This window comes from Mytilus trossulus, chromosome 7 (genome assembly GCF_036588685.1).
Source record: "Mytilus trossulus isolate FHL-02 chromosome 7, PNRI_Mtr1.1.1.hap1, whole genome shotgun sequence".
NCBI lineage: Eukaryota > Metazoa > Mollusca > Bivalvia > Mytilida > Mytilidae > Mytilus > Mytilus trossulus.
In genome coordinates, this window is record NC_086379.1 from 42,128,598 (window position 1) to 42,359,061 (window position 230,464).

At 31.7% G+C, this 230,464-nt stretch overlaps 6 protein-coding genes across 11 annotated transcripts; 3 read left to right on the forward strand and 3 right to left on the reverse strand.

Moving 5' to 3' along the window:
* Positions 1-16,014: 16,014 nt before the first annotated feature.
* LOC134726412 (uncharacterized) lies at positions 16,015-32,023 on the forward strand. Its single transcript, XM_063590815.1, has 7 exons — positions 16,015-16,129; positions 17,288-17,551; positions 19,570-19,721; positions 23,412-23,565; positions 27,492-27,785; positions 30,367-30,417; positions 31,533-32,023. Exons 1-7 carry the CDS (start codon positions 16,057-16,059, stop codon positions 32,021-32,023), a joined length of 1,479 nt encoding a protein of 492 aa, XP_063446885.1. The 5' UTR covers positions 16,015-16,056.
* A 31,492-nt stretch (positions 32,024-63,515) lies between these two features.
* On the reverse strand, positions 63,516-185,622 carry LOC134725097 (uncharacterized). Its single transcript, XM_063588627.1, has 34 exons — positions 185,174-185,622; positions 183,401-183,498; positions 182,617-182,694; positions 181,459-181,536; positions 180,925-181,052; positions 180,083-180,188; positions 179,257-179,374; positions 177,701-177,798; positions 176,994-177,074; positions 176,196-176,280; positions 175,661-175,762; positions 173,376-173,407; positions 172,035-172,128; positions 170,753-170,844; positions 168,919-168,999; positions 167,655-167,774; positions 166,572-166,751; positions 165,733-165,867; positions 164,228-164,317; positions 163,099-163,213; positions 162,558-162,714; positions 160,863-160,927; positions 159,316-159,450; positions 158,182-158,330; positions 155,784-155,896; positions 119,941-120,060; positions 118,357-118,432; positions 116,128-116,254; positions 98,398-98,483; positions 96,352-96,448; positions 95,747-95,837; positions 94,404-94,514; positions 94,028-94,097; positions 63,516-63,570 (listed from the first exon to the last, which is right to left on the reverse strand). The coding sequence occupies exons 2-34, from the start codon at positions 183,446-183,448 to the stop codon at positions 63,523-63,525; spliced, it is 3,306 nt and encodes a 1,101-aa protein (XP_063444697.1). The 5' UTR covers positions 183,449-183,498; positions 185,174-185,622; the 3' UTR covers positions 63,516-63,522.
* LOC134725094 (BTB/POZ domain-containing protein 17-like) lies at positions 131,301-138,473 on the forward strand. Of its 6 annotated transcripts, none has more exons than XM_063588622.1 (2): positions 131,301-131,551; positions 137,056-138,473. In XM_063588622.1, exon 2 carries the CDS (start codon positions 137,115-137,117, stop codon positions 138,384-138,386), a length of 1,272 nt encoding a protein of 423 aa, XP_063444692.1. In that variant the 5' UTR covers positions 131,301-131,551; positions 137,056-137,114; the 3' UTR covers positions 138,387-138,473. The 6 variants fall into 6 exon arrangements, with proteins under 6 accessions (XP_063444692.1, XP_063444691.1, XP_063444693.1 ...); XM_063588621.1 differs by lacking the exon at positions 131,301-131,551 and adding an exon at positions 132,910-133,242; XM_063588623.1 differs by lacking the exon at positions 131,301-131,551 and adding an exon at positions 133,321-133,529.
* A 1,732-nt stretch (positions 185,623-187,354) lies between the features above and the next one.
* LOC134725095 (small ribosomal subunit protein uS5) lies at positions 187,355-190,263 on the forward strand. Its single transcript, XM_063588626.1, has 5 exons — positions 187,355-187,640; positions 188,013-188,120; positions 188,437-188,610; positions 188,998-189,157; positions 190,045-190,263. Exons 1-5 carry the CDS (start codon positions 187,383-187,385, stop codon positions 190,206-190,208), a joined length of 864 nt encoding a protein of 287 aa, XP_063444696.1. The 5' UTR covers positions 187,355-187,382; the 3' UTR covers positions 190,209-190,263.
* Positions 190,264-205,106: 14,843 nt separating this feature from the next.
* LOC134726413 (uncharacterized) lies at positions 205,107-206,174 on the reverse strand. The gene has a single exon (XM_063590816.1). It carries the CDS (start codon positions 206,172-206,174, stop codon positions 205,107-205,109), a length of 1,068 nt encoding a protein of 355 aa, XP_063446886.1.
* Positions 206,175-217,370: 11,196 nt separating this feature from the next.
* Positions 217,371-218,024, reverse strand: LOC134726415 (uncharacterized). The gene has a single exon (XM_063590817.1). The coding sequence runs from the start codon at positions 218,022-218,024 to the stop codon at positions 217,371-217,373; it is 654 nt and encodes a 217-aa protein (XP_063446887.1).
* Between the last annotated feature and the right edge of the window lie 12,440 nt (positions 218,025-230,464).

The following is a 230,464-nucleotide window of genomic DNA, read 5'->3' on the forward strand; positions in this document are numbered from 1 at the left end:
TGCCAATACAAAGCCTCTACACTACCAAAACTCCTGGAGTGCCTCTCCGCGAAAGTACACGTAAACTGGGGTCTAGTACAATAAAGAGAGAAAATAAGAAATGTAAAGGAAGCCAAATTAAGCTCTTCAAAAATATTTCTTACGGCAGTATGGTGTTTTGAAAGCAGCAAAAAATGAAAAACTCATTCGCAAAGAGGACGAAATTATTCATTATTGTACAATTGATCAAATTTACACTTTGGTAAGAACAGCACAAACATCCAAAAGATGATTAAAAGATTTAGAAATTGAGGACAATGTTATTATACCAGTGCAAAGTGTAGACCAAGGTTCCGATGGACTGTAGAAATAGAAAATTTGTGCTGAATAATGCCGAAAATTGATAAAAGATATCCTTTCATAGAAAGGATTTGATGCAGTTATCAGGTTGGCTGTAGGACAGACACACATAAAAAAAAAGATAGAGCTTATAGTGTAATTCCAGATGTCATGCTTACTTCTTGTGCAAATAGATAAGATATTTGATCTTTTAGGCTTTACTTTTGTTTCCAATATATGATATAACATATGCAACTTTTATTGTGATTTGTGTTTGAAAATCAATGGCAGAATGGTTTTATTTCATTTTTCTTTTATCGACTTTGTCACTTTGCACCTGTAGTCCGTTATTACGTGGCAACAAACTGTTTAACTGAATTTACTCAAGGTGGCATGTATATAATGTCTGAAAATAGCAACAATCAACATTTAATCTATTTAGGCCTGGATCAGTTCGTGAAAATGAACTGATACAGTTACTGAATAAAAATTATATAAATGTCTAAGAATATAACTTAAACACGCTAATTAATACATTAAAAAGTTCTATCAGATTTTAAATAGAAATACGCACTATTTCGTTAAACAAATTAGCTTCATCAGGCGTGTGTGCCTCTCTCAGGGTGAAATTGGATTCATGACAACAATATTCGTATAGCTTGAACTACACAAGATTTGGGACAAAGTTTAACATATTAATTAATGTTCTTTATAAACAAAATATGTAGGTAGCTACAACTGCATAAAGTTGGAATAAAAGTTTATCACTTTTATTGATGTTCGATAAATTGTATGAATTTCTATAAATTGTTTTGTATAATTTTAAGATTATGGTGTTGATTTGTTTTTAAATCTGTTTTCGTCCCTCTTATTGAGTCTTGTATGTTCATTATATTGGAAACGTTTAACATGTATTTAGACATTGTTTCAAATATTATTTTTAAGTTAAATGATATTGAGTGAAGATAGATTTTCAGCTCTAGTTAAAATACCATTAGTAATTATATAAAGTATCACTGATCATCACAAAATCAACATATTTCAGAGAACAGAACAAGCTTAAGTACTTTTGAAAAAGATCTTGGAGATTGGATGGTCGTTTCATCAATTCATATCACATGGGAACGTGAAGATCTATTAAGAGATCATACCCGAGTAAATTTAAGTATGACAATGTGTTATCTTTGTACACCTAATCCAAGTCTCTGCAGCCAAAGTAATACGCTATTTTGTGTAATAAGATGCATGTGAACTACTTTCTACTACATACCATGTAGGTGTATGTTGTATATATTCTATCTTAAGGTAGCTGGTGCGGCACGTTGAAGGCAACCTTCACAATCTACTTCCTTACCTTCAATTAGATCAAATACGCACCGACTAGAACTCATACAAACACTAAAACATCTCACTTTGCATCGAATTCAAATTTTTGAATACTAAGTATTCCATAAAAGAAATAAAAAAAGATACTTAGCAAACACACGGACTACTAACTAAATTAATAAAATGAAATGCTGGAATGTATGAAATAACTCATTATAGATACCAGGATTTTAAAAAAAAACGCCAGACGCACGTTTCGTCTACATCAGTGAATTTTGTATTTAAAAAGTTAAAAGACCAAATTAAGTACGAATTAGAATAGTGTGGAGTGTCACTTGACTGTTGGTTACATACCTGTTTATGATTGTTTTTATTTTAGGGATGAATGGTTATAGCCTTCAAGCAGTTTCCTGGAGCGGAAGTGCTCGTAACGCACATATTCAAACAGCTAATAAATTCATGGAATCAATATGTCTCTCACTTTGGTACCATTTTATTTCCAATTCTTATGATTGCTCTTTTAGTGTATATAGAGTTACTGGCGGAAATGAAACTTTGCTATATACTGTGAATGGTAATTCAGCGTCGTTCGATAGATGGATTAGGATATCAGTAGATGCATATGGACAAGATCCATTTATGTTTATATTGAAAGCAGAGTTTAAACAGTTTAATTCAACAGCAGTACGTGTCATTCTGATAGATGATACATCAATAGCGTATAGGCCATGTCGAGGTAGATGAGATTTTCAATAATTCCAATATTTGATTGAGTGTCTTTTGACCATGTTCACGGTCATTGAGTTTCCTTATCACTCGTCAGAATCAGACAAAACAATGAAGTTAAAGTCTACTTACAGGTTGTCTCTTTGCAGATAAATTGTTTGCAACTCAAAGTAAACACGTCTAGAACATTTGATTAATACATTTGGCAAGAACTTTGAAAAAGGAGATTAGGTTGAGTTGTAATTTCCTATGAAATATGACCGATTTACACGCAATGTAAAACAATATAAACGAGATGCCTGTAGATCCAAATTAATCAACAATTGTCGAATGGTTGACAAAAACCATGATGAATCAAAAGAAAGTATGATTCCTTAATATATTCAATTGAAATTTCCAAAAAAGTTGCAATAACAAATTCTAAATATTCATTTTGTCATGTTTCCATCCAATTTACACCCAATTTCTGACCACTGGGTTAGTTTCAACATTTTTATTTATTTAAGTCACTTTCCAATTTACGTGCAAGAGAAATTGCATGAGTCAGCCATTTATCGTATTGACTACAGGGTTGGTGATACATACTCGCAATAGCTGATAGTGCAACAAATAATGATGTCGATCGTGGTTTTATCAGTTTTATTATTTACTTATATGTTTCATTTGACACATTTAATCAACCAAGAACAACTTCTCACGTGTTTTAGTGACAGCCCAATTTTAGGGGTCTTTTAAAAGATGCAGATTATAGGCGGAACATAGTGAACCATTTTATACCTTAACAATACAATCAAACATGTCGGAAACAAATACGAAAAGAGACAGGAGCAGTATCATACGGATATATTTCATAGCAGGGCAGATTTTTCAATTTTAACTAAAAATCAAAACATTATAAATTCAAATTAAGGTTTAAACAAAAGTTAAGTGTTTATGTATTTCAGAACAATTCATTGAATTATAGCATGTTTGACATTTTTCAACTTAAATGACATTTCTAATCGAAAACCTAGGTTTTACCGCAATTTTATTAATATTCTCTGCCATACATAACATGTTTAAAAATTGATTAATGTACTTTTCAAAAAATCGATTGTTTCCCTCGGTTTTAGTTTGTTACCCCGATTTTGTTTTTTGTCCATGGATTTGTGAGTTTTGAACAGCTATATAATTCTGTTGCCTTTATTCATTTTACAAATCATTTAGACATAAAAATAATAACGCTTTTTAACGAAATTTTCCTTTGATATGCTGACTGACAATTTTCAGAGTCGAGTGATATGAAAATTATCGCAAGAAACAAGGTGCACGTGGTGTTGCTAATGGAATTGACATGAAATTGACACTGTCGTCATAGGCAAAATACCGATGAACAGATTATCAATGGTCATCTCAACTCGATTGCTTATCTCACTTTCGCTGTACCTGCTAAATCGAGAAAATAAATCACGTTGAGATGATCAACGTAAATATTTCGCAATTAATAATCCGACGATAATATTGTTAATTAACCAACAATCTATGTCCATAAAGGCCTATTCATCCTGTAGAGTCAATAATGTTAGTGAATCAAAATACCATGATACATATAAATGCATGCTATAAAGAAAACAAATACACATATGTCTTTAATTTATAATAATTTGTTACCAAAAGGTATTAAAAGTGCCATTATATCACCTCTTTCTACGGGTGAAATTCCATTTTTTTGCAGCAACATAAAAGAATTGCCTGCAAACGGATTATATATATCGCAGTTGATACGATAGTGTTGGGCTTGTATTTTCTAACATGAGTTCCTCAATAGAGAGTTGCTTTTCCCACATATATTGTATCCTATATACAAAGACATATAACTAAACAGGGATGAGATGGCAGATCATAAGTCTTTCATGGCTTCAATGAGCATAACATTGAACAACAAATCGGAGGACTCACCTTGTTGTACTGAATAACTAAGCTTCACAAAATTTCGTACACGCAACGGTACATTGCCGACTTTTCTGCACATTCCACCTAAGAATTGTCCATTAGATTGATCACAATTCTGTCCGCAGTAAAAGAAGGTCGTTAGAAGTACTGTGAAACTGTCTACAAGAATATTAGTATGAACCATCAGTGGATTCCTAAACGTTCTAAAAAACCACTTGATGATTTAAATCCCGGTCTTTTTTTATATTAGTTCCTTCAAAACTTTTCATTTTTCAAACCGGTATGCCACCATTCCCGATGTGAAATTGATAAATCGCTTCAGAGAAATAATCCAAAATCAATGCCTGTCAATATAAAATGAGCCTGTAATTAAATTGTTGTCATTTGTTTATGTGTTACATATTTGCTTTCGTTCATTTTTTTTTTTATAAATAAGGCCTTTAGTTTTCTCGTTTGAATTGTATTTGGTTTAGATGTTATATGTGTTATTCTCGTGGGATTTTGTCTGATGCTTGGTCCGTTTCTGTGTGTGTTGCGTTTTGGTGTTGTGTCATTGTTCTCCTCTTATATTTAATGCCTTTCCCTCGGTTTTAGTATGTTACCCAGATTTAGTTTTTCGTAAATGGATTTATAAGTTTTGAACAGCGGTATTCTACTGTTGCCTTTATTTACATTGTCATTTTGTGGCGTTTTTTTGTCGCTGACTATGCGGTATGGGCGTTGTTCATCGTTAAGTCCGAACTGTGACTTATAGTTGTTAATTTCTGTGTCATTTTGGTCTCTTGTGGACGGTCGTCTCATTGGCAATCAAATATACGGTATATATATACCGCTTTTTTTTTTATAGCATACGCTACAAATGTATTACTTTGGGATACCATAACATGCATAAGTCATAGTTTGTTGATAGTGAACAAAAGGGGAAAACATGCTACATGTACAAAGAGGAAAAAGTGATCAGTATGCTGAAAATTCTTATCGACAAAATATTTGTTGAATTTGGAGGTGGACTTTTTCAACAAATTGTCGGCATTCCTATAAAAACGAACTGTGCGCTCTCCTAGTCGCCCTCTTCTTATTTTCGAATGAATCAGAGTTCCTTACGACACTTGTCAAAAGCTAGAACACCAAAGAAGCCATAAGCAATCCAAACTTTTCTGATTGGGTTCCATTCGATTATACCTCGAATTTGACATAAACAGGTATCTCAGTGCCAGAATCTATGACAGACGACACAATTATAATTTAGAAATTATCCCTTACATAAGTAGCAATATACTTACTTCAACTGCATATATGAAATACATTTCACAACTTACTCTTTTTTTAAGAGCTTGCAGCTCCTCCTCAGACTTTGTGAAACGTCACCAGTGTCTGAGAAGAAAGTTCATGAACCAGGGTTATGTCAAATAAAGTCTCGTCTATTTTTAAATATTCAGTATCAACTTGACAAATAGTACATGCTTGTCTTGGTGTATAGATTCTGCGTTCTGTCGTTGTTCGCGATCTTAATTACGTGTTATATTGTTCTTTTATTTGTCTTTATTAATATTACTTAATTATTTGTTTGGTTTTTATCTTTCATTTTTGCTAGTGTGCTTTGCATTGTCAGTGCGATTTTTTATATTTCTTTGATACTTGTTCATTTGACGTGACTCTAACTTTTTAACATTCCACCATTTTTTTATTGTTTTATTTTAATTTTTGCATACTTTGAACAACAAAATTATTTTATTTCTCTTCCTGTGTGACGTGAACATTCTGACGTCAAATATGTGATTCTACACCAACGTTGATGGTAATTGAGACATTTTGTCACAGGATTAAACATACTTCAATCTTTATGAATTGATTTAACATACATAAATAAAATACAAATATAGGTACATTGTAAACAATGAACGTGGTTGTTTTTGAAATATGCTTTTGGCTTCATTGTTAAATATTTGTTTGTTTTTGTTCTAATTGAGATTGTGACACTGTGATGAATGATGTATCGTTGTGTGACAATTTTACCAAGTATGTTCGTTTTGTTCATGCATTGTTGTCAATATTATTATGTTTTTACATAAGAAAAGTTCATGCTGTCCATTCGTTCATTCATATGTCGTATCTTGTGGAGTTTGCCATTTGTTTAGGGAATTTTACGTTTTGAATTTTACTCAATGTTCAGTTTTTTGGTGGGTTTTTTTTTTACTGTTCAAAAGGAAGTTAATAAACAACGAGTTGAAGTCATCCCTTCGCACATTTAATGGACGTTATAACGAGGTGCTTGCCGTTAAAGAATATCTGTTTCAGCCAGTAACGACAACGGATATTTTTCAATTAACGTACATGTAACTATAATCCCGTTTCTGTTTCTTGAATGTGACCTTTCGAATTAGACTTATCACCGGGTTTGTAATGACATTAGCTTTTTTCAAAGGGAATAACACATTCATTACTATGATGATGTTATCCAATTCCAGATATTAGATACGATCCCGGTAAATTTATCAATACTTGCAATATTTTTTCTCTTAACGGTTCCCAATTCAACATTGTAATGTCATTTTAATTGATAAACTTTGATTTTGTTCATGATGACGGTAGCACAGTTTGTCGACAACTATAGTTTGTATTATGGCAACCATAATGGATAGACAATTTTAGCACACGTTCTATTAGGTTTAAACAAATGTTTCAATTGGTGGATAAGTTACATTGATAAATTAGAAAAAAATGCATGTTAATACGTCAGGAATATGACACATGTTATCCATTCGTTTGATGTGTTTAAGCTTATGATTTTGCCTTCTGTTTAGAGACTTTCCGTTTCGAATTTTCCTCATTGTTAGGTATTTTTGTGATTTTTCTTTTATGTATCTTTCATTAAAGGACAAAATATAGATACAACTTGCCTTGATATTGAGAAGCCTATCCAAATACAATGTGAAACACAGTTACTTGTTGGTGACATTCGTATATCACAGGAACCAGAAAACGTGATTAGTCAGCATAAACACTGTACGGAAAAAACGATCGAAAATGAGCTGAACACATTCTGTAAAAACTTTAAAGACTCGGATCAATGTCAATTCAATGTGTTAGATCTTATAAACGGATATGAAGACTGTTACGTTACCAGCAAAAATATAACGGTTTCATATCGTTGCAACGGTAAGTGGTTGTTATGAGTGTTAACAAATATTGTTTATACATAGATATATAGAGTTTAAGAGATGTTCGTGCCAATTGTTACGTCCCTCCACGTTAACATATTTGAGTTCACGAGCATAACCTATCTTTTATTATTTTGATTAATTGATTTATGTTTGGTTGCTTAACGAATATAGCTAATATGCCATTCAGGTCCAGGACAGAAACAAATTAACAATAATTAATATACGTCTTGCACGATGTATACTGAAAGTAAGTTTCAATGAAAAAATAAGCGTCTTTTTACATCACTTTTTTCTGTTCATACAGTGTTGTCAATATAATGGAATTTGATGCGACTATCATACAGGTTAGAGGTTAAGCTAGCTTTAAAACCAGGTTTAAATCACCATTTTTCTACATACGTAAATGCCTGTACCAAGTTTGGAATATGACAGCTGATATCAATTCGTTGGGTGGGTTTGATTTTGCCATTTGATTAGGTTTTTTCAACATACGTAAATGCCTGTACCAAGTTTGGAATATGACAGTTGATATCCATTCTTTGGGTGGGTTTGATTTTTGCCATTTAATTAGGGACTTTTCTTCTTGAATTTCCCTTGGAATTCAGTACTTTATTCTACATTTTTTATTACATACTTATTTTTTTCGCAGGTTAAATAAAAAAGGATATTGTAGCTTGTTCAAAGCTAAAAAGGTCTTATGAAATTCTTATGAAATTCAATGCATATGGATATATACACGAAAACATAAACGTAATTTCCGTAGTCGGGATTTTTCTCCTATACTATATTTGCTTCCGACTAAGTTAAACGATAACAATTCCGGTTCTTAAAATCTGGAAAAGTTTAGATAGTTTGTCCACTCATGAAATATTCAACAGCCTTCTTTCAAAGTAAATAAAATCGTTCAACTAAAATATCTATATGATGTACTCATGCAAATCTGAAAGGCAAATGATACTACATGAATTTAATTACAGCTCAAGAGGCCAAGTAAGAATCAATGTCATTATAATCATAACAGATATCTTTATTTCGCAAAACGTAAAAAAAAAGATTTTGAGCCAAAAATCAAATATTTAGGTTAAGTAGCTCAAAAACTAGCATGAATTATCAGACTTATCTAACACTTGATGAATACAAAATATACGAAGAGTATTTTTGTGATTTTACTTTTTGCAAAGTAACTTGTACGGTCTCTATGTTTTATTAACGTATTTTTTAAGTTTACATGAAAATCCGTAAATACCTAAATCCGTGAATAGTTCTAAAAATTGCAAACAATGTAATACATATCTTTTATTTAAGTGACAATTTCTAATCACATAGAAATGTTTTGTTACGTTACATTTATGCGGATAATGTAAAAGACAAACCTATAACCACAATGCTAATTCTCTTGGTCAACTGATAACGAATGTCTTACATTGTCTATATATGAAAGGGTCTTATGACAATAATTCTGAGGGTATATATATAAGAATATATAAGAATATCTATATATAGTATCCCTTGTCGGAATTTATACGTTTTTTGACTCCGAGTAGGTAAAATGATAAACTGTTTTTTTTTTTATCAAAACCAAACAGAAAGCAACTATCTAAAAAATTATACATAGCATACATTCGTGGCGCTATCGTTTACCAATGTTTTAATTTTATTGAGTTGAATGGATATGCTTTTTTGGAAAGTATAAGGTAGCACTCCACAGTTAGATGTGTAGTTTCGCATTTTAGCCCCTGTGAAAATTTCAAATATGAGAGCTAGTGTGCAATAAAATTCATTTTTGGATAGCTGAGTATTAAAATAGCCTTTGTATTGGGTTTATATGAACATCAAGGTTATGTAATGTATGTGATATAGGCTGTTTTCTGTATGGCAGTCCGTATTTGCATGTCCCTACCATACATTGGTCCGGCAATTATTGTAATGTTTTTTTCCAACTTTTTATCGCACGAACTTTGTGATTGGATTTTACGAAAAAATGAGGCGAAAGACACCCATTTTTTATTGGACCATTAGGAAGATTTAGGAAAACAGTTTCTAAAAAGGTATCACTCAAAGGCATTGAAATTCTAGTTTGATCCAAATTTTTGGGGGAAATGTGACATGTTCACCCCCCTTTTTGCAATATTTTATGGGAAATAAATGCAGAATGTTGCCATGGATACACATAAAAGGAATTAATTTTCACCCTTTTAACTTTTGAAAATTAAATCTATGGAAGATACTGATTACATACATATGCACATGTACAACACACACAGTTAGGTTAATGTATTAGAAATCCAGGAATAGGAGATGATAAAACATTTTGTGGCTCATTTTTGATTTTATTTTCTAACTGTGGGGTGCTACCTTATGGCACATCAGAAAGCACAGAAATGTACTTTTTAAGATAAAAATTACCACAAATCTATAGTCTGTTATGTTCTTGTTTTAGTTCTGAAGGTAAAAAATCTGCTAGGAATGCAATTTATGTTCATTTCATTGTTTACTGTCCTTAGAAACCAAATATACACATTTTGACACTTAGACATGTTGCGGTCTTAAATTTGTACTCCATTAGCTTTGCCCTTGTAACCAAAGGTTGCGCTCTATATGATATCCTCAGAATGTATCACTTTATATTTTTGAATGCGAATAAGTCAAATAAACATTTTTGACAGGATTTTATATTATAATTTGGCATTAATTACATTTAATGATGCCAGTATGGCAAGAAATTTATACCCTGCTTGAGAGCTTCTAAACCAAGGTTGGGTATGCTATTTACAGCAAAATTGACCTATAAGTACTTTCAAATAACTAAAAATTGTACAATTTGTCCTCTTTTAAGGTAATTTTATGATTTTAAATAAGATAAAGGGAAAATTTTTAGAAATTTACCCCAAAAATGAGTCAGACTTGAAGTTTTTAACTATGATCCAGCATTTATTTTTAAATCACTTTTTGTCGCGTTTCAACATCAACTGCTAACCTTCATAAAATCTTTATTACTGAACCAATTTTAAAAACTAAGGTACCATTTTCATCGTAACAGCTAGTAGAACACAGAAAATATAATAAAAATTGAGACAGGAGGGGAAAAATTTCACCTTAAGGTAGCACTCCACAGTTAGATGTGTAGTTTCGCATTTTGGCCCCTGTGAAATTTTCAAATATGAGAGCTAGTGTGCAATAAAATTCATTTTTGGATAGCTGAGTATTAAAATAGCCTTTATGGTTTATATGAACATCAAGGTTATGTAATGTGTGTGATATAGGCTGTTTTCTGTATGACAGTCCGTTTTTGCATGTCCCTACCATACATTGGTCCGGCAATTATTGTAATGTTTTTTTCCAACTTTTTATCGCACGAACTTTGTGATTGGATTTTACGAAAAAATGAGGCGAAAGACACCCATTTTTTATTGGACCATTAGGAAGATTTAGGAAAACAGTTTCTAAAAAGGTATCACTCAAAGGCATTGAAATTCTAGTTTGATCCAAATTTTTGGGGGAATTGTGACATGTTCACCCCCCTTTTTGCAATATTTTATGGGAAATAAATGCAGAATGTTGCCATGGATACACATAAAAAGAATTAATTTTCACCCTTTTAACTTTTGAAAATTAAATCTATGGAAGATACTGATTACATACATATGCACATGTACGTACTGATCTGAGAGTAATCGCAGTGACTGACAGTCAGTTCAAAGCCACAAACAACTAATTAAAAAAATCATGCATCTAAGACTAAATTATCAATCAGTAAACATCCAACATGCAATGGATTTAGTGTAAAGACATCATAAACAGTCCGAAAAAACACGACCTTGTGCAATTTCAAGATACAGTTATCGAAAGACTGAAGATCCATAAATGTGTATAAGTATATAACGATAATATTTATTTTGCTTTTAATTAACTGATTACAAAATCAATATTAATACTAACAAATCAATATTCAATTATCTAACCACCGTGTTGAGTTGGTAACCTTTTATAATAAGTTCATTTAATGAATCGATCAATTCACCTGGATTGTTTATAAGTTATCGGGCAAGTTAAACAACATTTCCGTAAAAATTGGGATATGCTACCCCGTTTTAAATCAATATTTTACAGGTACAACCAATCTTCAAAACCAATTCTAAATATATATGGAAGAATTTAGTAAAAGTTTTGATAAATTTGTGGTAACAAAACCTCTGCCTTAAAAATGAACCAGTAATACATAGATTACATTCTTTAAAATCAGAAACGTCACAACATACACAGGTATAGCAAAATAATTGGGAAATATGAACACCGTAAGATGGTGCAAAAAGAACATCATTATCTAAAAAGGGAAAAGTAACAATAGGGAACGAACAATGTGCAGTTCCCGTTTAAAACCAAAATATTCAAATAAAGGAAAGAACATTTATTACCTTTTAAATTTGATTTAAATTAAGTAGGCTCCTTTGGGTTAATTTGGCAGGATTTTTTTTAACGAAAACATATCATCAAGATAACGTTAAGTGCTATTGAATTGATCAGTTAATGCAATTCAAACGGGTCTTCAATGATTTTGTTCATAAACTGTCATTCATAACAGTATAAAAACGCGTCTGTTTTTAAAGGGTAACAATTACTGCCTATTGAATTATAGACAACCTGTCGATAGATTGTGTAGCCGAAATATGCATTAATTAAACAGCTTCATGTATCTCATCACACCTACAGTAAGTGTATCTAACATATTTACCTTTCTCCAGAAGGCTTTAAATAGATTGCAGCAAAAATAATTACCTTCAGATTTATCAAACGACCATTTAACTAAATAGTAAACGTTTTATTTGATAACATTGTGAAGAAGTGTAGTGTAAAGAGTGGAAAAGTCAAAATTATCAACATAATTAAAAGGACCATCAAAGGCACGTAATTTATCTCAAACATCCAAAGATCTTTCACACTCCAAAAAAGGTTAGTTCAACAATTTCTATATATTTTATTACTATAGTGTAGGTACATAGTTCAGAAGAACACTTAAGCTGTGATGTGGTTGTGTTTTTTTACTTTATGACTCTATTTGGAGCGCACGGACTTGAATGTTGATGACTTTTTAAAAATTACGGAATGTTTCGTCCCCGAGGGTATCAACACCCCAGTAGTCAGCATTTCTGTGTTGACATGAATATCAATAAGGTGGTCATTTTTATAAATATCCTGTTTACACAACCCTAATTTTTTCGAAAAACTAAGGATTTTCTTATCTCAGGCATAGATTACCTAAGCTGTATTTGGCACAACTTTTTAAAATTTTGGATCCTCAATGCGCTTCAACTTTGTACTTGTTTGGCTTTATAAAGGTTTTGATATGAGCGTCACTGATAAGTCTTATGTAGACAAAACGCGCGTCTGGCGAGCTAAGTTATAATCCTGGTACCTTTGATAAAAGAGGGACGAAAGATACCAAAGGGACAGTCAAACTCATAAATCTAAAACAAACTGACAACGCCAAGGCTAAAAATGAAAAAGAAAAACAATAGTACACACGACACAACATAGAAAACTAAAGAATAAACAACACGAACCCCACCAAAAACTAGGGATGATCTCAGGTGCTCAGGAAGGGTAAGCAGATCATGTGGCACCCGTCGTGTTGCTTATGTGATTACAAATCCGGTAAATACTAGTAGTCTAATTCGGTAGGTCACATTCATGAAAGGGATAACTATACCACCACCACAGTGTTGACTGCTTTGTTGGCCGGTACAAAGATAAACCGCTTTGAAATATCTTGAAGCATATTTCTTATTCTAGAAATAGGCATATTATGTCCTCTTCTTTTAACTCTTATTTTGTTTCAAATTGTGATATTATTTTATCAGATTTTCCCCGCTTACACATTTTTTTACAAAACGAGGGAAAAGTGTCTTTGTTGACCTGATGGCACTATTTTCAATAAATTTTAGATGGAGGATGATATGTTGGTCCTTTTTTCAAAAAATATATAACCTCTATGTTCTTGACAATATTGAGGTAATATCATGGCCATATAGATTATATCTAAACTTCGACGATTCACATTTAAGTAAACCGAGTATTTTTTTCTACATTGGCGTCTAATGATAATTAAAAATTAAAGTTCTGCTAAGTTTTTATAATGTGCACGGAATAAGAGATGGTTCTGTGTTAAAATTGTGAAGTTTTGAAAGGGAGAGTCATTAAATATACAACATAAACTTATAAAATTAATACATCTGTTTTTAATATATTTAATTTTCAGGAAGTGCCGTTTATGATCTTCAGATTTTTCGATACGTGGCAAAAGCCTTTGGTGACAAATGCTGTAATTATACGCGAATATTGATAGAGTGGATTAAGGAAAGAGATGATGTCACAATCCTTAAAAATATTATCGTATTTACTAATTTGTATTTGACCAAGTGCACATAATAGTTGATGCCTACCATTTATTTTCAAATATAGATAGGAGATTACCAAGTGCATATTTTTAACGATGTTTATATTGCTGATTACGATTGATACGTTTGCCATAAGACCAATTTTTTGGTTATCTTTATCCATTATATTCAAGATATCAAGAAGTTGTAGATGTGTTCCTTTGTCTAAGCATACTGTCATTCAGTCTAAGGGGATAAGCTTTCTGAAGTCGTTAATCCAAGACAATTTTCACGGGTATTTCAAATTGCTTATGCGATTGCCCTTGTTATTCTGGATCGTTTCGAGCGGTTGAAAGATTAACAATTTAATTTTTTCGTTGTGTTCCGCTAAATCTTGCTAAATGTTGATAAATTGTAATGTTGAATTTCTTAATATAGATAAGAAGATGTGGTTTGAAAAAGCTTGTTGAAGCCGTATATATGTTTCTGTGTTCGCTTAACAAACTCCCGTCATGTTTGTCCTACATATTTCACACCACAGTTTTTTGTGCATGTAACCATATATATGATACTTTGGGTGTTTCGTGTATTGTTACAGGGGAAGAAAAGCGACGACTCTCTCCCGTTCACTGACGACCTTATAGTATTATCAGAAGATAATATATGTACCAGGTTTGTCATTTTCTGGTATTGTATGGGAATATTTGTGTATATTCATGGGCATTTTTATTAAATAATCTGGCTGTAGCAGCATTGTCATCTTTGACCAAAAAAATGTACATTTGACAAGGGCTAAGTGTAGTCTTTAAAAAACAATCCACAGAGTTGCGAAAATGAAGTCCCCATTGGACAATAACCCATATTCATTTCCTCATATTATTATAAACTTCGCTCGTTTAAAACTTATTCGTGTGTTTATGCTTCGTATTAACCTGCACCCAGCTTATGAATAACCTTTTCAATACACGAAACACCCAAAGCCTCATATTAACGACTCCATTTATGAAAGAAAATCTACAGAGCAGAGCATTTTTTTTGGAACTCTATATTATTGTTCGTTTATGTGTGTGTTGCATTTTAACGTTGAGTCGTTTGTGTTTTCTCTTATTTTTGAGATATTGAGATAAGACGTGGCACGGTACTTGTCTATCCCAAATTCATGTATTTGGTTTTCATGTTATATTTGTTATTCTCGTGGTGTTTTGTCTGATGCTTGGTCCGTTTCTGTGTGTGTTACGTTTCGGTGTTATGTCGTTGTTCTCCTCTTATATTCAATGCGTTTCCCTCGGTTTTAGTTTGATACCCCGATTTTGTTTTTTGTCCATGGACCTATGAGTTTTGAACAGCGGTTTACTACTGTTGCCTTATTTAGAACATGTATTAACTTAAACTTGTTGAAATGAAGATAGTAAGCTTTAAAATTCCTTCTTTAATCTAGATTTATTTTGCATGTCTCTATACATAGTATGCGACGCGTAACAGTTTATAGGTAGGTGTTCTTTTACATGCATTTGATACGGTGCATTTGTTATGGATATATTTTATACTTCATTTATGAAAGAAAATCTATAGAGCAGAACACTTAGATTTTTTTTGTATCAATTCAAATTGTAGAATTAACATATTCACTTCAAGCGAAAAGTTAAAACTTCCTCAATGTATAGTTCGGCGTCCACAAAAAAGAAGTCAAGAAAAGTGTTTATCTCTTCTTCACAAATACGTATTTTATTGAATCTCGATATTTATCATGTTTATAATTTTTCTAACAAAGACGTTCTACCTCCATAAGCTTGAAAATGACATGGCGGATATTACATCTTACATTTTAAAGAAAATTTTGTGAAAACATGAGATAATTTTTTTGGTTTACAAGATGGACAACGTTTCATGTTCCACTGTTACATATTTATTCTTTAATAATGATGAAGTATATTAAATGTTTACGCGTTTCCATCCATACATCATTAATTTGACTTTTCAGGAATAACAATTAATTGGGAATAATTTGTTTGAAGTCTTCCATCAACATGATTAACAACAGTTTGTGCATGCAAGCATTAAGTTACATGTACACTATTCAATATCCTGTAAGAATTAAACGTTATTTTAAGATTATACAAGAATTGCCTTTTATACTTCCACCTATTATTAAAGGTATCATTTTCAATTTTACTTCCTTCTTATACTATCTTTTTTGTAAAAACAAACAGAGAAACATGGTTACTTTTTGGAATAGTTTAACATTGCATTTATTATTGGAATTCTATCAACTTTCGATAGTAAGGTCAGGTGAGTGTTTAAAACCATTTAATATTTAAGTTCTTCAAATGTTTCAATGGAAATAGCTACCAGGATTATAAATAAGTACGCCCGACGGGCGTTTCCTCTACATAAGACTCATCAGTGACGCTCATATCGAAATATTTATAAGGTTGATGTGATAATTTAAACATTTCTGTTGATATTTTTCTAACTATAGAACAATAGAAAGTTCATATGAGTGCTTAATCATTTACTTTTTACACACAGAATTATATAAAATATTCTATAAGAATGGTTAAATCTACTACGCAATGTACAAAATAAACTCATCATAGATACCAGGACTAAAATTTGTATATACAACCACAAATTAATCATATTTAGGGCACATTCATCCGTAAAGAAAGGTAAAACTCAATTAAACATCATGTTTCGGAATAACTCATGTTTTCCGGTGCACATTGAATAAGTCCAGGTTTTGCCGGCGTCGGGATTCTCAGCATTTTGTTTTCTACATGTATATTATATTGCTGGTTTTTTTATTCCATTCTTTGCTTGTATTCTAGCTATGGCGTTACCTTTTAAAAAAGATCAGATTTTCGGGTGTCCATTCCAGTATACGTATCTATAAGAGTCCAAAAAGATACGAAAAGGACATTCAAACTCAAAAGTCGACAATAAAATAAAAGAATACATTGTATGACCAAAAGGCAAACAACATTATACAAAACACAGCCTAGAAAATAAAAGAGTGAGCAACACGAACCCCACCAACAACTGTTGGTGATCTCATATTGTGTTTCGTGGATACAATGAAGTGCACTCATTCTTTATTTACATATAAAAATCTGTACAATAAAAATGAACATAATACGACATTTTGCTTCCACTGATTTGAGTGATCAAGTCTTAAGGTATCTATCTTATTTTTTTGTACTCATATATTGATCTTAACCATTGTGATAAGTCCGTATCATTGATATATGTATAGGCTGTGTCAAAACATTAAACAGGTCACCGGGTAGTTTTGCTCAAAGTAAAAACAAATGAAAAAACTTCTTCTAATCAAAACAAGCCTTTTTTAAATATTTATTACTACAAGAACTATTTTTTTAGTTGTTTCATTATCTAATAAAACATAATATCATCAATTATTTCAATACTTGATATAAATTTGTTTTTCAGTATCCAATTCTACAATTCACGTTGTTCCTGGGGATGAAGTGTTGTTTAACTGCTCTGAATACTTAACCATAACAATTAAAAATGTCAGCGTTCAAAATACAGGAGAATGTAAAAATAGACAGGATGACTGTAATCTCAACAAGAATGATCACGAATTAATTAAAAGATGTGAAGGGTATCCCAGCTGCTTTGTGAACGGATCTCTTTTAACATCCTCGTGTCTATGGGAAGACCTACATTTCGATTTGTCATATATATGCAAGGGTAAATATCGATTACAATATCTTAAAGAAAATGTGAGATCTAAATCCTGTATAAGAAAAAAGAACCATTTATTTGTTGTTTAAACGCCCAGATCCAATTTTCATTATAATTTTAAAAGCATTGCATTATCTTTAACCTTTTTGTATTTAATGAAATTTTTATTTCGTGAATAGCGAACAACAAATATGTACTTTAATTATGTGTATATGTTAGATCTAATTTGATACGATTTGCATCGATCTATAAAACTTGAATATGTTATGTACCTTTACATGATGATATCAAATGAAAGTCAACAAAAGAAATAGAACTCTTTACTGGAAAAGTTAAGAAAAACCAAATCGATATATTTGTATTTTGTTTTACATCTGTTTCGATCAGTTTGAAGAGTTTGATATATGTGTTAAAATAATCATGTTTGGTTTTATAACACGTGTGAAATACTTAATTAATTGTATGGGGCTTCTTTTCTGACTTATCTCACTAATTGTAAAAACTACTTTTCGGTAGGTGTAAATATTTTTGCCGAATTAAATCCAAAAAAAAACTCAAAAAAAACTAAAGCATTGCTTTGCAAATCTGACCAAGGCTATTATTCTTATAATAGGCAATAATGTCCTCTAAAGGAAAAATTTGGGTACATGTTTATTTGTTAATTCGACAAAGTAAAAAAACCATAAAAAAAAGTGTAAGATTCTAGATAATCTGATAACTGTCTACTAATTTCAACGAACATAAAATATTTATAAAAAAATGATAACTGAGTTGTGAATTTCTGACACACACTTTAAAATGAATGTAAGGGCTACTTTCATTTGAACTGAAGACATATATCCAAAATAGGGTGTTGTTTTATACATGTAACAATATAAAACACACCAATTGGTGAAAAGGCATTTGATGGAACTATTTATTAAAAAACCCGTAACACCTCACCAGCAGTCAAACGCTTTAAAAGCGAAGGGTCAATGAACACATAGGATACCAAAAATATGGATTGTCATACTTATTAGATAAGGTTTAACCTCTGAACTCTCAGAAACTGCACTACAATATAACATTATGTGTTATCTTTGGTGCTAAATAATCACACTTTCTTATTACCTATTATTTTGTATTGACAGACGTCAATTAAACTGAGCTACTAAATTTGAGTAGGTCGGGCCATTTATGAATGCCTCCTGTCTAGTTTTTTCCTTTTCTATTTTGAATAATTCTATTCTGAAATTTAAAAAAGGGAAACAGGAGGGAAACTGTATTTCTTTGTTGGTTTGAATCCAAATAGTTTTGGTTTAAAAAAATGTTACGCTTACAAATCTGATTGCATTCAAAAAAATGGGGTGTCCGTATCTGTGTACGATCTCAATTGGCCTTGGTGACGGAATTAAATCATCAGACAAATTTTTTTCCAAATTTGAAAAAAAATAGGACACTTTTTAATAAATTCATTTAAAAATTGCAAAATTAATGTTTTCATTTTTTCAGTTAAATGCTTCATATTGTTTTGATTCAAAGCAACGCAGCAGCAAATCATTTAAATTTCTGTAACGTTGATTGACTGAGTTTGATTATTTCATTATTCAACATATTATATATTTAAACCTCCAAACTCATTTGGGCACGGAACAATACTTAAGGTTATCGTTTATTAGAAGAATTATATTTTGAAAAAAAAGCTTCTTTTGTTATGAAGAGTGTAATAATACAAATTAAACAATCAAGAATTAAAACTTTGTTTTCAATATGTTTTGTCTTGTATTTCCTAGTAGCATCTTATGAATATCAGTCATTTTAAATCTTTTTGATTTTTGAACGATTAAGAATTCCATTGACGTTGCCATTGACAAAATGTTCATCGTCTTAAACTTGTTAACCCTTTAAAGTCGTGGAATGCGCGATACAAGAGATAAAAAATAAATAATACCAGAGGCATTATACATATGTAAATTAGTTTTTAAATAAAGTCGAAATTGCATTTCCATTTTTCATATTTTTATGTTTTTACCTTTTTTTATTAGCTTCGTACGAATATGTCGGCTGCTATGTAGATAACTCGGATAGAGTTTTGGATGAAGATCACAAAAACAACGAAGAAATGTCTGCTGATATATGTGTTGGTATATGTACTGAGAAGCAAACATCATATAAACATAAATACTTTGGAACGCAGGTATATCAACATGAAATCTTAAATACAATAACATTAAACGTTTTCGTAAATCTAAATGATTCATAGTAAATTTAACAAAACTCTGTCCCTTGTCGTTATATCGCTGTTCATGTAGTGCGATCATTTGCATCGTTAACTTTCAAATGTTTTGGGTAGAACGTTCCTGTTTTAGGATGATACAGAAAGCGTGTCTAACGTACAAAATTATTTAAGTGTTTGTTTTCTATTTCCTTTCATAGTAGAAATTCAGTTCATTCAAATAATAATTTTGTAATGGAAAATAACAACATATCATCTTATGTTGCTAATTATATAGGAAAGCATTTCGATAATCGGGAGTTTTGTACATGTGTATTTCGTGCAAACAGTACTTTTTATATACAAAAAAAGATATAGAAAGTACGTTGGGAATCTCAACAATTTTATTTTTTTTATTAAAACTGAAAAGTACCTTTAACTAGTTTAGGAGAAATTGCACTGACTTTTGTTTTCTTGTCAACATAAGTTTGAAGTCTGATTTCAGTAAAGCGAGCATATTTTGGTTTGGCCTTTAAAACAATGTATCATTATGTTTTCCCCCAATTAATTTCTGCTTAATCTTAAGTGTTTAATACTTACTTCATTTATTCATATCTTAAGGTTTCCTATGCTCCTTCTTTATTAATAATTTCCTTTTTCAAGGAAGATTTACATCCAACAACAAACACTGCTTTTAAAAGTGCATCTCCCCATAAATTGTCCATTGTTGAAATAGATAATGATGGTGGATATTACCAAGTCTCTGATAAGTCAATGACACCTTTTCTATACGTAGAGCGATTAAAATTGTATATAGGTTCATATAGATTAAAAACTGGACTTTTATTAAATTTCCTGTTTACAAAACTTTGAATTTATCGATAAAATAAGGATTTATCTTATGAATAGATTACCTTAGCCGTATTTGGCATAACTTTTTGGACTTTAAGATCCTCAATGCTCTTCAACTTCGTACTTGTTTGGCTTTATAAATATTTTTGAAATGAGCGTCACTAATGAGTCTTATGTAGACGAAACGCGCGTCTGGCGTACTAAATTATAATCCTAGTACCTTTGATAACCATTAAGCAAGCATAGAACAAATATTATCAATGTATATTCAATTTAAGGATTTTCGCTTGTCATGTTTAGAGGTTTTGGTCAGATTTTCAGAATCCTCTGGTTTTATCCATTTGAATGCCTTAAAACATTTTACCCATTGATCCCCATTTTTCCTGTTATAAATGTTTTATATGTATAATAATAAGCCATCTGTAAAAGTCTTATAAAATCTTTATCATTTTTTAGTTTTTGAGAACTTGAACTCATTAATAATAAGGCTAAGACGAAATGAAGAAAGAACATTTCCCCGCCAAAATTTCAATTGCTAACTTATCTTGAAAACAAGCACATTGACCTATTATTTTGTTTTGCTTTCTTTGTTCCTTTATTAAATCCCTATCGATATATACTAGTGTTATGTAAAACTTGTTATTTTGAACCTGAGAAGCGAACTTCCTTAAAGTTTATATAATTTGGAGATTTATAAACTTTGTTAAACAAACATATGCCTTTAATTCAGTACTCTGTCTGTAACTGTATATAATATTTGTTTTTTCTTCATTATTTTGTACAAAAATCATCCCGTTTGTTTTCTCGCTTGAATTGGTTTCATTTCGGGCCTTTAATAGGTGACTATGCGGTATGTTGTTTACTCTTTGTTGTAGGTCTTGCGGTTACCTACTGTTGTAAATTTTTGTGTCATTTGATCTCTTCTAGAAAAACGTATCACGACGCAACAATTGATTTAAACTAGTATATTTGTTGTGTTTGAAGGACTTGAAACCAGCTGTGTCTTTCATCCTGTCGATTTTTCTTATTCATAATGGGCTAACTTAATACGGTAGCTTCGCACAGTCGGCTCGGTGTTTAATGAGCTTTAACATATTTTCGGGGGGGGGGGGGGGTCAGGAACAGTTTGATGACGCATTTTTGTTTGGTAGGCTGGTTTTGATGAGTTGGTTTTGGTTTGCTTACTATTTTCATGTTTGTTTTCTACTTCACAACGGCTGCTTTTGGTCGGAATGGTCAGCTTGGCAGCCCGCTGACCACAATGATAGAGTAGTGATAGATGAGTCTTGGATGTAGTTTTAACGATAAAAGGAGGCGTTATTAGGACCAATGTCGTAAGACAGTGAAATGTAGGTCCATAATTCAACATCTCGGATACAGTCCTCCCACGTCAGTCGGCATAACACTCTCCTGAACAAAATGGGTTTTGGATGTATGCTGACGCGGGTTACGCGGATAATGCCTAACGTATTCTGACTCTGTACAGCCTTGTGTTGGTTTCTGTCATCAAAAGTAGTAAGTCGTTAGTCCATCTCTCAATAAACCCTCATCGAAGATAGCGGATAAGGAGAGCTGATCCAGCACGTCCGTTGAGCTGTAATGACTGAGATGTGACTGATGGTAATGAGTCGTTTGGTACAATACTTAACGACAAAAGTGCTCAAAGTGTGAAATTTCCATTTCTATAAACAAATGTAGCAACTTTCCCGCTGCGCTTGCATGAGGACTATATCACACAATTGATGAGATAATAGAAATAGATAACCATAGCTGTATTTGGCTACAATTTTAGGATTTTTGGTCCTCAATACTCTTCGTATTCGTTCTTTTTTTTTGCAATTTTAGATTTAAAGGAGGCTTTCAGTTTTGGTTAACTGTTATGGAATATCAGTTTCGCAGATAACGACGAGATGTTCTTATTTTTATAAACACTATCCAATCATCATTGCCTCGAATGTGACCAAATTAATCAGACTTATCGTATGTGTTTACTTCCATGATAAATACCATGGTGGAGCAAAACCGTATTACATTTCCCAAACACCTGGTATCACACCGGTGTTTTGTTATTGCTCAGTATGTTAGTTTTTCAATGCTGTGCTAGCTTCGTTTCCATTTGTTAGATTGCTCTCATGTAATAGTCAATATATGGTATGAGTGCCGATGAGTCAACTTTCCATCCAAGTGACAATTTATAAAAGTAAACCATTATAGGTCAAATTTTGGTCTTAGACACAGAGTCTTGACTGACACCGAACAGCAAGCTATTAAGGGCTCCAAAACTAACTAGTGTAAAACCATTTAAACTTGAAAATTAACGATCTAATCTATACGTATATACAAAACAAGAGACGAGAAACACTTATGAACCACATCAACACACGACAAATACTGAACATCAGATTCCTGACCTAGGTCTCAGTTTGTTTTCAAGTTATGAATTGAAATATCGCTATGGTATCTTTCGCTACTGTTTATATTATAAAATTGAGACACTTTAATCCTAGTATATTTGGCAGACTATTTGGCAGCCTGATATCAGTCACAGAGTATTTATTCTTGGATATATTTTCAATGGTGCTAAATGACACTACATATATTATTTCTCACATATAACTGGTACGTTATATCACATGAAATATTGTTTTAACATTGTATGGTCACAAAATGCTGCTTTTTGAAAAAAATTATCAGTATGTGCCAATTTAAATAACGTCTTTTAAGAGACAGTTACGTTCATATTTGTAATTATAATTCTTAATATATTTCAATGTGTGTATACATTGTATATTTATACCGTATGTTTCGGTATAATTATAGTCTAGACAAGAGTGTTTTTGTGGAGATGGCCAAAGACTGAATTCTGAACCATATTTAAAAATGAAAGATTCTGAATGTAACATGTACTGTCTACAGCATGAAGATGAGAAATGTGGTGGTGAATATAGGATGTCTGTCTATAAAATTCTGCCACGTGAGTTACAATATTTAAAAAAATCAAATATAATGTATGTTCGTTAGATATGCTTTTGTATATAAGAAGATATCCCAGTATAACAATGTACACAGAAATGTACCGAGGAAATCTGCAACTTTTGAGATTCGTTTAGTCTGTTATACCCTCACGGTTTGAACTTTGGTAAAGAGTTGTAGATTTGGAATTCTGTCCAGCAAAGACATCCACGACCAATTTTAAATTTATACTGGACGTTTGACTATGAAGCCACATCGAGTAAAATTTGGATTGTGAAATCCGAATCCGTGCCGTGAGAGACTTATGATTAGTGAAGTCCTTCGTTACTCGAAATTCCACAACAAAACGGCTTTAATTTAACCGAGAACTGACACACTTCGTTGCTTCTGCCAAGTTTCGGGAAGATCAGAGAATAAGAAATAGGATCACTACACATAAGAGATAAAACAGTTGTTTAAACTGTAACGTTGGACATCCGGTTTTTTTTTCACATAGTCTTGTTCTATTAAAGCTCAAATACACTAAATATTACTAAGCATATGAGCATCTTTTGCGGAGGAAATTTCGAAGATTCTGTTTTAAATCATAGGGGTTGTAGGAACGACGTGCGTGACGTTTTGGCAATACCATGATTTGTCATAGGTCTAAAAGAGGGACGAAAGACACCAAAGGGACAGTCAAACTCGTAAATCTAAAACAAACTGACAACGCCATGGCTAAAAATGAAAAAGACAAACAGAAAAACAATAGTACACATGACACAACATAGAAAACTAAAGAATAAACAACACGAACCCCACCAAAAACTAGGGGTGATCTCAGGTGCTCCGGAAGGGTAAGCAGATCCTGTTCCGTATGCGGCACCCGTCGTGTTGCTTATGTGATTACAAATCCGGTAAATAGTCTAATTCGGTAGGTCAAATTCATGAAAGGGAAGGGGATTGTAGTTACGACGTAAGGAACATATCCGATATCATTTGTGAAACGGTTATTCCATAACGGTCAACCAACTCGTGATGGCGTCCGTAAAATTTACGAAGGGATGATTTCAACTTCACCATTTGGAACTCTTGGTTTAATAGCTTCCTTGTGAGCAGTAACCCTCTATCAAGAAAATCATGATAGGAAATGCAAGCACGGGAATATCGTATCAGTTGGGAGATATATACCCCGTATGCAGGTGCTGCTGGAATGTTGCTACTTAGAAATGGAAAGTTCACAATTGGAAAGCTGAAATCATCTCTTTTGTCGTAAAGTTTTGTCTTCAACCGACCCTCATTGTCAATTTCTAGATGTAAGTCAAGATATGAAGCCGACTTAACTGTATCTGTAGTATCCTTTATCTCCAATTCGATGGGATAGATGCGATCCACATAGTCACCAAATTTTGAATTGTTTAGTGAAAGAACGTCATCTATATAGCGGAAAGTAGAGTTAAAGGATATTGCTAACTTCTTATCTTTCTTCCTAAGAAGTTCCTGCATGAAGTCAGCCTCATAATAATAAAGAAACAAGTCAGCAAGTAGAGGGGCACAGTTTGTTCCCATTGGGATGCCGACAGTCTGTTGAAAAACACGTCCTCCGAACGTAACAAATATGTTGTCAATCAAGAAATCAAGCATCTTGATAATATCGGTTTCAGAGAATTTTTTGTTTGAATCAGAATGGTTCTTTACAAAGTATGATTTATCCCTCCCTAAGACAAGATACTTGTATCTACGTTGGCCATTCTTTTTTATGAAGCAAAGTAATACCAACTCTTTTAATTTGTCTTTTAGTTTGGAATGTGGAATACTTGTGTAAAGAGTAGAAAAGTCAAATGTTTTAATACTGTTACAAGATGAAAGAGAGTTAGATTGTATGTACTCTAAAAGATCTTTGGAATTTTTAAGTATCCACATCTGATTCACGCCACCTCTAGAATAGGCAGTTTCACAATAACTTTGAAGCCCGTCTTTGATTGCTGATAAAATGGATGTTAATAATTTAGAAAGGGGTTTCGTGGAGCACTTTGAAGACCCAGCAATATACCGTTGTTTGTAAGGACACTTATGTAGTTTAGGTATCCAATACAGTGATGGAAGATCCAGTTCTTCATCTGTGGTTGAAATACCAAAGGAACAAAGAACAGACCTATGATTATCCAGGATTTCCTCTTTGGTAAGTGTCGTGAGGTTCTATGTTGGGTTTCCAAGTGAATTGTCTATACCTAATTCGTTTATCAAGCAATTAATGTAAAGACTTTTACAGATAAAAACGATGTTATTTGGGGCTTTGTCTGCGGGACAACAACATATTCATCATGGAGGTCAGATAGGTGTTTAGCAACATTTGGATCTTTGAAGATTGACGTAGCCTGGGCATTGATGGACCCATTCAGTTTCTTAATTCTGATTTGTATTAACGACCTCACTGCCTTAATCCATTCGGATAGAGTGTCTACGTCTTCCTTCTCGCGCTTAGCCCATTGCCTGGCATAATCCTCGACTGAATCCATCAAAATTTTAAAGTTGTGTTTCCAATTGATGGATTTAGGCTCACGATATTTCGGACCTTTCGATAACACGTTTCGTAGAGAAGTGTTATTAACAATGTTAAGGTCACCGGTAATAACGTGGCCAGCAGGATTATATGTGAATTGGGAACTAGCACAAGTGCAATCAGGAGGTTTAGACTTGAAGTCGTCAATAGCGAGATCCTGCAAAACGCGTTTGTAATTGAAAATTTTAGTTGCAATAGGTTTGGTATAGGTATAAGAAATTATTGGTACAGACTGGTCTTTGAAATAAGGAGGTATTTTCGATTGAACTAATTTATGATGAAGGATATTGCCTAGGTTGACGCCATCGAGACCTTTGTTGGCAAAGGAAAGATTTAGAGAAGATCTTTTCTCTTTTTCATCTTTTCCAATGCGAACTGGCTTGAAAAGTCTGTGACTAGCAATATCCGAAATTATAGCTTGTAGTTTGTATTGGTTTGAATGAGGGTTTGTTACAGTGGATTCCAAACATAAATTGAACAGAGAATGAAGTTTTGAAAGGGGTAATGAATAAAGTTTCGTGCGAATGTGATGAATACCTAACGGTTTTTGTATGCATGGCAGCAAGTCATTAATAGAGACATCATGCAGAGAGGGTGATGTATAATGACGATGGCCATGACTACGTCTACGTCGAGGAGTCGAGTTGAAAATATTAATCACATTCACCGAGTTACACGAAGGACTAGATAGAATACATATACCATCAATTTTGTCATTGCAGCCATACGGTGTTGCAGTTCCCAATTGTCTAATCCAGTAGTCTTCTTTTTGTCTACGGAGAGTCGTTGAAAGATTAGGATTGTTCGAGCTATGGTATATTTTTTCAATAATTCGAACTGTCATAGAAACGATGGAATGATCGGGCTGATTGAAATGCTGGTATAGAATGTCGTTAGCATTGAGGTTAATGTCTGATCTATGACCGCACATACGTTTGTTTAGCCTTCCTTTCGTTTCACCGACGTATACCAAGCCGCAAAGGTTGCACTCTAATCCGTAGACGACGTTTATCGATTTACAATTCAGATCATCGTAACTTCTGGTAAAATATGACTTCTTGGTCAAATTGCTAGTGAATTCAGCATCTGTAATTAAAATAGCACAAGTTTTGCAGCCTTTGGTCTCACATTTTGAAATGCGACAGTGTTGTACTGTGTCATCAAAAACCAAAATGTTTTTAAGGAGAACTGAACAAGGCTGTATATGTGTAATATTGCTCTTGTCACTAGGACGATGATCTGAATGAGTCGTGTTTGGGTTATTTGTCATGTCTGGTGATGTCTAAATTGCATATTTAAATTGCATATAATTTCATTAGCATTAAGTATGTTAAGGTTTTAGAAACATGTCTTTTACAATGCCTAATTCATTATATCAATTCCAGAAATATCAAGATATCATCCGTGTTTAGAAGTAGACCAGCAAAATTGGATTGAGGATTGTAAAACTAGTCAGTTACAGGAAAAAGGGTTCTGTGTAAAATTTAACGCTCCTACTACTGACTTGGATTCTTATAAAGAATGTACAAATAAGGACTATGAACTCGGTAACCAACTGTATCAGTTTTGTAGAAACACAACAAGTAACGGAAACTGTGTTTATAATCTAGCAAGCATTTTACAGAAAATTGATTTTCAACAAACTACCAAGTATATCTCAATTGGGTATGCATGCAAAGGTAAGAATCATTTTGATCATCATAATAGAAAACATATTAAATAATTGATTTGTACCCAGGTTTGCTAACCCCATTTTGGTAAAACATACCGAATTTGATTATCTTAAAGAACGTTAGATATGTGAAACATAAAATAACTTCAATGTAGTAAAAGTTAAGACATACCTCATGTCTGAATTTCTACAACATATCAAATTTAAAACCAAAATGTTGGACAATGAGATGATTTAAATCATTTTTAATGAGTCTTGAATATGTAGCACTCATTGTGTAGAATGTGTTTTAAAAACAATTCATCAGGTTTACTTATGTTCCTGACTCATATGGGCTGAGCTATACATTAAGTAGTAAGAGTTAATTCACAGTAAAGATATAGATACAGATTTCAGGACATGTCTTCCTTCAGATTGCGACTAATAAGTGAGCTATTTATTTTTTTTAAAAACATTCTGGGTATAAGTATAGTATAAAACATCGTTTGTTCGTATTTTATTAGTATGTTAGTGACAAAAATATTCATGTTATGTTTGACGCTAAACGTAAAATAGATATCAATCAATGCACCCGTATTCCATTACTACATGTGTATGTGCATCTTTACTGAAAAGAACGAAGTTTTCGATGAAAAATGTTTGATATGTCCTAAAGTTCGACCTGATTTAACATTTACTTCGGTTTTTCAAAATATAGTTTGTTAGAATCAGTTATCAAAGAATTATAATGCCAAAATATATTGCAATCATTGTTACAATTAAATAAATTGACTTCTCAGATAGAAAAAACACTAAAAATACTATGTTATATAAATAAAAGCTTGCTGTGAGCCAATGCTCTGTATTTTAGGCCATACTTTGACCTATAATAGTTATTTATACATTATGACTATGATAGATGGTTGTCTGCCATGACTAATCATCACATAACTTTAGCTTTATAGAAATAATTATGTGAGTAAAGTAGTCAATTTTTATATACATCTTGTATGCGATCGTAAAAACTGAAATATTGGAACTAAAATATATGACAATGGAGACAATATAAACTTTTTCATCACTAGATTCTTTTTTTAAAATGTTGAGTTTTGATTAGTCGCAAATTTTCCAGATCTGATAGTAGAACTTGTTTTGATCCCATATTGAAATTTTGATAAACATTTCCTTTTTGCTATTTTGTGTTGACATGAATATCAATAATGTGGTCAATTTTATAAATTTCCTGTTTACAAAACTATGATTTTTTTTTAAACTTTGGATTTTCTTACCCAGGCATAGATTACTTTAGCCGTATTAGGCCCATTTTTTTGGAATTTTGGATCCTCAATGTTCTTCAACTTTGTACTTGTTAGGTTTTATACATATTTTGATATGAGATTCACTGATGAGTCTTATGAAGACGGAACGCGCTTCTGGCCTACTAAATTAACTAAACTATTTTACCTTATATATGAAATGAAAAAAAATATACCACCAAAAGCTCCTTTTAAGTAAAATGAGGCAGAAATTTCAAATATTTGCTCCAAGTTAGGATTTATGGACGTTTTTTTTTATTTTCGATAGAAATAAATAACGTCTTTGTTCTCAAAGATAAACACAACATGTTTTTTGTTTCATTATATGTAAATTATTTTTTATATAAACATCCTTTAAATTTATGCATTTTATTTTTACAAATAGCTCATATTTATCAAATGTTCATGAATGTAGAAAAAACTTCATGTTTTGCTGTATATCTAAAAAAAAATAATTAAAAAAATGCATTATTGAAATTTTCATTACAATTGGTACAAATAATTTTCATACGTAATCAAACTAAATGTCATTTAAAAAAAGAGGGGTCCAAGAATTCGTTTTCAAGTTTAATACGTATGAATGATCAAAATCTGTCGAAATATCTTTTCCTGATATGTCACAGTTTGACGTCTCGAAAATAACATTTTACGTCAGCAACGTCAGTGTTCCTGACTGTTTCAGCTTTGTATACATTGACTTAAAAGCTCACTTTTATCTTTTTTATTCAAATGTCATGGACGAGTCTTTTGACGAAACTCGCGTCTTGCGCAAATACAAATCACAATCCTACTATCTACGAATAGTTTATTAACAAAAAAAATCGCACTGGGTAGATTATTTGTATGCAAAGTACTACTATGAAAGATTACAGACGAACACTGTAAAACCTACCAATTGCAAAAATTGTTAATTTGTTCTCGTTCTGATAACGCAACAGATATTTGCCACTTCACTTTGAATAAACAACAATCAATCAATCACTTTATTTCTTTACATAAATTTCATGTTAAAATAAAAAAAAACACAAAAAGAGGACAGCAGTACTTTAAGTAAAGTATACACATAGCTTGAATATGTTAATATGAAGACTATTCTACGTTTGTGATACATTTGAATGTTGTGTCGTTGTTCTCATCTTATGTATAATGCGTTTCCCTCAGTTTTACTTTGTTACCCCGATTTTGTTTTTTTTTGTCCATGGATTTATGAGTTTTGAACAGCGGTATACTACTGTTGCCTTTATCTTTGAATCCAGAATATACTTTATGTTTTTTTCTCATTTCTTATTTTAGTGCCGTTACAAACAACTGATCATACTCCTTTTGTAGAAAGAAACACTCAGGGTAAGTCGTAGCATTTCTTGTTATTTCTAGTGACTTTCCTTTCTGACATTATGATGACGCTACATTCCTCTTGGTTGAGGTCATCATTCGTCTAAATCCATTCTATGTAGTATGAGAACACGTCAAAGCAACAAATCTCTAGTATCGCATTGCAAAACTAAACAAAATACCATAGAAGACGTCTTGTAACGAGTTTATATATATATTTGTATAATTAGACTAGTTATATTCTACCCAAAAGATAGTTAAGTACAAAATTTATATGTATATTACAAACCGTAGATGTTCTTATGTGATGAAATACCAGTGTGGGTAATGTTGTGTCTTCTTTGTAATTATGCCAAGAGAGTGATACCAATGATAAATTCAGTCACAAATGAGTTTGAATTACATCACCATTATACTAATGCAGTCTTCATTTTTTTACATAAATAAGGCCGTTAGGTTTCTCGCTTGAATTGTTTTACATTGTCTCATCGGGGCCTTTTATAGCTGACTATATGCGGTATGGGCTTTGCTCATTGTTGAAGGCCGTCATTTTGGTCTTTTGTGGATAGTTGTCTCATTGGCAATCATACCACATCTTCTTTTTTATATTGATAATCTGTCAGTATGTAATATTCATACTCAGTCTCAAATGCATAATTTCAACTTGAAATATTGGGACAACGAATCGAAGCTAAATCAAATCAAACGATTGGATAACAAAAATCATATTCCTGACTTGGAACAGGTAGAAAATTATGTTCTGAAGCTGGTGTTTTAGCTAGATAAACCTCTCATTTGTATTACATTCGTTTCAATTTTTATTATATTGACAACGATGCGTGATCGAAACAAACAAGCACAATATATACAAATTTTAAAGAATAAGAATACGGTGGTCGCCATTGTGTCACAATCTTAATTATCATAAAAAAACATGTAACAAAGAAATCGAGGCACTATAAAGCATATATCAAATTTAACAACTTAATTCATTGTTTTTATGGCCTGTTTTACCAAAACGTGATGTGAAAGCAAAATAAAGTTCATAACACTGAATTCAAGTGACATTTTTTTATATTTGAATAAATTACATTTATATTTTTAGTTTACAATGACTTTTGTTGTAGCTAGTATCCCGGTAATTGTAGTATCAGTTTTGGTTGTCGTAATATTTGCTGCTTTGGTTTTCATAATATTAGTTTTCTACAAAAGACGTCAGAAAGCCAAGAAATTCAGTTCCTCTGAAAAACTGCAAAAAGAATTTCAGACAGATAGCAGCAATTCATCTGCTACTAACACTGGAATGACATACATCAATATCCCTTCGATATATGAGAATATAAATGATAATAAAATAATTAATTGTGGAGAACACAAACAGGAAGGAAACTATGAAACATTATCAACAAATAGGAGAGCAGCTGAACCTATGTACGCATCTACAGAACATGAATCTACAGAACCGAGCTTATCTCGATATCAATCGCTTACTAATCCACCAGAATCTGATATTCACACTTATGCGTCAACAGAATTGGACTCATCTCAATATCAATCACTTACGAATCCGAATCAGTCCGATATCCACACTTATGCGTCAACAGCTTCAATACAGTAACGTTTTATAAATGTCGAAATGTCTTATATTTAAAAAGATAGCAAACACATGATGTTTATAGAAAATGCGTAAATCAAACTGTTTATCCTATTTATGAGACTAGATTTGTCTACTGTAAAAAATGGAGTGTTGACGAGAATTGTGGGTGGAGGTTCAATAGTTAACTGGCTTCGATTTATGTACACTGAAGACAATACCAATATTAATAGTGATTTACGATGTATAAAGCCTAAATATGCTTAATTAGAGATGAGTTAGCAAAACATAATGCATCTAATTGTTTTAGCTCTGACCACTTGTCTTTTCATATTTATAGCTGACATGCGTGTTACGATAATGTCATTGTTTTTTTCTGTCCCTGCCTGGTTGGCGATTGTTAAGCAAATCACCTAATTCTACTGTAAGTGAGAACGCTTTTACTCCGTTGACTGAAGTGGTATTGTGTTTAATGAAGGGACGAACAGATAATCATAAACATCAGATCTTTAAGTATGACTGTTTAAAAAGACATTTAGATATTTAGAAAAATTATTTATTAGAATCAAGACTATTTTAACTCAAAGAGTTGAATATGATACTTGTCATCAAGGAAAAACAGGCAAAAGAGACAGCGGTGAAAGTAATTCTTCTAGAAATCAATATTCATATCTTTCAGTATTTAATTTTTTAATATGCGTTGCTTGTTGGTGAATTTTTTTTTTAACAAATGTTCATTTATCATATTTGCATTTTTGTTGGAATTTGGCGTGAACAATAATATTGATTGAATTCATCATTAGTCCTACTACGTAAATAATTCCTAACTGGTCATATTAGGTGTAAAATTTTAAGCACATAGGACGCAATTTTTAAACATACCGTATCACATTATATATGGTTATACGAGAACTTGTTGTTTTGCTGTATTTTTAGAGTATCATTATTCTAACAGCATACATCTACAGTAATTGATATTAATGACTGTATCTGTTTATAAAGTTTATTGACTAAGAACTCATAATGACAAACTGAATAATTTTTCCTCCTAAAAAAACACAAAAAATGCATTTTGTGCATTAGATCCTGTACTGTTTTTCGTTGTTGACAAAAGAACGCAATTTTGTCAATCAGTATATGCCCCTCTGACAAACGTGATGTTTTGAATTTCAAATTTTTCAAATCGTCAATTTCTCACTAGTTACAATTTGGGATGCGGATAGGATCCATGTAGTCAAAGCACAGTTATGTTATGTTGCCTTAGTTATGTTGGTTCTGATAAGCACGATCTTTGTCATAGCAACTCCTAAATAGATAGGTATCAGCACGAAACTTGATTAATTGTTATCAATTAACAGTAGTAATTGGTTATTTGAGTAAATCCTGAATTATACCTATTTCACATAAAATGTGTTCTGAGTTTAAGGTCCAACCTTCTCATTGCGACCAAATGTTGGTCTTGTCTTGGCACCTCTATTACTAAGGTAGAATACTATATTACAAAACAAATTTTAGGGGAAATGTGTTACTCTATTTCTGGATTAGACACACTATTGATTTTTGAATTCAGTAATATCCCCTAACTTTGTAATGTTTATCTTGCAGTTGATAATAACTTAAGGATTGCGTTTCAATAATTCCACTCGTTTTAACGTGTACATTAGATTTTATAACATGCTGTAACGAAAAAAGTATTTGTTTGGTTAGGTTTGCCGTGATACAACTTAATTGTGTATTCTTGTGTTTGTGCTGTGTTGTTGGATGTCTAGGTTTTACTCGTACACGGACGACAAATGTCAAGTATACTCTTTATCAGGGTTACCCTAAAAATCTCTGGTAGTGAATAAGTGAGGGAATCTTGGTCACATAAATCAATAAATGGATCCTGGTATAGTCTGAACGAAGTCTTGCAAGTTAATATAAACACAAAGTCGATTAAAAGTTCAATACTGTATTATCAAAATCCTAACTACATGTAACAGTTATATAAGTTTTCAACATCTAAACTGCAGGCTCAACAATATGGTAGCATAATCTTAAATCTCCTACGTACGCACCTCTCGTACACAAAATCGTATATTGTATATTGTCTCACTACCTATTTTTCTATTTTATACTAATCTAGTAACATAATTATAACATTGTTAAATAACTCTGAACAAAGAAATATTCTACAGGAGCTATGTTACAGGAGCCCGGAACCCGGAGCCCGGAGCCTGGAGCCCGGAGAACGGAGCTAAGGTCCACCGATGTTGAGGTCAACTGAGGCACCTGTATCAACAAAGCAAAGGGGCACCAGCTGATTAACATGATTGATTTGACATTTAATAAGTATCATCTGATTGAAAGCAATAGAAATAGATTGTAATGAATTACTTTATAAAGGTAAATGAGAATAAAAAATCTAATTATACCATAATAATAAAACCCAGTGATGCATGTAATAAACAAAAAACGTTACAATGCATTAAAACAACAAATTCTTATAATAGTGGAGATACAACATTATAAAAATCTTGTTCGTTTTCCAGCTAGATGTTGAACATTTTTTATTGGATGTATTGAGATAGACCAGTATTATTCTACCAAAAACTCATAGCATTTAGTAATCTTGTAGTATAATTGAAAATGGACATAGATCATTGTATTTGGATCCCAAAAAAATACCTATTTGCCTTTCCGTCAAAACTGGTCATATAACACTCAAGGACTTACGCAACGACTTTTGGATTTTACAATCCCTTTATTAACTAACTTATAGAAAATAGTGTTGATTTATTTTACTTAAAGATTCATAAAACCAATGTCAACAATGTGTATTGTTTTAATATTTCCTGTTATGGAAAAAAATCAAATTTTCACCTTCCTTTCTATGAGAAAAATTATAAACATAAACAAAAAACAAAAAACCTCACCCTGACTTGTTTTTGGATTTTTCAGTATAACTGTCAATCTATCTTTCAATCAAAGGTTTCAATCAATAAGACAGAGGTCTTGAAAACATATTATTCTATGCTTTGAAAACTGTAAGATTAAGAACTTGTTTTTAAGTAACAAACTCACCGAAAAAGGGGAACACTTGTCAAAATGAAAATGATGGTAATTTAAAGAACGTCGTATACATTGCTACCCCGGGAAAAGATACATCAAATGCATTATTAAATATGTTCTTGTAGATAAGTGGTCAAATGTATTTATATTGACATAAAAAGAAAGAAGAAAAAACTTTTAATAATAGTCAAACATAAAAACTTCTTAAGGAATGCCCTTAAGAATATATACATTTTCCAATAGCCATTTAGAAGACAATTATAACTGCAAATACACAGGCGATTGCGCAGTCAAGCGTCAAGTTGAAATATAAGCTTCAATTTTATATTTAAATGGCATTTAAATATTTAGGGTAACATTTTCCTCAGATTATCTACGTGTATATTTAAACTTTTTCAATCAAACTTCCTTATTCTATTATCCGTGTGTTTGTCAATAAACAAGCAATATGGTGAACCTTAAGAATGGTTTAATATTTTATTTACTATTTCATTTATTCAAACATTCGATAACAAGATTAGGTGAGTGTTTTCACATTTCCTATTATCTTTTATCAAATATCTAAGATTCAAACATGTTAACCTTCAATTATATTATCTTAAAGAATTTTGAACGATAACTAGTCTACTTTACATCATTCTATTAATTAACAATAGAAGGTCAAGTTATTGCTTTTACTTATTATATTATTTCATCTATTGTGCAATTTCCAACAATAAAATGTTGAATATTCTACTAATAGTGTTCTATTTTACCCTAATGTGTTTGTTGTCCTAACTTTCAACCTCTGTTAAAGAATATATTGCACATATGTATTCAAATCTTCCTCAATTGACATATTCTTATCCACATGATTTTTAACTACCTTGTGTGTAAAACAGTGGCATATTCATGAACTTTTTAGGCTTTTATTATTACTTATGAAACACAATTTGTTTTAAAATTAACATTATCCTCAAGGTAAAACCATAATTTTCCCATGTTTAGAACAATTGCACATTTATGTGATATGTGTACATCTCTGCTTATAAAGGTAATTTAGCAAGGCAATAAACATCAATATACATTTTTGTTGTGAACTGTTCTTATATTTTGAACTGGCACACTTTCAAAATTGAGACTAGAAATCAGCTGTTTTCTTGATATAACTATTCATGGCAAAAATCGAGGAAACAATAATGATTATATAAAATGGATGTTTGTAAGAAAAAAATAATATATAGATTAACAAAATACTAGTAATATGTGTTAAGAGTTATCAATCTAAACATTCGTTTAACGAATATCACTTAAACATGTGTGGTCAAAGACAGTGGGCGATTACCAAATAATTCCGAAATACGAAGTTTAATTCAATTGTACCTTGAAGTATAAATCAAAAAGAATTAACCCTAAAACTTAGAAAATTTAAGACGATAAGAATGGTACATCATCTGAATAAATATCATGATCATTGCTGTCAAGCTGTCAATGTGCAGATGTGAATAAACCATTACACTTTCACAGCCTATATTGAAATAATCAGAGTTTATCTTTAACTTCATTGTTTGATACCGAACTTCCTTTTTTTAATAATCGTAGGATAAACATAAAGGCATGGGTCGTTTAAATGCTTGGGGTTTTTTGTCCGAAAGCTGAAACATTTTAGTAGCTATAAATAAACGTCAATGAAAACCCGACATAAAGGTTACATGGGCAATTAACATTACTGTAATGGTATCTATAGCTATGAATGGTTTACATATGAATATAGTAATGCAATTGTTCACATCCATATTCATACGTGGATAGTGTTTATAAGGAAGTGTTAGTGTACCTACTATCTAAAAACCGTTATCATCGCATACAAGTTAATTTTTACTTTATTCCGTAGTTGATCTGATTGAGAATTTAATCATATATTTTTTTCCCATGGTTATCGCATTTAATACCATTTTATTTATTTAGGTCTACAGTCTACATATAACATTCCTGTAAATATCAAAGTCATCACAATCAGTTTATCAAGACAATTCTTATTTTAGTGATGAAGCCTTTGACATATGATCTTAAAATTTTAAAATATGTCCACCAAGATAGTTTTTTAATGAGCGCATACTAAAGAGTAAATTTAAGGTCATGTAAAATTTTTGACAGCGGTATACTACTGTTGCCTTAATTCGATATTCGTATATTTCAGTCAGAGTATAATCGCAATGACAAAAATCGCTCATTCAAAACATGAATATATTTTCTTAATGATGTTTAGTGGAATTTATAGGGAAAAACTCCATGAAATGACGAGAATTATGATCTATTTATACATGTGACTGTGACCTCTTCGAGTATATACCATCATGACTACATATGTGTTTTCAGAATCTATCACTATCGTTCGCATTATGCCGGGTCATGAAGGGTTACTTAATTGTTCGGAATCTTCATCTATAATGTTAGGAAATGTGAGCGTTCAAAATATAGGCCATTGCGAAAATATACAGACTGAATGTGACCTCAATATGAATGATCATGAGTTGATAAAAGAATGTGATGGTTCATCCAGTTGCCATTTGAATGGATCTCTTTTGACGTCTGCTTGTCTATGGAAAGATCTACATTTCAATATGTCATACACATGCAACGGTAAATATCCGTAACAATGTTACAAGGGTCATGTATGATTTGAAAAGTATTTTGTGTTCAATGAAGTATATTACTCGAAGAAATGTAAATAACAAATGAACTTAATGTAAATGCATGTCTTCAACGCTTATAACATTGGGATATATCTACAAAACATGACTGGTATTACTTCGTTAGAATATTGATTTACAGTACAAACGAATATATTTCCCAAATTACCTTAATCGCCTTTTCAAACACGATGTTGATTTCACTGTGATGTGTGATATTTTCTTGCGCGATAAAATTTGATGTTTTGTTTTCGATCACCCTGCAAAACTTTACAATTAGCCAACGATAGATGAATACAGTTGGGAACACACACAGTTCTTAACAAAATAATCTAGAACAGCTTTTAGATTATGACTAAACAGTTCATGGCGTTGAGAGAGTGTCGAGGACTCTGATTTTTCTATTATGCATATTTCATATAAAAAGACTGATAAAAAGTAGTTAGAGATATAATTGTTTCCATAATAAAGATTATTTTTTTAATGAGTAGAAGTAGTGTATTTGTTATTATTATAAATAAATCTTTAAGCAGTAAGGAATCATATGTATGATATTTTTGTAGTAACATGAGTAAGTTAGAGAATATATATATATGATCTGAAGAAAACAATTATTCAGACAGATAAAAAAGAATAAAAAAACAGAAGGAAAACCAATTAATAAATATGAAATTCAAACTAGTTCCAACGTGTACTAAGCTTCAATATCAATAGCAATATGAATATGCATATTCCTTTTGTGTGAAACATTATTTTAGAATACTCTTGTACAATTTTGCCGTACGTGTTAAAATTGTGTTGATTTCTTAAATTGGAGACACCTTTTTAAATTTCAACCACTAAACCTTGAAGTATCGAGTGTAAAAAACAAAATGAAAGCACTATATGCGTGTACAAATATACATTTGTTCGGGTCAGAAACAAATGTATCCATGTGATAATGTGGACTTTCCGAATTGATTTTCCTCTAAGTTCAGTTATTCTGTGATTTTACTTTTTAGTAAGTATCATATAAGCTACGGCGTGTTGTGTAAGGCAATAACTTCTTTCAGTCACTTATGTCAGGCAAACACCGGTTTCCGATTAAACTACAACATAATTATGTATGTAAAAGACAACAATCTTTGATATATAAGCATCGTTACTTAGTCTTTCGTCTGCAGACGTGTAACAAATTACAATGAACAAGGAATACGACCTCAATAGCTGTACCGTTCTTTAAAGAGTTCCTCTAAAGATTCGAATTAGTTGTGTCAGATATCTCTTTGGACCACCCTTCACATTAAATCTATTTCAATATTTACCCGCAAAATACTTTTTTTTTCGTTTGATCTAAGAATGATTAACAAATACCGAAATAAAATATGTATTCATAATTTAAATATCGTCACAATATTTAAAAAGGTTCTGCCACAGGAATGAATTACCTGTTCTGTAATTGGCAACAACTTTCTGAACTGTCGGTCGTCAATGTTTCTCAACTTTGTATCTGATTTGGCTTATATCTTTTTTTTATTCGCGCACCATTTGCGAGTACTTTTAAGAACACAACACGTGTGTTGCCTATAGTATAGGTTGGTCCGGGTTAACGCGCTGCATTTTGTTGCACCAGTACTTAGTCAGGAATCTGATGTGCAATAGTTGTCGTTTGTTAATGTGGTTCATAAGTGATTCTCATTTCTCGTTTTGATATAGATTAAACAATAAGTTATTCCGTTTGAATGGTTTTACACTAGTCATTTTTGAGACCGTTTCTAGCTTGCTGTTCGGTGCGGGTTAAGGCTCATTGTTTCTTTGACCTATAATGTTATTCTTTTACAAATTGTGACTCGGATGTAGAGTTGTCGCTTTGGCACTCATACCACATATTCTCATATCTATATTAACGTTTAAAATTGGTGTATATTGTAGTAAATAGAGAGCCACGAAATGAAGATTATTAAACACAAATTCAACAAAGGTTCTTGCGAAAAAACAAAGTTGAAGTTTATCTAAAATACAAATATGAACATGAAGAATATCGCCGTCAGATATTTACATCGTTTTAACAACTATTTTTTCCTGTTAAAATAGTAAAAAAATATAGTATACAGACTGTTTGCAAAATAATTGTTAACCTTTAAATACTGTTTTTTTAATTATTAGTACCTTATGTATATGTCGGCTGCTATGTAGATAATACTGCAAGGGTATTAGATGATGACCATAAAAAAAATCCGGAAATGTCGGCTGATATCTGTCATAAAATATGTACTAAGTCTGAGAAATGGAAAGAAGGTGACAACTTTGGGACACAGGTATGCTATAAAAGAACAGTAACGTAATGTAGGGGCCTCAGTGGATACTGTGATCACTAGCCAGTCAACACTGATGTTATGAATTCGAACCCCACTGTTGCGGTTGCACCCACTGCAATCTTACTTGACTGTAATTAGGATGGTCATTTTTCTATCAATGGTCGGTGTTTTTTTTAGGGCATATCGGCTTCCTCCTCCCTCCACCAATGAAAACTGACCGCAAATTAAAAGACTAAAAGCAGTGATTAAAAGTGGCGTAAGACACAGAAAATCAAATAAAATCAGTAACGTAATCAATCAATGTTATAATGAAATTTATATCTGAAAACCATGTTATTTCTTTATTTAAACGAAGAACTTATCTTGTTCATTGCCAATTGCAATACGTATATTATCCTTTTCTTGTAAGACGTTAGAGTCCAAATGAAAAGGTTGTCTAGTTTATTTATAGTTTTTTTTTCAAATATTTTGCCACGAATATCAATGAAAACACATTTTTTGTCAATTGCACACATGGTCAAGTAAAAAAATAACCGTTAAAACTATTACTTTCACTAGGTCGATACCTCTGTCGATAGACAGTAAGTACCCGATAGTATTACCATCCAAGTAGCCAGTACGTTTCAAACTTGCATGAAGATTTTTTTTAGAACTTTAATGTCATATAATTTTGAAAGTTATCTACAAATATTAAAAACATCTCCGTATGATGTGTAGATTCTTTAATTCGTTAATTTTAGTTTTTTGAAAATTTGTCCTCATGCATCCCTGACGAAACATTTGATTTATTGTACAACTGCTGCAGTAAATAAAGAGAACAGTGATATACCGCTGTTCAATAGTCATGAATTGATTACGCGAAAACAAATACAGAACCCAAAAAAAGAGCCGAGGGAAGCAAATGTACTTTAAGAGTAAAACCAAATAAACACTGAACCGTTACAAAAAAACAAACGCAAACATACATAGAAACGGATATTTGATATTTCTGACTTGGTACAGGACATTTTAAGAAAATACGGTGGGTTGAAAAAAAGGACGAAAGATATAGAGACATTCAAACTCATAGACCGAAAATAAAATGACAACGCCATGGCTGAAAAATATAAACACAAACAGACAACTAGTAATATTTTTTCCTCATCTTATATTGTGGTTTATCATTTACATCGTCTGTTCTGTTGTGTACCAAACATAACCTATTCTTGAATATGACTGTTTTCCTGAGTAAGGATTCGCATTGCTATAGGACGTATCACGTCACGTTTATCCAACATTTGTGTTTTTGGTTATGGTGTTGTGTTTGTTGTTCTGATCGTATGTTGTTTAGTGTCTTACCATTTATAGTTAACTTGATTTTTAGTTTAAAGCAACTATATGTACAAGATTTATTTGTATTACTGCTTGATTTATAAGAAACACCGACATACAACAAATTAAATGTAGCTAGATAATACAATAAATCATTTGTTCTATTTCATGTCATTATGATATCTTTTTAATGAATTACAAAATGCGATGAACCATAAACGTCAAAATCATTAAATCGCGTAGTGGAATTAGCCATTTGTCGATTCTTATAAATTCTATATATAACTTTTGGACTATACTAAATATCGGTGTGATTTTATTTTTTATATTATTGCTTACACATTTTATATTAATATTCTAACAGAGGTTATAAAGTACATTAACTAGAATTATTAAACCTTATCTTGATTTATATCCGATTTTAAAAAATCAACATGTGACGTAACTTTTTTTGGCGTTGAAACATTCGTGTGACGAACATTCGTAATTCTATAATGCTGTATTTGTGTTCTGTCCTAAATCACCAATTGTACCAAGTTAGGAAAATAGCAGGTGTTATTTAAGAGTTAATTTCTATGTAAGGTGCATTGGCGTTTATGTTTCGTTGCACTTTAGAGGTTCTGTTGTTTCATTATTTGCCTCTGATATATAAATGTAGTTGATGTGTTTTCCTCATTTTTAGTTTGTAATCCAGATTTTTATCTGTGAATCCATTTATGACTTTTGAACAGCGATATGCAACTGTTACGGAAAGTCTGTTCAATTAGATACTGCAGTCGATCTTTCATTTGAGCTTAGAGCATAAAAGTATAAAGCATACAAATCAAACGTTTTGGTAATATTGCCAAATTGCAGGATTGCTATTTAACACTAAGTAGTAGAATTTAAAGAAAGCTCGAGAATCCACATCTTATTCACACGACTGATTGAATAAATCTCAACACGATATATTTGAAAGCCATTTTTTAGTGTAGAAATAATGTCAAATATTTTGAATGTCATCTTTCGGACGTTTAATATTATATCTATAGCTAAAATGTTCGTAAATAAATTGTCTTTCGATTTAAAATGTATGTTTTGACTTATCAGATAATTCAATTCGTAACTTCGTGTCATATACAGGTTTTATCAGAATATCGTACAGTAAAAATGGAAAGGTATTGCATAGTCTATAGTAACATGTATGTTTTTTATCCTTAAGTTTTATTTACTCATTCAAATAATTTATATTCAGTTTTGGAAAGATAACCGAAAATACCTTTTACTCAATGCTGTAAATCGTGTATGTTCTTGCTTGAATGTTTATTGAATTATGAAATTGCGTAACCAGACTGTTAACTTGCTCTTAATGAAGACTCAATAGATACTAGAAGATGTGGTATGAGTGCCAATATGACAGCTATCCATCCAAGCCATTATTTTTAAAGTAAACCGTTTTAGGTCGCATTACTTTCTGTATACAGTATAACACCCGGGTTTAACTTCAACTAAACATTTTAACCTTATATAAAGAATCTAGATAAAGTCAACAATAAAAGTTGTGTCTTTTCTTAATACTTTTTTCTATGTAGTATGCAGAAGAGTGTTTTTGTGGTGATGGTAAACAATTAGGTGTTAACCCGTATTTTGAGAAAAATATTTCTGAATGCAATCACTCCTGTCTGGGCCATAAAGACGAAAAATGTGGTGGAGACTATAGGATGTCTGTATATCAAATCACAAAACGTAAGTGTTTTTAAAATTTTAATCGTGTAATCATATTACCTTCTGCCTTTATTAGTTACACAAATGTTCGTACAATAAAACACATTATGTACATAAATATCGGATACGTGTAGTGGGGCTAAGTATTGTACCTTGGAGTTTGAGGCATATTAAGTCTTTTAATGTTTGCATTTTCATGCCCTCATATCATTACGTATTTTGTTTCTTAGTAATTAATCTTTGCAAATTAAATCCAATTGCAATATATGATTTTATTTGCAAACATTTTCTCAAGTTGAAAATGTCATTTTGTACTTTCGGTTTGTATATAAATGTAGGTTAAAATGTCAAAATGTAAGTACTAGAGGAGGAGGAGGGGGACTGAAGTACAATTTGGATTTATCACATATTAAGTTATCAAGACAAATTTACTGATAAATATGATATTCATAATTCGTAAAGAAAGATATGAATTATCAAAGGATAAAATCGGCAATTATGATTATGGTCTCAGATATAGCAGTTGAGGTATAAAATATTATGTAGGTTTCACATGTACGGGTTCATGTTAAAGAATGGAAACATATGGTCGTCTTTAAACCACAAAATCTACTCTGAGCACAGAAAAACTGATACTTATTCGCTATATATTAATTTTCATGAATTTCGTTGGAACAGGTGAACCACAATTTCAAATGTTCAACGAATTACAAATTTTCTATACACTTGGTATGTGGAGATTAGCAAAACCGAGATATCAAATATCCACGACTATTCAAGTTTCCTTCAATCTACGAAAAATAATACCCACCAAAATAAGTGAATCCTCACATAAATGTTTCAGGCATGATTGAAAGATATATATGTAGCCTTTGTTCCAGAAAAAAATCAAATATGATTCTTCTAATTATTATTTTTTTGGATCCGTATCATTAAAAAAGAATGATTTGCCATGATATCGATAGCATCCATACTAACTTTGGATTGATTTAACAATGGCCCGTGGGTCTTTTGGTTCACACCAACGCCACACTTGTAAAATTTGTAAACAGCAAAATCACAAAAATACTGAAATCCAGGTAGTCGTTCATCGTTTTAATGTTCCTAAAATTAAGTATATGTTTGTAAGTCGTTGTGTTTGTATTAACACAAGTGTTTTTGTTTAATGTGAAATTCACGCGTCTCGAAGGTCCTCACCTTTAGTTCGGGGATCATTTTATTTGACATACAAATACGTCCATGATTATTTGTACTTTTCAAGTCTTGTTCGAATTTCCATTATAAACCTTGTTGAATAAAAGTACGAGTTTCCTGGCATTGATACATGTAACACATTTATAAGCAGCGTACATTTTGTGGTAAAGGAACAGTTCTTTATTTCTGTATTCAACGTTGACAGCTGGATCCCTAATTTTGACATTTTAACCTATCATGTATGTGTGTTTTGTTCACGCATTGTGTGTCAATATGATATAATTTGATACGACTGTCATAAAATCGAGAGGTTAAGCCAGCTATAAAACCAGGTTTTAGAAACCATGTTCTGTATCAGAAAATTGCTGTACCAAATATAAAAAAATGAAGATGTGGTATGATTGCCAATGAGACAACTGTCCACAAAAGACCAACATGACACAGACATTAACAACTATAGGTCACCGTTAGGCCTTCAACAATGAGCAAAGCCCATACCGCATAGTCAGCTATAAAAGGCCCCTATATGTCAATGTAAAGCAATGCAAACGAGAAAATTAATGGCCTTGTTTATATATATAAAAATCAAGTCGGGAATATAACGGTTGTTATTCTTTCATTTGATATGTGTGAGCTTCATTTTGCCATTTGATTAGGGAATTTCCACTTTGAACGTTTCCTCCAAGATATGTGTTTTTGTTATTTTACTTTTATCATTTAAAATATCTTTTTAACAAATAAATTAGAACACAAGTTTGAGAAAACGTGCAGCTTATACGAAAAACACCCAAATCTGTCATCTGATTATCATTTCTCCCGTTGAGCGTCAAACTGCATTTGAGGGGGAGACGATCAATGCATTATGAAGGTATAGATATGAAGTTGGTGAACGGGGGAATATGGAACAGGTTCGCAGGAAAACGAATACAGCTTATACAGTTAATTCGTTTTATGTTAATCGACATCATGCAAAATCTAAAGAACATGAATTAAACTTTTGTCAGTTTTTAACTTTTTTAGTATAACAGTAAGATATTCTTATATTAATACTGACACCTGTCCTAGAACTGAAGAACACATTTTTGCAAAATAACATCAGAATCCTAAAACGATAAACTGTAAATCGTAAAAGATTATATTTACGACCTTGACCTTCTCATTTAGGTTTAAAACGCTTCAATTCGCTGCCTGATTACTTTTTACACATTGGGACTGGGATTGAGAATTTTCTTATTGACATCAGTGGTTCTCTATATAATTACATGTAACTTAATGTTCCCACCTAAGGGCCCGGGTCCACTATATCCGCCTCTGGGCACTCTTATTTCAAAGAACTGTATTCAGATATCATCTTAGTTTAGACATTTTTAAAATTTTATAACCAACATCAAAAGCACGTGCTTGAAACATTCGTTCACTTACCAAACAAAAACGCTAATCTATATTTAGAATTTAAAAGGCGTTTCAGCTCAGGTCATGCAAGGTCTATTTGATTCATTTACACAAACAAAATACTTTAACATAGGATCTCCAAAAAGTGTTCAAGAATCGGTGAAATCGGTATCAAATAAAATGTAAACCTAAATTCTACTAATACATGTGATTTCTTTGAATTTGATAGACATCATAATAATTAAAATAATCTAATGCATTGAATGATACCTACAAAACTACACTAACGGTTGAGTTTCGTACTAACCGCACATAATGTGTTGGCTAGAAAATCGGTAAAAACTAATAAGACCTTACCACCACAATATAGGGTATGTGTTACTTCTACAAAGACATTTTTAGATCGAATAACGATGTCAATACGAGTCTACTACGATTGGATCACGACTCTACTACATGTATGTTGTAACTGCTCTTTTCGAATCCATGATAAATATATTGACTTTCCAATTTTACACACTAGTTTCATAGAGTTCGTGCTAAAAGTAGATATATCAACTTAACAATGAGGCAATGCAATTATCCTGGCTATGATTTAGTAGTATCGTAGTCTAGTAACAACGTACAATTATCTGCATCATCGTAATCGTAGTATAACCGTATCAAATGAGAAAAAGAACGGTTATAAAGACGTGTTAAATTCGAGATCGTCGCAGCGAAATAATTTTCTTTTGCTTTTCAATAACATAACGTTTCAAATACAATGCTTTAACGCCAATCGCGATCTTATTACGCATTACTGTGACCTTCCTATGTTTCTTCTACAACTTATTCTGGTTGTGACTGTGTTGAGCATGTTCAAAATTGGTTGTGGGCATCCACGATCATGGTGACCTTCACACGTCGTTATACTTCAACCTAACCAAGACCACCACGATTTGAATACGACTGATATTTTTTTTTCAAGTCGTAGCGAGATTGTGGTCTTAGTATGATTGGGGTATACGATTAGTGTCCATCTGCACGTGATTTTGATGGAATTCATAGGCGATGCATGTGTTTAATTTCTATCTGTACATGCACTACATAAACACTGTCGTATATATTTTCCTCTTAAACTGTATGATACAGTTTTATCAAGTAACTCCGTGTATACAAATACGAGATATTCTTACTATACAGTAAGGTTGTATAATATACTTTTCTTATGCATTCCAGCTGGTTATAATAATTATACATGCTTAGACATGGACCAGAAACATGCAATTAAAGATTGCGCTACTAATCATTTACAGACAGACAGTTTGTGTATAAAATTCGATGCTTCTTCAGAAAGTCACAACCAAAGATGTAGCAGTATTGGAGACAATTTGTATGATTTCTGCAGACGTGAGCACCCAAACCGAAAATGTGTCTTTAATATGAAAAACGTCTTAAAGGCAACAAATGAAAAACAACCGAGTAGGAGTATTTCAATAGAGTATTTATGCAAAGGTACGAATTCCATTGTTGCTCTAATATTTTTTAAGGAAATAACTGGTCTAAATAACACAAATTATTTACTTCCAAGTGTTGTTTTTAATCATGAGCGTCCTCAATGGAACCATATAAGAACAAGTAAAAAGTATTGTAATACTATCCGAAAAAAACTATGTTGTAATTATTATCCCGTTTGCCAAAATCATAATTGTTTTTGGATACTTGGTCATATTTACAAGAAGAGAAGTTTGTTGACGCAGTTTATCGAAAAAAGGATAATGTTCGTAGACTTATGAGGTGTTATGAGCTATGTAATTTCGACGAAAAGAAAGATAAATTGGTATAATGCTGTTTTTTTTTGTTTGGTTTTTATTAAAACTGCAAACTATCGTGTGGTATGTACATGTGCTCGTGAGTACTGATTACTTATTCAAATCGTGATAACACTGCTTATGCGTGAATAAGACACAAATAAAGGTAAGTGGAAGAAGATGTTTAGTATATAAAGGACGTCAATAAAAAAAAGCAACATTACATTTGAAAGACATCGATTCTAATAATAAAAAAAGGACATGAGTTACATATGCAACCACTTTCCAAATTGAATATATTTTTTCAACCTGCACTTCAGTCTATGTTCCACTGTTTCATTTGCAGAACGTGTAAGTAGTCCAACAGAAAGCAGTTTGACAACAGGTACGTACACACATAAATATATATCAGATACATTTGAAAGGAATGATGTTAGATCAATCAAGTAGTTACAAAACACAACGGTAGTGTCCTCCAAAGGTTTTTGAGAATTCAAGTCATTTCCCCACACTTGGCACAGAAATGTAATAGTTTTATCTAAACACGATGTATTCAGCAAACATAGATGGTTTGACTGCATATGCAGAAGTCAATATATTGCAATCTGTTTATCTTATATTCCCGGGCGATAGTTCAACAAGTAGTTCAGCACTGAGTAGTTCTAATAATTTACAATTTAGAGAGTGAGCAGCATTAATGTAACCTTAATCGACTTCCTGTTTTTATCTTAAGTGGCACAGTAATAAATTTAACAGTTTAAATAAAGGTTAACATACATGATTACCAAATTTGCCAATTAATGTTTGAAAAGGAGCATTAAACCAACATAATTGTCGGAAGATTTGTTTTATATATAAAGGCAACAGTAGTATACCGCTGTTCAAAACTCATTAATCCATGGACAAAAAACAAAATCGGGGTAACAAACTAAAACCGAGGGAAACGCATTAAATATAAGAGGAGAACAACGACATAACACCGAAACGTAACACACACAGAAACGGACCAAGCACCAGACAAAACACCACGAGAATAACAAATATAACATGAAAACCAAATACATGAATTTGGGATAGACAAGTACCGTGCCACGTCTTATCTCAATATCTCAAAAATAAGAGAAAACACAAACGACTCAACGTTAAAATGCAACTCACATATAAACGAACAATAATATAACAATGGCCATCTTCCTGACTTGGTACAGGACACTTTTAAAGGGGAATAAAAGTGGTGGGTTGAACCTGGTTTTGTGGCATGCCAAACCTCGCACTTAAATGGCATAGTTAAATATAACATTGAGATGACAACATAATATTACAGGACTACAATACAAATAAATAAGAGAACATATTAGACAAAGAAAAACATGATTAAACACTGCAAAACATATCAATAATTGAACACATGCCTTGCATATTCTGCCTATGTTTCTCAGAACGTCACTCTTACAATATTCAAGTATTTAATTCTATAATTCATCATATCAATATAACATGACTTGGATACTCGTACTAAATATTTCATTTAACTTCATATTCTCAACCCAAAAAAACATACAGTTAGAAAAAATATTGCGGTTAAAAAAATGATATTCATGCTATCAACATGATTAAGTGCAATATCAAATTCACATAAATTCATTTATTCAATATTTATCTTTCGTTCAACCGTCTGTATCTTTCTGTTCAGCTCTTAATAGCATTGCATATCACAGCTTTGTGAGGTGAGATACATTGACCCGGAAAATAGCATACATACGTCATGATGCATTAAAATCGTATACCACATATATGCGTCATGGTGCATGAACCGACTTCTATAAGTTTGACTTCTCAAGTCATATTCTAGTTTGCTGGTGAAACAAGTAAAACAATTATTCCAATCACAATTTGTATATATTTTAAAAACATGATATCACTCATTTATATTTGATTTTCGGTTTTCATTAAAAATTGTTACATTGTAGAAAGCGCCAAATATTAAAGTTTTACATGTAGTTTAAATATATGTCAATGGTCTCACTACTATGTATCATAACATTGTGTTCCAAACACTTCCAAATTAATTTAAACAAACTTTCGACTACATGTGTACTGCTTATGAAAATCTATTTATGACTATCCGAACAGTCCATTTTACTGATATTGCAACTTAATTGTATTCTACAGAAAACGAGAACAATAAAGACAAAAAAACTTTAATAGTGTGGACTATTCATCTGTTTAGATTGTAATCTAATATTTTATAACATTTAGTTACCATTTTTGAAAATGAGATCTTTCTATTTTCTAGTATTAATAAAGGGAAATGAGAATACACTGATTTGAGACCAACACAAACAATGATTGTAACAGAATACATTTGTCTTTGCAAATTTTTTTTCAGGCACAGTTGTTGGTAGTGTAGTAGGCTGTGTCTTATTTTTATGTTTAGTCTGTATTGGTATTTTCATCGGAAGAAGGTAATTTGAATTTTTATTAAACACTTGTCATTGTAACAATGAATAAATAAAATATTTCAAATAAAAAAAGTATTGTATTTGTTATATGAGAGTTATATTCATCAATAAATTGCTAATTATCATCTTACCGGTTTTGAAAAAATTACGTATTTGCAAGCGGGTTAAATATGAATACCATGTAACAATTTCCCTATCTGCTCACCATGTCTCGCTACTTAAACCTTAGAGATTTTGTGATTCTCTCAGATTTTGTTTCTTACCTTGATTTGAAAATCATTCAACCTGTGTTGCCATGAATTGTGTGTCTGTGAGCATAGTTAACGTTAGCGGTGATGATAAAAAGAAACAAGTACGTACAAAAACAATTTAGTTTAGTTAGAGTTATTGGTTTCATTGTAATTCTATCAAGGAAGTTTCATTTGTTTTCATTGTAATCATTTTCATTTTTAATGATTAGTAATACATTAAAAGTACATATTTTTTTTTGTTATAGGTTTGTGTTCTTCGATAAATCAAATGAAAAGTTGAGAAACAATCCCGAAACGAATGACTACATTGGAAATCAAAACATAGCATTGCCACAGGCTGTTAGTCCTGCTATCCGTAATATACAGTATGAAGATTTGCAAAACACTTCTGGAAATAAAAGTACTCATAATTATTCAAGCACAAATATTCACTTACAAAATATCAATGATAAATATGGTTACGCCAAGAACATAAAAACAAATAAGTCTAAAACATTTAACGACACGACGAGTACACCTACATATGTTGTGCTTCGGACTGATAGTTATAACCCCAATATGGACGCGAATAACGATGAATATTCCGTTGTTGATCCTACAGCTGAATCAAGTTTTAATCAATCACAACAAACCACGACCCAAAGACCAGAAAATTATATGATTTTAGATCCAAGTGAGACTGGGATTAATCGGTCCAAATTTCAAAATACTGACCAAACTTACGAGCTTGCAAAACCTTTCAATGATACAAGGGGCCATAAGGATGATACGTATGCTCTGTCTCCAGAGGGGACCTACGACCATTCGGGAATTACTCGTCATCGAAAAGATCAAGATACCATTTATACCCATGCCGTTGACAATGTTTATGATTCTGCTAGTAGAGGAGTAAATATTGTCGGGAAAGAAGATACATATGATCATTTCTTCGGACAGAAAACAGAGGATGAATATAATATTTCTATGCATTAATAATATTTGGTAAGGGAGATACCATATGATTTTTAGGGGTAGTAGGATGAAATTTGAAAAAAATTAGGATAAGCTACTTTGCAAAAAAAGGAGGATGTAAATTGTTGTAAAAAAAGTCAGAACAGAGATTAAGATTAAAACAAATGTAGGACAAACTGGTTCATTCTAGAACATCCCCCGTAAAATTCAAATGGTAGCTCCATTACCACTATCACGAATTAACCACATTCAAAATCTTAAAATGTTCACGATGGTTGAATTTTAATTGTGAAACTAACATGCATCGGAATAATAGTAAAGTGCTTGTTAATACATTAGTTATTGTCATGACTGATTTAATCCTATTGGATGATCAAATATTTACTCTCATTTTTCATGGCGTTAATGTTTTCCTGAGACAGTTCTAATTGAGTGAGATAAAAAATATAACTTCAAGGTAGACAAAATGAAAACAAATGTATTGATAGTAAATGTGAACTTCTGAGTGCAATAAGGACATGTAGCCCCGCCTGTCAACAAAGATGTCTAACATGGCATAGATAGAGAGACATTTTAATAGCAAAAATTATCATTAAGAGAAATTCAACAAATAGGACCTATGGTGGAAATCATCAGTTGACTCCTTATTAGAGTGAGTGCCCTTTCTTGGCGCTGTGTACACATGTATTATTTCCGTTTTGTCTCATATAATAAAACTTATAAAAGATAGAAATAAACTTTTAAAATTAACAAAAAGATCAGCAAAATAAGATTTACAATGAAAAGACATGGCAAAACATGTCGGACGACTTTTTGTTGGAATAATTGTCCTTTAATTACGATGTTTACCATATTTTTTTTGTAGTTTGCCTTATTTAATAAAAAATTAAATAAACAAATAGAAACTAATGTAATCAAAAGAGGTAACCAAACAAGACCTACTTACAAAACAAATTGTTGCAGCTATAATGAATAGACTGTTACTCTTTATAGGAGTGGTCTACCCTCTTTTGTGTTTAGAGCAAAACAAAATAAAATCATAATGATAAAGAGAAATTGATCAGAGTTTGATGATCGTCAGCAATATAAGATACAAATAAAAGGTACATTGTTAGTCTTTTCTCGTCTACAATTTTGGAGAGTTTCCTTTGTTGAATGTGCATATACACCAAGGTAGGATGCCCTTTAATAGAAAGGGACTTCCTCCTTTTACGTTTACCTTGGAGTTCGGTATTTTTTGTTAATATATTTGTACTGTAGAGAAAACATGTTAATTGTTGATTAAGAGGAACAGTCAACTCATAAATCGAAAATAAACTGACAACTCCATGGTTAAAAATGAAAAAAGACAAACAGAAAAAACAATAGTTCACATGACACAACATAGATATCTAAAGAATAAACAACAATGTTATTGCATAGGGTTGTTAAAGGGTTGATCGTGAGCACAGTTTACCTACAATGAAATTTCGAAAAGAAACACCTAATTCTTCATAGAAATTATCCAAAATTTAAATATTCAATATATTAGATATGTTTATTCTTTGAATGATGATAACAACACTTATCATGATCTTTACTTTAAAGGAGATTTTACACATTGTATTCGGTATCTTTTTAATTGTATTACATTTTATTGTATAGCAATATAATATTTCCCACAGAAAGTAACCAAAAGTTAGCGTGCAATAAATCTTCAAAATTCATGACGTCATCAACTACAAAATTTTAGTTAAACAAGTTTTTGCTTTCAAATATTATATTGCTATACAATAAAAGGGTTATTGCACGAAAATTGGGGAATATTGTCCCTCGTAGAACATATATTGCACTCGCAAGCGCGTGCAATATAAAATTCTACTCGGGACAATATACCCCAATATTCATGCAATAACCACAGGTGCTTGAGGACAGGATCCTGTATGAGCCCCATATAGTCCCTCCCCCTTTTTTTTTTTTTTAATCATAAATCTCAGATTTTTCTATATATATCACTTATTTGTACCATATATATACTAATATACCATATTTATACTCTAAATATGCATGTTTACTATCAACGTGAATCTCGACTATAGAGCGTATATATATGGTACAAATAAGTGATATATATAGAAAAATCTGAGATTTATGATTAAAAAAAAAAAAAAGGGGGGGGGGAGGGACTATATGGGGCTCATACAGGATCCTGTCCTCAAGCACCTGTGGCAATAACCCTATATTATTGCAAATTTCTTTAATAAACGAAAATTATCTCAATACGAATCGATTATATAGTGCCTTTAACCTGTTTAAAAGTTAAAGTTTATCTCCACTTCTTTCGCATTGCTTAAAAATGCAAATATTTAATCTGTTATACTAGAAATAATATAATGTGAATTGCAATCCGTCATTATAAATGCCTTTAGACTTTAGATAAGTTAATTTGTATAACATGTGAACAATTGAATGATAAATATGTATATTTAATTTTTAAATTGTTATTTGGATGGAGAGTTGTCTCATTGGCACTCACACCACATCTTCCTATATCTATATATTATTTTTTTTGGTTTTTTAATTAGAATGTAACCATTTTTTTTATTTTTATTAAAATTATTTACCGTCATTGTATTTTTCTACTATTTATAGTTTATGATGAAATTAGTTTTTCATAAACACATGATAAAAGTAAAAGAATATCAGAGAAAATATACTTTAAGGTTGTTCGCATTGTTTGATACCCATCCTTTCAAATGCATCAGAGAAAAATGTTTTGATCAAACATTCTAAACTTTTGTTTTTATATTCATTTTATTATTTGAATGGTACTTATTCGCCTCCATTGGATTTTTAACACCATAATGAGTAGTTTTTTTCACGGAATTAAGTGAATATCAGTGGAAAGATACAAAAAGTCATTAGAAATGTTTAAACACTAACAAAAGTTTTATTTAAGACGTGTAAGATAATGAGGATAAACGACTTAAAAAAATCAAAATAAAACACCGAAATTTGCAATTAATTATCATTTCATTGTCCAGAGTATTATCGAAAACAAATCACAATCGCGATCAAGAAAATTGAGAAAGGAAATGGTGAATGTGTCAAAGCGACAACAACCCGACCATAGAGCAGACAACAGCCGAAGGCCACCAATGGGTTTTCAATGTAGCGAGAATTCCCGCACCCGTAGCTGTCCTTCAGCTGGTCCCAAAAACATATGTATACTAGTACAGTGATAATGGACGTCATACTAAACTCCGAATTACACACAAGAAATTAAAAGAGGTAGAGCCGATATGCCGGAGATTTGTTTCATTCGATAAAATAGGTTAATCATGTTTTAAATAGCCCGATAGATGCTAATTATAGTACATGAAAATAAGTCACATCATCTATTTTCATACCTTGAACAGGTAATCCTACAAAAACATGGCCTTGACTATTATTTTTTTAATATTGATTTTATTTTATTATTAACATCCTTCATACAAGGTGCCATACCACGTAACTTGTCAAGGAGCCAAATAATATCAAACAAATTCAAATCGTGAATTTCTCATTCTGAATATATGTATATCTGTATTTGTCCTGATCTTTTATGGTTTTATCGTCAATAAGATAAGATAAGATAATACATATATATATTTTAACCGGAGAACATCTTACATCAATTAGTCATAGATCACCCTGTCTTACTAACACATGTTGTATTGCCTTTTTTGTCATTTTAACAAATCGGCCCTTCGTAGTGTTACAGATGCAACATCTTTTTGATGTGTTACCTTCAATCACGATTTGAAGTGTAATTGATTTGTTCTGTTGTGTTGTTTTATTTTTTGATGACTTAGGTACTAGTGTAGGGACGGTGGTAACAATTTCAGTAACTAGTACCTAAACAGTTTATGAATTGGCGACAAAATGGTTGTTGACTGCATTTGTTACATATAATATCATGTTCAAAAAAGGTTACGAAAAATTGATTGTGTTGTTTTGAAACTTGTATACAATGGCCTTATTTTAAGTTATGTGTATATTACACTCGCGACATATATGCTTCATTGATATATAATTATTTCTCGTGTTATTGGTTATGTACAGGCACCTACAATGTACATCAGTTTGACGGCAGTTGTTTCTTGAATAAATGCAATAAATGTAAACACATTATTGCATAGAAAGTAAGTAAAGAGAATGGACAGTCATAGAAATGCACACAATAAGCGATACATTATTTTTTTCCTTGATACATGTAATATGATATACTAGTAAACTATATAGTCAAAATGAACCAGAATGACTCTATGAATTAAGCAAACATCCGAAAAAATATGATAGAAACATTAAAATCTAATATAACATTACAAAAATTGCACGTACACATGTATTCTGAGCGAGATTCGAACCCTTTTTTTCAAAACCATCATTTATTAGTAGTTCTGTGCTCTACTGATGGAGCTACGGCGATGCTTATACAAATTCCTCTTATTAAGAAGCTATATTGGTACAATTTATCGATGTTACAATTTTTTCTTTAAAAAGTTGTTTTTTATGTAGTAAGCACACAATAAACCAATTTCAATTTTGAAGGAAAAAGTAGCATGAATAACAACAGTCATAAAAAGTATTATTTTTGGTTTGAAATGTCCTTCTGGGGGGATTCCCTGTTATTCGCACCTAGAAACACCCGAAAATCTGCATATTGGACTTTCATCCTTTTTGAGGGTTAAACTAACTATTGATCAGACATATCATAATATATGTAAATCGAGGAATTGATCAAAAAGTATTTTTATTTTTGGTTTTACAGTAAATTTTATTCTGTCGGCACTTTTTGAAAATGGCCCTTCTGTGAAAAAAATCCATGGCAAATTGGCCCTACCTCTTTAAAACATACAAGACTAACAAAGGCCAGAGGCTCCTGACTTGGGACAGGCGCAAACACCATTTAAGCTCTCTTCGGGTTTACAATATATAACATAAATACAAATAAGTTTTATCATCAAATTCCATTTATTTATTTATTTTTTTAATTTTTCTGAATAGTTAATAAAAATGTTGATATATTGTACTTTCGTTTTTTCGTATTTTCCAAGGGGCACATTTAATAAAATGAAACGAGACATGATTCCGGAATTTGTATTAGTTCATCATGTGATGTAGTTTAGTTCAATTAATCCAATCAATTCAATCAGTCCGATCAGTCATATACTTTTACTGTAAGTTAGACGGATTGGTGACGTGAGTTTGTTGCGAGACTGACTAAACGGCGACTGTTCGATTACCACTGATTGATGGGCTAAAATTCTAACGTCTAATGAAACAAGGACACCATAAGCAACGGTTTCAAGTTGATTGGACGTCAATTCATAAAAAAACTACCTTTCGAAAAACTTTTACCTGAAGCGGAAGAGACGGACAGACGAATGGACTATCGAACAAACGCACAGACCAAAACACATAATGCGCCATTTGAAGACGTATCAACCGTATCACATACGTTGACGTATAGTTGTACGCATCTGCAGATAAGCCAAAAAAAATTATGTGATCCCGAGCTTAGACTATTGTACTTTTTCCTTCTGTCCCGCTTATCTTTCGGCCCTCTTTTCCAACAATTAAGTCAGCTACACAATTAAATACTAGCATTAGAATTAATCAGTTGCCCATCTGCATTATTGAAAGTATATGCAATTTAAGTGCGGGATCCCAGAATGTTAATTGGTAAATCTGCTGATGCGTATACGTCAACGTAGAAGATACGGTTGATACGTCATTAAATGAGCGACCTCTATTATTTATCATATCGCCATTGGTAAAGTAATACCCACGTATTGTTAAAAGTACTTTTGGTAGCTTGCAGCATATAAGATTGTACATCAGAGTGTATATAGCTTATAAGTCACAAATATTAGGTTTCCATTGCTTTATATATTTATTTAATACTTCTATGGTCTATCTGTCAACGTATATTTGTTCCTTTGGGAAAGAATATTATAATAATATATGTTCTGCGGAAATTGTGTCATGGAATATTTTTTCCAACTGTATTATATACTGTATTATCAGGCGGAAGTGAAAGCTCACGACTTCATAGTTATCGACATGATAAGAGTTCTATAACTAATTTAATATTCACATCAAATGGTCTTTGGTGTATTGTTGTTTTATTGGCTATCAAACCAAATCTCTTTATTTTCTTAATGAGATATTTTTGTATTTGTATAAATAATGTACCTCAAAGAATGTAACTGCATCTCATAAAAGGGTTGTTTGCTTCTTGTAGTGTTATTGTAATGTTACTGGCACTCTGATTTTCTGACGTAATTAATGGGAATATAACTGATAATCCAAGAAACAAAACAAAATTGTTTTAACATCTTTTACAATTGGGTGTGTTCTCTTTTATTCCTGTAACTCTAAGCTAGATTTTATGATTTTTTTTTTCCAAAGTTGTACTTCACAGCATATACAACAACAAAGTACACATGAAAAATAATTTATTGCAGAGTATATGCATTAAAATAGTTAGTACAAATAATTTATTGCACAAAATGTAGGAAAAAAATCAATTAAATCATTAACCTAAGTATTTGCATAAAACAAACAATATTTAAATCATAATCAAGAAGAAAAGAGGAATCTAAATTAAAAAGAAGTAAATGCATTTAGAATAATCAATATGGGTGAATATTGTCAAGAGAAGATTTTGACATTGTAGAAGTTTGTGAGAACAATTATTTTTTTCAAAAAGAGATAATGTTCACCAATATGTATGAAATAACCGCATTTTTTTTAGCAAATTTTTAAAAGCTGTGTAAAACAGATTTTGTTATTAAGTTGTTATGTAGAGCGTAATACATCCCCAAACTGACTAACATATAGTCAATAAATGAAAATATGTTTAACACAGCATTTTTTCGAGAAAGCTTTTGATATTCATAATCAACAACTTTGAAGATAGTGTAACAAAAAATGTTTTTTACATGTATTAATTTATACTGGACACTAAACAAGCTCCAATCAATCAATCAATCAATCAAATAGGCTACATCTTGTAAACCTGAAAAATTGTAAATTTTATTTGAAATATTACATGTTTTTAAATTTTTAAAAATCTGCATTTAAGTAAAGCTGAAATCTTCAAATCTAACATACGAACGACAGTTCCTCCTTTGTATTTATTCAAATCATCCATCAATCATCACCACAGATCTTTTTTGAAAATATGTACCAAAACAGACACCCTATACAAATATATTTTTTTTTAAATGCTGACCGACAAATGTAATAGCTGACTTCAGTTTTGAATTTGAATTGGAACCCTCCTTGCAGAAAATTGGAAAATATAGACTAATTCACAGATTGAAATTGTCAAGCACAAAACAAGTATCTTTTAATTTATCTTTTGATAAGACTGGGTATGATATGACTTATGTAAATGAATAAAATCTTGCATCTGTAGTTACAAAATGAACAAATTTGAGCATACAAACTGTAGGAAGCATAATGATAAGAATAAAGTGCACAAAACCTCAACAATTGATCTCCTTAATAAAAAAATTAATCATCTAACAAGCATTTTGCAATATTTAAAAAAAAGTTCCCAATGACTATAAAAATGAATTAAATTCTATAACTCATATTTTTCATGTTCTTACAATAATTTGTTAACAAATGGCCATATTGTCTGAAAATTAAAATGGACAGAAATACGCCAAAATAAAGAGATCCAATTATAACCATGATTTTCCTATATCTACGTTTAATAACAACCCATATACAGTAACATAATGAATAACAGTGACTTATTATTATTCTGAAGTGAAAGTAGAAATAGGTGTCCAATACAATCATATATAATTATAAAGTGAAAGTAAAAATACATGTCTATACAATCTTAAGCTAAATTCATAAGATGGTGTTCTCATATTATCTGCAATAAGAAAACAAGTAAATTAAAATTTCACAACCTGGCTTGAACAATAAAGGCACAAAAAGCTAGCAACTACTTATGACTAAATACCACTTTCCTCCAACTATTTTATTTTAATTCAAATAAACCAGTTTCTACTTAAATCTGCAGAAAAGAATTGTTTTTTTAGAAATTGAAGGATATTTTTTTTTCTTCATTTCAGTAATTACTAATTCAGAGGCTAACAATGAATGAAATTGATCCTACAACACAATAGTGTGTGTTTGTGGTTTTTTTCTTGCCCTTAGATGTTCCTGTTATCAATTGCTTTCCTCTTATAGTTGGTGCATTTCCCTAGGTTTTGCTTTGTTACATCGGGTTTGTTTTTTCTTCAATCTATTTATGACTTTTGAACAGCAGTATACTACTGTTGCCTTCATAAGAACAGAATGGACCACATAGAATACTTTTTTTGTATGTGATAAGACTCATCACAATAATAAAACATCATAGTATAAAACCTATTTTAATAAATACATCATGTACATTATTCAAGTTCACTCCTTTGTAGCCCACCTGAAAGTGATATATTTAATGGTTTTACTGTGTTGGTGTGTTTTTATTCTCATATATTCTAAACACAAAAATTAACAAAATTTGGGTCCCATTAAAATATCTGATAACAGGAGACAACACACAAGATATGCATTGCACGCTAAAGTAGTCTAATTTGATAAAAAAAAAAAAGGGGTTAAATTTCAACTTGAAATTGACCTAGTTCTACAAGACTTTAAAAAAATCCACAAATATCTTTAAGTGAATTTACAAACCAACAACTATCAAAGAATTTCTTATGTTGATAAGTTAACCTGACCATTGAAGCATTCAAATAAGTTGAAAATCATGATATGCATTATTCATGACCACAACATTAAATAAACATTCATTATACTCAATGAATCAACCTATAAAAAATATCATCTTTCGTATAAACTTACTGAGAAACCTTGAATAATTAACCTAGACACAGTTTTCATTATCAAGAAAAATTGATAAACAATTCCATAATAACAGATGATCAACATGCTAAAAACTATTCCCCATTGACAGTAACATAACATCAATTTGTTCACAATCTTTTGGTGAAGTTCATCAAAATTGTGGACTGGTATGACTTAGGTAGACAAATAGGTACAACCCCTTCCACTATAAGTCAATTTACACTTAATACAACCAGACCTAAATAAGTTCTGACAATTAGGTTTTACTTCATCTGTAAAGAGTATTCTGTTGCATTTGTAAACAACCAAAAACTTTTGCAAATTCTACTAGTGTGTCATGCATGCTGTACATATATTAAATCCATCTATATTGTAATAAGATATTAGCGAAGAAAGGAAAAGATTATTTTAAGCAGTAAGGTCTAAGGATGTGCTCCAATTTATATATCTCCAAACTGGCGAAGCTGTTAGCAGCAGCAAAAAGTTACAGAAAACCCCTATTAAGATCAAGACTGTCAAAACTCTAGGATAAGTAGAATTTTTATACTGACCTCATTTCTTCTTTTTCTGAAAATTATAAGGTAATTTGTCAACTGAACATCTATTTTTTAAATTCGATAACATATTCAAGTTATGCTTGTTTTTAAGGGTTTTTTAGTATTTTTAATGAAGTTTTTTGTTGTTGAATTTTTAATCAGATACTCCCTGATTTCCAAGTGGAAATATTAAATTTGAATTTTGTGTTGATTTGAAATATGCAAAATACTTATTTTTCTTTCTTATCCTGGTTCGACTCAACCTTTTCACTGAACAGTTTAAAAATTCTACTTTCCTATTCTAGTTTAATAGCATTCTTTCACAAGATTAATAAAAAAAACATTGCATGGAAATTATTTTTCTACAGAAGCATATACTATTTCTAAAAGCTGTCAAAATATTTATATTCTTATAACATGAGATCATGGAATGATAAGTACAAATCAACAAAAACCCTCAATCCCTAAACAAAATAGGTTCTAATCCTCCTTAGTGAGGCAATGTCTCTTCAACACTAGACAATGCACTCCTTCACTAAACATGCTTCTTATCAATAATCATAAAAGGTAGCCGTAGGGATATTGAAGTTTTGAAATCCCTTTTCCATGGCGTTGCTTGAGGAAAATTTGCTTTACCTCACAGTTATTTCTATTGTGTCTGTCTTTTGCAAAGTTTTGGTTGAAAATCCTTCAGACCTCCATTTTTGAGCACTCTAGGGATGTATAGCCTTAATTAAACACATCTATGACTTAGACACATGTTTGGCAAAGCAATCAGTCAATAAAGAAGCAACTCAGTCCTTAATTTCAGATTGTAAATCTATCACTACTGACTTGTATTTACAATAATAATCAAAACATGCATGATATATATACATATATATATTTTCAAAAAAAAAATCAAAAATGACTTAACCCTGTTTTAAATCAAATACATTATTAATATTCATATAAGCAGCTATTCCCACATTCACTGTACTAAATTTAAAAAAACAAGATAAGAAAACTGATATTATAAGCAACATACTTCCTTCAAATGCTTGTATTTTCCCACAAACCATTCTAAAACCATTTAAATAATGAAAAGATTCCAAGAGTTAACTTTCTCATAGTATAAAACAAAACACTAAATTTTCAGTCAGATTGGTATAAAAAATGTACTAAAACTTCTAAAATCTGCATTAAAAAATGAAAAAGAAATAAATTTCAAACGTGAGAATAACTACCTAACATGTAATAAATTTATAAAATGCAAATATTTCAATGAATATAGCAAGGTCTTCCAAATGATGTTGAATATTTAATGAATAGCACCAAAACAAGTCCAATAGTACTAAAGTTACATTATTATAAGGAAAATAGATAAAATACACATATATATTTAGCATTTAACAAAATAACATAAGTTCAGAATATGAAACAACAAAATACACAACTCCCATGAAAAACAAGAATACAAAATACATGACTACCATGAAAAACAAATCATCAACCTTCTAACAATCTATAAATAATCAAATAGGAAAAAACATTTGGGTCCCATTAAAAATAAAAGTAGAACACTGGTAAAATTTGGTGGTGAACTTAAACATGTAAAAATGAATGAAACATACTATATAAAGGAAGACAAAATATGTGTGATGATAAAAAGTGGCAAGGTTATAAAATATATATTATAAGTTTGGCACAGTGATATGGTCTAGGAAACTAAATAATTTGTGTATGACAAATTTTAACGTTGAGTCGTTTCTGTTTTCTCTTAATTTTGAGATAAGACGTGGCACGGTACTTGTCTATCCCATATTTATGTATTTGGTTTTGATGTTATATTTGTTATTCTCGTGGTGTATTGTCTGTTGCTTGGTCCGTTTCTGTGTGCTGTTGCGTTTCTGTGTTGTGTCGTTGTTCTCCTCTTATATTTAATGCGTTTCCCTCGGTTTTGGTTTGTTGCCCCGATTTTGTTTTTTGTCCATGGATTTATGAGTTTTGAACAGCGGTATACTACTGTTGCCTTTATTTAACTCAATTTTAAAATTCATGCTTTTAGTAAAAATGAAATGACATTCCCTACAGCTGAATTATGGCATGATACTTTCAATGAATCAGTACATATATTCTTACAACATGTGACCTCTTTCCATGGACATGATTTTATACTAAGGAAATAAAACATAAAATCATTCTATAAAACTGAAATATGTCATTTTTATTGGTTTGTGAATTTATTAAAGTGATTTTTTTAGTCTTGGTTCTTCTATTATGTCAGGGGGTCTAGTTAGTTTTTTTTGGGGTTTTTTTTTCTCCTTATCATTCATTTTGCCAATAATTCTCTTTTCTTTATAAATTAACACCCCCTTATTTTCTATGCTTTGTATAACAACTCCCATTTATTCTTTATTGTTTATTTGTGTCTATTTTCTAATTTTGTTTGCCTTTCATATTCCCTTATTTGCCTGTCATTCTCTATTTAGTAAACACTATCCAGACCAACATGTAAGCCTATGAAATTATTATGTCCACATAAGATAATGATCCATCCATTATAGCATTTCATTCTTCTAAAAATCTTCTCAAGAATTTTCAAAATCATAAATGTAATCTTCAGTAATTTCCTTCGTATAGAATTTCATTCCATTGAAAATTTTCTCCGGGTTTTTCAAAATCATATATTAAATCTATGGTATTTTCATTCTTACTGTAACAAATGTATAAAAGTGTGGACACATAAACATGCTGAATATATAAAAACGTTCAAGGTTAATTTAAAAGAACCTGTAAAGGAAATTTATTTAGTTTCAGAAGTGATCGATCACAAATGTGCATGTTTTTGATTAAAAAAAAAAATTAGTTCCATTCTATATCATTGCAGTTACTGGCCATGCTGAATTCATAGCGGTTTTGTAATGTTTTGAAAGAAGTCAAATACATATCATAACTTTTCATTCAAACATGCAATCTTGAACAGTAAATATGGGCAATAAAAAGTCAATACATCAAGTCATTGTACCTTTGAACTAGTCAGTTATAATCTCTTCAAGGGAGACAATTGATGAAACGGGTTGCTGTTTTAAAAAGTAGATTAATCTTAGAACAGTATGTTGCTCTTAAAATAGATTATATTCAAAATAATTAAAATAAATATGTCTATAATTAAAATTACATTAAGCACTTTAGAATAGTATATGGCAGGACTAGAGTTTGAATTAATTACTAGTTACACCTTAATAAATATGCACAAATATAAATATCATGATTTGTTCAGACACCACTATGATACATATGAGATTCATTGCATTGTTTGTTCAGTCAAAGTTCATGGCATGTACATCCTAAGTTCAAAATTAAATGTTCATACAGTTTATAACATTGCTACAACACTTCTATATAAACCCCTAAACTTCAATTCATTTTGTACTATTCAAAAATTTAACATGATTTGTTTTAGAAGCTGTGGCAACCTAAAAGCTTAAGTCTTCAAAGCACTATGAATGACAATACACACACTCAGACACAGACTTAGGTGAAAATACTGAAATGGTATGAGTCTTTTTCGTAAAGACAGAAATTATTGACATAATTGGTAATGCATGAAATGTTGGCTTGGGCCACCACGAATGAGGACATATTAGGAAGATTTTATTTTCAACTCAGATCAAAAAGGAGTAAATCTATTGCAAGTTATTTCCCCTTGATTATTAACAAAGAAGATGAATTCCTCTGATTGTTTTCTACCGAGTGAATTATGCATCAGCATCTGGTATGTCTGGTATATCTATTGCACAACTCGTGTCTCGTTCTTTGTCTTCGAAACAAACTCTTTCCACAACATCACTTTCGGCTGGAGTATTCACAACAATGTCACCTTCGTTGGAAGTTTTCCCCACAACATCACTCTTGTATTGAGCGTTTACCACAACATCTCCTTCCGTCAATGTTTCATTTGGTGCCGCTGATATTGGTGAACTATGAACAACAACGTCTACCTCATTTATTGAAATGGGACTTGCAGCCATGTTTTCATCTGAAAATGACCGCTCTTGTTGTGCTATATGTAAATAAGGACTACTTAAGTTGTCTATATTTTTTTCAGGTGTTTCATTTTCAATTGTGTTGTCTGTGAGTTCTACTTCATAAAAATCATTAGATATGGGATCACCCATATACGGTACCTCTTTTGTAGCTCTGATAATCCTCTGACAGTAATAGTCATCATAGTTTATTGGATTCTGGTCATGTTCTCTGGAAAAAAAGAAAGGAAAGATTTCCTATCATTAACTTTATTTGTAAATAGGCAGTGAACAAACTTTTACTGAGGCACCTGATTAATCTACCTTTAAATGTGCACTGTGTAAGAGGTTGAATTGGTTAATTCTGAGGCTACATTATTTTTATCAATACAAATATTTGGTTTGAGTTATACTTTGTGTTGTTTTAGGTATACAAACAACAACATTTCTGTTGTATATTGAAATAGCTATGCTGGCATGATGTTGAATAGGAAGTAGAATTAGTAGCTTGTTAAATAGTCACATACCTGTTGTATATAGAAATAGCTATGCTGGCAGGATGTTGAATAGGAAGTGGAATCTGTAGCTTGTCAAATGTAGCTGCTTTCCTATCTTGTTTCCATGGCCATGACCTTGGCCTATAGAAAAAAAGAAAAAAACAGTAATAACAAATCTTTAAGATTTTTAATGATAATTCAGACATAACATTTCTTACATTCTTTCAAGTATTATCTTAGGCAACACATTCTTTTTTTAGACTTTAAAAAGAGAAATCTCACTCTTTAACTTGTAAATAAAGACAACAATAGTATCCCGCTGTAAAGAGTTGGAAGGTTAAATTTACATGTCCTCAAATTCTACTTTGCAGAGGTCAAAGTTAATGGTTCAATCTGATTATTAATTAGCTGTGATGTAATGTAGGGAAGACGAATACAAAATCCCTTCTTTAACTAAATGTAACTTACCATACTTACTTACTAAAACACAGACCTACTGTAATCCAAAACTATCAAATGTGGTTAACTATAGTGAAATTCTGATTATAAGAAATGTATACTGTTAGTAAAATAGGTGTCAACTATCTAAACCTGATAAAAAATATGTTGTAGAACCTTTTTCACATTGAATCTCATAATTCAATCTAAAGATCATTGCTTACTGTAGGCCATTTTAATTTTGATCGACAGCCCTTTAATCACCCAACTTCATGACTTCAGGATTTTTGTTCTTGTCAGATGTAATTGTACATAGTACATAGACAATTTATTTTCATGTTTTATTTTTTCTTCCTCCAAATGTTGAGAAAATTGGTTGCTTTACAGCATTTCTACACAATCCATATTCAATACACTGTTTTGCTATTTGTCCACCACTACTAGAATCACAAAGGTTCCAATAAATTTTGACATCACAATAGAAAATATCTGACACCACAATGGAAAAATGATTATTGTATGACATCAAAAGTTCAATAGGCATTCTAACAAGCAAATTTTCAATTCCAGATAAGGTGTATAAAATTCACTCATTTTCTTATAGTAACAATATATCCTGATGAAGTTCTAACATTAAAATGATTATTATAATAAATCAGATTTTCTGTTATTAGATATAAATATATGGTATGAGTGACATTGAGACAACTCTTCATTCAAATCACAATTTTTAAAAGTAAACTATTATTCGTCAAATTATTTTCTTCACCATGGATCCTTCGCTCACACCAAACAAATCATTTATATCAATATAGATGATATTTTACCTCCTTGTAGCAAAAGCTGCTGTAGCATGGATCACACGACTTGGATTAAAGATATCTAAATCAGCAGACGGTCTTTTGACTGCTACATCACCTTAAATCATAACAATAGTTTAAAAATAATTGTATGTTGTACATAAGACTATAAACAAGATAGAAACAAAAAGTATGTTTTTCAAATATTTGAATATAAATGATTTGTCAATAACTATTGTGAATTATTATATCCCAAATGACTATATATTGGTCCTACTTATCGATAAGCAGTATAATTGTATACTGAACATAACTGAAAACACATATCATAGTCTACAGATATTTAATTTCATATTCTGCAACATATATAAAATCTTAGGAATTTATGAATAGTCTTGAGTTTATAACTTTTCTCAAACAAATGTTTCAGTACTGAGAATTTTTTTTCTAAATATGTTAAAAATAACGATTACAGCCTTACTGTTTAGTTCATTGTTATACATGGTAAAAATAAGTCTTATTGACAATATGAAAACCATCTTCTTTTATATGAATGTTTTTTATTGATGACTTTCAAAACATGTGTGATTTACCTGAAGTTGAATGGACTTCAGTAACAATGTCTAAGTCATCATGGAAGTCACCAGTCTTCACCATTTCCACATATCTTCCCAGGTGTAAATGCTGTACCTGAAAAGATACAGATTTGTACACAGAACAATTAAGTTTCTTTGAGGTTGCCACTGCAATCAAAATCACAGTGGCGGATCCAGAAAACAATTTGGGGGTGGTCCCAAATAAATATTGAATGGTATGAAAAAGGTTAAAAAATACCTTCTACATTATGAGAGATCATGAATTTTGACAACACCATGCAATACACATATTCCTAGGTAAAGAAATTTAATTAAAGACATGTAAAACTGACTTTTATTTAAGCCTCTATACAATATCTTGCAATCTAAAATAGCACAACATACAACTGTCGTCTGAATTAGGCAAGCTGTAAAAAAAAGTTTAGCTAAAATGTCCATAATCGGTAAAAATAGTTCTACGTAAAATTGTTCAAAATGTACTAATTTAACAAAGAGTTTTTTATCAGGTCATTCAACATCATGCGTCGCGTGTTTTTTCTTGCAAAGTTATCTATAATTTTATGTTTAGTTCAAAACTGTAGTGCACATGCATCAACGCACATCCGTTTAAACGCAATTGTCCCATATTTGTCCTCAGGTAGGTTTTAAAAAGTGATAACTCACTGTTGGATCGCTCACATTCGCAACTGGTCACCCCCATAGTAGCTATGATTTTTAAGATAACAGAAATATTTGGGAAATCTGTTTTGCAACATACTTTCAGAGCACCGGCTACAGTTTCCCATAAAAACCTCTCGAATGTTGGCTGATTTATCGACAAATTGATAGCTGTTTAGTGTTAGATATATCTGCCTTTTCATCAGCAGAAATTGAATAAAATCCGCAGTCTTTGACCTCAGCCAATAAATCATCATCAATACAATCTTTGATGCAATCAATTATTTCGTTCTGTATTGTTTTAGATCGATATGTTGCATTTCGAGGACAGTTTTCGAGATAGCGTTTTAAATTTACGTCCCCAGAGTCAATGAGAAAGTACAGCAAGGCCTGAAAGTTTCCACTATTAGTGTTTTTGTCACCAATATGCTGTGAGTCATCTCTGTCCTCGTAAAGGCAAGTTTTGCCTCCCACATAAAATCACACATTTGATAACAGAGGAAGAAATTTGCGATTTTTTCTTACAACTTCGGCATTTTTTGTGTTTCGATTGAGTTCTAATATCATCACAGCAAGAAAATTGAATGCCTTTTCCCTAGCAAATTCTAGCAAAGTCCGTTAGTTGGACAATGCAATTATATATGGAAATTTCACTTAAAAATACAAAAATAATTTGTATTTACCTTTCAAAATAAGAAGTCAACTTCTTCATATTGACGAGCTGTTTTGACAATTTAATTACATGAATACAGGTGAAACGCATTGATCCGTATTCTATCATTGTGACACCTCCAGGTATCCACGTAATCCCTAACCAATTAGTGCCATGAAAAGGATTAATCTTAAGTATTAATTTGTTAATTAGCTAGTTATTGAAAAAATAGACACTTTAAAAAAAATTGAGGTTCGTCATGGGGATGGTCCGGTGCGCCGTGGGACTAACCCCTGGATCCGCCACTGATTAATCTATGCAGTTGCAATATGAAGTTTTATGAGAGAAAATAATGGTTGGCTTTATAAAAAGGAAGTTTTTATAAAGTATTCATTAAAACCACCACATGTAGAGAACTAGAGGCTCCAAAGAGCCTGTGTCCCTCACCTTGCTCTATGCGAATATTAAACAATGGACACAGATGGATTCATGACAAAATTGTGTTTTGGTGATGGTGATGTGTTTGTAGATCTTACGTTACTAAACATGCTTGCTGCTTACAATTATATCTTTCTATAACAGTAGTTTCTGTGGAAAATGTTAGTGAAAATCTACAAATTTTATGAAAATTGTTAAAAATTTACTATGAAGGGCAATAACTCCTTAGGGGGTCAATTGACTATTTTGGTCATGTTGGCTTATTTTTAGTTCTTACTTTGCTGTACATTATTGTTGTTTACAGTTTATCTCTATCTATAATAATATTCAAGATAATAACAAAAAAACAGCAAAATTTCCTCAAAATTACCAATTCAGGGGCAGCAACCTAACAACCAGTTATCAGATTCATCTGGAAATTCCAGGGCAGATAGATCTTGACCTGATCAACTATTTTACTTCCTGTCAGATTTGCTCTTAATGCTTTGGTTTTTGAGTTATAAGCCAAAAACTGCATTTTACCCCCATGTTCTATTTTTAGCCATTGCAGCCATCTTGGTTTGTTGGCCAAGTTACCGGACACATTTGTTAAACAAGATACCCCAATGATGATTATGGCCAAGTAAAGTTCAATTTGGCCCAGTAGTTTCAGAGGAGAAAAATTTCTAAAAGGTAACTAAGATTTATGAAAAATGGTTAAAAATTGACTATAAACTCCTAAAGGGGTCAACTGACTATTTCGGTCAGGTTGCCTTATTGGTAAATCTTACTTTGCTGAACATTATTGCTGTTTACAGTTTATCTCTATCTATAATAATATTCAAGATAATAACAAATAAACTGTTATCACAGAGATATGTCTCGCCTTTTGTAATTTTGATTGCAAAGTAAGCAAACCATTCGAAGTTAAAAGACCATGACTGAGGGGGCGGAGCCAAAAAATCTCCATGGCAATGAGATGTGGCAATGGTAATACATCTGCATACCAATTATCATTGACGTACCACAAGTTGATATCCATAAACTGACCTAATCTCAAACTAATACATGTAAAGTAAGCAAACCATTCAAAGTCAATAGACCATGACTGAGGGGGCGGAGCCGAATAATCTCTATGGCAATGAGATGTGGCAATGGTAATACATCTGCATACCAATTATCATTGACATACCACTAGTGGTTCCCCATAAAACTGAGCTAATTACAAACTAATACATTTTTGACTCAGTCATGGCGAAACAAAAACAGCAAAATTTCCTTAAATTTACCAATTCAGGGGCAGCAACCCAACAACAGGTTGCAGGATTCATCTGAAAATTTTAGAAAAGATAGATTTTGACCTGATAAACAATTTTACCTTGTCAGATTTGCTCTAAATCCTTTGGTTTGAGTTATAAGCCAAAAACTGGATTTTACCCCCTATGTTCTATTTTTAGCCGTAGCGGCCATCTTGGTTGGTTGGCCAAGTCACCGGACTCATTTTTTAAACTAGTTACCCCAATGATGATTGTGGCCAAGTTTGGTTGAATTTGGCCTAGTAGTTTCAGAAGAGAAGATTTTTGTAAAAGTTAACAACGACGACAGATGACGGACGCCGCTGGACGCGGGACACAAAGTGATGGGAAAAGCTCACTTGGCCCTTCGGGCCAGGTGAGCTAAAAGGTCAGGTGGAACCTATGCCACAGGGTTGGGGTAGAGTAAACTGATTGGTTGCAGACTTATAGCTTCTTTGAAACCTGTGACTATGAACCAAAGGAAATAAGAAGGCATTTCTAGAAACAACCTTAGCTTTATACAACAGATACAAATTAATTATCCTTGACTTATTTAAAGGGTTTTGGCAAATAGGCCCATGCTAGTCTGCATCCCTGATAAATTATAATTCAACCTATATTTAAACATCCAATCAAAATACTGGATTTGTTGTTAAAAGTACACATTTTGTTGTCCAAGTACTGAGTAAAGTTTTATGATAGGAAGCATTTGATTAAGAGCAATCCAAAATATTCATCACATTGCAGGAACCTTAAATCCTCTCTCCTCCATATCATCAATATTAAAACTTACCTCCAATTGGAAGTGTGTATCAGTTCCCTCCAATGGTATCAGAAATCCTTCAGAAAATACATTTTTTAACTTTTTACAAGCTAGCCCTGAAAAATATATAATGTTCAGTAAACAAAACAAGAAAGACACAAAAGAAACATATTTATATTTGAAATGAAATTTGTTAAAACTAAATAATAAAACTAAAAAGCATCCTATCAATAGCTAGGTGTCCCTCTAAAGAGCTTAATGCCATGTACTATTAGATTACAGCTTTAAATTATATGCTTAAGTATTGCATTATGTACAAAATTACATTTTTTACGAATTTTAAAACAAACAATAGTGTGGAAGTAAATATAGAAAGCTAAAGATAAGACCTTAATTTTTGTCCACAGTAATAAAAAAGAAACAAATTGTTCTGCCAGATTTTTCAATAGAAAATCAACCATGCAGATTGTTCATCTTATTCCACATGGTAACACTTCAATTGTGTTTTTACTTGTATCAAATGTGATTACAATTACTCAAAAGTGGAATATGGCTTTTAAATGTCAGAAGACAGCAGATATGTTTCATGTAAAACAAAGGAGAAGGTTCACGAAGGGTTAAAATTGGCCCTTAATTTTTGACATTTTTGAAATTGGGCCAAAAAATTACAAAATTTGCAAAGAAATACTTTTGGCATAATTAACCTTGGCATCCATCCACAATCCAAAAAGATTTCATATTGATGAATTCTATTTCAAAATTGGAATCTTTAGGTAACAAAACATTTTGTATAGTAGGTGGGGGCCAATGTGTTTCTAAAGCTTTTAGGTCAGAAAATTGCACAAAATCGCCATATTTTAACAAAATTTCTAAGGCCTACTTTGGAGAATATAATGTACTCTTATGAAAAGAACTGATTTATATAGCATTAAGGCTTTTGAAATAGACCCAATTACAAATCAATTGTGACCTTTTTGGTGTTTTATGGTAAAGTTGATATTTTAGGCCATTTTGTGCCTTAAGTGAACCTTGTCCTTACAGATTGTCTTATAACTTTTAGTGTGCATTTTTAAATTGCTCATCACATAGTAGAATTGATTAAGTAAAATAATAGAAATGTAATCTGAGAACATTGTGACAGAAAAAGATTATGTTGCCCTATCTATCCTTTATGTGAAACAAAGTAATATAATTGTAGTTATCCCAAAAAATCTGATAAATGATTTAGAGTTACCTCCCATTAAGCACATCTATAATATAAGAAATTATTTTTTGGAAGTTTAAGATTAATTCAATATGACAATCAAACGACATATGATAAATATGGGCATTAAAATATCTTTTTTTCTACTCTTTAAAATTCAGAATACCTATCTAATGGCTAAACTTGGGAAATTATATCAGGATCAAAGGTTAATTAAATTATAGGCAAGCTTTGTAAATCAAATGTGAAATTTTTAAATACCACTAAGTGAAATAAATACTCTTCTGAACAGTTCTAAATATCATGCACATGTTTAAATTGTAATTGTGTATCATATTCACAGGTATAATCAGTCATTTAAATGTTTACTGATACCTAGATCAGGTATAAACATGTCTCAATTAACTTCCTGGTAGGACGACATTGAGTAAAAGGAGACACAAAAAGAAAGTAAAAATCAAATGTTAACAAATGAAGTGGTATTATCTAAAATCAATAGGTAAAAATTACAAAATTATTAGTTTTTAATGCCAAAATATCATCAAGGAAACATTAATTATTGTATTTTTATTGATAAATCGTCACTTTAAAAACATGCTTACATCAAATATATGTATATATTTATGTTATGCATCAAACTTTTTGACTACTATTCCAAAAAATATTTTACCAATGAAAGGCAGTTTATATATTTATGTTTCAAGTGACATATAACTGCTTTATCCAAGTCATTTTGTCCCTGATGAATTATAAATTGCCCCACTTTGCAATTATACCCCATGTCCTAATACTGCAGTATAATAATTTCTTTAGAAATATTGATAACTTATAACTAACAAATTATCCCTTCTTTGAATTTAAAATTGATGTTTGAGAATTTCTTGAGAGACTCTAGAGACATTTAAGAGAAATGGAGCATTTATAACATATCAATCTTTGTAGGCAAAGCATTTTTGTGGTTGGACTTGGTTGGCCTTTTTTTCATAAAAGTGTACACCTTTATCCTGTATTATTGTTATACTATTAAAGTCATATACTGTACAATAAAGTATTTAAGCAAAAAAAGGGCTAGAATTGACCTTAAGATATTTTATTGTTTTTTTTTAATTGGTCTAAAAAAACTATTTATTTGACATAGAAATAGTTGTGATATAAGTATCAACACATTATATACTATTTTCTTTTTGGCACTTCACATTAGAAAATACTAAACTACCCCTCAACTGTGTTTTTGTGTCTATTTTGGACCAATTTTTCCATAAATTATATCAGCTATAAGCATAATTTATTTGGGCTACCATCTCAGAATATTTTATTTCCAGTGAATCAAGTTCAAACTTGGCACATTTTGATGGTTGTGGCCAATGTTTTCCAATGACATTTAGGTCTGAAGAAGTGGGGCTAAAAAGCCTTTGCCCCTCAGCTGTATACTTAACAATGACCAATTTTTAGTAAAAATATCAATAACACTATAATTGACTAAAGAGTTAACTGACTATTTCAGGAAAGGCAACAAATGCATAAAAATGTTTCAAACTATCATTTCTGGGCAATAACTCAAATAAAGAGTCTACTGGTGATTTCAGCCATTATATCCTTGTCTTGCTAATCATTTGCTATTGGAAATTTCTATCTATGCAGTTTCCAAGATAATTGGGAAAAATGGGGAAAACCATCATTAAAGGGGAAAACTTCATAAAGAAATCGACAATTAATGTCAGTTATGCTGCCTTGATTGCCAATATTGTCTTGCTGATGAAGAACTTTCTTCTATTACAGTTTTTAAGATAGTGGAACAAAACGGAAACATCATGTGATATCAATATCAAAAGTGAAAGCTTTCCTACTTAGGGATCAAAATGGAATGCGACAAACATAATCAACCGCCCCACTTGTACTGTCCCAGTCATTTGATGCCATCCTGTGATGTATGTATTTCCACCAGTCATTTAAAATGTACTGGAATAACAAGTTTAGCTAGCGTAGTGGAGAAAACGAAAATTGAAAAATCAAAGGAAAATGTACAGACAGACATAAATTATTTCTTATCTATTCTTGACCAATTAGTGACCAGCAAATCAAAAAACATTAAAACAGGAGAAAATCATTGCATAGGCATTAAGAAATCAATTGACGTAATAAGAAATAAGATAAATGAACATTTGGACCGCCTTGAGAAAAAGTTATGTCAAGAAACTAATATAATCTGGAATAAAGAAAGATTAAAAGCAACTGATTTCATCTCTGAAATTAAAGGGAAAAGGGAAAACTTGAAGAAGATGAAAGAACATTTACAAACAGTTACATCAAATTCTTCCAAACTGCAATCATTTCTAGGTGTACATAAGATTGAACAACAAGTACATCAATGTCAACGTTATATTGAAGATCTAGAAAATGACGAGAGAACCAAAGAAATTGACATCAAAATGAAGCAAAGCGATGAGATAGAAAACATGCTAAGCAAATTAGTTTCATTAGAATCATTAGGAGAAGTAATGATTGTTAAGACAGAACTGAACTTAAACACAGAAACAAGTTTGAAAAGGAAAGCACAAGTAAAATCACAAGATCAATCCAACATAAACAATATGACAATGAATATTGAGACAAAGATAGAGATCAACATGGAGAAGAGTATTAATGACATGATTTGTCTGATTGATGGTAGATTTATAGTAGTTGAACGGTGGGGTAAAGTTTACCTACTTAGTTCTGATGGCAAGCTTCAGAAACAATTACCTATACCTGATAATGCATTCAATGTTACACAGATTAATCAGGACAACATTGCCATAACTTATCCTCTTGAGAGAGCCATTAAGATCTTCAATATGGAGAATGAAACAGTTACCAAAGTTTTGAAAGTAGAAAAAGTATGCTTTGCTTTATCATTTTCAGATAATTCTCTAGCTGTAGGTTTGAACGAGGATGAAATCCGTGTTATAGACTTGGAAGGAAATACACTAAAGTTAATACCAGTTCTGAGTGAATTCCCCCTGTGTTATTTAAGTTATTGTGATAAAAGAGTAATCTATATTGACGGTAAAGCAGTATACTGTGTTGATGAATCAGCTAAACAGATCTGGCAGTATAAACAGGATTTAATAGAACCAGGAGGACTTTGTATAGATACGTATGGAAACGTTATTGTAATAGACTTAAATTCAAATAGAATAATAATAATATCAAAAGATGGCCAAGATAGTAAAGTACTGATTAGTAAGGAGGATGGACTGTTGTTTTCAAAGTGGATCTGCTTTAAACAGAATGAGTCTTCAGGTTTTATTTGTGATAACATGGGCAGAAACTTGACACAATTTAATTTGTCATGTGGATAACATATACACAGAGTGATCATATGAATATTGCTTTTCTATGTAAGTAACACATCTAAAAACAGAGGTAATATTTAATATTGTGAAGTAGGAATTTGATAGTTATCATGTAGACATGTGGGAAGAGATTTGTTTTTGTTGTGTTGTTGGGTTACTGTCTAATTGATATCAGCATCACATAACCTTATACTCCTAAGCAGTGATACTTGGTGTGAAGTTTGAATGAGTATTAGGTAATGTGTGTAGATACTTGTTTTTATTGTGTTGTTGTGTTATTGTCTAATTTTAAAATGTCAACATCAAATATCCGTATATTCCTAAGTGGTGATATTTGGTGTGAAAATTGCATGTAAAAGGAAATATAGGCAAGTGTGAAGATAAAATTTAAAATTGAGAATGGAAATGGGGAATGTGTCAAGAATGTGCCAAGAAGTGTGAAGATGTATGTTTTTGTTGTGGTGTTGGTTTTCTGTAAAATTAATGTCAACATTAGATATACTATATTCCGTATAAATAGTATTTGGTGTGAAGTTAAAATTAGAGAAGTAATGTAGAATTTATTCGTTCATTGTGTAATCATACGTTTTTTGATTGAATTAAGTCTGCCAATTGATATTTTATCGTGTGTTTTTCTATGTTGTGATTTTATGCTATTGTTTCAGAAAAAGGGAGAAGGTTTGGATCCATTAAAACGCTTAATCCCGCTCCAAATGTTTGCACCTGTCCTAAGTCAGAAATCTGATGTACAGTAGTTGTCGTTTGTTTATGTAATATATACGTGTTTCTCGTTTCTCGTTTTGTTAATATAGATTAGACCATTGGTTTTCCCGTTTGAATGGTTTTACACTAGTAATTTTGGGGCCCTTTATAGCTTGTTGTTCGGTGTGAGCCAAGGCTTTATGTTGAAGGCCGTACTTTAACCTATTATGGTTTACTTTTTAAATTGTTATTTGGATGAAGAGTTGTCTCATTGGCACTCACACCACATTTTCCTATATCTATGTGTGTACATGTGTGTTTTTTAGTTGTTGGATTAACCTCTTATCACCGTCTGCATAACATCTCCTTATATTCCATATTTGTGGTATTTGATGTCAAGTTTAAATGTCAGTGTAAACGAAGACATGTGTGTAGAAAGCTATAGATGTATGTTTTTGTTATGTTGATGGGCTACTGTCTTATTAATGTAAACATCAAATAGTTGATTTATTTAGTGTTTGAATGTGACACAAAGTGTAGATCAACAAACTCATCATAGATACCAGGACTAAATTTTGTATATACGCCAGACGCGTGTTTCGTCTACAAAAGACTCATCAAAGACGCTCGAATCCAAAAAAGTTTAAAAGGGCCAAATAAAGTACGAAGTTGAAGAGCATTGAGGACCAAAATTCCTAAAAGTTTTGCCAAATACAGCTACGGTAATCTATGCCTGAGGAAGAAAAGCCTTAGTATTTCAAAAATTCAAAATTTTGTTGACAGTTAATTTATAAATATAACCATATCAATGATAACTCATGTCAGCACAAAAGTGCTGACTACAAAAGTGTGTAAATGTATTTTGGCGTGTTGCTGTGCAATTGTCCTAAGTTGTGATATTTGGTACTAAGTTTAAATGCGAGAGGATATATAGGCAAGTGGGAAGATGTATGTTTTATTGTACTGTTGGGTTACTGCCTGTTTTATGTCAACAACACGTATCCTTATTATATGTATTAATAGTATTACGTGTGAGGTTTAAATGTGAGGGGAAATATAGGCAAGTGCTAAGATGTATTTTTTTCATTTTACTGTTGGCTTACAATCTTATCACATGTAATGTCAACAACAAATATCCTTGTTTTCCTTTGTTATGGTATTTGGTGTGAAGTTTGAGTGAGAGAGGAATAATAGGCCAGTGTGAAGATGTATGTTTTTGTTGTGTTGTTTTGCTATGGTCTATTTAATGTCAACATCAAATACTCATATATTCCTAAGAGCTGAGAGCTGATATTTGGTGTGAATTCTGAATGTGAGAGTAGACAAATGTGATGATGGTTGTTTTTTATTGTGTGGTTAGATTACAGTCTTTTCAGATATTTCAATATAAAATGTATTTATATTACTTAGTGGTTATATTAGGTATGAAGTGTGAATGTGAAAGATATTATTGACATGTATGTAGATGCTTGTTGTTTGCAATTGTCGAAATTATGGCAACAACAAAAAAAGGTTATTTTTTTTTTATTTATTTAAAGAAATAATTATGATCATTTAATTGAGATTGGGTTTCTTTGTTGCCATTTTGAACTTGTATTTTATTCAGAATCATTTTCCTGTAATTAAACTGCCTTACCATCATGATTGATAATCCTGAGGCCCATCGCAATAAATAAATTAATGCTTCGGGAAAATATTAGCTTATGATCACTTATCACTTTTCACAAGAGTTTTTGAATCACACCTACCATTGATCACAAGTTCAAAACAACTAAAGACATAAAAATTCCAGGACAACTGTATTCAATATCGAATTATTTTCAGCAAAGACAATCATCAATTTTCATTTAAGAATTACTACTTTCTTTGGTTTACTAAAAAAACCAATAATATGTCCATAGTACACATGTAACCATACCGCACTATCATTTTCTATGTTCAATGGACCCTGAAATTTGGGTCAAAACTCTAATTCAGCATTAATATTTAATTTCAAATTTTTCTCCTTTATATAAAAGTCCTCCAATAAGATTTTTGACAAGAATTTTGATAATGTAATGAAAATTATCCTTCAACGTTTGTTTTGTTTTGAATATGTTCTAATGTGTTTAAATTTTGGTAGGAATGTTGAACTGTCATTTGATTTGAATACTTTTTGGTTGTTTTTCAACAAAAATGTTGAATTTCAGATTCAAGATATGAAATGTTTGTTCGTGTTGCTTAAATATGCAAATAATTACTCTGTAATATTAGAAATAATGCAACGTCAATTGCAAGTTGTCGATGCCTTCAGATAATTTTTGTTTGTTTAACATGTGCATAATTGAATGATGATATGCAGAAATGTATGTTTTTGTTAGATAAATATGCAATAATTTCTTTATTCTGAATGAAATTATGGACCGCCATTGGATTTTTGTACTATTTATAGATTAGGATTGGATGTTTTTCATATAAGAAAAGAATATCATAGAAACAATACTATATTTGTGTTTGAAAAGTTTAAAACTACCACTTGTTCTCCTTTTGATGAAAAAAAATGCAACGTTATTTGTAACTAGTTATATCAACGACTTCCAATTAGATTTTTATACTTTGATAAAATAAGGAGAATACGAATCATTTTTTTTTTTTTAATTTTGATAGAAATTATTAACTTTCATTTGATTTCAATCCTATCTGTATATTAGGATTGGTTGTTTTTTTTTTCATAATAAAATGCTGAGTTTTAGGGGAAATATACCTAATTTTTGTTTGTGTTGATTACAAATGTAAATATTTACTCTGTAATATTACCGGTAAATATAAATAAACATCAAATGTAAACAGTCATTATAAATGCCTTTGGAAAGGTTATTTTTTATAAAATGTGAATAATTGAAGGATGTATATGCATAAAATTTTGGTTTAGTTATATAAGAATGCAAGCATTTCTCTATTTTAATTAAAACAATTGACAACCATTTGGGGGGGGGGGGTACTATATATAGTTCAGGGTTGGCTGTTTTCCATCAAAGTAAAAGAATATCAGAGAAAATATACTAAAATATTGTTCGTATTGTTTAAAATCATCAATTTTTCTCCTTGTGATAAAAAAAGCAACGTTATTTGTAACTAGTTATCAGTTTGTTTTAGATTTATGAGTTTGACTGTCCTGTTGGTATCTTACGTCTTTCTTTTATATATCAAAATCTTCCAATGAGATATTGTAACGTGATCGAGGGGAGGTCAACACCGACACAAACGGACGGACATAGCCCTCTATGGCACGACAATATATCCTGTGGTAAATTCCCAGTAACTAAATAATACGGTATTTATATATACAAGTTTATTAACAAATGTACATTACTTCAGACACATTGACAAAGTTAGCAACAAAGTTTAAACATATAAACTTTAAATACAAGTCCTTCAGAATCTCATGATTCAAGACTTCAAGGAATACACATCCTTACAGTATCACAGCTGATACACAATCTGCCAGTCTCTTGACTAACTGACCTTATCATAGAGTTTAATTACTTCATCTCTAGACAAACAAAATAGGCATAGCTAATTTTATTACCCTACACACCAGGACATCTTTCTGGTCTTAATCACATCTGACAGTTCAACTTTAACTGCAGGTAATAAACTAGCAACTTGTCAAATTAGCCTTGCGTCATTAATTTTCTCTGTACACAAATAAACAGTTATAAAGCCAAACTAACTAGAGGTCAATATTTACAAAACATTAAAATATTACAATATTTTATAAGAATTTTTATAATGTAAGGAGAATAGTACTTAAACTTTTGCGCTGAATATGAATAAAAGAATTCTTCATTTTTATAGACAATATGAACCGTTATCTGATTTGGATACTTTTTGAACATCAGGATTGATTGTTGTTTTTTTTAAATTTCAGGGAAATGCGAAATTTTTATTCGCGTTGATTAAAAATGCAAAAATATTAAAAATAATGCAATGTGAATTACAATCAGGTATGCCTTTAGATAAATTATTTTTTATAACGTGTGAAAAACTGTAAATATGTATTTTTTTGTTTTGTTTTGTTAAGATAAAAATGTAACCATTTCTTTATTTTAAAGGGACACTATATATTATGGACATAATTGTGCAAATCGTGATACAAGCATGAAATTTGGTATAATGGTTAACTAAATGATACTTACAAAAAATCCGCTGCTGGCCAGAAAAAATAATCATTTTTTCAAGATGGCCACCACACATTTTGAAAATGGCGTCATAACAAATTAGCCAATATCTGTTAATCCTTTGAAAAGTGTGAAATATGTAAAATCAATTGTTAGATTTGATAAAAAGAAAATGAAAGTTCATAAATAACGACTAGAAAATACATTAATGAAACTTAAGGTGACTTCCGGTTTCAAAATGTCGTCTAACGAGTCAAAAATTTCGATATTTTTTACTTTCAAGCAATGTTACAAGGGATTTTAATCCTTGAAAGATGTGTTATGTATAATTCAATGTAAGATATGATAAAACGTTAAAAACCGCTCCTTAGTACGACAAAACAACACATAACTGAAGACAAATAGTGGTTTCCGGTTACAAATTAGATGCAAATACGTAAAAAATATTTGAATAATTTTCATCAACTTAACAAGTAGTAACACAAGCATGCAATACAAGCATGAAATTTGGTATACAGGTGGACTAAACGATAATTAAAAGAGATCAGGTGCTGGCCATCAAAAATTTCCATTTTTGCAAGATGGCCACCGATCATTTTGAAAATGGCGTCATATCCAGTTGTAAATCTTTGAAAGTTGTGTTATAGGTATAATCCAATGTAAGGTTTTATTAAGCGTAAATCACAATTCCTAAAGTACGGAAAAACAACACATAAAGGACAAAAAAGAGTGATTTCCGGTTACAAAATGGCGGCAAAATTTTTGAAAATGTATTTTTTTTTATAATTTTCATCAACTTAACAAGTGATATCACATTCTTTGTTAAGATTAAATGCCTAGTTTTCTTAGAAAGACAGGTTCGTTATCTTAAAATTATCGGACAGTAGCCAATAACAAAACTCGTACAAGAAAGGACAGAACGGTAGCATTTACAGTCACCAACACAACTGGATTTTTCGCCTCCTCATTTCAAAAGTTCCCGACAGGAGGATACAACTTTAACGGTAGCCGAAGAAGTCCTCGATTTTTGTCTTTCATCCAACCCCAGTGTTCATGAATTGGAACATAAGTCAGGCTGGGCCCAAACTTATCCTCCTTTATACGCTGCTCTTTGGATGTGCTCCGAAAAAAATGATGTTGTTCTGTCGTACACGTGTATGTGTCTTTATACTTCAGCAGAGAAATAAGTACGTCCCTTACATGTTGAAATACTTCCTATTTCATCCAAACTGACCTATTCCCTTAGTGTCACATGCACTGAATGTATAAAGGAAAGGAAGAGTAGCTACACGAGGACCAAACGCATTTGATATATCACGTACAGGAAGCAATCAAAAGTCTTCATTCCTGCCAAAACCTATTCACAGTTTGTTCCACCATATTTTTGGAGTGCTGCAATTCTTAAAACTACTACATCTGTGTCGCTGCAACCTTAAATTACCGTCCTACAACAATTTTCATTATCAGGCCGAACATGGACAAACATTCGTATATCTGCTTCTCCGTGCTTACAAGGGGTAGCTGGAAAGTATCCTTATTAGTCTCTACAGGAGCATTTCTGTCGGCAAGACACTTGAAAAATTTCGTTTCGTTGTCATCTTCATAGAGAAAACTACCTCAGAACCCAACTTTTGTCTTCTTATAACATTTCAATGATTCATTTAGTAAATCTAACACAATATCTACTCTTGAATACTTATCGATGCAATATTTTATTAAAGGCCGTATAACATAATGGTAAAATCATCCAATATTGATTCCCTACAAGTTGGCCTGGAATTAACCATTGCTGCTTTATCAACGATAAATGCGTCAGAATTTGGATCTGCAAATTACAAAATGTTTCAAGTTTATCCCTTTGCACCGATTTAATACCACTGTTTAAAATGACATCCGAAGACAAAAACGGAGGAGCAGTTTATCTTTATGGATTAAGAAATATTCCAAATCAATTTGTCCACTGCGACAAAAAATGATCAATTGTGTTATAAGAAAAAAAAATTCTGGTCTGACGTACAGTAAAATTATCATTTTCAAAATCAATTGCCACCTGTGGGTGACTTTAGAGAAGGGAAGCCATATCTTGGAGAAGGTCGGTCGCGATCGAGAATATGTTACACGATCAAGACCTAAATGAATGCAGTATCATGCTTTATATGGACTGTTTGTACAAAATCTGACTCATGAAAAAAGCATACTACCAAATTCACAAGAAGTTCTTACTTTATAATTGAACGCCAGGAATTGAACTGTGGTAGAGATGACTATATTTTCTTATATATATTTTTCATTGCAACTGAATTGGCTTGTTTTTAAACAGTGGCATCATAACTTTTACACTTACTTGCTTTTTAGAGTAATAAGATAAACTACGATGTATACCAGTTTGCCCTGGTAGTGCATATAAATCACTCTTTATGTCTATAAATAGTTTGCGCATGCGCAAAAATGTTAAATCATGTGTGTCATAACCTAGAAAAATGTTATCAAACCAAATTATGATATCATTGAAAAACCCAAATCACTTATTTTATAGTAAATATTTTTAAATGAATTTTGTTACATTTTGATTCGCGCATGCGCAAACCCTGTTTGTGTCAAATACTCATGTTTAGTGAATTATTCACATGTAAAGAAGGTAGCTACCAAACCTGACAGAAAGAAGGTAAACGAAAAGTTTTCCAGAAAAAATCAGTATTTTCAAACTGGAAAAAACAGCCATTTTAGAAAACAACGGTGGTCATCTTGAAAAAAATGATTTTTTTTAATGGCCAGCAGTTGTTTCGTTAAAAGTATATAATAATGATGCTTTGTGGTAATTTTCATGCTTGTATCATCATTTGCACAATTCCCTCGATTTTGCCCGCTAATATCTTCCACTATAGCTGTCAAATTCATGTTCACCGATTTGACTCAAATTCTCATATTTGATTTATAACAATGTTAAACGTTTATCCAAACTATCAAAAGTCTAAAATAATCAGTTTACAGAGCATAGGGTAGGTAATATATAGGTTCGTTTCGTGTGTATTTAAGTCCAGACGCCATCTAATGAACTATCGGCTTGACCTCACATGACCATATAAGCGATGTTAACATAAATAAAGATATGAATAGATTAAACCAACACGTACAATTGGATTTTTATAGGTCTGTTTATTTTATTGTATAGATTAAAAATAGACGTTTCTCATTGTTTTCACCGTATAAGAATGCTTTTATGTACATCGAATAAGTAATCAAATGATTTATCGTAGTTTCACTTTCATTGTTAACATTCCTTTTCTTTAAAAAACCAGTTCACGTACAATGCATGCGTTTTCAATCTCTAGAAAGGTGTTAAATTGAAGTTCACATGAATACGGATTTAAAGCGGTCGACTAATTCACTTGCAAGTGAATTACTAATTATCAATATTTCTTAGCTTAATTTGACAAAATTGAACCTTTTTGGATGCAAAATGCGAATTTATTTCACTATTTCACTTTCATTATTGATTGAACAGAAAAACATCAAACTTTAGATTTTTTATATATCTCGTAGCTAGTGCCCCTTTAATTAAAATAATTGATCGCCATTGAATTTTTGTACTATTTATAGTTTGTGATTAAATTTTTTTTCTTCATAAAAGTACAATGTAAATGAATATCAGAGAAAATATACTTATATGTTGTTCGCATTGTATAAAATAACCCATTTTTCTCAATTTGATAAAAAATAATGCAATCTTATTTATAAATAGTTATTTCAAAGGCATCAAAGCAAAATCTTTTAATAAATCATTTCAATCTTTTGTTTTGTTTAATCATTTTATAATTTGAATGGAACTTTCTCGTCGCCATTGGTTTTTGTAACATCATAAAGAATAGGTTTTCACTAAATCTAGTGAACATTAGAGGAAAGATACAAACAGTCATTAGAATTGTTTAAATATTAACAAAAGTTTTATTTAAGACGTTTCAGATAATAATGATAAACGACTTAAATCAAATAAAACTACGAAATTTGCAATAAATAATCATTTCGTTTCATTGTCGAAAAAAAAACAATCGCGATAAACACCATTTAAGCTCTCTTCGGGTTCACAATATATAACATAAATACACTTTGGTTTTATCTTCAAGTTTCATTTATTCTTATTTTTTAATTTTGCTGAATAATTAATAAAATATTGATCTTTTTTACATTCGTATTTTCGTTTTTTTCCCTGGGGCACATTTAATTAAATTAAACGAAACTAAGATTCCGCAATTTGTATTATTTCATCATGTGATGTAGTTGAGTACAATCAGTCAGAAAGGTCAATCAATTCAATCCGTCCAATCAGTCCGATTATTCATATATTTTTACTGCAAGTTAGACGAATTGATGACGTGAGTATTTGGCGAAACTCACTAATCAGTGACTGCTCGATGACCACTGATTAATCGCTAAAATTGTAACGTCCAATGTTGCAAGGACTGTATCATAGGAAACAGTTTCAAAATGTTCAAGTTGATTGGACTTCAATTTTATCAAAAACTACCTTGACAAAAAACTTGTAGCGGGGGAAACGGACAAACAGACGAATGGACGCACGAACAAATACACAGACCAAAACACATAATGCATCATTTGAAGACGTATCAACCGTATCATGTACGTTGACGTGTTATTGTACGCATCTTCAGATAGGCCAAAAAAAATTATGTGATCCCGAGCTTAAGACTATTATAACTTTTTCCCTCTGTCCCGCTTATCTTTCGACCCTCTTTTCCAACAATTAAGTCAGCTACACAATTAAATACTAGTATTAGAATTAATCTGTTGCCTAGCTGCATTAATGAAAGTATATACAATTTAAGCTCGGGATCACAGAATGTTTATTGGTAAATCTGCAGATGCATAAACGTCAACGTATAAGATACGGTTGATTCGTCATTAAATGACCGACCTCTATTAAAACACCGACCTCTATTAAAACACACACCAAATATAAATGATTTTATCCTATCGCCATTTGTTAAGTAATACCCACGTACTGTTAAAAGCACTTTTGGTAGCTTGTAACATATAAGATTGTACAGTATAGTGTATAGAGCTTATTAGTCATACATATTAGGTTTTCATTGCTTTATATATTTATTTCAATACTGCTATGGTATATCTATATATAGCTAGGTACTTTGATGTTCTTGATATCAGTGAACATTACAATGACAAAACTATTGTATGAAGTTGATTTACAATTATGTACGCATCCAGTGGAAAATATTACAATCATATTTATTATCAAAATTCAAATTTACTTTTATATTTGTATATTCGTTCAAACAATTTGTTGGATAAGGGAAACCTAAGTCATAATACAAATGTCATGATTCAAATTGGAAAGTTTTCTTTAAGGTTGTATCTTATTTGCAAGATATAGATTTTTTTTTAAGCGGATCAGCCATTTATCGTCCCCTTTCTGACGGACTACTAGTATCATCGTTTCCCCAAGACCATACTCGAAAATGGTGTCAAGGTAGAGCCTAAAATTAAGTTAGAAGTAAAAGCTCACGACTTCATAGTTATTGCCATGCTAAAAGTTCTACATCTAATTTACTATTCACATCAGATGGTCTTTGGTGTATTGTTGTTTCCTTGGCTATCAAACCAAATCTCTTCATTTTCTTAATGAAATATTTTTGTATTTGTATAAATCATGTCCCTCAAAAAGTGTAGATAATACTTTTCTCAGTAATGTGCAAAATGCAACTGCATCTCATAATAGGGTTGTCTGCTTCTTGTAGTGTTATTGTTATTGCCTGGTACTCTGATTTTCTGGTGTAATTAATGGGATTATCGGACCGTAGATGAACTATCACGTTGTGATTGGTTAAACAGCGTCACGTGGTGACCCTCTATGAGACCGTATGGGGTTAGTAAGCTTCATATGGGGTTCATGACGCGTTAATGGCGACGTCATCTATAAATGTTGTTGTGTTTCGTTGTTTATTTTTCCACAAAACGACGCAGAAAAGGTCCAGCGTCCGATAAATTCGTTATACGGTTAACTACTGACCCCCTACGGATCCAGCCTCACCCCCTATGGATTTTACTAACCCTCTATGGATCCGTACGGGGTCAGTAGCGAACCATATAACTTATAATATAACTTTGATTAACAAAGAAACAAAACAAAACTGTTTTAACATCTTTTACAATTGTGTGTGTTCTCCTTTATTTCTGTAACTCTTAGCTAGATGCTATGATTTTCTTTTTTCCATAGTTGTACTTCACAGCATATACAACAACAAAGTACACATGAAAAATAATTTATTGCAGATTATATGCATTAAAATAGTTAGTACAAATAATTTATTGCACAAAATGTAGGAAAAAAACAAATAAATCATTAACCTAAGTATTTGCATAAAACAAACAATATTTAAATCATAATCGAGAAGAAAAGTGGAAGCTGAATTTAAAAGAAGTAAATGCATGTCGAATAATCCATATGGGTGAATATTGTCAAGAAAAGATTTTGACATTGCAGGAGTTTGTGGGTATAATTATTTTGTTCAACAAGAGATAATTTTCACCAATATGTATGAAATAACACATTTTTTGTTCAGCAAAACTTTAAAAGCTGTGTAAAACAGATTTTTGTTATTTAGTTGTAATGTAGAGCGTAATATGAACCAAAACTGACTAACATATTGTCAATAAGTCTCTTAGCATTCATTGAATTAATTGGCTAAAGTGAAGGTTTCTTCAAAAAATAAAAAAATAAAACAATGCTTAGACAAAAAAGAAATACCTCCTTGTCTAAAACAGGGTATTTCGTTCATTTTTTTACATTAATAAGTTCGTTAGTTTTCTCGCTTGAATTGTTTTACATTGTCTTATTGGGGCCTTTTATAGCTGACTATATGCGGTATGGGCCTTACTCATTGTTGAAGGCCGTACAGTGACCTATCTATAATACTAAAATTATGAGGTCCAATTTGTCAGCCGTCATCACGTAAAAACGACGAATCAAAGAATTCAACTGTATATATAACTAATATAGTACGAAGGTGTAGATTAAAAATTACACCACTCTAGGCCCTTTTGTTTTCCACGTAATTAATATTACCAATAATAAAGAAGTTCCGGGTCGAGTCCGATACCGATACCAATAGTATAATCACCTCTTACCGATTACCTTGTATGTACGTTCCGCATCTGACAGGCGCACCACCAAACGGTGTATTCAGGATTAATATGCTTTATACACGGGTCATAATCACAGGGTTGACACTACTAAATTGTCAAATTGTTACCCATTGAGGTATTTTAATCAGTTAGCATACTAAAATAAGGCTTGCGGATAGAAATATACTTTAATTCAGTCACGGACCCGCGATATCACGGGTGTGTTCTCTAGTAATTGTTAATGTTTGTGTCATTTTGGTCTTTTGTGGACAGTTGTCTCATTGGCAATCATACCACATCTTCTTTTTTTATATTTGAATAGTAAATAAATTCTTATTATTCTTTTCTGTTTGGCTATCATGACTTTTGACATTTAAATTTTCAATTTGAAAACAATTGCTCTCTCAATTTCAAATTTAAACAGTTTTACCTATTTCAGTACATAAATAACAATAATATATGCCACCAAAATTATTGACAATATGTTAGATACATGTAGTTTGGGGGTGTATAACGCTCTACATCACCAAACAGAAATATTTTTTACACAGCTTTTCTTTAAGAAAGCTTTTTGATATTCATAAAAAACCAGATATTGTAACAAAAATGTATTTTACATGTATTAATTTATACTGGACACTAAACCGGCTCCAATCAATCAATCAATCAAATAGGCTACATCTTGTAAACATGATAAATTGTAAATTAATTTTTAAAAAAGTAAATATTACATGTTTTTTAATAGAAAAATTCTGCATTTAGGTAACACTGAAATCTTCAAAACTAAAATATGAACGACAGTTCTTCCTTGGTATTAAATCAAATCTTCCACCTAAAATCAAAACAGATTTTTATTGAAGATGTGCACCAAAACAGACACCCTATCCAAAAATATTTAAAAAATTTCTGATCGATAAATGTAGGAGCAGTTTTGAAAAAGTTGGATTGAAATTATCAAACAGAAAACAGGTACCTTTTAATTTAGACTGAGTATGATATGATTTATGTTAATGAATAAAATTTTGCATCTGTAGTTACAAAATAAACAACTTTGAGCATACAAACTGTGTGAAGCACAATGATAAATATATAGTGCACAAAACCTCAACAATTAATCATCTAACAAGCAATTTGCAATATTTAAAAAAGTTCCCAATGACTATAAAAATGGAATAAAATTCTGTAACTCATATTCTTCATGTTCTTACAATAACTTGTTAACCAAAGGCCATATTGTCTGAAAATTAAAATTGACAGAAATACACCAAAATAAAAAGATCCAATTATAACCATGATTTTCATACATCTACGTTTAATAACAACCCATATACAGTAACATAATGAATAACAGTGACTTATTATTATTCTGAAGTGAAAGTAGAAATAGGTGTCCAATACAATAATATATAATTCTAAAGTGAAAGTAAAAATACATGTCTATACAATCTTAAGCTAAATTTATAAGATGGTGTTCTCATATAATCTGCAATAAGAAAATAAGTAAATTAAAATTTCACAACCTGGCTTGAACAATAAAGGCACCAAAAAGCTAGCAACTACTTCTGACTAAATACCACTCTCCTCCAACTATCTTATTTTAATTCAAAAGATCCAGTTTCTACAAAAAATCTGCAGATAATTCTTTTTATAGAAATTGAAAGATGGGTTTTCAGAAGCTAACAATGATTGAAATTGATCCCACAACACAATAGTGCGTGTTTGTGGGTTTGTTTTTCTTGCTCTTATGTGTTCCTGTTATTTGTTTGTTTTCCTCTTATAGTTGATGTGTTCCCTATGTTTTGCTTTGTAACCCCAGATTTCTTTTTTCTTCAATTGATTTATGACTTTTGAACAGCAGTATACTAATGTTGCCTTAATACAAAAAGAACTGACCACATGGAATACTTTTTTTTGTATGGGCTAAGACTCATTATGGTAATAAAACATCATAGTTCTGTTAGAAAACTTATTTTAGTAGATACATCATGTACAGTTTTAAAGTCCACTCCTTTGTAGCCAACCTCAAAGTGATATATTTAACAAATGTTTATTTGTTGGTGTGTTTTTATTATCATACCATGTTAATTGACACATCAATTAACAAAATTTGGGTCCCATTAAAATATCTGATAACACGATATGTATTGCACGATAAAGTAGTTGATTTAGGTCAAAGTTCAAAGTCAACTTATTTTCAAATTGACCTAGTTATACAAGACCTAAAAAATCCATATTTATCTTTGAGTGAATTTACATGACAATAATTATCAAAGAATTCGTTATGCTGATAAATAAACCTGACCATTGAAGAATTATATTAAGTTGAAAAACATGATTTGCATTTTCATGACCACAACATTAAATAAACATTCATTATACTCAATGAATCAACCTATAAAAAATATTAGCTTTCATATAAACTTACTGAGAAACCTTGAATAATTAACCCTGACACAGTTTTCATTATCAAGAAAAATTGATACACAATTCCATGATAACAGATGATCAACATGCTAAAAACTATTCCCCATTGAGAGTAACATAACATCAATTTGTTCACAATCTTTTGGTGAAGTTCATCAAAATTGTGGACTGGTATGACTTAGGTAGACAAATAGGTACAACCCCTTCCACTATAAGTCAATTTACACTTAGTACAACCAGACCTAAATAAGTTCTGACAATTAGGTTTTACTTCATCTGTAAAGAGTATTCTATTGCATTTTTAAACAACCAAAAACTTTTGCAAATTCTACTATTGTGTCATGCATGCTGTACATATATTAAATCCATCTATATTGTAATAAGATATTAGCGAAGAAAGGAAAAGATTATTTTAAGCAGTAAGGTCTAAGGATGTGCTCTAATTTATATATCTCCAAACTGGTGAAGCTGTTAGCAGCAGCAAAAAGTTACAGAAAACCCCTATTAAGATCAAGACTGTCAAAACTCTAGGATAAGTAGAATTTTTATACTGACCTCATTTCTTCTTTTTCTGAAATTTATAAGGTAATTTGTCAACTGAACATCTAAATTTTAAATTAGATAACATATTCAAGTTATGCTTGTTTTTAAGTTTTTTTTGTATTTTTAATGAAGTTTTTTGTTGTTGAATTTTTACTCAGATACTCCCTGATTTCAAGTGGAAATATTAAATTTGAATTTTGTGTTGATTTGAAATATGCAAAATACTTATTTTTTTTCTTATCCTGGTTCGACTCAACCCTTTCACTGAACAGTTTAAAAATTCTACTTTCCCATTCTAGTTTAATAGCATTCTTTCACAAAATTAATGAAAAATTATTGCATGGAAATTAAATTTCTACAGAAGCATATACTATTTCTAAAAGCTGTCAAAATATTTACATTCTTATAACATGAAATCATGGAATGATAAGTACAAATCAACAAAAACCCTCAATCCCTAAAAATATAGGTTATAATCCTCCTTAGTGAGGCAATGTCTCTTTCACACTAGACAATGCACTCCTTCAACATGCTTCTTATCAATAATCATAACAGGTAGTCGTAGGAATATTGGAGTTTTCGAAATCTCTTTTCCATGGCTGTGCTTGAAGAAAATTTGCTTAACCTCACATTTACTTCTATTGTGTCTGTCTTTTGCAAAGTTTTGGTTGGAAATCCTCCAGACTTCCATTTTTGAGCACTCTAGGGATGTATAGCCTTAATAAAACATCTATGACTTCAACACCAGTATGGCAGAGCAATCAGTCGATAAAGAAGTAACTCAGTCCTCAATTTCAGATTGTAAATCTATCACTACTGACTTTTATTTACAATAATAATCAAAACATGCAAGATGCATATATATTTTCAAAAAAAATAATCAAAAATGACTTAACCCTGTTTTAAATCAAATACATTATTAATATTGATATAAGCAGCTATTCCCACATTCACTGTACTAAATTTAAAAAACAAGATAAGAAAACTGATATTATAAGCAACATACTTCCTTAAAATGATTGTATTTTCCCACAAACCATTCTAAAACCATTTAAAACAAAACAATAATTTTCAGTCAGATTGGTATAATTTTTTCTAAAACTTCTAAAATTTGCATAAAAAAATGAAAAAGAAACAAATTTCAAACGTGAGAATAACTACCTAAAATTTAATCAATTTATAAACTGCAAATATTTCAATGAGGATAGCATGGTCATGCAAATGATGTTGAATATTTAATGAATAGCACCAAAACAAGTCCAACTGTACTAAAGTTACATTATTATAAGGAAAATAGATAAAATACACATATAGATTTAGCATTAGGCAAAATAACATGTGTTCAGAATATGAAACAACAAAATACACAACTTCAATGAAAAACAAGAATACAAAATACATGACTACCATGAAAAAACAAATCATCAACCTTCTAACAATCTATAAATAATCAAGTAGGAAAAAAACTTGGGTCCCATTAAAAATAAAAGTAGAACACTGGTAAAATTTGGTGGTGAACATAAACATATAAAAATGAATGAAACATACAATATTAAGGAAGACAAAATATGTGTGATGATAAAAAGTGGCAAGGTTATAAAATATATATTATAAGTTTGGCACAATGATATGGTCCAAGAAACTAAATAATTTGTGTATGACAAATTTAACTCAATTTTAAAATTCATGCTTTTAGTAAAAATTAAATGACATTCCCTACAGCTGAATTACAGCATGATACTTTCAATAAAACAGTAGATATATTCTTACAACATGTGACCTTTTCCCATGGACATAATTTTATACTAAGAAAATAAAACATAATTTCATACAATGAAAATGAAATGCTCTTGTAGTATTTTATTGAAAACATTCTTTTATATAAGTATATATGTAATATACTTATTTGAAATAAGATAAATGTCATTTTTATTGGTAGGTGAATTTATTAAGTGAGTTTTTAGTCTTGGTTTTTCCATTATGTTAGAGGGTCTGGCTGGGTTTTTTTTCGTTTTTTTTTTAATTTTATTTACTTTTCTATTTTCTTTATTCATTTTACCAATAATTCTCTTTTCTTTATACTTTAACACCCCCTTATTTTGTATGCTTTGTATAGCAGCTACCAATTATTCTGTATTCTTAATTTTGTGTTTATTGGCGTCTATTTTCTAATTTTGTTTGCCTTACACTCTCCTTTATTTGCCTGTTATTCTCTGTAAACACTAACCAGACCCACATGTACACCTATAAAATTATTGTGTCCAGATGAAGTTACTGCTCCATTCATTATCGAATTTTATTCTTCTAAAAATCTTCTCAAGAATTTTCAAAATCATATATGAAATAAACAGTAGTTTCCTTCATATAGAATTTCATTCGATTCAATTGAAAATGTTCTCAGGGTTTTTCAAACTCCTATTTGAAGTCTACAGTATTTTCATTCTTACTGTAACAAATGTAAAAAAGTGTGGACACATAAACATGCTGAATATATAATAACATTCAAGGTTATTTTAAAAGAACCTGTTAGTTTCAAAAGTGACCAATCACAGATGTGCATATTTTTTATGAAAAAAATGTCTTCCATGCTGAATTCATAGCAGTTTTGTAATGTTTTGAAAGCAGTCAAATACACTTTTCATTTAAACATGTACATGCAATCTTGAACAGTATACATGGGTAATAAAAAGTCAATAAATCAAGTCATTGTACCTTTGAACTAGTTAGTTATAATCTCTTCAAGGGAGACAATTGATGAAACTGGTTGCTGTTTAAAATAAATTTATCTTCTAACAGTATGATGTTCTTAAAAATAGATTATATTTGAAATAATTAAAATAAATATGTCTATAAAAAAAAATATATTAAGCACTTTAAATAGAATATGGCAGGACTAGAGTTTGAATTAATTACTAGTTACACCTTAATAAATATGCACAAATATAAATATCATGATTTGTTCAGACACCACTATGATACATATGAGATTCATTGCATTGATTGTTCAGTCAAAATTCATGGCATGTACATCCTAAGTTCAAAGTTAAATGTTCACACAGTTTATAACATCGCTACAACACTTCTATATAAACCCCAGAACTTCAATTCATTTTGCACTATTCAAAAAATTAACATGATTTGTTTTAGAAGCTGTGGCCACCTAAAAGCTTAAGTCTTCAAAGCACTATGAATGACAATATACACACACAGACACAGACTCAGGTGAAAATACTGAAATGGTATGAGTCTTTTTCGTAAAGACTGAAATTATTGACATAATTGGTAATGCATGAAATGTTGGCTTGGGCCACCACAAATGAGGACATATTAAAAAGATTTTATTTCCAATTCAGATCAGAAAGGAGTAAATCTTTTGCAAGTTATTTCCCCTTGATTATTAACCAAGAAGATGAATTCCTCCGATTATTTTCTACCGAGTGAATTATGCATCAGCATCTGGTATGTCTGGTATATCTATTGCACAACTCGTGTCCCGTTCTTTGTCTTCGAAACAAACTCTTTCCACAACATCTTTGTCTGGAGTATTCACAACAATGTCACCTTGGTTGGAAGTTTTCATCGCAACATCACTCTTGTATTGAGCGTTCACCACAACATCTCCTTCTGTCAGTGTTTCATTTGGTGCCGCTGACATTGGTGAACTATGAACAACAACATCTACCTCATTTATTGAAATTGGACTTGCAGCCATGTTTTCATCTGAAAATGAACGCTCTTGTTGTGCTATATGTAAATAAGGACTACTTAAGTTGTCTATATTTTTTTCTGGTGTTTCATTTTCAATTGTGTTGTCTGTGAGTTCTACTTCATAAAAATCATTAGATATGGGATCACCCATATAAGGTACCTCTTTTGTAGCTCTTATAATCCTCTGACAGTAATAGTCATCATAGTTTATTGGATTCTGATCATGTTCTCTGGAATATAAGAAAGGAAGATTTTCTATCATACTCCTAACATTAGTTATATTTGTAAATAGGCAGTGAACAAACTATTACTTACGCACATGATTAAACTACCTTAAAATTTGCACTGTGTAAGAGGTAAAATTGGTTAACCGTGAGACTACATTAATTTTATCAATACAAATATTTAGTTTTCAGTTATATTTTGTATTGTTTTAGGTCAACAAACAACAACATGCCTGTTGTATATTGAAATAGCTATGCTGGCATAATGTTGAATAGGAAGTAGAATAAGTAGCTTGTTAAATAGTCACATACCTGTTGTATATAGAAATAGCTATGCTGGCAGGATGTTGAATAGGAAGTGGAATCTGTAACTTGTCAAATGTAGCTGCTTTCCTATCTTGTTTCCATGGCCATGACCTTGGCCTATAGAAAAACATACAAACAAAACAGTAATAAGAAATCTTTAAGATTTTTATTGATAATTCAGACATAACATTTCTTACATTCTTTAAAGTATAATCTTCAGCAATGCATTCTTTGTTTAAACTTTTAAAAAAGAAATCTGAAATCTTAAACTTGTAAATAAAGGCAACAATAGTATACCGCTGTAAAGAGTTGGAAGGTTGAATTTACATGACCTCAAATCCTACTTTGAAGAGGTAAAATCAAATGGTTCAAACTGATGTTTATCAGCTGTGATGTAATGTAGGGAAGACGAATACAAAATACCTTCTTTAACTACCTGTAAGTTACCATACTTACTCAATAAGACCTCTTGTAATCCCAAAATTTAAACATGCCTGTTGGAAAGTAAAAACCAATTCATGGTCACTCTAAGTCAATTTGTAATTGGACATCTACCTCTACTTAACTAATATCCTAAGGTTTGTCGTCCTGTTGTTATTGGAAAACTTATCTATAACTTTTAGCTTACTATAATAATGTGGATGACTAAAGTGAAATTCTGATTATTAGAAATGTATACTGTTTTAAATAACATAGGTGTCGACTAATTAATCCTGATAAAAAGTATGACATTTGTTGTAGAATCTATTTCACATTGTATCTCATAGTTCTAATGAATGCTTAGTGTTTACTGTAGGCCTATCTAATTTTGATAAGACACTTTTTTTTATATTCAGCACTTTTATAGTCAACTTCATGACCTTATGATTTTTTTTTCTTGATGTAATTGTACATAGTACATAGACAATTTATTTTCATGAAAATATTAGTTGCTTTACAGCATTACTGGAATCACAAAGGTTCCCTTAAATTTTGACATCACAATAGAAAATATCTGTCAACACAATGGAAAAAATATTATTGTATGACATCATAAATTCAATAGGCATTCTCAAGTCAAGCAGCTCATATTTTTAAATCGCAAAAGAGGGTATAAAATTCAATCATTTACTTTCAGTAACAAGATAACCTGCTGATGTTCTATCATTAAAAATGAATATTATCAGAAATCAGATTTTCTGTTATTAGATATTATAAGATATGGTATGAGTGACATTAAGACAACTCTTCATCTAAATCACAGTTTTTAAAAGAAAACCATTATTCGTCAAATTAAAGTCTTCAACATGGAACCTTTGCTCACATCAAAAACCAATCATTTTTATGATTAAAGATTATATATATTTTACCTCCTTGTAGCAAATGCTGCTGTAGCATGGATCACCCGACTTGGATTAAAGATATCTAAATCAGCAGACGGTCTTTTGACTGCTACATCACCTTAAATCATAACACGAGTTTTAAAATAATTGTATGTTGTATGTAAGACTATAAATGAGATAGAAACAAAAAGTATGTTTTTCAAATATTTGAATATAAATGATTTATCAATAACTATTGTGAATTATTATATCCCAAATGACTATATAGCAGTCCTACTTATCGGTATGCAGCATATCTTAGATGATTATGTACTGGTGTATATTTGGTCTTTTGTGGATAGTTGTCTCATTGGCAATCATACCACATCTTCTTTTTTATACAACACATATAATAGTTTACAGATATTTATTTTCATATTCTGCTAGATATATAAATTTTAGGAATTTATGAATAGTCGAGTTTATAACTTTTCTCAAACAAATGTTTCAGTACTGAGAATTTTGTTTTTCAAATATGTTAAAAATAACGATTACTGTTATATATGGTAAAAACAAGTCATATTGACAATCAAAGCAAACATCTTTTATATGGGTGTTTTTCATTGATAACTTTCAAAACATGTGTGACTTACCTGAAGTTGAATGGACTTCAGTAACAATGTCTAAGTCATCATGGAAGTCCCCAGTCTTCACCATTTCCACATATCTTCCTAGGTGTAAATGCTGTACCTGAAAAAGATACAGATTTGTACACAAAACAATTAAGTTTCTTTGAGGTTGCCTCTGCAATTAAAATCGATGCAGTTGCAATACAAAGTTTTATAAGAACAAGAGGTTCTCAAGAGCCTGAATCGCTCACCTTAATTTTTTTGGTTAAATCTCTCATCAATGATTATTTTGGCTTTTCAATTTATTTAAATGTTCTTTGAATCGTCCTATTTTATTCAAAAGCAAAAAAGACAAAACATTTTCTCCTGTGTTCTAATTTAGCCATAGGAGCTATGTTTCTTGAAGTACAAGGAAATAAAATATAAAATTTATACTAGCGACTCTGAAACTCATTTAGCCTAAGTTTGGCTGAAATTGAAACAGCAGTTACAAAGGAGAAGATTTTTTAAAGTAAGTCAACATGATGAACAAATTGTGAAAAAAGTCTTTAAAAGGCAATAACTCCTTAAGGGGTCAATTGACAATTTTGGTTAAATTGACTTATTTGTAGATCTTACTTTGCTTAACATTTTTGCCATTAACAGTTTATCTGTGTCTATAATAATATTCAAGATAATAACCAAAAACTGCAAAATTTCTTTAAAATCATCAATTTAGGGGCATTATACCTGAAAAACCAGTTACCCAATTCGGCTGAAAATTTCAGGACAGGTAGACCTTGACCTAATAAACACTTTAACTTCTTGTCTTATTTGCTCTAAATGCTGGTGTTTTTGAGATATCAGCCAAAAACTGCATTTTACCCTGTGTTCTATTTATAGCCATGACGGCCATGTTTTTTGACGTAATAGAAAATACAACACAAACTTTATTTTATACACCCTACTGATCATTCAGTTTAAGTTTGGTTGAATTTGGTTGAGTAGTTTTAGAGAAGAAGATTTTTTAAAGTGAGCAAATATGATGAACAAATTGTCATTAAAGGACAATAACCCCTTAAGGGGTCATTGACAGTTTTGGTCATATTAACTTATTTGTAGATCTTACTTGCTGATCATTTTTGTTGTTTTCAGTTTATCTTTATCTATAATAATATTCAAGATAATGACCAAAAACTGCAAAATTTCCTTAAAATTACCAATTACTGTAAATTCAGAAATTATTGTGTGCATTTATTATTGCAATTTTGTCATTTTACACTTTAATGCGATTTTAATTTTTACGATTTTGAGAAAAGTCATGCTTAGTTCAGTTAAAATATTACAAAATGCGAGTTTTAATTATTGCGTTTACAACTCAGTTCCATTATTCGCAATAATAAAAACCTCACAATAATTTCTGAACTTACAGTAAGTGGCAGCAACCCAACAATGGGTTGTTTGATTCATCTAAAAATTTCAGTGCTGATAGATCTCGACCTAATGAACAATTTTACCCAGATTGATCTAAATGCTTTCGTTTTTCAGATATAAGCCAAAAACTGCATTTGACCCCTATGTTCTATTTTTAGCAATGGAGGACGCCAAGTGATGGCATAAGCTCACTTGGCCCTTCGGGCTCGGTGAGCTAAAAATGATGTTTGGCTTTATAAAATCAAAGAAAATCATTAATTAAAACCACTACATGCACATGGTTGGGATAGAGTTAAATTATTGGTCGCTTATAGCTTCTTTGAACCCTGTGACTATGAACCAATGGAAATAAAAAGACATTTCTAGAAACAACCTTGGCTTTATACAACAGATACAAATTAATTAGCCTCGACTTATTTAAAGAGTTTTGGCAAACAGGCCCATGATAGTCTGCATCCCTGATAAATCATAATTCAACCTATATTTAAACATCCAATCAAAATACTGGATTTGTTGTTAAGAGTACACATTTTGTTGTCCAAGTACTGAGTAAAGTTTCATGATAGGAAACATTAAATTAAGAGCAATCCAAAATATTCATCACATTGCAGGAACCTTAAATCCTCTCTCCTCCATGTCATCAATATTAAAACTTACCTCCAATTGGAAGTGTGTATCAGTTCCCTCCAATGGTATCAGAAATCCTTCAGAAAATACGTCTTTTAACTTTTTACAAGCTAGCCCTGAAAAATATATAATGTTCAGTAAACAAAACAAGAAAGACACAAAAGAAACATATTTATTTTGAAACAAAATTTGTAAAAACTAAATAATGAAACTAAGAAGCATCCTATCAATAGCTAGGTGTCCCCCTAAAGAACTTAATGCCATGTGCTATTAGATTACAGCTTTAAATTATATGCTTAAGTATTGCATTATGTACAAAATTACATAAGAATTTTAAAACAAACAATATATGGAAGTAAATATAGAAAGCTAAAGATAAGACCTTATTAATAATACTAGTTCACAGTAATAAACTAGAGGCTCTAAATAGCCTGTGTCGCTCACCTTGGTCTATGTGAATATTAAACAAAGGAAGCAGATGGATTCATGACAAAATTGTGTTTTGGTGATGGTGATGTGTTTGTACATCTTACTTTACTTAACAGTCTTGCTGCTTACAATTATCTCTATCTATAATGAACTAGGCCCAGTAGTTTCAGTGGAATATTTTAATAAAAATTTACAAATTTTATGATAATTGTTTAAAATTGACTATAAAGGACAATAACTCCTAAGGTGGTCAATTGACTTGATTTGATAAACAATTATACCCCATGTCAGATTTGCTCTAAATGCTTTGGTTTTTGAGTTATAAGCCAAAAACTGCATTTTACCCCTATGTTCTATTTTTAGCCATGGCGGCCATCTTGGTTGGTTGATTGGGTCACACCACACATTTTTTAAACTAGATACCCCAAAGATGATTGTTGCCAAGTTTAGATTAATTTGGCCAAGTAGTTTCAGAGGAGAAGATTTTTGTAAAAGATAACTAAGATTTACGAAAAATGGTTAATCAAAGAGCTGAAAGCTCTGAGGAAAAATGACGCCACTGTCTCTAATATTGGGATATTTTTTATGCAAGTCTTGATTTTCACATACCGTAATTAATTTAACAATGCAACATGTCTTGTAAGCATATAATTGATATTCGTATATATGTGTGTGTGTGAAGTGACTGTTTTTTTTAAAGACAAATGAATAGGTCAAGACTACCTGAATTGTACAAATAAATACCGTAGAAAGGCTTGTATATTTCTCACTGGTACATAGTCCCTTCTCTCAGAAAATTTTAATTAATTTTAAATAATCTTTTTGTTACCGTAATCAAAGGTCTAATGAAACTCAGGTAATTTAAAAAAATTATAGTCAAACCGGCACCTGGTTTAATTGGCACCTGGTCAAATCGATACCCTATATAGTCAATTTGTCACCCATGTTTAATAAATATACATTTTTAACAGTATTTTAAGCAAAAAGAGTAAAAATAAGAAAGGGGTTGCCAGATTTGTTTTTAGTATTTAAGCAAAAAGAGTTAAGTACCTAAGGAGAGAATTGTCTGAAAATATTTACTTTCACATTTTTGGGGGTTCATGTACATTTTGTATATATTTATTTTTCTCAACTAAATGTGTATGTTCCAGGTCGTATGAGTATTTGGACCGTATGCATGCGGTCTGGACCGTATGCATACTTTTTCAAAATAATCTGATTAATATCATTAAGAAGTTGCTTAAGTTTATAAGTTACAAATGCATGTAAAGTTCATTTACAGCTCAACATAAGGTCTGAGAACACAATTAATTCGTAGTGCATTTCTTTTAGAACATAAATGAAAATTAAAAAAATCCCACCTGCGCTTTCTCAATGAAATTTTTACAGTGTGTTGTACTACTTTTGGGACAAATTATATCAAAATTATAGAAAACTTCATCGCCTCAAACTCAAAATATGGACAATTTTGTGTTTAGGGTGTCTTGAAATCTTTTGACAGCTTCCGAAGTGCTAATTTTTAACCTTTTTCAGCTGGACCGAATCACTACTTTCCTGTAAAATTCTGGACCCAAATTTTTTTACTGTGTAATTTCACCCCCCTACTTACAATTTGAGGCATTAAACATGGAGAAATAAATTTGGAAGGGGTATAAAAATTATTGGCAAGTAACCCACTGTTAACACTAGGGACTATATTCGTGAACAACGAAAATCAAGGGACGACAATTGTGGTCTCGGACCTAATAGGATAGAAAGAGTTGACAAATCTTAAAAAAACTTGGTATGACCAAAGCTTAATTAATTATAACACTGCTTGCAAAGTTTCATAACAATAGGATATATATTATAGACAATATGTTAAATTCAATACTCATCTTTGCGTGTTAAATTTTGACGTTAAAATTGAATAATTTCAACTATCAACATTATGGGCTTTGAAAATTAAAATATTGCAAAAAAATACTTTTTAAATGCCCTAATATATCATTTATTATGTACTTAAAGCAATAGAGTACTCATTTGATTTATCAGACTTAGCATAATTATTCAAAAGTGAAATTTATATCAGCCTGGGCCTAAAAATTGAGGTTTTTCAATGAAAGGGGGCCTTACATGAAGATGTAATATTTTCCAGCAATTTTAAATTTGTGAAGCTTTTTGGTTACAAATAATCCTTACATATGTATTGAATGTACTTTAAATGGAAAGAAAAGTCACAAATAACATATCATATTAGTTTAAAAGGGTCTTAAGCCAAGTAAGACTGGGGGAAAATAAGGGTCAATTTAGGCTGTGCCACATATTTACATTTAAAAATGCATATTGAGGCTATAAGAAATAAAAAAACTGTGTCTTTCTTATCATTTCTATACTCATGTGACATGATACAACAAATCTGAGCACAAAAAGGCTCTTGCAATAAACTTTTCTTACAGAGAGTATGGTCTGATACAAAGATTTTTGCCTTTTTAATGAAATACTTGAATGCAATTTTAGTCTCAACAGGCTTATATTTAAACCACTTGCTATCCTACAGAAGAAAAAAAAGATATTATGTGAGATGGAACAGGTACAATAGACATTGTAAAGTGCTTTGGATACAAATTTAGTGAGGTCTTAATTGTGGACTTCAAATTTTATGTACCAAGAACCCCACTTTTGACTTCATCCAAACAGGGCGTTAGACAAGGGTCATTTATACAACACATTTTGTACATATTGTCTGAGATAATCTTCTTTTCTGTAGATTCTGAGTTCATAAACAAGTAAAAGAACTAGATAAAGGCATAGAAACACAAGTATTGACACATGAAAACCTGTCAGATAGAAAGTCAGGATGCCATGTATGCATCAATATTGAAAAAGCCTTAAAATGTCTATTTTGACCATAAAATGCCAAAATTGGTCATTTCTGCAGAAATTCTATAAAATAAAAGTTTAAATCCTTTAGTTTCATGCTATTTGACAAATTGACACCACCAAATCATTTAGGGAAGTTGCCAAATTACAGATTCTATTTTTACAGACTTCACCTCTTAGGTCCGAGAACACAATTAATTCGTAGTGCATTTCTTTTAGAACATAAATGAAAATTAAAAAAATCCCACCTGCGCTTTCTCAATGAAATTTTTACAGTGTGTTGTACTACTTTTGGGACAAATTATATCAAAATTATAGAAAACTTCATCGCCTCAAACTCAAAATATGGACAATTTTGTGTTTAGGGTGTCTTGAAATCTTTTGACAGCTTCCGAAGTGCTAATTTTTAACCTTTTTCAGCTGGACCGAATCACTACTTTCCTGTAAAATTCTGGACCCAAATTTTTTTACTGTGTAATTTCACCCCCCTACTTACAATTTGAGGCATTAAACATGGAGAAATAAATTTGGAAGGGGTATAAAAATTATTGGCAAGTAACCCACTGTTAACACTAGGGACTATATTCGTGAACAACGAAAATCAAGGGACGACAATTGTGGTCTCGGACCATAACTAAACTCTCAAATTAATATGTAAAAGTTCCAATAGTAATTGGAATAAAAACTTAATTTTTTAACTAATACAAAAATTCACGCTTATTAAATCTGTTCATCATGTTAATATCTTGTATTCAGCTTGTCGATCAGTAATACATTAATTGAATTATGATCATAGAAATTTACATTATCTGAAGTTAACATGATGTGGAACTACAATTTTAGAATATTAGAAACTTTATAAAATAATGCAAATGCAAAGGAACATGAATGAACTGCAAACATGTAAATGTAAATAATTTATCATTAACTGTGGTAGTAAGATTCACCATGGGAGGGAGTACCAAAATAGGATTCAGATATTCAATTAAACAAATATTTAAATTCAATTGTTCAATTATTCATTTGATCAATCTAAAAGTAATTGTAATGATAAAAATTTATAAAAACTAAAAAATAAAGATTGTGATAAATGGTTAGCTCGTACTGGACCAAAAAGGTTTACTCATACTGTCCGACCATACGAGTATTGTCAGACTGTACGAGTATATGTATACCGTCCGGAACGTACAGTCCAAATACTCATGGTCTGGAACCTGTATTTTTAATTATATATATGAGGTATATTTAGGAAACAAAGGTATATATATATATATTGAATATTCATTTTTTATGCATTTTTTAACCAGTTGAGCATTTTACAGGATTGTTGGTTTGATGTTGTTTAAACTTTCCTGAAAAAAACCCACCTAAAATTAGCTATTATTTGGCATGAAAGTTAGATTTATTGAAAGGGACTCATAGTTTTCCATGTTTCATTGTTAAGTAACAGCTTGGGTAAGGGCTTCGTTGTTTACCTTCATACACAACAGCTTATTAACTATGTACTTTGTAAAAGTTCTAAGTTGATTGAATAGAAAATATTATAACAAATATTATTGGATGCCAAAAATTATGAAATTGACTTCAAATAGGTGCTGATTTAACTATATGCCGACTTAACCAGGTGCCTATTTGAGTTGAACATTTCAAATCCTCTGCGATCGTTTGCGGTATTTTCTTGAGAAACCCTGTTTTCGATCATCAAACAGAAGTAGAAACTGTTTTAAAATGATTCTAGAACGCTTCATGATTGTTGAAATAAGTTTAATTCACTTAAAAAACAATTTTGAAACTTTGCGATGTTTTGAGAAAAGAAGTTTACAACGCACGTGTAAAAGAAGAAATTAACCGGTGAAAGTCGAAATCCGTACATGACAGATAATTATCACTATAATACGATTTTGAAAATAAAATAGTTCCATCCTTTTGTAAAATAGTCTTTATTATACCTATCACCTTAATGTTTGAAGGGTCTAAGCTTATACAAACCAATTTTAAGTCGGTATGAAACATCAAAACGGAATGAACAATTACCGATTACGTTTTGTAGTTTACAAATTCTAAATGCATTGAACAGAAAGGAGAAATTTGTAATGAAAGGTTTAGTTTTTATATTTATCACTTTTAATTTGATATTAAATAGAAATAACTTATTAATATGGACGAGTTAAAATAATTAGTTTGAAAAATCATGAGAGCGCCCTCTACAATATCAATAACAAAGATGGCGGAATGTAAACAAACAACCTCGCCGCGAATATTGAACTTGTTCTCTTATTTCTTGCTAATTGTACTACTGGAAGGTCCAATTGTTGAGAATAAAAGCGCGGACTATAAAAGACTTCCTATGGACAGGTCAACATTTTTGTTGTACTAAATAAAATAAAGTATGTAAACTGGTTCCCGTCCGACTAACACACTTTGTTCTAGTGTAGCAGAATACAAGCAGATACCAGTTATTTTGTAAAATAGTAAATATGAAACCAAGTGCGGTAGGCAGAGGCAATAATCGACTTCCTGTTGTTCTGGTCAATAGTAATGGAAGAATGCCGCTGACGCGTCATTTTCCAAAAAATGACTATAAAGGGCAATAACTCCTGAAGAAGGCAACTGACCATTTTGGACATGTTGACTTATTTGAAAATCTTACTTTGCTGAACATTATTGCTGTTTACAGTTTATCTCTATCTATAATAAAATTCAAGATAATAACCAAAAACATCAAAATTTCCTTAAAATTACAAATTCAGGGGCAGCAAACCAACAACGGGTTGTTTGATTCGTCTGAAAATTTCAGAACAAATAGATCTTCACCTTAAGAACAATTTTACCCCATGTCAGATTTGCTCTAAATGATTTGGTTTTCGAGTTATAAGCCAAAAACTGCATTTTACCCCTATGTTCTATTTTTAGCCGTAGCAGCCATCTTGGTTGGTTGACCGGGTCACGCCACACATTTTTTAAACTAGATACCCCAATGATAATTGTGGCCAAGTTTGGTTTAATTTGGCTCAGTAGTTTCAGAGGAGAAGATTTTTGTAAAAGATAACTATGATTTATGAAAAATAGATAAAAATTGACTATAAAGGGCAATAATTCCTGAAGGGGTCATCTGACCATTTTGGACATGTTGACTTATTTGTAAATCTTACTTTGCTGAACATTATTGCTGTTTACAGTTTATCTCTATCTATAATAATATTCAAGATAATAACAAAAAACGGCCAAATTTCCTTAAAATTACTAATTCAGGGGCAGAAACCTAACAGCAGGTTGTCCAATCCATCTGCAAATTTCAAGGCAGATGGATCGTGACCAGATAAACAATTATACCCCATGTCAGATTTGCTCTAAATGCTTTGGTTTTTGAGTTATAAGCCCAAAACTGCATTTTTACCCCATTGTTTTATTTTTAGCCATGGCAGCCATGTTGGTTGGTTGGCCAGGTCATGCCACACATTTTTTAAACTAGATACCCCAATGATGATTGCAGCCAAGTTTGTTTTAATTTGGCCTGGTAGTTTCAGAGGAGAAGATTTTTGTAAAAGATTACTAAGATTATCGTAAAATGGTTAAAAATTGACTATAAAGAGCAATAACTCCTAACGGGGTCAACTGACCATTTTGTTTATTTGCCTTATTTGTAGATCTTACTTTGCTGAACATTTTTGCTTCTACAGTTTTTCTCTATCTATAATAATATTCAAGATAATAACAAATACCAACTAGAGGCTCTAAAGAGCCTGTGTCGCTCACCTTGGTCTATGTGCATATTAAACAAAGGACACAAATGGATTCATGACAAAATTGTATTTTGGTGATGGTGATGTGTTTGAAGTTCTTACTTTACTGAACGTTCTTGCTTCTTACAATTATATCTATAATGAACCTTGCCCATTAGTAACAGAGAAAAATATTTGGTAAAAATTTACATAAATTTACCGAATTAATGAAAATTGTTAAAAATTGACTATAAAGGGCAATAACTCCTTAAGGGGTCAATTGACCATTTAGGTCATATTGACTAATTTGTAGATCTTACTTTGCTGAACATTATTGCTGTTTACAGTTTATCTCTATCTATAATAGTATTCAAGATAATAACCAAAAACGGCAAAATTTCTTTAAAAATTAACAATTGGAGGGCAGCAAGCCAACAACCGATTGTCCAATTCATCTGAAAATTTCAGGGCAGATAGATATTGACCTGATAAACATTTTTATCCCATGTCAAATTTCCTCAAAATGCTTTGGTTTTTGAGTTATAAGCCAAAAACTGCATTTTACCCCTATGTTCTATTTTTAGCCATGGCGGCCATCTTGGTTGGTTGACCGGGTCACGCCACACATTTTTTAAACTAGATTCCCCAAAGATGATTGTGGCCAAGTTTGGATTAATTTGGCTCAGTAGTTTCAGAGGAGAAGATTTTTGTAAAAGATTACTTAGATTTATGAAAAATGGTTAAAAATTGACTATAAAGGGCAATAACTCCTAAAGGGGTCAACTGACCATTTCGGTCATGTTGACTTATTTGTAAATCTAACTTTGCTGAACATTATTACTGTTTACAGTTTATCTCTATCTATAATAATATTCAAGATAATAACCAAAAACAGCAAAATTTCCTCAAAATTACCAATTCAGGGGCAGCAACCCAACAACAGGTTAACAGATTCATCTGAAAATTTCAGGGCAGATAGATCTTGACCTGATAAACATTTTTACCCCATGTCAGATTTCCTCTAAATGCTTTGGTTTTTGAGTTATAAGCCAAAAACTGCATTTTACCCCTATGTTCTATTTTTAGCCGTGGCGGCCATCTTGGTTGGATGACCGGGTCACGCCACACATTTTTTAAACTAGATACCCCAATGATGATTGTGGCCAAGTTTGGTTTGATTTGGCCCAGTAGTTTCAGAGGAGAAGATTTTTGTAAAAGCTAACGCCGGACGACGACGGACGACGGACGACGGACGACGGACGCCGGACGCCAAGTGATGAGAAAAGCTCACTTGGCCCTTTGGGCCAGGTGAGCTAAAAACTGCAAAATTTCCCTAAAATTACCAATTCAGGGGCAGCAACCAAACAACGGGTTGTCCAATTCATCTGAAAATTTCAGGGCAGATAGATCTTGACATGAACAACAATTTTACCCCGTCAGATTTGCTCTAAATGCTTTGGTTTTTGAGTTGTAAGCCAAAAACTGCATTTTACCCCTAATTTCTATTTTTAGCCATGGCGGCCATCTTGGTTGGTTGGCCGGGTCACGCCACACATTTTTAAAACTAGATACCCCAATGATGATTGTGGCCAAATTTGGTTTAGTTTGGTCAAGTAGTTTCAGAGGAGAATATTTTTGTAAAAGTTAACAACGACGGACGACGACGAAGACGACATCGACGGACGACAAGTGATGAGAAAAGGTTAAGTTAGATTTTTCAATAGAAAATCAACCATGCTGATTGTTCATCTTATTCCACATGGTAACCCTTCAAGTGGGGTTTTTTCCTTGTATTAAATGTGATTAACATTACTCAAAAGTGGAATATGGCTTTTAAATGTCAGAAGACAGCAGATATGTTTCATGTAAAACAAAGGAGAAGGTTCACCAAGGGTTAAAATTGGCCATTAATTTTTGACATTTTTGAAAATTGGGCCTAAAAATTACAAAATTAGCATTATAATAGCAACTTTGGCCTCCATCCACGATCCAAAAAGATTTTATATTGATGAATTCTATTTCAAAATTGGAATCTTTAGGTAACAACACATTTTGAATCGTAGGTGGCGGCCAATGTTTTCCTAAAGCTTTTAGGTCAGATAATTGCACAAAAATCAACATATTTTAACAAAATGTAAAAAATAGGTCTACTTTGGAGGATATTATGTACTTTCATGGAAAGAGCATTAAAGCTTTTGAAATAGACCCATTTACCAATCAAATTGAGACCTTTTGGTGTTTTATGGTAAAGTTGATATTTTAGGCCATTTTGTGCCATAAGTGAAACTTGTCCTTAAAGATTGTCTTATAATTTTAGTGTGCATTTTCAAATTGCTCATCACATAGTAGAAATGATTAAGTAAAATAAAAGAAATGTAATCTGAGAACATTGTGACAAAAAAGGTTATGTTACCCTATCTATCCTTTATGTGAAACAAAGTTATATAATTGTAGTTATCCCCAAAATTCTGATAAATGAATTAGAGTTACCTCCCATTAAACACATCTATAATGTAAGAAATTATTTTTGGAAGTTTAAAATTTATTCAATATGACAAACAAACGAATGTTTGATAGTTACCTAGATCAGGTATAAACATGTCTCAATTAACTTCCTGGTAGGACGACATTGAGTAAAAGGAGACACACAAAGAAAGTAAAAATCAAATATTAACAAATGAAGTGTTATTGACTCAAATCAAAAGGTAAAAATTACAAAATTATTAATTTTAATGCCAAAATATCATCAAGGAAACATTAAAGTGTTTTAAACTGGTCAATTTATTGTATTTCTATTGATAAATCTTCACTTTAAAAACATGTTTACATCAAATATATGTATATATGTATGCCGCAATGCATCATACTGTATGACTATTGAAAAAAATATTTTACCAATAAAAAGCCGTTTATATATTTATGTTTCAAGTTACATATAACTGCTTTGTCCAAGTCATTTTGTCCCTGATGAATTATAAATTGTCCCACTTTGCAATTAGACCCCATGTCCTAATACCGCAGTATAATAATTTCTTTAGGAATATTGATAACTTATAACTAACAAATTATCCCTTCTTTGAATTCAAAAATTGATGTTTCAGAATTTCTTGAGAGACTCGAGAGACATTTAAGAGAAATGGAGCATTTATAACATATAAATCTTTGTAGGCAAAGCATTTTTGTGGTTGGCCTTTTTTTCATAAAAGTGTACACCTAGGTGGCACGGTAGTATTTCCTAGCCCATAAGGGATAATGATAGCCTTTTTAGAATTTTCACCACTTTCTAACACTGCAGAAAATTCTACATTCACAGTAAACTGAAGTACTTTCATTTTACTATTCAGAAATGAGTTTCAATATGTATCATGACCTTTTACTTTTTTTGCTATTTTTATAATCCTAAGGCCACTAGTACTTTTAGGTCTTTTATGGTGCAGTGAATACAAAATTAAAAAAAAATCTCAAAAATTCATTTTCTTCTGTATGTAAAATTATTTCATATTTTTCTACACCTCATTCATCACTCAGTTTGGGACAGTATGTTCAGTTGGTACTGTATTTTTTTTGTCAAATCACACTGATTAGATACATTTACCTAAGTAGGATACACAAAAGAGCAATCTAAATTCTGGAAAGCAAATACTACCGTGCCACCTTTATCCTGTATTATTTTTATACTACAATGTATTAAAGTCATATACTATACTGTACAAAAAAGTATTTAAGCAAAAAACTTGTTTGAAAAAAGGCTAGAATTGACCTTAAGATATTTTATTGGTTTTTTTTAATTGGTCTAAACAACTATATACAGTTAACTCTCGTTGTCTCCAACTCGGTTGACTCGAAATTTCGGATGAGTCGAAGTTTTCAGGTGGTCCCGAACTTTATTCCATACAAAAGTATGTAATTCGACTCCTGATGAGTCGAAATTGGATGAGTCGAAATTTCGGTTGAGTCGAACTAAATTTACGGTCCCAAGGTTAACAAAAGCATTCAAAATTATTTTTTTATCTCAAACTAATACACATATGTCAAAACATGACCTCCGGGATCTAAATTTAAATTTTTACGAAACAATTAATTTGTGATTTACGCTAATGAGCTTGGGTGTGTATAAAGTGAGGATTATGGCTTCCGTTGATGATCACCTAAAAACTACTCAAACGGCGTCTTTAATCTTGTTATATTTTCTTTTAAAAAGAAAGAGTGAGATAAAACAAAATGAAAAGAAATCAAAATTTTCTTAAATCTCTTCTATCCGAGAATGAACAATTTTGTCAGCTATAAACGACCTGAATAACAAAACTATCGATTGGAAGTTACTCTCTTGGAAAAGCCATAGGATTTTTTTTTAATTCATTTGAGACAATTGAATAAGTAAAAATAATGACATTATAATAATAAAAGACTGTGACATACAAATACATCGATCTGATACTAGAATATCGATCCCCTTGTCATATTCACCCGGATTTATTTTAGCGTTACCAAGCTAAGCAAGAGTTGTGTCCATTAGATTGTCAAACTTCCGGTGTTCGTTTGAGTCGAACTACGTGTATCTCGAAATATTTCTCTGGTCCGGCTGACTTCGACATAACGAGAGTCGACTGTATTTGACATAGAAATAGTTGTGATATCAGTATCAACACATTATATACTATTTTCTTTTTGGCACTTCACATTAGAAAATACTAAACTACCCCTCAACTGTGTTTTTGTGTCTATTTTGGACCAATTTTTCCATAAATTATATCAGCTATAAGCATAATTTTTTTCGGCTACCATCTCAGAATATTTTGTTTCCAGTGAATCAAGTCCAAACTTGGCACATTTTGATTGTAGGTTGCGGCGAAGAGTTTTAGACTTTTGAGCCTATGCCCCCTCAGCTGTATATCTAACAATGACCACTTTTTAGTAAAAACATGAATAACACTATTGACTAAAGAGTTAATTGAGTTAAGAGTTAACCGACTATTTTAGTCATGCAAACATATTTGTCATGTTTGTGGATCTTATTCTGCTGATATTATTTTTCCTTTTGAAAAATATTTCTTTCTACATATTTATAAATTTTCAAGATATCAAAAAGAAACAAATGCATGAAAATGTTTACAACTATCATTGATGGACAATAACTCAAATAAAGAGTCTACTGGTGCTTTCAGCCATTATGTCCTTGTCTTGCTAATCATTTGCTATTGGAAGTTTCTATCTATACAGTTTCCAAGATAATTGGGAACAAGAGGCTGTCACCTTCATTTAGTTGTCAGTAACAACATATTAAAATTTTTAAAGCTTTGGTTGGACGGTTCATGAGTTAATGCACGGACAACATTTGATTGCTGCCCGCCCGGCTGCCCGACTGTCCGACTGCCCGGCCGCCTGCCGTACATCCCCAAATCAATAACCAACATTTTTGTCCCAAAAATCGGGTTAAAAATCAATTTGTGTTTATCTTTTAAAACAAAAAAGTTATGACTTTCTTTCGAAACAGAAAATACGACCACAAATCTGAATTTTGAGCAAATATACAAAATTTAGACCTCATTTTTCTCAAAAAGTAGCACATGAAGGTATTTTTTTTAATACGTATTTGATTTAATCAGGTTAATTTTATTACAAGAGGCTGTCACAACGACAGCAAACCGGATTTATTAGCATTTATTTGTGTCCTGGCAATATCACAAGAACCATTACTGATGATTGGTGAAAGTTGAAATTGTCAATATCAAATTTGACCTCTATTTTGTCATCAGTATCAACATATTAAAATTTGAAAAGCTTAGATTGAATGGTTTGTGAGTAAATGCAACAACGTGAATGGAAACACCATTTTACGATCTTTCAAGAACCATAACTCCTGAACGGTAAAAGTCAAAATCGTCATTATTGAACTTGACCTCTATTTTGTCATCAGTAACAACATATTAAAATTTGAAAAGCTTTGGTTGAATGGTTCATGAGAAAATGCACGGACACGACTGGAAACACCATTTTTCAATCTTTCAAGAGCCATAACTCCTGAACGGTAAAAGTCAAAATCGTCATTATTGAACTTGACCTCCATTTTGTCACCAGTAACAACATATTAAAATTTGGGAAGCTTTGGTAGAACTGTTCATGCGTAAATGCACGAACACGACTGGAAACACCATTTTTCAATCTTTCAAGAACCATAACTCCTGAACGGTAAAAGTCAAAATGGCCATTATTATACTTGACCTTCATTTAGTTGTCAGTAACAACATATTAAAATTTAAAAAGCTTTGGTTGAACGGTTCTTGAGTTAACGCACGGACAACATTTGATTGCCGCCCGCTTGACCGCCCGCCCGCCAAGCATCCCCAATTTAATAACCGACATTTTTGTCACAAAAATCCGGTTAAAAATGGGTAAACCATCATTAAAGGGGAAAACTTCATACAGAAATTGACAATTGATATGTGTTATACTGACTTATTTGCAGATTTTGGTATGCTAATGAAGTCTCTATCTTGTATTACAGCTTTTAAGATATCAGAACAAAACAGAAACATCATGTGATATCAATATCAAAAGTGAAAGCTTTCCTACTACGGGAAAAAAATGGAATGCCACAAACATAATCAACCGCTCCACTTGTACTGTCCCAGTCATTTAATGCCATCCTGTGATGAATGTATTTCCACCAGTCATTCAAAATGTACTGGAATAACAAGTTTAGCTAGTGTAGTGGAGAAAACCAAAATTGAAAAATCTAAAGAATCTGTAGAGAAAGACATAAATTATTTCTTATCTATTCTTGCCCAATTAGTGACCAGTAAATCAAAAAACATTAAAACAGGAGAAAATCATTGTATAGGCGTAAAGAAATCAATTAATGAGATTAGAAAGGAAATAAACAAACATTTAGACCGCCTGGAGGAGAAGTTAAGTCAAGAAACTGATATCATCTGGAATCAAGAAAGATCAAAAGCAACCGATTTCATCTCAGAAATTGAAGAGAAAAGAGAAAACTTGAAAGAGATGAAAGAGCATTTACAAACAGTTACAACAAATACTTCCAAACTGCTATCATTTCTAGGTGTACATAAGATTGAACAACAAGTACATCAATGTCAACGTTATATTGAAGATCTTGAAGATGATGAAAGGACCAAAGAATTTGACATCAAAATAAAGCAAAATGATGAGATAGAAAAAATACTTGGCAAATTAGAATCTTTAGGAGAAGTAATGATTATTAAGACAGATATAAACTTGTATGAAGAAGCAAGTTTTAGAAGGAAAGCACAAGTAAAATCACAAGATCAATCCAACATAAACAATATGACAATGAATATTGAGACAAAGATAGAGATCAATATGATGAAGTTTATTAGTGACATGATTTGTCTGATTGATGGAAGAGTTATAGTAGTTGAAGACTATGGTAAAGTTTACCTACTTAGTTCTGATGGCAAACTTCAGAAACAATTACCTATACCTGGCGATGCTCACAGTGTTACACAGATTAATCAAGGCAATATTGCCTTAACTTATCCTAGAGAATCAGCCATTAAGATCTTCAATATGGAGAATGAAACAGTTACTAAAGTTTTCAAACTAGGAAAGCAGACCTTGGGTTTGTCATTTTCAAATAATTCTCTGGCTGTAGGTTTGAATAAGGATGAAATTCGTATTATAGACTTGGAAGGAAATACTCTGAAGTCAATAAAAATTCAGAGTGACTCATACCTGTATTATCTTGTTTACTGTGATAAAGGAGTTATCTATAGTGACTATGAAAGTAAAGCAGTATACTGTGTTGATGAATCAGGTAAACAAGTCTGGGAATATAAACAGGATTTAACAGAACCATGTGGACTTTGTATAGATACTTATGGTAACATTTTCGTAATAAACTTTAATTCTCAACAAATAATAGTAATATCAAAAGATGGCCAAGATAGTAAAGTACTGATTAGTGAGGAGGATGGACTGAAGTTTCCAAAATGTATCTGCTTTAAACATAATGGGTCTCTAGGTTTTATTTGTAATTACAATGGCACATACTTGACCAAATTTAATTTGTCATGTGAATAACATATTTACTGAGATATCACATGAATATTGTTTTTCTATGTAAGTAACACATCTAAAAACAGAGGTAATATTTAATATTGTGAAGTAGGAATTTGATAGTTATCATGTAGACATGTTGGAAGATATTTGTTTTTGTTGTGTTGTTGGGTTACTGTCTAATTGATATCAGCATCACATATCCTTAAGCAGTGATACTTGGTGTGAAGTTTGAATAGGTATTAGGTAATGTGTATAGATATTTGATTTTATTGTGTTGTTGGGTTTACTGTCTAATTTTAAAATGTGAACATCAAATATCCTTATATTCCTAAGTGGTGATATTTGGTGAGAAAATTGCATGTGAGAGGAAATAAAGGCAAGTGTGAAGATGTATGTTTTTGTTTTGGTGTTGGGTTTCTGTCAAATGTCAAATTAATGTTGACATTAAATATCCTTATATTCCTTATAAATATTATTTGGTGTGAAGTTAAAATTAGAGAAGTAATGCAGACATGTGTGTAGGTGTATGGTTTATTTTAGTTGTTGGATTAATCTGTAATCACAGTCTACATAACATCTCCTTATATTCCACAGTTGTGGTATTTGAGGTAAAGTTTCAATGTCAGTGTAAACGAAGACCTGTGTGTAGAAAGCTGTATGTCTTTAGTTGTGTTGATGGGCTACTGTCTAACTTATATTAACATCAAATATCCTGGTATTCGCTAGTTAATTATTTACATGTAGTGTTTGAATATCAGATAAAATGTAGACAAGTGTGTAAATGTATTTTTGGTGTGTTGCTGGGCTACTGTCCTAAGTTGTGATATTTGGTGTGAAGTATAAATGTGAGAGGAAATAAGTGTAAAGATTTATGTTTTTACAGTTGGGTTACTATTTTATTATTGTCAACACCAATATCCTTCTATTCCTTTGATATGGTATATGGTGTCAAGTTTAAATGTGAGAGGAAATATAGGCAAGTGTGAAGATGTATGTTTTTGTTGTGTTGTTTGGTTATGGTCTAATTAAAGTCAACTTCAAATATCCTTATATTTCTTAGAGTTGATAGTTGGTGTGAAGCTTGTATGTGAGAGATAAAGAGATAAAGAAGACATGTGTGTTAATAAAATTGAGAATGGAAATGGGGAATGTGTCAAAGAGACAACAACCCGACCAAATAAAAAACAACAGCAGAAGGTCACCAACCGGTCTTCAATGTAGCGAGATATCCCCGCACCCAGAGGCGTCCTTCAGCTGGCCAAATATATACTAAGTTCAGTGATAATGAACGCCATACTAATTTCCAAATTGTACACAAGAAACTAAAATTAAAATAATACAAGACTAACAAAGGCCAGAGGCTCCTGACTTGGGACAGGCGCAAAAATGCGGCCGGGTTAAACATGTTTGTGAGATCTCAACCCTCCCCCTGTAATGTGTGTTTTTATTGTGTGGTTAGGTTACTGTGTATTTAGTAATTTCAATATCAAAAGTTTTTATATTACTTAATGGTTATATTTGGTGTGAAGTTTGAATGTGAGAGGAAATGTTGACATGTGTGTAGATGCTTGTTTTGTTTTGCTGATCATTTTTCTGTTGCAGTTTTGTCAAATTTTGGCTAAAAAGAATTCCATAATTGGTTAATATTTTTATTTATTTACAGAAATAATTTTGATTATTTCATTGAGATTGGGTTTCTTTAATTAAATGCCATTTTGCACTTGTTTGAGATTCATAATCCTTTTCCTATAATTAAAGTGCCTTCCCATTATAGTTTGATAATCCCGAGCGCCATTGCAATAACTTAATTAATGATTAGCTTATGATCACTAATCACTCTTCACCAGAGTTTTTAATTCACACCTGCCATTGATCACAAGTTCAGAACCTGTGTACAAGCTTTAGTAACCATGTAACCTCAAGTTTCCAAAATATTCTATAGAAACCCCAAATAAAAAAATAATGGTGCTTTGAAATACCCAAGACATATATTTATGACCCAGAAATTGTTTAACTGCAATAAAATGTAGGTTTAATTACCTACAACTGTCAAATTCATGGGAAATTTATTTTTCAACCTATTTTTCGTATGCAATTGTATGTGACATACCATGATTTGGTAGTTTTACACCTATAAAGTCATAAAATTAAAAGCCTGTAATTCTTTTTTATCAACTTGATAAACAAAACAAATCCTGGAAATAAATCTGGAATTACTTGTAATTTTGAATTATCACAAAACTTCCAGTTTTAATTTTTTTTTCTTCAAAATCGAAAGAAACATTAGCAATGTCAAAAAATTAACCATTTTGAGCCATTAAATCATTCCAATATTATACTGGTGCCTTTCCTAAACTTTTCTTTCACCTTTCTAGAAAATTCAAAGATAATTCAAGAAGTAAATGCCATAAAACAGTCAATACAAGTTAGTTGTTGCTACAAATCTAATGGAATATCAACAGTTTGAAACTAGAGGCTCTAAGGAGCCTGTGTCCCTCATTCAGCCAGACTAGGTTAAAAGGGCACACACTTTTAAGACATCTCAAAATGACCAAAATTGTGTACAGAGAAATCAGTATACAGCTGACCCAAGATTTTTTTTTTAATTTTTTGTCCATCCTGTTCTGCTGAAATTTTTTGGCCATCAACAGAAGAAGACATTGAGTGACGTGAATAGCTTGAACTTAGAATTACTAATTAATACCTCTCCAGTCTCTGAACTTAAGTTGTTCATCTTCCCAGAAGTCTTCTTCAGAAAACAATGCCTTTCTTGGGAAAATCTTCTTTGGATAAAAATCTTGTAGCATCTTAGCTGCATGGAGAATAGTCAACTGAAAATATAATAACTTAAAATTACTCCATGTATGACTGTTTAAATTTAAATAAATTGCCCTGATTAAAATTAAATATTCATTGATAGAATTTTTATAACTCAATCATTTCAGAAGATTCTTAAAAATCTATGCAAACCAATATTAAAGTAATCAAAGGGAGACAATTTATGTTTCCTTCTTTTAGAATTTTACTATTTGGTGAATTACATTTATCTCCCCTTCAATAAGCAAATATGGAAATTTGACTTCACAAAGAATCCAATAATAGTTTGTGTCATTTTTTAGTCAAGTTTTTTAGACAATGAGTATTGTCTATGGTTGTTTATCTATTATTTGGAGAGTTGAGAGTTGGTGTTATGTGTAATCTGTTAAATTCAATATTTTTGGTGATTTATTTATTTATTGTATTAAATAAATTTAATCATTGATAATTGTACTTTATTTTTTTAAAACATTACTGGTTTATAATCTCAACATGCAAACAAGATTACAAATATTTGGATGGGATTTAAAAACCAACCCCATACATATATTGTTATTTGGGAAAATCAATACAATATAAAAAAAGAAGATGTGGTATGATTATCAGTGAGACAACTCTCCAACTTTCCTGCTGACTTGGAAAGGTAACACCTGGCCACCAAAAAGCTTCATTTTTATGAGGCCCAGGTGGTCATGTGGTCTAGGGGGACGGCTACAGTGCAGGCGATTTGGTGTAACGATATCTCAGTAGCATTTGCTTGAATCCCAGCGAGGGAAGAACAAAAAAATTTCTAAAGCCAATTTACAGATCTAACATTGGTGGGTTGATGTTGAGACAAGTTGTATATACAAGTCTAAATTAAAAACTACGTTCAAACCTTTGATTGCGTTGGATAAAAACTGCAATTTTTATATGTGTGCATCTAAAACAAATATATACCAGCGAGGGAAGAACAAAAAATTTGCGAAAGCAAATTTACAGATCTAACATTGTTGGGTTGATGTTTAAACGAGTTGTATACATATAATGTACACAGCCATGTATCACCATCACTGCTGGTGATTCAATGGATAAATCTGTTGTAGAGTTGTCACTGGCTCAGACGTACTTATATATATAATTATTTTCTGTGACTGTATCTTACATTAATTTGCAGGATCCTTTACTATAGATAATTCAGCTGATCTGTAAAAATAACATCTCCATGCCTTATTATATCATGTACTGTAGTGCGACGCTAGATTAAAACTGACATGAAAAGGTAACACCTGGCAACTGAAAGCTTCATTTTTATGAAGGTCAGGCCTTGCGATCATAAAACTTCGAGTCAGTTTTTTGTACTCATACTCCTAAATCAACCAATCAAATTTTGGATTTCATGTTTCGAGCATGATTTTTGTGCACCGAGCACTGAGCAAAGTTTATGACTTCAACCCCAGGTGGTCGTGTGGTGTAGTGGGACGGCTACAGTGCAGGCGATTTGGTGTCACGATATCTCAGTAGCATGGGTTAAAATCCCGGCGAGAAATTTACAGATCTAACATTGTTGGGTTAATGTTTAGACAAGTTGTTTATAGACCCTTCTACAACGAAATTTGTTTAACATGCACAAGTATAAAAATTGCGGTTTTTGTCCAACGCAATCATAGGTTTGAATGTAGTCTTCAATTTAGACTCGTTTATATACCTTTATATATATAGAGTCTCCCTCTCATGTAAAATTCCAACATACAGTAAATCATGACAGGCAAACCTAGTTAACACAAGCAAAATTTCTATTATTTTCACTAAAGCTCAGGGGAGACTTAGCATGCAGCATCACTGTTGCTAAGTATGCGACCTAATGAATCATCTTGTACATGTACTAGCATTTATATTCTTTGAAAAGCTTAACCTAACACAACTCATGTTAAGTAGAAAAGATTGGAGATTTCAGAGGCAGCTTTAGAGGACTGGCCTTTTGGTCTTTAACTCTTCAATCATTTTGATTCATACACATCTTTGGCTTCCAAATATTGTCTCTGAGCATTTGTGATGTAGGTGAATCCAGTAACGCTCTCAGTCTGAAGAAATTTATAAACTGGTTTTTTTTTTATTCTTTCAACCTTCATTTTACCTTAAGCTGTCTTTCCTGAAGTTTAATCTTCCTCTGAGTCATAGGATTAATTCCTGTGTTCAATTTCTTCTCTCGGCTATAAAAATAAAACGAAATGACAAATATAGCAATAAATACTTAAATGTAGGACTTTTATGGAGGAAGTAAAAATTGAAGAAGCAGCAATGATTGTTAACTGTCAATTGTCAATATTTAAAATGTTGTTGTTTCATTAAGTTTTGTTTTATTCTAGAAAAATCAATTCTTCTGAAATTGAATTTGTCATTGAAACCGTTTGACACTTGTCTGTAAATGGAAAGAATGTCATAAAACACACATACCTTGTCCAATGTGTACATTTATGTTCTTTTTTTTTGTGTGTACATTACTTTGCATACAAATTCATATAAGTATTTCAATTTTATATATAAATGGCATCACTAAGTTTAACATAATTTTTTTTTTACATTATTTGCATATTATTGAATTTGAAATAGTTTAATCAGAAAATTAAATCGAAGGTTGCTTAATGAATACAATTTTCCAGCATACACTTACTGAAATATTCAAACTCTGATCAAACTGCACAACACCTTGGACATGGAAGTAAGATCAGTTTTGCTGTTTTGCAGCAGCAGTGACAATGCAATATAAAAAAGAAGATGTGGTATGATTGCCAATGAGACAACTATCCACAAAAGACCAAAAATGACACAAACATTAACAATTATAGGTCACCGTACAGCCTTCAACAATGAGCAATGCTCATACCGCATAGTCAAACACATTTGACACTAACTTCATAAAGACATAATGAAAAAAGGTTCAAAGTACACCAATTTTTAATGGGATTTAGTTAAACCATCCTCGCTAGCCACGGGTTACGATCCACTCCTGTTCTCTCATGATCATGTTATAGGCGCTTTTTGATTGGATGCAGCAAGTTTCTACAGCAACCAATAAAAATCCTTACCTTGTGTCTCGTACATTTTATCTCAATCCGCCAAGGGTGGAGAAAATGGGAGTGGATTGTTTCACTTGGCTAGCGAAGATGTAGTAAAACTTACTTTATAAAGTGTTTGAAATATTACCATTTACAGTTGTTCTTACAAATGTATAAGATAAAGATAAAATCCAGACTAGGAACTTAATAATGACCTCATTATGTTTATAGTTGGTTCTTATGCTTCACTGTTATACATTTTGTACCACTGTTTCAGGTTAAGGGGATGGTTGGGATCCGGCTAACATGGTTGAACCTGACACATTCTGTATGTATGTGTCAGACCCAAGTCAGGAGCCTGTTATTCAATGGTTGTGGTCTGTTGCTGTGTTACATATGTGTTGATAATTATTTTTTTTGTAGATTGATTGGCTGTTGCTTTTCTATTTTCAAGTGTTTTCTATTTGTCATTTTGGGGTCCTTATATAAATAACTATGCAGTATGAGCTGTGCTCATTGTTGAAGGCCATACTGTGACCTACAGTTGTTAATTTATGTGTGATTTGGTATCTTGAGAAGAGTAATCATTATTGTCTCATTGTGAATCATACCACATCTTCTAATTTTAAACTGATCATACTGACTTCTGAATGTATACATACTTTTGAACCTGGACAGCTAAATCTTTATGATAGTTGCTGGTTTCCACGTACAACTTGCTATAAACTCCAACTGTATCTATCTGGGCTGAGAAAGGTTTGAAGCACTTTATAATGAAAGAACTGAAATAAATAAACAATTGTTGGTAATAATCAAAATATTATAACTGAATTGTCTCCCTTTCTACAATTAAAAAAATTAACCTTATAATTACCTCATGGGTTATTTTGAATTTATGGTCTTTTTGGAGAGTGAGGAGAAAAAGGTAGAGTAACAAGAGATTTACTTAATAATAGAGTCATGATTCATATATTCCAAAGGATTGAAACTGGAAAAGTACTAACATATAGATGACTTACAATGCGTTCTGGGCTTTGCTCATTGACATTGTTGAAGGCCATACGGCGACCTATAGTTGTTATTTTTTGTGCCATTTTGCTCTTGTGGAGAATTGTCTTATTCACAATAATACCTTCTTTTTTATGTTTTATGATCCAAATTCAGAATGGAAATTAAACACTAATTTTGCAACTTTAATAATTAGTGGGTAGGTTTAAATGAATGTTTCTATACAGACATTTCTATGGGAAAAAAACCCAATTTTTTTAGGATATACAGTTATCTATGGGACTTTTTATATACATTGTAAACTGTAGAATAATATTATCTAGTATTAGGAAAAGTAATTAAACTCAGACTCAACATTGCATATTATTTCTCATTTGATTAATGTAAATTTGTGTACAATAAAAATGTTTGTAAATACATCTCATATCCTAGTTTATGAGGTGCAATATTTCCTCCCAACACAAGATCATGAGAAGGCCATGAAAACCATTATAGACATCAAGAAATCCTCAAAAATGGACTGAAACCATGAAATCCCATTTTAACAGGTAGAAAATTTGTGAACACAGATACAATTAAAGATCGGTCATCATCACAAAATTCCCTAAATGACAAAAACATTAAGATATAACTACTGACAATGTTCCTGGCTTGGGACAGGCACATGATAAAATTATTTGTTTCAATTCATATGCTTTTAACTATTGATTACTGTAAATTCAGAAATTTACTGCATCAATTATTATTGCAATTTTTGATTTAATATATAAAAAAGATGTGGTATGATTACCAATGAGACAACTGTCCACAAGAGACCAAAATGACACAGACATTAACAACTATAGGTCACTGTATGGTAAGTAGATTTGAACAAAAAGGTGAGATTACTTTTAGCAATTTCAGGTAAATCTTCATACAGATATATGTACTAGATATCAGAACGTGAGTTCTTATCATTTTGATACTCAAAAGTATAAGTAAAACCCTGCCATGAATTTCTGAATTTACAGTATTAAATTCTAAAAATCTAATTTTCTTAAATTAAACAAAATAGGACAAAGAGCCAAAAAACAAAAGTAATTTTACACATATGCCCCTTGTGGGCCCTTAATTGGAAATAAAATATGTTCTGTTCTGTTCTGTTCATACATATTCTTGTAAAGTCATGATGAAAGATGAAAGTAAAAATCCCTTACAATGCCTTCATGTTTTATGTCATTCAACATCAAAAGGAAATGCTATATTCTGTCATTCGACATAACAATGTAGATAAAACATAAGATAAACATTTATATGTATACATACTTTCTTATGATTACAACACTGACATATTCAAAAAGTGATGATAAAGATGAGATGGTCTCATAAAATTCAGGGGTTGTTGCAAGGGGCTATTGAGAAAAGGGTCATGAAGAAATTGTCCTCATCTATAAGAAAATATCCAAGATATGATTAACAAAAATATACGAAAATTGAAGATAGTTTTAGGTGTTATATCTGTATATTATGTAATGTTTACTCTTCTCTCCACAGGAGCTGGAGTTAAAATATATCATCAACCAACCAAGTTTTACATGGTAGCAGAGCGTGGTTCCGATCCACAGACCTCTGGGCTCCAGTTTCCTTTGTATATATGTCGATTCAAATTTCCTTTTATTTGTCAACAGTTTGATAAAATAGAGAATGGAAATGGGGAATGTGTCAAAGAGACAACAACCCAAACATAGAACAAACAACAGCAGAAGGTATCAAGGTGTTTTAGAAAATTTGAATATGTACATATAAAAAAAATATAAATTTAAACCTTACAATTTAATCCATAAATATAAATGGTAAATATATACATTTCTCTTATTGAAAAACATGCTACAATGTAAAATCTTCAATTCATATCCCTTAATATCTTGGGGAAAATGTATAATCCCCTAATAACTAATTATTAACTTCATTCTAGGACCAAATTCATACTCATACTGTTAATGTCCCCAATTAAACCCCTCCCTAGTGACCAAATAGCCCTGAGAAATATATCTTTTAGATATGTACTTTTTTAAGAGGATCAGTGGAAACTACAGATAAAATCACTAACACACTTGTATCACTTCTGTTCTACAAAATTACTTTAATCTTGTCAGGCAAAATATTCTCTATGATGTTTTTTCTGATACTGGAAAAATACTAAATCTTATTTTCATTTGAGAAAGAGATTTTGTGTAAAAATCTCCAATAAAATGCACAAAGAATATGGAGAAATAATTAGCATTTTCATTAGGCCATAAAAAAACAGAAATATGTACATCAGTTTTATGAGGATAAGTCATATTTCTGTAACCAGTGAATTTTTAAAAACTATGGCTTTTCTAACTCAGGAATAGATTACCTTAGTTGTATTTGGCAAAACTTTAAGGAATTTTTGGTCCTCAATGCTCTCCAACTTCGTACTTTATTTGGCCTTTTAAACATTTTTTGATTCGAGCGTCACTGATGAGTATTTTGTAAATGAAACGCACGTCTGGCGTAATTATAAAATTTTAATCCTAGTATCAATGATGAGTTTATTTGTATCCCCTTTTGTTGAGGCTCTTAATGGAGACCCCATTTCTATTTTATTTATTAAACAGGTTCTATATGGTGAACATACACCTGGAGAGGAGATCCTGTGGTAGGATAAAATGCAAGTGGAAACCTAAAGGTTCACAGTTGTCCAGCAAACCATGCAATGGCATATTTTGTACCTCATTGCTCTTATAATCAAATTAAATCAATTAACTCTTTCCGCTATGTTTTTCTAATGGGTTTTTTTTCTTCTTTTTTTTTTAACTTCCAGCATTTTTTTTAAACCCACTCTTTCCGCTTCTATTGGAGTTATCAATACCAAATTTAAACCATCGATAGTCACCTCATTATGAACTTTTACCTGATGAACTTTTGAAGGATTTTTTCATCCCCTTTAGAAGTTATCTCCCTTCTATCAATTTTATTCAACATGCATTATTATCTATACATTGCACAATTGTTTTCAATAAAAGAATCCTGATAAACTACATGAAGTTAAGATAGATATTAATTGTCATAGTTATTCTGGTATAGTGCATCCAATCAAAATTTCAAAATAATCAAACTCAAGAAAGGACTTTCCATACTTATATCTAGAAGATTAAGTCCCTGAACTAAGTTAAAGGTGTTTTGTGTAGATCTCAAAGGACAAGGTTCCCTTATGGCACTAAAATATCAACTTTATCATAAAACTTCAAAAAGTTCACAATTTTTTTGGTAAATGGGTCTATTTCAAAAACCTTAATGCTGAATAAATCAGTTATTTTCATTAAAGTACATTATAAACTCCAAAGATATAGCCCATTTTGTAAATTTTTGCTGCCACCTACAATTCAAAATAATTTGTAAACAAAAGATTCCAATGCAGTGGTGATTCCAGAAATAAATGATTGCCAATGAGACAATTCAAATTCAGTGATCCAGAACTTTTCATAAGGGGGGTGGGGGCTGCAGGGCACACTGACTGAACTAAGGGGGCTGCACCAGTCACGTCATTGCTTCATGCTTCAACCCCTAATCCCTCTATGCAATTTTGATACAGTATTCATTAATATAAACACTATTTGGATCGTGGATGGTGGCCAAGGTTTATTAGGTCAAAATCAATTGAAATTACGGTAAAAATTAAACTAGAGGCTCTTTGTGTCGCTAAAATATAAATGGGCCTAAATGTTGAACTTCTTGTTCTATGCTTTTTTTCTAGGAAATGTAAAAAAAGGAAAGATGAATAAAGTGGACAATGGTAAAACACAACTTTTCTTTTGTTGACCAGATCATACATCCATCTGGTCTTTAAATATATATAAATGTCTAAATTTCTAATAATATACATATATGACAAATACATTGCACAATCCAGAAAGCACTAAGTCTCTCTATATAAAATGCATTAAATTGACCATAAAAACATGTTGAATGGTACGAAAACATATTTCAATTAAATAAATGTCTATAGAGAAACAGGAAAAACTTTTAATTTACCATTTAGAGCAACTTCACGGAAAACTAAGTCCCTTTATTGGGAATATCTCTCATATACAAGCTAAAGAATAATTGAGTTTGATGCTGTTTACCCACGGGAAAACAACACAGAAAATTCATTTCCAACATTACTGCAGTTCAGACAGAATTTAATTAAGTTTAAAGCAGAAAGGAGCATTATTGAACAAATATGTATATATCATTCCATTTAAAAGGATTGGACTGAGCTTAGTTGTAAATTATGGAATAAGTTTTAATATTGTCATACGATCCTGGTTCTTCCATGTCCAGTCTATATCATCTAAAGGCATGTGTATTAGAATATTGGTTTGATGCCTCATAGCCTACTCAGACATTCTGAAAATTAGTATAAGCAATTCTACCACAAAGTCTTCTGGTTCAGTCAAACTAAGATTTAACCTCAAACTAATTACAACAGAAAATGTTTTAGTTCTAATCTATAGCATTATGCCCTTTATATACACAGATAAAAGTCCCATAGAATCTAACTTGAGGAAAACTCAAAATCAGCATTTATAATTTCCTATGGAAATTAACATTGAAAGGGGAGATAACTCTGCAAAAATGAGTCTTTTTTGGTCAGTTTTTGGTTGATTTTCTTGACATTTGTGTAAAGTATGATACTTTGACGGGGTTATAAGTTTGTATTTGACTAAATAATATAATCTTCTGCTCATGAAATGTACAAAACCAAAGTGTTATGGGTAGTGTTATTTTTTTGGAATTTGTGTCAGATGTTCAGAATCCTTGGCCTTTTCCCATACGATAATACACAGTAAAATTTTTGCCCCATAACACCCATTTATCTTTCCATATTAGACTGATTAGTTCATAAAAGTTTTTTTCCAAAATTAAAGCAGGTTCTCGTTTTGTTTTGTTTTTTTATTTGAGAGCAAAATGCAAATATAAGATAAAAGTCAGCCTTTCCCTGCCATATTTTAAAAATTTAAGTATATCTCGAAAAGAAGTCCATTGAACTATCAATATTTTTAGCTTATTTTGTTCCTTAACTAATTTCAACTTATAGTATCAATTTTAAATTCTAGATTTTTTTTTTCTCCATCTAAGTACATCCTTAACTGCTTAAGTCTATCTGAACTTCAATTACGAAGCTGACGCATCCTATACCTAGTTAGTCATATTTAGATTGATTATATGTAGATATTATTCAAAGAGGTAAACAATATATGTCATCATTTTCCAGACCTCACAAATGAGACAAAATTTATATGATAAGTTGCTAATGAAAATCTTTCTTTTCTAAAATATATAGGTAATTATATCAATAAATGTCAAGATGTTAGACGTAACATTAATTAGTATACAGCTACAATAGTAATGATTACTCGTTTTATGATTATGGTTCTGACTTGAATACAGCTTATGTGATATATATGATATATACAAATATATGAACAGTTTTTAGTTTTTCATTGTGAAAATGTGTTTATGTATCATATTGTAATGCCTGCATGATAATAAGCCCATCAAACACCCTTTATTGGAACACAAGAATATATATATGTTCTGTTGTATCAAACATTGTATGACATCTAGATATAGGTCAGTGAACCATTAATTATAGGTCAATGTGATCTTCTTTGTGGTGAACCTGTAAGATTCTCATATTGAATTCTATCACTTTGTTACATGAGAATGTCAGCGTGAACCTCTTTTATAAGTCAATGACCTACTTCAAGGAGGAGCTGTCAGATTCTCCTGTATCGTATGCTAACACCATTGGCATTGTATATAAGATTGTAAATAAATCTTGTATCATAAGTCAATGTGACCTACTTTAAGAAGAAGCTGTCAGATTCTCCTGTATTGTATGCTAACACCATATGTAACATGAGAATGTTGACCTTTTATCATAAGTCAATATGACATACTTCAAGGAGAAGCTGTCAGATTCTCCTGTATTGTATGCTAGCACCATGTTACACGAGCTTGTTGACCTTTTATAATAAGTCAATGACCTACTTTAAGGTGAACCTGTTAGATTTTCATGTATTTATATGCTAACACCATGTTACATGAGAATGTTGACCTTTTATCATAAGTCAATGACCTACTTTAAGGTGAAGCTGTCAGATTCTCCTGTATTTATATGCTAACACCATGTAACATGAGAATGTTGACCTTTTATCATAAGTCAATGTGACCTTCTTCAAGGAGAAGCTGTCAGATTCTCCTGTATTGTATGCTAACACCATGTAACATGAGAATGTTGACCTTTTATCATAAGTCAATGTGACCTACTTCAAGGAGAAGCTGTCAGATTCTCCTGTATTGTATGCTAACACCATGTTACATGAGAATGTTGACCTTTTATCATAAGTCAATGTGACCTACTTCAAGGAGAAGCTGTCAGATTCTCCTGTATTGTATGCTAACACCATGTAACATGAGAATGTTGACCTTTTATCTTAAGTCAATGTGACCTTCTTCAAGGAGAAGCTGTCAGATTCTCCTGTATTGTATGCAGACACCATGTAACATGAGAATGTTGACCTTTTATCATAAGTCAATGTGACCTACTTCAAGGTGAAGCTGTCAGATTCTCCTGTATTGTATGCTAACACCATGTAACATGAGAATGTTGACCTTTTATCATAAGTCAATGTGACCTACTTCAAGGAGAAGCTGTCAGATTCTCCTGTATTGTATGCTAACACCATGCAACATGAGAATGTTGACCTTTTATCATAATTCAATGTGACCTACTTCAAGGAGAAGCTGTCAGATTCTCCTGTATTGTATGCTAACACCATGTAACATGAGAATGTTGACCTTTTATCATAAGTCAATGTGACCTACTTCAAGGAGGAGCTGTCAGATTCTCCTGTATCATATGCTAACACCATTGGCATTGTATATAAGATTGTAAATAAATCTTGTATCATAAGTCAATGTGACCTACTTTAAGAAGAAGCTGTCAGATTCTCCTGTATTGTATGCTAGCACCATGTTACATGAGCTTGTTGACCTTTTATCATAAGTCAATGACCTACTTCAAGGAGAAGCTGTCAGATTCTCCTGTATTGTATGCTAACACCATGTTACATGAGAATTTTGACCTTTTATCATAAGTCAATGTGACCTACTTCAAGGAGAAGCTGTCAGATTCTCCTGTATTGTATGCTAACACCATGTAACATGAGAATGTTGACCTTTTATCATAAGTCAATGTGACCTACTTCAAGGAGGAGCTGTCAGATTCTCCTGTATCATATGCTAACACCATTGGCATTGTATATAAGATTGTAAATAAATCTTGTATCATAAGTCAATGTGACCTACTTTAAGAAGAAGCTGTCAGATTCTCCTGTATTGTATGCTAACATCATATGTAACATGAGAATGTTGACCTTTTATCATAAGTCAATGTGACCTTCTTCAAGGATAAGCTGTCAGATTCTCCTGTATTGTATGCTAACACCATGTAACATGAGAATGTTGACCTTTTATCATAAGTCAATGTGACCTACTTTAAGAAGAAGCTGTCAGATTCTCCTGTATTGTATGCTAACACCATGTAACATGAGAATGTTGAACTTTTATCAAAAGTCAATGTGACCTACTTTAAGAAGAAGCTGTCAGAATCTCCTGTATTGTATGCTAACACCATGTAACATGAGAATGTTGACCTTTTATCATAAGTCAATGTGACCTACTTCAAGGAGAAGCTGTCAGATTCTCCTGTATTGTATGCTACCACTATGTTTATGAGAATGTTGACCTTTTCTCATAAGTCATTGTGACCTACTTCAAGGAGAAGCTGTCAGATTCTCCTGTATTGTATGCTAACACCATGTTACTTAAAAATAGTGACCTTTTATCATAAGTCAATGTGACCTACTTCAAAGAGAAGCTGTCAGATTCTCCTGTATTATATGCTAACACCATGTTACATGAGCTTGTTGACCTTTTATCATAAGTCAATGACCTACTTTAAGGTGAAGCTGTCAGATTTTCATGTATTGTATGCTAACACCATGTTACATAAGAATGTTGACCTTTTTTCATAAGTCAATGTGACCTACTTTAAGGTGAAGCTGTCAGATTTTCCTGTATTGTATACTAGCACCATGTTACTTGAAAATGTTGACCCTTTATCATAAGTCAATGGCTACTTTAAGGTGAAGCTGTCATTCTCCAGTATTGTATGCTAACACCATTGGCATTGTATATAAGATTGTTAATAAATCTTGTATCATAAGTCAATGTGACCTACTTCAAGGAGAAGCTGTCAGATTCTCCTGTATCGTATGCTAACACCATTGGCATTGTATATAAGATTGTTAATAAATCTTGTATCATAAGTCATTGTGACCTACTTCAAGGAGAAGCTGTCAGATTCTCCTGTATTGTATGCTTACACCATGTTACATAAGAATGCTGACCTTTTATCATAAGTCAATGTGACCTTCTTCAAGGAGAAGCTGTCATTCTCCAGTATTGTATGCTAACACCATTGGCATTGTATATAAGATTGTAAATAAATCTTGTATCATAAGTCAATGTGACCTACTTTAAGAAGAAGCTGTCAGATTCTCCTGTATTGTATGCTACCACCATGTTACATGAGAATTTCAATGAACCTTCTATCATAAGTCAACGTGACCTACTTTATCATACTATACATTACATGAGAACATCAGTAAACCCGTTATTCTAAGTCAATGTGACCTACTTTAAGGAGAGACTGATAAACTCCTCTGTATTTCTACTGTTTGTTACGTGAGAATATCAATATTTTTTTTGATAGGTCAATGTTATCTTCTTTCAGGAGAAGTTGTCAGACTCTGTGTCAGTCTGTAATATTATAATCTATCACTACAGCTATTTAACTGTTTCAGGTCTCCATTTTTTGTACATAAATAAGGCTGATAGTTTTCTTGTTTGAATTGTTTTACATTGTCATTTTTAGGGCCCTTTATAGCTGACAATGTGGTAAAGGCTTTGTTCATTGTTGAAGGCCATATAGTGACCTATAGTTGTTATTTCTGGCTATTTGGTCACTTGTGAAGAGGTGTCTCATTAGCAATTATACCACATCTTGTTTTTTATAATTATGCATCCTTGGATTTCAAATATTCGGTTGTGAGAGTTCCTGATGTTGGAAAAAAATAGTTGCTTACATAGGGAATCACTGAAGCATGATTTGAGCAGGCCCCTTTTTGGCAGTCAGTTTGCCTCCCTTATGGAAATTTATGGATCTGCCAGGTTTTTTTGATCAACTTTAAAAAAAAAACTGTCTGACTCTTCTACATTGTTTTGCTACACTATGTTTACTGATGTAATATTCTTAAGTACAAGTGTAACTCAGAAAGCTTAACAAAGGTTTAACTGTATATGTAATACATGGTGCCTTCTCTAACTTCATTCTGTTTATCATGATGTCGAGGGACCTCCTGTCTTTCTTAACAAAGTTTCGTATTATTCAAAATCTTGTTACACCCATGTAATAAGATTATTTGATGAACTAAAAACCCTTTAAATGATAACAAACTTGTTAAAATTCACCAAGAAAACATTAATTCTCTTGTTAGAAAGATAAATCTATAAGCTGAAAATAAAAAAAAATATTTAATCAAGAAAAACACTTTAATTTTCTCAGTTTCTGATCATGAAAAATTTTTGATATCACAGTTGATAAAATTTCAGAAATGTTCCCTTAGCAATAAATGTTACTTAGTAAATCTAAACATGCATCAAAATATTTCAAACATAAATTTTAAACCGCAAATAAATTTATCAAAATAAAATCAATCACTGTCAATAAAAATCCTCTTATATTTCAAATTGGGTTTTTTTTTAAATTGAGGAAAATGATGTAGATAACTGCCAATCATTGGCTAATAAAGATCAAGGAAAGAGAATTTAAACTCCACCCACCTGTCACCACATTTCACGTCAATTTCACCGACAGGTACATGTTTTTCATGCTTATTATATCATACTTTACATTGTACCGGATGTGTATTTACAAACATAAGTTTTTGTACGATCTGATAGTAACCTACTGTTCCAATACATAAACGCAGAGTGATATTGACTTAACCCTACCCACTCAAGAAACCATAAGATTGTTGAATGCATGAGTATTCTAACGTCTTCACCTGGAATATAAACTAAAGTGGCACAAGCCACAAGGTAAGTTTAAAATCTAGTAGATCATTGTTTTGTTTTATGGACTTAAGATGCATGTGGCATTTAAGCCACAACAAGGTAAGTTCATTAACAGAGGATAATATAAGTAACAAAACTGTAGAATCAAACTACATCTTCAGTCAAATGATGATATGGTAAGACTTGTGTTGGTCATTGGGATACCAGCAAATACAACAGTAGTCATGCTGTCAAAATGTTAGCTTTTCACATACTGAGCAACTAAATGGTGAAGGTCAAATATTAGACTTAATGATTATTCAAAGGACAAATAGTACAATTGGGAGGGGGCAGGAGAGGGGAATGAGAAGGAGGGGGTAGCTGTTATTTCAACATATATGGTATTTTAACTAAGCATTGGTTTTTTTTAAATCTATTGTAATAACAACTCCATATATAGGTTATCATCATTTAACTTGTCTGAACTGTGTACAAAACACATTAAACATCCAACAATAACACTTAAACAGGGTTAAACTTTCGATCTTAATTCAACTTTCACTTTTGAACATGGTTAAATTTTGTTCTTAATTTTTTCAATGGATATCTTCTGTCAAAATGTATATTTTTGTATTCCTTCTTTTTTCTTCATTCATTTTTCTTTCAAATTCTATACACTAACAATAACATTAATTTACATTTCACTCTGAATTTTCACCTCATCTTAAATTAATTGAATTCTACAATCATATCCCTGCAGACATTAATAACATTTATATCCATAACATAATTAATCGTCAATGATATTGTCCAGTCTAGTACCAAGCCACAGTGGAGCCACAGAGGTGGCATGCTGGCTACAAATTTAAGATATCCCAGATTACACACAATAAGTAGCAAACAGTAAACACTCTGGTCGACAGTAACTACACTATTAGTAGATTAGAACTTTGATACTCGACAAACAGTTTTTGTTTATACAGTAAATCTCTCTAGCCAAGGAAAGTCTATTAATGCTCACATGCTAAATGGTTCTAGGTTGATATTTATGGCTGTATTAGAACATTTGATTTATATACACTTGACTATAAGGTAAGACAAAGATTTTCTAAAAATTGTAATTTTTCAAACGTTAAAATTAGGTCTGACAAAGTTACATGCTTTTAATAGTGTTTAGCATGCTAAATGGTTCTATGTTGATATTAATGGCTAAATTGGAACATTTGATTTATATACATTGACTTTAATGTAAGACAAAGAGATTTTCTATATATTGGAATAAGATTTGAAAAACATGTTGGCTTATAAATGTTAAAATTTGACTGGAAAAAGTAGTGCTCCAATGCTTAATGTTTCTAGGGTTGATATTTAAGGCCTAATTAGAACAACTGATTTATATACATTGACTATAAGCATGTAGGGTAAAACAAAGAGATTTTCTTTATATTGGAATAAGAAATTGGTTTACAAAAGTAAAAATGAGGCTAAGTACTTACAAAGAGATTAATAATAGTAGGCAAAAATAAGATGGAAGAATATTCATAACCTTTTTTTTTTAAGTAAGTTTGATTTATCATAAAATGTAAAACATAAAATTTCTTTAAGCTGTTGTAAAAATTTAAATAGGTCATTTTTTTTAAAGCTTAGAAATGTGAGAAAGTACAGTGTTTATCAGCATGTGACTTTTTAACAAGTGTAAACAACATCCAAGGGATTAAACATTTACATATGTGCATTTCAACTATGCAATACATTTAGAGAATTTCTCTCCCTCTTATTTACCAAATTATGAAGCTTAAAGGCATAATTATTACTTGGATGGAAGAGTTGTCCCATTGGCACTCATACCACATCTTCCTATATAATATTTGATTTTATATAGTAATGACAATTACTAGGGCAATTAAAATGCATAATTAACATAATAATCTGCATGTTAAATTTGTTTTCAGTTTTTATTATCCGACTATCAAGTTAGCATTATCAATTACTTTTACAAATTTCTTTTGTTTTTTTCCAATGCAAAAATATCACAATTCAATTTTTTAGTGAAATTATTATGGGAAAAATTCACATTCTTTTTTATAACTTTTGACAGCTGATTGAGCTAACAAGCATTTTAGTTTTAATTATTTCAATAGCTAGATTTTCTGACGCCAACATTTTAAGTGTTCAATAGTTTTCCACATCTACTAAACTGAAAAATATATTCATTAACGAAATATCATTTTACGTTGAATTGTGTCAGCGCGTCAATCGTACAAAGAAATTAAGGTGATTATCAGTATGGTTTTGTTAAAACGAAATTTGAGGATTGGCCAGCCATTAAGCCAATCTTCGTTAATGACAATTAAAAAATTCTTTCAGGTAAAAACATCGACATGACTCATGAGACATGTACATCTTTGATTTTTAAATGACAAATGAATATTCATTTAAAATATTATGAAATAAGTATACGAAATTTATTTTGCATGATAGGAAACAAAGACAGAAATAACTATTAATGTCATAATCGTCTAAAATCTGCTTCCCCCTGAAGGATTTTACCTGTAAGAACCTAGAAGTGATTAGCCGTAAGGCAATAAATTTGGAGACACAGTTCTGGATAAACTATGCTTGGCTAGGCCTATAAACGACATACAAATCGGGTTAACTCAGGACAAAAGGAAGAATATTGGACGAAGTTGTGGATATTTACTCCCAAAATATTATATAAAGTGTGTTTAATTTTCTTTTTTTAAATGGAAACATGATTAGTACGTAATCAGGGTTGAATGCAGGTAAGGACGAATTAGTCATCTAACCTTAATAATCAAATAGTTATTTATCTTTTTACTTTCGAGACTTCACATTATCAGTATTATCATCTAAGTTATGTTTGTTCAAACTCGTAGAAGATTAAACTGTTTTTCTTTTCAATAATTCGGGAATCCAACTTAAATCAATGAGGCTGGCAGAGTTTATAGTTTTTCGAGTAGCTTGCTTACAGTTTTAAAGTACCTAGATAAAAACTGCAACTGTGGAATTAAATGAATGGAGTGCAAAGGTGAAAAACACTTAACTAAATGTATGTATTTATTTTTACATTTATCTGTCTTGAGAAAACCAGCAGTTGTTGTAAGATTTTTTTCTCAGTGATTTTTTCCTTATTTTTTTCTTTACAAAAAGTAAAAGAAATTTGATTTTTTAAAAGATTTTTTACCTCGAAGAAACATTTGGGTAATGTTTATGTCTTTTTTGTTTTTTACATCACAACAACAGAGATCTACCATGATAAAGCAAAAAAAATGTTTCTTTCAGTTGTAAACTAAGCCAACAAAATGTCTGAAATCCTCTTAAATTTACAATCATAACATTTGTATAAACTATTTAATCTATTGTTTTCTATTTCAAAATGTTTGACTTATTATCTTAACAGACTTTAATGTCTATAAAAATATTGACATATGGGAAAATATAAAATCAAGTCTAAGGTGATTAAGTTTTATGAAAAGATCTTTTTACTTTTGATATTCTTGTTGTCTGAGTTTGACACATTCCCCATTTCCTTTCCCACTTTTATTTAATGTATAATACTAGACAACTTTATAACCAAAATGTGACCTCAAATTTTCATTTACATAAACTGATTTTAACCCTTCTTAAAAATTTTGAAAAAAAATTGAAAAAGATATTTCTCATTTTATTGTGATATTGGGTTGATATATCTCCTTTAATTCATAAAGAAAAATAGAACGAAAGAAAAGATCAGGCCCTTCCTTCCTTTCCTAAAATGACATCTCCTCCAGAAGTTAAAACACCACTTTAATTTAACCTCAAACCCTCTATCATAATCAACCTTGTCTAAAAACAAATCTCTCAACAAAAACCACAATTTCCTAAAACAAACTCTCTAAAACAACCACATTTTTTCTAAATATTGATATTAAGCTCTTAAGTAAATAAATTTATTTTTAATCATGTGACTCTGAGTTTTAAATTTTATCTTAACAGCAAATTATAGATATTGAAAGACAGACATACTGGCTGGAGTCAGTTGTCACCCATTTTGATTTATCTTTGTCAATATTTATACAAAGACCCTTTGGCTATAACATATTATTGTCTTTAAATTTTACCTATCATAACAAATTCTGTCTGGTGTATATACTTAATAAAGAAGGGTGAGTTTCTACAGATATGTGGTGAATCAAATTAGAAAGAGGTTAATTAAAAAGAGGGCAAGTCAAAATTGGTAGGGGATGGGGTAGGGTTGGAAAACCCCTGAGTCAAATTCCCCCTTTTTAAACAAAAATTTCAGAAAAAATCTATTACAGTTCATAGTTATGATGCTTCTGTAATTCCATCATTTTTCAGTTTGAATCTTTATACCTAGTCTAACAAATTAAATCTGTTTCTACAGATATGAAGTGAATAGCTGGAAAGAGGTCAATTGAAAAGAGAGCATTCAAAAATTGGTAGGGGGAGGGGGGTCTGGACAACCAAAGTCCCCTTTTTTAAACAAAAATTCTTAAATATTTATTTTTTGGTTATAATGCATGTTGAACCATGAGGGGTCTAATTCCTCAATTTTGGGGCTCAGGTGAAATTTATTTATAGTCCAAAGACTTTAACTAAAATCTGTACATGTACTGATATTAAAAAATGGGTGTGGGTCAGGAGGATATTCAAAAGACATTTTGTTTTGTACATTAACTCTTCCAATTTTACCACACCAGATGCGAAATTCAACAATTAAAGTCTGTTTTGAAAATTTTCATTTTGATTTTGATTTTCATATTTTGAAAACCCGAAACTTAAATATTTAAACAGTATCATTGTCTCACTGATGATGATATAACTCACATTTCTTGTATTTACATCTTAATAAATCTAAATTTCTAGATATGTCACGAGAGACATAAATTTCATAACAAAGTATTGATTCAACAAAAACTTGGAATGCCAACCCCATTAGCTGGCTCACAAGCCTAATGATAAGCTTCATGAAGGTATTGCTGAGAATGAAATATTCTTGCATTAAACAGACCATTATCACAAATTAAAGAAATAAACTGATTAATATCTTTCCTGATAGGGGGCCACAGTGTGTTATGAAGTATCTGGTGCCATACAGATCTGGAGCACTGATTCTTTAATAATGATAAAGTGGCCAAATTTTACAACAACATGACTTCAGTTTCTTAAGCTATTTTTAGAATTGGTGATCTCTATTTAAAGTTATATTACTTGGTACTTTTATTATAATGCTTTATATTGTGTGTTGGAAAGGGCTTGATATTTGCAAAAACCTTTCAACAATATAAATAGCATGAGAATGCCATTATGAATAAATAAAAAATAAATAAACGAAGATATCCTCTATGGACCCTCACTGTGCCATTGAGATGAAGAACAGCAATACAAGTTCTTTTTCTTCTCTTTTCTTTAAACAGATGATTAAAGAACAACCTCTACCAAAGTAACACCTTGTCTTAGATTCAGTGGTAAAAATTAAACAAATTGATAAATTCTTTAAAAAAAAATCAAATTCTTTCAACATTTTAAACAAAAAGAAAACTAATACATCTCTCAATCTTTGTTTTATCATGCACGTTTTAATCAAAAAAGCAATTACAGAATTGTTCATTGTCATTTACTGCTCTTGGATATAATTTCAAATAGTGTCAATTCAATTTTCACTTCTTATAAATAACCCTCTTTGACACTTAATCAAATGACAAAACTTCATTATTCACAAAAATTGAACTTTTATCAAAATAAATTATCTTACGAAACCTTACATCACCAATTTTCCAAATTGTTATTAGATGTAAATATCAAAATATGAAAGAAAATGGCTATGGGACATATCCATTAATGTACATTAGCCGTGTGCCAGCAATCCTAGACTGACAGACTGGCCGACACCCCCTCGAGCCAGATCAGGCTTTTTCACACCTCTTCTATCTATCAAATATACCATCAATGCAATATTTATTATATACAACTTCCTACCAATCGTAAATCACGATATCTTTATTGAGATGTAAACTCTCTGACAAATATAAGTACAAGGTAAATTATATGTGTATTATTACAAATTATTGCATATTTCAAGAAAATTTGACATAATTTTATTATTCAAACCTGAAGTAGGGTGTAAGTTTTATGTAATATTAAGAATTATTTCATCTCTTATCTTATGAATTTAATGTTATCAGACTAAAATCTACATCTTTTTTCCTAGGGTAAATTTCTTATGTTCTAAAGTTGTAAAATTAACTAAGTCAATTTATTCATATGACATGTATTGTCTAAACAAGAAACATTTATTAACTTGAAAATAAAAATCAGTTAAAAGTTAGATAAAAGATACTCATTTTCATATTATTGTGAATATTTAGAGTTTTATATTTTTCACAATATTACACGGATTAAGAAGCTTTGAACATGTAGACTGTATGCATGTTATAGACTGAGACAGCTGTTGTTTTGGGGATAAAGAGAAACATTCTTTTACATACAATTTTGATACACTATATATGTTATCTGTTAGTTCAAAGTATTCTTGAATTCACAAATCCTAATGTGTCTTGTATTATTCTCTTCAGATCACTAAAGGACCATCTAAAGACCATCATGATGTTATGTTAAAGTAATACAATGAAGAATGAAAAGATTCAGTCCAAGCGGTCAACATTATCCTGATCCGTCCAAACCTCCGGAAAATTACGCTCCGGACGAACCAATTTATGGAAATGCAGAAGATGGATGCAAAAAAGTTAAGACGACACAGTCATTTGAATCGCTGTTCGATAATGAAACACTCAGTGACATCATTATCGACATCAACGATGGTCAGTTTGTTTTCAATGGACATAAGATGATTATAAGCATGAAGAGTGCTGTCCTCGCTTCAATGCTAAATGACACAACTTTGAGTGAGGATCGTGAAATATTGCATTTACAAGAGCTGCCTGAATGTAGTCAGGTGTTCAGTCGATTTTTGTTTTTTATTTACAGTGGTGCAGTTTGGTTGCATCGGGAATATGTGCTAGAACTTCATAAGCTTGCTGAAAAATACATGGTCAAAGCCTTATCGCAGCACTGCGAGAGTTACATTTTGCAAATAATGCATAAAACGTTAGTGGAATATGATAGTTCAAGAGGGTTTCCGATAGATGTGATATGTGATATATATGAGTCTGATTCTTTCTGTGGAGATATACATACGCTATCATTTCAAATTCTTTGTGCCAAGTATAAGGAACTTGTGACGAGCGAAAGATGGCAGAAATGCAGCTCTCATCTAGTTTGTGATCTTATGAAAAGTGATAACTGTCGTGCAGAAGAAAACATTATTCTGACTTCTGCTACAGACTGGATGAAAAAGAACAGCATAAGTGAAAAAAATCTCATAGAGGATATTCTAGTCAATATTCGATATCCTTTTCTTCATCGGCGGGTACTATATCATTTACAAAAGAATGAAGCTTTCAAAAACTTCCCACAAGTCCAAAAGGATTTAGACACTGCCATAAAATACCATTGCTTCAAAGAATTACCGGAAGCAAAGAACGATTTTGTTGGAATACAATACAAACCAAGACATTATCAAAGTGTGTCTTATAGTGCTACAAATAATTGCTCAAATATGTCAAAAAGAAACTCGTTAAATATGCCAAACTGTGTTCAAAATAATCATGTGACTTTCATTCAAAATGATTTGGTTCGTTCAACTGTTCATTCTGTTAGTCCATCAAATTTTACCCAGACTATTACATCTGATAACAGTGCAAATGAAAATGGAGAAAACACGATACTTTACAGAACAAATGACACTGGAATCAATTTAACTGACACTATACCCTGGCGACCACCGCGGTTTAATGGAACATTTAATGGCAATAGTAGTCCGGGTGTTCGGAACACCCCGCAGTGACTATATATGATGGTAAAATGTCTTTTTTGTTGTTGTTTTCAAATTAAAAAGGAAAATTTAATATAAAAAATGCCTTTTGAAAATTATTTTTGTAATCTGAGCCAGAGAAATGGATTGATATAAAATATCCTCATTTATTAAATTGGTAATAACCTGGTATGTGAGAACTGCAATTCATTTCACAATTATAATTGTCAAATTTTATAGGCAATTATTATACAAAAACATTTCTGTTTGGTTGGAAATACAATATGTAACATCAGAAATGACATGCATTTCATAAAGGAGGCTATAAACTGGTGTGATATATATGGTGAAAATATCAGATAATAATATTTAAATACATCTTATCAAAATACTTTGAATACAACAGGGGATCTTGGTGGTCAGGTGGTCATGGCAGTTCAGGTCTAGTTGATATTTCAGCCACTTTAGATCAAAATTTAATCCGTTTCCCTCGGTTTTAGTATGTTACTCTGATTTTGTTTTTTGTCCATGGATTTATGAGTTTTGAACAGCGGTATACTACTGTTGCCTTTATTTGAAATGGCTTATATAAATGGTTGCCAAAGAGACAACAATAAACCAGGGTCTCAATGATTATAGTCCATTGTACAGCCTTCCACAATGAGTAAAATCCATATGGTTCATATAGTCAGCCATGAATGGCCCTTAAATGTGGATTCATGATTCTGAACAACAGGGGTTCACCAACAAGGCAATATGAGGAGTGGGAGGAAATATGGGACAAGTGAAAGTTATATTCATTAACCATGATATAAAGAAACATATGAAGGACCTCCTTCCTCTCCCAAATCCACCTCTGGTACAGACATAAAAATTGTGAAACAATTCAAACAAGAAAACCAGCAGACTTTTTTAGTACATTGAATATCCAAAGCCTAATAAATACTTGAGCTATGTCACTAAAGGATAATATTTTTCAAACAAGACAATGTTTTCAATGTTTAAAAAAAAATCACTATTATGTTATATTTCAAAGCAAAATCTATACACCAAAATTTCTTTATTTGTTTTTTTCCAAAAGGCGAAATCTGACATTGTTTGACCTTGTTCCAGTATCTGACTAATATACACGATTGCCAAACATAGCAATGACTGTGATTATCACTCAGTATCTCATCGTAAATGTATTTTGCAACGGTTTGTTATATTTCATTCCATGCATTACCTACACTTTCATTACAAAAGAATTAATATCATGTAATTACAAGTTACACCATTTTGTGACAGTTCCTCGCCATTTATCTGTCAAGCAAACAAATATACAGAGGAGGAGCTAGTTACCAGATGTTCGTTTATCTTCACAATGCACTGCCATTATATCATACGTTTTGCAGAATTCTATATTCATTACTACAGATTTCTTTAAGGTAGTAATTATTTACATGTCAATTATTTAATGGATTAAATATAAAAATAAGAAAATGTGGTGTAATTGCTAACGAGACATTGTTATAATCCACTAGCTAGAATTCAAATGAAGTGGATCTTACACATTACTTAGGTTCTTTTGCATTTGAAAATGTTTGCCATTTTAAATGATGAAAACATTTTCTTGATGTTATTTTAACTTTATTCAATCTTCCCTTGTTTTCATGAGGAAACATTTGATTTCTGTGTTTAATTTTAAAAACACCACTTTAAAGCACCCCTTTTAGGCTATTATGTGGTGGCCATTTTTTATTAATTGAGAGAGCCGAAGTGCCCTTAGAAAACCACCAACCTTCTGACAATCCTTGTCAATTAAGATTGAAGTTGGGTGCACCTGCAGGAGTGGGGTTAGAGCTCACAATATCAATTTTGATTGGCTGATGATTATATACAGTAGTAACTATTTACACCACTTGACCACTGAGGTCCCTGATCAGGAAACAGGAGCACACAGTAAAAAAAAACTTACTTCTCAGATGTAAATCATATGAAATCAATCAAACAAAACAATCTTGTATTTCACAGTATGATTGATTGTTGGTGAACACCACATATAGCACTTTATGTTATATTGTGGCAGCCACATTCAATTGGTGTTGGAAGCTGGAATGCCCTATAAGAATCACAATCTTGGGCAGAAAACCTGGCTTTCCTTAGTTTACCCGTATTAAGATTGCAGTTTATTTACACCTGCCAATGAGAGGGTCGAACTCACAACCTCAATTGCTGACAGTTATAATAAAGATATACTTATAAGACCAGGAAACAAAAATGTATAAGGCAGGGATATAAGAACAGAGGGTGCATAAAAAGGGAAGAAGGACACAGAAAGGACAAAGGGAGCTGTGTCCCTTTTCTTTTTCTTAGGGCTAGCTAGGAAAATGAAAAGAAACATAGATGTTTAATTCATGTGAACTTTTGTTGCTTACTAACCAGTATGCAATATTTCACTTCAACACAAATAAGTCACAAGGACTCTTGTATACTGAAACCAAAAGTACCAAGGAAAACTTACATGACTTTTAGCCAGACAAACAGAACAATCTTCAAGTACATTACAATCTTAAAGGCAAATGTTTTGACTTCGTGTTGACAACATTATTTCCTTATAATGTAAATTGCAATCCATTTCAACCCCAAGTTGTACATTTCATTAATGTCTGTCAATCTAACATTGCATAACAAACGATTAGAAAATGTCAATATTTCTTTAGTATGCATTAGATAAGGAGCTGGTCTGTCAAGAGGGTTGCAATAACATGCAACATTACTGATAAAGACATTTTATTTGCATGTCAAAAATTAAAATCAAAATTGGGAATTTGTTTCTTGATAGATTAAGTCCTAACTGATATGAACTGCCTTGTATAATAAAGTATAGTCTGTAGTTAACTGATAAAATGCTATTATAATGTCGCTAAGGAAATTGGCCAATAATTTTCGTAAGAATGGAAATTAAACAAACTGCTGAGTCGGTAATCAAAGATCCATTCATCTTAGAATAACCATCTTTCCGATAAATCAATAAAAAGAAACTGCTATATATATTTTCCCTTGCTAGTGAAAGTTAAAATTTTACGGTTGGCACAATTTTTCAAATAAATAAAATCCTATACCTATATAAAAATGGACTAAAAGGAACTAATTGCCTTAAATCATTTTGAATTGTACTGGTTTCGTCAAACCCATTTTACCAATAAGGTCGAGATATTACAGAAAAAAACATACAGTATATTTTTCATCGGTAGTGAAATTTCAAATTTTACGGTTGACATAATTTTTTTAAATAAACAAAATCTGACTGAAAGTGAAATTATAAGGAATTTTACATAGCTTTAATTATAGCTGTATTAATAAATTGATTGGTAGAAAACCATCTTTCCAATAAATCCATAAAATAAAGTTGTGGAAAAAACATACTTTTTAACTTGAGGTTAATGGCATAATTCTTGAAATTAATGTAAACTGACAGAAAATGGAACAATAAGGAATTTATTTCCTTTATTAAGTTTGTGAAAAATGACATACAATATAAGTATAGTTGATTCCTTCACATGTTAACAAAATATAAAAATTTAAGGTTGGTATTAAAGATTTTTTAAATGAAATATATTTAGGAATTCATTTCCTTTAGTTTTGTTGAAATTGACATACAGAATACTTTTCCTTGGTTACTGCAGTAAAATTTCAAATTTTAAGGTTGGCCTGATTCTAACGAAATAAACATCATCAGCTGGCTGAAAAATGGAATATAAGGAATTTATTGCCTTAGTTCTGCAAGGAATTAACTGATGTGTAATTTAAAGAAAAATAACAGGGGGTTATTAACCTGACAGATATGAAATAATTGTCTTATGAAGTTTGATCTATAGTGTAGTACAGACTTGTTTAACAAAATTTATTGAGCCTAGACAATCTGGCTCTAGTATCCAAAAGCTATCAGATCACTAAGCATTTACAAAATCAGCCTTCTAGACATTGTGGTGTATTTGATATTTGTTCCTTTAATACAAGACACTGATAGAGATCAAAAGAACAAAATCACTTCATCTGCAGATAGCTGATTACTAAACTACTGTCTTCAATACACAAAACTGACATGTATTCTTTTTTTATAAAAACATGTAAATACTATTCATAACAAACATATCATAAATAGAGACTGATAATTTTTCATTTTTTTACTTAAAATTGGATTTAATATCACTGGCACCACAGATGATTAGTAGAGGGGCATATGGACAAACTAATTAAGAAGTACTTTTGACTGGGTAATCAGACAGATCTAGAAAGGATCGTAGGAACACGATTACGATAAGCTTGATCACTAACTCTCTAAATCTTTAGTCTACAATTCAATTATTTAAATACTTATAATAAAATGTTCTTTTCAATGACGGTATGCATGTGAAATGTCATAGTAAGTATGATAGATTACCGATAATTAAGTGACTGATAACCTGTAAAAGAGACCACTTTTCATCAAGTGGCGCTTCAGATGCCATGTAGGTATAACCACCGAAACAATACTTTTATAAACAAGTTATTCTTACGTAATACAACCGACAATAAAAACTTTAGACATAGGACCATACTTTATGAACAATTTATACTTATGTATTACAACAGACTATAAAATCCTTATACAACAGGACAATACTTTTATAAACATTAAGTAATCCTAATATAATTTAACGGACAATAAAAGCCTAAGACATTTTGAGGACCATACTTTATGAACAAGTTATACTTATGCATGTTATGAAGTACAATTGACTATAAAGCATTAGACACCCCTATAAATAATACAGAAGACTTGTGTTTGCTTTAAATAGGGGGGACTCTGAATAATAGTACAAGACTAATATTGATGGATAAGAATATACCTAAATAAGAAAAAGATTTTTAACAGCAAAAGTGTAATAAAGGGGATTCAAAAAGAAACTTAGGGTATGAGAACCCCTGGGCACCTAAAACCTTAAAAGTTATACCCTTGGATATTAGAACAGACTAAATAATATTATATATTTGTTAACTTATGGCTACTATTAACTCATTTATATTCCTGGGTACCAACTTTTATGGATTAAGACAAAATTGTCTTTTCGCGGATACTGAAAATTCAGTTATCATCACAATAATTAAAGCTCGCATTTTGAAATTTTGTATATGCATTATGCACCACACAGGATGCTATGAATATCGCAAAAATTCAAATCACATTTTATTATAAAATACCAAAATCACAATAATAAATGCACGCAATAATTCATGAATTTACAGTATTTGTATTTTTGGTATCACAAAAGTGTATAATATACAACTTTTAGGAAATTTAAACTTGTGGTTCACCTCTACCCACAAAAGCCACAAAAACCAGTAAACAACATTTAATAAAAAATCCATAGTATATGTAAAAGACTTGGCTTAAGATTATCCTTAAACAACAGACTTACAAACACCATGGTTCAATGGAATTCAAGACCCTTAAAAGTACATCAGACTTATAATTAGCCTTTTATGTGAGGACCTTCAATAGAACAAAATTTTGTAATGGATATAGAGATCTTAGATAATACGATAGGGGCAAAAGTCATGTTTAACAGGACTCTCAATCGAATAGTCCTTATTATAGGTGCACACAATTAAAAGCAAAAAAAAAGGCTTTGTCTAGTATTTCACTAAAGTTTGAAGTTTTTTTTTTTTTTTTTTTTTTTTTATTTGTTCTTTAAGAATTATTATTCACTTTTTTTTTATTTTTCCCACCTTTCCTGCCTTTCTTTCTCTATTAGGCAATATGAACTAAAGCTAAAAAAAATCTTTGACATCAAGAAACTATAATTAATACTTGCAAATAAAAACTGCAAAATTTGTAAAATTATACAATTTTCATATGAACATCTCTAGTGGTAAAAATATCCCATACAAAAAAGCAAGGTTAAGTATTACAAAGCTTTGTAATCGGGTCAACAAAAATAAGATGTCAACCATGACTGCCGAAATCTTATCTCTAAAATTAAAACTTCATCGATTGTCAAAAATATTCTCAATGAATCTTATGACCAAAGTCGTTAGAGAGATCAGTCGTAAGGTGGATTTAAATACTTTAAGCCAAAGAAAATCTATTTCATTCAATAATTTCACGATTTTAATATTCACTAATATTGTATAACCATACAATATTACCAACAATACAAATAAAGAATAGGATCTTTTTTCGATACAAGGCGGGCGTCATTCATTTTGTCATTTAATAACCCTATAGTCATTTTTTGACAATCGAAAAAGGCTAAATTAGTTTTTGAGAGACAATTTGTACCAGGGTATTTCAATGGCAAGCTATTTGATCAGAGCATCAACAGTGCAAAGAATGACGAAAATCACTTTCAGGAAAATACGAAATACGACAATTATTATTTCAAGTCAATTGCGATTTCTTACAATTCAGAGATTTCAATCTGAAGGAAATCATATTTCATAAAAATCATATGTCAAAGTAAATAATTAAAAAGGTGTGGTAATAAATGATAAAACTCCATGGAAAAAAAACCATTTAACTTTCATATTTATCTATATCATTGGTTAGCACAGGTTTGATTTTTTTTGATTTTTTGGTATAATCATTACCGATGGTACAAAATAATACTTTTGAAAATATACTTAAGTCAGTGATCTTACAGATCCCAACAGATGTGTTCACTCGTCTTTTAATCTGATAAATAATGACAAATCTGTAACAAACTACAACTAGAGGCTCCCAGGAGTATACTTCATTACCTGCTCACCTAACTGTAGCCAAATGAAATTATATAAACATAAATAGCCAGACAAGCCCTATACAGTTGAAGCTAAATTGTAATAAAATAAAAAATCCATTTTCAGCAAATACAAGTTCCTACAGTGTGTCCTAAGTAAAAAGGTTTCAGACTTAAATGATCTTCTTCTAGAATGAGAGATATACTACATACTTTAGTAGTATTGTGCTACGCTATACTCAACTATCTTGCTGTTGACCTATAATTGTTATTTTTTTTTTAATATATTGTTACTTGGATGAAGAGTTGTCTCATTGGCACTCATACTACATCTACTTATTGATATTAACTCAAATTGACCATAATTATGCACAACAAAACCACTAACATAAAAACAAATAATTTGCATATTAAGAGTTCTAGCAGTTACCAAATAAGATTGAGAATGGGAATGGGGAATGTGTCAAAGAGACAACAACCTGACCATAGAACAGACAACAGGAGGTCACTAACAGGTCTTCAAAAGCTATAGTTCAAAGCCAACTATATATACCTGGTAATGTTATTCATGAATTATGTTCTCCCAGACTAAAGTGTCAATCAGCATACATCCAATGGATTTTGTATAAAGATGTCATATGTGTCTAAGTAAATGCATGACATTGTGCTATGCCAATGTATAAGTTATTCAATGGATGCAAAATAGGATTTATCAATATATTGTACATTGGTTAAATCTTTCATTAACTTCTATCTTCCTAGATAACTGACCATAAATAAAAATTCTGAAAAGGATTACTGATATCCCTTAATGCAATGTCCCCCATGGTCAATATCTAGGCCAAGTTTGGAATAATATAAACTTGATATATCTCTTACCAATTTATTGGTACTAAAATGACGGCTTCAATTTCTGATTTTATATAATAAACGGGAAAATTATAAAATATTCATGCTTCTTATACAACCTAAGATTCTACAATTTGATAAAATAACTCTCATTGTACTTTGTCGATATAATATTCATTATTTATGCATACTAAACTTGCATGTAACACCATAATAGCCAAGAATGTCAAATTATTGTCGTCACAATCACCATTTTAATGAGCTCACCGAGACAGTTCTCTATAAAATTAGTCTAATTACAAATCAAACTGTCTTTTGAATGTCATTGTTGTTCCTCTTATGAATATTAAGTTTTAATCTAACATGAAAGCCTTGTAAGGTTTTTGTGCAATAAATGACAGTGACATGAATACATGTATAATCATTATAACACATATGGGACACCTATATATAAATATATATATATGTACAATACTTCCTCAAATAATTAGACTACTTATTATTCCTGAATTAACAGAGAGGACTTTCAAAAGAGTTTCCGCTGCAGTGAAGACCCATTTGTGGACTTCTGCTGTTGTCTGCTCAATGGTTGGGTTGTTGTCTCTTTGACACATTCCCGTTTCCATTCTCAATTTTATTATTGGGGAATTCCCCTTCCCCTCCTACACAACAGCAACAGGATTTTTTTTTTATTAAAAGTTAATTAAATCTCATCTATCAAGTAGTTAATTTTTATTTCCGGATGAAACTTATTAATTAAGATATCTTAATCTTAATCTGAGTTGATGACACGCTTAGGTTCAGGAGTTAATCTTTAATTTTAAATAAAAGTACACCAAACCTTAAATTAGAAGATGACATTTGGTAACCTAAATTTTTATAAGTGCAAAATTATAAAAAAAATTATGTGTATATAGGCCTTCTAAAAATTGTCCTAATTAGACAATTGAAATTACCAGGAAATAACAGTACAAGTATAATCATCCTCAAATCAGATTCAGGATTGATATTGAAATACAAAATCAGATCTATGAGTATCTATAATGTTTCTATTTGATGAATCCAGCTCTAGCATGTTGGTAGCCAGCTTTACTCAAGTTGAGGTGCTAAAACACCAATTACTCAAACCTGTTAAAAACAATATCTTTTCATTTCAGAATAAAAATAACACAATTTCAAGCCAACTTTCCAACAAAACACAAATTGCCTCAAAGTTCAATAATATCAAAATAGGGTAAATTCATACCATATATTACATTGCTTTTTACAAAACACATTTTCAAGCCAAATTTCCAACAAAGTACAAATTACCTCAAAGTTCAATAATATCAAAACAGGGTATAAATTCATACCATTACATTGCTTTTTACAAAACACATTTTCAAGCCAAATTTCCAACAAAGTACAAATTACCTCAAAGTTCAATAATATCAAAACAGGGTATAAATTCATACCATTACATTGCTTTTTACAAAACACATTTTCAAGCCAAATTTCCAACAAAGTACAAATTACCTCAAAGTTCAATATAATATCAAAACAGGGTATAATTTCATACCATTACATTGCTTTTTACAAAACACATTCTCAAGCCAACTTTCCAACAAAACAGAAATTGCCTCAAAGTTCAATAATATCAAAATGATGCAGGGTTTAAATTCATACCATTACATTTCTTTTTACAAAACACATTTTCAAGCCAACTTTCCAACAAAGCAGAAATTACTTCAAAGTTCAATAATATTAAAAGGTAAATAAGACAGACAGACTGACTTCTCTTTCAATTTTATAATTTCTTGGTCTGACGGAAATCAGGTACAACCTGTAAAAATGCTTGTTAAAATGGTGGTAATTAAGTTATCGGGAGCCACTGACTGGTATCTTACTGCATCAAACGTAATTACATTTAATTCCATAAATTACTACTGTGCAATGAACATGCAAACGGATTAGAGTACTGATAACAGAGGGTCTAGAAGAGGAAAGTTTTTATAGTGTATTTTTCTTGTTTTGTAAAAACAAAGATGAAATAATGAAAAATTGGTAGAATCAACTTTCTTTCAAAATAAAGGGCTGGAATTTAAGATTATTCAAAATAAAGGGCTGGAATGTAAGATTATTCAAGATTGATAGATTGATTATGGTTCGCTTTATGTCCAGTGGCAAATGATTCATGCATTATTAACAGATTTTTAGCTTCAACCTTGTAGCATTTTCTTTACATATTTTTCTGTTACTTTCATACATAATATACTAACTAAATATATCGCATACTTCAACTAGAGGCTCTAAAGAGCCTGTGTTGCTCACCTTGGTCTATGTTAATATCAAACATTGTACACAGATGGATTCATGACAAAATTGTGTTTTAGTGATGGTGATGTGTTTGTAGATCTTACTTTACTAAACATTTTTGCTGCTTACAATTATCTCTATCTATAACAGAAGTTTCTGTGGAAAATGTTAGTGAAAATCTACAAATTTTGTGAAAATTGTTAAAAATTGACTATGAAGGGCAATAACTCCTTAGGGGGTCAATTGACTATTTTGGTCATGTTGACTTATTTTAAGTTCTTACTTTGCTGTACATTGTTGCTGTTTACAGTTTATCTCTATCTGTAATAATATTCAAGATAATAACAAAAAAATAGAAAAATTTCCTCAAAATTACTAATTCAGGGGCAGCAACCTAACAACCGATGATCCAATTCATCTGAAAATTCCAGGGCAGATAGATCTTGATCTAATCAACAATTTTGCTTCGATCAGATTTGCTCTAAATGCTTTGGTTTTTGAGTTATTAGCCAAAAACTGTATTTTACCCCTATGTTCTATTTTTAGCCATGGCAGCCATCTTGGTTGGTTGGCCGGGTCACCGGACACAATTTTTAAACTAGATACCCCAATGATGATTGTGGCCAAGTTTCAAATAATTTGGCCCAGTAGTTTCAGAGAAGAAGATTTTTGTAAAAGTTAACGCCGGACGACGGACGCCAAGTGATGAGAAAAGCTCACTTGGCCCTTTGGGCCAGGTGAGCTAAAAATCATATTTATGATATATCTATTTTATTTGATTTGTTATGAGGGAGGAAATAGAGCTGACCTATTTTGATCATGGAGAATACTGAACGATAATGTTTTGGCATAGAACACAGGGGCAGATCCAGCCATTTTAAAAAGGGGGGGGTTCCTAATCCAGGACAAAGGGGGGTTCCAACTAAATGTCCCCATTCAAATGCATTGATCGTCCAAAAAAAGGGGGGTTTGACCATTTGAACCCCTGGAACCCTCCCTCTGGATACGCGCCTGGACCATCACAGAAGAAAAGTAATTTGTCCAATGCATATATGCTGTCTGTAAACATATTCACACTCTATTAGTTGTTAGGTGGCTGCATCATATACCTGTCGTTCTTTTTATTCATAATAAATTACTAGATAAAGTTTAGGAAGCATCAGTCAACACTATTACTGTTTATATAAATGGGTAGGTTTCCTGTTTGCATTTTTATTGTTTGTTCTTTCAGTGTTCCTTTTTTTTTATCATATCATCAAGAAAAGGGAAAGGTTTAAAGATTTAAAATAACAGTCATATAACACCTTGACTAATATTAATTTGGTTCCGTTTAATTTTCATAACATTTTGACAAAATGTTTACTTTGACCTTTTGACAAAAATATAAAAATGTTTTAAAATATGAACCAACCACTTTATCAGAAAAATTTCATTGACAAACACTAATTTTGATCATTGAAAAGCTTAATATTTCCTTAGCATGCTAAACAATAGTCAAAACAACCTGAATAAAAAGTTCAGCTGTTTTTTACAGAGTTATCTCCCTGTAGTGTTAGATATCACCTTAATATAATAAATGCAGGTACAGATGTATAGGTACATGTGTACAAACAATGAAATTTAAAGTGTGTTCTTATGTTGTATGTACACCACTGTCCCTGGTTACTGGAGGGTTGGTACCTTCAAATTAGTTTACACCGCTGTCCCTGGTTACTGGAGGGTTGGCACCTACAAATTAGTTTACACCGCTGTCCCTGGTTACTGGAGGGTTGGCACCTTCAAATACGGGGACACCACTGTCCCTGGTTACTGGAGGGTTGGTACCTTCAAATTAGTTTACACCACTGTCCCTGGTTACTGGAGAGTTGGCACCTTCAAATTAGTTTACACCACTGTCCCTGGTTACTGGAGGGTTGGCACCTTCAAATTAGTTTACACCACTGTCCCTGGTTACTGGAGGGTTGGCACCTTCAAATTAGTTTACACCACTGTCCCTGGTTACTGGAGAGTTGGCACCTTCAAATTAGTTTACACCGCTGTCCCTGGTTACTGGAGGGTTGGCACCTTCAAATTAGTTTACACCACTGTCCCTGGTTACTGGAGAGTTGGCACCTACAAATTAGTTTACACCGCTGTCCCTGGTTACTGGAGGGTTGGCACCTTCAAATTAGTTTACACCACTGTCCCTGGTTACTGGAGAGTTGGCACCTTCAAATTAGTTTACACCACTGTCCCTGGTTACTGGAGAGTTGGCACCTTCAAATTAGTTTACACCACTGTCCCTGGTTACTGGAGGGTTGGTACCTTCAAATTAGTTTACACCACTGTCCCTGGTTACTGGAGGGTTGGCACCTACAAATTAGTTTACACCGCTGTCCCTGGTTACTGGAGGGTTGGCACCTTCAAATACGGGGACACCACTGTCCCTGGTAACTGGCGGTTGGCACCTTCAAATTAGTTTACACCACTGTCCCTGGTTACTGGAGGGTTGGTACCTTCACATTAGTTTACACCACTGTCCCTGGTTACTGGAGGGTTGGCACCTTCAAATTAGTTTACACCACTGTCCCTGGTTACTGGAGGGTTGGCACCTTCAAATTAGTTTACACCACTGTCCCTGGTTACTGGAGGGTTGGCACCTTCAAATTAGTTTTCACCACTGTCCCTGGTTACTGGAGGGTTGGTACCTTCAAATTAGTTTACACCACTGTCCCTGGTTTTGGTACCTTCAAATAAGTTTAATATTTTCCACATTCTGTAAGTGTCTGTCCTAAGTCAGGTGCCTGTAATTCAGTGGTTGTTGTTTGTTGCTATATATCATATTTCTTATTGATTCATTATTTTGAACATAAAACAGGCAATTAGTTTTTCCATTTAAACTGTTTTACATTTACCATTTCGCTACCTTTTATAGCTGATTATGCAGCATGGGTTTTGCTCTTGTTTAAGGCTATACAGTGACCCATGTACATGATGTAGTTGTTAAATTTCATGTCATTTGGTGTATTGTGAAGAGTTGTCTCACTGGAACTCATACCACATCTTCTTATTTTCATTAGACATCTGATATAGGTTTATATGTAGAAAGGAAGAATATAAGGTGAAGCATTCATTTTCGCCAGTACCAATCAAAAAAAAAAATTTAGGGAAAATTGCGTTTTTGTGGACATTTGAATTTGAAGCACAAGCCTATAGAAAATTTACACTCCAATCAACATTTAAATTCATGGATTAAAGTTGCTGACAAAATCCACAATAATTGGTATCGCATGAATAATGCTGAATATTCACAGAAGGTGAAAATACTAAACTTATGATGTGCAAATTATTATACAGATAATACCACAAATGTGTTACATCAATGATAATATTTATCTCAACTTGTTTACGATAGTTCAATTATTTTATCTAATAGATATATAAAGAAGATTTTGTTTGATTTACATGAAATTTTTGCTGCCAAAATTTCTTAAAGCAATGTCAAAAAGGAGAAATCTAAATTCTCTATTATCACTGAACTAGTATACATATTTGTTTCGGGGCCAGCTAAAGGACTCCTCTGGGTGCAGGAGTTTCTCCCTGCATTGAAGACCCATTGGTGACCTTCAGCTGTTGTCTGCTCTGTGGTCAAGACGTTGTCTCTTTGACAAATTCCCCATTTCTATTCTCAATTTTATCTCTGTTTAGAAAGTATAACTACTTTTTCTCATATTTTCTTTATTTTCTTTTTCATAAAAAACATAGTTTTCAACATAATAGTATACAGTAGTTAGTTCAGCCTAACATGGAATACTGCCCCGCAGCAATATTTCTAAATAGTAATAAACTATTTTCCACTATATCAAAGGTTATGGCACTAATATAATGGATAACTGCCCTGAACAATAAATCATATTGCATCAGCTTGCCAAAATATCTAATTTCAAATTCAAACATAAATGTAAAAAAGTCATACTTTTTAATATTTTGCACTATACCATAAGACGGTTACTAATATAATGGAATAATGCCCTAGCTGAACAATAAATATTATTGCATCTGAGCTTACCAATAAATCTAATTTCATACATAAAAGTATAAATCTATCATATTTTTGTCAATGCAAACTTCTGTATTCCTAAGCAGCCAACATAAAAACTTACATAATGCAAAATTCAATCCATTAACCAATCGACTTCTAGATCTCAAATATAAGAACAACAAAAAAAAACACAAAACCTTCATTGGACCAAATTTCAAGCTTATACAAAACCTCAAACTTTCACTGGATAATAGACAAACCAATGAACAGACTTCTAGATATATTGTGATAGAGACAGAATCATTTTAATAAATGAAAGAAAACAAAATTAAAAGAGGGTTTTAGTTTTTTTGGAAGGGGGATGGTGAAAGAGACCTTTGTAACATAATGATACTATTTAATAAGACATTATTCTAAAAAAAAAAAAAAAAACACTTCAAACCTACAATTTTTAAAAAAGTCCCTCAATTTTTTTCTAAAAATTACTTTTTATGTCCCCAATTTTTAAAATCAGTGAACTTTTCTTTCAATTACCACGTCCAGCTGTCTATTTGAATAAATCTGTTATTGAGTGGGATTTTCATTAACATTTACCTCATTTTATAGTGAATTATTAGAAAAATCATTTCAGATAAAATCAGGATGAATAACTTTAGACTCGTAATACTAAAGGGTCTCTGGGAAAACTGGAGCTAAGTTCCAAATCATCCTCAAAATCTGCCCCTAAAAAAAATAATTAACACAATTGATCTGATTGCGAAATTCAACAAATTCAACATTTCATTTCTCCGATTTATACCATATACCATGCAGTCAAAATAAACAGTCTATGTAAAAAGTATGTTTTCATTCTGAGCTAAAGTCTGATCACATTATACAGTTCTCCAGCCTCATTTAATGCCCACCGTATCTTTTAAACACACACATCATTAAAGGTAATAATTTACAGAAATATGGGTTTAAAGTTAATTTTGACAAATTTAAATTTCTCATCTATGGGAAGCAATTCATGTGTATACTTTAATAATTCAATAAAGCCTACATAAAATTTTACCATTATGAATTTTTTTAAGATTATGAAATATGAAAAATGTGCAATAATAAATCACACTTGATTGATCTAAAGAAAATTATCTGACATCTACAGTCATTTAGTCATCAAATGCCCCAAGGTATGAATACCTGTACACCTTCAAATGAATCGGTAAAAATCAAATCTTTAGAAATTTAAATTTAGTCCTCAGTAAAATGCCAAGGTTTTGCACTTTGAATTCTAGATAATTGCAGCCATAGAAAAGGAAGTGAAAACAGAAAGCGGGAAAAAAAACTACAAATAATTAAAGAATTGTATTTCAAGAATGAAAAGTAAAATAACAAAATATACCAAATTTTGAGAAAAATATAACAGAAAGTCCCAAATCAAATGGCTTACACGCCAAACTATTGATAACAACTTTCATATAATTTATTTTGGTAAAACATGTTTGTTTCATGATTTTTATCCAATTAACAAAACAAATTGATTGTTCTTTTGTAATTTTTATATGAAATACAAGGAAAATATTTGTCAAATACTACACTTTTTTCCTTTTTTAATTCTCTTTGTCTAGACCAAGAATGATTTAGGGCTTGACATCAGGTATGGACTTTTGTTTATCAATGAAGATAGTACGTTGAACTCTATGTCCTTAATGATGTTGTTGTCTTATGGGTAAATACCCTCCATCTTCTTTATCCATATTCAAACAATACTTAATCATAAGATGTTTTCCATAATTTTGTTGATACATTTGTACCAGAAGAATATTCATTTGAAGTTTATTGTTTTTAAAACAAAAAAAGTCAAGGAATTGATGTCTTGAAATTCTAAATATTGCCTAATAAAAACAAGCTACTGTGGATTTCATTAATATTCGTTGGATAAATATAAACATGAATTTAAATGTTCAAGGAATTACTATCTTACTAAAGTAATGAATGCAGACTTTGCCAAAACCAAAAATTAACTTTCCATGAAAATACAATTTTTCTGCAATTTATCAAATTTGGTATCCATGTAAATAAATGAATCCACAGTATGAGAAACTTGCTTGAGAATTTGGCATAAAATGACTCCGACATAAAATCAACTTATTAATACAAGAAAGGATTGTTATATGACCTTATTTTGTTATATTTTCAAAACTCAAAATTTGTATCCATGCAAACAAAATGCTTTTTAACAGAAATGGGTTTCTGATATACAACCTCATGACCACAAAGTTTAAATCAAAATTCTTGAAAGAGGCAGAAGGTATATAAAACATCATCAGAGCATATTCTCTGAAAAAAATATTGAAATTGTGGCATGAATGACCTAAAATATCCTACATCATGCAAATTCAAGAAGTAAATTTAACCCAACCAATCCAATCACATAATCTTAGAGGGATGTACGAAAAATGACAAGTCAAAATAGGCCTTTCTTAGTTTCATTTAGACAAAATTTTGACATTTTTTCCTTGTATAAGGATGTCATATTTTTTTTCTGTCTCTATCTAGACTAATTTAAAGACCATATCAAAAGAAATATTTCGTATAATGGTTAAATTGACCTTTATCCAATGTCCTGATTATTTTTAATTATTTCCTGAAATACAAAGCTTATTGAAAAAGCATTATAATTTCTAGTAATAAAAAATCTCTGTTAATTTGTCTTTATAATGCTAAGACATGGTTATAACATTCAATATCAATTTAAAAAGTTCCACAAAACAAACATTATGTTCCTTTCATGTTATGGTTCTAATGAAAATTCATTTTAGATCACTCACAAAACCATTTGGAGCTCAAATTTAAGAGATTAAAGGGAGATAAATCAAATTCCATAAATGATCACCAAGAGAAATTGTTGCACAAGGCCTTGTCAGTTTGTTTATTTGTTATTTTTTTTAATCAAGGAAAATGGCTGTTTAATAGAAACTTATCATTTGATATTAGAAAATCCCAAATCTATTTACTAACTTGAACTAAGCATTTTATTATTTGTAGCAGCTTTATCTTAATAAACACAGATATTTTGAATTCCAAAGAAGCATTGCTTTCTTACATTAAATGTCCTGTGGTACCATTTTGATACATGTACAAGATAAACATAGTTCCACTGTCCCTCTTGTTGATCATGTTTTATTCTTATGAAGGCTTGAGAGCAGAACAGGCACACGATCTGTGGGATGGGTGCTCTATAATTTCTATGTCCCCCATAATATGTGGAGGACAATTACTGCAAAGCAAATCATTGCTCTCCCTTATGAACTCAAGGAAGGATCCATTTGAGAGAACTTAGAAATAAATGGAAATCAGACAAGTGAAGCACAACAACATATTATTACAATGTGGGTGAATGAGGATACATAGTTAGATAAGTTCTTGTTGATTAAAGGTGGAATATAGCTTTCTGTCTTTCGCAGACAGTTGCCATCTAATCTCAATACAAAGCCATCTAAAAATCATTGTCAACCTAAGAAAAATGTAAGAACTTACTTGAAATGTTCTTTCGGTAGATCTATCTGCCTGGACATATGATGTTTCCATGTCTCTAGTTCTTCTCGTTCAAGCATACTTTCAAATGCTGCCAGTGCTTGTTCAGGTTCAATCTACAAAGAAGACCAGGGGTTGAAGTCATAAAACTTTGATCAGTGCTTGGAGCACAAAAATCATGCTCAATACATGAAATCCAGTATTTTGATTGGTTGATTTTGAAGTATGAGTACAAAAAACTGTTTGAAAGTTTTATGACTGAGAGGCCAGGTATGATTATTTGTAAAAACATATCATGAAAGACACTTTCAATTTATCATTCTTAGATGAAAGTAAACATCATAATTTGTAAAGCTGAATATATGAGAGGTAACTCCAAAGTTTACACATTTCTTTTTAAAAAATCCAGAAAATTGAATTCATATTCTTTAAAGTGAAGAAAATAGATTCAAAATATGTATGCAGGAGCCATCTAAAAAAAACATTTTCCATTTAGCAAAAAAAACAAATGGAAATCTCTTTTCAACTGCATTTTTAGTCAATCATTGCTGATGATTTTTTTTACTATCATACAAATCTGGCATTTCTAGGAACTGCCTCACATGTTTTCTAGTTTGTGAATATTAGGGAATAAAACATGGATCACCAATGGTACTCTTTGGAAAATGCATTAGTAATGAACTGAATTCCAGACTGTAATATGGGAGATAACTCTAGTTATATTTGAATGAGCAGTAGACTGTAATATGGGAGATAACTCTTGTCCCTTATTTGAAACACGGCCATTTAATGAAGATAACAAGGTTTTTAATATCAAGAATATTGATACTCCTGGTTGGTTATTATGTGCAGCGTATATTTTTTATCACTAGACACTTTGAGCACTTGGCATTATACCAAGGGTAAAACAATACATTTTGCATTGCCATCAGAGGCACTCAGAATTCTTTTCAAGGCATATTTGATAGGCAAATGAGATAAGTTTAAATTGAATTACAAAAAGCTCCAGGAACCTATATGATTTTGATTTTTGGTGTTTTAACGCCAGTTTAAAGTACTGCATTTAGGGTATTTAGTAGTGGAGAGTTTTTATTGGTGGAGGAAGCCAAAACCGCCAGAGAAAACCATCAACCTTCGATAGGAAAACTGACAATCCTAGTCAATTAAAATTGGAGTCCAGTGCATCCGCACAAGCGGGGTTCAAACTCACAACCTCAGTGTTGACTGGCTTGTAATTACAGTAGTAACTTCACAGAGGCCCCCTTGGAACCTATATGTATTTTACTCTAATCTGTATCCCCCAAAAGGCCACTATAGTTGCCTATGAGGAAATTAATTGTATTTTGTCATTTGAACTGCATACTGTGATATGGGAAATAATGGAATTTACATTCAAGGACAGTATTTCATCTATACACTCTCATTTTCCTTCTTATATCTGCTAGCTTACTGGTAAGGTACATTATAAAATTTTATCCAATGCCTATTTCTTTTCGCCAATATTTGAATACTGTAAATTCAGAAATTATTTTAAAAATGTTTTAAAAATTTCAAAAAATGCGACAGGGTTATAATTGCAATAATTTAAACATGCAATTTGATTTTTTTTATAGGAGTAAAACAGGATTTATCCTCAATATTGCAAAAATTGAATTTGCATTTTAGTCTAAAATGACAAAATCGCAATAATAAATGCACGCAATAATTTCTGAATTAACAGTAATGCTTGCTGACTTATACAAATTTTTGTTTTTATTACACTTGTAAAACCAGACTTCTAATCCTTCTAGCTACATACCTGATAGAAATAATCAGCTGCTAAACCAGGACCTGCAATCCTTCTAGCTACATACCTGATAGAAATAATCAGCTGCTTAACCAGGACCTGCAATCCTTCTAGCTACATACCTGATAGAAATAATCACCTGCTAAACCAGGACCTGCAATCCTTCTAGTTACATACCTGATAGAAATAATCAGCTGCTAAACCAGGACCTGCTATTCTTCTAGCTACATACCTGATAGAAATAATCAGCTGCTAAACCAGGACCTGCAATCCTTCTAGCTACATACCTGATAGAAATAATCAGCTGCTTAACCAGGACCTCCAATCCTTCTAGCTACATACCTGATAGATATAATCAGCTGCTAAACCAGACCTGCAATCCTTCTAGCTACATACCTGATAGAAATAATCAGCTGCTAAACCAGGACCTCCAATTCTTCTAGCTACATACCTGATAGATATAATCAGCTGCTAAACCAGGACCTGCAATCCTTCTAGCTACATACCTGATAGAAATAATCAGCTGCTTAACCAGGACCTCCAATTCTTCTAGCTACATACCTGATAGATATAATCAGCTGCTAAACCAGACCTGCAATCCTTCTAGCTACATACCTGATAGAAATAATCAGCTGCTAAACCAGGACCTGCAATTCTTCTAGCAACAAAACTGTCATTTGATGGTACTCTGGCTCTGGGCTTGATTACAATATAATAAATAATAGTATCCCAAAATCCACGAAATGTCCTTCTTAATAACCCAACTGAAAATAAAATAGAGATAATTACTTTACTGTATTCATTTATTATCATGGGTACCGGTTTTCATGGCATGAGGAACAATTGTATATTTGTGGATAGGTGAATATTGGGTTTTTACAAATACTACATACAAGCCTATTAAGAATTTGAACCATGATTGATTTATTAAAACTGTTGAATTTTCTCCAAGGGCATTTCAGTATCATGGTAATGTGAAGCTATACTATAATGTGATACTGTCTGAAAATAGTTTCTTATAGTGAAGGTTATGGATGTGTTCTAGAAACAATGTGGTTATTCATTATTACCTGTTCACCAGGATGATATCAGAAGATTTTGAGGAGAACACTGTATTATAATGTATCTAATAATGACATCATCAATGAGATAAAAATAAAATAAAAAAAAATCTGAAAATCTGAGGAGAAAAAAAGAAAGTTAATTGATGATAATCCTTTACAGAATATAATATTAACAAGTGAAACTGCGAGCTACTGCTCACTGATGATACCCCCGCGGCAAGTGGATAATATTAATAGTGTAAAAATATGCAAGTGTTCGGTAAACAGGAAGTTGTCGAGTGATGAATCTGAAAAAGCATCACACGGTATAGCTGACTTATATAAATCCTGTAAACCAAATTTCAGAAATCCTTGTATTGTAGTTCCTGAGAAAAATGTGACGAAAATTTTCAACTTGGCTATCATGTGTAAAATCATACAAGTGTTCGGTAAACAGGAAGTTGTCAAGTGATCAATCTGAAAATGCATCATACGGTATAGCTGACTTAGATAAACCCTGTAACCAAATTTCTGAAATCCTTGTATTGTAGTTCCTGAGAAAATGCGACGAAAAATATTCATGGGACTGACGGACTGACTGACGGACTGACAGAAGGACAGACAGAGGTAAAACAGTATACCCCCCCTTTTTTAAAGCGGGGGTATAATAATGTCAGTGCCAAACTATTACATCATTAATACTTACAGAGAGTAATGCCTAGAGAACTTAATGGACAACCTATACTGCCAACCAATACTGCAGTCACTGGCTGGATACAACCTTGTATTAACAATCTCCATATAATGGCCTCAAACAATATTCCAATCTTATTGCTGTCATCTGGAAAAATATAAATATTTTCAGTACTTGTATACATATTACTAAGAACTTTCTAAGGATGCAGTATTGAGAAAAGAATTTAGTTCAGTACGACCCATTTCTGGCCTGAATATTTAGTTCATTGTTTCAATGATAAATATGGTCATATATATAAATAATATAAGGCGAGAAATGTAATTCTACATAACATATGATCAGTAGGGTCCTACATACTAGGTGAGAAGTGGGATCCAACATACTAGGTGAGAAGTGGGGTCCTACATACTAGGTGAGAAGTGGGATCCTACATACTAGGTGAGAAGTGGGGTCCTACATACTAGGTGAGAAGTGGGATCCTACATACAAGGTGAGAAGTGGGATCCTACATACTAGGTGAGAAGTGGGGTCCTACATACTAGGTGAGAAGTGGGATCCTACATACTAGGTGAGAAGTGGGGTCCTACATACAAGGTGAGAAGTGGGATCCAACATACTAGGTGAGAAGTGGGGTCCTACATACTAGGTGAGAAGTGGGATCCAACATACTAAGTGAGAAGTGGGGTCCTACATACTAGGTGAGAAGTGGGATCCTACATACAAGGTGAGAAGTGGGATTCTACATACTAGGTACTAGGTGAGAAGTGGGATCCAACATACTAGGTGAGAAGTGGGATCCTACATACTAGGTGAGAAGTGGGATCCAACATACTAGGTTAGAAGTGGATCCAACATACTAGGTGAGAAGTGGGATCCTACATACTAGGTGAGAAGTGGGATCCTACATACTAGGTGAGAAGTGGGATCCAACATACTAGGTGAGAAGTGGGATCCTACTGAGAAGTGGGATAATACATACTAGGTGAGAAGTGGGATCCAACATGCTAGGTGAGAAGTGGGATCCTACATACTAGGTGAGAAGTGGGATCCAACATACTAGGTGAGAAGTGGGATCCTACATACTAGGTGAGAAGTGGGATCCTACATACTAGGTGAGAAGTGGGATCCAACATACAAGATAAGTAACAGGGTCCAACATTCTACTGTGGATTCATTAAATATTCGTTGGGTACCAATTTTCGTGGACTTCCTGGGTACAGGACAACCACGTATTCAAATGTTCAACAAATTACAAATTTTCTATAGGAATGAGAGCAGACTTTGCAAAATACACGAAATAGAAATATCCACGAATATGTAAGTTTTCCTCAAACCACGAAAATTGATACCCACAAAAATAAATGAATATTATATGTGAATAATAAGTTCCTACATAATTGACGAGCAATAAGGGTGTACGTTCTTCAAATATCACACAAATAATTCAGATCATTCACAATCTGTATATGCCTGGTAGGCTTGAGTTTCAAAAGTTTTGTAACAATCAAAGCACATAAAAGCTTTAAACCTATCCACTTTCTAAAGATCATCCTTACCTGGGCTGTCAAAATCGTATATCAAGAATCCACCAATATGAACTATCAATGTCACAACTGGGATCCTGAAAGTATATATCAAGGTTATTACACCATTGTTTTCTTATAGGGGAGATAACTGTCAAACATACAGAACAATTTTTAGTATTACTAGAACACACCCCTGATATCGCGAGTCAGTGACTGAATTTAAGTATATAACTATGTTCAAGCCTTATTTTAGTATTAGTATTGTCAGCTGATAAAGTCATGCCGATTATAAGATACACAGTTTTCTCTGCTTTCAAATCTTTCTGTTTGAACCCGTCAATCTGGAACTTATCAATTATTAGTAATATTAATTATTTGGAAAACAAAAGGTCCTGGAATGGAGTATTTTTTAATCAACAGCATTGTCCTATATTAGTTATAAATAATGTTGAATTATTTGATTCGCTGTTTTACCTCATGCCCGCTAACAAATTGAAAACTGTACCTATACGCCTTATTTTTAGTCCAGATTTTTAATATTCGTATGGTTATCTTAGAAAGTCTTACTGATTAGAATACTACAATAGGTAACAATATGACAATTTAGTAGTCTCAACCCTGTGATAATGACCCGTGTATAAAGCATATTAATCCTGAATACAACTTGGTGGTGCGCCTGTCAGATGCGGAACGTACAGTTAAGGTAATAGGTAAGAGGTGAATATACTAATGGTATCCAAATCGGACTCGACCCAGAACTTCTTAATTATTGGCAATATTAATTACCTGGAAAACAAAAGGGCCTGGAGTGGTGTTATTTCTAATCTACACCGTTGTACTATATTATTTATATATAAAGTTGAATTCTTTGATTCGTCGTTTTTTTATGTGATGACGGCTGACAAATTGGACATCGTTATTTTAGTATAATAGATGTTTTGCACCACAACAAACCATTAGATAATACCCATACTTAAATCAAATTAATTCTTTCTTTTTCTGATCTATTCCCCTTTTAACATGATAGGCATCAACCTTATCTAAATAGAATTCATTCTTTCAGGTAATTCTGATCCTCATTTTAAACGTCACTGTAAATTCAGAAATTATTGTGTTCATTTATTATTGCAATTTTTGTCATTTTAGACTGAAACGCAGTTTTAATTTTTGGGTTATTGAAAATTCATTTGTTCAATTCATATAAAAATCCCAATACGCGAGTTTAAATTATTGCCATTATAACCCACTTGATTTTTCACAATAATAAAAACATTGCAATAATTTCTGAATTTTCAGTATCTAATTGTAAATATTTTACACCTTGCTTTGACCCTTTGAGATGATATTAGAAAGTGTAATGCCTTAAATGAGAAATGAGCATGAGCTGAGGGAATTGCCACTTTTTAAGACATCTGTCCAAAAAGAAACTGAATGGAAGTCATTCTAAAAGTCTTTTTCTGCAACTGGTCCCTAAATTTCCATTTAATATAACTCCAGTGTCTTACCTAGGGCATTGACCACAATGGTATCCTGGTGCTGTACTTTCTACCATGGGGGCTATCTTGGATGATTACCTGATAGAATGTATAGGTGGTGCTATGTTTTTTTGAAAACAAGTGCTAAGTTTATTTCCATGGTGCTATTTGAAAATACATTTCTGGGGAGGACACTAAACTCAATTAACATATCACACAACAAATTTTCTCAGTAAAAACAAGATCCTACCATAATGGGGCTGATATTGATAATATCACTGACAATGTAGATGTCACTGTACACAGGACTGGCATAGTTACTGCTACAAAAAATGTTCCTACTCCACCTTTCAAAATGTAGTTCCAAAATCTGTTAAAATGCCTGGCAAAACTTTTGCCCAGAAAACCTGAAATGTATATAAAAATGCTCAATCACAATATTAAAATCGTGTCCATTAAAACAAATTTTGTACTACTTACGTGTGGACATATCCATTATGAAATAGTTATGTGTTAAACTATGTTTTACTTTAAACAAATGAGGGCTAATGTAATAAATACACAATATGTTAAAAAAACATAATATGCCCTTCTTTTTTTTTTACCTCAATCTCTTAAATGTGTCCTAACTTTCTATTTTGACCCAAAGAAGAATAAATTAAAATTTGAAAAGTTTGAATGATTTGTTTTTATTCAAATTAAGTATTTAATTCAGCCTAGCGTTTGCAACTTTGTAAATATCTAAAATACTTTAAAATTTACATAAAGAAAACCAAATCTTAATAGCCTACCTCTATCAGGGGTTTCTTCAAACTTCTTCCTTGATATTCTAACATGTTCCCATAAAGCTCTTATCCTAGAAACCATTGTATGAGTTTTGGAAGACTCTCTTTTGTATAAAGCACCCTATAATTGTAAATTTGTATAAAGCAACTTATAATTGTAAATTTGTATAAAGCACCCTATAATTGTAAATTTGTATAAAGCATCCTATAATTGTAAATTTGTATAAAGCATCCTATAATTGTAAATTTGTATAAAGCATCCTATAATTGTAAATTTGTATAAAGCACCCTATAATACACCTTATCGCTATGAAGTCCAATCCGGGAAAAACAGTCATTTACACAACTTCCTGTTTGGGTCATGCCGCTGAAAATAGAGGTCATCAGTAGTGAGCTGAGGGAGGAAAACTTGATAGAGTATGATCCACTTTTTCGAAATTAAAATTAAAGTAAAAAAATATTTTGTCTGAAGTATTTACGTTTGTTTAAACAGGTCTCATGAAAAAGTATCATGCATGGTGCATTGTTTTAACAGGGTCCCAGATAGCTTAACCTGGATGAAAAAGTTGTGGAATTTTAGAACTTATCAGGATTGGAATAAAAAGCCATAAGATGTATTGTAAATTTGTATAAAGCACCTTATAATTGTAAATTTGTGATCCATCAACAAGAATCATTTGTATCCTTATGAAATTATAAAGTACAATTAATGAAAAATCAATTACCTTAATAGGGGGTCCCATTAGGGGGTTCCAATCCCGGATCCCGCTTACTGTTTTGTCAGATTCCCATATCCTTCTTACACTATGTTCCTAAGCAATTCTCATTTTATTGTCATTTCCCAGGTCCCGCAAGACCTCATTTCCCGTTTTCACGACACAATAATTTGATTTTCACATGTCATGCTTTCAAAAAATTGGCAATCCTGTGTCACGCTTAGACCCCAATGAGACCCACTTAATATAGTTCAAATACATATGTAAAGAACACAATAGTTTTAGTGTAGATCTGATTTCTTTCTTCATCCAAAATATTCGCATCTATAGAAGGCGATATTTTTTGATTTTTTTTTATAATGATTGTATATAATGATTGTAAATACATATAATCATAACAAAAAATCAAAAAAACTTACATCAGCTTGACAAAGATGAGTATCTGGATAAAACTGTTGTATACCAAACAATGCTCTCCAGCTTAAAGAGCTGCACAATGGAATCACAATCTATAAATAATCATACAGGTATTTTCTTATAATGTAGCTATTTCTTTCTATATAAAACACAAATGCATTTAAGGAATGACGGTAATATTTTTTCTGTCTGAAGAAATAACATAAAAAATTTGGTGCACACTGAATAACGCGTGTAGCAGGTTATTTAACAGTGTGCACCACATTTTTTATGTTATTTGGAATAGACAGAAAAAAATATTACAGTCATTTCTAATAATTTAATTCTCAATTCCATTTTAAACCGTAGAAAACCATGAAAAAACGTTGATGACGTCACGGTCGCATGATTAAATTATATCTATGGGCTGCTATCAAAATAACGTTGACCAATCAGAAGACGTGTTACATTCAAAATTAAATTATAAGAAAATGTTTGGCCATAACATCATCAAAGCTCAAATCATTAAACTGAGTTTTACTGTGCATATTGTTGTGCCTTAGTTTTTTCTACATTGGCTAGAGGTATAGGAGGAGGGTTGAGATCTCAAAAAACATGTTTAACCCAGCCACACTTTTGAGCCTGTCCCAAGTCAGAAGCCTCTGGCCTTTGTTTGTCTTGTATGATTTTTAATTTTAGTTTCTTGTGTATAATTTGGAGTTTATTTATCACTGAGCTAGTACACATATTTGTTTAGGAGCCACCTGAATGACGCCTCCAGCTGCGGGAGTTTCTAGATGCATTGAAGACCCATTGATGGACTTCTGCTGTTGTCTGCTCTATGATGGGGTTGTTTTCTCTTTGACACATTCCCCATTTTCATTCTCAATTTCAAAGTCATATGAAATGAAAAACTGGTGAAAAATAATGTGTATCCAATTCTTGAACCAATGCATGTATATATCATAAACTTGTCTTCTGTGCTGGATTTTTTCATTTTTTTTACTCATCCTTATCGTAAAATCTTCAAACAAAAATTCTCTTAGTCTGTTATGATGGCATCTAATTAATTGTCATGTATTGAAGCTGTAGTTTACAGTTAGTCCCCTTACCTTAAACAACCAACAAAGAAGCATGGATATTGAGCACATGTATAACATGTACAATAAGATAACAGTCTTTTCAATGGCAGATTCATGCATTTTGCAATCATGGGATTTTTACTAGAAAAGTCACACTGAGTTCACTGCATAAGGAAAGTCAGATCGTGACTGCAAAGCAGATATAAAAGTCCCTGATCATGAAAAAAGTGTGAAGAAAATAAGAAAGTCAATTCAACATATAGAAAAATAAGTAACGAGGAAGTAACTGTCTAACAGATCCGAAATTCTGCATACAAGCTTATAGAAAAATTGTAATTTCTTTAAAAAATTTAATTTGTGGATCCTCCTTACACACAAAATCAACGAAAATAGGCTTCACACAAGTAATAAATAATCCACAGTATGTATTGATGCTTTGACATTACCCCAAAGAAGAATATAGAGTTCTTCATCCAAGTAACAATTCTAACGAGGAAGTTCCACCATCTCCAGAAGGGGTAATGGCTTGTTGTCAACTTTTGTGTATTCTTCTCAACGCTATAATGGACGTCATCTGATTTCTGCAACAATCAAAACAAAAATATTTAATGGTACTAATGATATGTTTACAACACCCATGCATGAGAGTAAGGGTATAAAAACAAAGAAAATTAAAATCTTTAGAAAAACACTGATTTCAAAATTCTACATGAAAAAAGTAAAAACATTGACCAGAATAGGAAAGAACATTGATCGATTGGCGTTTGTTTAATGTCCAGTGACAAATATTTCATATCCAAGGATGAAGGCAAATACTGATATGGAAATTTTCAAAATAAACATTTTATACAATTTGTTTTGTATTCTGGTATCTTTAATAATTTCATTGGGTTCCAACACGATTCTTTTAAATAATCTATCGTTCATTTATAAATATATCATCTGTTAAATTTGTATTGATGCAATATCAACAGCAATTTCTTTACAACACCGATTTTTGTAGGGTGTCTGAGTAGTGAAATTATCGTATTTAATTCACAAAGAAAATTTGGTATTTAATAACAACCAATGTTATTATACTCATTACATTTTAGATTTGTTTCACTGCAGAGGTGACTTTTTCCTTTAAAATCCACTGCTACAGTGTTCAATATAAGGAACTCGAAATATTTTAGGTCTTTTTCCACAACGAAAAATAACCCTTGCAAATTAGTTAATTTCATCATAATTATGAATATAATAAAAAATCTTATCAAACTAGTACTAGTATTCTTCATGACATTACCTGACTCCTCCAATTTTCAGGCATCAGTTCATTCTTAACAACAGTTTGTATGACCTCTGAGTGACCTTTGGTTGTCTTGGTAACAATGTAGTTTGAGGGCAGCCATATTCTTGGTAAGAAAGTAAACACTTTATTGGGGGTAGTTTCTCTGCTCAATTCTGTGATTAAAATTGATTCTCTCTAAAAATATAAATTAAAACTGAAATCCATATCGGTCATATGTTAATCTATTTATTTATTGGACATCATTTGATGGTTTTGTTGATCTGAACATTTCTTTCAAATTGGTTTTAAAATTACATATGTTGTGACTCATTCTGTACAGAGCCGTGGTGTAGTGGTTAGTGCATCGGACTACTAACACAAAGGTTCCTGGTTCGATTCCCATTTGGGATGAAAATTTCAGGAACTCAATTTTCGGCTCTCCCTTGACACCATCTGCGAGTATGGTCTTGAGGAAACGATGATAGTCCGTCGGAAAGGGACGATAAATGGCTGACCCGTGTTAAGAGAGAGCCACATCTCTTGCACGTTAAAGACACCCTTGTAGATTTCGAAAAAGAGTAGGCTAATGCCGCTACAAGGCAGCACTCGCACCCGCAAAGTGGAAAGGGATTAATATAAGTTGCAAAACTTGTTTCCCAATCCACTATAAATAAATATGTTTAAACTAAACTAGGTATTTTCATTAGATAACCTTATCACTATTTTTCCGCCATTACTGGACATCGCAAAGGTTCCCAAAAAATTTCGATGTCATGATACAAAACATTTAATGCCACAATGGAAAAGTGATTGTTGTATGACGTCAATATTTCAAACAGGACAGATTTCCAAATAGCAATTACATGTTTTTCATCGAGTCTTATCACATTAGTATCAAGTGATTAATCAAATCATTATCTTTTTCTTAACCAGAACCCTCACCATGTTAAATAGCTATAGGCTCTTTCAACTTTTACATTGGTCTAAAATGATAAATATATTTAACAGATTTTTTAATGGACAGATCAAAGCATTAAATATCACTTTTAACATAAAATATTGAATACATATTTTGATATGTATTTAAAATATGTTTACCTCTTTGATGAAAGTAAGATCCCGTTTCAAGAAGTATACAGCTTGCTTTAATCCCTGTTCTTCACATATACTAATAGCTTCTTCGTGTGCTGAATACAAGTTCTGGATTATAAAATCTTGCTGGAAAAAATATTAAAATACAAACATTTATAAGTGTACAAGTATGTTGAGTATAAGTCCTGGATTATAAAATCTTGCAGAAAAATATTAAAATAAAAAAACATTTATAAGTGTATCAATATGTTGCAAGATGATTCAGAATTTTGAAAAAGTCCTAGTTCTTTAGCGGCACTACCATGTTTTGTTATTTTTACAAATTATCTTACATCTTTTAATATGCAGCAACGATAGCAGATCTAATAAATATATTTTCTGTTTATCTCATTTTCTATAGACCTCTCATATGTTTTTAAGGTGGTTCCCAACACCTTGACTAAAATTTTTTTGGCTTGTTTAATTTCCATAAAATTTTAACAAAATATTTACTTTGACCCTTTGAAAGTTTCAGAAAACTCAAACCAATCACTTTCTCAGAAAAAAATTGTTGGATAGATAGCAGTTTGACAAACACTAATTTTGATAATTGAGAAGCTTAATATTTCCTTAAAAATACAACGTTTTTAAAATATTTAGCTGATTTTATAGAGTTATCTCCCTGTAGTGTTAGGTACTACCTTAATGTAAATTAACTCATCATAGATACCAGGATTGGAATTTTGTGTTTGTGCATGACTCACATTTTGTCAGTGACGCTCAAAATAAAAAGTAAAAAATCCCCGAAAAAGTAATAAGTTGAAGTGCAGACATAAAACTCCAAAACGTTTTGCCAAATACAGCAAAGGTAATCTATTCCTGAGATAGGAAAACCTAAGTATTTCAAAAATTCAAAGCTTTGTAAACAGTAAATTTACAATTATGACCATATCAGTAATAATTCATGTCAACACAGAAGTGCTGAATTATGGACTGGTGATACCCTTGGGGAATAAAAATTTCATTTGCAGTGGCATCGACACAGTGGTTGTTAATAAACTCATTATAGCTTCCAGGATTGCAATTTTGAATTTGCGCCAGGCTCATGTTTCGCCTACAAAAGACTTATCATAAAACTCAAATTAAAAAAAAAGGTAACACGGTAAAATTGAGAAAGGAAATGCTGAATGTGTCAAAGCGAAAACAACCCGACCATAGAGCAGACAACAGCTGAAGGCCACCAATGGGTCGTCAATGTATCGAGAATTCCCGCACCCGTAAAATTAACTACCTCAAATGCTCTGATTTGTTCATTAATCCAAGGTTGTATTCTTGATTTTATTGGATACTTTGTCTTCAAGTGTGTCTTCAGCTGAAAAATAAAATAAAAATCTGAACACAATATCACAACTTTAAACAAGAATATGTCCATAGTACACAGATGCCCCAATCGCACTATCATTTTCTATGTTTAGTGGACCATGAAATTTGGATCAAACTATAATTTGGTATTAAAATAAGTAAGCGGATATTATAAGTAACATGTGTACTAAGCTTCAAGTTGATAGGACTTTAACTTCATCAAAAACTGCTTTAATTTGTTGGTATCCATTTTTGTGGTTTGAGCAACATTAACATGTTTGTGGCTTTTAAATTTGTGGATTTGAGTTTTCAAAAAAAATAAATATTAAAGCCGTTAGAAACAAATGTTACAAATTGTTTGAATTAAAAGAAATTCAAGGTGAATTCCGAGAATTGTCTGATCGGTGAAGTCAGAGAAACCCGAAAAAAAGTAAATAAACAAGATGGCTGAAAATAAATCGTTATATATATTTCTTTCGCCAAATTCTTTCGCCAATGACGAATTTTAATCGCCATAATTATTATTTTTTCGCAAATTGCGAAAATGGCGACCGCCAGCGGAAACCCTGGACCTGTGTAAATTGTAGTAATGGCACTAATTAACCCAAGATAGAGTGATATAAGCCAAATTAGGCCATAAAGATGTTGCCTAAAAAAAGGTAAACAAATGCTATAAACGTATTTTGAATTGTAAAATAACTCTTATCAAAAGCAAGCCCAGCATGAAATTATTATTTCCATACGAACGAAAATTATGATTTTATAAAATGAACACTTTACCATAACATATCCATACCGGAAATCTTACTTTCATCGATCAAAAACAATTTTTAAAGTGAATTAAAAGATCAAAAGTTGTACAGTTTAGATTAAATAGGTATAGTCTTGCCTGCAGTTGTAGTTCATAGTTCATTTGCCTTGTGAATACTATTATAGTATTCTTAGATTTGATGATATTCAATATATTCCCTAGATCATTTCACTTAGTCAAACCTACATCGGGATCTTTTCATGACTTCATTTGGACAACAGTTGTTTTATTTCGTTGGACACTTAAATTCATGGATAAAATCAACCACTAAAATTGGTACCCACGAATAAAAGTACTTTCACAGTACCTTAATCAAAAAGTTTAACCTGATGAGGGACAGACAGATGGATGAACTTAGGGATAAAGAATTGTGCTTCTATTCTGCTTATTACACGATTAATAATCAGTTTACCCCTTGAATTTGATATTAGAATTTTTTAACCAAATTGTAAAATATTAAAATCAATGCCAAAGGTGCTTGGACAAAGAGCTTAGCCAATTCAACGTTGAAATTAATCAAATTTTTGTTAACTGGTTCTTTTTAAAAATCTGTTAATAAAATCAGAAAGAACTAATATGATTTGTAAATAAATCTGAGTGTTAGTTTCCCTCATTTGAATTGTTTTACATTTTTCATGTTAGGACTTTTTATATGTGGTATGTGTTTTGCTCATTAATTTACTGCATAAATCCATACAGTGACCTATAATTGCTAACTTCTGTGTCATATGATCTCTGGTGGAGAGGTGACTCATTGGAGATCATACCATATTGTCCTATTTTTATATTAACAATTTTTATATTTACAACTTGTAATGGCTTACACATGATTGGTCATGTTTTAGAATATTGCATTATGGGTCTAACCTCTTTTTTATGATTGGTCATTTTACATTCTTCACAGGTTATGCATAATTTGTCTTTTGACAGAATAATGCATTATGGGTCTTACCTCTGTTTTATGTTTGGTCATTTTATCTTGTACATTCTTCACAGCTTTCTTCATGGTTAGAACTGCCTTTGCTTGATCTACTAGCAGCGTACCTGTAATATTGTCATTCTATTTTTCCGAATTTAGTTTGATATATGTATTTTACGAGGAAATAATAAACAGCACAACCTCTGTTCAATAGAAAGAAAGGAAATGTCAGTTCAGGAATTATTGTGATGTTTTTATTATTGCCAGAAATGCAAAAGGGCTAAATTTATAAATTTATCATATCAATTAAAAAACATGATTTTTCGCAATATTGCAACAATAACAAGAATGTGTCCAAAGTACACATATGCCCCACTCGCAGTATCATTTTCTATATTCAATGGACGTTGAAATTTGGTAAAAAATCTAATTTGCCATTAAATTTAGAAAGATCCTACCATAGGGAACATGCCTACTAAGTTTCAAGTTGATTGGAATTCAACATCATCAAAAACTACCTTGACCAAAAACTTTAACCTGAAACTCACACTTTCATTTTCTATGTTCAGTGGACTGTGAAATTAGGGTCAAAAGTCTAATTTTGCTTTAAAATTATAAAGATCATAGCATAAGGAACATGTGTACTAAGTTTCAAGATGATTGGACTTCAGATTAATCACAAACTACCTTGACCAAAAACTTTAACCTGAAGGGGGACAGACAGACAGACGAACGAATGGACGAACGAACGAACAGACGGACGGACAGACGAACCAAGGCACAGACCAGAAAACATAATGCCCCTCCCTCTACTATCATAGGTGGGGCATAAAAATAATGAATGTATGCAATGATTTCTGAATAACTTAAGGGATGTTATCTTAATAGATATAAACCTAGGCCTGTCACCAAAGTTTCATGCAAATTGTTTAAAGCATTTTTGAGTTATTGTAAGATATGTCGACAACTGACGGACAACAGTTTACTATAATACATCCAATAAATGGGCATATACAAATTAAACAATAACAAATCATAGAGGAAATATTCCTTGACAGATTCTCTAAAAACAAATGACATTGACCTTCATTTCACATTAGGCTTTGTTTAAGTTTTCAGTTTAAGTCCAGTTCTGAACAGCTACAAATCATACATTAGTGATCTGTTTCCATGATGTATCATGGTCAAATCAGTGTTAAAATGAATGATTGATTTTTACAAATATTTATATATACGCATGTTTAGGACAAGAATACTAAAATGTATCTTTTTAGACAAATATCTTTTCTCTAAAGTACAAAATAAGAAAATATACCTATTCCTTCTTGTAGATTGTCCAACTCTGTGTTACTTTTTATTGCTTCAAATACCCTGTCTAAATACTCTTCCGTTATTGCCTCATTAATTTTCTGTAAATAATAAATACATTTCTTGTTATTTAAACTGCATTTAGTTGTAAAATTGAGAATGGAAAAGATCACAACCCAACCATAGAGCAGAAAACTGCTGAAGGCCACAAATGTTTATCGGACATAGAACATATAAATTGCCCTAATCAGAATCGAAATAATTGATGCAAGCTATACTTTCCTGTAGTTTTAACATGGGTAGACATTATATTTGTGTTATTTAAGCCCACTATCCCTCTGGTAAAAATATTCACGAATATAATGCCTTTCCATGTTAAAACTACAATAAAGTATAGTTATGACTTTGTGTTTATCATTCAAGGATGCAAGTACATTGTCAATTTCTAACATAAGTCAAAGGCTGGTGACACATGTTCAAAGTGGAAAACAACAAACTGTGAATTAATTGATTTACATGAATACCAATTTTCATTAAAGAAAAGTTGTATTTTTATGTATACCTTATTATGTGGTTTTGCCAAAGTATACATACTAGACAAAAGAAAATTTGCACTTAATTAAACATTCAAATTTGTGGATCTCCTGTATCAATAAAATCCATGAAGATTGACATCTAACAAATAACATAATATCCAAAGTCTATCAATGATAAAAGATAACATTTCAGCTTTAAACTGGCATTTTTGAAAACTTTGCTTTTCTATTTATTGCATATTCACAAAAGTATTGGACCACTGTTATTCTGTCTTATATCATTCTTCTACCTTAAAATATATACCATATTTAGGTGTATATATTATGCAGTTATATGTAATAAGCACTACCTTTTCAACTGTAAATCTTGGCAAATATTAATTTGAGATTTTCAGAAACATATTATATTTATTTTTAAAAAAGGAGTCTCAGGAATCTGATGTTATATTTTTAAAAAAGGAGTCTCAGGAATCTGATGTTCAGTGGTTGTCCCCTGTTTATGTGGTTCATAAGTGTTTCTCGTTTCTTATTTATATAGATTAGACCATCAGTTTTCCTGTTTGAATGGTTTACACCAGTAATTTTTGGTGCCCTTTATAGCTTGTTGTTTGGTGTGAGCCAAGGCTCCGTGTTCAAGGCTGTACCTTGACCTATAGTCTTTTACTTTTATAAATTGTTAGTTGGATGGAGAGTTGTCTCATTGGCACTCATACCACATCTTCATATATCATTTTCAGAAACTTCAATTCTTAAACAAAAAGGTTCCTTAGCTCACCTCCTCCCCTTGTTTTAAATGTAAAGTAAGAACAAACCTTTGACATCTCCTTATTTGAAAGACCTTGTCCTGAAATAGAAAAACAGAATAATAATCTAGGACAATATTATTGATAGCATTCATTTTATAGTTTTATGTTCTACTATGTTAATGTTGATTCTCCCGAACTTGCACTCCAACTTTTAACCCTGAAATTTTATATTAGATATGTAGTACATTATTTGAAGTATTAACTGTGGTTCCAAAAATGGATATTGTCATCAATGAGTCTTTAGTTTTAGTTCAAAAAATGATCATCATAGCATAAAATTAAGAATAATTTATGAATTCTCTTGATAAAATACAATGTGAAAACCCAAAACAGATTAATCTGGTATTTTCAACACAGTTAAAAATTTATAACATTTTATTTGTAGAAAAATACAATAATTGAGAGCAAAAAATATTTAATATAATCAAACTGCAACATATATCGACTAAAATTGTTTGTTTTTTTGGCTTTGGTTTTAAATTCATGTTCAAAATACAATATGCATACTATGAGGCAAAGTGTTAAGATATTTCAGATTGGACAAGTTTAATTGCAAAAATAGAAGAAAACACGGAGGTAAGGTCAAAATATGAATAAATGTCATATTAATTTTTTAAAACTAGGTTTAAACAAATTTTAGGACAAGTCAAATTTGGAATAGAGGTAATATATGCATTTGTTTATTAATCTAAAATCAAACATATTTTGGAACACAAGATTGTTAATAAGGTATGGAATACCCAGGTGTTCTAAGTTCTAAAAATAGCTAAAGAAAAATAGGTTATGATGACACCCTCACCAGATAAGTATCACTACATCGTGAATACTGCAACTTGCTTCATAGGTAAGACTAAACTGAATAGCCAAATTGTGTGTTCCCAAAAATTTAGTAAATACAATATAACAAAAGTCCCTCTTGTCTTTTTCTGATTATATTAAATGCTTTACAAGTCCACATACAATAGCTTCTCTAGTTATACTTTAAATTAAGCATTATAAATAAATATGCTGCATCCAACAGCAGTTGCATTTTCAAATTGATTCTTTTAATATTTCTAAGAAAATCATACAAGCGTTTAACAAATTTTATTTTAACTGGAGAAGTAATTTGTTTTACTAATATCTATCTTAACATTTGTTAGGAATTTAAATATCTGTTGCTTTGGAGAAACAAGTTACTTCAGATGACTTTGCCTTAAATTTAAATTTTGGTTTGATCATATGTTTTACAAAACATTACTTATAACATATAAACAGAATTGATAATAGAAAATTTATTAAAAGTGTAAAAGTTGAAAAAGCAGTATACAGAAATAAGCTTCAAGTACATACTAAATAACACATTTCTTAAGGGATTTTTTTTAAATTCAGTGTTCATCTTGAGAGATGAATAATTCATATAAGTGTAAATCTTTAAAATCAAGGAGAAAAATTTCAAGAATACATTATTATCTTATGCTAATTATTTAGTAGAATACATGAATGCTACAAATATATATATATAGTCTAACTCTTCTAGATAACACAGAGCTATTACTCAAGGGAAGTAATCCTGCACAAAAATAATTACCAATAACTATTTAAAACTAGAACTATCATATAATTCAAAACTATCTCATTCAAAAAAGTTCAAATGGTAAAACGGTAAAAGCCTAAATCACTGCTTTAAATAATTCAAAATCAAACATTGAGAAATAGAACTCATGCACATTTTTAAGGCTTGGCAAGCATGCTAAAATACCTGAAAATGACACTGTAAAATAAAAATAAAAAATCAAATTCAAAGGATCTTTTCTGTAGGCAGCTAGTTTACATTGGATACTTTTAAATCAATTTATTTCCAGTTTTATACACTGAAAATCATTGAGAGTAAATAAATAAGTGTTTTCAACAGGGTTCAATCATCAGTAAAGCCATAGTAGCGAAATAAAAGCTGAAAAATCACTTGTGATAATTCTCCTTTCTCAATTTTCAAATAGAAATGGCAGAAATGTTTAGACATTTTTGCTCAAAGAAAGGCTGTATTATCAAGCTTTAAAGAAAGAAAAAAAAAAGAAACTTTTCATGTTTTAGTACTCCTCCATACTTTATTTTTGGCAGATTAAGACTTATGCATTTTTTCTAAAACTAATCATTTTCTTATCATATGTTGCTTACCGGTAAAGATTCAAATTCTTATAATACAAAACTCATACAGCCAATTTTATTGTCTATTATCTTTTTTTCAAACAACAAAAAGGACACTAGACAAAATAAAAACATATTAGAATATCAAAAACTATTTTCAATACCTTGTAAATCTTGCATCATTTTGAGTCTGTACTGGACATACCATCCTCTTGACCCTCTGTCTAAAATACTGCTCAATATTGGTAAACAATTATTTATCAGATCTGGAAATAGAAAATTTATTGTTACATTACAAAATTTTAAAGTTTGACTTCTTGACGTTGACATTTTAGATTTATAATAATAATACAGTTTTGGTAATTCAATTTCATAATAATACATGTACTAAGTAAGTAAGGGATCAAAAATAGGTTGACAATATAAAGGTGGCCATAGTGACAAAAATATAACTTAGCTGTGTTATACAATATAAGTACGTGTATTGTATAATTTTTTGGTTTTAAATTAGGCCTTTAATTTTCTCACTTGAATTGATTCACATTATTCATGCCACTAACTTTTTTTTACAAAATGGGGTTTTCCCTTTGTTTAAGGTCCTTCACCACGTTGGGGGCAAAAAAAGGTCAGACATCTGCTTGATTTCAGAATTTCACGACAGAATAATAACCATGGTAACACTACAGCATTCTTACAAACCTTTGTTAAATAATCTCAGATCTATATCTAATTTATTTGGTGTTTGGTAAGAGTATGGTATTGGAGGAGGTCTTAAAGCTGTAGTCTGAAATGTAAAATAGTTATGAAAAGGTTTAATTATACAACTTATAGAAAACATATAATTCAAATACAACTGAAATGCCTCATAACTAAACTGTACAGATATAAAACAACCTATGTGTTTATTTATAAAAGTCTCAGCCCTTTCTATCAACATTTTTTCTACACATACAAATTTGATAGGGGTCAATGTGTGAACAACTTTAAATATATCTTGCCTTTTTTTTTACATAAATAAGGCCTTTAGTTTTCTTGTTTGAAATGTTTTACATTGTCATTTCTGGGCCTTTTATAGCTAATATGGCTTTGACCATTGTTGAAGGCCGTACGGTGACCTATAGTTGTTAATTTGTGTGTCATTTTGGTCTCTTGTGGAGAGTTGTATCATTTGCAATAATACCACATCTTTTTTTTTATCTACAAAAACAAATCTAAAAACATCAATACTTTGTGATGCAGTCGTAACAACAAAGCAAATAAATTTCTGCTCTACTTTATGCAGTATATTTTTGCAAATATTTTGAGGATTGAGGAAATCTGCATGTTTTGTGTTTTTTGACAAATGTAGCAATCAAGGTTTGTATTTTGCTTGGAACATTTAAATTCATGTTGAACCTCTAACAACAACAAACATATATTTAGTACTCCATGAAAAATAATAAATTAACAGTACTTACTTCTAAAATAGTGAAAATTATTTTCACAACAAAATTTTACCTGAGTTTTCTCTGACTGTAACTCTTCACACTTTTGTTTTACATAGCTGCAAAAAGCTTCAAAGTCTTTCATAGAATTTTGCTGCAAAGTAAATATTTTGTTGTTTGTTTATTATATATGTCAAATGTGTTGGAAAAAAATCAAACCTTCAATACTTCTATAATTATTTGTTCCTGTTAGTCTAAAGACCATCTAAAAAATCAAGAATCAATACTTTCTGAAGCTGTAAAGTTATAATTTTGTATCAATTTTAATTGATTTTTTTGGCTTTTTTGCAAGAGTTATCTCCCTTTTCAATGCAAATCTCCATAAGAATTTCAAATTGTGAATTTTTTAGGCTTCCTCAAGTTATATTTGATGGGACTTTTTTCTGTGTATATTTTGGGTATAATGCTAAAGATTAAAACTTAGAAATCTTCTGCTGCAATTACTTTCGGGTTAGGGTCAAACCTATGCTAGAATGACTGGACTAATCACAAACACAACTGTTTATGCTTTCCCTATGATAATGCAATTAGATTGGGAATACAAAGTTATACAACCATATATTTCAATACTTTGTTTAGGAGTGAGAAACAAGTTAATAAATCATTCAATTATTATTCTATATTTATTCATGTTTTGCACTGCTTTGATTTCTGTTGGGTTTTTTTTGCCCTTTAATATCATGATTATGGAGGACACAATAAAGGGGACCTGGGGTTTACCTTAATTGTTAGTTCTGCCACCAAGTATTTCATATGTTCATCTAAAATCTTCTGTTCAATGCTTTCTAAACATGTTGATGGCATGCCTATCACAATATCTACAATAAATAACTATTTCTTATTTGTTTGGACCAACAAATTAGTTTTAATCCAATGAAACCAGAAAATCAATCTGATGATTGTGTCAACTAGAAATAATTAGCAATACAAATATTTAAGAAATGATTGATGCAAGCTATACTTTATTGGTTGTTTTCACATGGGTAGGCATTATATTCGTGTTTATTTTTGCCCGAGCGATAGTGAGGGCTAAAATAACACGAATATAATGCCTTCCCATGTTAAAACAACCAATAAAGTATAGCTTGCATCAATTATTACGATTCTGATAAGGACAATTAAGTGTAGATCGTTTGTATAGGCTCTTTCATGAACCTCCCATTTTGTTTGCAAAGAAGCAAACGACTGACACTGTAATTTTTAAGAGGGAGGAGTTTGAACAGCCATCATGAACGGTTGTTGTATCTAGGTCAAATATGTCAATTTCTGAATGCAACACATTACAGTCATAATAAATGAATTGGTAACAACATGTGCATCATTTAAGAGTTTGGAAGTGTTTTAAGTTAATGTAATATATTAAATGCATGCCATTTGATAAAATTCATTATTCTGCAATAGTCAATATACGCATGTGCAAGCAAAATTTGTTGGATTTAGAACAGGGGTTTGTTCACAAAGCAAAGGAAGCACGTCATATTAGAATTAGGTGATCAAGCTTTTATCAAATATAAATGATTCAAATAGGTCGCAGTTGACATTCAGATTTTTGTATTTTTGTTTGTGCTCAATTACAAGTTCTTCTTAACAAGTTCTGAAGTATGACATGATAATGTTAAGTTATTAGTTATGTTTAGTTCTGGAGTGTACACTACCCATAAAGCTATATTTCCTCATTTCAACAGGAAGTTATAACTTCATGTATACGAATATGCAACCACCAAGTCTAGTATCAACCAAAAATACAGTTTTTACCTTAATCCATAAAAGTTCCTACCCACAATAATAATTTATCAATATTTCATCTTATTTTATAAGAGTCTGTGTTTGTTTTTTTTTTTTTTTTGGTAAATGGAAAACTGTGAAATACTTTCTACTGACTTCGATTTTTCAACTGTTCCCCATTTTCAATAATAAATGCACTAATCACATTCTGAAACTATAATTATTAATACTGCACAAAATCATGTAGGCATATCCCTTGCAGTTTTTATCTTTTTTATGCTGTGTTTTGTCTACTGTTGCTTGTCCTTGGTAGATAGATATAGGAAGATGCGGTGTGAGTGCCAATGAGACAACTCTCCATCCAAATAACAATTTTTTTAAAAGTAGTAAAACATTATAGATCAATGTACAGCCTTGAACACGGAGCCTTAGTTTTTTGCAATGACATTGTCAGTTTATAATCAACTTATGAGTTTGAATTTATCCCTTTGGTACCTCCTATCTTTCTTTTAATAAAGATCAAATAGACATGACACAAGTAAGAGACTTACCTAAAAGTTTAACCAGGCCTTTTCCAATGCTTTTTATAGATTCTGACACGCTGAAGAAATCTGATGCAAATCGGTTTCTAGCTGTGATAATTAATATTCTTAGTGACAAAGCTAAATCCTGAAAGACAAGCGACAATCAGATAATAATGAAACAGTTTCATCAATTGTTGGCCTTAACTTAAAAATAATAAGCCAGTAATTTTGTTTTATATATTTTATTCTAATGAACTATTTTAATTGTTTGGAACAACTAATTTAATAGAAAACCAGAAAAAGTGCAGATACTTTTATTTAAAAGAATTATCATTCAATTTTTTTTTTTAATGAAATGGATTTCTTGACAACACAGTTTGGAAATGCAAATTCATGTACACGTCATTTTGTAAATTGAATATATCTGAGTACATGTATATATCATAAGTCAATTGCATAGCACGGACATGGATATAAAGGGGGGAAATGTTTATCTCACTTAACAACTTCGTGACTATAAATAAGACCAGTTAACTATCCCGAATTATGGAGGATATCCCCCATATGTTTACCTGAATTCTGGAAATCTTTACCATATAAAAGTAAAACCTTTAAAAAGGCATTCAAATGAGTTTGGAAGGATATTTAAGCCCATATAAACTAATTCAAACAATACAGTAGTAGATTAAGAGCACTTATGACAATATAAGAGGAGAATTAGGTCCTCTTGCACTTAAAATTGCCCATGAAAATTTTGAAAAGTTGGCATGTATAACAGATATATGTAATTACACTTTGTGCAATCGTCTTCCAAAACTATTTTTTTATAATTCATATGTAAAGAAATACTTACATCATAAAATGTATTCTGAGCATTTGTTGACCCTTTCTGTAGAAGGTTTGACAGTCTCCATCTGTGAACTTGACCTTGAAAATTTATGCTGTCAACTTCAAATTCCCTGCAAAATTTTCGGAATTTCATTAATTTTGATTCATATCAATTATATAATGATATACCTTTTTATACTACAAAAAACTTTCCATATTTTTTTAACAAGACTATGAATCATACTGGCTCATACATTTACTATTTATAGTCAATATTATGAATCTAACCTAGCTGACAATTTATATACATGTACTATCTCCCAGTTTTCTGAGATTTTAGTTTAATACATTTTTTAAACTAGATGTGTTGTGATCTCTTTTTACACCAATCAGCCTAAGTGGTCATGTAAGAGAATGCAGGATTAATAAAAGAACAGAGTTTCGATGTCCCCAGCCTGCTTTACACATATCTTATATTTCCAGGGCCTGGGGGCATAAATCTTTTTAAAAAGTTGACATTCCATAAATTACAGAACTTGTCCCAGACATTACTGATATAAATCTAAAACGAGTTGTGCAGGTGACAAAAATGAGAGGTTGTACATGTATGTTCAATTTATTGCCAGGTCAAACTAATTCATTCAAAACTAGTATTTTTACTTCATCGACAAATGTGTGGAATTGAGGTGGAAACTATAGACTAGTCAGTTTGAAATTACAATAATGTGTCTTGAGATCACACAATTTGTATAAACATTCCTTACCACACTAAACATTTGGCTGAGCATGTCAGTTCAAAACTTAGGCAAGATATTTTTGACTGCACTCATGTTTTGATATTTTATTAATATTTATGAATACTCTCACCCTGTCTTCCAAACTTGCTGAAGCTGTTTATCTGTTAATGACTTCAATGCACCTGCAGAATTAAGTGCAACCTGTTCCAATTCATCAAATGTTGGAGCTTTAAAAAGGTCCCTGAAAACTTGTTCAGTCTAAAAAAAAAAAAACAGTGAATAACATCTTTAAAAATTCTCATCACATTTGTTTACATATAAAAAAAAAATTACATTATTTAGGCAATAATTGCATCAGAATTATTTTTTCAGGTTTTACTTTGCTTTTTTAACCATGCAAATGTTCAGTTGAACAAAAACTTCAAGTTATAACATTGAGTAAAAATTTTGGGACTTGCAATTGTGAAATTCATATGTTTAACCATACAAATGTTCAACTGAACATAAAGTCCAAGTTATAACATTGAGTAAAAAATTTCAGGCTTGCAATTGTGAAAATCATAGGTTTATTATAAAAGGACATTATATTTTATCTATTGTCGAAAAGCTCATTGTTCACAATATACTGAAGATGATAACACCAGACTCCTTAGACAAAACATACCTGAGTTTTACCGTCAGTAACAGACTGGGGTAGCACTATTGGAAAAGTTTTCCAATGATACAACATACTCTCTGCCAACTGTATAAATAAAAATATTTGATTTCATTTTCTGTGTTGCAACGCCACACTTAAGCACCACTTTTTTTTTTATTTTTTGAGGTGGCCAGTTTTTCTAAGTTTTACTAATGTCATAAAGTTGCTCATTGTCATTTTAGATTTTAGACTATTTTTAACGAAGTATCAAAGTGAATAACTTTTAATATCGTCCGTGTATTATAATCTCATATAAGTCTTTTAATATTTGCAATTGCATTTTATACTGTGAAATAACAAAGTGATTTTAGCTATATTAGTACGTGTAATATAAGCCCATTGTGTATAATCAAGAAATTGATGTGCTCCTAACCACAAGAGGAAGTTACTGAAAGAAGAAGAAGGAAGCCAGAGTGTCAGAGAAAACTATCAATCCTAGTCAATTAAGATTGGAGTCAAGTGATTCTGCCGGAGCAGGGTTCTAATTTGCAACATCAGTGTTGACTGGTTAGTGATTATAGAGTAACTACTTAGACCACTCAGCCACCAATGCCCCCAAAAATAAAAAGGAGTTTATTTTGTAAGTAATCATTATCTCTTATTTAAAAACCAGCTAATAGATCAGAGATATTATTCTGTTATTTCAATTCATGCATCATTTATCTTGCAATATTGTGTACTTTGAACACTCATTCAAGAGCTACAAGACCAAAACTTAGAGGTAGGTCAGGACAGGCACGATCATCAGTAATTTTGGTTAAATTCATATGATTGAGGTCTACTTAAAGATCATATTGTTGTTCTTCAGTCATGTTTAGTTTTAAATTTGAATAAAGATGTAATTAGATGTAATTAGACCATTAGATTTTGCCACTATCTATCTTATTTATCCTATTTGGCCCCTCAAAGCAGGAAAATCAAATCGAGTAATTAGTATTACACACATGAATGTATTTGGTACAGAATAAAAATATATGAACCAGTAAGTCTAAGATATCTTTAATAATTTAATTTTACATTGGGAAGCTTAATATTTTCCTAACAATAGAATGTAATTAAAAAGTTCAACTGATTTTACAGAGTTATCTCCCTGTATTGGTATGTACATCCATAAGTTAAACAAACCTGTTTAATCTGTTTCATCACCTCTGCCATGTCCGTAGGAACATTAGACAAATCCAGCGGGAAAGTCAGAGGTTCCTTCTATAACAAATAAATATTTCAAAAATTATATAAATTGTTGCATATGATCAATATATTATATAAACATGTACATGTCCTTGGTTGTTACATATAATTGTGAAAGAAGTCAAACCTTTCCACAGAATCAATGGCTCTTTGTCAGTTTATTTCTTTTTTGGCAAATGGAACATTCCTATATTGATTATCAATGACTATCTTTTATATTTTCAGCTTTAGAGTCAGGTTTCATTACAAGCATCTTGAAAGACAATAGACCATCATCAATAATTTTTATATATATATAAACCAAATATAATCTTTAAATCAACATGAATTATGGTAATCAAAGCATCGTAGATGTTGTGATCCCGCCAATAGCTTGTCTGACATTACTTTTATATTTCTATTGTTATTTTCATTTCCATAATCTTTTATAGTTTCTATTATATTGCCCAAAGATGTTGAAGATGGCAAATTTTAATATATTGATGCACATGATGCAAATCAATTTGGTATTTTAACTTAAGACACTTTCAGAATTACTGAATCAGTGATTCCCTATATAATCAACCAAAGTTTTCCCCGAAAAGGGGGGCCTGAGCACCCCAGGGCCCCCTCTAGATCCGCCTTCATCAATTTATTTGCTTAAAACTTTTTACAGGAATTTTTTTTGAAGTACCTATCAAAAAGAGATATACTTATACTACTTGGAACTACAAGGACTTACTTTAGGGTCCATACTCCTTGTTCTTCTATCAGGTTCAACTTCTGTCATACCTCCTGCTGTCTTTTACATGTATTTCATTTCAGGTAAAAATAATATACCTAAAAAAAAATCTAAATCACATTAAAAAGCATTTATACCATTACTATCAACTTGACAGCTTATTACACTTATTTTTGAGAAAAGAAAAACAAAAATTGGTATCCAAACAATAAAATGAACCAACAGTTCTATATGATATCTGCTAGAAGAGTGAAAGCATTACAGAATTTATTTTGTATTCCTACAAAATTAATGCATGCATTTAATACTGCAAATTTGTCATTTTATAAGACTAAAATGTGATTTGAATTTTTGTGGTATTCAGGAAAAATTCTATATTATTGTATTTAATTCATATAAAAAATTTCATAATGCAAATTTGAATTATTGTGATTTTAACCCTGTTGCATTTTTGCAACAATAAAAATGCTGCGATATTTTTTGAATTTACAGTATTAGAATTGTGACAATACCACTACATGTATAGTTTACATAAAATGAGAAGATGTGGTACGATTGCAAACAAAATAAATATTCAACCGACAGCCTTATTCATAGAAAACAACACTGCAAACAACGCTTAACATGCTCCCAAAGCCAGTACTAATGGTAAAGTGATCGATACTATGGTACACTTAGTACAGTGTTAAAATTCAAAACAGCAAGGGGAAAAGGTTCCTTGTTTCTTTATGCCTAGGTCACACATTTTGTGCCTTATATGCACAAATCACCTTGCAAGATCACTAACAGATTAAATCTCAAAAATAATCCTGGAAATGTTGTTTCTGTAGACAGATTGGAACCGGTACAGAAGCACAACCGTATAACTATGGGTTTTGACATTACTACCACAGATAATGAAGGATGGATTCATTTTGGCAACATGAGTAATACAGGTTCTTACTGTATTAAAGACACGGTTTAATAAAGATATGACATGGTTTAGTATGTTATGTCTTATGACACCCGTTTGGATGTATGTACTACAAATAAACAGTGTTTTTTCAGTTGCATTTACAAAGTTTTTGTCTTTAATATGTTTTATTACAGAAAATAGTTGGAAAGGGAGTTAACCTCTACAGTTGGAGAAAATTTTGTGAGAATGTCTGAATGATCAAGATTTCATAATTTTCCACTGTAGGTGTAGGTACCAACTACAAGTGAAAATATGTGCGACTTTTATATGCAATAGAACCTGAACATTTATTCAAGTGCTTCATTTTCTTGACTTGACTCAATAAACTATATAAAATTCAAGACCTAGTAGTGGTATTAGGTTGAAAAGTCTTCTCGGTTCAGAACTCTTCGGATAGCCTCGGATTTTTTCAAGAAATTCGAGAATTTCTCCACCAACTTCCTTTTCCGGTTTATATATCACGTCGGTACCATTGCTAAAAATATGTCTCTTTTAAATCTCAAATAATCATTGAGAAATACAAGTTTTTAATTGAAATCGGTTTTGGAAACATTATCTTAAAGCATGTTGATATGAAATATATTTACTTAATTTGAAAATATTCTCTGATTAGTTGAATAATTGTGTTGTTTTCGTCCCATGGTCTATACCATAAACATTAGGATGGTCTTGTTCCATATTTTGACTATAGTCGCCGTCACGTAAAATTGGCACCATGAAAAGTCAAAATTTTCTAAAATATCGATCGCGTTTATTCGAGATCATGTTTTTCAATTAGCGGGATAAAAATCCAATCCAAATATATACTACTGTCCTACCTTTTATTGTGTTTGCACAGTATAATCCTGACCTTCACAAAATCCAGGATTATTTTGTATGGTGGAATCCGACATTGTTATTACCGGAAGTGTTGCCGTGGAGTCCACGTGCTCTCAATTTTCTTGTGTCTCTCGGAGCTGTGCGTCATCTCTATGTAAAAAGCGCGGGAAATCGTATCATCAATGACAATGGTATTACCTGGAGAGTAACGAATGTTATGTAGTAAGGGATCCTCATAGAAACCAAGATGGCGGTTTTACAATGAAAACAATCTTGAAAAATGTGAAGGTCAGGATTATACAGTGCAAACACAATAAAAGGTAGGACAGTAGTATATATTTGGATTGGATTTTTATCCCGCTAATTGAAAAACATGATCTCGAGTAAACGCGGTCGATATTTTAGAAAATTTTGACAAAAATCATGGTGCCAATTTTACGTGACGGCGACTATATGTTTGTTGGTTGGTCAGATGTTAAACGAAAATTATAATCAATGTATAAATAGGCTGAGCACAATGTGGCAATAATACGGATTATTCCTCGACATTTTGCAGGAATGTGACGTAAACCAGGCATGCCAGGGATAGAACTTAAAACTTTGGCAATGGTAGCCCACAGCTTAACATTCGTAGCCCAAATATATAGTCCTAAACAAGAAAAACAGAAGTTTTAGTACCCCAAACCAAATTCTGTGGGCCCCCTGCTAATTTCATACCCTATAAACAAATTGGTTTAATATGAGAAAAAGGGGGGGATATTCCATCAGATTTTTATTTATCACAATAGTTTATGGGTCATGTAACATAAACCTTTACCTGTTTACTAAGAAGTGTCGGACAAAAATATATTTGTGTTTCAAGAATTGTGACAGACTGTTTTAGAGGAAATTACACGATATTAACTATCAACTCTTTTTTTTGTTGAATGATTATTAATAAAAATTATCTGACCAAATATAAGTTGTTCAGACAGTTTAGAATACACTGCGTTTTTTATGTTCACTTGACCAGGGAAATGAGACCTTGATGCCCTCTAATAAAATCAGGACCAAAGCCCACAAACTGGTAATGCATTATATATTACACTGAGAACAGATATCCATTCCCACCCCTGGCTTCAATGGTTGAAATATACTGCATAATGTGATTCCTATAGTCGCCGTCAGCTAAAATTCGTAGCGGTTATCGGTAAAAATAATCTAAACTATCAACCGCGTTCTCTCGAGATATAGTTTTTCTCATTCCATTCATAAATCGCAAAAAGAAAAACCACTACTGACCTACCTTTTAAGTGATTGCACTGTAATAATCCTGACCTTCACATTTTCCAGAATGTTTTCCATTGTAATTCCGCCATCTTCGTTTCTATGAGGATCATTTGTTTACATGTGAAATTCGGCATTTACGCAGTTTCCTGAAATGTTCTTTTCACTGATGTGATACGGTTTCCCGCGCTTTATGCAAATGTTATGAAATTGAACTCCAGGGGAACACTTCCGGAAAAAACAATGGCGGATTCCACCATTGAAAATAGTCTTGGAAAATGTGAAGGTCAGGATTATCACAGTGCAATCACTTAAAAGGTAGGTCAGTAGTGGTTTTTCTTTTTGCGATTTATGAATGGAATGTGAAAAACTATATCTCGAGTGAACGTGGTTGATAGTTTAGATTATTTTAATTGATAACCGCTACGAATTTCAGCTGACGGCGACTATACACTTAATTGTGTTTCATCTAACCTGTGGTATATCAATGAGATAGTAGGTTAGTCTTAAATGTTTGACAAATGGGTTTAGTTTTTTTAGACCTCAAACTTGATTTCCTCATGCATATGGCCAACACGAATAGTCGGACTCGCACCCATTGTTAGCTGTAGAAGGTGAATAATTAATGAAGTTGATTTAAACTTCTGAGATGAGGCCATGTAGCATGTATTTCTACCCCAGACTGAGACAGAATGTATATCTAATGTGCTGCAGTCATACAGGCTTGTCTACTCAGAGTTGCCTTTCTTTGTACAGTTGAATTTAATTTGGGGTTCTATTGAAATTTATTATGTTCTGCATACTTTAATTTAAAGCTTATAAAGAAAACCCACATTATCTCAATAAGGAAAATAAATTTACTGTATTCCTGTTGCCATTTCAGGCATTTGCAATGAAAGATTTTTTTTCTCTTCTAATAATGATTCTTGTATCTACACAGCAATGGCGGACGCACCTGCAGCAGCACCAGCCGGTGGTAGAGGCGGCGGCGATAGAGGAGGATTCAGAGGTGGTTTTGGGTCGGGAGAACGTGGTAGGGGTAGAGGAAGAGGGCGTGGACGTGGTCGTGGAAGAGGTAGAGGTCGTGGAAATAAAGATGGAGATAAGGAATGGATGCCAGTTACCAAACTGGGACGTCTTGTCAAAGACATGAAGATCAAGTCTCTAGAAGAAATTTACCTGTTTTCTTTGCCTATTAAGGTTTGTTTCTAAAAGTCATGTACTAAAGGGGGCTGCACATTATTTGATATACATTAGTCAATATGTGTGTGTGTGTGATCTTCAACCCACACGAGACCTTCAACAAAGAAGCTGTTGTCAGTAATTTGTTCATTTATTTGTGATCGGATTTCAGAGTTTGTTGAAATATAAAGATTCTTAAATGGTACATGTACATCAAATCTACTAGCATTGAAATATTTTTTACTTGCATTGTACTCTTTCCTAGGATTCCTTCTACCACCCGGTACATTATATATAAAAAACATCCCTGAATTGTCATACATGCATTTATTTTTGAATGTAGGAAAATGGGGTATATGTTTTACTTTCATTTGATTATTTTTTATCCAGGAATGTGAAATCATTGATTTCTTCTTCCCAAGTACACTCAAGGATGAAGTATTGAAGATTATGCCTGTACAGAAACAAACCAGAGCTGGACAAAGAACAAGGTTCAAGGTAAGGTCATTTATTGAACACAACTGAAAAAAGTTGGAGTCTGGAATTGAAATGACCCAAAAAATTATTGATCCATTATATTCAACACTTATTCTAATCCTGAATTATCAAAATCTTTAAATTCAAAAATATCTTTCATTAATCCAGTTGAACTCTTAAGATACTTTAGGTCACAATTTCTTTTCTGTAAGATTATGCTCTCAATGAAATTGTTCATAAGACATCAAGGAATTCAAATGTAAATTATCTGTTGTCTAAAAGTAATAAACAACCTGAAGGGAATGGGAGACATTTAAATATTTGATATTTTTTACAGGCTTTTGTTGCTATTGGAGATCACAATGGTCATGTTGGTTTGGGAGTAAAATGCTCCAAGGAAGTGGCAACAGCTATTAGAGGAGCCATCATCTTGGCTAAATTGTCTGTCATTCCTGTCAGGAGAGGTTATTGGGGTAACAAGATCGGTAAACCCCATACAGTACCATGTAAGGTAGGTTGCTAGAATTACCTTAAAATGAATGTTTTCTTTCATCAGTAATCATACATGTACCCTTTGTCGAAAATTGTTAAAAAATCTGATCATGTATTTTAATCTGTAAAATGGAGGTGAAGTATAAACAATTCACAAATTTTTGACCTTTCATTATCTGTTTATTCATCAATTTGAAAGAGTTTATGGCATTTTCATGATTTTGATTGTACAAAATTTCTTTCTATTATGTAAATGAAATAAGCTCAAGGATGGAAAAAATATATAGAATTTCATATTTTAGAAGTTCATAATCAACATTTTATCCGAGTACATTTATGTTTACCTTGAGTAAATCTAGGTAATGCTTGAGACCCAAGTTTTAAATAATAAATTGTCCTTTTACAGGTAACTGGTAAATGTGGCAGTGTAACTGTCAGACTTATCCCAGCTCCCAGAGGTACAGGTATTGTCAGTGCTCCAGTTCCAAAGAAACTGTTGACCATGGCTGGTATTGAAGATTGTTACACTTCAGCCAGAGGATGTACAGCTACACTTGGCAACTTCGGTAAGAATTCTGTTACTTGATTGGGGATAGAATTGTTATGGTTTGTACTAAAAAAATAAGAGTGTGCAGGTAGGGTTGCCTATGAGACAACTATCCACTTAATTTCAAACAAAGAGGATGTAAGCAATTATTAGCAACCATATAGGCTATTAACAATGAGAAAAACCCATACCATATTGTCTGCCTTAAAAAGTCCTGACAAGAAAAATATGAGTTCAATTGAGAGAAATAAAAGCCTACTTTATAGCAAAACAGTTTTACTCAAAAATAATGTAATGTACATAAACCATGGATCTCTCTGAAATTATACTGCAAGGTTCTATACCAAAAAGGGATGGTTATGATTGGCTTTGCCTTTGGGAGGTCATGGCTCAAATTGTTAAGGAATTAGGGACAAGAAAGGGGAGAAACTAATGTGTCCTGGTAAATTTGCAAATACTTAAAAGTAAAATATGGATAATCTCCCTTACACTGCTTAAATGGGTTATTATGGTTGCCAAGTCCATAGGAAATTTGAATTGAGATAATGACCATATCTTGGGAAAGATTTTTTTTTCATATTTCAAAAGTTTAAAAAGAATTTCTTCAAATATCAAGTGCAAATATTGGGTCCATTTTTGCCCCAACTGTTCAGGGTTGTCCCTCTGCAGTAGTATCCAGCTGCACTCGGTTAGGCAATTTATTGTTAAAAGGCAAGCTATAAATGTGTTGAATATATTCCAAATATAAGTGAAATGCACTACATTAATTATTGGTACATCAGAATATAATTATTTTTTTTAATAATTTTGCAAATTATCACTAGTTATGAGCAAGATATTACAATATGCCTCCTGCTTTCAGTCTTGGTGAAATACTTTGCATCTTACTTTTGATTTATTTTTCAGCCAAGGCCACATATGCAGCTATAGCCAATACCTATTCTTACCTGACTCCTGATTTGTGGAAGGAAACCACCTTCACCAAGTCTCCATATCAGGAATTCACTGATTATCTGGCCAAGAATCATACAAGAGAAGCAGGCCAGAAACAAGAAGTCAAAGTTTACTAGGACTTTTTGAACACAATAGATACATTGTATCAGAAATAAATTGAATACATATATATTTAGTTGCTTCGTTTATCTGGCTCAGTGTGGAGAAAATTTACATCTTCTCCCTTGATGAATCTGGATCTAGAAAAATCTTTGAATGATTCTCTGGTTGCATTGTCTTGTAAAAAAAAATCAACAGCTACTGACATAGAAACAGGAACAAAATAAACAATTACAGCCCAAAAAATATGTGAAATGTCAATAGCTAGATGAATGAGTTTAAAGAAAAAGTTGATAATCCCATGGCTAATGGTTCATGAAGAAAAAAAAGTCAAAAATGATGTGATTATATATGATAATTTGATATAAAGTTTTCACAAGACTCTTGTCATTTTCATACAATCTTTTAGGTACATGTATTAATGTGTCTTATTTCCTTGATGCCAACATTTTAAAGTTGTACCATCAAAAAAAAATTTAATCAAGTGGATGAATTATTAAAATTTCATTTGTATTGCTTTCTGGTTGATATTCAAATACACAGGCACTTGTCTCAGAGTTTATTTTCAGTTATACCTTAATATAACACAAGGAACTTCAGAAGGCATTTCAGAACAGAATAAATGTCGGGCAGTGACGAAATTCTTATATATGCCACTTTCTAGGCTGTCAACCCCACTAAAACTTGTTTCTATCGTAAATCTTAATTGACTTGTTGTCAGAATCATCTGTAGCAATCATACCCAAGTATATCAATCGTTATAATTTTACCAACTGCTTTTATATTATAAAGGTATATAGGACAAACAATTCTGAGACTCGTGCATGTGTTGTAATAACCTGTATAAAAAAAAAATTCATTAAATTTCAAAAAAGGCAGAAATAAATACTACATGGAGGATAAGTTGATTATGGTAAATAAAACATTTCAAGATTTTGCATTACTAACATGAAGTTAAACGACAAGAGTTTTCACACCCCTAAAGCACTTCATGTTCATCTCGAACACATTTTTTTGTGGAACCTGCAACTACTGTTGCAGAAAATGAGAAAATAGAAACATGGGAATGGAAATCTGGTGGCAATGAAAACTACATATTTATGAAGGTAGAAAACCTGTATGCGTTTTACATTGTATATAGATGCCTTATGTAATGACGTTTCCGTCTGTCGTATGTCCATTGTTCTTGATCTCATTTTCATGGTTCAGGGACTACCTGAAAAAAATTTGCTTATTTATCTAATTATGAGTAACAAGAGATCAAAATTTTGTATGTGCATACATTACTAGGTCGTGTCATACAGGCATTATAGTCAATTTACCCCTTAAGGAGTTCTTGTACGACCACAAAAATTGAAAAATAATGGTAGTATATTGATATCGCGTCAGCATCGTCCAAAGACGGGATTGTTTCTGGATTTATACTTTTGAATAAGTAAAAAGAATCCATGTTTATAACCACAAAATAAAGGTCGGGATTGATTTTTGGGGTAATGGTCCCAAAAGTTCAGGAATTAAGGGCCGAAAACAGCATTAATCTAGTTTCATGACAAAGTTGTATATTGGGATTTCAATTTTTATACGACCGCAAATTTTGAAAAAAATTTCGTCGTATAGTGCTATCACGTTGTCGTCGTTGTCGGAATACTTTTAGTTTTCACACTCTTAACTTTAGTAAAAGTGAATAGAAATCTATGAAATTTTAACACAAGGTTTATGACCATAAAAGGAAGGTTGGTATTGATTTTGGGCGTTTTGGTTTCAACAGTTTAGGAATTGGGGGCCCAAATAAGCATTATTCCTGGTTTTCGCACAATAACTTTAGTTTAAGTAAATAGAAATCAATGAAATTTAAACACAATGTTTATGACCATAAAAGGAAGATTGGTATTGATTTTGGGAGTTTAGGTCCCAACAGTTTAGGAATTAGGGGCTAAAAAGGGACCCAAATAAGCATTTTTCTTGGTTTTCGCACCATAACGTCAGTAGAAGTAAATAGAAATCTATGAAATTTAAACACAAGGTTTATGACCATAAAAGGAAGGTTGGTATTGATTTTGGGAGTTTTGGTCCCAACAGTTTAGGAAAAAGGGGCCCAAAGGGTCCAAAATTAAACTTTGTTTGATTTCATCAAAATTGAATAATTGGGGTTCTTTGATATGCCGAATCTAACTGTGTATGTAGATTCTTAACTTTTGGTCATGTTTTCAAATTGGTCTACATTAAGGTCCAAAGGGTCCAAAATTAAACTTAGATTGATTTTGACAAAAAATGAATCGGTTGGGTTCTTTGATATGTTGGATCTAAAAATGTACTTGGATTCTTGATTATTGGCCCAGTTTTCAAGTTGGTCCAAATCTGGGTCAAAAAAATAAACTTTATTTGATTTCATCAAAAATTGAATAAATGAGGTTCTTTGATATGCCAAATCTAACTGTGTATGTAGATTCTTCATTTTTGGTCCCGTTTTCAAATTGGCCTACATTAAGGTCCAAAGGGTCCAAAATTAAACTAAGTTTGATTTTAACAAAAATTAAATTCTTGGGCCTCTTTGATATGCTGAATCTAAACATGTACTTAGATTTTTGATTATGGGCCCAGTTTTCAAGTTGGTCCAAATCAGGATCTAAAATTATTATATTAAGTATTGTGCAATAGCAAGTCTTTTCAATTGCACAGTATTGTGCAATGGCAAGAAATATCTAATTTTACAATATTGTGAAATAGCAATTTTTTTTTTAATTAGAGTTATCTTTCTTTGTCCAGAATAGTAAGCAAGAAATATCTTATTGCAAGAATTTTTTTTAATTGGAGTTATCTTTCTTTGTCCAGAATCAACTTAAATCTTTGTTATATACAATATACAATGTATATTCACTTTTTACTACCAACTGATAAATTTAAATAATCTTTACCATTCAGTGATAACAAGCAGTTTTTTACATCTTAATATTTTATGATGTATTTAAATGAGTAGTTATTGTTGCAAACTCCATTAGAATATTTTAATTGAGATTAGTTGTGATTAAAAAATTGGATTCAATTTTTCTCATTTGAAATTTCATAAATAAAAAGAAAATTTCTTCAAACATTTTTTTGAGAGGATTAATATTCAACAGCATAGTGAATTGCTCTAAGAGATAAGTAGAGATAAGTTCATTAGAACACATTCATTCTGTGTCAGAAACCTATGCTGTGTCAACTATTTAATCACAATCCAAATTTAGAGCTGAATCCAGCTTGAATGTTGTGTCCATACTTGCCCCAACCGTTCAGGGTTCAACCTCTGCGGTCGTATAAAGCTACGCCCTGCGGAGCATCTGGTTCTGAAATTGTACCATAAGAAGGTTGGGATTTATTTAAAGGGGTAATTGGACACACAGTTTAGGAATTAAGGGCCAAAGAACAAGCACTTTTCTAGTTACAAGACAATAACCTGTGTGAAAGTGTATTCTAACATTGTACCACACGTTTCCATCTAACACGGGGAATGCTAGGATTCAGTTAGGGTTAATTTTCCCGAATATGTAGGAATAAGGGGTAAAAAAAGCAATAACTTGTGTTTAAGTGTATGGATCTCTATAAATTGTTACAGGAAGGTTCAATACTAATTGAGTAAGGTTGATATGGGGGTTATGGTCCCAATAGTTGATGAACTAGGGGACCTAAATAATCATTTTTGTAGTAGTCAAACAATAATTTATGTTTAAGTGTATGAATCTCTCTGAAATTAAAGCACAAGTTTCCATACCATGAAGGGATGGTTAGTATTGACTTTGGGGGATTATGGCTAAAACTGTTTCGGAATAGGGTGCAAAAAAGGGGGAAAGCTAGGTATTTCCGGTCAATGGACAATTAAGACAATTTAAAAGCAGTCTAAGGGAGGTAGTTCTAAAACATTTAACATACAATGTTGGAGCGGATTTACCTCCCTTACACTACTTGTATATTATGTATAAAGAAATGTCGGGCATTGGACTTATTACCAAAAAAGGGGGATGGTTGTTGTTCTCAATTATTTTTTCCAATTTCTTAAATTCCACATTTTTGAAAAGTTAAAGTCATAATAAACCTCAAATTAAAAAAAATAATGCATATGTTTTTAATAACTCAATGGATAGTTTTCTTTATAAAACTTGTGTACATGTACTTTTTTCTGAAGAAAATTCTTTAATTTATTCATATTTTGAAGAAGTTTACCTTATTTAAATTGCTTCCTTCCAGGAAGCAATTCCCCCGACATATTTTCCGTATGCAAAGTGACCTCAGTGTGACCCATCTCGTAAAAATCCGGTGATTGCAATACGCATGAATGTGTTTAAAAAAAACTATTATCTGAATTTACATGTTAAACACGTGGTCAATTTCTATGCTTTTTTGTTGTTTTTTGTCGATTGTTGACAAACAAGGTACAATCGTTAAACTTGTCGTCAAAACACGAACTTTAATTACCTGCCATATTTTCACAACACTGACCGATTGAGAAAAAAAAATTGATGATTATACGATATTTACACGAAAAAAATGATAATATCGTGCACAGAAGACTAAGGCCGTGTTCACACCAAACGCCGTGTAGAGTAAACATGTTTACAATTAGTTTAGTGTAGTGTACACTGGTTTCACATTACATTTGTTCACATATATATACACCTTGTTTAGCGACCTGTACATAACATTTGTTCTCACTTGTAAACTGTATGTCATTTAAATGTTCATTACGAAGAAATGAATTTAAATTTTTGGAAAATTTTTCTAGCGGTAACGGTACAACCATTTGACTTCAAAAAGGGGGGGGGGGGGGTCGGGGATGGGAATGGTAATATTTCGATCCTCAATTTGATAAAAAAAAAAAATGGTCATACAGATGATAAAAAAAATATTCTGAATCAAGAGTTTCCCCATACATTATAGTGTTAAACATTGAAAAAAAAAGTATTAGATCACCAGCATCGAAAAAAAAGGAATAAAAACGTACGCGCGAAGAAAAAAATCTGACTCAAATAAAAAAATTACCCACCCCCTTTTTTTAAGTTAAGTGGTTGCTACTTTATGAAAGCCATTTCTATAATTTGCAGTAGTTTGAATATACTAGAGATGTCTCGATAATGCATTAGAAAACGTTAGCTGCAATAGCGTGCTTACAGCCGAAAAAAAGGATTGAGATACTAGGGATCACTACATTTTTATCTTTTCTGTTCGTTTCAAATGGTATTTCTTCTCTAAGGAGTATTTGGTAAAGGAATAGGGTAATGTTTTTTTTTAATTTATTTTACGTGTTATTAAACGGATCTGAGATACTAGACAAACATATAAATTACCTCACACTTTTTTAAGTCGTGCATTTATGCGTGGATCGTTTTTAGCTCACCTGGCCCAAAGGGCCAAGTGAGCTTTTCTCATCACTTGGCGTCCGGCGTCCGTCGTCCGTCGTCCGTCGTCCGGCGTTAGCTTTTACAAAAATCTTCTCCTCTGAAACTACTGGGCCAAATCAAACCAAACTTGGCCACAATCATCATTGGGGTATCTAGTTTAAAAAATGTGTGGCTTGACCCGGTCATCCAACCAAGATGGCCGCCACGGCTAAAAATAGAACATAGGGGTAAAATGCAGTTTTTGGCTTATAACTAAAAAACCAAAGCATTTAGAGGAAATCTGACTGGGTTAAAAAGGTTTATCAGGTCAAGATCTATCTGCCCTGAAATTTTCAGATGAATCGGTTAACCTGTTGTTGGGTTGCTGCCCCTGAATTGGTAATTTTGAGGAAATTTTGCTGTTTTTGGTTATTATCTTGAATATTATTATAGATAGAGATAAACTGTAAACAGTAATAATGTTCAGCAAAGTTAGATTTACAAATAAGTCAACATGACCGAAATGGTCAGTTGACCCCTTTAGGAGTTATTGCCCTTTATAGTCAATTTTTAACCATTTTTCATAAATCTAAGTAATCTTTTACAAAAATCTTCTCCTCTGAAACTACTGGGCCAAATCAAACCAAACTTGGCCACAATCATCATTGGGGTATCTAGTTTAAAAAATGTGTGGCGTGACCCGGTCATCCAACCAAGATGGCTGCCACGGCTAAAAATAGAACATAGGGGTAAAATGCAGTTTTTGGCTTATAACTCAAAAACCAAAGCATTTAGAGGAAATCTGACATGGGATAAAAATGTTTATCAGGTCAAGATCTATCTGCCCTGAAATTTTCAGATGAATCGGTTAACCTGTTGTTGGGTTGCTGCCCCTGAATTGGTAATTTTGAGGAAATTTTGCTGTTTTTGGTTATTATTTTGAATATTATTATAGATAGAGATAAACTGTAAACAGTAATAATGTTCAGCAAAGTTAGATTTACAAATTAGTCAACATGACCGAAATGGTCAGTTGACCCCTTTAGGAGTTATTGCCCTTTATAGTTAATTTTTAACCATTTTTCATAAATCTAAGTAATCTTTTACAAAAATCTTCTCCTCTGAAACTACTGAGCCAAATTAATCCAAACTTGGCCACAATCATCTTTGGGGTATCTAGTTTAAAAAATGTGTGGCGTGACCCAGTCAACCAACCAAGATGGCCGCCACGACTAAAAATAGAACATAGGGGTAAAATGCAGTTTTTGGCTTATAACTCAAAAACCAAAGCATTTTGAGGAAATTTGACATGGGATAAAAATGTTTATCAGGTCAATATCTATCTGCCCTGAAATTTTCAGATGAATTGGACAATCGGTTGTTGGCTTGCTGCCCTCCAATTGGTAATTTTTAAAGAAATTTTGCCGTTTTTGGTTATTATCTTGAATACTATTATAGATAGAGATAAACTGTAAACAGCAATAATGTTCAGCAAAGTAAGATCTACAAATAAGTCAACATGACCTAAATGGTCAATTGACCCCTTAAGGAGTTATTGCCCTTTATAGTCAATTTTTAACAATTTTCATTAATTCGGTAAATTTATGTAAATTTTTACCAAATATTTTTCTCTGTTACTAATGGGCAAGGTTCATTATAGATATAATTGTAAGAAGCAAGAACGTTCAGTAAAGTAAGAACTTAATACACATCACCATCACCAAAATACAATTTTGTCATGAATCCATTTGTGTCCTTTGTTTAATATGCACATAGACCAAGGTGAGCGACACAGGCTCTTTAGAGCCTCTAGTTTTAGTAAAGACCAGTGGCGAATATTTCTGTGTACGTCAAGTCGATTCGGGAAGACCTTTTCAAATGAATTAGGCAGCAACTATTTACTTCATTTTTTGTGGAGGGGGAGGGTGGTGTGAGCTATTGATTTTTTTCAAGACAAATTTTGGTGACAAGTCGAAATCAATTTTAGCATTATATATAGTGGCAGCTGAGGGTGAAACAAACAAATTTTTTTTCAGGGCCAAAAACTGGAAACATTTTTCGTTTCCAAAACAAAATCCATAGCTCTTCACCCTCCCCCTTGCCTTTATGTTTTATACTCAACTATAATAACACCCCCCCCCCCCCCCGAAAATCATTTGGTTGCTGCCTTATGGGTTCGGCAATAATGCTATTTTGAGTCTTGATTAGGGGTTAATAAAGAACGTTAATTTTCTTTAACAAAAAAAAATCTGTAAAATTTAGACAACTAATAATTATCAAAAATATCAATTTTACTCAAAAATAGTTTCCTCCTTAAATATATACACGATAAAACTAATGTCCTAAATGCCTAGTTTTGTGTACACTTAACCTACACAAGGCCTACATTGACTATCGACTGTGTGTAGGTAAAACATGATTTAAACTATATGTAAACATTGAGTTTTATCAAAGGGAACGCAACTGTGTTTAGTTTACGTGTGAGTTACACTAACACAACACCGAATTTAGGTCAATGTGAACACGGCCTAAGTTTATGATATTTGTGTGCATTGGTTCAAGAATTAGAAGAACATTATTTTTCACCGGTCACTCGTTTCTTATGACTTTAAAGAGGATTTTTTTTCATTGCGCAATAGGTTTGTAAGATCTTCACAAATGTTTTATGTCAGAAACTCATATTATGTCAAAAATTTGATAGCAATCCAAATTCAGAGCTGTATCAAGCTTGAATGTTCTGTCCATACTTGCCCCAACTGTTCAGGGTAAGACTTCTGCGGTCGTATAAAGCTGCGCCCTGCGGAGCACCTGGTCCTTTATAATAAATTTTTAACAATTTTTATAAATTTTTACAAAATAATTTCCACTGTTCAAATCTAATAGGGTTAAGTTCATCATAGATAGAGATAATTGTAAACATCAAGAATGTTCAGTAACCTCCATCCTGATATTTTCTGAATTGCTCCATCAAATAATCGTTTTTCTCTTTTTCACTTCTGCGCACTTCTGTTGCTGTATCAACCCCTCTTAGTTTGATGTATGTGGTGGTCTGTAGAATAGTGTCCAGAAACACAAAAATACATGGATGTGCAGAGTCTCTGCACATCTGAGTAGAATTACTCATTATAGTGAGCATGAAATGATTTCTGGCCGATTGTAGTACGCCTATATTATAATGATGGTGGTGATGCCCAAAGTCTCGGGGGGGGGGGGGGAGGGATTCTGGTGCAATGTAAGTTTTGACTAGATCATGATCACTTTATTCAATACATAAACATATACTATTTTCAAAATTAATTATTGATAGTCATATTTATCACGCAAGTCAAACAAATATAGAATGGATGAAGTTAATCTGTCAATCAATAGCCACAGCCACACAGTTTTGAATTTCATTCTAGTCAATTATGACTTAATTTAATCTTCAATTATATTTTTACCTGAGTTTACCTGTAAAATGAATGCGCGCAAATGTAATCAAAAGCTGCGCGCAAACGTAAAACATTTTAATCCCCAAATGCGCACAAACGTTCAAAACCGATCACTTAATAGACATTTACCAGAGTCTAACACACAACAACAAATAATACTATAGGAGCAGCAATAATTGTGAGAAAAAAACCACGAAAGTAACGAGAAGTCCATAAAAAAACCTCCGCAAATTCAATTTGAGGTCATATTTGACTGTAGTGTTCTATTGCTTTAGTTTAAGGGCATACGATACAGTTACAGGAGAGGTAACGAGGTTGCGAACGTAAAATGTTATTTTCGCGACGTCAAACTGTGACATATCGGGAAAAGATGCATTTTTCGACTGATTTTTATCATTCAAACTGATTAAATTTGAAAACGAGTTCATGGACCCCTATTTCTCAAAAAAGCAATTTGTTTCATTTTGCAGGGAGATTATGTGACCCAAATTTGATAAAACTGTAAATAGAGGATTTGTTTTAATTTTGATAAACATGCAGCAAAAAATGACGTATTTTTCTCAATTCATGAACATTTTGATAAATATGAGTTATTTCTGAATTAAAAATGCATATTTTTTCAGGATATTTATAAAATACAGAAATTACCGATTATTGAACAAAAAACAATTTGTGTTTATCTTTTATAACAAAAAAGTTATGTCTTTCTTTCGAAAAAGAAGTTACGGCCACAAATCTAAATTTTGAGCAAAAATACAAAATTTCGACCTCATTTTACGCAAAAAGTAGCACATGAAGGTATATTTTTTATTACATATTTGATTTAATCAGGTAAAAAATAGCCTATATGCAAATTTTCATGAACTTGTAAATACAGGATCAAAACTGTATCGTATGCCCTTAAATTAATACCTCACCCAACTATGACAGTTTAAAAAATAATTTTAAAGTATTGTCCTTCATGACACTTGATTTAATACCTGAAATTGAAATTATTTAAAAGGTTAAGGTACTCTAAATATTTTATGGGTTGAAAACAGGATTTATGATTTTTTTTTTATAAAACGTCGTTTTAGGAATTTTTCGGATAAAAAATTCTTAATGATTAAGGTTTATGTATAATAAAAAACATTATTATAAAGCCAAAACAGTATCGTTTGTATTTAGGAAGAGTTTAGAAATAGAATATAATTACATTAGATGTTTGTTTCATTATAATACGTTATTCTGATTGGCTAATTGCACATCACATGTTATTCCGTAAGCAATTGCATGAGACAATAACATTTCATTCATGATGACACGAGGTCCCACAATAAAGTGCACAGGTGAATTTAAAAATTAAACTTCATGAAAATCGTGTTTTTATAATCCTAGCTAAAAAATGTAATTATAAGTATTGAATGCTTCTTTTTGTAACTTTATAGGGTTGTAAAAGCGTTGACCGTGCGTACATTTTTAGAATGAAGCGCTTCTGCGCTTCATACAAAATGTACTTCGGTCACCGCTTTTACACCCCAATAAATTTACAAAAAGAAGCATTCAATTCTTAATAAATGTCAAAATTGAAACCCTTCAAAGTTTTCTCAGATGCGTACAGATTACCTTTGACCTCAATTAAAAAAAATGTGACCATATCAAGTCCTGACGCCAGGCATATTGTTATAGTACAAGGTTTCTTTTTTCCAGTGATATATTATATAGGTGTGTGTGGGGAGATTAAATTCAAAAAAATCTGCCTTCAGACACCGCACTATAAGTTTGGAACCTAATATAAATGGAGTTTGTTTATGTGGTTCAAAAGTGGTTCTCGGTTCTTGTTTTTTATATATATAAGACCGTTGGTTTACCCGATTAGATGGTTTCAAACTAGTCATTGTTTAGGCCCTTGATATCTTGTTGTTCGGTGTGACACAAGGCAACGTGTTGAAGACCGTTTACATTTTTTGTACTTTAACCTAAAATATGTTTTTTAACAATTTGTGACTTGGATTGAGAGTTGTTATCGGCACTTATACTCCATCTTATTATATCAATCTACACATATGTCTTCATAATCAATCACTTTCAAATCACACCAAATACCATTACTTAGGAATATTAAGGATTTGTAATGTGGACATTTATTAGACAATAACGCAACAATACAGCATACAAAATTTATATTTGTAAATATACACACATGTCTTCAATTACGCTAACATTCAAACTTTACACCAAATATAACCACTAAGGGATTCAAGTTGATGTTGACATTAATTAGAAAGTAACCAAGGATCACAACAAAAACATACATTTACACACATGTCTTCATTGACTCTCACATTCAAACTTTACCCTAAATATCACAACTCAAGGATGGTTAATGTTGACAGAAACATAACAGCACAACACTAATATACATCTAAAAACATGTCAATACTACCTCTAACATTCAAACTTCACACCAAATATTCTCACTTAATATATAATTATATTGGATGTTGACAGTAATCAGACAGTTATCTAACAGCACGATAAGAAAATAAATCTACGCACATGTCCATATTACCTCTCGCATTCAAACATTACACGAAATATCACCACTAATGAATATTTTTGAAGACCTTACTTTGACCTATAATGGTTTATTTTTTTACCAATTGTGATATAGATCGATAGTTGTCTCATTGAAAATCATACCACATCTTGTATATGTGATGTGGATATTTTTAAGCAAGCAACAAATCAGCACAACAAAAACATACAGCTACACACATGTCTACGTTTACGCTCACATTCAAACTTTACACCAAATATCACCACCACTAAGGAATAAAAGGAGATGTTAGGCAGAGAGTAATTAGACATTAACTAAACAACAGAACAAAAACATGGCTTTACATTGCTTATATTTTTCTCTTACATCTAAATATCACAATAACTCATAAGTCATTAGTTAAGAAATAGGTGAAGAGGATATAAAAAAGAAGAAGTGGTATGATTGGCAATAAAACAACTCTCCACAAGAGACTAAATGACACGGACATTAACAACTAGAGGTCACCGAACAGCCATCAAAAATGAACAAAGTCCCTATTGCATAGTCGGCTTAAGAAGACCTCGAAATGACAAATGTAATGCCCATTATACGATGGACACCCGAATGCGAAAATTGTAAGTTCGTACGAAGTTGGTCCCGATCTCGTTAAAATACCAAAAAGTGACCGAAGGAATTACGATGAATAACGAAGTCTAAACGATGGTGCCAAAATTATATACGATAGCAAAAGATGGACATACGAAGGTTAACCGAAGACGGGTATTTAAGCTTCATATCTCAGCCGAAGCCTACACGATGGATCACGAAGGCTAAACGATGGATTACGATGATGGCGCGATGGCCATACGATGTCTGAAAGACGTCGTGTACAGCTTACGATGCATTTAAGTTATTTGATCAATATTGAATACATATAAAAAAAAAAGAAGATGTGGTATGATTGCCAATGAGACAACTATCCACAAAAGACCAAAATGACACAAACATTAACAATTATAGGTAACCGTACGGCCTTCAACAATGAGCAAAGCCCATACCGCATATAGTCAGCTATAAAAGGCCCCGATAAGACAATGTTAAACAATTCAAACGAGAAAACTAACGGCCGTATTTATGTAAATTAAAAAATGAACGAAAAACAAATATGTAACACATAAACAAACGACAACCACTGAATTACAGGCTCCTGACTTTGGACAGGCACATACATAAATAATGTGGCGAGGTTAAACATGTTAGCGGGATCCCAACACTCCCCCTAACCTGGGACAGTGGCATAACAGTACAACACAAGAACGAACTATAAAAATCAGTTGAAAAAGGCTCAACTCATCAGATAGACAAAAAATACCAGTGGACGTGGTCGGGTACTTATTCATCCCGACACAAAAAGACACAATGATCAGATCTGAGAGTACTCGCAGTTATCTGACAGCTAGTTCAAAGCCATTAACAACTAATAAAAAATCATTCCTCTAAGACTAAGCAATCAATCACATAGTATATATTATATTGTACATTTCATTTCTGGATTAATCATAAGACGGAAGACCGTTGGCTTGAAGGGTAAAACTTGACTCTTCATATAATGCCACCAAAATCAGGGAGATGAAGAGGAAGAGGTAAGGTAATGGGTTCGTTGAACCCTTTTATTCAAAAAGAGCTCTTGCCAGGAGAATATCATAATAATATAGACAAAACGAAGGATGTGGGGAAAGCAACAAATGCGGCAAAATATGACATATAGAAAACAAAATGGTTATGTAGTAAACATTCGTGTGACAACAACTCAGACGATAATTAAAGATCAGAATAATGAAGACAAAGTTGGTTTCCCTATATACGTGTACCTGCAGTGTTGTTGTACGAGGCGCGTTTATGATTTTCATTATGCTACTTGATATGAAAAATTGACAAAAATAATATTTTACTTGTAAAAATAATATTTTACTTGTAAAAATAATATTTTACTTGTAAAAGTAAATCCTGAGCCTGTAATAGCTGCTCTTCTTGTTTCATTTGAATTAATAGAAACAACGCTGTCGCCTTTCTTGTTCTCATAGAATCATATGATATGAGCTCCATGCTTTGTGAACGTCTTTCTTAACTGTCGTATTAGACTGACCAGTACATATCGCGCAAGGCACTTTAAATGTATTTTAGCGCGAAAATTAACTTACATTTAGCTGAATTTATTGCCGTCGTAGTTCCATCTTGTCGCCTTCGTACTTTTATTCCATGGCAACACGACGGGATTACGAGGTCTTCACGAATTCGTGTATCCATCGTGAGACCTTCGGGTAGCTTCGTAATTCATTCGTGTAGACATCGTAATGTCAAAACTGCCCGATGGAAAGGATGGAAACACGAATGCAATACGATGTTAAAAGATGCATTCCCGGTGACATTACGATGGTGAGGATGATGATACGAACTCAATACGAACCCTCAACATCGGACGCACCTTCGGGGATTTTTTATCATGTTAAAAAATTTAGAACCCTTCCCGAAGTTGTCCCCGAAAGCTAGAAAAAGTTGCCGATGGTTCTACGATGGTTAAAGATGGCACTACGAATAGCCCGATCTGGATACGATCAGTCCCGATTTTGAAAATTACCATAATCGTGTTGCCATCGGCGTAAAAAATCGGGACAGTGTGACGCGGGCATAAAAGAATTCAAATGCGATAACTATCGTTTAATCTATTTATAAAAGATAAACGAAAAACAAATATGTAACAAATAAACTGATGACTATTACTGAACTACAGGCTCCTGACTTGGGACAGGCACATACATGCAGCATGCGGCGGGGTTAAACATGGAATATATTAGACAACAACCGAACAACACGACAACAACAAACATCTGCGCACATATCTTCATTACCTATAACTCGTTCAAACTTTACACTTAGTATCACTGTTTATACTAACATTCAAACTTTACATTAAAATAGACAGTAACACAACAACACAAAAGCCATATATATCCACTTGTCTTTATTTACTATCGCATCTTAACTTTACACAGTACATCTCCAGCTATATGTATATGTGAGCTTGAAATAGTTTGAATTGTAACTCAGCAACACAACACGCCCATACACCAACACATATGTCTACATTACCTCTCATATTCAAACTCCACACAAAGTACTATTACTTATTGATTTATCATTGGTCAGATCAACCATAATGATTTTATCAAGTGAGAAAAGCAATCAAATTCAGATGACCATTGATGATGTGTTCACCTCTATCTTGCCTATGCCGTGGTTGATATTTACATTGACAACGGCACATGCGGCCTTAGTTTTTAGCGATACTTTTTCATATCACTGTACTGTGCTGAGTCAGTGGGATCAAAGAAAATTTCTTAAGTAGCGATAATAAGGAATATATCATAAGGGTATGTGTTTCAATCATTAATTAGACAGTAACCTAACAATACAACAAAACAAAAACATCGAAATATGTGGCAACATTAACTCTCACATTCAAGCTTCATACTATTAGATATTACCACTCTGTATATATTTGTCACTTACATAGAAAAGCAGTATTCGTGTGCTGCCTTAGTGAATATGTTATTCAAATGACAAATTAAATTTGGCCAAGTATGTGCCATTATAACCACAAATAAAACCTGACGACTCATTATGTTTAAAACAGATCAACTGTGGATACATCAGTCCATACTCTTTACTAATCAGTACTTTACTATCTTGTCCATCTTTTGATATTACTCTTATTTTATGAGTTTTATAGTCAACTACAATGGTGTTTCCATAAGTATCTATACAAAGTCCATGTGGTCCTGTTAAATCCTGTTTATACTGCCAGATCTGTTTACCAGATTCATCAATACAGTATATTGCTTTCATGTTTCGTTCACAATAGATTACTCTTTTATTACAGTAACAAAGATTAATATAGCTTGGTTCACATTGAACTTGCATTGACCTCAGAGTGTTTCCTTCCATGTCTATGATACGGATTTCATCTGTACTCAAACCTACAGCCAGAGAATTATTTGAAAATGATAAACCGTAGCATTGTTTATCTAATTTTAAAACTTTTATAACGGTTTCATCCGCTATATTGAAGATCTTAATGGCTTTCTCAACAGGATAAGTTATGGCAATAGTGTCTTGATTGATCTGTGTAACACTGATCGCTCCCCCAAGTATAGGTAACTGTTTCTGAAGTTTGCCATCAGAAGTAAGAAGGTAAACTTTACCATAAAATTCAACTAATACAACTCTTCCATCAATCAGACAAATAATGTCAATAATATCCTCCCTTCGCGTGATCTCTATCTTTCTCTCAATAGTCATTGTCATGTTGTTTATGTTTGATTGTTCTTGTGATTTCACTTGTGCTTTCCTCCTTAAACTGGTTTCTTTATTCAAGTTCATTTCTGTCTTTACAACTATAACTTCTCCTATAGATTCTAATGAAACTAATTTGCTTAGTATGTTTTCTATCTCACCATTTTGCTTCATTTTGATGTCAAATTCTTTGGTCCTTTCATCTTTTTCTAGATCTTCAATGTAACGTTGACATTGATGTAGTTGTTGTTCAATCTTATGTACACCTAGGAAAGATTGCAGTTTGGAAATTTTTGTTTTGACTGTTTGTAAATGTTCTTTCATTTCCATCAAATTTGCCCTTTTCCCTTCAATTTCTGAGATGAAATCAGTTGCTTTTGATCTTTCTTGAATCCAAATGATATCAGTTTCTTGGCATAACTTCTTCTCCAGGCGGTTTAAATGATTGTTTATTTTCTTTCTTATCTCATTAATTGATTTCTTTATGCTTATGCAATGATTTTCTCCTGTTTTAATGTTTTTTAATTTACTGGTCACTAATTGGTCAAGAACAGATAAGAAATGATTAATATCTGTCTCTACAGTCACTTTGGATTTTTCAATTTTTGTTTTCTCCACTACGCTAGCTAAACTTGTTATTCCAGTACATTTTGAATGACTGGTGGAAATACATACATCACAGGATGGCATTAAATGACTAGGACAGTACAAGTGGAGCGGTTGATTATGTTTGTCACATTCCATTTTGATCCCTCAGAAGTTTAATAATCACTTTTGATATTGATATCACATGATTATTCCGTTTTGTTCTAATATCTTATAGACTGTAAAAGAAGATAGAAACTTCATCAGCCAATAAGTCAGCTTAACTGAAATTAATTATCGACTCCTTTCTGAAGTTATTGTTCTTAAATGGTGTTATTTTCCCCCGTTTTTATCTTTCATCATTAAAACTGAATAGGCTTTTATGTCAACTCGAAATTACTTTTAATTATCGAATTTGCGTAATTTCTTGTGCTTTAAATTTTGAATGAATTCCATGTTTATTCTGCATTTTAATGTTCTTTGCCGCGCACAACACTTTCTATGACAAAGAATACAGCACATTTGCAATAGAATGTACTGTCCGATGCACAACACTATCTATACAAAATACATTGTATGGAAAGTGTTATGCGGCACGCACTGCTAAAACACTATAATACAAAATAAACATTTATTTAAGACTATATTAAGCACAAGAAATTATGCAAATTTCATAATTAAAAATAATTCCAAGTTTATAGTTATTGATAGAAACTTAAAATAATTAAATAGTGATTAGGAAGACAATGTCAAAATAGCTGAAATCGCTAGTGGACTCTTTATTTAAGTTAATGCTCCTAAATGATAATTTGTAACAATTTTAGTAATTTTTTGCCTTTTATCTTGAAAACCTTAGTAGATAGAAAGATTGGTTTTCTCAAAAAGAAAAATTATCATCAAGAAAAGATATATAAAAATGGTTAAACTACTGTAATTGTCATTCAACTCTTAATAGAGTTATTCCCCTGTGGTGATTGTTTTTAGTAAAAAGTGGTAATTGTCATAGATGCAGATGAGCAACACAGGGTCTTTAGAGCCGCTACTTTAGACTTAAAAGCTTTTGGAAAACCTTTGCATCAATCTACCATAAAAATGTGCCAAGTTTGGTGTTGAATCTCTAGACATAATATATTTTGATATGGTGGCCACAAAACAATACAACACCAAAAGAGCACAATTGAGGAGTCACAACTTAGTTAATTTTACTGTGAAATACACAAAAAGAAAGTAGTTTGTTTTGATACTTATATCTTCGGTAATACAAAATATCTTTGTCTAAATGAAAAGAAAAGCATTAAAGTGCTAGTCTAATGGTCAATTCTAACCCTTTGTGAAACTCCTCTTTAAACAAGTTTTTGCCACAAATTTATCGTTTAAGTTTAAAATTAAAATTAAGATCCATTTTGTTACATCTCGTGATCAATTTTATTTGGCAATGGCCAATGGCAGTCAGCAGGGTTTAAGAACATCAGTCAGTTATTTAATATAAATTTAACACTAAACAGAAAAAAAATTAACTTGTGGACACGATGCTATGCCACAAACAAACGGGGTCAATACTTTTTTCCCGGATTTCGATAATTAATGTCTCTTCAGTGATGTTATGGATGGAAACGGTATTTGGAAGGCCATATATATATATATATATATATAAGAAAATTATTAAAAGATAATAACGGTTTCAATGCATCACTTTTTTACTAGTACTTTCACTGCTTCCGCAGATCTTCAGGTAATGTGACTTGTATATAAATAAAACAATTGATTGACGTTAACAATAGTATGACGTTAACAAATACAAGGGAGACTACTTATGTCATAATGTCATTTTAAGATGTTGTGCCACAAACATACGGTGTCAATACTTCTTTAGTACACCAGATCCGGATTTCAACAATAGTAGATTTGCATCTATGACAATTACCACTTTTTACTAAAAACAATCACTTTTTACTAAAAACAATAGATCTGCATCTATGACAATCACCACTTTTTACTAAAAACAATCACCACAGGGGAATAACTCTATTAAGAGTTGAATGACAATTACAGTAGTGTAACCATTTTTATATATCTTTTCTTGATGATAATTTTTCTTTTTGAGAAAACCTATCTTTCTATCTATCGTCTATATATATATATACTAGAACACACCCGTTATATCGCGTGTCCGTGTCTGAATTAAAGTATATAACTATGCGCAAGCCTTATTTTAGTATTAGTATTGTCATCTGATAAAGTCATGCCGATTATAAGATGCACAGTTTTTCTCTGCTTTCAACTCTTTCTGTTTGGACCCGTCGAAGTGGAACTTATCAATTATTGGTAATATTAATTATTTGGAAAACAAAAGGTACTGGAATGAGTAGTTTTTAACCAACATCATTGTTCTATATTAGTTTTAAATAAAGTTGAATTATTTGAGTAGCTGTTTTACGTCATGCCCGCTAATAAATTGAAAACTGCACCTATACGCCTTATTTTTAGTCCAGATGTTTAGCATTCGTATTGTTATCTTAGAAAGTCTTACTGATTAAAATACTACAAAAGGTAACAATTTGACAATTTAGTAGTGTTAACCCTGTGATTATGACCCGTGTATATAGTATATTAATCATGAATACACCGTTTGGTGGTGCGCCTGTCAGATGCGGAACGAACAGATAAGGTAATAGGTATCAGGTGAATATACTATTGGTATTGGTATCGGTATCGGACTCGACCCGTAACTTTTTAATTATTGGCAATATTAATTACGTGGAAAACAAAAGGGCGTGGAGTGTTGTAATTTTTAATCTACACCTTTGTACTATATTAGTTATATATAAGTTGAATTCTTTGATTCGTCGTTTTTACGTGATGACGGCTGACATATTGGACCTCGTAATTTTAGTATTATAGATATATAAACGAGTCTAAATTGAAAACTACGTTCAAACCTATGATTGCGTTGGATAAAACCCGCAATTTTTATACGTGTGCATGTCAAACAAATTTCGTTGTAGAAGGGTCTAAAAACAGCACAAACAACATCTTCCAAAAGACCAAAAAAGTGAAAAAGTATATTTAAACAAAACATATACATATACATATTTGTGACGAAAACATATAAGCGAGAAATGATAAAAAAAAAAATACAATCAATTGATCAATTTAAAACACTTATAATTACCTTGATGATAATTTGACTTTCAATAAATTAAATCAGTAATTTTCCAATTTTTACCTCTTGTTTTGAGTCAATACCACTTGATCTGTTAACATTTGATTTTTACTTTCTCTTTTTGAGTCTCTTTTTTGTCAATGTCTTCCTACCAGGAAGTTAGTTGAGACATGTTTATACATGATCTAGGTAACCAGTAAATATTTAAATGACTGATTATACCTGTAAATATGATACATAGTTATCAATTTAACGCGTGCGTGATTTGTAGAACTGTTAAAAAGAGTATGTATTTCAGTTAGTAGTATTTAAAAATTGCACATATTGAAAATCTTGGCGAGAATTTTAATTAGTTATCAAAAGTACCAGAATTATATTTTTATAACCTGTGATAAAATTTGCTGATATCATTTCCCAAGTTTAGGCATTAGATATATATATATTCTGAATTTTAAAGAGAAAAAAAAACTACATAAAAGATGTCTTAATGCCCATATTTACAATATGTCACTTTTTTCATTTATTTATCATTTTGAATAAATTGTGTACTCTCAAAAATAGTTCCTTTACATTATACACTAGAAAACACCCGTGAAATCGCGGGCATATACAGCTTGTGAACTGTTGTAGGATGATTTTTTTGTAAAAGATATTATGTATTGAGAATTACATAAAAGGTATATCACTTTTTCCAAAGTCCGATATTTGTTTCCTTTCTGATAAATTCAATTAATATATTCGTGTTTCTGGTTTACGACCACAATTATTCTTCTCCTTTGCTACAATGCTTCTTTTGGTAAAAGTGAAATTAAATTAAAAATTTGCACCGTTTCAAACATGAAATAAATGTAACTGCTTTTATATAGACCATTATTAGTCTAAAAAATATGCTTCTATGACAATCCATCAGTGCTTTTTTTAGAGCCTTATTAATATGCCAATGGTAGGATTTGAATCATGTATACATGACTAATACCGACTAAGGCTAATTTGAGGGGTTATCGATCGGAGGGGTCCTGATCCCGAAATCCTGGGCTTAAATCCATGAAATCCCGAGATGCAGAATTTTAAGGAATTCATATCCCGAAATCGAAAAATATATTCCCGGATCCCGTAAGGATCAATCCCCGAATCCCGAGCTTAAAGACACCCGATCCTGACGCCCCGAAAAAGGTCCTGCCTCCCTCTTATCTAATTTTTGCAAAATCACTATTTTCCCTTTTAACAATAAATTATATATAGAAATTCCCTGACAGAATACAGAGTCTCTTTATATTAAAGTAGTATAATCGTAAACACGAAAAATATTTGTCCGAGTCTCTAAAGGATATAATAGTTGTGATTTTTGCGATCCAATCACCGTGATATGGCGAACGCAGTTACGATTGGTTGTACTTGTGTCACATGTTTTACTCAAGTTATTTTAATATACATGCAACTGGTATGACCCCTGAATAATGAACATTTAAAAAAAAAACAGTAGACAGAATACAGAGATTCTCTATATATCAAAGAAGTACAATAATTGTCCTCTCTTAGGAGGTATAATAGTTGTGGTTCACGCAATGTAAACACCATGAAATGGAGAAAGCTCTGATTGGCCTATCTATTTTTCTTTTTTGTTATCTATCATACGATTGGTTGTATTTGTGCATGTTTCAAACAGGAAGTCTTATCTATGACTAAAAGTCAGTCTGATGACGGAATCATTTCCGAATTACTTTTTTGCCCTTTTTCTCCCAAAATAACTCAATCTGAATAATCATAAGAATGGATGACAAATGCGACTATGCATGTTACATATAGGACACAGAGGCATGATGATTGATTTATTGTGGAAGGAAGAGAAGCGACACCAAAAATGAGGTCTTCTCGTTTAATAGTATAGATGTGTTTAATGGGAGGTAACTCTTATTTATTTATGAGAATATTTTAGATAACTCTTGTTATTATTTACATTTATATTACTTTGTTTCACATAAAGGATAGCTAGGGTTACATAACCTTTTTTTGTCATAATGTTCTCAGATTATATTTCTTTTGTTTTACTTAATCAATTCTACTATGTGATGAGCAGCTTAGAAATGCACACTAAAAATTATAAGACAATGAATATACGTGAAAAACCGTTAAGATCTGTAATTTGTTTTTACATGAAACATATGTGCTGTCTTTTGACATTTAAAAGCCATATTAAGCATACATTAACTATCTTGCGTAAAGTACTGTATCTTTGACATTTGTTTACGTACAGAAGTGGTTGAGGGCTCGAATCAATCCCCTACATCACAGCTGTGTGATTCATGGTGCATTAAACTTCTTCCGAGTAAGGTATGGTATCAAATCGCCCATAACGGACAACATTTTGTCCTGTGAAAACCATTTGTTTTTAATTTGAACCCAATATTTCTGTAGAGTATGGTTAAATATACTGTTGATTTTGGGAGCAACATAACTTCTTTTTATTAACAATGCCGTGTATTTGTTAGGGAACTATTCAAAGTATGATTAAAACTTGTACTCACGTAAAATAAGTGATTTAAAGTGTACCAACGCAATAAGTTAACTTAAAATGCACTCGAAATGTGTGGTCATTTCTTACCAAACTAATTGAAAAAGAGAAAAAAAACATGTTGTTTTTTTGTGAAGTTGAAATAGATGTAACAGAACATTGTTTCTGAAGTGCCTGGTTATGGAAATCCCGAAAACACTTTTGTTGAAATAAAGGAAACGGTAAAAGTTTAGAAAAATAAATGGCAGACTAAAGCATGATATCATCCTATTTTTGCTCGAAATTATGGGATTTACAACAATTATATATTGTATCGAGACTCAATTTCTAAATAAAAATAGGCTGATTATTTGTTTACTCTCACTTCGTTAATGGAAGAGTTAACTACTAAAATTTCGATACTTTAATATGGTACTTTTGTGGTTCAGTGGGAAGCTGTACTAACCCACAGCAGGAAGATTGCATGTTCGAACCTTTCTTTCAATTTCAAAATGAGAGTCATGGATACATACAAAACTCAAATTAAAAACAATGTTTGTATGTTTTTAAAGAATGTGTGTCTTAATTGCACCATCATACATCAAACATCATAGGCCCAAAACACCAACATTATTATTGGTAATTCATTGAATTTTTACTTTTAAAGTCAAAATTCTATGTGCTGCTTGAATAAACATAATTTAGCCTGAAATTTGTGTCAAGGATTAGATTTGGACGAAAAAAAACGCTGAAATCCGTTATTTTGCATGTTGCGGGCATCAACACATGGAAGGCATAATGCACGTATGTCCTCCAACTATACCATAATTGCAACTTTTCTGTTTCTATCAGGCTTCGGTCATTGCTTTGACACCAAAACTATATCATATTAGCTCATCAAAAAAGTCTCCACACGACCTTTTTCTATGAGCTAATTTTGTATTTTTGCATTGTTTTCCCTAAAGTCACGTGACTTTTGGACAGATAACACGTGACTTCAAAAGTCAAAATTTCTGATATTTTTGTTTTTGAAATATTTAATCAATAATCTTTAAAATGAACCCAAAACGACCATTGTCTGAGCTTCAGTGCGAATGCTATATGCGATTGGATCTTGATAGTGTCCTTCCATAAGTTTAAGTCCAATTTAGCGAAACGTGAAAGGTTTAGTTCTTTAGGTGACACCTAGATATTGATGGGATGCTTCTTAGGTTTTTAACAAATTTCTTATTAAAAATAAATATGATTCTTATGTGTCTTTCTTGCTTTGTTTACTGAACATTAAATATTTTTCAGGGCTAGCTTGTTAAAAGTTAAAAGACTTATTTTCTGAAGCATTTCTGATACCATTTGAGGGAACTGATACAGAATTAATGTTGCCTGCAATGTGATAAATTTTTAGGATTGCCCTTAATCCAATGTTTCCTATCATTAAACTTTGCTCAGAAATTGGACAACAAAATTTGTACTCTTAACAACAAATCCAGGATTTTGATTGTATGACTTCTTACTCCAAGTACTCAAAATGTTTTGACCCAAAGGCCGTCCCTTTTCTTGAGTCATTGTAGTAGCTTCACTAATAAACTTGCATATTAACAGATATTAAAGTGTTTATTAAAAGAAAAGTGATTTTTCTTAACAATCTATAGTATATCCTTAATTGCATAGCATAAATGTTATCTTTTAAATATAGGCTGAATAAATATTTATGGGGGATGCAAACTAGCATGGGCCTAGTTGCACAAACCCTTTAAATAAGTCTAGGTTAATGAATAGTATCTGGTCCGAGTACACCGTTATCGTACGAATATAGTCCTTAATGTGGACAGTGTGTTACTTGCCGATTTTTGTTATACCCGGGCCCTTTCCAGATTTAATTCTCCATGTTTTATGCCTCATATAGCAAGTTGGGGGTGAAATGACACTTAAAAAAAATTACCATAAATATTTAGGTAAAGTAGTGATTAGGTCCAGCTGAAAAAGGTAAAAAATTAGCACTTCGGAAGCTGTCAAAAGATTTCAAGACCCCCTTAACACAAAATTGTCCATATTTTGAGTTAGAGCTGATGAAGTTTTCTATAATTTTGATATAATTTGTCCCAAAAGTAGTACAACACACTGTAAAAATATTATTGAGAAAGCGCAGGTGGGATTTTTTTTATTTACATTTATTGTCTAAAAGAAATGCACTACGAAATAACTGTGTACTCGGACCATCTGTTGTATAAAGCCAAGGTTGTTTCTAGATAGTTCTTCCTATTTCCATTGGTTCAAAGTCCCAAGCGTCAAAGACGCTATAAATTAGCAACCAATAAGATTAACCCTACCCAAACCCTGTGGGATAGGTTAAACCTGTCTTTAACCCTACATGTAGTGGTTTTAATTAATACTTTATAAAAAAAAATGTCTATATAAAGCCAAAAATGATTTTCTCTTATAAAAACTCATATTAAAACTGAATAAATTTGGATTGCAGAGGCAACTGCCAAAAAAAATCCTTATTCTGTGTACAAATCTGTACCTTTTTAAGGTACAGCATTTAAATCTAGAAAGATATGCGGACATGGTGAAGACTGGGGAATTCCATGTTGACTTAGACATTGTAACTGAAGTCCATTCAATTTCAGGTAAGTCACACAATTTTGAACTCTTTAATTGAAAACAGCCAAATACAAATAAAAATATGTGGAGTTATTGTCAATGAGATAACTTTTCACATTATAGGTATAGGAAGATGTGGCATGAGCGCCAATGAGACAACTCTCCATCCAAGTAACAATTTACAAAGGTGAATCATTTTAAGTCTAGGTACGGCTTTCAACTTTGAGCATTGCCCCACACCAAACAGCACGCTATAAATGGCCCCCGAAAATTACTAGTGTAAAACCATTCAAACGGGGAAAACCTACAATCTTATCTATAAATAAGACTCAAACAAAGAAACGCTCACGAACCACACAAACAGACGACAACTTCTGAACACATAGTCCATATTTTTAATTTATAACAAGTAACAAACCAGACAGTAATGCAGAAATAGCCATAAAATATTAAACATTTATGGGACAGTTTCCTCAGCACTTAAACGTCTGTTTGAGGATAATAATGAACTTAAAGTTTATGCAGAAATGATAAGATTTATATATTGAGCATGATATAAAAAATAAAAAATGTTAGTCATTTGGGATAGAATAATTCACACTACTCCTTCACTCAAAAATATATAAATTACTTCTATTTGAACATTTGAAAAATATACTTTTTGTTTCTTTCATGTCAAAAGTCTAACATACAATATAAAATCATTCTGAAACCCCTATTATGATTAAAGGTGGTGTAACGTCAAACGACCGTCTGCTGATTTAGATATCTTTAATCCAAGTCGTGTGATCCATGCTACAGCAGCATTTGCTACCAGGAGGTAAAATATCATCTGTATTGATATAAATGTTTGGTTTGGTGTGAGCGAAGGACCCGTGTTTAAGACCTTAAATTAACAAATAATGGTTTACTTTTGAAAATTCTTTTTTTGAATAAAGAGTTGTCTCATTGGTACCATATGTTATTATATCTAAGAATAAAAAATCTGATTTTTGAGGATAATGAGTTTAAATGGTAGAGCTTCGTCAGGTGATCTTGTTACCAAAAGTTAATGAGTGAATTTTATACACCTTATCGCGAATTGAAAATATGCGCTGCTTGACCCGAGAATGCCTTTTGAACTTTTGATATTATGCAATAATCATTTTTCTATTGTGGTGTCAGATATTTTCTTTTGTGATGCCAATTTTATTGGAATCTCTGTGATTCCAGTAAATAGCAAAACAGTGTATTGAATATGAATTGTGTAGAAATGCTGTAAAGCAACTTATTTTCTCAATATTTGCAGGAACAAAAAATAAAAACATGAAAATAAATTTTCTATGTGCTATGTACATTTACATCAAGGCAAAAAGAAAATTCAGGAGTGATGAAGTTGTCTATAAAAGGGCTAAATGTAAAATTATTGTCCATCAAAATCAAATAGGCCTAAAGTAAACAATGACCATTAAATTGAATTATGAGATCCAATGTGAAATAGGTTCTACAACATATTTTTTATCAGGTTTAAAATAGTTGAAACTTATTTTATTAACAGTATACATTTCTTATAATCAGAGTTTCACTGTAGTCATCTACATTTAGAAGGCTAAGAGTAATAAATATTTTTTCCAATAACAACGGGAGGACAAACTTTAAGATATAAGCTGAGTCAGAGTTAGACGTCCAATTACAAGTGGACTTAGAGTTACCAGAAACTTGTTTCTACTTTCCAACAAGGATGTTTAAATGTTTGGATTACAGTAGGTCTGTGGTTTAGCCAGTAAGTACGGTGAGTTACAGGTAGTTATAACGAAAGAATTTCATATTCGTATTTCCTATATTTTATCACAGCTAATACATAATCTGACTGGACCATTAACTTTGACTTCTGCAAAGTAGGATTTATGGTCATGTAAATTTAACCTTTCAACGTTTTACAGCGGTATATTACTTGATTTATTTCACTTGACTGGGCGGAGTTTAAACGGTTCGCTCATCATAGACCAGTCCATCTATATATAGGTGTTTAAGGATAAGCTCATCAATGCAGTGTCCAGTTATGGTCATTGATCCGGTTAAAAAATGTAAACACCATATATGTGTATTCGCAAGGTGAATATGGAGACACAGCTGTTCTTTTAGTTGTAAAACTTGTTATAAGTGTTACATTCAATAAAATGAGGATATAAAAGTTTAACTATAACGACTGCAGTTGCAAAATATTCATATTTCGTAATTCTATAACATATTTTATTCCGAATGATTTTGTTATTGGGATGGGAGGTGGGGCAGTTGGATAACTTGAATAAGAGGGACGAAAAATACCAGATGGACATTTAAACTCATAGATCAAAAATAAACTAACAACGCCATGGCTAAAAAATAAGACAACCAAAAAATGGAACAAAAGAAACAACTTTAAATTCAAATAAGTCACCACCAGAATTATCAGAATATCTTTCGTTCGGAACCATGTATTTATTTATTGTCGAACGTTTTCACACTCTTTAGTGGTTTTTTTAGTATGCGGGACAAGTGGGATGGTTACACTGTCTCTCTTTTTTTTGATTTTGTTCAATACTTTTAATTTGTTTTCAACTTCGATTTACATGTAAAGCATATATAAACTGAAACTAATATTTTCATCACAAAATTTTCAATGTAACAGACGTTTGAAAATTATACAATTGAAAGTAAGTTAAACATTGTCATTAATGTCACTATCACTGTCACTGCTGTCTGCCAGATCAATTATCAATCTCTCCATTTGTTCGTCGATTACAATGTCTCTTTTTCTGTATTCTTCTTCGATAATTGGAACATGACGGCAAGTTTTCTCCCAATCAGAAACTGTGATATCTGCCACTGCTTCATGTGCAAGTTTTAAAACATCGTCAATCCTGTGGGTAGCGTTTCTTGAGGCGACACTTTGTTTTACTTGGTTCCATATCAGTTCTATAGGATTTAGATCTGGATGATAAGGAGGTAGACGTAAAATGTCATGTCCTCTCTCTCCGGCAATATTGTCTATAACATATTTTGGCGTTTGGTTGTTGGCTTTTGCTAAAGCAAGAAGCTGCGGACGGAGAAGTTTATTTTCAAACTGTATTTCGTGTAATCGAAGATAAGCCTGAATATCTGTTTTCTTGGTATTAGTTGTGGGACATTTGTCAAACTGTACAGAATGGTATGATGCATTGTCCATTTTTATAACGCTCTTTTCGGGTAGGTTGCTCAAGAGTTTTTCTGTAAACCACTTTTTAAAGTTCTCACCATTCATCTCGTGATGGTAGTCACCAGTACACGATTTAGCCTTGTAAATCAGTAATGCATTTGGTACAAATCCCAACATTCCGCCCCCGTGAACGATGATAAGACGTTGTCCACGGCTTACTGGTTCTAAAACCCCGCATTCATCTTCATGTTGCCTACATTTCTTTGCAGTATATGCAGTGTCAATCCGCGTCTCATCTATGTACACCAAGTTAATACCTTTCTTCCGGTAATCTTTTATTCTAAATACTGAATTCGCTTTTCAACGATGGCATCCTTCTCAATCAGAACCTTTCTCTTTGTTTGAGAGCGCTTCCACTTGAAACCTAGTTCCTTCACAATTTTCAGAAGTAGTGATTTACTCCCGGGAAAATTAATGTCACACTTTAGCGATTCATAAAGTCTATCAATGGTTGGTAACTGACGGCGAACTGTGTAACATTCATGAATCTTCTGTCTTATGGCATATTTATCGAAGTCATCAACAGGCTTATATGGACCTCTTACTTTCTGTCGTTCTGGTGAAAAAAGTCTCCCTTTTTCATTTTTCTCACGTCGAATTCTCCGTATAGTAGCCTCGCTAACCAGGGTAGCTTCTGCTGCTCTTTCTGTGTGTGCTTTTACTGGCGTGGATGTCGGTTGGTGATTTCTGCGACTCAAAAAACTTTGACACGTTGTAGACTATTTCTTTTGAATGAGAGGAAAGTATTCGCTTACGCTCGGCCATGTTTCGTCATGATTTAACAGGATTATAAGATGTGCTTAAATAGTGAATCTAAAAAGCGGTTTAATATTCACACGTAAACCGAGAATTTCTTTTTTTAAAGCTTGTATTATGATTATATTTTAGGAAGGAAAAATGGGGTGTAAATATCTTATTTTTAATATATATTTGTTTTATAATATAAATCTCATAATAAGAAATATTTGAATAGAATAATACCAGAGCTGGTACTTTCAAATACTAAGCTATAGCACATATAAATATTTTTTATTTCAAAATTGTTCTACACCTCCCATTTCATGCACTCAACCTTTAGTAAATTCGTTAGGTGACACTGATAGGTGACTAGATACTTTTCGATCTAAAATGGAAATAAAATCTTCCTAATATGTCCTCATTCGTGGTGGTCCAAACCAACATTTCATTCAATACCAATTATGTCAATAATTTCCGTCTTGTGAAAAAGATTCATACCATGTCAGTACATTCACCAATGTATGTTTGTCTGTGTGTATGTATAGTCAATCATAGTGCTTTGAAGTCTTAAGCTTTTATGATGCCACAGCTTCTAAAAACAGGTAATGTCGAATAATTTGAATAGTGAAAATGCGTTGAAGTTTTGGGATTTATATTGAACTAAGTTTTGTAGCGATGTTATACCCTGTATGAACTTGAACTTTGAATGTAAATGACAATGCAGTTCGACTGAACAAACAATGCAATGAATATCATTTGGATCATAGTGGTGTCTGGGCAAATCATGATTTGTATAGTTGTGTAACTTATTTTTAAAAGGTGTCACTAGTAAATTATTTAAAATCTAGTCCCGCCATATACTATTTTAAGTGCTTAATATAATTTTTATTTTTTTATAGACATATTCCTTTAAATTATTTTAGGTATGGTACTCGGTTTTAAGAACATCATACTGTTATAAGATTGATTTGTTTTTAGAACAGCAACCAGTTTCATCAATTGTCTCCCTTGAAGAGATTATAACTGACTAGTTCAAAGGTACAATGGCTTGATGTATTGACTGTATACTGTTTAAGATTGCATGTTTGAATGAAAAGTTAAGAAATATATTTGACAGCTTTTAAACTATTATCAAACCTCATGCATTGCCAGTAACTGCTATAAAAAGTGTTTCTGTGAAATACTGTTTTCTTCAAATACATGCATAATTGTGACTGGTCACTTCTGAAAGTAAATAAATGTCTTAAACAGGTTCTTTTTAATTATTAATAAAAGTTTTTTATATATTTAGCATGTTTATGTGTCCACACTCTTATACATTTTTTACAGTAGTAAGAATGAAAATGCCATAGATTTCATATATGATTTTTTTATAAGCCCTAAGATTATTAGAAGAATGAAATTCTATAATGAATGGATCATTATCTTCAGATGGACATTATGATTTCATAGGTTTACATGTGGGTCTGGTTAGTGTTTACAAAAAAGAAAATAACAGGCAAATTAAGGAGAATGAAAGCAAAAAAATATTAAAAATAGACACAAATAGACACAAATAAAGAATAAAGAATAATTGAGAGCTCCTATATAACGCATAGAAAATAAGGCGGTGGTAATGTATAAAGAAAAGAGAATTATTGGGAAAATGAATAAAGAAAACAAGAATAATAGGCAAAATGATTAATGAATAGAGAAAAAAAGAACAAACAGACCCAGACCCTCTTACATAATGGAAGAACCAAGACTAAAAAACTCATTAATAAATTCACCAACCAATAAAAATGCCATTTATCTTGTAAAAGAATGTTTAAAAAAAGTCTACAAAGATATTTCATTTTCATAGTATGAAATTATGTTTTATTTTCTTAGTATAAAATCATGTGCATGGAAAGAGGTCACATGTCAAAATTTATCTGCTGTTTTATTGAAAGTTATTCAGCTGTGGGGATTGTCATTTCATTTTTACTAAGAGCATGGTTTTTAAAACTGAATTCTATTTTTCATGCATATATTATTAGCTCACCTGGCCCGAAGGGCCAAGTGAGCTTTTCTCATCACTTGGCGTCCGGCGTCCGTCGTCCGTCGTCGTCGTCCGTCGTCGTCCTGCGTTAACTTTTACAAAAATCTTCTCCTCTGAAACTACTAGGCCAAATTTAACCAAACTTGGCCACAATCATCATTGGGGTATCTAGTTTAAAAATTGTGTCCGGTGACCCCGCCAACTAACCAAGATGGCCGCCATGGCTATAAATAGAACATAGGGGTAAAATGCAGTTTTTGGCTTATAACTCAAAAACCAAAGCATTTAGGGCAAATCTGACATGGGGGTAATATTGTTAATCAGGTTAAGATCTATCTGCCCTGAAATTTTCAGATGAATCTGACATTCCGTTGTTAGGTTGCTGCCCCTGAATTGGTAATTTTAAGGAAATTTTGTTGTTTTTGGTTATTATCTTGAATATTATTTTAGATAGAGATAAACTGTAAAAAGCAATAATGTTCATCAAAGTAAGATCTACAAAAAAGTTTCATGACCAAAATGATCAGTTGACCACTTTAGGAGTTATTGCCCTTTATAGTAAATTTTTAACCATTTTTCGTAAATCTTAGTAATCTTTTAGAAAAATCTTCTCCCCTGAAACTGCTGGGCCAAATTATTTGAAACTTGGCCACAATCATCATTGGGGTATCTAGTTTAAAAATTGTGTCCGGTGACCTGGCCATCAAACCAAGATGGCCGCCACGGCTAAAAATAGAACATAGGGGTAAAATGCAGTTTTTGGCTTATAACTCAAAAACCAAATAATTTAGAGAAAATCTGACATGAAGTAAAATTGTTAATCAGGTCAAGATCTATCTGCCCTGAAATTTTCAGATGAATTGGACAACCTGTTTTTGGGTTGCGGCCCCTGAATTGGTAATTTTAAGGAAATTTTGCTGTTTTTGGTTATTATATTGAATATTATTATAGATATAGGTAAACTGTAAACAGCAATAATGTTCAGCAAAGTAAGATCTACAAATAAGTCAACATGAACGAAATGGTCAATTGACCCCTGTAGGAGTTATTGACCTTTGTAGTCAATTTTCAATCTGCTTCCTTTGTTTAATATTCATATACCAAGGTGAGCGACACAGGCTCTTTAGAGCCTCTAGTTTAGTTTCCTGGACCACATCATTGTGCCAAACTTATAGTGAATATATTTTATAACCTTGCCACTTTTTATCATCACACATAGTTTGTCTTCCTTAATAGAGTATGTTTAAATCATTTTTACATGTTTAAGTTCACCACCAAATTTTACCAGTGGTCTACTTTTATTTTTTCCATTTGAATATTTAAATATCGTAAGATGATTTGTTTTTCATGGTAGTCATGTATTTTGTATATTTGTTTTTCATGGAAGTTGTGTATTTTGTTGTTTCATATTCTGAACATATGTTATTTTGCCTAATGCTAAATATATATGTGTATTTTATCTATTTTACTTATAAATATGTAACTTTAGTACTATTCATTAAATATTCAACATTATTTGTATGACCATGCTATCCTCATTGAAGTATTTGCATTTTATAAACTGATTAAATGTTAGGTAGCTATTCTCACATTTAAAATTTGGTTTTTTTTCATCTTTTTATGCAGATTTTAGTTTTTTATACCAATCTTACTGAAATGTTAGTGTTTTGTTTAATACTTTGAGAAAGCTAAACTTTCGAATCTTTTCATTATTCTAAGTGTTTTTTTATTTATTGGTTGAGAATGGTTTGTGGGAAAATATAAGCATTTTAAACAAGTAGATTGCTTATAATATCAGTTTTCTTATCTTGTTTTTTAAATTTATCACAGTGGATGTGGGAATAGCTGCTTTTTTCAATATTAATAATGCATTTGATTTAAAACGGAGTGATGCCTTTTTTGAAGAATTTTTGAAAAATATATATTGTATATGTATTATATATCTTGCATTTTTTTATTATTATTGTAAATACAAGTTAGTTGTGATAGATTTACAATTTGAAATTGAGGCAACTTTTTATGGACTGATTGCTCTGCCAAACAGGTGTCAAAGTCATAAATGATTTTTGTTAAGGCTTTACATCACCAGAGTGCTTAAAAATGGTGGTCTGAAGGATTTACAACCAAAATTTTGCAAACGACTGACACTATATTTGTATTTTGCAATAGAAATATGTGTGAGGTTAAGCAGATTTTCTTCAAGCACTGCCATGGAAAGAGTATTTGAAAACTCCAATATCCCTTCGGTTACCTTTTTTGCTTGGTAGAAGCTTATTTAGTGAAAGAGTGCATTGTCAAGTGTGGCAGAGACATTTCCTCACTAAGGAGGGATTGTACTTATTTTGTAGGGATTGAGGGTTTTTGCTGATTTGTACTTATCATTCCATGATCTCATGTCATGAGAATGTAAATATTTTGTCAGCTTTTAGAAAAAGTATATGCTGTGTAGAAATTTAATTTCTATGCAAAGTTTTTTTCGTGAAAGAATGCCATTTAACTAGAATGGAAAAGTAGAATATTTAAACTGTTCAGTGAAAGGTTTGTAAAGTATAGTATTTGTCTAATGTTTTAAATTACTAAAGAGTCGAACAAGAATAACTAAAACATGATATTTTGCATATTTTAAATCAACACAAATTTAATGTTTCCACTAGGGAATCAGGGAGTATCTTCTCATAGATTCAACAACAAAAAATGTCACTAAAAATGTTAAAACACACTTTTAAACAAGAAATACTTCAATATGCAATTTAATTCAAAATTAGATGTCCAGTTGACAAACTACCTTATATAAATTTCAGAAAAAGAAGAAATAAGGTTCGTTTAAAAATTCTACTTTTCCTATAGTTTTTTTTTAATTACGTTGACGCCTGGACTGATTCGAGTGTGTCTATTCTGTGATAAACTTTATGTTTAAAGCATTATGTAGTCGGGTTTAGTTTTCTGTAATTAGTTAATACTTCAGTTTCATTATGTATATCTCTTTCATATTCATTTGTTAAAATTTACTGTTTGCAATAGCATGAATTGTTCTATATAATAAGGATGTTCTTATCCCGTGCATAAAAACAACGCCGTATTTGTCAAAACCTTTTCAACTTTTGATCTTCAGTGCTGTACAACTTTGTACTCTTTTCACTTTCGATCTTTTATATCTGGGCTTCACTGGTGAGTCTAGTGTGGACAAGGCGCGTTTTTGGCGTATTGAATTTTACACCTGATGCATTTTGTTATCTATTAATCATGTTTTTCTTTGTCTAATATGTTCTCCTATTTATTTGTATTGTAGTCCTGTAATATTATGTTGTCATTTCAATGTTATATTTAACTTTGCCATTGAAGTGCGAGGTTTGGCATGCCACAAAACCAGGTTCAACCCACCACTTTTATTCCCCTTCAAAAGTGTCCTGTACCAAGTCAGGAAGATGGCCATTGTTATATTATTGTTCGTTTCTGTGTGTGTTGTATTTTAACGTTGAGTCGTTTGTGTTTTCTCTTATTTTTGAGATATTGAGATAAGACGTGGCACGGTACTTGTCTATCCCAAATTCATGTATTTGGTTTTCATGTTATATTTGTTATTCTCGTGGTGTTTGTCTGATGCTTGGTCCGTTTCTGTGTGTGTTGCGTTTCGGTGTTTTGTCGTTGTTCTCCTCTTATATTTAATGCGTTTCCCTCGGTTTTAGTTTGTTACCCCGATTTTGTTTTTAGTCCATGGATTTATGAGTTTTGAACAGCGGTATACTACTGTTGCCCTTTATTTAACAGTCCTGATCTCAATAGAGATTTTCTGTAACTTTTTGCTGCTGTTAATATCTTTACCAGTTTAGAGATATATAAATTGGAGCACATCCTAAGCCCTTACTGCTTAAAATAATCTTTTCCTTTCTTCGCTACCATCTTATTACAATTCAGATGGATTTATAAGTACGAGCATGACAAAATAGCAGAATTTGCAAAAGTTTTTGGTTGTTTAAAAATGCAACATAATACTCTTTACAGATGAAATAAAACCTTATTGTCAGAACTAATTTTAGTCTGGTTGCACTAATTTCAAATTGGCTTATACATGTAGTACGATATCGAGGAAGGGGTATTTCCTATTTGTCTACTATTATGTGGTTTGTTATCAAACGTAGATATATGAAAGTCAAGGTTATAAATGGATTCTTTTATTTTGGTGTATTTCTGTCCATTTTAATTTTCAGACTATATAGTCATTGGTTAACAAGTTATTGTAAGATCACGAAGAATAGGAGTAACAAAATATAATTTCATTGTTATAGTCATAAGAAACTTTTTTAAACATTACCCATTGCTTGTTAGATGATTCTTTTTTATTAAGGATCAAATGTTGGGGTTTTGTGCACTATATATTTATCATTATGCTTCACACAGTTTGTATGCTCAAAGTTGTTTATTTTGTTACTACAGATGCAAGATTTTATTCATTCACACAAATCATATCATACTCAGTCTTTCAAAGATACTTATTTTTTGTTTTAAGAATTTTAATCTGTGACTTATTTATTTTCAAACCATTTGTATTGTTTAAATTCAATTTCAAAGTTCAAGAAATGCATTTTATATGTTTTATTTAACAAAGTTTGCAATATATTTGTATAGTTAGGCTTTTTTGGTACACATTCTCAACTTTCTGTTGTTGAATATTTAAATTAAGTCAAAGGAGGAACAGCCAATCATATCTCTGATTTGAATGTCTTAGCATTAATTAAATTCAGAAAGTAAATACACCTGCAAAAAGATAAACTGTGTTCTTAAAAAAAACTACCAACTTTCTCAGAGATTGATTGACTATAGCATGCTTAACGTACAGTATGAATTATTACATGTAAAAGACATGTTTTAAAATATTATGTTGTATTACAATTTCCTGTCGATTATTATAGTTATCTAGTACTGAAAAGGTAACTTTCTAAATCTAAAATTGAGAGACAATTTTTTTTGAATTTAAAAGATAAATATCAACTTTTGACATTTATGCATATTTGTAATCACATAAGCAACACGACGGGTGCCGCATGTGGAGCAGGATCTGCTTATCCTTCCGGAGCACCTGAGATCACCCCTAGTTTTTGGTGGGGTTCGTGTTGTTTATTCTTTAGTTTTCTATGTTGTGGCATGTGTACTATTGTTTTTCTGTTTGTCTTTTTCATTTTTAGCCATGGCGTTGTCAGTTTGTTTTAGATTTATGAGTTTTACCGTCCCTTTGGTATCTTTCGTCCCTCTTTTATCTTTTAATTTTCAAAATGATAGGCCTCTCAATTTTAGATTTAATAATTAACATTTTTCATAAGAATGATTATAATATTATCCCTATTTTACACCTGTGTAAGACAAGGAGGCATTTCTCGTTTGTCTAAGCATTGTTTTGAATAACCAAAATATGTTTCACATGGTTGTTCAAGCTTTGATGGACAAAATAAAAGGTTACTGTATAAATATTGGTGAACATTATCCCTTGTTGAAGATTAATTGTTCTCACAAAATCCTGCAATTTTAAAATCTTCTCTATACAATATTTACCCATGTTGATTATTCATGCAATAACCAGATATTATGTAAGTGGTATAATCTGCAACAAGTTATCTCTAGCATTCATTTCTCTAAATACATAGTTTCCAATTTTCTTCTTGATTATGATTTAAATATTGGTTGTTTTATGCAAATACTTAGGTTATTGATTTATTTGTTATTTTTTTCTTGTTTTGTTGTTCTATATGTTGGTGACATAAGAATGTTCGACATTTTAGAGCATATATTATCGAAGTATTCACATAGAGACAAAATAGCTTTCTGCTGTAGATAAAGATATGATGGATTCATCTTATTTAACGGTAATAAAAACGAACTCCAAGAACTTTTCATAACGGCAAACAAGGCAAACAAATATCTAAAGTTCACCTACGAAATATCGTCTGAAAGAACTATATTTTTAGATTCTGCAGTATATAAAGGCAACATATTTTTGGACTCTGGAATCCTAGAACTTAAGACTTTCAGAAAACAAACAGAAACTTTTCAATACTTAGACAGAAATAGTTTTCATCCTAAAGGCTTACAGTTAACAATGAATATACAAGATAATATAACCCAGAAATTCTTGTGTATTTTAGTCTAAACACCATATAATTATTTCTCGAGATGACCTAAAAAACTACCGACGGTCACATAAAACGATATAAACATCAATAAAAAAATAAAGAGATATAACCCATGTGCAGATGATTTTTTTTTCTTTCTGTTTGATTTTATTTTATAGGTCAAAATAAGATAATATTAGATTTTACCTGTATAAGAATATTTTTTGTGTGAATCAAAACAGTCAATCCAATGATTAACCTTAGTTTCACTTTCAAGGTTGACATTCTTTTCTTTTAATAACCGAACACGCATAAATCATGTGAAATACATCTCTATTGAACAAAAAATTACTCATATGTTTTTTTTAAATATCAAGTAACAAGTGTCCCTTTACATTTCACATAATAAATATAACGAGTTTTGATTTTAATTATATGTGAGGTGTACATTAATGAGACAGTAAGGCAGTAACCATTTGATTTTCTGGGGGGGGGGGGGGGGGGGGGGGGGGGGGGGGGGGGGGGGGCTATGGTTTTTTTTGGAAAAAAAAGTTTGTTTCCATTTTTTGGTGAAAAAAAATAATTTGTTTTGGACCCTGAGAAAAAAAAAATTGTTTGTTTCACCCTCAGCTGCCACTATATGTAATGCTAAAAGTTAAAGAAAAAAAATTGTTTACGATTTGTCGCTAAAAAAAATAGATTGTTCTTCGCCAAAGGCGAAAAAAAAAGTTTGCACAGAAAAAAAATTCATAGCCCCCCCCCCCCCCCCCCCCCCCCCCCCAGAAAATCAAATGGTTGTTGCCTAACCAAACAAAACAACAAATACATCAATATTTACATGTGCCAAATAAACTCATCATAGATACCAGGACTAAATTTAGTATATACGCCAGACGCGCGTTTCGTCTACTAAAGACTCATCAGTGATGCTCGAATCCAAAAAAGTTTAAAATGCCAAATAAAGTACGAAGTTGAAGAGCATTGAGAACCAAATAATAAAAGTTTTGCCAAATACAGCTAAGTTTATCTATGCCTGAGGTAGAAAAGCCTTAATATTTCTAAAAATTCAAATTGACATAGCCTATTACTCAATCAAGCTTCACACCAAATATCACCACTTAGGAATATAAGATTATGTGATGCAGACATTAATTAGACAGTTACATTAACACAACAAAGACAAACATCTAGAAAATTGGTATCGTTAATTTTATTACTACACACTTGTCTACATAATACCTCTCACATTCAAACTTCACACTATTAAATATTACTACTGGTTCTAGATGTATTACTAGCATAGACAAACAATATTTTTATGATCCCTTAATGTATATGTTATCCACATGACAAATTAAATTTGGCCAAGTATGTGCCATTGTAATCACAAATAAAACCTGAAGATTCGTCATGTTTAAAGCAGATAAAGTTTGGATACACCACTTCATCCTCCGTACAAAACAGTACTTTACTATCTTGTCCATCTTTTGATATTACTTTAACTCTATGAGCGTCACAGTCTATTACGTAAATGTTACCATAAGTATCTATACAAAGTCCACGTGGTTCTGTTAAATCATGTGTATATCGCCAAATCTGTTTACCTGATTCATCAACACAGTATACTGCTTTACCTTCATCGTCACTATAAATTACTCTTTTATCACAATAAGTAAGATAATACAGGGGTGATTCACTCTGAACTGGTATTGATTTCAGGGTTTTTCCTTTCAAGTCTATAATACGGATTTCATTATTTCTCAAACCTACAGCAAGAGAAGGGTTTGAAAATGATAAACCCAATGATTTTTTTCCTAATTTCAAAACTTTGGTAACTTTTTCCTTCTCCATATTGAAGATTTTAATGGTATTGTCATTAGGATAAGTTATGGCTATAGTGATCTGATTGATCTGTGTAACACTGAAAGCGCCTCCAGGTATAAGAAACTGTTTCTGGAGTTTGCCTTCAGAAGTAAGTAGGTTAACTTTCCCATCCCACTCCACTACTATAACTCTACCATCAATCAGAAAAATTATGTCACTAATAAACTTCTTCATATTAATCTCTATCTTTGTCTCAATATTCATTGCAATGTTGTTTATGTTGGATTGTTCTTGTGATTTTACTTGTGCTTTCCTCCTAGAACTTACTTCTTCATATAAGTTTATATCTGTCTTAACAATCATTATTTCTCCTAAAGATTCTATTAAAACTAATTTGCTAAGTATGTTTTCTATCTCACCATTTTGCTTCAGTTTGATGTCAATTTCTTTGGTCCTCTCATCATTTTCTAGATCTTCAATATAATGTTGACATTGATGTACCTATTGCTCAATCTGATGTACACCTAGGAATGCTTGCAGTTTGGAAGTATTTGTTGCAACTGTTTGTAAATGTTCTTTCATTTCCATCAAGTTTTTTCTTTTCTCTTCAATTTCTGCGATGAAATCAGTTGTTTTTGATCTTTCTAGATTCCAGATGATATCCGTTTCTTGAAATAACTTCTCCTCTAGATGGTCTAAATGTTTGTTTATTTTCATTTTTATTTCTTTAATTGATTTTCGTATGCCTATGCAATGATTTTCTCCTGTTTTAATGTATTTTGATTTGCTGGTCACTAATTGGTCACGAATACAATAGAAATAGTTTATGTCTGTCTCTACATTTTCATTGGATTTTTCAATTTTGGTTTTCTCCACTACACTAGCTAAACTTGTTATTCCGGTACATTTTGAATGACTAGTAGTAATACATTCATCACAGGATGGCATTAAATGACTGGGACAGTACAAGCTGAGCGGTTGATTATGTTCGTCACACTCCATTTTGATCCCTCGGTTGAAAGGTTTATCACTCTTGAAATCGATATAACATGCTGTTTCCATTTTGTTCTAATATTTTAAAAACTGTAATAGAAGATAGAAACTTCATCACCAAATAAGAAACCAATGTCGATTCCTTTCTGAAGTTATTGCCCTTATTAAACGATGTTTTTTTTTTTCATTTATACCTGTTATAGTGGCAACTATATTGATATTGATTGATTGTTGGTTGCTTTACGCCGCATTAGCACAACTATGTTGATAGAAACTTTAAATAGAACAAATGATTATCAAGACAAGATCTATAAAAAGACCAGATCACGCGAAAATTTACTCTTATTTGAGTTGTTGCCTTGAATGATATTTTTTTTTCTCATTTTTATGCATTTTTTGCCTTTTGTTATCTCAAAAACTTAAAGGCCGCAACTTTAGATTAGTTTTTGCCAAGTTGGGAATTGATTCCCAGGACACGAAATATTCTGAGATGGTAGCTTAAGTTAATTATGCAAAAAACTGATATAAATTATGGAAAAATTCGTCTAAAATAGACATAACAATACAAAAAGGGCACAATTGAGTGGTCACAACTTAGTTAAATGTGAAGTGCCAAAAAAAAAGTATTTTGCAATGATATTAATATCAAAACTATTTCTATGTGAAAAACATAATATTTTGTATTATAAAAAAAAAAATTGAAATCTAAAGGCCAATTCTAACACTTTTGTGAAACTTTCTCTTAACAAGTTTTGAGCTCATACACTTTTGTGTACAATATGAATTTGATATTATAACCATAGTACAGGATAAGTGTACATTGTTATGAAGAAAGGCCAACCAAAACAAATGCTTAATAGATTCAAATGATATTATAG

Coding starts and splice junctions, on each gene's coding strand:
- LOC134726412 (XM_063590815.1), top strand. CDS start 16,057: ATGGTTACTTTTTGGAATAGTTTAACATTGCATTTATTATTGGAATTC. Junction 17,552..19,569: donor TTTGTCATATATATGCAAGG/GTAAATATCGAT, acceptor TTTTTTTATTAG/CTTCGTACGAATATGTCGGC. Junction 23,566..27,491: donor TGTCTATAAAATTCTGCCAC/GTGAGTTACAAT, acceptor TATCAATTCCAG/AAATATCAAGATATCATCCG.
- LOC134725094 (XM_063588622.1), top strand. CDS start 137,115: ATGAAAAGATTCAGTCCAAGCGGTCAACATTATCCTGATCCGTCCAAA.
- LOC134725097 (XM_063588627.1), bottom strand. CDS start 183,448: ATGACAGAAGTTGAACCTGATAGAAGAACAAGGAGTATGGACCCTAAA. Junction 96,449..98,397: donor ATACACACTTCCAATTGGAG/GTAAGTTTTAAT, acceptor TATCTTTTTCAG/GTACAGCATTTACACCTAGG. Junction 94,098..94,403: donor GCTATTTCTATATACAACAG/GTATGTGACTAT, acceptor CTTATATTCCAG/AGAACATGATCAGAATCCAA.
- LOC134725095 (XM_063588626.1), top strand. CDS start 187,383: ATGGCGGACGCACCTGCAGCAGCACCAGCCGGTGGTAGAGGCGGCGGC. Junction 188,121..188,436: donor GACAAAGAACAAGGTTCAAG/GTAAGGTCATTT, acceptor TATTTTTTACAG/GCTTTTGTTGCTATTGGAGA. Junction 188,611..188,997: donor CCCATACAGTACCATGTAAG/GTAGGTTGCTAG, acceptor GTCCTTTTACAG/GTAACTGGTAAATGTGGCAG.
- LOC134726413 (XM_063590816.1), bottom strand. CDS start 206,174: ATGAAAGAACATTTACAAACAGTCAAAACAAAAATTTCCAAACTGCAA.
- LOC134726415 (XM_063590817.1), bottom strand. CDS start 218,024: ATGTTGGGATTTGTACCAAATGCATTACTGATTTACAAGGCTAAATCG.